The 222500-nt window shown below is 39.3% G+C and overlaps 7 protein-coding genes across 10 annotated transcripts; 4 read left to right on the top strand and 3 right to left on the bottom strand.

Annotated features, from left to right (window-relative positions):
- The first annotated feature begins 80687 nt into the window (after positions 1-80687).
- On the top strand, positions 80688-129563 carry fam20cb (FAM20C golgi associated secretory pathway kinase b). Its single transcript, XM_056253030.1, has 10 exons — positions 80688-81662; positions 82065-82240; positions 83731-83809; positions 119091-119183; positions 122143-122258; positions 123501-123681; positions 125931-126040; positions 126150-126231; positions 126332-126391; positions 128963-129563. Exons 1-10 carry the CDS (start codon positions 81145-81147, stop codon positions 129219-129221), a joined length of 1674 nt encoding a protein of 557 aa, XP_056109005.1. The 5' UTR covers positions 80688-81144; the 3' UTR covers positions 129222-129563.
- A 12389-nt stretch (positions 129564-141952) lies between these two features.
- On the top strand, positions 141953-144614 carry foxl3 (forkhead box L3). The gene is made up of 3 exons (XM_056253022.1): positions 141953-142716; positions 143353-143521; positions 143809-144614. Exons 1-3 carry the CDS (start codon positions 142607-142609, stop codon positions 144223-144225), a joined length of 696 nt encoding a protein of 231 aa, XP_056108997.1. The 5' UTR covers positions 141953-142606; the 3' UTR covers positions 144226-144614.
- A 13648-nt stretch (positions 144615-158262) lies between these two features.
- tom1l2 (target of myb1 like 2 membrane trafficking protein) lies at positions 158263-169261 on the bottom strand. 4 transcript variants are annotated; one of them, XM_056253026.1, is made up of 15 exons: positions 169142-169261; positions 168484-168568; positions 167640-167718; positions 167387-167536; positions 166172-166306; positions 165833-166012; positions 165619-165735; positions 165339-165472; positions 164799-164856; positions 162347-162512; positions 162128-162242; positions 160976-161048; positions 160370-160429; positions 159871-159907; positions 158263-158861 (listed from the first exon to the last, which is right to left on the bottom strand). In XM_056253026.1, the coding sequence occupies exons 1-15, from the start codon at positions 169191-169193 to the stop codon at positions 158707-158709; spliced, it is 1596 nt and encodes a 531-aa protein (XP_056109001.1). In that variant the 5' UTR covers positions 169194-169261; the 3' UTR covers positions 158263-158706. The 4 variants fall into 4 exon arrangements, with proteins under 4 accessions (XP_056109001.1, XP_056109002.1, XP_056109003.1 ...); XM_056253027.1 differs by having other exon boundaries at positions 164808-164856; positions 169142-169260; XM_056253028.1 differs by lacking the exon at positions 160370-160429 and having other exon boundaries at positions 169142-169260.
- A 534-nt stretch (positions 169262-169795) lies between these two features.
- On the bottom strand, positions 169796-174423 carry atpaf2 (ATP synthase mitochondrial F1 complex assembly factor 2). The gene is made up of 8 exons (XM_056253025.1): positions 174103-174423; positions 173971-174015; positions 173729-173877; positions 170775-170872; positions 170522-170602; positions 170296-170408; positions 170105-170220; positions 169796-170003 (listed from the first exon to the last, which is right to left on the bottom strand). The coding sequence occupies exons 1-8, from the start codon at positions 174230-174232 to the stop codon at positions 169866-169868; spliced, it is 870 nt and encodes a 289-aa protein (XP_056109000.1). The 5' UTR covers positions 174233-174423; the 3' UTR covers positions 169796-169865.
- Positions 174424-190716: 16293 nt separating this feature from the next.
- noxo1b (NADPH oxidase organizer 1b) lies at positions 190717-194158 on the top strand. The gene is made up of 8 exons (XM_056253021.1): positions 190717-190841; positions 190936-191016; positions 191100-191172; positions 191580-191763; positions 191927-192135; positions 192223-192339; positions 192426-192543; positions 193203-194158. Exons 1-8 carry the CDS (start codon positions 190776-190778, stop codon positions 193762-193764), a joined length of 1410 nt encoding a protein of 469 aa, XP_056108996.1. The 5' UTR covers positions 190717-190775; the 3' UTR covers positions 193765-194158.
- Positions 194159-203619: 9461 nt separating this feature from the next.
- On the top strand, positions 203620-206238 carry rnf151 (ring finger protein 151). Its single transcript, XM_056253019.1, has 4 exons — positions 203620-203945; positions 204234-204379; positions 205350-205446; positions 205541-206238. Exons 1-4 carry the CDS (start codon positions 203943-203945, stop codon positions 206030-206032), a joined length of 738 nt encoding a protein of 245 aa, XP_056108994.1. The 5' UTR covers positions 203620-203942; the 3' UTR covers positions 206033-206238.
- A 656-nt stretch (positions 206239-206894) lies between these two features.
- Positions 206895-220552, bottom strand: LOC130086822 (testis-expressed protein 2-like; the record flags this gene model as incomplete). The annotated part of the gene is made up of 8 exons (XM_056253024.1): positions 206895-207238; positions 207414-207534; positions 215084-215296; positions 215825-215959; positions 216572-216704; positions 217994-218093; positions 218255-218401; positions 220283-220552. Coding segments are annotated over 8 exons (1284 nt in total), but the record flags the coding sequence as incomplete, so codon positions are not given.
- Between the last annotated feature and the right edge of the window lie 1948 nt (positions 220553-222500).

Here is a 222500-nt window from a genome sequence, read left to right as displayed (position 1 = left end):
AACCCTGTTTTAAATAAAAAAAACTGTCCCGACACTTTATTTAAACCTTGAAATGTTCGAACTTGGTTTCAAACTTAAGTAATTTTAGTGTTCTTTTACATTACACAATAATTTAGCAGACTAAAGACGTGCTTCTTCATTTTCATTTTCTGATGCAATCGGCTGACAATCTTCCTTCATCAGTTTTTGTCCTTTGTGCAGCGGCTGCGGTTCCAGGAATGTAGCAAATTTATGTTGTAATAATAATTAAACAAAACTCTTGACTTTAAATAAGTAAACAGTTATAAACAGTTAGCTATTTAAGCATCAAGAAGGTTAAACATAAACGCTGTAGGGCAACATCGGTTAACAACATGTATGCTACATTGAGATTCGATCCGAGTCGATTGAAGCTCCTCGAAGCTCGTGTTGTTGCGTTAACCACTGAGCTATCGTCTATACGTCTGTGACTGTTTTTATTGCAATGTTTTACTTTTTCATTATTTATTCAATTTCATTTCAGTAGCCTAATTTCAGTATTGTGATTATGAATTATTTTAACTACGTTTCACTTGTTGAATTCATCTGCTACCAGCTTTCAAACGCTCTGAATCAGTGCGGTGCGGCAGCAGATTACGCATTAGAGAGAATAAACAAACACTTTTCAGAGTCTATGATTGTAGCGCCTCTTGGCGGTAAAAGGCAGCAAATACACCCCACATTTTACCGCCGCGGTGGAACGGCTGATGTGGGCATTGTCATGGCTTGCCTCGACATTTGCGTTTGAATAGCGCGCGTCCTCCGTGGGCGTGTCAGATTAACGCGTAATGAAGTGTAATGAGCTGGGGAAAAAAAATCTGACAGCACTCTCTTTTCATACAGATTACATAAACTGAGAATATTTGTTTTTTATATAAATTACATCATTAAAAAGAAGAGAATTCAAGCTTCATAAAGAAAAACCTCTCGTGCCTGTATGACAAGTATTTGCAGAGTTAGAGTTAATTTTTCGGACGTGTTTCAGAATGGACTGCACTGACAGAGAGAAGGCAAAACTCGCATCATGTTTATTTTTCTTTATTTGACAAAAAGCACAAAACTTTGTTTTTATTGTGAGTATACAGAAAAATAATAGACAATTAACAGGATCGATTGATGTATAACACTTATATGTACGATCAAAATCAACAGAGTATTTTAAGTCTATTTTTCTGCTATGTGAAAAAAAAACGGCAAAACGCGCCGGCGCGTTTCTGGTCCCCAGAGGGTTAACACTGGCGCTCAGAACGTTGCGTTTACGCTCACTTTAAAAGTTTCAAAAAATATTTAAAGCAGTATTTTGTCAAGATGGAGCTAAGGTAGCGACAAATCTTGTCTTCTGTATTGTGATGTACATCCGAGTGAAACCGGTTTCCCTACGAAAAAAAGTAGGGAAGGAACTTGGTTCTTTTCATCGGTTGTTGATTGGATGGAGGCAATTGGAATAAGATTGTGCAGTCAATTGTAAGAAAGATACATGGTTTAAGCGGACAAAATAATTGTGAAGTTCAGCATACATCACCAAAGAGAAGAACAAGTTATGACATTTTAATTAATTAATTTTTTTAATAATAAAAAAATGCCGGACTAACAGACTTGTATTCTGCATGTTTGGAATCGGTCATCTTTTACAGTGATGTTTCAGATTAATTTGGGACTAAATTGGGATTAATAATGTGGCCAAATACTAGAATGGAAGCAGTATGTCTGTGATTAAACTATTTAATCATTCATGTCTTCATAGGGTGTGTGGTATAATTCCAGCAAAAGCCAGTTTGAGTTGGTTTTACCCAAGGTTATTTGGCAAGTCCAGTTGTTTTTTTAATTAAACCCGATTGTTACAGATCCCTTCCACTCATTAGTGTGAAATCAAAATATCCAAATAAATGGATGTTGAAGTGTCTTACAGATTGTGACCTTGCTTCCCATTATGACCTGACAGCTGCAGGCTTACGATAAAATGTGTAAACGCTAAGCTGACATGAGCAAATGTGTCCGTAGGATGTCACCTATAAACCACAAACATTACCTCTTTTTTCACACCCTAGACAAATTATAGCATCCTGTGTGACTCTTATCCGCGATCTTACCCAGCGTGCCTTGAACCGAAGAAAATGTCATTTAACGCTTCTACACAGGATTTGAATTGGGATTGTTTTTGCTGAATAGCAGAATTCTCATACAGTTGAGCAACCATTATTTTCTGCTGTTACAAATTAATGGCAAAAGTTTTCAAGGTGATGCTCTGTGGTGCATTACCAAGTAAAAGTCATTTGAAGGAGTGCCTTATGCTAGTACTGAGAACAGTTGAGCTGATTAAGGATAGGTTTTGCACCTGCCTCTTTGGAGGACCCCCCCCCCCCCCCCCTGAAAGATGTCCAAAAAACAAGATATAAAGTTGTAAACACAAGGGGAGGCCTGGTTAACTTTGGTCTTTATAAATCATCGGTGTCCAATCCTTCGGAGGTCAGCTTCGACCTGCTCCAACACATCTGCCTGTGAGTTTCTAGTAACCCTGAAGACCTTGACTAGCTGGTTCGGTGTTTCATTTGGGTTCAGACTAAACTCTTCAGGAAGGTGGCCTTTCAGGAGTAGGTTTGGACACCCTTGATATAGACAGACCAGAGTTCATCAGGATTTTCCTTGAATTTGCAACTTTATATCTTTTTTTTGGTCATCTTTCAAGATTGGTTCTCCAAAAAGGCTGGTGCCTGTGATCATAATTAACTTTGTTTCTTCGCAGGATTAATATTTATATGCTTTTGATACCTAAATGTCCCCAACACTTTGGCCAAAGTCAGTGTGTGTCTGACACATCTGAATATAACAAAAGGGGAAATGAAACTAGACAGGTGTCTAAATATATAAACTCATGACTTTAAGTAACAAAGTGAGTAATCAAGAAATCCAGATTTGCTTTTACCTATAGCTAACATTACAACAACAGCATATCTTGGTTCTATGAAACATAGCAAAACAATGATACTCACGTACGGGACAGAAACAACGCAACTTGCCGTCCGTTTTCAGGCCTTCTCGCTTGGGTCTCTCCAGCGCTGGAAAGCTTTATAATATTAACGTGGGTTCTAAAGCTCTTGCCTCTTGTGATATTCCTCAGACCTTTCTATTTTGTAATGTCTCTGTCATTTCGTTTTCTACAGTCTTTCTTCAAATCTCCCTCGTGCTCACTCTCTCTCCTCCCCTGTTAGGTGTGTATACACCCCCAATGCTGATTGGCTACAAGTGGGTTGTGGTTCTTAGTCCGATCCACTTTCAAAAGCGTTTATCAGAAATCGCTTGCTGCACCTTTAACGCTGTTATTGATGTTTTCGAAATTTGCATTAGTAAAAATTTGTCCTAGCATTCTGCAGTATTTAAACACAGAGATTATGTAGCACTGTCGCTTCACAGCAAGGAGGTCCCCTGTTCGAGCCCCGGCTGAGCCAGGAGTCCCTTCTGGAGTTTGTATGTTCTCTCTGTCTCAGCGTGGGTTTCCTCTGGGTGCTTTCCTCCCACAGTCCAAAAACATGCAGGTTAGGTGGATTGGATATGCCAAATTGTCCGTAGGAGTGTGTGTGAGTGTGAATGTGTCCCAGCACTCTCAGTAAATAAGCGGGAATAATGCTAGGAAGATGGATGGATGCTCTTAGCACTTTCCAGTCTGGTGGTCCCAAGACCAGAGCCTCTTCATGACATGGGCGCCACCCCAAAACCTCTTCAAGAGTTTCCAGCCATCATGGATGCCACGCCAGAATCTCCAGCCGTCATGAACGTTGCACCTGAAGCTACCAAAGCAGTCCCTAGGCGTTTGAGACTGGTTTCCAGTTTGGAGGACACATCACTGATGCGTGCGAGCGGCTGGCAGCTCAGTGGTGGTATCAAGTCAGGGGGCCTCAGAGGTTCTCCTACCGGCAATTGTACTCCATGTTATGGTGATGGCCATTCTGTGTGTCTGACCACATACGCTTCTCCAGTTTCTCCAGAGGTGGCGGCACCTGCCCATAACCTTGCTGTTTGTTCCGACACGACCACAGAGATTGTCAATGAACTCTCTGCTTGTCCTGACACGACCATGGACATCATCCCTGAGTGTCCTGTCTACCCTGAGTTTCCTGTCTGTTTAGATATGACCACGGAGGTCATCCCTGGGTGTCCTGTCTGCCCTGAGTTTCTTGACTACCTAGATACGACCACTGAGGTAGCACTTGGACTTCCTGTCTGTCTTGTCTCAGCCAGAGAGGCCTTTCTAAGTTCCAGAGTTGCAGCCGACGAGGTCACGATTAAAGACTCTACCTACCTTGTCATGGACATTACCCCTGGATGTCCTGCCTGCCCTGTTATGGCCAAAGCCATTGCTGAACTCTCTGCATGATTTGACATGGCCCCAAAGGCCAACCCTAACCTCTTTATTTGATTTTCTCCAGTTCCACCTGATCTGCAGTGGTGGTCCTCAGCTAAGCCTTGGTGGTCTTCAGACCCATCTGCTCTGCTGTGGTTGTCCTCTGCTCCGCCGTGGGGAACTTAAGTCTCGTCTACTCGGCTGTGGTGGTCATCTGGTCCGCTGAGATGGTCTTCAGTCCCGTCAGTGATGCCCTGGTCATCTGCCCTGCCTGCTTCTGCCCTGGCTCATTAATCCTCCTCAGTCCCCAGTCCTGCTTCCTGTCCATGGACCTCCATCCCTCCCCTGGTTCCGCCTCTGCACAACCTCCATCCTGGATTTATGTGACTATCTTGGGAGCGTCTAGAAGCCGGAGTGCCTATTTCACCCATGTCAGCACGGTAATTCGAAAATACTACAGGTTTTCTACTGATACAAAGCTTAATGCTAAATCCTGAAGTGACCCTTTAATTTAACTGTCATTTTAACTGATGATAATAATAATAATAATACCCATAATTTAATAATACAGTTTATTTATTTAATAATTGATTAATACTGTAAACCGTGATATTTTCTGAGACGTTATCATACTGTGAAAATCTCATACCATTACAAGCCAACACGGGAGAGTCCCCCACCCCCGCTGTTAAAAAAGTTACTCAGTAACTTTTACTCTGAGTAAATTTTAAATTAGCTACTTTTTACTTTTACTTGAGTAGATTTTTAGACCGGTACTTTTACTTGTACTTAAGTAAAATTTAATTGAAGTAGTAGTACTTTTACTTGAGTAGAATATTTTATTACTCTTTCCACCTCTGTCGGCTACCCATTTTTCCTGATTTTCCCTGTTTGCCTGTGTCCTGGACTCGGTCATTGTTTGCCTTGGTTTAGACCCTCTGCCTGTTACATGGATTGCCTCTATAAAACTGCATTTGGATCTTCAACATGTCTGTCAGAGCAGTTCGTGACAAATCCACTTTGCAATCAGCTTTGTTAAATTACAGGTACATCTCTGTTTCTGTGACCAATGTTTACCTAGCTTGATGACTGATGATCTGAAAATAAGTTAACTTAAAAACAACAGCTGAACATCAGTTCACAAATACAATATATAGTTACACTAGTTTAGGGTCCAATTCTCACTATTAACTAATTGCTTATTAGCATGCACATTACTAGGATATTGCTGTTTATTAGTACTTAGTAAGTAATTAGGAGTTTACTGAGGCAAAAGTGATAGTTAATAGTTAGTTAATAGTGAGAATTGGACCCTTAACCTAAAGTGTGACCAAATATATTGTTTTAAGTGTTCATTCCTTGAGTTATTATTTTGGAATAAATGTAAAAATGTTTAAAAACACTAACTTGATGACATGTATACTTGGTTCTAATAAATAGAACATTACATTGTGAAAATACAGAATAGAATTGCATTTGCTTTCTTTTGTTTTGAGACATGAAAAACTAATGGATGAATTTACATTTGATTTAAAAAGAAAAACCTCTGCCTCTTAATTTCAGAACACCACTGCATGCCACACACACTGTATATAAAAACACTTTTATAGAAATTAAGTAGTCTTTATCTTTATTTATGTGAAAGTATAGATTTAGATGACTCTCTTTACACTTTTTATTTCCTAATGTGTAGATCTTTTTAAATTAGCACTGAACTACTGAATGTAATAATAATAATCATTATCATGTAAAAAAATCAGACTCAATGATCTCATAGCTGTATAAGCTCTATGGCTCAAGGTGTTGGAACATGCAATAATCACTATTCGCCTCAGAGATAATTTAGGATCATGATCAGTCAGAATCCTATTACATTTGGAATTTGTCATTGGGATACATCTGCCTTCTTGTTAATAGATCATGCCGCTATAATGGACAACAAAGTTAAATGGTGTTGTTTGACTTTTCTCCAGGCGATGGGTTGGACAGACAGAAGAGAGAAATAGTGTGAATGAAAGGCCTCCTTTTCTCATAGCAGTGCGACGGCTGAGCCCTGTTTGAAATGAGGGCCGCAGTTTGATGGCTATCAGTGAGATGGAAAAGCACCGCTGAGCTAGCTTCCCTCTGAGAGTATTAAGAAATAAATTGTGCCTGTCATGTCAATGGGGATAATATTAGTCATGACATTACATTAGCCTGCTGATGAAAATAGAAGCAGACGTACTTTCCAATTCAACCGGAGCACTGGAAAGAGATTCGCAAATTTTTTAGGCATTCATGTATGCTCTATTGTTCCCTGTGCTTTATTGAACATAATAATCATATGCGCTAATCAATCACAAGGCAAATGGTTATAAAAAGAATATAGAATTTGATATGACATTGTGTTCTGTAACAGCTGATGACTTTTTATTAGAAATTTCAGAGTTTAAGAAAGCATAAACATTATTTCAAACCACCTGAATTATTAACCCTGTAAAGCCTGACACATTTTTTTTTTAAATGAAGCCGTTTATTGAACCTTTAGACAAAATATATATGAAAAAAAGTTATGCATGTGAGTTTTGTTTTTGTATCACATTCATACCATATATGCATCAGGCTTTAATGGCTCATAGTGAGAAAAAACACCTGAGTTTTATTTAGAAGCAAAAATGTGCAATTTGGTTCAGATGCTGTTATTTATATAAAAAATCTACTCAACCACCACCACCAATGGTTAAACACCATTAAACGTCATTTTTAGGTGTTACAGCCTCTAAAATCTCATCTGAGACAGTTGAACTCATGATCCCATTACATACAAATGTTGGCAGTATTCAGCCGTGTCTGTCGGATTGTAAAGAGCAGCCGGTCTATTGTGAGGAGGAGGATTTGCTTTGTAAACTAGATTTAGTTGATTTTCCTTTTGTTTGTTTTTCTCTCTAGGGAGCGATGCTTTGCTCATTAGCTTGAACACATTGCTTGTAATGGAAGCTAATGGTTTATGCATATGGAGAAATCAGCAAGTGCTGCTATGATGTAGTGTGATGTTTGTTTTATGGAAATCAAATAGCAGGATAAATCGAGGTCTTGCATGGACACTAACAGAACATACAATACGGGCCGCTGTGTGTTGTTCTATAATTTGAATCATTTCTCTGCATGACAAAATGGTTGATTCAGAAAAAACAAGGCAGGCCTTTAAAATATTTGTACATGATTAATAAAATACATAAAAACACATACCCAACCTGAGCAATCAAGGTATAAGCAACCACACTGACCCAATGCATCTCTGAAATACTATAAAGAACCTCACCAGAGCATTTGTACAAACACCCAAATCCACATGAATGTCCTCCGTGAATTGAAGTATGAAATATGTAATTAAATATTTAATCAGGGATTCCCAATGCAGAAATATCAGGTGTTTTGATGAAGCTTGGCTAAAGTATTGGCTACATCATTAGCGTTTATTGTGCTTTCCTGATAGCGCCACGGCCCTGTTTAATAATCATTATAGGCCATAAAGAGAAATGGTGCGGGGAATGTTTCATTAAGACTGTAATCCCAGGATACCGAAGCGTCAGTCGGTCGAGTGACGACACGCTGCTGTGCTGCTGATACAGCAGGATGTCAGAAAAGAGCCATTTGGCCCCATCCAGAGCTGCTCCGGTGATTAACATAAAACATTAAGAGAAAAAAGAGCAGGATTTCATCATAGCAAACCAAATTAAATATCTGGTTTGGAAACAATGTACTAAAGATTGATGATATTAGAATTTCAACCAAACTTATAAGCTGGCCCAGACATTATAGAACCCATAGGGTTTTGATTTTGATGATTTTCGGCATTGGTTTGGGAGCAAAATCTGTGGAATTGATTTAAAAATGGTAAAATGTTTTAATTGAAGCTGAGTGTATATACTATTTTTTGGTAGCTAAAAAAAAGTAATTTGACATAATTATGATATACGAGAATGGGGACATGTAGAACATTTTAAATGATGGGAATTCTGATTATGGAAATTAGCAGAACTTTGTGTGGATTCTGCGCATACAGATTTAATGTGGGCCTGGTCACAAAATGGTTATGTTATGATTTTATTATAAATAAAGCTATTAAATTGATTATTATGAATACATGGCAGACTGAATAGAGAGACATTTTGAACAACCATAAGTTATATTCTCTGACCTAGGCATTAATAAAATAAAGCAAATCTCCAAACTGATTCCCCAAAAGCATCATGTCTGTCTGCAGGGCGCTGGGATTGGCTGAGATTGGCTATCTTCCCTGAGGACTACACCTCATACACGCACCTTAAGGGGCCGTCTCCCTTCACTGGAGGTGGAAATGAGCCGGACTTAAGATGCTCCTGGTGTCGGTCTCTCAGGACAACTAGGCAGAGAGTCTGGGAATAATGTCTGCAGTGCAAAAGAACATGGCAGTGCACGGTTTAATGTACTTTATCTAATTAACCCACCAGCTGGATAGTATCATTTTATTCAGTCATTTCAGTTTAATTTGCATTGCATAATATAACACTAAAAACATTTATAAGCTGATTCTTGTTATTTAACTTATCAGCTCTTCATATAGGCTACTGTATAAATAGTTGTGCTTTTTGATCCAGTTAAAACAAAGTCTTTCTCTTCAAGGAAAACAGACCAAGAATATTGATGCACTACATATATTTTTATCCAATCAAACACTCTCTAGTCTAGAATGACATACCATCGACTAGCAAGTAGCAAATCATGATTCATAGCTGTGACATAACTTAAAGGCATAGTTCACCCAAATTCTGTCATCATTTACTCACCATCATGTTGTTTTAAACCCGTATGTGTTTCTTTATTTTTCTGAATGCAAAAGAAGATATGGGTAACCAAAAATTTGCCGGACCCCATTAACTTTTATAGTATGAAAAAGAAAAAAATACTATGGAAGTCAATGGGGACCAGAAACCATTTTGTTACCAACATTCTTCAAAATATATTATTTTGCGTTAAACAGAACAAAGAAACTCATACAGGTTTAAAACAACATAATGGTGAGTAAATTATGACAATTTTTGGGTGAACTGTCACTTCAAGCCTATTAGCTATTTTAAAAAATGGACCACCCCCTTGATATGCCCGGCCCAAACTTCCTGTTTGAATAGAAAACAAAGTTGCACTCATTAAGCCAATTTATGGGGTCTTTTAAAGGTGAAGTGTGTAATTGATGTGCCTCTAATGACACCAAACAAAATAGCAAAAATAATAACTGTTTTCAAACAGGTTTGCAGAATACTTAACCTATCTGCCATTGGTCAATCTAACAGATAGCCCTGCCCCAAACTCCCACCATTGAATCAGTGTTGCTGGGCTGGTCAGAATGGTCAAACAAACAGCTATGTTTTGGAAGAGGCACAGTGTTTACACCTTCTGAGGAAATACAATTTCCAATGTACACACGTTAACTTTAAATACTCAGCATTCTGCAAAATCCCACAGGAATCCATTAATGTCAGTCAAAGTTCTATGATCTATGATGAAGAGCAGAGGATCTGACAGACTGGAATCAACCCAAGTAATGTTCACTGACATTTGGATAAAGTTGATTATCTTCTGTAGCTGCAGTGTCAGCGTTTCTCCATCTAAACATAGTTATGGAGTAGAAAGTGAGATAAGGTAAAACACAGTGAATAACAGTTTCTATTTCGTTTGTCTATAGGCTGATGGACAAGAGGAAGTGTATATTAACCGTGTTTCGGACAATTTGGGAAAACTTCAAAGTTCAGCAACCAAAATTATCAAGACATTTACAAAGTGTTTCTATTCCTCCCTTTAAAAAACACTACATAGGTTTTCTCCTTCATCATGATGTCCCCTGAACCCATACGATGGAGACTGAATTGGTGTGTATGTGTGTGTGGTCCTTTCAGGTATCTCCGCAGGCAATCCCCAGTCCACTCAGCCAGCTGTCAAGGTGAGACAGTTTTACATGTTGAAGCTCCAATGCCCTTGTCCAATTTCACTTTGCAGTGAATCTGGGCTGAACACGCCAATCCTCATATTACCAAACAAATTAAATCAGCGAACTGGGAGGAGAAGCGGGGAGAGAGACTGTCAGACGCACAACAGCCTCTCCTCCCAGCCTGTCAAGAGATCAGGGCACTCTGAGAAGAGCTTGGTTAATTGGTTTAGGACATGAAGTGTTTCTGACAAGCACCAAAGACAGAGGAACTGCAGAGAATGATCTCAGGAGGAGTGCTGGGAAAGTTCAGGTAATGAAGCTAATACTTCAGCAGAGGTTCATTTTAGAGAAGCTTTGCAATGAGTAATTTAGCCGCACCAAACAAAATGACACTATGTACCTCTCCAACCAGCTAGTCAATGAAATCAGTGGTTATTGGTTCAGGAAGAAGGATTTTTACTGCAAGGCACTTAAACGCTGATACCATGACTAAATAAGCTATGGACAGATTATGGACCGGAGTAATGGGGCAAAATGCCCAGGGCCTCTGATTGCCAGGGGCCTTAAGCTGAGAGGACCAATACCCAGAAACAAGTCAATGGAGATGCATCATTTCAAGGTGATGCACTGTGGCGCATTACCAAGTAAAAGTCATTTGAAGGAGCGCCACGTGCTACAGCTGAGCGAATCGAGGACAGATTGTGGTCCTGCGATGGCCTCAGGCATGTGGTAGATTTTCCCCTACGCACCTGACTTAAGTTAAACCAGGTATCCCTGACAGCTGCAATATTATCCTCAGGTGACTCCCACTCTGACCGCGTTGGTTGACGCCAAACACTTTTTACTTTTGTTATGTTTTGTGTTTATTTTGAAAGATTGCAATGATGTGCACCCACCCTGATATACTTCAAGTACTAAGTAAGCTGATATCATTGTTATTGATTTGAATGAATTAATTAATGAATGAATGACACATTACACCTTTGTGTAAGCGTCTCAGTTTTCTAGAACTTTCACTAACAGCTTAAGAATTATAGCTACCTGACCACATCAGAACCCCGTCTAAGAGCCTCACTCTGAGCCGGACAACGTCTCGCCCCCTAAGAACACTGACACTTGGAAATAAGATCTCTAGTGTTCCACTAACCTGCTGCGCAGCAATTAGACAGACTCCAGACAATGCCTTCGAATATGCTTTTATCACGGCCAGGAGGACCTCAGACTATTTTCAGAGAAAATCAAACCAGCAAAAAGAGAACAACAGTTTTTATAGAACAGGAGCATATAGGCAACATGACATTACTCATCATTACATAATTTTTATCTAATATGATACAAATATATAATTCAGCAAACCCTATAACAGGACAGTTTTGAGTGTTATTGTTTTCTGCTGGCGTGCTGCTACCGACTAACAATGAACTCTTGCTTGTATATACTCTTGTGAACTGTATGTTAATTTTTTGTTATACCTTGTTGTTTGTTCATCTTTGCTTTATTTTTCATGAAGCATTATTTTGCTTTGCTTCAGCTATGGTAAAGAGACTTCCCCTCTTGCATTGCGTGTTCCTGCATTTTGGGGGCGGGGCAATGAAGAGAGGTGTGTGTTTGTTTTGGTTGATTTAAAATATCAAAGGCGTGTTCGACTTGAAGTGGCGCTGCAGGCCGATCGATGTATGACATCAAAATACCGCGAGAGCCGTAGCATACGGAGCATGAGGTAGTATACAGAGCATGCGGTAGTATACGGAGCATACGGAACCGTCTGCTCTTTAATCATTTTAATCACTTACACAATACTTTGATGTCATACACCGATTGGTCTGCACAGTGCCGCTTGTGCAACTGAAGAGACCCGTTTCTGAAAAAAAACAAAAAAAAAACTGACCTTTAACTTGTCAGTGCTGGCAAGTGCCCATGCCATAAATTGGATAATCCAATAGTTTTGGCTGTGTCTTTGTGACAGTGATGCTGTTGTTGTGTTCTCTTCTTTAGAGACCCACCAAATTGTGGAATTTATAGATAAACCTGACTTTAAAGAACCAATAACTGATGATTACATAAAAACAAATATTTGGTCAAACAGATAATACTTTTATCCTTGTTCACCCCATTTTTTTAACTATCAAATTAACATCTACTATAAAACCAAATTCAGTCCCACACAGCTTTTCTATGCTGAGGCAGGCACTTTGAAGAATGGTAGGGCTAAGAGCTTAAGAGAGATAAAGAAGACCCATCAAGTCTGCTGTGTTCTGTCACATGGGTTGTTCTAAAACTTCATTCCATTAAGTGTGCTGTTCTAATGCTAATTAGCTGGTATAATTGCTTTTCAGTTCTTCAGCTGTGATTACCACCTGAGCTGTGTTCTTACTGATTTGTCTTATGCTGCGTCTCAATTCGCAGCATAAGCAATTGTGAAGAAAAAGTGCATACTGTTGAGTGTGTAGCAGAAGAGTAGACAAGCTTTGGGACATACTATCACGTCATAAAATAGCGTCTTTAACGGTTGCTCTCTGTTGCTTAGTTACACGCATCCTGTCACGTAAACTGACCTGACTAATTTAATTAATTTAATTTCCTACTGTATCAGAGAGAAATGCAGTAGCACCTTGATCTGCCAGTCATGGGTCTTTCATGCGGGTATTTTTATAACCGGAGTTTTTCCTACAGCGTTTAAAAAGAAAATCCCGTCCACACATGCTCGTCTCCGTCTACATGAAAACGTAAAAACACGCTATCAAGCGTGGCCAAGAGCATGCCACGCCAGCAGGCGGCGATATAAACCTTAACCGCAAAGCCACGTTGGCCAATCAGAAGCGCAAATCTGACGACAAACACAGCGGTTAACGGCGCACACTTTGACGTCGCAAGGCAAAAACCCCGGTTTCACTGTCTACACGACAACACTGTAACCGGCGTTTCTGAAAATCCTCACCCTGGCAGGGGTTTTCAAAAGTGTTCGGTTTCAGTGCGTTTTCGCGTGGACGAACGGCCGAACCACGTAAAAAAAGTCACGGTTATAAAAATACCCGTGTCCGTGTGGACAGGGCCTCACACTCACCTAAAGGATTATTAGGAACACCTGTTCAATTTCTCATTAATGCAATTATCTAATCAACCAATCACATGGCAGTTGCTTCAATGCATTTAGGGGTGTGGTCCTGGTCAAGACAATCTCCTGAACTCCAAACTGAATGTCAGAATGGGAAAGAAAGGTGATTTAAGCAATTTTGAGCGTGGCATGGTTGTTGGTGCCAGACGGGCCGGTCTGAGTATTTCACAATCTGCTCAGTTACTGGGATTTTCACGCACAACCATTTCTAGGGTTTACAAAGAATGGTGTGAAAAGGGAAAAACATCCAGTATGCGGCAGTCCTGTGGGCGAAAATGCCTTGTTGATGCTAGAGGTCAGAGGACGATGGGCCGACTGATTCAAGCTGATAGAAGAGCAACTTTGACTGAAATAACCACTCGTTACAACCGAGGTATGCAGCAAAGCATTTGTGAAGCCACAACACGCACAACCTTGAGGCGGATGGGCTACAACAGCAAAAGACCCCACCGGGTACCACTCATCTCCACTACAAATAGGAAAAAGAGGCTACAATTTTCAAGAGCTCACCAAAATTGGACAGTTGAAGACTGGAAAAATGTTGCCTGATCTGATGAGTCTCGATTTCTGTTGAGACATTCAGATGGTAGAGTCAGAATTTGTCGTAAACCGAATGAGAACATGGATCCATCATGCCTTGTTACCACTGTGCAGGCTGGTGGTGGTGATGTAATGGTGTGGGGGATGTTTTCTTGGCACACTTTAGGCCCCTTAGTGCCAATTGGGCATCGTTTAAATGCCACGGCCTACCTGAGCATTGTTTCTGACCATGTCCATCCCTTTATTGCTACCATGTACCCATCCTCTGATGGCTACTTCCAGCAGGATAATGCACCATGTCACAAAGCTCGAATCATTTCAAATTGGTTTCTTGAACATGACAATGAGTTCACTGTACTAAAATGGCCCCCACAGTCACCAGATCTCAACCCAATAGAGCATCTTTGGGATGTGGTGGAACGGGAGCTTCGTGGCCTGGATGTGCATCCCACAAATCTACATCAACTGCAAGATGCTATCCTATCAATATGGGCCAACATTTCTAAAGAATGCTTTCAGCACCTTGTTGAATCAATACCATGTAGAATTAAGGGAGTTGTGAAGGCAAAAGGGGGTCAAACACAGTATTAGTATGGTGTTCCTAATAATCCTTTAGGTGAGTGTATATATCATGCATAATGATGCATTTAAAAGTTAATGGCCAAACAGATCTTTATAAAAGTTCCCGTTGTTGTTGCAGATGAAATATAACACGGATAACATTACATAAATATTTTTTATCGGCTTAAATGTTGATTATTAGTCACTCAAACCCCTTTCACTAAACCTCGCTACTTAACCGTCGGTCGCTCACATCTGCCATGTTTTATAGGTTTCTGAACACCTTTTACTCATGTTTGTAGTTCTGAACTGGATCCTCCTCCAAAGCGCAATGGGTTATGGGCAATATTAGCTGTTATAGTGAGCACGGATCCACACTTCGAAAATCCACCAGAATTAGTAGACCATCCGGGGACTTCTGATATACCCTTTTCAACATACTATGCTTTGGGACACACTTATTTTAATCTCACATACTGTTTAGGATAGACATTGAGACGCAGGGCTAGTCTGAGCAGACAAAAGGTTACGCCTGAAATTTGCCCTTCAGTTTTCATCAACAAGCAAGTAATTCAAGTCGTTCAATGGTGTTCAGTATTATTTTGTCATAGGAATGAGAGGAAAAACTTGTCAATTGTTACCAGGCACAAAACGTAATTCTTGTCAAAGGACACTTGCCAATGCCTTCAGTGTGGATTTTTTTCATAGACGGCCAACAGCATGTAAATGTCTGCAGCATCATGATTAATGGACTAAATGCCCTTACTGTATCCTTCACTGAAGCTACTGTACCCTCATCAGTCCTGTTCCCTACGGAGACAAATTCCTATAATTTACACATAAATTGGAAAGCACACTAAAGCGGACTAATGACTAATGCTAGATCCTAATTGTACATTTACACAAAAGTGCATGTGAAGGATTTGATGCTTATTTCAACATAAGCCATTAATGTTCATTTTGTTCCAGAGATGCTTTTTCTCATCAAACACCACAATTTGTGCACATTACAAGATACACAGGTGAAACTCGAAAAATTTGAATATAATTTATTTCAATAATTCAACTTAAAAGGTGAAACTAATATATTATATAGACTCATTACATGCAAAGTGAGATATTTCAAGCCTTGATTTGTTATAATTTTGATGATTATGGTTTACAGCTATGAAAAGCTTTTCACACTATATTCTAATTTTGAATTTGGGGTTTTCATAAGCTGTAAGCCATAATCATCAAAATTATAACAAATAAAGGCTTGAAATATCTAGTAGCTAGCACAGTACACTATAAGCTACATGGAAAAGGTACATTATCTAGCTACATTTATGGTACATAATAATTTTTGTGATATATTAAAATAAAAAGCTGTCATTATTAAAAAAAGAGGTGTAAAACAAAATTATATATTAATTTGTTATGCATATGTTTGAGGAGAAAATAATAATGTGACATTACATGACCGCATTCTATCAAGACAAAGCACCCTTAACAGGAGTACAATGTAAAACAGAATTTAAAGGAATAGTTCACCCAAAAATGAAACTTCACAATTCTCTATTACAATTTCAAAATCACAGCTTAAACAACTAGCTAAATATAATATTTAAAACATTATTAAAGACAAGTAACAGTAGTTCTGTTTCATTTCTCCTGACCACCAGAGGCAGTACTTAAGCACTTGTAGATTATCACAGCGCGTTAAGCGAAGGGTCCCCCTCTCCAGTTCAGGCGAAGCTCGACCTTCTCGAAATGTTCCAGAGGGGAGCAGTTGATTGGTGCCCACTCAAGAGATAATTTACCTGGGTATCAGAATGAACTCAGACCTGTATCAAGCGTTTCTGTCGGAGGGAGCACAGGGCTCCTCAAGGGAGCATAGGGCCTCAGCAACATTCTTCCAGCGGACTCGGTTTTGGCCGACTCTCTTCAGCTGGGCCCACGACCATCTGGCTGCCTTCATCTCAGCTTCAGTGCACAGTCTGCACATCCAAGTCTGTCTTGGCCTGTCCACTCTTCTCTTTCCTTGTGGGTTCCACTCCAGGACCTGTTTGGTGACATTTTAAGGGTTCTTGCAGAGGGTGTGGCCTATCCAGTCCTATTTCCTATAGCATATTTCTAGATCTTTTCTGGCCATGTGATGTGTAGGATGTAGCTGAAGTGTTGATGAAGGTCTGGAGTTTGTTGGTGGCTGTCTTTGTCAGTCTCCAGGTTTCAGATCCATACAACAAGACTGTTTTCACGTTGGTACTAAAGATGCGGACTTTGGTCTGCTTGGAGAGCCCTGTTGAGTTCCAGATGGGGCGTAAGGTGTTGAAAGCATGTATGGCTTTGTTGATATGGCTCCTGATGTTCTCATCTGCTCTTCCGTCCTTGCTGACCACACTGCCCAGGTAGGTGAACTTGTCAACATTGCTGATGTCCACACCATGTAGTTAGATTTGGTCCTGTTGTTTGTTGTTAATTCTCATGGTTTCTGTTTTCTTGGTGTTTATTTTGAGGCCAATTTTCTCTGCTTCCTCCGAGAGTCGTTTGAGCTCCTGCTGTGAGTCTTGTTGCCTGTGTGACAGTAGGCTGATATTGTGCGAAATCGAGGTCCTCCAGCTGTTTGGTGAAGAACCAACGGATCCCTGTGTTGGCATTTTCTGTGGACATTTTCAATATCCAGTCCACTACCAGCAGCAAGATGGTCAGTGACAACAAGCAGCCCTGTCTCACTCCGGTCCGCACTTCAAAGGGTTCTGTAAGTTTTCCTTTGTGTAAGACCTGGTATGTCGAATAGCTGTACAACTGTTGGATGATGGAGACAAACTTGGGTGCTTCCAAACAACTTCTCAGTCCACACTATCAAAAGCCTTCTCAAAATCCACAAATACTGTGTAGTGGAGACTGCCATTCCAAGGACTGCTCGATGATGATGCGCAGGGTGATGTTGTCCTGTCTGACGCCCATCTGTTCAGCTCTCAGTCGCTTGTCTAGAGCCTCCTTTAATCTTTCAACCATGATGCACGTCAGGATCTTGCTGGGGACAAATAAAAGCATGATGCCTCAGCAGTTGTTGCAGCTGAACAGCTTTCTTGGGGAGTTTTACTAGATGTCCTTTCCTCCATTCTTTGGGTACGTGTTCTTGCATACAGACTTTTTGTAGCAGAGGGAAAACATGCTATTGGTTGTTGTTGTAATGTTTGCTCTCAAGGCCTCTGGTGGTATGCCGTCTGGACCTGCTTCTTTGCCTGCTCTGATTGCTTTCACTGCCTTGGTGATCTCGGCTTTGGTGGGTGGATTTGTGTTGACATCCAATAGGCTGTCTTCTGGAAATATAGGTGGGGGTTGCTCTGGAGGAGGTCTGTTGAGAGTTTCTTTAAAATTTTCAGCCCATCTTGTTCTTTATTGGCATTCGTTTGTGATGATTCTGCCTTTTTTATCCTTGACTGAGCATGTTGGCTGGGTGCTCCTGCCTCCGAGAGTTCTGGTGATCTCATACAGCCTTTTCATGTCCCTTTTCCCTGTTGTTGTTTCTGCCTCTGTCGGGTAGTGAATACATTTCCTCTTATCTGCCCTGGTGCTCTTCTTCACTCTTCGGTTGGTATTCCAATACTTTGCTCGCAGGTTTTCTCTTGCTGGTCTCGGCAGTGGTTGATCTGCTGTTTCAGTTCTTTCCTTTCTGTAATGAGACCCCAGGTGTCTGCTGTTAGCCACTCCTTGTGCTCTCTGGTATTCTTTCCCAAAACTTATTTGCAAGTGTCTGTCCAGATCTTCTTTAGCTCTTGCTATTTCTAACGTCTCCTCTGCCTAACTTCCCAATGCCTCGAAGCGGTTTTTCGGGTTTTTCAGGCACTGGTATCCCATGTTTTTCCTGGTACCTTTCAGGCTTTTGATGTTATATTTGAATAATGGCCTTTTTGCACGGTCTCTGTGTGCTTTCCGCTTCATTTTCAGTGTTGCCTGCACTAGGTGGTAGTCTGATGCAGCATCCGCTCCTCTCCTTACTCTTACATCTAGAAGATTTCTGCGCCATGTTCGTCTTATGGTGATGTGGTCAATCTGGTTTTCTGTTTTTCCATCTGGGCAGGTCTTCTTGTGGATGTCCTTGTGTGGAAAAAAAGTGCCCCCTATGACAAGGTCGTTAAACGTACAGAAGTCTGAGAAAAGTTCTACATTTTTGTTCTTGCCCCCGAAACCATGCTTGTCCATAGTAAGCTCTTTGTTGCTGTTGTCATTTCCTACTTTGGCATTCAGGTCTCCTATTAGAATCCTTCAGTCTCTTCTGTGTAGCCTGTCGATGGTAGCCTGTAGTGCCATGTAGAAGTCTTCTTTCTCGTTTTTCTCTGCGACATTGGTGGGTGCATAACACTGGATGATGCTGATGTTTCTTCCCTTAAATTTTAATCTTGCTGTGAGGATTCTTGGAGAGACAGGTTCCCATTCCAGGAGTGCCTTGGCTGTGTCTAGTATCATGAGTAGCCCAACTCTATGTGCGTGTGTTTCTTCTGGGCCTGAATATATTATGGTCTCTCCGCTTGCCATTTTTGTCAGTCCTTTTTCATTTCATCTTGTCTCACAGAGTCCTAGTATCTTGAGGTCGTATCGTTTCATCTCTGTCGCTACTTGCGCAGTCTTCCCACTTTCATACAGTGTCCGGATGTTCCAGGTTCCAATTTTGGTTTTGGTCTTGGCTGTCAGAAAATTAATCGGCGCACTGGCTTCCTGAAAGCTTTACCCAGCGTGAGTCATGAGCTCTACTAGAGAGAAATCATCCTTGGCCAAGTTGCTATCTGCACATGTTTCTGCGGTTTCTATAACTTTGAGGTTTTTATATGGGAATGGGTTGTTAGCCCAGAGCCTAACCCCAAACCCCCAACCTGGAGGACAAGGGACCACTCTTTGTCTGGTCTCTACCTTTCAACCGCAAAGTGATAGTGACGTCACTCTGCATGCAACTCGAGTCAGGGACTCTGCTGGGGGCAGTTTCACTGAGAAAGATGGTTACAACGGATGATTCACTCACAGGTTGGGGTGCAGTGTGCGGGGGCAAGATAGCGAAAGGAAATGGCCCGTAACTGTTTCTAGCATTGAAACATTTTGTGCAGTTCCTAAGGAACCACCACGTTTTGATCAGATCAGACAACACATCGGATGTGGCATCGCCAAGGAGCCACACGCTCACCTTCACAGTCTGGCATGGAAACTGATTGTGTGGGGCGTGAAGCATTTTCATACACTACGGGCAACGCATGTCTCGGGAATAATGAATGTGGGGGTGGATCTCCTGTCCAGAGGACTCCACCCTCAGGTAGTGAGCCAGTTGTGGGAGAGGTTCAGCTGAGCTGCCTTAGATCTCTTTGCCTTGCACGAAAATGCTCAGTGCCCTCCATTCTTCTCTCAAGCGAGAGACGGTGCACCTATGGGTGTGGATGCTCTGGCTCACCCACGGCCAAACAGAGTCTGATTGTGCCAACTTTAAGAAGGGTAAGAGAGTACGGTCACTCAGTAATGCTGATTGCCCTGAACTGACCAGGAAAGTTGTGGCTGATGGAGATAAATCAACTCCTATGCGACCAGCCTTGGCCTCTCACGTTGTACAGGGACCACCTCTCACAAGCGCGTGGGGATATTTTTTTACCCAGCCATTGACAAAGTGGCTCTCTGGTCCTGGCCCGTGAAAGGTTAAACTTGAGTTTTTATGGGTTTGCCTCCGAGGGTGATTGAAACGCGCTCTGCATATGATCGGAAATGGAATGTGTTTGAGAGATGGTGTGCACACAGACACATCGTCCCTTCACCTTGCGGAGTCAAGCAAACAGGTAGTGCATGCTCTTTCGAGAGATCTTCTGCACCCAGGGGAATGGAGGCTTCACCCGGACATGGTGCAGAGTATATGGCAACAGTTAAGCGTGGTGGATCTTTTTGCAACGGAGGCGACCACTCTCTATCACTTGTGGTTTGCAAGAACAGAGACATCTAGCCCATTGGGATAGGATGCCCTATCTTCAGAGTGGCCAAACCGTCTACTGTATGCATGTCCACCTCTTGCGCTGTTGTGGGAAAAATTGCAGTGTGCTTATTGAGTGTTACTTGTAGCACCCCGATGGCCAGCCAGGCCTTGATTTCCCATGCTTCTGTCACTATTGGTGTGCAGGCTGTGGCAGCTTCTGCTACGAAAGGATCACAGATGGACAGCGCTGTTTGGCACCCAGATCCAGCCAGTCTACAGCTTTGGGTTTTGCGGTCTGACTGTCTTTTAACCTATTGTGAACCCACTGTTGTACGTATATACCATAAATACACAGTTCTGGCATGAAACTCTAGATGGTCCAGGCTAATAGGTCCTTTTACTCACCTGTTCATAATCACATCGTTATCTAGGGCACAGCTGATTGGTTCCTGCCGTATCAGTAGTCAATGGGCTCGCTGCTCAACCTTCAAATACTTGGGTAGCATTTGCCCTAGCAGTGCAGTGCGCTTCAGAAATCCTCTGAAATTCAACATCTAAGATAAGTGCAGGGGTTTTTACACTATATCGCTGTATTTTGCGTAGTCTGCTTAATCAGTTCCTTATGAACTAACCATTCACAAGGTCTAAATCATGGGTCATGTCAGCAGTTCTGAATTAATGCAAGAGTGAATCACTAGCATTAGTAGCTAGAGAATGTGCATTTTACATTTATGCAGCAGCAAGCAGGCACTGTAAGGATACAGAGAAAAGCTTTTCTGAACTCTTTAAAGTGATATGCTTTTATTTGTATCACATATATAACAGAGCCACAGAATTTCCTAGTATTTTTACAGCAGCAACATGCATAACATTCAGACTGCAATGTTAACGAATATCAACAGCAGTAGCAGACGTTGCAGTTAAGTAGACACTGTAGCCTATGTGTTTGATAATTTGAGTCCATGGGCCCTATCTTGCACTCGGCGCAAATGACTTTGTACACTGACGCATGTATCATTCCTATTTTGCACCCGCGCAAAGCGGACTTTTCCCTCCACAGACACACGTCGGTTAACTAAGAAATACACTTGCGCTCCCCGGGGCGGTTCAGCGCAAAGAGGAGGCGTGTTCCGGCACAAACTTTCCCTCATGCTATTTTGCTGTTCTATAAAACAATTGCGCCACTGACCAGAAAAAAAGTAGTCTAAAGTCAGTGGCGCGTTGTTCATTATGCTATTTTAAGGGCGCATGCTTGGCCATAATCAATGTAGCGTGTGCACAACGCGCATACACGTTGATTCTCTCATCTAAGCAGCAGTTTTCATTTTTGCAAATCATACATTATTGCGATAGATAGATAGATAGATAGATAGATAGATAGATAGATAGATAGATAGATAGATAGATAGATAGATAGATAGACAATTTATTATAAAAGCATACATGTAGCTTACACATTTACCCAAATTATCATACGCCTGTTTAACCGAAGTTAATTTGGGTGGGTTTCTCCATCCCCAATGTCACTTCTCTGTGTTTTACGGCCCTAACGAGAACGTTGCTTTCCTCGGCTGTGAACCGCTCCTGGCGCGCGCCTGGTAAATCCGCCGTTATAATAGGAATCCACTTTAGAACAAGCGCGCCCGCTCTTAAAGGGAATGTGAGATGACGCTCTGATTGGTTTATTTCACGTTACGCCCAAACCACACCTATGAATAATGAAGCTACTTCAGATCCACCCCTTTTAGATTTGCGCCGGGCGCAAGAGGCATTTTATCCCGCCGGGAAAATAGCAACAGCGCCGGGATCCGCCCACAAAGTTACTTGCGCTTTGCGCTTTGACACTTGCGTTTCAGATCGTTAAAATAGGGCCCCAATGTCGATTATGAAATGTAAACATTACATTTTTTAAAATACAATGTATTCACCTTATTTACATACGAAGTACACGAGCAGCTGCATTTTCAGCAGAATTATGTTTGGGCATGTACTATTTCATAACTACAGGACGAACAGTGATGTATGCTAATGTTGGATACCTTTCGTATTAGACTCACTGCTCACACGTAGAATGACAATTACTTAATTAATTCATTACATTTATGTATCGCTTTTCTCTGCACTCAAAGCGCTTTACATAGAAGGGGGAATCTCCTCAACCACCACCAATGTGCAGCATCCACCTGGATGATGCGACGGCAGCCATATTGCGCTAGAACGCCCACCACACACCAGCTTAGTGGTGGATAGGAGACAGTGATGAAGCCAATCAGTATACGGGGATGATTAGGAGGCCATGATGGAGAGAGGCCAAGGGGCAAATTTGGCCAGGATGCCGGAGTTAAACCCCTACTCTTTTTCGAAGGACATCCTGGGATTTAATGACCACAGAGAGTCAGGACCTCGGTTTAACGTCTCATCCGAAGGACGGTGCTCTTTGACAGTGTAGTGTCCCCGTCACTATACTGGGGAGTTAGGACCCACACAGACCACAGGGTGAGCACCCCCTGCTGGCCTCACTAACACCTCTTCCAGCAGCAACCTGGTTTTCTCAGGAGGTCTCCCATCCAGGTTCTAACCAGGCTCAGCCCTGCTTAGCTTCAGTGGGCAACCAGTCTTGGGCTACAGGGTGATATGGCTGCGTTCAAGGCAGTTTTCATGTATTTCTCAAACGAAAAGCTAGAGCACCACAACGATGCTGTATCATTTTGGCAAACACTCCTCCGGGTACATGTGTGCATGCTGGAGAACGTCAGGATTCCGTTTGCAGCGCGTTTGCAGTGGTGGGCGTTTCGATCACGGACATGTTGTTTATCATGTGTGGTGGCCATCAGAGGTGTTTATTATCAGTCAGAATCACTCACTACTTAGAACGCATAAGTATTTGCTTCACAACAGGAGTGTAAATAGGAGACTCATTGCAGTTTGCACACCTCACTGATGTAGCGGCACTTTCTGAGATTGCACGGGCAGACATGAGAGAGCAGTTTGCACGCTCTAGCAGACTATATGTCATTCATTGTGTTGACACACATGTTACCATTTGTTAAAGGGACACTTCACCCATTTGCATTAAGCTTTGTATCGTTAGAAACCCAGTCATATTTTTGAATGGTCGTGCATTATTCCCTCATTTTTCCCTGAGACGGGAGAAATAAGGATTTCAGTGTTGCAGTTCCTGCTTATAATGATGTAAAAATCGTCATTTTGCATCATTCTAAGCAGGAAGTCCCATATCTTGGTAGAGGGGCTGAGACTACAAACACTCGTTCCTTATTTTCCCAGGCATTAACTCTCACGCATTAGCTGTGAGACACACGCATTTGATTGGTTTCACACCCTCACACACCACACCCCCGATTTCTCACGCTGAAGTGGCAACCTGGTCGGTCAAATGCCTGGAAGATGAGTTTATCTATATATCTACCTGTTGAGCCACTCGTGATCGACTAGTTATGCCGCAAATTAGTTAAAATCTCCCGGAATCTAGAGCGAGCGCGCATGCGAGACAGAGATTGTGCTCCCAACCGCGTAGCGCGCGCACGGCAGAGAGGGAAAGCGAGCGAGAGACCCCAAGTCCCGTACTTGCTCTGCCGCAACAGCAGCAATAATCTACAGCAGCAGCAGCAGCAGCAATAAAAGCAGCAGCAGCGTAGTAGATCTATTCCGCCAAGACCAAACATACAACATTGTCATACCCGTTACCATGCCAATCCCTCCGAGAGTTGTCATGACAGAACTAGTGCTAGAGCTGTATCCACAAGTCAGCTCTTTGCAACACGTTGGAATTGCAACAGTCCCTCCGAGAGTTGTCATGACAGAACTAGTGCTAGAGCTGTATCCACAAGTCAGCTCTTAGCAACACGTTGGAATTGCAACAGTTTTTTGAAGGGTGCGAGACGGTTAAGGCCAGCTCGTAAACCCCATTTTTCCTGGTTGGGATTTAACACTTTTACTTGATTTTGTCTGTCTGCTAACATTTGAGCCTTTGCAGATGGCTGACCTTAAATGGATATCTTTAAAAACTTCTTTTTTTTTTTTTTTTTGCCAATTGCTTTTGCTTAGCGTGTAAGTTAGTTACATGGTTTGTCCGTTAGTGAGTTAAGCATGTGCTGGTTGCATTATTCTGCCGTTGTGCTTTGACCAAATCCATCTTTTCTACCTAAGAAAAGTTCAGCTTCCTCAGTTTATTAATCAGTCAATCAATATGGCCGCTTTTCAGTCAGCATCATAGTCAGATCAGGCAGGGGATCACCTTTTGTGTCTTGTGCTAGCCCTGAGGCGCTATGTGGCTGCAACCATTCGCCTTAGGCACACAGATCAGCTTGTTGTTATGTTGGTCCCCGGAAAGGGGCCGCTATATCAAAGCAGAGGTCATCACTATGGCATTCAAGAAAGCCAAAAGGCCTCTGCCACAAGGTATCTCTTGTCATTCCACTAGGGCTATGTCTACATCTTGGGCTGCTTTCAGAGGATTGTCTATGGTGGATATTTGTGCAGCTACTACTTGGGCTTCTCCATGTACTTTTGCCCGCTTCTACAAGCTCAATGGTGCTACCCCTCATGCTGTCAGTTCAGCAGTTATTCAGGACCAACATTGAATTTTTTTAAGAGAGTCGCATTCCTCATGTTGGTAGGAGTCATTCACTAGTGCTTAAGCACCACTTCTAGTGGCCAGGAGGAATGAAACAGAACGCCAGTTACATAGGTAACTGGTTTTGTGAATTCTGGATGACCGCCAGAGTTATTTGTCACTCGGGATGCGCGAGAAAGGCGTTCTGAGATTGAATGCTGAGCTAGTGTGTCTATTATACTCAAGGCTCCGGCTACGTCACCATGTGACTTGTTTGGTATTTTATCTCGACCTATCGAGCTGGCTGCAAAAATCCACTAGTCCTTAAGCACTGCCTCTGGTGGTCTACCGGAATTCACAGAACCACTGTTACCTACGTAACTAGTGTTTTTGGATGCCTGAAATATGGTCTGTGGTTAATAAAAGCTCAAGATTTTCACGTTTTATTATATAACATAAAATACATCAGTAATACCTCCTTGTGACTTTTTTTTAAGCTTCTACAGTACTTATCTTGAATTATCTTGATAAACAAAACGTCTAAGAATCATAAACTTGTTGGTCACAGAGCTTATTTTTGTAATAATTTTGTAATAATTCAAAAGCCAATAGCCGAAATATTCTATTGGGTTTTTGTCAAGGAAACCAGGGTGATGCTAACTTCCAGCTTGACCTATCTTCAGAGGTTGACTTACGGCATCAGTTGCGTTGCTTCACTGCCATTCAGACATTGGATGTACACCTAGGAATCTCTTTGGAAGTAGTAGGTCATACTTTCGCCTACTATTTTATTTTATTATCATTTTCACAAACCGTTTTCACCTACTATATACGTATAAAGTTAAAAAAAATTATAATTCCATGAGAATAGGGAGGTCCACACCACAACTACTGTATAATGATAGTGCCACAGAGGAACTTTATCATTGGAATCACTTTCAGAATGTTATTATTTTTCAGCTGATGAATGACAAAAAGTGGAGAGCTAATCAGAATTCACCAACTTTAAAGAGCTTAAGCATTTAAAGTGGCAGGTGAAACATCTGCAGCATGCACTTATAATAAACAGAGCGTTATCGTGTGTTGGTGTGGACAATAATATAGTTAGCGTTTTAGTTATTTTTTAGTTAGGCCTATTGTTCATGGTGTGAAAGGGCCTTAAGGGCTGTGTAAATCCATTAGGCAAGAGACAAGCTACTTTTCAAAATATTTTGCATAACTTAATTGCACGGACTACAATGCATTCATCAACAAAGATATTAAGCAAATTCATCTAATGTTAGATGTTTTACATGGCACTGTGATTCTGCCTATATATCCTGCTGGATATCCTCTTCACGTACTTCACAAAGGTCAGTCCCTCCATATGCCTTATTGTGACGAGGAATGAAGATTAAAGTAAGAAGAGATTGAAGCTCTTAATATGTACAGTGTGCTCTTGCCTCAAAGGGTCAGAGCCATATAATCGTCCGCAATAACATTCTTATCTACCTAGAACTGTAGTTACACTAGACACTGGGAACAATTGTCAAATTAATCAAGGTGTCAGGTTATGGTAGAACAAATAACCTCATTCGGCTTGTATGTGATTGGTAGATTGTACCTGGACTCGCTACTGTAGCTATAATTAAAAGCAGTAATACAGTTGTCAATGTCAATAAATCAATTCTCACTCTCTGCAGGAAACAAGAGGAATGGCCTTGTCCCTGACTTTTAGTAGTAAACATATATTTTCATTCAGTTCTCACGAGAGATCTGCCCTTAACCTGAGCTAAAATAGCTGAAACAACCTTACTAATTGCTAAATATCCTATTTTCTGTCATGCCAGCCCATGTTTGGCTGACCTTGGTTTAGCCCTGACGATTGCGGCTAAAAACTTGCTTAGTAACTTAGTAATTGAATGGCTACAGGATGTCCGGTTAGAACATTACGTCTCACACCAGGGGGTACTTGTAGATGATTTATTGTGCAAATGTCATGTATGTGGTTCTGTAAACATAAGACAATATACAAAATATAAATAAACCTAATTGTACAAATCACAGATCTATAAACAGTACTAGAATACTGGTATAAGTATAATCAGCCAGGTTATAGGCCATTAGAGAAATAAAGCAATATAATAATATATATATATATATATATATATATATTTAAATTATATATATACTGTATATATATATAGTATACATATACACAACTCCATATAAATGATTATGTTACTGCACTGTATGCCTAATTCACATAGTGCTAACAGCGAATGATAAACTCGCCAGATAAACATGCCCGTACATGTTCCCTGAGACACAGTCGAAGTCTACACGATATGCAGATATAACATTAGATACTGTACAGATAAATAACACGGGAGGATCATGTGCCATTCAAGCGATTATATAAAGTGCAAACATAATTAACAATGTAAACATTTAGACGGAATGCCGGGATAGCGATCTTCAATGTCTCTTATTAACAGATTATGCAATAAAATATGCAAATGTACTTACAATTAGTTGCACGCGCACACATAATCCTCAAAATCCTTAGATGACAACACTTCTGATGAATGTAACTATTATTTACATTAAACTAGCACATTTACACATCCTCTCTCCATAAGACCTTGTTTTCCAACTCCCCAGAAAGTTTTTGAACTGTCCAAATCACTTACAGGCGAGAGAGTTTGGAAGAGTCAATTTCCAAAGGGTGGCCTTTTTTACTTTGTTTTATTTTATTTTATTTTATTTTATTGCCCCCAAATTCACAACGCGAATTTGAACAATTAAAAGGGCCTTAATAAGTGGTGAGTTATTGGTATGTTAGTCAGGCAGAGGGGGTAGGCTGATGATTTTGGTCACTGGTCTTAGATAAGTTTTGTCCTTTACTTTGATCACAGCTGATCTGACCCGGTTATCCTTTCCTAGATAGACCTGTCTCATCCTTCCTACAGGCCAAAGTGCGCGAGGTAGCTGCTGGTCCACAATCATGATGGTTTCACCTACTCGTAGATTGTCCTTCTCTAACATCCATTCCTGTCTGGTTTGAAGGCTAGATAGGTAATTACGGATAAATTGCCTCCAAAAGTGATCAGCTAGCAGCTGACTATGCCTCCATCTCCGTCTGCTCAGGAGTTCAGAATCGTGGTATGTCACTTGTGGAAGTGAGGCATCTCGTCGCCCCATCAACTGGATGTTGGGTGTAACGAGATCTGGGTCAGCAAAATCTGAAGATGTGTAACCAATTGGTTTGGCGTTCAGTAGACCCTCTATCTCAATGAGAACAGTCCGCAATACTTCTTCAGTGACTGTCTGTGCTCCGAGGATCACTTGCAGGGCTGTTTTCAAAGATCGAATTTCCCTCTCCCAGCATCCACCAAAATGTGGTGCACTGGGTGGATTGAATGTGAATCTAATCTGCTGGCCTGCAAGTTGAGCTTGGAGCTCAGGCTGAAGAGCTGCAAAGGCATCACAAAGTTCTTTTTCCCCACCTTTGAAATTCGTTCCTTGATCTGAAAGGATTTCAAAGGGTTTGCCTCGCCGAGCAATGAAGCGACGAAGGGCCATCAGGAATAAATCACTGTCCAGAATTGCGAGGTCCATCAATATGCACTGCAGGAAGGGTCATACACTTGAAATGATCCCCCAACTTTTCTCATTTCTGCGTCCCACCTTTATGAGATAAGGTGCCGAAGCAATCTGTCCCAGTTGAATTGAAAACTGGCTGGTGAATTCTCAACCTTGCTGGTGGGAGGTCAGCCATTCTTGGGGGATGCGGTTTGACCCGCCATTTTTGGCATTCAGTGCATTGGCGTTGATGATGTCTGACTGCTGCTCGTCATCTTAATACCCATAATTCCATTCAGGAAATCAGTCTGCCTAGATCTGACGGAGGGCATTGAGCTCAGCTTCTTTCTAATCCTCTGCAGTTGCAATAGGGGGAGAGCTCTCGTTGGATGGTTGTATAAGGCCCTTTACGTAGTCTGTGAATGTGTGAAATTACTGAGGATCTGGCAGTGGTAGAGCAGAGGTTAACAGTCCATAGAAGGTTGACTTTTTTAGCTCACTGTCTTGGTTTATGTGAGCTAATGGTGGTATCTCTAGCCAGCTTCCTGGTGTTTGTCTGAGGAATGCTGGTCCTGGGTTCCATCTGCTGTCTCTGTTGAGATCAGAGGGAGACTTTCCTCTCGTAATGGCATCTGCAGGGTTGTCACCTGACTGTACATAACGCCAGATGTCAGATTCAGTTAAGTCCTGTATCTCTGTCACTCTGGTCCCCACAAAAACCTTAAAGCGGCAGGAATCTGATAAAAGCCAGGTCAGTACTGTAGTGGAGTCAGACCACAGAGTGACACTATTGAGTGGTAATGTTAGCTCTGTCTTCAGGACTTTAGCAAGCTGTGCCCCTGTGAGTGCTGCACACTGCTCAAGATGAGGAATGCTCTGTTGTTTCTTGGGAGCAACACGGGACCTAGCTGTTACAAAGGCCACCTCCACTATACCTAGAGGGTTCTCTGTTCTTAAGTAAGCCACAGATCCGTAAGCTTTCTCTGAGGCATCACAGAAGACGTGAAGCTGCCTATTACTAGTGGAGCAGTCTAGTTCCTTGCTGCAATAAAATCTGGGCAAAGCAATATGCTGCAGGCCTTCCAACTCGCTCTCCCAGTGTTTCCAAGAGTCTATTATGTCTTCTGGTAGCCGTGTGTCATCCCACTCCCCCTTTTTGTCCTGCAACCTCTGTACTAACACCTTAGCTCGAGTGGTGAATGGCACAATGTAGCCAAGTGGATCATACTGGCGAGCAAGAATCTGGTAGATGCTTTGCATTGTGGGTACTTGACAGTCAGGTTTGCGTCGTTTGTATGAGAGGGTGTCGGATTGACAAATCCAATGCAGGCCAAGTGTTGATTCCTGACCATCTTGGTGACCTTCACGGAGCCAGAGGATGCTGCTGAGATTGAATATCCTCTGGCAGATGGCTGATAACTGAAGGGTCATTGCTAGCCCACTGTCATAGTTTAAAGCCACCAGATGCTAGAAGGCTGCAGAGTTTGTCAACCAGATTCTTGGCCATGTCACGGGAAGCGAAGCCCTGAAGACAACTGTCCACATAAAATGACTTCTCCACTGAAACCTGTGTGTCCTCTCTGGGCTGGCTGTGATCTTTAACATGCTTCTGTAGAGAAAACGAGGCACAACACGGACTGCAAGTAGTCCCGAAAGGCAGTACCTGCCATTCATAGACATCAGGGATTCTGTCTCTTTGCATATCTCTCCAGATGCATCTCAGCATTGGTTTATCCTTTGGCAAGAGGCATACCTGATGGAACATGCGACGGATGTCACTACTGATGGCAATAGAGTGCTCCCGGAAATCCAGAAGGACTGCCAGAAGTGACAGACCAAATGTTGGACCAGGTAGTAGGAGCTCGTTCAGGTTGTGCCCTTGGTATGAGAATGAACAGTTGAAGACCACCCTATTCTTCTCATTATGTTGCACCATGTGGTGAGGGATGTACCAGGCTTCCTTTGTTCTGTTCACCTGTTCCTGATTAAGTTTGACAACATACCCAGCTTGCACTAGCTTGGCTAGCTCCTCTTGGTATACTGCAGCCAGATCAGGGTCCCTTTCAAGTCGTTTCTCAATTGCCCTTAACTGACACGTAGCAGGGGAGTAGCATATCGCTGGACACCAGCAATATCCACTCTCACAGTGTTTTCTTGCAGAAGCTGAACGGACTCTTTGTCTTGGCGTGACCTGGTGATTACCTTTTCACGCTGGTAAGGTATAACTCTGGCCATAGTCTCTCCATGTTTGCATAAAGGTCATTGACGGGCCGCAGCGAGGTGAAGAAGCATTGTTCAGGGGAAAGAAGACTGCTCAATTCTTGAGTTGGACCCTGCAGTGTCCATCCCAGATGTGTTCTCACTGCTGCCGGACCACCAGGGGGCCCCAGTCTGACTGTTGTAGTGGTAACCCAGCAAGATGCGTGTACTTTCTTAGCAGGACACTGACTGGGTGAGTATGTTCTGTTAGGCTGAGTACTTTGGCTGTGAAGGCGTTACCGATCTTGTAGACTTTACTGGGGTTAACAGTTGGGGACACAGTAAAAGTCACTGCCGCTCTAGTCTCTACTGCATCATACAGAATAATGGTTCGCTCTGATCCATCGTCCAACACAGCATAAGCCTCCATCGCCCCGTTACCATTGCAGATCAGTACCTTTGCCACTTTGAGAAGCACTTTACTGCAGGATGTTGAGCGGTCAACATACAAAACTGCACTAGAAGGAACTGTATTTTGCTGAAATGGCTTGACTTGATAATTGACGCCATGAAGTACCAGAAGGTTCTTCTTGTTACAAGTTGGGCAGAGAGTCTTTTGTGTGCAGTTGGCTGCTTGATGTCCTGTCCATGACCACACGCCAGCATCGGTTTTTAGTCTTTATCCAGTCTATCTTCATGTCTTTGTTGAGAAGCTTGAAGTTGTCACAGCCATTCAAACAATGCTCGTTATTGTCACAGTATGGACAAAAAGCCTTTACCTTCTCTGCTCTGACTGGAGCTGGTTTAAACGTGGCTGATGATGTCAGCGTGGACGGTGACTTTTCAGTCCCAAGGAGAACAGTAGTTGGTCTGCGAGGCTTCTTAGGCTCTCTTCTCACCTCTCTGATCTGTGCCGAGGAGTCCTGCTTTGGGTGACAAGCATACTGGCTATTGTCTTCCTGTACTTGAAGCTCGTACTCCAGCCAATCCGCAAAGTCCAGCAGTGTGGGAATAGCAACTTGCTGTGGGTGGGTATATCTCTTGAAACTAGATCTGAGGTCATGTGGCAGTTTACTTAGGAGATGAGGCACGTGATCCACATTCCAGCTCTACACTACCTTCGTGGCCCAGCTGTTGCAATATACTGACAAGAGAGCGCACCTGCAGTTCAAAAATCCTGAAGGCTTTTACATCCCCACTGCGTATGTTAGATCCATCCATCAGCTCAGAGATTTGTTGCAGGGCTAATTGGTGAGGTTGACCATACATTTTATTCAGACTTCTCATAGTGTTCGTAAAGGAAAACTTTGAATTGCTGTAAGAGACCGTCCCTTGGAGGGCCTCCTCCAGTTTCAGATGGTCTGTGAGGATTTGAAACTTAAAGTGTTCTGTGGCATCGTCAGGCAGGATGTTCTCCAAAGCAATTCTCAGCCTTGAAAACTCCCTTGGGTCAGGAGACGTAAGGAATTGGATGGTAGGGGCTGGACCTCTGTAGGTTTTCTCATTGGTAGATGAGGGGAAGAGATGCTCTGAACTGTATTCTGCATGGGCTGGCCTCCTCCGGAATGCAGCGATAGCGATCTTCAGTCTCTCTTATGAACGTATTATGCAATAAAATATGCAAATGTACTTACCACACACACCCATAATCATAAAAATCCTTAGATGACAACACTTCTGACGAATTTAACTGTTATTTACAATAAACAAGCACATCTACACATCCTCTCTCCATAAGATCTTGTTTTCCAACTCCCCGGAAAGTTTTTGAACAGTCCAAATCACGAACAGAGGCGGGGGAGTTAGGAAGAGTACATTTCCAAAGGGTGGCCTTTTTTACACTCATACTGTAGCTTTTTATCCTCTATTTACAATAACGCAAAAGTTTAGCATTTATAAAGGCTGGCTATCTGCTCTATAATCTCATTTAAAGGTGAAAACAGAGATAATATCCAAAACTTTCCTCCCTGCAAATTTGGCAAATAAATATTTTTGCATAATTTTTGGGAGCCTGAAACTGTCAAGGCAAGCCATAAATTTTCCATCTGCTTCTGCCGTTGCAGTGTCTCATTTAAATGAACACACTTGACGCAACCTGGCAATTGAGACAAATGAACTACACAGAAAGTAAGCAAGCGTGTTTGTGAAATACACAAGTACAGGTGGAGAGAGTTTCTGTACTGTTTTCCCAAAGACCTCTGTGAGTGGGTGGTAAATTGACAGCCTGTAGTAATTACTGATCATGGCAGTGATAGCCCTGTAGATTAAATCCCAGATTGTTTTCAATCAGCTATTTGTGAATACGCCTTGTCTCATCGGATTTGGAAGGATGCCAGATAATTGGAATTAGAGCTTCGGAGGTGTGTTGCGCCATTAAACGGCAGAATCAATCATTGGGATTGGGACACTCGACTCCCACTTCAATTGTTCACATGCGGCATGTTTCATGGATTAAAAATGAGAACAGCTTTCATAACAGTGTTGGCAAGAAAAAATATTCACGATTGTCTGCTGTGCGTGAAAATTATTTCTTTACAGTGTTTTATATGGTCTGCTCATTATCTCTTTATTATGGCTTGCTCATTATCTTTATCCTATTTTATCACACAACTTAATCATTGCAGTCAGAAACCTCAGCTGGAAAGATGCTGAGCAGCGGTGCTGTTTGCTCATGCTGTCTTGGCCCCAGACATACAGATGTATCAGGTTAGTGTTAAACAGGAAGAGTGATGAGGTTTTGCTGAGAGACAGCATCTCTATCATGCCAAGAAAGTGTGGGCTCCCAGTCTACATCAGTGTCAGCGAGAAAAGTAACACACCGTCAGGGAAACAGGATGTCTGACGGATGAGCCTCGACTACTTCTAGTTCACATTAATGGGCCTGCTCTGCATTAATTGATGTGAAGGAAATTGTTTTCCATTTAAGAAGTACTATTAATGTTGTAATGGTAGTTAGTATGGATACATTATGGAGGGGAAGAAACTAAATAAGAGGTTGTTTTTTTTAGCATAAATTTGGTCCAATTAATTGGAAACAATGCAACAATTTTGGGATGATCTGGAGATAATGAGTTTTTATTTATTTTTTATTTGTTTATAAATACCGTAATACATAACCTTACGATTTGGATTATATCATTACAGAAAACCAGGATAATGGTGTCCTTTCAATAATAGGAAACAATACAACAATTATGGGATGATCTGGAGATAAACATTAACATTTTTACAGGAAGGCATTATGTTAAAGATAGGGTAGGCAACGTTTTTCATAAACAACTTTTGTTATACTGGTTGAAACTCTCTTCACATCCTGATAGCAATCAATAATAGAAGTGATCTAAATATTAAAAAACATCCATATATCTTCTGTGGACCAAAAATGTTCTTCCAATCACTGCATTCGGCCCAAATGCTATGATACAACGCATTCTCATCCCAAGGCGTCACTAAAATGACAATTTTGACCATGCTTCAATATTCGACGCTTTAGGCACCCTTTAGCGTCAGTTACATGACGCGATCCTAGGGCGTCATCTTACTGACGCTTTACCTTTAGCGTCAGTTAGATGACGCGGGTAGGTTTAGGTCTGGGGTAGGGTTAGGATTAGATAGCGTCATCTAACTGACGTTAAAGGTAAAGCGTCAGTGAGATGACGCCCTCGCGTCATGTAACTGACGCTAAAGGGTGCCTAAAGCGTCGAATATTGAAGCATGGTCAAAATGATTCCCAAGGCGTCAGTTTCATGACGCCTTCAACCTATCTATAGGCTACCTACCTCTGCGCACCCTGCTCGTGCAGACATCCGGGCGTTCCATGAGGCTATTCAGAGTTGTAGACAGGGCCTCATTTATAAAACAGATTTGATCTTAGAGTGTGTGTATGCTAATCCACTGAAACGTTCATAATAATATCTAAGCAATTCTAGCCGCTCATTCTTAAACAAGATTCACATCTGGAAGAGAGGCGTACGCGTTTGTTTGCGAATTTGAGAAATAATTGTATGATCAAATGTAGGAGTAGGACGGTTTCTATGTAACACTATAAATGAGGCCCACAGTCACAGGGGACTGTTGCAATGTAATTAATTAAAGGAAAGATCATTAAAAAAGATCAAACATAAAAATAATTTGGTTACTTGAAAGTAATGGTTACTTGACTTTATGCTATTGTGCTAATGCTAACAGTGTTATAGACCTACTTCAATTGCGGTTTCTAATAGTAATAACAATAACCCTTTATTTCAAATAAATGATTTCATAACATTAATAATGCAATTAGTAATCATTGATTTATTATGTCCTTTCTATCTGTAAAAAAAAACCATTGATATAAATGTAGGTGAGGTGAGAGTATTGAAAAGTTTTAGCTGGATAAAAAGTAGTTCATTGACAAGCTGACCGTGGTTATTAATTCTTCAGTATGTTGATAGATTTTCTTAGATATTTTCAAATGAATTAGCTTTGCCTCGGTGCCCTGTAAAAGTGCCTAATACTGTAATGAGTTTGATTTTATAACAACACTTCACTGCACCGACCCCAAGGCCTGGGGCGCTAATTAAAACATTGAGCTATTAGCAATAATTCAAAAGGCAAGTTACAAAGAGATGAAAGCTCATAGAGGTTTGATAAAACATGTTAGCTTAAGAAATGTTCAATTATGTTGAAGTGAGCTGTCAAAAATACTAAACAGGCTACTGGGTGTGATATATGGTTTATATTTACAAAATTATTCTGTTGCAGTTTTGCTCAAGGGTGTAGAGAAACAATGACATGAAAGTAACTTTCAATATCAAGTGAGGAACCGAGGCAGTCTAATTGTCCGAAATAACAAATACTGATGTCTTTTGTTGGGAGTGTTATTAATTTTGTGTTTATAATTTGTTTTATGCAGCTTTGTTCTCAACTCATTTCCTACTTTAAAACCCTTGTATTTTGCAATACTTGTGGTGAAGAGGGTTTACAATATGTGAATCTAATAAGACATCATGGTAACACTTTACAATAAGGTTCATTAGTTAACATTAGTAAACTACATTAGTTAACATGAACTAATAATGAAATGCACTTATACAGCATTTATTAATCTTTGTTCATGTTAATTTCAACATTTACTAATATTTTATTAAAATCTTGTTAACATTAGTTAATGCACTGTGAACTAACATGAACAAACAATGAGCAGCTTTATTTTTATTAACTAACATTAACAAAGATGAACAAATACCGTAACAAATGTATTGCTCATGGTTAGTTCATGTTAGTTAACAACACATTAACTAATGTCAATTAATGAAACCTTATTGTAAAGTGTTACCGACATCATCTCAAAGAGGAAAATAAAATGCAGTTAAAGAGTGATGAGAGTGAGACATGGGCCTGTATACACAACATGATACTTCTTAAACATAATTATCAGACAAAATAATAATCTTCTGTATTACACCTTGTTAAATATAAATATACAGTATTAGTTAGCTTAATTTTGCAGCCATTAGCACTGAAACAAAGGTGAATATACGAACATACACTGCTGTTGAACACGTAGTTTGCCACGTTTACAGTGAGAGTGGTTTAATGGAGGATCCTGTCCCATGTCAGCTGCACTTCATCAGAGGATAGAATTTAATATAGGCTGTAATGAGGGCTGACAGGAAATAAATATTACTTAAATGAGATCAAAAAGTGCTCCAGCACATGCCTTGATTAAACTTTTAGCGAATGCGTAATTTGGGGTGTACTACCTACTGCAAAGGGGCTGCATGTTCTCCGAGTGTCTTCTAATATGTTTGTGTACGCAAAAAGGGTGTTACTACAGGCTAATGGCCCTGCAGTCAAGCGCCAAATATCAGCTTTCATAGCTTTTATGAATTTTAAATTTCGAAATTAGCTCCAGCAGTCACATGAGTGATATCTATTTCATCTGTTTCGTGAGCGGTATCCATTTCATAGGAATGGATCAGCATTCTTCTTTTGATGTTCCCAGCGGTTTTCTGATTACCATTCGCTGTGTGGATTTTCCATTGTTTATTGATTAGGTGTTCATAAATTGTGAAAGAATATCGCAACGATGAAGTTGTTAAAAGCATTTTTAAATCGATTACGGTTGGCAAGTGGGAAAGTGCTAAAGCAGAGGAGAACTTTAAAATGAGTGAGGGCTTATTGCAAACCCCAGAGTCACATTGAGAGATTACAGGCAGAGCAGCACTGGAGCAGTCAGGATTTATTTCCTGTCCCCTTTGGTTGCAATATTGTGTTTTTAAATTGAATATGGTTATGGTAATGTTTTTGATCAAGGATGGTGGGGCTACAGATAATTGAGTTGTTTAGATTAGAAAAAGCATTTCTCCGTGCCATTATGACATGACTGCCTGGACGGCTAGTGTACAACGTGGCTCGGTCGGCTGTTGCTATAGCCGTATAGAAAATAATGTTTGAATTGTAATGCTGTTCTCGTGTGTCAGAGTCATTTGTCTTTGTTCTGTGCGCTTGTGTCTCGCTGTGTATCACAGGAAAGATGAATGCGGCTAATAGACTGTGACACAACCATTAACTACAGCTGTAATGAAAGTGTAATAGAATCAAACAGTCATTTCTCTGCAGAGCCCCAGAAGATACAGGTAAACGTCTGAAGACCGGACACAAAGGCCTATGCTTTGCCTCCACATTTCGCCCTTGAACTCCCATCAGCCTCACTGGAAACATCAAACACCTGGGGAAAAAAGTGGCTGACTGATCAGCTCCTTTACATATGAAACAAATCCACTGACTGCATTATTCTTTCAGTCTTTGACAAAGGAATAAGGTGTTCTTTCATGTGTGATCTCAGCTTTTGTGAGCTTTTGTCCTTGCTCTGTAGGAAACATTGACTTTAGAGATATTCACTCCTTTTATGGAAATGTTATGCATAAGGGACAATAATAAGCTCTTATTATTAAAGGCTGCTGGCCCTCCTCTTTGGATCTGCAATAATGGAGGCACGAGTTTGTCTGGTGAACAATTGTCTTGTCAATGGGGAAATAATTCCCAGAACTAATTTGAATGTTTTTCATATCATTTACATAATATCAATATTTGTAATTACCCCGGGGTTATATCTATGTTTCGTGAGATAAAATAAAACCACTTAAGCAGTGCCTTCTGTTTCCAACTGTAATAGTGAAGTGATTTTCACATTGGCTGGGCAGATATAGCCTACAAATGCTTATCATATTATTAAACTACTATTATTAAAGTCCTAAAGTGATCTACACACTTTAATCAAACAAAATCTAATAAGTAAATTATTAAAGATACATTTCTAGTTACAATTCAGTCTCCAGAAAATGTTGCTTCTGGGGTCGGGCGATACCAGCTCACTTTTTTTCTTATAAGTGCAAAACAGACTAAAAATACTCTGCTAATTTTGATATTACATATAAGTCTTATACATCATTCGATCCTGTTAAGTGTCTATTTTTTTGTGTATACTCATAATAAAAACAAATTGTTGTGCTTTTTGTCAAATAAAGAAAAATAAACATGATGCACGTTTTACATTCTCTCTGTCAGTGAAGTCCATTCTGAAACGCGTCCGGAAAATGAACTGTAACTCAGTCAATACTTGTCACAGAGACACGAGAGATTTCTCTTTATGAAGCTGAAATTCTCTTCTTTTAAATGAAGTAATTTATGTAAAAAACAAATATTCTCAGTTTATGTAATATGTATGAAAAGAGATAGATGTCCGTTTTTTTCCTTTCAGCTAATTATAGCGTATGACATGTTAATCTGACCACGCCCACATCAGCTGGATAAAACATCCAGTTTAATAAGAATCTTGTACTTTACCTCGTCTTGCTGCGGTGTGAGGAATAATACTATCGTAATAATCCTGGCAAAGTTACCTCAGAAGTGCTGGTAGTTTCATTTTGAGGAGCAACGGATTCAGCTGATGCAGTAAGTTATTTTTTCTTAAGTGCTTTGTTCCAATCGCGTTATTGAATAGTGTCATTCTCCTGAGTCGAATGAACGGCACAGATGTTGTAGTAACATCGCCCGCGCGTCTGTGCCATTCATTCATTTATTCACACACTCACACACAGAGACTCAATTCATATTTAAACAGTCTTTGTGCAGTCGCGCGCGCGATGTTACTACAACATCTGTGCCGTTCATTCACTCTCGCTCCTACATTATTTTACATGAACACATCCAAACTATATTGCTATAGCCTACTGAGATCTGTTCTAATCGCGATATAGAATAGTATCTGTAAAACCAAAAAGACTGTTTAAATGAATCGGGTGTCTGTGTGTGTGAATGAACGAACGCACAGATGCGCACTGTTACAGACGAAATATAAAAGACAATATTTCGTTGACTAGTTTTGGATAGATTATAAAGTTTTTACTATAAAATAGACATCATGGATGCGGGAAGCCCCTTCTTGAGCGACCCGAACACACCAGCAACTGAACTGACTTCCGCCATGAAGAAGACCTATGGACATATATCTTGAGAGCTCTGACAGGGCAGAGCAAATTAAGTCTTTCTTCATCCACCGTCACGTGAGGTGGAAGATGAAAGCCTGCAGAACCGTAGGCCGTGCCACATTAGATGGCACTTAAGGCACATAGCCCGGCCTGGGATGCAAGATAGCCTTAATGTTGCCTGGAGCAAACTTCAGGCACCCATGAGATATAGAGAGTGTCTGAAGGTCTCCTACTCTCCTCAGAGAAGTAATGGCTAATAAAAAAGCTACCTTGAGGGAAGGTTCTTGGCTTCAGCCAACTCCAGAGGTTCAAAGGGGGCCTCGACCAGCCCTTCGAGAACCACTGCCAGGTCCCATGTGGGAACTCTGGTACAGCCGCAGGTCTCATCCTCCGAGCCCCACAGAGGAAACGTACGACCAGCTGATGTCTCCCCAGAAGCCCATCACCCAGAGGAGCATGGAAAGCCGCAATGGCAGCCACGTACACCTTGAGTGTGGACGGGGTAAGACGAGCCGAGAAGCGATCTTGGAGGAACTCCAGCACTGAAGCCAACCGGGCAGTTAACTGGGTCCACCTCACGCTCTCTACACCAAGTGGAAACACTTTCCACTTTAGGCCGCACGATGTCCTCGTGGAAGGAGCTCTGGAACTGAGTATGGTCTCAACCACTCCAGCCGACAGGCCAGCCTCTAGGTACTGAGCCCCCTCAGGGGCCAGGCCCAAAGCTTCCACAGGTCTGGTCGAGGGTGCTTAATATTGAGCCCCCGGCCTGTGGAAGCAGGTCCCTCCTCAGAGGGATCTGCCAAGGCTGGCCTGCCAGAAGTGCTAAGATGTCTGAAAACCATACTCAGGTCGGCCAGTACGGGGCTACTAGAAGTAGGCTAATCCCGTCTCGATGGACCCTCTCCAGAACTCCCGGGAGCAGAGCAATCGGGGGAAAAGCGTACAGGCGTAGCCTCGGCCACGTCTGTACCATTGCATCCAAACCCAATGGGGCTGGATGAGTGAGAGAATACCACATTGGACAGTGGGACGTCTCTCAAGACTTGAACAAATCCACTTCCACTGGGCCGAACCTCACTCATATCGACTTTACCACCTCGGTGTGAAGTCTCCATTCCCTGGGCCTCAGCCCCTGCCTCGACAGGATGTCTGCTCTCTGATTCTGGTCCCCTGGGACGTGCATTGCTCTGAGAGATAACAGTTTCCCCTGGGACCACAGGAGGATCTGATGCGACAATCTGGATAGAGGGAGCAATCTCAGAACCCCCTGAAGAATCAAGTAGGAGACCACCGACACATTGTCTGCATGGTGACCCCTGAGGTCTGGGAGGAAGCTCCTCAGAGCCCTGCCTGCCCGCCTCCCGGCTCGTGAGGGAGGCGTCTGTCGAGACGGATTTCCGGCGACATGACGCTCCCGGCATGGGGCCTTGGGACAGAAACCAAGCTTTCTTCCACATTGATAGGGAATGAAGACATCTGTGCGTAACCCTGATCATGCGGAATGGGATCCCCTTCGGGGAGAACCCCTTGGTTATCAACCACCACTGCAGGGCCCTCATGTGCAGCAGGCCGAATAGAATGGTGTTGGACGCTGCTACCATGAGTCCTAACACTCTCTGAAAGTGTTTGACAGTGATGGCTTGGCAAGTGGCAAGGACGACATCTCGATGCCGAATTGCCAGCTCTTGTGACTGGGCCAAATCAGCCAATCACCCAAAAGCCTCAGCGGTGCTAGAGCTGCATCCATGCATTTGGTAAATGTGCAAGGGGAGAGAGCTAGGCTGACCAGAAGAACCCGATATTGGCACGCTTCGCCTCCGAAACCGAACCTCAGGAACTTCCTCTGAGATGGAAGGATGGATATGTGGAAGTATGCGTCCTTCAGATCTATCGTGACAAACCAATCCTCGGATTGAATTTGATTCACGATGGTGAGCATCTTGAACCTGAACCTCCTCAGAGACCGATTCAAGTGCCTAAGATCTAATATTGGACGCAACCCCCCCCCCCATCCTTCTTGGGAACTATGAAGTAGCGGCTGTAAAACCTGGACTCCTGTCTGGCGGAGGAATACGTTCTATAGCCTCCTTTACCAGCAGGGAGTTTACTTCTTGTTCCAATACCCTACCCTGCTTTGGGTCGGCTACAGTCCAGACCACCCCGTTGAACTTTGGTGGGTGGAAACTGAACTGCAGTCTGTACCCCAAGGGAACCAGCCTCTCGAGACTGGCTTCAGGTATCGTTCGAGATTCGTTCTCGATCCCCTGAAGCGGCTCTCCGGCAGGGTTTGGTCGAAACGATTTTTGATGTGCAGATGCGAGCACTGCCTGGCCGCAAGCCTGTGGGGCAGACAGAGCAGCATGCGTTCGCTGGAAACCGATGTGTCCCGAAGCGCACTTACGGCGGGATACAGACAACGATTTCCTGAGGGCTCCCCAGATGGGAGGCTCTTTCGGTTTCGTTCTCGACACCCTGAAGCGGAAGACCGGCAGGGAATAATTGAAAACAGTTTCCGATGTGCGGACGCGCACACTGCCTGGCCGCAAGCCCTTGTGGCGGACACTGCAGCGTGCATTCGCTGAAAACCGATGTGTCCCGAAATGCACTTGACGCTGGATACAAACATCGATTTCCTGAGGGCTCCGCGGGTAGCGATTCTCACTCATCCCTCCACGGGGAGGACAGCCCTGCTATTTACGTCTTGTTTTCGATACCCTGAAGCGGAGGACCGGCAGGGAAAAATTTACAACGATTTTTGACGTTCGCTGCTCATCATTTTAATTTCATAGAATTAAATGCAGCCATAATCACCAAACAATAATGTTTTAATATTATTTACAGTCTCGTAATCTACACGCTGCCTCGGCAAACGCGAGAATCGAGCCGTAACAATATATTTGGCTTTCATCCCTCGAGAAGAAAGTCAACAGAGGCTGAAACATCCGACAGCGCACGGTTTATGTAGGCCTACGCGTCGAGATATTTCTTAATGAACACTGCCAGCACCCTCAGGAGCTGACTGTGAATGCCTCGCACAAAACAGTATTAATTCCCATATTGTGTGTCCCTTTTATTGTAGACCCGTAATCTACGCGCTGCCTCAGCAAACGCGAGATTCGAGTCATTCACAATATATTTGGCTTTCATCTCTCGAGAAGAAAGTCAACGGGCGCGAGGCTGAAACATCCGAAAACGCACGGTTGTGTGTGTGTCGAGATATTTCTCAATCAACACAGCCAGCACCCTCAGGAGCTGACTGTGCATGCTTTGCACCCACACAGAATCTTTATTGCAGAGTAGACCGAATCTACGTGCTGCCTCGACAAACGCGAGATCCGAGTCACTATAGATTCTTTATTGCAATGCAGACCTTAAATCTACGCGCTGCCTCGGCAAACGCGAGATCCCAGTCACAGAATCTTTATTGCAGAGTAGACCGAATCTACGCGGTGCCTCAACAAACGCGACATCCGAGTCACTAGATTCTTTATTGCAATGCAGACCTTAAATCTATGCGCTGCCTCGGCAAACGCGAGATCCCTGTCACAGAATCTTTATTGCTGAGTAGACCCGTAATCTACGCGCTGCCTCGGCAAACGCGAGATCCCAGTCACAGAATCTTTATTGCTGAGTAGACCCGTAATCTACGCGCTGCCTCGGCAAACGCGAGATCTGAGCCACTAGATTCTATATTGCAATTATTTAGGACAATTCTTATGGGAAAAACAACACCAAATAGGACAGGCAGTTTGACACAGAGCGCTTGCTGAAGAGCAAAAAGCTAACTCTGTTGTGTGCCGGCGTCCTTTGTAGCTTCCGTGTATGCCGTCACGTTACGTCATGACGCAGCACCAATCAGGATTGGATTAGTTTCATTCATACTTCAGATGCGTTACGCTAAGGGCGTTCCCCAAAGTGTCATAGTCGACGCAGTTCGAGTTCCCTCGAAAGGAAACATACATTTACCCATCCATAAACCCTCCCCTCAAAAAAATTGGGACAGAAGTGGTTGAAAGTGAGACGGATTAAAACACCAGGTGTAAATGGGTATGTGTCTCCCTCGTCTACTTGTGATTCGATCCACCAGAACGCATCTTATTATCAGGTGTAAACAGGGCCTAAGTTATTGTGTGCCCTGGAACAATAACACAATAAAGAGTTGCTTCAGGAGTGAGCTCGACAACCACCTCCTGATAGAAATGCTGGCGAGGATCCCCAGCTGCACACTGCAGCAGTACATTGATTATGCACTGTGTCTATTAGGTTTCCCAATGATGGTGGGGGTAGTTGAAGATGAATTTAATATCACCCCCTGCTTGCCCACTCCTCATGTTCCAGGGCCCATACACCCAGAGGACGTCCTCACAGCAGAGCCCAACACGGAGCCCAACAAGCATTCAGCCACAGCCACCATGGACCATCAACCAGAGCCCACTGCTGACTTAGAGCCCGTGCCCACCACAAAGCCAGAGCAAACGCCAGAGGCCACCTTCGTCCCGGAGCCTGAGCCCAGCTTGGAGTCTGACCACGTGTTAGAGGCGGCAACAACGTTCTTCATGGAGGATAGTTAGTGGAGTTTGAGGGCATGGGGTGGAATCCCGCCCATCCTCCCGCCACTGAAGTGAGTGTGCTGAGCTGGGTCCCCACTGTAGGCTACTATTAGATGAGTTGGATGATGTAGTATTTTATGGTCTACAGTCTCCGCTGGTCCCGTCCAGTTCCAAGTCATCTTCGTCGTCACTGATTCAGCCCAGTCCCAAGTCGTCTTTATCTCTGCTGGTTTAGCCCAGTCCCAAGTCATCTTTGTATCTACTGGTTTAGCCCAGCTCCAAGTCTCCTGGTCGCCACTGGTTCCGCCCAACTCCACGTCTCCTTTGTCACTGTTGGCAGTGCTTAATTTGAGCCAGATCCTGCCGTATCCTATTCTGGAAAATGTCCGATTTTGGATTTTTGCGTTACAGCATTTGTTTTTGAACGATTCGGCATAAACAAGTGCATTACATGGTGACAGTGCGTGCGTGTGAGAGACAGAGCGTGACAGAGTGAGCGTGGGTTAATGCAGATGTATTTGGAGGTTATGTTTTGCTGGCCTTAGCATATATATTTTTATCAGCTTTCTTAAGTTCAAAATCATTCTCGTTGGTTGGTTCTTGCTGCTTATTGTTTTGTACGCAGTAAAGCGTAAAGTTTGGAGAGTAGCATTAAGTTTGGAGAGATTGTAAATACCTGATGAATTATTCTAATAAAAATTAAGCGTAGCGTCAGTTCTGGCAGGTCACACTAGTCAAGCTCGCATCAGCTGACACTCAGATCCACGTCTACCTATAGGAATACGACGCCTATCACTGTATACATATACAAGCTCCTTCAGTATTATCAGCAGCTATCGCATTCTCATGAGCTAATTACCCTCACCCATTCCCAGCTCCTCCTCTCGTCAGTCAGTATTTGGCCTTCTGAGTGCCCTTTGAATCAAAATAAATTCTCGCATTATGTTGTACTTTAAAATCTTGAAATAATGATATCTGTAATACATTCATGTTGGTTCTGTTCTGTTTACCCTAAGGGGGGTTATTGCTGCTCTCCCTGCTCTTATCCATGCTAGGCTGCATGGATGCGCTGGGAGTTCTTGCCCAGAACAGAACTATACCGCCAAACCTAACTGTATTCTTATTGTCAATCGTATTTGACGAAAGTGGTCCTGACAGAAATAAGTTAATATCACCAAGACAGTCAAGCATACAGTATTTAAATTTTCCATATCCATGAGTTTTTACTCCATGAGTAAAGCTGATGGTTTTTCTGATCAAAAGAGATCCCAAAGATGGAACTGCTAATACTAATTAGGATGGCGGAAGACACCGGCAACGGGAGTTAGATCAGTCAGAATCAGAAATTGATGTAGTGGAAAAGGCAACTATATCATCAGTGAGTGAATGTCACTGATCAACTGAATGGTTTTTGGTCTCAACATAGCTATTTATGTGACAGAATAATACACTAGGCTGTAGTTAGGACCCTGCAGAAACTTGTGAATGATGCTCTTATGGTTGTGCTGTCACTGTTTAGTGACCTAATTTTATGTGGCGGGAAAAGTTGGGACCACAGCTCCTTTTAATTTCTGTTTTTGATCTGGCAAATTTAAGGGAAGCAATGGCATATGGCGAGGAACTGGATGGCATAGACAGAGGAGGAGGGAGTGGGAGGCTGGACGGGACCAACAGCCAATGTTTAAATTGTAAATTTTAAAAAATATAAAATAAAACAAATACAAAACAAAAGTAAAAGACAGCAGGCCCTCACGGACGACTGCTGTCACATATAATAAAACAAAACACAACATAAGTTCAGGCCTGTTCCTCTCTCGATCTAGCCTGGATGCCAGCTGAACTTAGCCCCGCCCACAACATTTGAGAATGGGAAGTTCGGTCTGGACTTGATCCGTTGAGAAGCAAGTATCCCCGAACCAAAGCTGTTCGGACCAATCAAATTGTCAGGGCGGTATTTATACGATGATGGACAGATGATCAACAGTAACCTAATCATCGACGTCACAAAAGAGAGCTTGGGTTGAATTCATTTACAACAAATAATGGCTGCTGCTGGAGAATTGAGATGTATAGATTCAGCCATCGCGTCTGTTATAGAAGATGTACACAGCGCATTCATTTTAAAAGAGGAACAGAGAACCGCGATCAAGGCATTTGTTGATCGGACAGATGTTTTTGCCGCCCTACGGGATTCGGCAAAAGTTTAATTTATCAGGTGGCTCTGATGGTCGCTGAGAAGATGGGGCGCAATGAAAAACCTGCGGTCATTGTTGTTTCTCCTTTGGTCACACTCATGGAGGACCAAGTGAAAGAAGCAACCGAAATGGGCATCACGGCGATGCAACTCGGCATGCACGACGAGGTGGACATAACCCATAGACAGTAAAAGAAATGGACACAGCGACCCCATAGACTTCAACGGAGAAAAGTGAAGTCAATTAGAAGCACTCACTTCCTGATGGCTGAGCGTACTGCACAGGCTCAAACTGAGCTTGACGATGTAGATGTGACGTGAGCAACCTGTCTGACAGTTGAAAGTCTTCTAGTAGCTGTGCCAAGAGGAATCTGAATAATTCCCTTCCGAATCTTGCAGAGACTGAGAGCATGAGTATGAGCTGTCCATGAGCTAGCAGCAGGATCAACTTTATTACTCTCTATGGGCTTCTCCCTTGACTTTATCGGACGTTATGCCTATAACCTATGACCTGAATCATTAGCCTATTTTTACAAAAACTGCTTTTACGGGGCCATAACGTAAGATACAAGGTAATGGGGCCTTTTATACATTGTCGTGTTTCTTTAGAAATAAACAATGGACAAATGGAGTCTTTAAACGCCTCAGATGTAAAGTTATTCGCTGTCAAAGTGACGCCAAAATGAATGGGAGTCAATGGAATGCTAACAGCAGGTGAAGGCTTGCTAGCCAATGGCGGCCCCCAGGGAGGCTTCAGTTTCCGGCTGGTGGATTACCCCCTTGACATAACCAGCGGTCATTGCCAGCTCCTTTCGGAAGCCCGGAATTTTGTCCGTTGCTCTGATTGGTTGTAGGTCTATCCAATTGAGTGCAGAGGCATTTTCTTTCCTAGTTCGGTTGAAAAACGCCCCATATTCACAGCCCAATGGAGCAGTATCAGACTCACATTCTGACTAGAATCTGAGTATGACGACGTCAGGCTACTCTCGATCTTTACAGTCGTCGCTCCTCCTTTATGCTTCCGCTCCTCCGTGAGAGATACGAGACCGGTGCGTCTGTCGTTCATCATTAATCACGCCACCGGCCTCGCGCCATTCTCTCACGTCCCTCGACCTAATCCTGCTCGCCACAATTATGTTTTTTTTTTATAATTTTATCACCAGCTCTTTGGAATACTTGATTCTGATTTGTCATTTGCTGCAGTCAACAGTCTGATATTTCCTAATGATATTTCTTCTGATATATCTGATACGTCTTCCATAGTAACGCTGTGTAAAACCAGTGTCACACTAGAGACTTTTTACTCCATTGACCTCCATTCATATGAATTTGACCACGGCAGACTTCATTCTGAAAGATTTTGTGAACTCTGACCAATAAAAGATCTAAACATCACACTTCTTGGCTAAATACAAAATACAAAAACAAGCCCTAGGACATGACAGAATTTCCTGTTCGGTGATTTTGCTTTTCGGTGAATTTCCTAAAGTGATTTTGCAAGTCGTGGCTTAAAGTCTGTATGAAACGGAAGTTGCATATCCAAGTGAAATGGCTTCTCAAATGTGAGAAAATGTTGGGTGTGACTTGATTTTGTCTACTGGGAATTGATAGTTGGATCGTTGTCATTTGCTAGATCATTGAAGTTAATGGTTTTGAACAAAGAGGGCACATGAATAAAAAAAAAAATTATGTGCTCGGATAAATTATTGATAATAAACACTACAACATTCCATAAAAAAACTGAAAAAGAAAAACAAACAAAACTGGTAACTAACTGAAAACCGCAGCTGCTTTCCTGCCTCTCATATACAAACATAATTTTGGATTTTGGATTGTATTGATAATGACCTGTCAGGGTTTATTTTGTGGACTGTCTAACTGAATCCCTTACTTATTATAGTCCTAAAGTTAACCTCACATCTTAATCAAACAAAATCTAAATCATTATTTAGTATCTTAATTTAGTAATTGTCTAAAATCTAATGTAATAATTTGAAATCTTATTAAAGGTGCATATACTAGTTCAACTCAAACTTTAGGGGTATTGATGGACTATCTTTAAACTACAGTTATGTTGGATGAAAACAATGATTTATCATATTTTCCATTTGATTGCATTTAATGGAGAAAAACATGTTTTCCTGCATTATCACCTTTCCAATATTATGGATTGCTCAGTTCACACACATTCGTGTGACACATGCAGATGAAGACACATGAATCACGATTAGCATGAAAAAAGAGTGACTTGTCACTCATAAGTCGTGATACACTCGAGTGGCTGTTAGAGAAAAGTTAAAAAAAAATTCTCTATAGCTTTGAGAGCAATAGACAGCAAATTACAAATATCCGGCTTACTAATGTCATGCAACGCCAACATACTTATATCGATCTTGCCTTCACACCGAACCCTCATGACAGACAAGTTATAATAAACATATTTACCTTCAGATGATTATCTCTCTGCTTGAACACACAAACACGCAATTGGATAGATCCAGCAATATATCAAAGAGGGGTCTGGTGATGAAATTCCAACTTGATGATGAATCTCTCATGGTTGTATATCTGTGGGGAAATAATACAACCGAATTTAGTCTGATGAAGAAGCTCGATACACTCCACAATCTAATGATTTAATAATAAAAGATATATAATGTGCAAACGCAAAGTGCTTCAAAAGCTCCGATTAATTTCCTTTGTTTAAAATGCTAGATGATGCACCATTAAAACAAAACCATAGCAGGTGACTAATTAATCATAAATCTTCATTACAACTGAATGATAAGCTCCACTGAGAGACATTATTTCTCATTTAAATCACTAAAAGTAAAATACATGAAAACAGAAAAAATACGATAATACACAATCCAAGTGTATCAATTTATTTGAAGGAAAGCAACATTTTAAGGAAAGTACACATAACTGAAGGACCGTGTATCATATATCATTAGAAATATACAGTTCAGTCCAGTATATAGCTATTTTCAGTTTATGGAGCTGTAAGATCCACATCTTTTCAAGTATTGTGGGGTCTGCTCGTCGATACCAATCCAACGTGCCAAAAATGGCTGAATTAGAGAATCTTTCTCTGTTTCTTCAAAGGTATTCTAACAATTTTCAAGACCAGCAACTTTAAAGTCTATAAAAATTGATTTGTTTGCCATGGGAGCAGTCCCATTTAGACTCTTTGGGGCGTGAAATCTTTGTGAGAAATGGGTTTATCAATCAGAAACATGAAGAGATAGAAAGAAATAGAGGTTTGAGTTAAATATAGACATTGTTTGATGTACCGAATCCCTGCAGTATAAAACAAAGAAAAGAAATACTGCAACTCCTCAGAGGTAGGTCTGTCCACACTTATGAAATCCAGTAGAAGAGGTTTCCTTAGCAGGGCTAATTATCAGAAATTATTCTGGCGTATTCTGCACTTTTATTATTACATCCACAATAAAAATTGGAAATATATGTTTCATTCAAATAGAAATATTTTAAATAACATTATTATAAAATACATCCCCAGGACACATGCTCTCTATTGTTTAACATGTTGAAATTGCACATCAGGTTCAGGCATCCTTATGACCTGGAGCTCTGAATTCTCATTCCATCCATCATGTTAAAGAAGAAACCGGGAGAGATGTGAACAGATAGCACATCGCAGACAACTGAAGCTGAAAATATAATTACATTTGATTGTCTTGCTATTTATAACTAATTTCAATTGTGAAGGTAAAAAAACGAGACAACGTTTTGTTCTACCGTTATAGGGTGTCATTGAGGTGGCATACAGGAGAGGCTACACTTGAATATAGTTGCTAAGTGAATATATTTTTGCTATACTGTATACCATCACCCTAATCTCAATCAGGGTGACAGTATCAAATTATCAAATTTAAACAAGGGCATTTATACTAAATAGAACAAAATCACTCTAATTTATTCTACAGTACAGGAAGTCAAATCAGTGAAGCATTTTTGTGAATTTGTTCATAGGTCCATCTCTAAATTTAACCCTCAGTGTTGCATTGTACAAAACATAAAATAATTACAAATTGCCATGGCCACTGTTGGAAAGAACCAATTCATAGAATGAATCGAATTTCTGCTACATATGAATGAGAGGACCTCTTACGGAAATTAAGCGTAGCGTCAGTTCTGGCAGGTCACGTTAGTCAAGCTCGCATCAACTGACACTCAGCTGAACCACGTCTACCTATAGGAATACGACACCTATCACTGTATACATATACAAGCTCTTCAGTATTATCAGCAGCTATCGCGTTCTCATGAGCTAATTACCCTCCTCCATCCCCAGCTCCTCTCGTCAGTCAGTATTTGACATTCTGATTCCCCTTGAATCAGAATAAATTCTCGAATTATGTTGTACTTTAAAATCTTGAATTAATTACATTCCCTGAAATGATACAGTCTATAAAAGGTAACAACCTTTAAATTAGGGTTAATGTCCATGAAAGAATAAGAAAAATAAATAATTTCTTCTGGAAAAATCCCATAATGGATGGCTGTTTTGTAGATTTGTTAGTGGCAGAGGTCTTCTTCTGACTCTTTTCTTTTTTCTCTTCCTCCTTTTTTCCAAATGACTGCTTAATTGAACTTGAGTCCTTGGCTTGACTTTTGGGTTCAGGCTCCTCTTCACTCTCAGAGTAAGACTCACTCACATAACCCTTCTCGGTCAATATAATGATATCTGCAATACATTCATGTTGGTTCTGTTCTGTTTACCCTAAGGGGGGTTATTGCTGCTCTCCCAGCTCTTATCCATGCTAGGCTGCATGGATGCGCTGGGAGTTCTTGCCCAGAACGGAACCATACCGCCAATCCTAATTGTAGCAATTGCCAATTGTATTTGACGATAGTGGTCCTGACAGAACAAAAATATATGGGAATATACTGCAAAATATAATGCAATATATTACATAATCCATTTCCATGTGGGAAACTAGTGCTTATATTTTTCAATATAGCCTACTGCAATATTGACCATGTATGGCTATACATATGAAACATTTATAAATTAAGAAAAAAACAGCATTACATGTAATATTTACAAAGTGTTATCCTTTATTGTGTACATACAGTATATTGCACATACATGTTCCCATATAAATCACGTAACACAGTCTCATCCCAAGAAGTCATATAACTGACGTCTTGGGACGTCTTTTGACCATACGTCAATATCCGCCTTTTTAGGGTACCCTTAAACGTCGGTTTATGACGATCCTGGGACGTCATACAACTGACGCTTTACCTTTAACGTCAGTTAGGTGACGGGGTAGGTTTAGGGGTAGGTTTAGGTCTGGGGTAGAGTTAGGATCCGATAACGTCATCTAACCGACGTTTAAGGGTACCCTAAAAAGGCGGATATTGACGTATGGTCAAAAGACGTCCCAAGACGTCAACACACATTCACGGAATGAGTTACAACAGATTTCTAGTTCCCAGCATGCTTTGTCTCTGACTATGAAAGGAGAGCAAATGTTAAAATTAAGTGTTATTTAATGTGTTTTGCTCAATATTAATATAGGGGGAAGATCTGTTAGTGTTTGATGTTCTCTTATTTTGGAATTTAAATGGTTTTCTGGGATGTCTGAGTTTTTGGGGTTACCGTTGTGCTGAAGAGTAGAGCCTGTGGTTCGGTTGACAATTGGCCGAAATATATTAACATTAAAAGTACTTTATTTTATAAATAGTGGTTGTGAACTCCTCAGCACAGTGATAGTCTTGTGGCTGAATACTTTAGTACAGGTGAGAGAGAGAGAGAGAGAGAGAGAGAGAGAGAGAGAGAGAGAGAGAGAGAGAGAGAGAGAGAGAGAGAGAGAGAGAGAGAGAGAGAGAGAGAGTGTGTGTGCGTGTGTGTGTGTGTGTGTGTGTGTGAGAGAGAGAGAGAGAGAGAGAGAGAGAGAGAGAGAGAGAGAGAGAGTGTGTGTGTGTGTGTGTGTGTGTGCATGTGCTTTTGTTAACTATATGAACTATAAGAAATATATGACATTATATATGTGTGTTTATGCTGCATGAGGTAATATTTCTGCAATACATTACACATGCAGTACCATGTCTGATCACATATACATCTAAATATTATGAAGTATATTACTGAATAGAAAATTACATACATTATGATATATTAGTAAATATATTGTCACATTTTCAATATTTGAAAAGCGGCAATTCCTTGTGTATTATTCAATATATTGTAATTAACATGCACAATATACTGTATTATTGTGTAGATTTTTAAATATACTGTTAAACCATTGAATATATTGATCATTCATAGGGAAATATATTTTCTTTTCAGAAGGGACCATTAGGACAATCCGATTCACTAGAATGAATCTGACCTTGCAACGCTATCTGCTTGTTAAGTCTGACATTACATGTCAATGGTTTAGGGAGCAAATGCTCTATCAGATGCCAAAGGCAAACAAATATGCTTTTTAAAAATCATGATCCTAACTTTTATCTCCATTCCATAATCTCAGATGGCCAGTCAGTGATTCATCTTTAATGAATCATTAAAATATTTCTGTCCGGAATGGTGTGAGCCCAGAGACTGCAGTGCACACAGTGAGTTTTTAAAAGCTTAGCTTAAACGTGTGATATAAATAAATAGTGTTCATAAACGGCTGTTCAGAGAGTATTCTCAATTGAAAAGAGTAGAGGCTTGAACCTGGAAACAGTTAGCTATTCCTATTATGTCACGACTTAAAAAGCAGATAAGGGAGAGAGGGGCCATTTAGGTGAGTATACAATAAAAACATGTTTTAGCATTTGGTTGCGCTAATGCTAGCCATTGTATAAAGTAGCTTGTTACTGAAAAAGTTAGACTATTATAAAAATAGCTACTTTCATACTACTAAAAAATGTAGCATCTCTACTTTTAGATTCTCCCCAACTCTGTATTCCACGATAGGCTATAGTCGGAACTGCCCGTTTCATATTGTTCTTAACCTTCATTAACCATTAATACATACAACAGATAAGATTCCAAGTCATTTAACTAATATATGAACATATAGCACGGTTCAGTGACATCAGTGCTCAGTGGGTTCTCAGACATTGCTCTGAACATTGTGATGTGTGTGTGTTTGTGTGTGTGTGTGTGTGTGTAGTGGAGGTGGGGGTTGCTAAAGCGATTTGATGAATCACATGTCACCATTTTCCGTCTTGAATTTCAACCCATAAATCTTCTGATCTCTGTCGCCAGTAATTGTTGCTTCATACCAGTGTCCCAAACCTCAGCCCCTGAACTAAAAACCCAATTACTCTAGCATGAAAGCCAGAGTAATTAGCCTTGACTGATAGGTTACCATACCATTATGCTCCTAATTAGGTCCCTATCAGACCCAATAATATATAATATTGTACTTCAGACTCTACATAATCAACCCGGATGACATAACTCAGTGCATAATCATCTGTCTGCAGGAGAGATAAAGCTGTTAACTGATGCTAATGTACTTTTTAAGCAGCTTGGTGTTGACAGGGATTTCCTGTACTGTAAATGGCAACAATTTACTAAGCACATATTTGACATTTGACTGACGTGCCAAAGTACCAAATTCGAGGAAGATGGTTGTGTCTGTATTGAAGGACAAAGAGGACACTGGTGCTACCTTGCTATAACAAAAATATGTTTTAAGAATGTTTTGCTAAGTTATGAAAAAAAAATTCTGAATGTTAAAAATGTCCAGTTTTAAAATGTTTTAAAAACAAACTCTAAGGAAGCATTCAATTTGATCATTTTTCAAACATGGAACATTCTTCAACTCTTGGCAACTAGTAAAAATCGGTAACGCTTCCTTTTACAGTACAGTACTTACGTGTACTTACCTAGAAAGTACTGGCTAATATAAGGTAAGTACAGGTTTAGGGGTAGGTTCAGGGTTAGTACCTAGTTATTACCCAGTAATTATAATTACTATAATAAGTACATAGTAAGTACATGGGTAACAGGACTGTAAAAGGAAGCGTTACCTAAAAATTTGCGAGCGAAATAATCTCTCAGCTGACTGGCTTTTTAAAAAAAACGTGGCGCTCCCATTGAAAACAATTAGGGAAAAATACGCTAGCCTATAAAAAAAATGCTTTGGTGGACACACAGCCTTATGACAATTCCTTGGCAGAATGTTAGCTAAAGTTCTGAGAACATTCCCTGTTTGCTGGGTAACAACCAGTTCTATGCTTGCTAACAGCATTGTGTGCTTTGTGGGCACTTAGGAAAATGAGCCCAGGCTAATGTATCTCAAACGTACCCTCCTGGGACACACAAAGTCACTGTCAGACAGATAGCTTTATTAGCACAGAATTGCAGAAAGGAGAAAATTGATTTAAATTAGGGTTAATAGAACTTGCAGAGAAATCTAAAGCAGCATCCATTAAGTGTCTTTAATTCTCCTTTCATTTTCTCTCTAATCCACCTCCTGGCCTCCAGCCTCTACCCACTGACATGGAGGATAATGAGTACTGGCAGGCGTTAATTGCACCGTCCATTTTACAAAGACCTCATCCTCCAGCCTTGACCATTAGCTCCTCTCTATGCGAGATAAGGCCTGACTGACTGCGTTTGGGGCTGACGACATGTTGGCCACAGAGAACACAGTATTCTGTCTTTCATGTATCCCTCAGGGTTTCTTTACATGGCAGATTTCAGGCTAATTAATATAATTACCGAGCCATTGACCATAAGTTAGACACAAGACTCCCCTCTGTTAATGAAATGCACACGCTGTGTGGAAGCTGAGGAGTCGGACCGGGAACCGCGCTGCAGGAAGATGCTGCTGATGTGATTTTCTTTCTTTTTTCCCCATATGGCACAACATTCTGTTTGGAATCTTCTTAAACATCATCACCATCTGTTTTCAAAGAAGGAAAAACAGTTGAGTTGCAATTTATACACTACCGTTCAAAAGTTAGAAGTCAGAAAAAAAGGGAAAAAAATAAATCAACCATTTTATTCAGAAAGTATGCATTTCATTAAAACATTTATAAAAGAGTGCTATTACAAATATATACTGTCCCACTGAACTCCCACTGAAAGAAAATGTATCATGGTTTCCACAAAAATATTAAGCAGCACAACTGTTTTCAATATTTATATTTAATAAGAAATGTTCCTTGATCGGCATAATAGAAAGATTTCTGAAGGATCGTGTGACATTGAAGATGGCTGCTTAATTGATTTTTTTGGAAACAGTTAAAATTACATTTTAAAATATATTAAAATATATTAACATAAAACTGTTGTTATAATATTTCACAATCTTACACTTTTTACCGTTTTAGATCAAATAAATGCAGCCTCAGTAAGAGACTTTTGAAAACATGAAAAAATTCTTAGACTCCAAATTTTTTAACAGTACTGTATTTTTTTTTTATATTATACTTTTTAATCTTAATAATCACAAGGACAATTTTTTTATTAAAAAGTATAAAATTGTAAAAAAAAAAATAGTTTTAAAAACGTTGTATCGTGTATTTCCATTTGTAAGACATGCCTTTCCTCGCAGTATGTTCCTAGCAAAAAGTGTTCCCCCGAATCCAGTGTGCAGATCTTTGAGAGCAGATATGATTACTCTGGGATGTGAAGAGTAATGCGGGGGAACAATAACACAATTCTCTCAAAGGTCTTGAGAAAGCTCTCCACCATCTGCTTCAACCATATGGCTGTACTATATCAAATGAGATATTGCTTTTGAAACACAAATATCTCTACTGCTTCTTAACTAATTCTATTTGGCTCTGCAGCTCTATACCATTACCACAGAGTATTCACAGAGCAAGGCCGGAGTGGCTAATCAGTGAGGAGTGGAAGCAATTCCCGATAGGCTGTGCCTCATTTGGGTGTGATGTAATGTAATGTGATATCCAGCTATAACGATAGAATAAAGACGATTCTCTACAGAAAGTACAATAAGAATAATTTGTGATTTTATTATTATATGATCATTGCCCAATGTGTCATAGTAGGCCATGCATTTGGCAAGCCATGCTTGCAGGCTGGCTTTAAGTTCCTTGAAAAATTAAAAAGTATTGTTTCAAAAGACATATAGGATTAATGTGTAGGAAATTGTTCTGTTTATATACACCAACGAGCCGAAACATTATGACCACCTGCCTATGCTGCCAAAACAGTGCCGACTTGCCAATGCAATGGACTCTACAAGACCCCTGAAGGTGTCCTGTGGTATCTGGCACCAAGATGTTAGCAGCAGATCCTTCAAGTCCTGTAGGTTGCGAGGTGGAGCAATTGTGGACCGAACTCGCTGGTCCAGTAATACCACAGATGATCAATTGGATTGAGATCTGTTGAATTCGCAGGTCTGGGCAACACCTTGAACTCTTCCTCAAACCATTCCTGAACAATGTGGCAGGGTGCATTATCCTGCTGAAAGAGGCACCTTCGACCAGGGAACACCATTGTCATGAAGGGGGTTTGCAACAACGTTTAGGTAGGTGGCATGTGTCAAATTTATGTCCGCATGAATAGCCGGACCCAGGGTTTCTAGGCAGAACATTGCCCAGAGCATCACACTCCCTCCTCCGGCTTGTCGTCGTCTCACAGGGCATCCTGGTGCCATCACTTCCCCAGGTATATGGCACACACTTACAAGGTCGTCCACAGGATGTAAAAGAAAACGGGACTCATTGGACCAGGTGACCTTCTTCCACTGCTGGACAGGGGTCATCATAGGCACTCTGGTAGGTCTGCCCCATAAAAGCAGCAGAGTGTGATGCGCTGTGTGACAACTCCTATAACCATCATTTCAATTTTTGCTTGCTTTGTGCCACAGTAGACCTTCTGTTGGCTCAGACTAGACAGGATAGTCTTCGTTGTCTTCGTGAATCGACGAGCCTTGGGTACCCAATACCCTGTTGCCAGTTTGTGGTTTGTGCCTCCTCGGATCATTGTCGATAAATTCTCACCACTGCTGGGAGCAACCAACAAGCCTTGCCGTTTCAGAGATACTCTGACTCAGTTCCATTACAATTCGCCCCTTATCAAAGTCACTCAGATCTTCCTGATTCCTGCCCATTTCTCCTGTATCCAACACAGTGATTATGAAAACTGATTGTTTGCTTACCATCTTACTAAAGACATTAAGCACACATCTTATTTTTGTATACTTTAAAAATATTTTTGTTTCAAATGAAATATTTTATTGTGATTTACATCAGAACAGGTCGATTTATCTTGCTTAGGTATTAGGAATGTATTTAATTTATGCATTTTTAGACGCATGTATCCAAAGCAACACATATATCATTTCACTTTGTAAAACTATGCTCTATTGCAGGGCTGGGCAACTCTGGCCCTCGAGATCCACTTTCCTGCAGAGTTTATTACCAACCCTTATCAATTTCATCTGCCTGTAATTTCTAGTAATCCTGAAGACCTTAATTAGCTTGTTCAGGTGTGTTTGATTAGGAGTGGAGCTCAAATCTGCATGAGAATGGATTTCAAGTGCCATAGTTGCCCACCCATGTTCTGTTGTTTGAGCTACAGCAGGAACAAGCATCTTCGGTCCTGGAGGGCCACTGTCCTGCAGAGTTTAGCTCCAACCCTGATAAAAACTCACCTGCCTATAGCTTTCTAGAAATCCTGAAGGCGTTAGGTGTGTTCGACTTGAAAGCGGCGCTGCGCAGACCAATCTGTGTATGACATTAAAATACCGCGAGAACGATATTCGAAAGAATACGGAGCCGTCTGCTCTCTGATCGCTATTGCGGTACTTTGATGTCATACACCGACAACCCTGCGCAGCGCTGCTTCAAGTTGAACACACCTATTGATTAGCTTGTTCAGGTGTGTTTGAACATTGATGGGCCCCAATAGCCCCTGCTGGTAGGTACTCTAACTATACTTTTCACGAGTTCGCACTTACAAATAAGTCAGATAAAATAAATGCGTATTTGGCGTGCTGTCCGAGGAGAGGGCTCCGGGTTAGGTATTCGGCCCGAACCCAGAGTACTCCCCCCGTATTCCTGGCTGTGAAAGAATAAGCGAAGAGTGAGGAGTCGGGGTGGTGGAGGGATGCTGAAACTGTCAAGGAATGTTAGGTGAGTCGACAGAGTGAATATATATATGCTTCTTCTCGTGCTGATGGGATAGACACGATAATTGTTTGATGACAAGTTGATTGCAATGATTGTTTGAACGTGCTCCTCCCGAACTTTGTTTATAAAACATCATTTAAAATGGCAAAAACACTATGTATTTTCACAAATAAATATAGATAAAAATCCAGCATCATATGAATTGATACATAAATTGCTCGTTTTATTTTATTGTATTTTATTGACATTGTATTTTTGGAGGCTTGCAGTGTTGTAGGTCCAAGTGTGAAATTGACTTACATATTTCCCTGTCCACTGCCATTTGTCATGTGATCAGTCACATGACATATATTCCTGTAATTCAGTGCCCATAAGCAAGATGGCATCCTCCATCCGGAGAACCCTGTGCCAGCTGACTGCCATTGAGATGAATGACAATGCTTACAGATACGATTACATTTTCTCCAGATATTATAGACCTCCTTGGTAATATTTCATCAGGAATTCTGCACAATTTTGCACGTCAAAAGTACTTGACTTCAAGTGTGATTACAGAAGCATACAGTATAAGGTAAAAAAAATCTTGGTAGGTCTCATGATAGGGCTGTCTTTAAGTTTACTTTATCACTAAATATTCTGGGGATTTTTTAATGCATTTATTGTCTGTGTATACAACACAATTTAATCTAAAAATACTTTTATGTTTAGGGAATAAAATATTTAAATATTAAAAACATTTGATTTGGATAATGTTAGCAGGCTGATATAAACAGGCCAACAGTGATTAATGTTATGAAAACTACAGGCATGCCACAGATTGAGGGGATCTTAGATTTTGAAATGAGTCGTCGTGAAATATGTCAGATAAGAATATTTAGCACATATCAGTGGTGTTGGACATCCTTCAAATGAGACTTTTTATCACAATGAGCTTCCCACTCAACTTTCAGTCCTCTGCTCAGTCTGTTAGATTAAAATTCAGTTGCTGATGTAGCTCCTTTTGAAGCTCATCTCAATTTGAATTTCATTTTCATGTCTTAACCTTGCAGTCTTAATCAAAACTGTGCTTTATAAGACATATCAGTAAATGAGCAGGAATCAGTGGCCAGCAGTTAATGTTCAAGTCTCTTCTGATCCACTCAAAGGTCAGTCAAAATCACACCCCAGGCTTTCGAACCTCATAAAAGCAACCAGTTGTTTATAAGATGAGATTATTAAGATGATAATGAATACTGACATTTACTGACAAAGATTTTTAATAACCTCCCAGGATAAGTGATGGATATTTTGGTTGCAAAAATTGGTTGTTTTGTGATTTTTTTCCCCCCCTCTCAATTTCTTGATCAAGAACTCGTGGATTACTGATACATTTATATATATATATATATTTTAGAGTTAGTTTATATTATATATCTCATCTCAATCATGGGCCATTTAAAACTAAACTAAGCTTAAAAATGACCTCATTAGTCAGCAGGGTCAAAAAAAGATGATATCAAAACGAACGAGGGACATTTCCTATTACGAGTGCATCATCTTTGACAGTAATCTATTCCCTCTTCTTGGGTACTAAGAAACCAAGGCCTGCTGTGGCCTCATTGACAGTAGTGTAAATGAGTTATAGATCCATTTCCTCCCTCTACACAAGATCACTGCCAGGTAATTGGGAGGCCAGATCATGAAGAAAGAAAGAAAAATCATTGGCCCTCGCAAACCGGACAGCTCTGTCGCTTCCCCCCTCGTCTCTGAGAGTAATATAGATATTATTTCAGCCTATGCCCCATTTTCCTTTCAATGAAATTATGATGTCCTCCACCCAGTGTAAAGGGGAGAATTGGATGCAATATGAAAGCTTTATTGATGTAGACAATTACACTACATAGGTCAGGTGGGGAGTAGCTGGGAGGTGTCTTTGTGATTCAAAGCAACCTGGGACTAGTAGGGGAAAGATAAATAATCTGCTAAATAATGTTAGCATCTGACAGATACACAACAGAGATATGTAACAGTACACAGAGTGTGTTCAAATAATGATTGGGTGTATCTTGTCTAGTATAAACTTACTTACAGATTTTTTTTTCTTTTAAGTAGGGCTGGCGATATGGCACAAAAAAAAAAAATCACAATATTTTTCCCATATCATATTATATCGATATTTATCACGATATTAATTTGCCATTAATGAGGAAGGAAATGCTTTCCACATATTTGTTAGACCTTGAGGATGAATGTAAACATGGAAACTTGTTTGTTCACAATTAAATTCCACAGAGCTACCTTTTATTTCTTTCCTTTTAATTCTTTTATCTGAATAAAAACTTAAATTATCTGTTCATCATATGAAGCGATTTATAAACCGCTCAATTAAGTTTTACAATCTCTTTATGAACTTTTTGAAGCGTCAAAGTGGTAGTTGGGTGGACTGTCAATGGAGGGAAAGAAATCGCTTAAATTTCATTAAAAATATCTTAATTTGTGTTCCGTAGATGAAAGAAAGTCTTACAGGTTTGGAGCAACATGAAGGTGAGTAAATGATGACAGAATTTTCATTTTTGGGTGAACTATTCCTTTAAGAGTTTTATGGTTTTAAAAATGACATAATTCAAATTTGCATGAGGTCTACATATTTTAAGACTGAACCGATAAAATCTATGCATAAAAGGATTTGAAAAGTAGAAAAAGTCCATTTTAATGTGATTTTCCAACACGATCTCATAGCAATTCGTGGTGAATTGGTAGCTATTTGGTATCAGTTTGTGTGATCTCATATGCAAAAAAAATCTACAGTCTGCTTTCGCCTCTTTGTGTGTTTAGGGCTGGACGTTCATGCTTCCGTTTTTTCTAATAATTGTATATATCATTGATGAAAATCAGGTTGGATTTTCATCGAACAAAATTGAAAAGTTTTATTCTTTTAGAAAACACAAGTTTTAGTCACGCAAAAAAAATCAATACTTTGGACACTTGCTCATTCCAATGGACATCTCACGTCACGTCTAATTGTATCAGTTTTATTAGTTACTGGAAACAAACAGAACATTTAATGATGTCATTACTCAAAACTCGCCCTACAGTGCACTACCTTGAATATATTTATTACAAGTATTCATATAAAATGCATTTTATGGAGGGGTGGAAAATGAAAATGTATGCTGCAAGCCATCATTCTGTGTTTTCATCTTACATATATTTCTCTGAAATGAGCTCCATGGCATTTGACTGTGAACGTGTTGAAGGACCCATGCTGCAGTCTCTGATGGCTGATCTAATATTGTAGGAGGAAAGTGAGCCTGCAGGGCCAGAGCTAACAGACAGAGGTTCAGCTCCCACGTGTAATGAGAAGTGACCGTATGTGTGTGTGGGTATCTGTTACAAAGCTCTAATTGGATGTTTGATATACCCTGACCTCCTGACAAAGCACACCTCTTCAGGTGAAGAGCACAGGAGGTGCACGCAGCAACATGCTAGACTAAAGTTAAAGGTCTTGTTAAACAAAGGTGGGTATGTTTGGGCCGTTTTTTCCCCCGACCACTACATGAGGTAATGTTCTAATTGGATTTCTTCTGGAAAATTCCGCTCTCATATTGCTGCCACAGACAGCGTGACCTTTTTGGTCTTAAAAATGTGCATTGTCCTTTCATTGAAGGAGGAAGGTGCTTAATTCACAGGCATGAGGTAAATTGCTCCTTTTGTTTGTTCGATGTCCACTTTTGAAGCTAGACAATATTAGGTTTCAGATGTACGAGTTGTAATAAAGAATGGAGGGCTTACTTTCAATATGAAGGGCCAGTATTGTCAGGTTTGCTGTTCAGGCTGACTACTTTTGTTCAGAGTTAATTTTCATTGAAAGGCGATACTTCTTTTCGTGAACTGCCAATGTAATAAGACTATTAATTTTGTGTAAATAAGACAATTGTATCGCTAAAATATTACCACTATAAAATTTTAATAATACTTTTAAGTATACAATAGTTCATTCCAGTCCACAAATGTAACGAGGACTTTTCGCGGGTTGTATCAGTCTGTGTTTGCTCGTTCTAGACAAATAATCCATCTGTGTATTAGCTGTGAGGATTTCTCAGTGACTTTTTCTGCAGGTTACATCGTTACATCGACAAGTGATTTTCAATGGAATATTGCAATATTTTACTTCCCCTGGCATGAGGGTGAGACAACCTGTCACTTACATGAGATCACCGCAAAAGCAAGCCACAACAATCAAATCAAGTCCTGCGCCTACATTTATTCTTGTTCGAGAAGATGTTTCAGTCGGATATATGTCACAATGGAGAAAGGTATATCGTAACTTCCGTCTCATGCCGCTTTAAAAGCACTCAGCCGATTTGTTCAAAACAGTTTCAAAACAGGAATTAATTGCTGTGCTTGGAGATGGGCAACAAAGTTGACGTGGTTTCGTTTGGAACTAATTTTGTTTGTCAGATGTAGGTTACTCACTATTAACTTCTTGTTTATTTAACTTTTTCATATAAAGAAATATATTGTATGTTAATTGTATGTTGATTGTTTATGTGTTGCTACCCTTATGAAAAGAAAATATATTTCTCTATATATGTATGATCAATATATTAAATGGTTCAACAGTATATTTGAAAATATACAGAATAATATATTGTGTTAATATACAATATATTGAATAATACATTTGTAAGGAATTGCCGCTTTTCATATTGAAAAATATGTGACAATATATTTACTAATATATCATAATGTATGTGATTTTATATACAGTAATACACTTCATAATATATACACTGAACAAAATTATAAACGCAACACTTTTGTTTTTGCCCCCATTTGCCCCCATCCGAAAATCAGTCAGTATCTGGTGTGAGCACCATTTTCCTCACGCAGTGCAACACATCTTTTTCGCATAGAGTTGATCAGGTTGTCGATTGTGGCCTGTGGAATGTTGGTCCGCTCCTCTTCAATGGCTGTGCGAAGTTGCTGGATATTGGCAGGACCTGGAACACGCTGTCGTATACGCCGATCCAGAGCATCCCAAACATCAATGGGTGACATGTCCGGTGAGTATGCTGGCCATGCAAGAACTGGGATGTTTTCAGCTTCCAGGAATTGTGTACAGATCCTGCAACATGGGGCCGTGCATTATCATGCTGCAACATGAGGTGATGGTCGTGGATGAATGGCACAACAATGGGCCTCAGGATCTCGTCACGGTATCTCTGTGCATTCAAAATGCCATCAATAAAATGCACCCGTGTTCGTTGTCCATAACATACGCCTGCCCGTACCATAACCCCACCGCCACCATGGGCCACTCGATCCACAACATTGACATCAGCAAACCGCTCACCCACATGACACAGCGTGTATGGCCCTGTCTGCCATCTGCCCTGTACAGTGAAAACCGGGATTCATCCGTGAAGAGAACACCTCTCCAAAGTGCCAGACGCCATCGAATGTGAGCATTTGCCCACTCAAGTCGGTTATGACGATGAACTGCAGTCAGGTCGAGACCCCGATGAGGACGACGAGCATGCAGATGAGCTTCCCTGAGACGGTTTCTGACAGTTTGTGCAGAAATTCTTTGGTTATGCAAACCGATTGTTGCAGCAGCTGTCCGGGTGACTGGTCTCAGACGATCTTGGAGGTGAAGATGCTGGATGTGGAGGTCCTGGGCTTGTGTGGTTACACGTGGTCTGGGGTTGTGAGGCCGGTTGGATGTAATGCCACATTCTCTGAAACGCCTTTAGAGACGGCTTATGGTAGAGAAATGAACATTCAATTCACGGGCAACAGCTCTGGTGGACATTCCTGCAGTCAGCATGCCAATTGCCCCCTCCCTCAAAACTTGCGACATCTGTGGCATTGTGCTGTGTGATAAAACTGCACATTTTAGAGTAGGCTAGCCTTTTATTGTGGCTAGCCTAAGGCACACCTGTGCAATAATCATGCTGCCTAATCAGCATCTTGATATGCCACACCTGTGAGGTGGATGGATTATCTTGGCAAAGGAGAAGTGCTCACTAACACAGATTTAGACAGATTTGTGAACAATATTTGAGAGAAATGGGCCTTTTGTGTACATAGAAAAAATCTTAGATCTTTGAGTTCAGCTCATGAAAAATGGGGGCGTTTATAATTTTGTTCAGATTTTGTTCAGTGTATATTGCAGATATATTTAGTCATGCAGCATAAACACAATGTATTTATTATATATTTTTAATTATTTACATTATAAATGTTTAATATTTTCAAGCTATTTAACAAAATCCATTAAAGTATTCAGCCAAGAGACTATCACTGTGCTGAGGAGTGCACAAACATTACTTTTAAAATATAATAATTATAGTCTTAATGGAGTTTTGGCCAATCGTCAACCGAACCACAGGCTCTACTCTTCATCACAGGTAACCCCAAAAACTCAGACATACCAGAAAACCTTTTAAATTCCTAATAGCTCAAACACTAACAGATCTCCCTCCTATATTAATATTGAGCAAAACACATTAAATAACACTAAATTTTAAAGGGATACTCCACTTTTTTTGGAAATAGGCTTATTTTACAACTCCCCCCTGCGTAGTAATCAAGAAACTTTACTGCCGTATGAGTGCAGCAGGCGCAGGCACTTAGTCCCGGTCACGTTGGAAGTTACCGAGCTGGGGACTATTTTCAGGCGCTGCGTCATATCATTACGCCTGCTGCACTCATGGTACGGCAGTAAAGTTTCTTGATTACTACGCAGGAATGAGAGTATATTTCCTAGCCATATCAACCTAGAAAATCGCAACTTTACATTTTCCGTCGGTCTTAGTGCACGATGTAACTACAGAAGAGTCAAGTTTTAAATAGGAAAAATATCGAAACTCTTTGGTCATGTTTTTTTTTGAGAAATGCTAATGGTCTTGTCCACTTCAATGATGTATGCTAAGCTATGCTAAAAGTGGTACCGCCAGAACCGGAGATCGACTGAATGGGTTCAAAAACGGTAAAACTCAACAGTTTAACTCTGGGGGAGTTGTAAAATAAGCCTATTTCCGAAAAAAGTGGAGTATGCCTTTAACATTTGCTCTCCTTTAACAGTCAGAAGCAAAGCGTGCTGGAAACTAAAAATCTGTTGTAACTCAATCAGTGAATGTGTGTGTAACGTTATACAGTATGTCTGAACATTCACATTTATATGAGAACATGCATGTGCAATACATGTACACAATAAAGGATAACACTTTGTGAATATTACATGTAAAGCTATTTTTGTCTTAATTTATAAATATTTTATATGTATTATATAGCCATACATGGTCAATGCATATATTGCAGTATATTGAAAAATATAAGCACTAGTATGGTGTTACTAGTAAGCTACTAATATTATGTAATATATCACATTATATTTTGCAGTAAATTCACATATATTTTTGTTCCGTAAGGGAATACCATGGATATTTCTTATAGGCCTATCTATGATTGTAATACGTAAACTGTTCTCTTGAATGGCTAACGCCCGTTTCACACATACTCCGTTTGCAGTGCGTATGCGGTGCGTATTTTTTTCCGTACCCATGTTAACAGGTTAGAGCTTTCACACTGCACGCGGATGCGGTCCGTCGATCCGTTCCAGTTGCGGTGCGTATACAGCAGTGCAGAGATCGTTTACGCACCGAGTCTATTTTTGCTGTGCTGCAAACGCTGAATTAAAGTGACAGCGCACGGTTCGTGGTCAAAATGAACAAAGACTGACCTGAATATGTAGTAATTTCACCATAAATGCATTTAATTCAATAAAATGTAGTAATCTCACCATAAATGTATTTAATTAAATAAAATGTAACCATAAATGCATTTAATTAAATACTACTTTGTTCACAGTCATCTTTTTACTTTAAGACCGGGGTAAAGCAAAGAAAGCTACAATTTACTTCAACAAGGCCACATAAAGAACGACACTCGTCTCATTCGTTGAGGTGGAAAAACAAGTTAATTGTGACATGCAAGATTTATTGTATACAGATTTAAATTATGCAAAAGAAAAGGTATGAGTCTGCTGTTTTTTGTCAATTTTAGGTTTTAATTTAAAATGTTTGCGATTTTAATATAAGTACATGGTTAAATATGTTACCACTTGCTTGAGCAACTTAATATATAATCTAGGCCTGTATAAAAGTAATGCATTGAATAATACGTTGTTTAAATTGTGTTTTAAACGTGATAGGCCTACAAAGAGAATTGCACTGGAGGCAAAAACTTTTGCTGCTGATAACTTGATTTGATTGATGATTTTTTTAAATACAAATAGTGAGTAAATGTGTTGTGGTACAGCCGCGGATCAGTTGCGCACTGCAAACGCACGCAGCATATGTGAAAGCACTATAGCGCGTGCTGCTCCTGTACCCCATACGCACCGCAACACGCACCGCATACGCACTGCACACGGAGTATGTGTGAAACGGGCGTAATGCCGCCTTCACACTGGCAGTTGAAATCAACTCCGTAATACGCAATACGCCCCCAACGGACGTCGTAGGCTACTACACAGTGAAAAGCGTCGGAAGCGGGTAGAACAAAAATGGCGGAGAGATTAGAAAGTTTGATTCTGTCAGTTCTGTATGATCTCTCTGATGAGGGTTATAGAGATATTAATAGGAAGGCTGCTGCGTGAGGAAAGTTGCTCAGGACGTTGACATGTCAGGTCGGCTAAAAAATGTGATATAGTGGTATAATTTATACCACTATATCATATTTAGTTCGATGTCTGCCTACAATTTAATTGTAGGTACAATTTAACTGCCCTAATAACGTTAGCAAATCATGAAAATAAAAAATTACATGACAACTTAACTTTTAATAAAATAAATAATGATTTTATAACGATAAGAATTCAGGTTTGTTTATCAGTATCATAGCAACGCTAACTTCTGCTGGAATTGTCGGATAGGAACCGTCCGTAGCTTTTCGCAAGAGTTCAATTTTTTGAACGCATCCGGATGACCAACGGACACGATTTTCTTCGCACCGCACTCGGTCGGACCCAAGGGGGTAATCCATCGACCGGAAGTTGAAGCCGGCCGGGTACCGCCATCTTGTAGCAGAACTTCACTTGCGTTAGCATTTCCATTGACTACCATTCATTTTGGCGTCACTTTGACAGCGAATAACTTTACATCTGAGGCGTTTAAAGACTCCATTTGTCCATTATTTATTTCTAAAGAAACACGACAATGTATAAAGTGCTCCATTACCTTCTATGTTACATTATGGCCCCGTAGAAACAGTTTTAGTAAAAATAGGCTAACGATTGCGTCATAACCACTCGACTCTCTGTCGCGCTGTACAGAAATTACCGTACAGACAGGAGGAGAAGCTCGCAGGCAATCGGGGGGACGTCCCGTCAAGGGAGAAGCCCATAGATAATGAGTCCATAAAAGCAACGGAATACTTACTCCTGCTCACTCACGCCAAAGAACTCTTTGCTCAAGTTCCCCGTCTCTGCAAGATTAACGTTGGCAATTTTCACGCACAGCTACTAGAAGATTCACATCTGTCAGACAGGTTGCTCACGTCATCAAGCTTAGTTTTAGTCGGTTTGAGTCTGCGCGTCAGGAACGGAAGTGCTCAAAAATCGCTAAAAATGAGCTTCAACTGTCTCAACTGAGTTCCAATGAGATGGCTCTGTCCATTTCTTATACTGTCTATGGTCGGACCAAGGGGGTAATCCATCAGCCGGAAGTTGAAGCTGCCTCCGGGAGCCGCCATTGTAGCTGGCTATCACCTGCTGTTAGCATCCCATTGACTCCCATTCATTTTGGCGTCACTTTGACAGCGAATAACTTTACATCTGAGGCGTCCAAAGACTCCATTTGTCCATTATTTATTTCTAAAGAAACACGACAATGTATAAAAGGCTCCATTACTTTGTATCTTACGCTATGGCCCTGTAGAAGCCATTCTTGTAAAAATAGGCTAACGATTGCGTCATAACCACGGGACGCTCTGTCGCACAGTAGAGAAATTACCGTATAGACAGAAGTAGAAGCTCGTAGGCAATCGTTTACTGTCTATGAGGCAATCGGGTGGACATGGAGGCATAAAGTCAAGGGAGAAGCCCATAGATAGAGAGTTCATAAAAGCAACGGGACAAAATATTTCAACAACAGATTTGTTTCAGATTTCAATTCAGATTTGTCCCGGCACAGCTACTAGAAGGTCAGAACGGTTGCTCACGTGACAACTACGTCGTCAAGCTCAGTTTGAGCCTGCGCAGTGCGCTAGGCTATCAGGAAGTGAGTGCCCATGTTGGGCTTCAACTCTCTCCGTTGAAATCAACGGGGTCGCTGTGTCCATTTCTTTTACTGTCTATGGGTCAGACCCATTCGCATGCGGTCTGCGAATCTCCATAGGAAATGAATGACTTCCGGTCGTTTCGGAGCCGTATCGGAGATGATTTCAACTGCCAGTGTGAAGGCGGCGTAAGACAAATTTCTCCAAAGGGAGACTGCTTTTCAAACAAGAAAAAAAAATTATGCCTCAGGACACAATTGGTTGGATCATTGTGGTTGATTAATACTGCAATATTCCATTAAAAAAAATAGAGTTGTCAATTTGTATTTTGTGGTGGCCTATACAATATTGTGTGTCAGTCTTTTGTTCTATTTAGAGTGAACCCTTCATCATGGTGTATGCAAATAATTCAAAATTGAAGGTCAAGATTTTATATTTCAAATGATTAAATAATATATTCATTAATTCTGCTCAACTGAATAAATAGATGAATCACCCTCTCTGTAAATGAGTGTAATTATAAAATCAGTACTTAAAGGAATTGATTATGACAGCTATACATATTGTTCAGACAAATGCTGATCATTTGGCCATTAAAAATCTGGATGCTGTCTTCCAAAAGGCAGGTCTCCTAAAAGTTATCATCATGCTTTGTTTTTGAGAAAACTGACACTTTTTAAAATAATAATTTACATGTATGACTTTCTGCTGTGGGGGAAAAAAAAGGATGGTGCCAGTCCTTTTTTATTTATATTTTATATTTACTTTATTTCAAATTTATGTAATATTATATTTATAATACTAAACTTTCTTCTAATACATAATGCCTTTTAAATCCTTATGTCAGCCATGGCAAAGAATGGAAGCTTGTTTCTGCCACAGAATAATAAAAAAAAAGGTAATTTTATCTCACAATTTTAAGTTCCTATCTCGCAATTTGGACTTTATTTCTTGCACTTCCAAGTTTATAACTCACAATTCTGGGGCTGGTTGCATAAACCGCTAAGACAGTCTTACAAGTTAGTCATCCATTTTTTTCTGTTCATACATTTTCAGTTACAAAAGTCAGTTACATAAAAACATAAATTACTCTAATTTGATACTGAAACTGATTACCCCTAACTACTGCTATAGTTGGTCAAACTAGTTCATAAGACACAGACTTAACTTAACTCTCAGATGCTCTTCGGTCATTTCTGACCGAAAAATTTTCTGTTTTAAATTTTTACAAATCACAGCTTCATCGGAATGTTACGAAACTTGGTGACTTTTATTGCATTGGGTATGTGAACACACAAAAAAAATTTAGGTCATGATCCGAGCAGGCTAAGTGGTCGTAAAAAAAATAGTCACACTTGTGCTCTTCGGTCAAAAATGACCGACCATAGGAAATGAATGGGAAATTGACAAAAACACAAAAACTTTAAGAATTTTTGTGTGTACAATCTACAAATCGGCCATGATGCAGAAAAAAAGTGCTCAGCATTGAAGGGGTGACACTCTAAAACATCAAGAGTGCAAAACAGACATACCCACCCACCCACACACACTTTTATACACAAAAACACCAATAAATTGTGATTAAAGAAATCTGTTTTGAATATTTAAAAATCACAGCTTCGTCAGAAAATTACGAAACTTGGTGACTTTTATGGCAATAGGTATGTGAACACACAAAAAAATTGAGGTCATGATTCGAGCAGTTTAAGTGGTCATAAAAAAATGAGTCACATTTTTGCTCTTCTGTCAAACATGACCGACCATAGGAAATGAATGGGAAATTGACAAAAACACAAAAATTCTGAGAATTTTTGTGTGTACAATCTACAAATTGGCCACGATGCAGAAAAAAAGTGCTCAACAATGAAGGGGTGACACTCTAAAACACAAATAGTGCAAAACAGACACTCACCCACACACGCACGCACAAACACACTTTTTATACACATACACACCAATGAATTGACCGACCATAGGAAATGAATGGGAAATTGACAAACACAAATTCACTACAAATCGGCCACAATGCAGAAAAAAACATCAATAGTGAAAAACATAACATAATTAATAATTATAATTAATATATATATACAATAGAATAATTATTAAAATTATTAAAATAATAATTAATATAATATTTAAAAATAATAAATGAATATGTTTTAAAATAATAATAATAATAATATAAATAATAATAAGCTGTGAAAAATCATTACAGTTTATTTTTGTATTTTTTTTATTGAATTGTAATGTTACCTGTAACAAAATGCTTTCTCTGTATTCAGGTTTGACTGTAGTAATAATGCAAAAACGTGTACACTTCACATCAAATTTATATAAAAAAAAAAAAAGTATAAACCATGGCAAAAAAATTTATTTGAGAATTTAAAAAAAACACATTCAAATCCACATCTTAAAAGTAAGTAATTTTGTCCAAAAACTATTAGAGAATTCACAAGCCTCTCCATAGAGAGCTATACAGGCATCTAGTGGTTACACTATGAAACGACATGTTTTATTTTAATTTCTCTCAACAGATGGCGCTAATCTGACTTCAAAAATTGGATTTAAAAGGCCAGGTCTCTATATTAATCTGAAATACTGCAATAACTGAAGAAATATTTTTATAAATAAGGGAATTTTTTTTTTATTGTTTTCAATGGCAAAAATGGACCATAAATATTGCATAAATATTAATAAGTAACATAAAATTGTTTCAAAATACCAAATTAAAAAGAAAAAATATTATTGAACAAAAATAAATTGCATTGGTTTTACTGGGATGGAGGAAGTTTCATTTTTAGGTGTCCGGTCACTTCTGACCGGGAAGATAACAAGTGTGACTCCGAAACGAAGAGCACCTTGATGTTTATGCAGACGATAGACGTTTTTGTGAGATATCAAAAAAGTTGAATTCTGAGGAATAAAATTAAAATAACCAAATATAAACTCGCAATTGTGAGTTATAAAGTCCACATTGTGAGATATAAACTTGCAACTGCAAGAAAAAAAAGTCAGCAATGTGAGGCGCACTTACCTTTTCTATTTTTATTCCATGGTGGAAACAAGCTTCCATAGTAAAGGAAAAGGACACAACATGACATTAGATTTCTCGTGACATTTGATAAGGCAACTTGAGGACACAGAATAACAATCACTCTTCAATAAAGCTTTTGTGCTGTAAGAGACTAGCAATGCACCTGTTTACCCTCAGGGAAAGTCCCTCACACTTAAGCAGACAGGTCAGTCTACTTTACACTCGAGGAAAGCTCAACCTTCATAAAATCTAGCTCTGTCCTCCAATAGTCATGACACGGAACCTGCTTATATGTAGCATGCATTTATGTACATGCTCTGATTTTTAGACCCTTCGTTCTTACACATTGTCTCTTTGTAAGATAACAGATACGTCACCCGCGTTAGACTTATAGCCTACAAGCCCAATATAAGACCTCACAGTGCCAGATTTAGCATTTTGTCTTCAGACTTCTATACAAAAGACTATTTTTAATCTGATAATTGGCAAACGCACTAAAACACTTAAATATGTGTGAGAGTGAGACTATTAAGATCCGTTTAGAGTGGCTAGACCCTCAAAACGTCTAGTTTCTCTCAAGCAAGACATTTCACACCCATTTAAACAATGCTAACAACAGACTCACTGTATATAGAGAGAAATACACAGTTCTCATTTAGCAGCATATTTTTATGAAATGATGAAGTACGTGCTGTGAAATATGTTAAGAATAACGCTAAAGCAAGGAAAAAGGTAATCAAGATCTGCCGAGCACAGCCGTTTTACTGTACGGCAGCTGCACGCTGAGGTCGCGAGTATTTCACTGGTTTTCTGTTGCTGTGTCTGCCACGCGGTGATGTACTTCGTGTAGTGATGTACTAAATAACTGAACTATGAGTCAAGACACCATGACCTGACATCTCCCTCGGCCTAACTCAAGCAGAACAGCTCTGCCAATGCACTGTAACCTCATGTTTATGCAGGTGTTTGTATCCAGCCTCCTATAACAATACACCATGGTGACATTTTGCAGGGAGACAGCCCTGGTAATAAAGGTCTTAGCAAGCACTGCTACCTGCCACAGCCAAGTGTCTACTAACTTATAACTGTGAGAAGGTGCTAGAAGATAACCTGCAGAGTCAGCATTCATATAATTGCCATACAGGAGCTGTGAGTGGTACGATTGTAGAGAGAAGGAAACAGTCAAGACAGCAGAGAAAAAAGTTTGCCTTTTCAAAAGTTCGGGGGAAACTTCATAAAGTAAATTATAGTGGCTGTACATTAAAAGCCTGCCAAAACATTCATAAGGCGAGTCTGACATGCTTATCAAGGGCTTGAAATTGTTGTGAATAATATTATACACTATACATTTTAAATGAATTCTTCCTAGCTTTGACTTCAAGGAGTGAGGAAATGACAGCAGAAGAGAAAGGTATGCGTTTGAGCATTCGAGGCACAAATCTCACAGATTATCTGAATGTTATTTTAGTATTGTTTATACAGTATTTGTTTATATATATTTTTATTTTTGTTGTTATTTTCATTTGTTAAATGTTCAGTAATTTTAGTACAATGTAAAAAAGATTTTTCGTAGTTGTATATAAAACTAGAAAATACTATTTCAACATTTCTTATTTTTTCGTGTTTTTTAAGTTACAATTTTAACCTAATATTTATATTTTATCTTAGCTTTATTTTAATTAACAAAAACAGTTTTTAGTTTTAGTTAACAATAACAACAATGATATCTGTATCCCTCTCTTAACAATGGTGATTGTTGACTTTTTCAGAGGTCCTAAATATCAAACAATTATAGGTAAAAATGTTGAAAACCTATATATATATATTGCTTATATATATATATTAGGGCTGTCAAATGATTAATCACGATTAATCACATCCAAAATAAAAGTTTTTTTTTACATAATATATGTGGGTGCACTGTGTATAATTATTTTGTATATATATAAATACACACACATGCATGTATATTTAAGAAAAAAAATATTTATATATAAAATATTTATATTTATATATAATATAAATTATATATAAATCTATATATACAGTATATACATGAAAATATTTCTTAAATATATACAAGCATGTGTGTGTATTTATATATATAAAATAATTATACACAGTGCACCCACATATATTATGTAAAAAAAACCTTTTATTTTGGATGTGATTAATCACGATTAATCATTTGACAGCCCTAATATATATATATATATATATATGAAGAGTTCAGATGCAAAACCCTCTAAATCCGTCAGACTTATTTTCTTTAAATGAGCATTTTTTATCAGGCTCCTATGTTCACGTCCAGTAGTTTCATTTTAAAGGTACTGATAAGGTTATTAGTCATTGAATAAAATAACTTTTTTTCAAAAATGTCACTTGAGTCAATTCAGTGATTTTTAACAAATTAGATTTTCTTTTGCGTCAAAAACAGCTAAATCCACTTGTGCTTTTTTCGCAAAAACCTCTAAATCCACCTCTTTGGGACAAGACATAGTAAATAGCTGAAAAATCAATACAAATGTAACTAGAAACACTGAAAAAGATTAGAGCACATTCATTTCAAAACTAAACAGTTAGACACACCTCTTTACAGGGGGGCTGAATGAGATCTGCGATTATTTGCAAATCCCACCCCATTTCTCTGCAGTCACCTTTCTGCCCTGTCTGAATAAAGACAAAAGCCCCCCCGATTCACACAGTACAACCACATTGGCAAAAAGAATTGGCGATTAAAATAGTTTAATAGTTTTAGTTTGTATAATCAAGTAGAACAGAGCAACATTCTTAAACATCAATATCTGTGCATTTTGTATAAGAAGCTTATAAGACTTAAATAATGTAAAGTAATATTATAATGTATATCTCAAGTATAATAAATCAAATTCCTTCAAAGTTACAGCACTGCACTAAGAACTGTTATGAGTGCATGCTACACTTGCGACCAAGCTATTTTCACTGTAAAGTTACCGATTTTCTTTTGCCTTGTAAATTAACGGGAAGAGTTTTGAGGTAGATAAACGACGTTCTCTTCTGCCTTTTGATGTCAGCAGGACAGGCTCCTCCATTTCATCGTACTCCATCTTAAAAATGTAAAAAATCTGAATCCAAAAACAAAACAATCTCCTCAGCCGTCTAAAAAAATCCGTCTCCTCAGCGCACCGCTCTATTGAAACAGCCTGTACTGATTCGCGCGGCTCGCGCCTTCTGATTGGTTCTCGGGATGTAGTGGCTTTTGCTGCCAAAGGGAAGTGGCGTCTAGAGGCTTTTGCCGACAAACTGATATTTCTGAATGGGCTGAGGCTGAGATTTCGAGGATTTGAAGCAAATATATTTGTTGAACGTGTACTGTGTTCAGATAGCTTTCACTCAATGTCATTATCTCATTTTTGACGGAGGTGGCGTTTAGAGGCTTTTGCATCTGAACTCTTCATATATATATAGAGAGAGAGAGAGAGAGAGAGAGAGAGAGATTTATACTCAATGAATTGTAGTAAAACTTATTTAATGTTTTATTTTATTTAAATACATTTTTATTTATATAAAAAAAAAAATAGCAGCATCATACCTTTTGTCATCAAACACGTAAATATAAAAAATATACAAAATCATCATGCAAATATTCTTGTTTAATTTATGGGAAAAGTTTATTCATAACTACAAAACAATATTTGGTCCCAAAGTGGCAATTACCTATATTGAGTGACAGTTTAATTAAAGCAAAAGGTTTCACTTTATTTTGATGGTATAAACACAGTTCAACAACAGTTCTTTAAACAACAGTTCTGTTGACTATAAGTAACGTTGCACCCACATGTCTACTAACTCTCATTAGAGTGTTATTAGAGTATTAGTAGAGTGGTAGGGTTAGTATAATACGTTGACATGTGTTGCAAAGTTACTTATAGTCAGTAGAATGTCTGTTGCAGTACCATCACAATAAAGAGTTAGCAGAAATTAAGCATACAGTCTACTAATACTCTAATAAGAGTTAGTAGACATGTAGTTACCTATTTGGTCGAATATTAGTCAACAGAATGTTCAAAAGGGACCATCAAAATAAAGTGTTACCAAGCAAAATGTTTAGCCCTGTTACTGTAATTACTTCATTTTTTGATAGTTTCCGGCCCTGTTTTGTAACCTGGTCTATTCTCAAAGGAGCAACCCTCCAACCAATGGTGATCATCACTGACTCATCACAAGGTTAAAATAGCAGACGGTGACGAATAAGAAGATGAGTGGCCCATGCTGTAGCATTCAGCACCCTAATCATCAGCACCCACACATCAAATGATTCCATCGAATAATACATATATTAATCTTCAACAGAATGATTAGCTAAAGGTATAATGTAGATCTCACCAGTCAAACCTAAGCACACGTTGTGCGATCCTGTTCGCACAATTCGAATTTGCTAATTGATGTGCTAATAACAACAACCCCTCTTCAAATTACCATGAGATATGCAAATGAACTATGCAACAGTAATATTCTCGGCTCATCGGCTGTACAGTCGGATTCATGAGTGAATAAGTCCTACATTTATTCAAATCATCCAGCTGAGTTCCTTCGCTTAGCGATGCTATGACAACAAACAAAGAATACTTGGCTGTCATTTTCAGTTGAATATATATATATAGTACTTGAGCAAAATAACAAACAGTGTGGCAAAGATGACTGTTATTTGGACAGGGCAAAGAGGTTGTTACTATAATCACTGCTGACCAGCCATCCTTAGGGATGCACATTAAAACCCACACACTGGAATAAACACAAGCCTAACGAAATCATTTGAGCTAGAAAGCTTCACTGTCAAATCTCACACTCATTAAAACCATCCGCGCAGAGCTAATTATAGTTTTATATGGGGCCTGTAGTGCGCAACTTATTTCTCTGGTTCATCCACTCAAGACATAAACATTGCATGCTTCGGTTATGTGACCTCTCACTTCTCGACGCTTGCTTAAACAAACATATAGACGAAAGAGGTGTAGTTGCAAAATGTTGCTATAAATAAAAAAAGGTGAAGACAGAAGGGAAACAGAGTGGGGGCAGCGTAAGAGTGCAGGGACAGGCAGATCTTTCATGATGTTATTGCTCTGGCTTATTTTAGTCTTGTGTGTTACCACATATCTGCTGGCCCAAGAGTACAATCTCTTCATGAGTACACTGTTTACCTCTTCTGCTATCATAAAAATCATCTTATTTCTAGCTATCATAAGACTCTGTTTGTTTACTAGCTGCATATGAAGGTTAAACAAAAATAATCTGTTTAACTTTAGAAAATGTCAAAATGTATTTTTCATCTTTATAATTGAAGAGCGCCATCAGTATCAATCTGAAATCTAAAATAGTGTACTTAATCTTTTCTCGTGCTAACATTTTTAAAAAAGGCTGTTCAAGTATAAAACCTAAAATTGTCCTTTTATATGCTGCACTTTATGCACAAAATAATGTTTTTAAATTGTCACGATTATGTTCAGTTGGTTTCACTTTCATGGACTTTTAGATTGTTTTTTTGTCTGTTTCCTGTTTCCTTTGTTTTAGTTTTCCCGCCATTCATCTGTTACCATGGATATTCATTTAAGTATCACAGCTGATTATTATTAAGTTCATTATCATTGCGTATTTAAGTTCCTCGTTTCCTTTCATGGGCAGGTATTTTTGGTGTTTGCTTTTGTTAATAAACCTTGTTATTATTTTGAAACTCTTAACCTGCCTTCATCATCTTTGGACTTTAAATGTTACAGAAATACAGTTCTAATTCAGTTATCACGTTTTGGCTCTTTTAATTTATTTACACAATCTACATTTGCAGATTGATTCTTAAATTTCAAAGTGTTTAATTTACACATCCATGGTGTTTATTTCTTAGAAAACAAGTTTTAATTCACACCCTTAAATCTGTCTTTGTCGCAACCTTGGTGATAACATCTATGAACTGCCTCCTTCTCCCAAAACCAATTATTTTTTATTTTTTATAGCATTAATTGTTATAAAATATGTATTTATTTATAATAAATATTTATAAAATTGGTGTCTTTTTTACTTTTGTGATTTTCTGTGTATTTTTTTCTGATGCATTTTCTGCATCAGTTCAGTCCTTCCTACCTCAGCATCATGGATTAAGTACACTAGAAACAAAATGTGGCAATGTGCATAAATTATGCCCGTAAATTATACAGTCTCTTCAACAAAAAGCCGAAGTATAGCATCACTTAAATTGAAGTACTGTGATCATCTCATAAGTCATTATCATGTTGTGTTTTTATACATTTAAGTGTGCATTTTGGAAGCATGTAATAAAGCAAGTCTCATAATATGAATAATAACTGAATGCAACAGAAACATGCTTTCGGGGAGTATGGGAATTGTAGGTCAAGTAAAAATATAAGCATTTTCCTTCCACTGAAATGTGTCTTACTTTAATGCTAATTTTAAAATGAAATCAATCCCATTACACCTCCTCACTGTTCCCTTCTGATCATTGACTGAAGTTGAAGCATATTGACTATACTAATTTCAACTTCCATCAAACCCACGCTCCCACTCTCTATCGCTATCCGAGCAAATTGTAGCATAAATCTCTGACTAAATAATGAATAGACATGTCAGCCAATGTTTTCATGCCCTCGCCCTATCTGTATCTGTATCTCTATCTTCAGTATAATCCCCTATCTCTGTCCACAGAACTGTATCTAATGGTCCACCCTGATACCTTGCAGAGACATACAGGAGTGGTCATAAATCTATTCAGCCTTATTTACAGCCTCTGCTGTAGTCAGCGCTTTGAAAGGAACAAATCCTCTGTGTTGCCTTTGCCATCTGTGGAGCTCTCAAGCCAGTGCCATTCTGCTCACTATGAGAGATGCAACGGAGGTGGACCGAGTGTTGACACAAGCTGCGCATTCTGGTTTGAATGGCTTGTCTGTTGTCTCAGTCATTTTTGACATCCTTGCATTTCATACGACACATACTGTAGGCGAAGGACACGGCTGAGTAAATGTTATGAGGGAGTTATAGTTGTGTTAAGCCAGACCCCACAGGAGGCTAACTGTTATGGTTTATAGTGCCACAAAAGTTCGAGCTCAGGTTCTTTATCATAGAATCTTATCTTATCATAGGAATATGACCTTATCACAGGGAAATGCAATGAAAGAACTGAAGCTCTCTCATAGTGAAATCAAACCTTGTTTGAAATCAGTGATCATTAATTAGCTCTTTCCTCAGGCAAGAACCCAAACAACACTCGGTTTTGGGGTATTGCCACAAAATTCAGCAGGGAATTTGGGAAAAACTCCTTCCGCAGACAATCAGCCATTCATTGTCATCTCTGACGGTTTACTTGTCTGAAGAGTGACATTTGACCAAATATATTACAATTAAGTGCTGTCTACATGTCTCTGTCTTGTACTGAACCTGCTCTTTGTATTGGGAGACACATGGTCATTCATGATCAGATCAAAGACAATTTTAATTACATATTTTATTTCATTATCTTTATTGTTCCTGTTCATTTTTGCTGCTTATATTTGCTGGTTTGTGTCAATCTTATACATTATTTAAATACCTATTTGGAGCTTTACAGCATAGAATTGTGGAATCGATGAAATGAAGATTGCATTTAGAGCAGTGCTTCTCAATCAGGGGGTCGCGACCCACTAGGGGGCCACAGCGCTTCTGAAGGGGCCTAAAATTATTTCTAAACTATGAAGAAGAAAAAATATATATATATATATATATATATATATATATATATATATACTGTATCGAAATATTCTGGCGAAATATATATATTCTGGCGAAAGAGTGACCTCTGACCCGACACATGACGTAGGATGTAGGAGAGTACGCCTCTCGCGGTTCAAACAAATAGGGCTCGGCAACAAACTCAAGCTCCTCCGACATTTCTCTTTACAAATTCTTGTTTTAGACTTTAATTTTGCTCTATCCTCTCTTTAGCGTTCGTCAATACGTCGGTTCAGCGGTCACTCTTCCACCGGAACTAGACTCGTGTACGGCCATTACCGGAACCCAGCTAGTGATTATAGTTTATAAAGTTATAAATATGGATTTTTTTCTTACAAAAACGCATCGCTTCGCTTCAGAAGGCCTTAATTAACACCCTGGAGCTGCATGGAGCACTTTAATGATGGATGGATGCACTTTTTTGGGCTTCAAAATGTAAGGTACCATTCACTCCCATTATAAAGCTTGGATGAGCCAAGATATTTTTTTTAATATAACTCCGGCTGAAAGAAGAAAGTCATATACAGGATGGCTTGAGGGTGAGTAAATTATGGGATAATTTTCATTTTTGAGTGAACTAACCCTTTAAATGGATAGAGGGTTTTCCCTCATAATTTCATAATTTACTCACCCTATAATGTAGAAACCTTAAAAGTATCACAATACTTTATTATTCCACAATGTGTGATATACGCAATTGCTTTGGATAAGAAAACAAAGTCACATTGTGAGTGATTTACTAAAAATCTTGAAGTCATCTTCTCTAGCTTGTTGTGTTCATGAGATAATAAGTGACGTCTGATTTATGAGCTAATGAATCAGATGATCCAGTTCATAATGCCCTGTCTGAACAATTTCTTCACAAATGAGTCATCCTTCTCTATTTTTGTGTTTCACAGGAGGAGTAAAATCATATGTTAGGATTAACAGTAAACAATATACAATTTTCACTTTTAGGTGAACTCACTTTAATGAGTGTTCTTTCTTCTAATCGTATTATTTTACCTCATTTTCTGTAGGCCCATATGCCTCTTTGTCAACTGCTCCATGACATGCCACATGGAGAAACTGGAAGAGTCCAGAAATTTTCCACCGAAATAGGTGGTGAGGGGCATGCGTGTTAAATACATCTTAAAAAGTCATTTCAGACAAAAATGGGAAGTAGTGTGTGTTCAGACGCCCTCTTCTTGCACAATTTGACGCTACAGGAAGCAAGCCTGGACTGTCTGTCTTCTGTTTTCAAGCTCAGCCAATCCTCTATGTGCGAGGGGCTTCAGCATCATGATATTTAACACACCCACCCTGAACTCCGACAGAGGTATTTCCTCAAGCGCCTGTCAACGGGCAGGCATCACCTTCATACCAGCTGGATGTTCAGGATGAAACGTTGAAACTTTCTCCACATTTCATATTTATCGACGGAAGGAGCTCGATGCGATGCCAGACTTTTTCGAAACCTGCCATGCGTTCATCGCTTTCAACGACCGAACAGCCTCGATTTGTACTGGATAAGAAAAGCGAATGAACTAGTTCATTCTTGTGCAGCTGTGAAACAGATTTCGTGCGTTGTATGTAGCGTCAGTAAGTGGACCGCAGCATCGAGAACACGCACTTTTGTGGATAATTTATCTGATGAGGCTTGACTTAATTATATTTCGCAAATACTTGCAGCAGAACAGCTATTAAATGTTAAAATAGACTATGAGCGATTGTGTCGAGACTGTTCTCGCGTCTCGTCAACTGACTGCACGGGAGGAATTTAATCGCGAGCGCACGTAAATAACTGGATTATTGTTTCGCATGGATGTGGATGAGCGCCTTTCCTAAATAAAACCCCATTTCTGCCCTTAAACTGGAAAATGAAAACGAAAACGTTCCATGTGTTCTTCTCACAAAATTGGGAGCCCGTGTTTTATGTACTGTTGGCGATGTAGTGCGCTTGCTCACTTTTATCCCTGCCATTCCAAACAAGTCATTTCTCGAACAAGAGACCCTGAAGATGATCCTCTTTAGAAAATTCCGCGTCTTGATTCTGATGGTGTTTCTTATAGCCTGCTCTATGCACATTATGATAGACTTGTTACCGAAGCTGGAGAGACGGAGCAGTAGCGCGTGCTCGTGCTCGCACACACCCAGCGAAGAGCCGCAGAACTGGGCTAAGCATCGAGCCAAACCGGGATCAGAGTCCGGCTGGCCTAATAAACACACACTCAGAATACTTCAAGACTTCAGCAACGAGCCGAACTCAAACCTGTCCTCTCACTCGCTGGAAAAGATCACCGTTGGGGACAGACCCGAGGCGTTGAAAAGATTTGAGCAGTTGACAGGTGACGAGAAGAGGCACGCGACGCGGGACTCTACCCTGAAGAACGCAGTTATGAAGGGTTCGAGGCTCTCTGCGCTATTTGACCATCCTTTGTACACCAGGCCATTGCCTACTTTAAATGATGAAGACACTTTATTCAATGTCAACACTGATATAAGATTTGACCCTAAAGCTGCGCAGAACCCAGAGTGGTAGGTTGAGAATCTCAGGGGTTTTCTTTCTGGTTTCCCCAAAATTGATTTACTCATAACAACAACAATAATAAGTGTAGTGATAATATTATCTATCATGATTTGTATTATCTTATAACTTTAAAAATGTTGGACACTTTGACACAGTCACCTCACCTCTGGTAACAGATTACTCTAAATTGTAATGTAGAAAGCTGCTTTGAAATGATATGTATTGTGAAAAGCCCTATACAAATAAATGTGAATTGAATTGAAAGTATTGTTATTATCATCATGCATTTGATCTTGATGATGTCAATAAACTCATGGCATTCAGAACAACATATTATGATTAATCTCTGTAATGGCTTATGAAAAATGCCACATTGTTCATTGCATTTGGGACATGTTGTCTTTCCGTAGGAATGGGGAAGGTAAAGATGTGGATTATGCTCCTACCGGCGAGATGTCCTCAGACTCATACCCAAACTGGCTCCGCTTCCACATTGGGATCAACCGGTATGAGCTTTACTCCAGGCACAACCCGGTCATTGATGCAATGCTGAAGGATCTGGTGTCGCAAAGGATCACAAGTGTTGGTAAGACAATATTTGAGATTATACAATTAAATAGCATTAGAGTTAAACGGTAAATGGGGAAGTGATTTTAGGATTGCAGTAGTTGTGATGCGTGATTTGAGTGCAGCGTTATCTTCCAGTGCTGCTCCTCCTAACAGATTTAAATAGATACTTTGAATGAAGTTTCTCAAAGATAATGGCTAGACTCTTCCTGCACTCTGGCTGCGGATGCATCAATAAAATTGGACTGAGATTCACTGGTAGTGGATTCCAGCAGGGTAAATGAATGAGAAGAGCGTGCAATTTAGACTTAATCAAACGCCGTGCTGTGGAAAAGTATCTCCTGCCAAGCATTCATATTGTCAAGTAGACTTGTGCATGATGGGCTGCATTTATGTGAAGCCCCAAGGTCAATTTCTCAACTTATTTCACGGCTCTCCTGAATACTTGATTCTGATTGGAAGATTGCTGTATTCTGTGGTCAGAATATTTTTGTATAATAACCACTAAACTGCATATTTGACCACTGTCCTTGGCAACCAATCTCACTCGTATCAACCCGCTCTCTCTTTCTTCTCGGATGATAAAATAATTCCTCAAATCAATATTTCATGTCCATTTATTTACTTATTTGCTAAGTAGCTGTGTAATAAGTTACAGAATGCACAGTGACCTGGTCATTATCACAAAATAAACCCATTTAGGATTATCTATTAAGGAACAAAGACCCCCTGGTTGGGATCCATGTTTATTTAATTTTATATCTAAAGGAAGTTGCATGTTAATCTACAGTGATAGTGATCTTTAAAAAAAAAACTGGTATGGGAACAGCAGCCTAATAAGTGACTTGAGGCGGTGTCCCCTCGTTTTCCTTCATCTGTTTGTGATTGCCTGCATATTCATTACAACAATTCATTACAGCTTTTAAAAAAGGTCTTATCTACGTCCCTAAAAGGACAGTGTGTATGGCCAAAATACACTTGTTGTCTTTCGTTTTTTTTTCAACCGTGTATAATCAAAAACAACACTATAACCATCTGCGATTACAGGACAAAGAATTTTCACTATTGAATTTTCACATTGTAATTGCCACTTGCATAACGAGTCTTATCTTAAATCAGCCTGTTCTCACGTAAATGCGTCTCTATAGCACGCATTGTGTATTATCGTGCAATTTATACGCGAAAATGAGTTTTTACGTGCATATGATACGCAGTTTTCGCGTGCATTTGATACGCAGTTCATTTGCGTGTAATACACACGCACCCCACACCACTAATTCTACCCAAACGTATAATACACACGCACCCCACACCACTACTAAACCTACCCTAACCAACCCATGCGTATCCTATGCACGTAAAAACTAATTTTCGCGTATAAATTACACGATAAACACACTGCGTGCTATAGAGACGCATTTAGTGTGATCGGGTAAATGGTTCATTGTAAGAAAGCTCAAGTTGTTTTCCTGAGACGAGTGTTTAGCGCCACTCTTGTTCTCTCTGTAGCAATGAAATCTGGAGGCACGCAGCTGAAGCTCATCATGACATTCCAGAACTATGGCCAGGCGCTCTTCAAGCCCATGAAGTAAGTGATGCAGTAATAGGAAAATGTTAATGAAATGACTAATTTACCCATGGTTAAATATTATAGTTGTGTGAACATCTATAATCTCAGCAGCTTTGATTTTTACATCTTCTGATTGTCTTATGGGAATATTTCCTGTGCTATATAGTTGTTTATACTCTGTTATTAAATCTTCTGACGGACACCATTGTGTGGTACTTTTAGCTCATCTGCTCAATTCTATTTGGATATGTCTGTTATTATAATCGTGTGATAATATGCTGGGATCAGAGCTATTGAGAATGGATTTATAGTCGTCTGCGTAGTGATCCACAATGGACGGATCACATCCTATTTGAAAAAGTAGGTTACAAAGGGAGGGAGGTTGTTTTTACGGATTTGACAACCCCTCAGCACAAATAATAGTTGCCTCCCTGTAATTTTCTGGATCTATAAATGGCAGCAAGTAAATCTTTGGTGTTATTGTCAGATTCAGAGCAGCAGCCCCTCCATCTGCATGCGCCTTAACTATCTGTTTCACAGACACTGCTTATGCTTTCTCTGGCAGATTAGAATTTAATGTCTTAGTGGTCTCATTACTATCATTGAGATCCTCTCTGTTTCCTCAATGGTTTTTCATAGCACCACCAGTTAAAGAGTAATGTATACAGGATGTGGGCCTTGGTGACTGAATCATTTCTAATGTGTTGGTCGACCGTATGTCCTGCCAGCTGAGTGCCTTTATTGGCCATGAAGCTGGTGTTCAGACTGCAGACATCCTGTATTCATAAAGACACGCTTTAGCATTGACAAGCTTTAATATGAGATGGGTTTCCGTGTGTGAGCATGAAATCGAAGAGTTGATCAATTTTCTTGAATTTTATATAGACGAATGTAAAATGTCCATGTTGTTTTCTGTGTTCTTCGATAAAATTTTCAGAATTAAGGAAGCCAAATAGGAGGCACATGTGTCCCAGAGGATTCAGTCGTTCAGAGATGTTCTTGGTGTGTTCTTGGGGAGTATTTAAGGAGAGATGAGAACAATGGGTCTTTGGTGACAAGATGCTGATAAATGTTATTAGAGAGAGGAGGTCTGAGCCCAGGCTGTTCCTGCTATAATTAGCACAGACCAACAAAGACACATTTATTTCTTTTCCAGCCACACGCTAAACACTTCACCCCCATCTTGCTTTTGAGATCATCTTTTCTCTTGCATTCTCCTTTTTCACTGATAGTTTGAAACCCAGGACTTGCTCGACCTTCTTTGAGGACACGATCTCAGATGTTTGCCAGCTAGCACATTGCTAATGTAATCAAATTCAAGATGAAACTTCAAACGTCTTTACTCACCTATGCCTTAGCTTGTAATTGCATTTTATAAATATTGTTTTCATGAACTGATTTGTCTATGTGCTTTCCATGCCTTCTCTGACAAGTCAGGCAAGGACGTGTTCTTGCAACACTTGTGGTTGAGTGGTTGAGTTTCTTTCGTTTTGATTCATGCCCACATGTTCAAATATGCCACACACTCAGATCTTCCTATATTACTGTACAGCCTAATCAGCTTTAATTCTCTTAATCATATTAGCTGAGAAATAATAGAAAACTCTGTCATCATTTGCTCACCTTCATGTTGTTGTCTTCATGTCTTTCTTCCCTGGAGCACAAAATAAGATGTTTAGCAGAATGTTCCTGCTGCTCTTTTCCTCCTAATGAAAGCGAATGGTGACCAGAGGCTGTCAAACTCTAAAAATAAGAGAAAGATCTTAAGTGAATAACGATTTATTTAAAGGTCATATGGTTCTTTTTTATATATATAATTTTTTGGCACATAGTTGCCATTCGCTTTCATTGTATGGAACAAGCAGCCTCAAAACCATAAAAAACATCTCTATTTATGATCTAAAGAACAAAGGAAACTATACAGGTGTGGAGCAGCATTAAATGTTTCATTCATTTATTAATTTATAGCTTGTGTGTTTGGCAGAGGAACTGAGCTCCTGAAATAGAAAACTGGCTAGATTGTTAGCAAATTCCCTATGATCATTTGATAGAATAAAAGCAGCTTGATTGGTCTCAAAAGCGGGTCATTTGGTCTGGAATTCTTATGTGGTTTCTGCTTAGGCTAGTACTTAGGCTATTTAACAGAATTAATGAAACTCTGTGATGAATGGGTGCGTGAGTGGATTAGTGGGTGGACAGATCAGAGGGAGTGATAGTTTTTAAGAACTTCCACAGTTGGGCTCCTCAAGGTTTAATAAAGAAAAGATACAAGAACTCAATGTAGGGGAGGCGAGCTCCTCTGAATGCATCATTGCTCAAGCACTATTTAAAGATAAAGGAGATTTCAATAGCAAACAGACGCGTCTTAAAGGCTGCTCTCTGAGGCATGAAATGCTTAAAATCAGATCTTCCTCTGTTCTGAGATAGAGGCGAATGGACAACAACACAATTGTTCTCATCTGCTTGCGTTGTTTGACATATCCTAGTAAATATCACATGACAAGCACACAACACTGACTTTGAGCAGTGGTTGTCCACTGGTTTTGCTTTAGGACTCAGTTTGTAAGAGTCAATGGAAATCAAATGTCAATTCAAATACTGAAATTTGACAAAAGTTTACTGGATTTTTTACTGAAAATGTATTAATATTACTATGAACTGTATTGGTCCAACAATATTAGGGATGCACCGATATGAAAATTTGAGCAATACTGATAACCGATAACTCTTTAGTTGAAAGCCGATAACCGATATATTGGCCGATAAATCCAAATCCAAATTTGTATTTAATTTTTTAATGTTTTGATCACAAAACAAAAGTCTCACCATCAAAACCCATGTCTCAAGCACACAATTATAATGTTCTCATTATAATTTTATGTAGCCTATATGACAGACTTCACATGTTGGACTAAACTGTATTTTCCTTTTTTAAGTGATTCCAATCATATTTCAAGCCATTCAAAACCATCATGGTGAACTGTGCGCATCTGAAGTGTCTCAGCCGAAGGGAAATAATCCATTATTTATCGGCTTTAATATTTCGGCCATATTTTCTTTTCAGGCCGATACCGATAACGATAAAATTAAAATTGTATATATTTTAGCCGATACCGATATGGTGGCCGATATATCGTGCATCCCTAAACAATATGCAAAATTACTAATTATACACAGATTATTCTAATATAGCTTGAATGTGAACATTTTGTTTTCTCTTGTATTTAGGTGTGTAAATAAATAAAAAATATTGTGTAGTGGGCACAAACCAAAAAAGTAAAGCATATTAAAAATGGTCTTTTTTTAACATATGTAGTTTTGTTATTAGTTTTTGAGGCATAGTTGGCATATTTATTTTGTCATCCTATCTATGGTTGATTATATAGTTAAGTGCATTTTATTATTCACATTTAGCATGTTTTTTTTTTTCATGTTGTCTGCACCCACCAGTTGAGAACAACTAGATAGAATACATCTTAGTATGTGTGCATGACTATGAGTTCCAGAGAGTTTGAATGAAATGAATCAGATGAATGAGTGTTTGCCTGTTATCTCTCACTCATGAAACCTCCATTAGTGTTGATCCACCATGAAGCTGACTGCAGCCCCACTTCCTCAGAAACACTGACATGCTTCATCCATAATTAGCTCCTCCCTGGTCACACTAGACAGGATTTTTGGACAAACATGCTGTCATTGATTAAGCTAATCTGATGAGTCATTCCGTTGCTGCCCGTTTAGCTGTTTGACTGATGAGAGATGCTAATGTAAAATTTATTCTACTTCACCAAGGAGAAAGAGAAAGAATAATTTGAGAGTGGAAGTTCCACCCCTCAGTTAAGAGAACCAATCAGCTTTTTGTTTGTTGCTTACTGTAGAACATCTGTGTGCTTTAGCTGGAACACCCTGAAATATAGATTTTGCTAGAATGGAAATCATTTATAATAAACACAATATTGCAAACAAAAAACAATATATTATGTTATGTTCACAGTTCACTATAGTTAATGATGTATAAAAGACAGAAAACAGTTAAGGAATTTATTGTAAAATAATCCATTTGATTGAATCGCATAAACTACAACCTATATTTTCAATTCAAAATGGAGAAATATTACCAAAACAACTAGTAGTTTGCATCACTGGATATTATGTTGTTTAATATTTCTAAAAAAGTTGTCCTATAATGTTTATCTTACCTCACTCTTAAAACAGTTACAGTTAAAACTGAAGAGTCATGCTGCAATTCACGTTTTGGCTTCTGTGTAGAGTAAAGCCCGCCTTCTATGATTTGATTGGCCATCTCAATCATTTTGTCATTGATGAGCACTGTTAGACCACTTAAGCAGACCATCTTGAAAAGTCTACTTTTAAAACTTTTTGTCATCCTAAAAACAGAGTGGTGTGTAATAGAGTCCATATGTTATTGAAAAGTGATCTTGACAAGCATTTTTTGAGATTTCATTATGTTCCCTTGCATTCCCATTGCCTTAAAGCTACATGATTCCATTCAGGAGTAAAAAATTATGGTAGGCCAGTGGACATTGGACCTAATCATCAAAATAAAAGCTTTTATTTCATAATGAAGTTTCAGCATTTGCAAACATGGATGTCAGAGTCAATCTTTCTTTTTATAAAACTGCAATAATCTAAAATAGCTCCCAGCCACTACTTGACAACCCTTATGCTGTCCATACTTAGAGATTTTTTTTTGGTGTAACATTAACTAGGGCTGGACTGGGACTGAAAAATAGCCCGAGGCTAATCCTGGCCCATCACAAACCAAAGCAGATAATTTCCCACTAAATGTATCACTTATGCATAGAAACTACTGCCTGCTGTTCTTTCTTGTTGATATTGATTTTGTATTGTGTGTGAAAAAGACATGTTTACATTGAAAAGGCATTGCAATTAAATTACACAACAAATGAAAAAATCGATAAAGCTGTATTTTTTTTATGTTCAAATACTTTCTTATATCCCAGATTTATATAAATAAGTCTTGCTTATTAACACTTCCCGAGAAATGTTAACACTGTGGTTCTGTGCATCCCGAACATCACAACACAACCACATTGGCTTGGGTTCGGTGTTTGACTGACCAGTTGGCGAGACACTCGATCTGTCCATTTGGAAAAGCCCCGGTGCCATTAACTTGTCTTTATGTGTTGTGTTTAGTAGCCACAGGATCTTGCTGAAAGCGTCTTAGTTATTTCATGTGGTTTAGACTGATGCTTGATTCATAGTCTCAGAAGCATGTACTTCATGGGTGTCTGTCATAAAATATTACTGTCTGAATGCTCTGAGGTTTTGTGCATCCACAAGGTTAATGATATCTACCCTGGCAGTGCAGTTTCCACAGATCTGTTCCCATCCAAGATATGACTCTCGTGACAGACCTTAAGTCTTCCATAAGACAGCTCAGAGCTCACTCGCATTTGTACTTGTACTCGCATGTGCTTTTGCTTAGTTCTTGTCCTGTCTTTATCAAGACCTTTTTGCAGGTCTTTGACTCAAAAAAAGAGATTCATACCAGCTTAATGCCCCATGAAATTCCGTGTCGCTTTAAAGAATGAATTTTCTCAGTTTTGTTTGCAGTGTTAATTTATTAGAGATAGGTAATTGATTTGACCAATATTTTTTACTGATACATTTCTACAATACTGGGAACTTCGATAAATGGCATAATTTAGTGGATCTCTAAAGATTTGCACCCAACAATGCTAACTGTGCGTTCAAAAGAAAGTGTTCACATGTGAAGTAACGTACTTAATTTAAGAAATATGTAACATTTTAAACTTAGCAGTGAGTCAATATATACGTATATGAAAATAAATATAATGGCATACATCGTTGTTGTTGTTGTTGTTGTTGTTGTTGTTGTTGTTGTTGTTTGGAAGACTAACATTTATTTTTAACTTTGTGTTGAATAAAGTCTAACAGCTAAGTGTAAAGTCTAATATAAAAAGGAATAATACAAATAATATTTATAATGCATATTATATATTTAGTTGTGGTACACTGAAAAAATGTTGCTGCCTTAAATTTTTAAGTACAATCAACTTGGATGTTTAAGTAATTTCAACTTAAATAACATTAAACTGACTTAAAAAAAATTGAGTGTTTAATGTATTTTGATGAGTTAAAGCAATGTAAAAACATATGTTATCATAACTTACCGGTATTGATCATATCATTTACAGTGTACTAAGGGTTTTGAAATGTATTATTACTACGACTACTATACTACTACTAATTATTATTAATTTGTCCGTTTTGCCATTTTTTTCTCCCAAAAACAAACGTTTACAAAAACAATATCAGCCAATCTCTGTCTGTTGGTGTAGTTTTAAAAGCAGATGGGTATATAAGCAGTATCACAGAGCACAACAGCAGAAACGGATCTATTTTATAACCTGTAGTTACTGTCAGTCAAGCACCTCAGGGAATAATTATCTGATAATGAGGCACAAGGTAAAATACTGTTTTCACAGTTGTTAAAATTCTTGATTGTCACTCTTAATTATAACAGCACAGGCGTTACATGCACGATTTTATCTGTTCTCACAAGGACAAATTCCCTAATTGGCCTTGAATGTTCCAGAGTATCTGAAACATAACCCTGAATGAAAGGGATAATTGGGGGACAACAGAATGCACACACCTAGGGGACAACAGAGTACACTAATATTAACTCTGTGAAGCATTGTAGTTCTCTGCAGTGTACTGCAGCTTATGAGCAACACCGAAGCTTTGAAGACATCTGTTCTACAGCTTCAGATAGAGCTGATCTGTGGAGGACGAGGACTGCTCGGCTGAATGGCCTTGACTTTCCTCTTTACTTTCCTCTCACTTGTGTTGGAGTAACTGCGAGGTTGGGTAGACAAAATAAATGATGTAACTGGCCTTGGATTCAAATGCCCACAACTAATCTGTGTTAGCAGGCGGACTCCCTCCCTCTTACCCTGTCTCTCTCGCTTCTTCCCTCACATTCTTTCTATTTCTCCTTCTGCTTCTTCCAGGATTACCGCAGATACTTGTTTGTGTTGTGATAAGCGCTTCACTATATCCAGGAAAAGCACGGTGCATTGTACCTCTTAAGCCTCTGCATCGGGGCTCTTTGCTCCTCTCCATAGACTTTCATAGTGAAGGATCAAGAGAAAAGAGAATAACATCACAGGGTCATTCCTACTGTGCCATACATTTTTATGTCCCCATCATATGTCTTAATATATTGGAACTCACAATGTTTGAGGATTGAATTCATATTAGTTTGATTTTTTTTTATCATGGTATTACAGTTACGTGAACAAACATGGGGTAATATTTCATTCATTTCACCAGTTTGATTTGAGCAGATGCCACTTGTCCCCAGGTACACTAACTTCTGACATAAAACATTTACAGTTTATTAAAAAATATTCTAGATTCAGTTCCTAGAATAAGAAATATTCTGGTTTCATCATATGAAGTCTCTTATGCTCACCGAGGCTTCATTTGTTTGATACATACAGTAAAAAAAGTCAAAAAAAATATTTTGAATATATGGTAAAATATTTATTTTATTATAAATATTTATATTTATTATTTCAATTTTTAAAATAGTTTTCTATTTTAATACATTTTAAAGTGTAATTTATTCCCGTGATGGCAAAGCTGAATTTTCAGCATCATTACTCCAATTTTCAGTGTCACATGATTTGGTGCTCAAGAAAAATGTCTCATTACTATCAATTTAAAAAAAAACAGTACTCAATATTTTTGTTAAAAACATGATTTTTTCCAGGATTCTTTGATAAATAGAAAGTTCAAAAGAACAGCATTTATTTGAAATACAGTTTTTGTAACAATGTAAATGTCTTTACTGTCACTTTTGATCAGTTTGTTGTGTCCTTGCTGAATAAAAGTATAAGTAATATATTCTTACTGATCCCATACTTTTGAATGTTAATGTGTATATTTTCCTAATCTTTTGTAATAACCCATTAACTAACAGAAATCAGGTATTTAATACTCCAGGAAGTGACATCATTTTAAGTGGAAAAACTACAGCCAAAACATCATTATTAGCTATGAATTAAAAAAAAAAATGCAATGTTCTATGGTATTTATTGGTTTCTCATTCAATCTTGGTATGTCAAATTGGTATGATAATACCCACCAACCTTTCAAAAGAGAGCTAAAAAATGTCAAAATGAACTTAACACCGTCATATAACTATGACACGTCTCAATCCTCACTGAGAAATGGCTAACTTAAGCTCTTTATTTCCACCCTGTTAGATGGACCTGTTAATTTTATTGCCAAGTCCAAATGAATAAAGTGTAAGTTGAGCTTGACCAGAGCATTTTTTATAGCCTGCCATACCCTTTCCATAGAAATACTACCTCAAATTACAACTCAAATATATTACATTTTTAAAAGTCATAAGATACTGCATAACAGGAATGACCCAACAATAGATTAACATCTGTTAAAACTGAAAGAGTGACAATTGTCTGCATCTTAGACTATAGGTGTAGTTCTAATGTGCTGTTAGACTGGGAGATGTAGACGAATAACTGAACAGCACTAGAGCAAAACAACTAGCAGAAACCCATTGATCTGTTTACTCAGGATTGCAGAAATAGGCAATAGACCTGAGAAAACATGTGACCCCATTTGTGTTACAGCATATGCAAATATGAGCTTTGGAGTCAAATTTTTGGTTGATGCACATGGTTTTGTGTCTAATCTCCAATCATGCAATGATACAGCCATTATATTTTGGGCATTAGAATAATGCTGTTGCTCAGTTAGAGAATTCAGAGGAAATGGCTTTTGTCATGCGCAGACTATTCACATACACACCTTCACAATAGCCAACACCCAAAAAGCTCTTATTGAGAAACTGTCTCAAAGTTCTCCATAATCCTTGTCTCTACAAACACAGTACCTCCTAAAAAGCAGCTTAACCAACACACATTATATAAGCCTAATGAGTCATTCCAAGAGTAAAATGTATGAAGTTTTTTTTTTGGGGGGGGGGGGGGGGGGGGGGGGGTCAGAAAGTCAATGAAAACTTGCACAACCAGTATATGTATGCACATAATGTATAGAGTGAGGGAACTGCAGGATATTTCTCTATTGTCTACCCTTCCTCTATAATCTATATAGCCTGTAATCTACTCGCTCTTCAGAAAGGCAGTGTGCCACGTACTTCACTCTACCAGTGGGACAGCTGAGGATTTCAGGGCTTGCAGCCTAGCAAATGTGTTTTTTTCCTTCTTTCCCCTGTCTTTTGTGTCTATGCTCTGGGAATTATGAAAGGAACTTCTACAGTATATAGTTGGAAAATGTGAACTCTTCAAACCAAGCCAGCATCAAAAGTGTAGTTAATCCAAGCTTTCTCTCACAAACTTGTTTTTTCCCCCTCTAAAGCATCTCAGACAGTTTCTATAAATGTTTAATGATTTCGATTCTGGCACTGCTTTCCTCAGTGTGGCCGATATGTTTCCTATTGTGCTACGGCCAGCTACTGGATTCCATGTTCTCACCACACGGTCAATAGCGTGTGATTTCAATTGAATTTTAGAGTATTTTGACCCTTTGAACGAAGCTATATTTCATTGTGTTAGATCTCAGAAGGGCAGAAGCCTTTGTCTCTTTTAGTCTGTGTTGATTTAATTACAGTTGCCTGTCTGTCATCTTTTCACAACTATAAAAGAATCAGATAAACCTTAAAGGAATTTTCCAGGTTCCATATAAGTTATCAATCAACTGCATTTGTGGCAAAAACCACAAAAATAATTTCGACTTGAGGCACTTACAATGGAAGTGAATAGGGCCAATCTATGAAGTTAAAAAAGTGCTTTTCTTTGTAAAGTAAAAAAAAAAAAACATTTAAAAAAACGACTAGCACAACTATACAACTAAAAAAAAACACTGATTTATTTTTAATTTCTTTACAGAAAATGATTCCCCTTCAGGAGGGCTTCCTCCTGAAGGGGAAGCCCTCGCGCCTAAGTGAGGAGTAAAAGCGCAATGTCTGTAAACGCCAGTGTTTGTTTTACGTTAGACTGTTGTAACCAGGGCTGGGCCTTTTCTTGCCCTTTAATTCATAGAGCTCTGCTTATCAACTCTCGCTTTACATTTCCACCCACTAATTTACCTAATTTCATGGTGGGATGCTTACCACAGACTCAGGGAGTTTTTTTTCCTGTTCATTGCTTACGGCTGCATTTTTACCTGGGCATGATGTTTGTTATGGGGGATGGAAGGAATACTAAAATACTACTCTGGATTAAAGAAGTGCAATTGTGATGTGTTGACTTTTTAAACAGAAAGTAATCGAACGTGTATTTATGGAGAAGAGGTTTGCATTAGTCTCAGTTAGGGAGTCTGCAACTGTACTGCAGGGGGTCTGGCAATTATTATTATTAGATCTTTGAGGAAAAAATGCATTAAATAAAATACAATATTATGTTCAACCACTTCTACCAATTCATTATATTAAGAAGTTAACATTTAGCTAAATGTATAATTCTCCTTCAATTCAGTAATGGATATTTAAATTGCTTTGCAATGTGAGCATCATAGCAAAGAATGTATATGCATCAAGTTTACGCATCGTATTATAGGCCAGGCTTAAAATGTGACACTCAATTTTATATATTATGTAACAGGGGTCTCTGGCTGTCCAGCAAAGGGGTCATTGGCCTCAGAAGGCTGAAGACACCTGGTCTAAATGGTTTAAACGTATACAACAAAGGGATGCTGCTTTTGCAATTAAGTATGAGAAAATAAGAAAACATGTTGGGCACAAGTCAGGCCTTGCCAGCACTGTTGCCACCAACAGTCAGACCAGACTCCAGCAGTATAATTACTCTAATTGTCTCGGCAATAAATCTGAAGCCAGACATGAAAGAATTCAGGGAACATCTTTAATTATACTCAGTGGGGACCAAATAAGCACTTAGCAACTTAAAATATGTTTTATATAGAATTTATCTGGGGAACGTTTGATTTTAAAATATTTGGAGGAACTCTTCAAAAATGGTGTCTCTTCAGTTTGTTGATGTGCCAAAGCTTAAGCCTCTTTTCACTTCAGAAAACGGTGGCAAACAAGGAGACTTGCCCTCATATCTAAATCATTTCCAAGCACAGGAAAGCTGATTGATTTTGCATTTGAAGCACTTCCAGTGCAATATGTTGTTGTCATCAAGAATTTCAGTGCGCAACCAGTCGGGGCGTCAGGAAACTGATCTTGAGGGTCCACCCCCCCCCCTCCGTGGCGGGACAGAAGAGCGTCTCTGGTGCAGGTCCAGTGTTCTGCTATTGTCCGTTTTCTGATTGCTCCCCCTCAGGGCCTGAGGAGTGGGTGTTGACTGCACGCCTATGGGAAATGCACACTATGGTAGAAAAAGGAGACAGCGAGAGACAGAAGGGATGAAGAGATTTTAGCTCGGTTTTAAAACCTAGTCAGCGACCTTGTGAGTTTACTTAGGCAGCAGTCTAAGTTAACTGAAATCGAACCTCATAAGTGACTAATGTAGAATGCTTTACTTAAGGTGCTGCCACATTAGCGAAGTTTCTGTCAAATGTCATGGTCAAAAAAGTTCCATTGCCTATTGTCAATAGTGTAGCTCACACACAATTCACTTTCAAACCAAGCAGCTTTCTGTTGGTTGGTTAACCCAGCGAATTTGTGTGACCAACTTGAACCCGTTTCAAAATCTGCCTGAGGGAAACTTTCGCCCCCACACAAATTCCTGATCTCATGGATTCCTATTGTAATGACTAGATTTCGTCTGCGAAATTTCACTGAGCAACGGTAAATGTCACACACATTTATACAACCATTCAAAAGTTTGGGATTAGTAAGATTTTATTAATGCTGCATTTATTTGATCATAAATACAGTAAAATACAGTAATATTTAAATATTATTACAATTTAAAATGAATGTTTTCTATTTTAATATATTTAAAATTGTAATTTATTTCTGTGAGTTGGTGCTCAATAAACATTTCATTTTGAAAAAAGTTGTGCTGATTCATATTTTTGTGGAAATGTGATATTTTCAAGATTCTTCAATGAATAGAAAGTTTAAAAACTGCATTTAATGAAATTATATATATATATATATATATATATATATATATATATATATATATAACTCTGTTGGTGAGTCCAATTTCTCAAAAGGCAGAGCTTTCCCTGTAGCCGATAGAGAGGAGTTAAACATGCAAAATATTTATTAATACTTTTCAGTATTTAGGGAAAAATATTTTTATTTTTAATCTACATTTTCACCATTGGATCCTGCTTGCAGCACAGCTGTGATGCCTTAAAATGCTTGCTAGGTTTAGGAGCATAACAAAAGATGACATGTAATAGTGTGATAATGTTATATTGAGAGCAAAGAAGTTTACTTGTCATAAACAGTACAAGGCCTCTTGTATGAGTCTTTCTCAGCAGTGACATTTTTACCGCTGCTGTCAGAGCACCAAGGACAGGAAACAACAGAACACCCTTCTGCTGGCAGATGTTTCTTCCATTCTTAGCGTGGCCTCAGTAAATCCCTTTGGGCAAAGTAGCCAAGCTGTTTACAAGGAAAATAGAGACCAGCATCCCAGCAAAAGAGGAAATGCCTTTTAATCGCAGTCGCTCTTCTGAATTATCTGTACAGCTGCAGCTGAGGTTGACACCATCCTGACCTGAGAAAAACTCTTAAAATGTCGATAAATGTCAAGTGCTTGATCCGAAGCCTGTTGACAGGGTATTATAGAAGAAAAAAAGCATTTAAACATCCTGCCGATTCCCTTTTGTTTTATCGCCGGCATATTTCTGTTTCTGCATGTGGACGGCAGTTTTGCCATCCTTAGAGAAGCAATCACTAAATGCTTTTTATGGAAGCACTATTTGACTATGCTTGTATGGCTTGCAGACTTTCAGTTTCTGTGATGCATTAAATAAATATTGTTTATGTGAATTCTGTAAAGTAAATGAAGTAACATAGACAAAAATAAAATGTTAAAGGCCTCCCTATTATTTCGGCTTCTTCAGGGAGAGACTCACAAACTTGTCTTAATTAGTATAATAGATAATGTATTGGAAGCCTTAGTAATAATAGGTTTGTAATTATTAACAAATAAGTAATGTTTTGCAGAATATGCCGACATTTTCCAGCCGAAGTGTTTAAAGCTGTCACAGAGTAATATTATAGACATTATATGTCAAATTTCCAGAATGATAATCATATTGTACAATAGGTGCATTGGCTTTTCAGTCATGTGAACTATTTCAGTCAAGAAAGGCATCATCTATAATTATTGAATATGATTAACTTGTTTTAATCTTGTTTTGCACATTTAAAAAACATTTGACCCTTGTCCCCTTCATCTGTTGTAACACTTCTGTTTCCTTCCTTCCTTCCTTCCTTCCTTCCTTCCTTCCTTCCTTCCTTCCTTCCTTCCTTCCTTCCTTCCTTCCTTCCTTCCTTCCTTCCTTCCTTCCTTCCTTCCTTCCTTCCTTCCTTCCTTCCTTCCTTCCTTCCTTCCTTCCTTCCTTCCTTCCTTCCTTCCCCTGGGTTAAGGAGTAGTTCAAGATCAAGTAAAACTAAATAATTAGGGATATAATTAATTTAAAAGTAATATTTGTCTCTTGATTTCTAGTCATTGGTGTTATCAATGTTAAAAACTTGTATTTTGAAAATACAATAAGTTGTGGATAAATACTAACAAGAGGCTCTATTTTTTTATTATGTGATTATGTCAAGATGTTAATTCCTTACCATCAGATTAGAATTTTTTTTGAGAATGACCCTTCACCCATAACTTTTCCATTGTGTAACAGTTTCGTTCGCGTCTTGTGTCTTTTGCAGCGTCTTGCGCATGACACCGCATTCTAAAAAAATGTGACACTTAAGTTAACAGAAGTTCAACTTTCCACTCTCCTGCGTCTCAAGTTTTTAACAGCAAAAACGCGTTTTGTGTAAAGAAAACATTTAATAAATAGTTTAAATAAATTTGTCTTACACCTTATAAATATGTTGTTTAAAAAAATTTGAAACATATTTTGTTGTTGAGTCCTAATTTCCAGTGAGAGGTCTGGTGTATGTATTTTCATGTTCTGTATCTGGTGCCAAATCTGGCTCTTAACAGCATCTCTCTATTCTCCACACCCATTCTCTCTTCCCACCCAGATGGATATCACTGCCTTCAGAATGACCATCCCCTCCGGAGAGTTTTTTTCTTCTCTTTCTCTCCCGTGTCTGTCTCGATCTCTCTCGCTGTCTTTCTGCCCTCACGCTGTGCTCTGGCCTCGGATCCTGTCCATTAAGCCATTTCCAGCAGCTCTGTAATATGAAGGAATGGAGTGCCCTCGGCACCCTGACATTCTGGCTGTGTCATCATTAACCTGCCCGTCTGTGTATCTGCCCTCTGCGGGGCTTGCGTTTGCTGCATGGCTGAGGCAGGCGCTGGAATGGCACAAATTATGTGCTTTTTATTAGACGTTGGGGTTATCCTATTAAAGCGAAGGTAGAGTGGGGTGGATATGATATTGAGTGTAAAGCCCTAAAAAGCTCTCTGAATGCCGTCTAGAGATAATCCCTACCTTCACAACACAGACGTGCTCTTTTCTAAGCCATTTCCCCATGCATTTTATACACATTGATCCAAGAGCACTCCTAAACTGCTCACTGAATGCATGGTGGTAGGAGAATAATTATTGCTATATTATCAGCTAAACATTGAGATTTTGTCAGCTCGCATATTTTAATAATCACCCAAGACTTACATTTTTATTTCCCCCTATAACAGTAAAGAAAGCAAAAACAATAAGATAAGTTATGTCACAACCACGAAAGATGCTTTGCTACTTGCTGGCCTTTATTTATTTTATTTTATTTTATTTTATTTTTTTATTTTTTTGTGCCCCTATTTGTCACGGAGTCACCAGATCAGCATGCTCCACCCCCTCGTTCACTTTCCCCGAAATTCTAATTCACCACACCTGCACATCGTCACCCACTCACACTATAAAGAGACACTTCCCCTTCACTTCCTTGTCTGGTCTCGTCCTTACGTGATCCCCCAGACTTTAACCAAACTCTTACCTGTTGCTACTTACCTTGAAGATTCCTCATCAGTGCTTTATCTCTGATCATCCGCTTTCTGTCTTCCATCATCCATCTTCTGTCTCCATCCATCTGCCCGCTGTATCCACAGTCATCATCTACAAACAAGAGATCAAGATTATCCGGTCAAATCAAATCAAATCACCGACCTGCGACATTCACCGGTGAGGCGGAGGATTGCAGCGGATTCCTGTTACAATGTTCCCTATATTTTGAGATGCAGTCTCACCATTTCGCCAACGATCGTGCCAGAGTAGCCTTTGTCATCTCATTGTTATCCGGACGCACGCTACAGTGGGCTCAGTCACTGTGGCAATCCAACGCCACAATCAAAACTTCACTGTCAGATTTCTTCAGTCACTTCAAAGAAGTTTTTGGTCAAACCACATCAGATTTGTCAGTTCATGACCAGTTGTTCAACCTTTGTTAAGACAATAATTCTGTCAGTGCTTATGCTCTCCAGTTTCGCACTCTTGCAGCCGCTAGCGGCTGGAACGAAACTGCACTTCTCACTGCCTTCCGTCAAGGACTCAACACAGATATCCTTCAACTAATGGTCGTGTATGACGACGCCATGGGAATAGAAAACTTCATCCAAAAGACCGTTACGTTTCTCAACGTATCACTGCCTGCTGTTCTGAATCCCGCTGCATATCCTCCGCCTTTGGCACCATCAGTCACCCTTCCAGCACCTGAGCCCATGCAAGTGGACTCCTATCATCTGACACATGTGGAGCGTCAACGAAGAATCCTTAACCAACTGTGCTTGTACTGCGGGAGATTAGGTCACGTCATCACAGGCTGTCCAGTTCGACCACCACGCCCGGTGGTGAGTACTATTCAACTTCCACCTCAAATAAATTCTCTGTCCCGTACTACTGTGCATGTCCTAACCCCCCGCGTTTGTATCTCAGCACAAGCCCTCATCGACTCGGGTTCCGCAGGAAACTTCTCCACCCAACTTCTCCAAAACCTGAACGTCCACAAGAAACGCTGCTCTCAGGATTTGAGAATCCACACTATCCAAGGAAAATCGCTGGGTCGTGGTCGAATCCGGCACTTCTCTCCCACTCTGACGCTCTGAAATCACGTTCATGATGCTGGAAGGATCCACCGCTGATCTCATCCTGGGACGCCCGTGGATGTCACAACACCAACCTTGCATCAACTGGGACACTGGTGAAGTACTCCAATGGAGTGATACCTGCTTTTAATCCTGTCTCTCTTCAATCCAGAAACCTTCAAAGTCTCATTCTCTCTCATCCACAACTCCCTGATCAACCATCACTCTCCATCAACTCCAGCTCCATTGGGAGTCCGGAGGTAGATCACAAGGTGGAGATCCCTCTAGAATATCGGGCGTTCCAGGATGTCTTCAGTAAGCAGTTGGCAACCCAACTTCCACCACATCAGCCATGGGACTGGGCAATCGACCTACTACCTGGGGCAGAGTATATCCACTGTCCATCCCGGAACAGAAGGCCATGGAGGAGTATATCCAGGAGGCACTCCAACAACAATTCATTCGTCCATCTAAGTCCCCTGCCGCTTCAAGCTTCTTTGTTTCCAAATAGGATGGAGGCTTGAGGCACAACCAACACAACCAACTCCCACACAGTCAAATCCACTTCCTGGACGCAGGTCCTGGAAAAACTCCGCCATCATCATCTCTACCTCAAGCTTGAGAAATGCGAGTTCCACACAACCTTAGTCCACTTCCTAGGGTACGTCATCAACCAGCATGGCATCCAGATTGACCAGAGGAAGGTGGATACCATCCAGAACTGGCCTCTACCCACTACCTCTGCTCTTAAAGGCCGGCCCAAGTCTCTGTCCTTAACCTCAGCAGCATCTGAAGCCTTCCAACAGCTCAAATAGGCCTTTCAAACCGCTCCAATCCTGGTCCATCCTAATCCTGATCTTCAGTTCATCGTCGAGGTTGATGCCTCATCTACCAGGGTTGGAGCGGTCCTCTCCCAGCAGCAGGGTGATCTGCACATCGGCACCCACTCACACTATAAAGAGACACTTCCCCTTCACTTCCTTGTCTGGTATTGTCTTTACGGCATCTCACAGACTTTAACCAAACTCTTACCTGTTGCTACTTACCTTGAAGATTACTCATCAGTGCTTCATCTCCGATCATTTGCTATCTGTCTTCCATCTTCTGTCTCCATCCATCTGCCCGCTGTATCCACAGTCATCGTCTACAAACAAGAGATCAAGATTATCATCCAGCTAAGTTCCTTATCCAGTTCAGATTCTTCAATATATACTCACCAGTCATCTCTGCTGTTCCACTCCGTGCCTCTGTTCAATAAAACTCTATTTTTGAACTACTCACCTGTCTGCTTCTCTCTATACCGTGACACTATTATGCTTTTTCAAATATTACCTTTCATGCAGTGTGTAATAATGCTCTTTGTAAATGTAAAAGGTCTGACAGTTTTAAATGTCAAAGTGCACGACAAATAAAGTTATTGTCACATAAAATAAAGAATTGATTTTGAATTGCCAAAATGAGTCGTCATCAGTTACAGTGTCACTTGCTGTTACATACCTAGCATTGAGGAAGCCTTTGGAGCTGAAATTCAGATATGGTAATGGTCATTTTGTTTCTGTCACGCGCTGTAAGCGGTAGACCAATCACAACAGACTGGGCCATCTGACCAATCAGAGCAGAGTAGACCAGAAAGGAGGGGTTAAGAGAGACTGAAACCTGGAACAAACCTTTTTTAGACTCTTTGAGAAATTAGGTGATGTACAATGAATATTACGGGAAAATGTAAGTGTTTTTTTTTTTACCTTGGATGTATGTAAACCTGTTGTAGGAGACCTCCGAAATAAAATTAGAAACCTTTAAAATTGCATAATTGGAGCACTTTAAGATCATGCTTGTTTTGTTTTGTTTTCTAGACATGACAGATTTCTTGTACACTTTTGGCTCTTCAAGACTGAAGAGCCAAAAAAAAAAAGTTATTGGGTTCCACAGGAATTCCAGTTAGAATTCTGTTCCTGCGTTAAACAGAGCTAAGGGCCTGCTCACATATCGCGTCTTTTGCGCGCTCAAGACAAATCGTAAAATGTCTAGTTGATTCATCCTGTGCTGTCAATAATCGACCTTTAAATGCACATATACACACAACACACTCACAGCAGCTTATGACCATTAGGCTGTTGGAATGCTAGACATTCCTGGTAATGCCCCTTAAGAGAGGAGGGAGAATATGGGATATAAATTATGTAAAGCCTTCTCCCAAGAGCTCTGTCATATCCTGCTGTTTCGCTTTTGACTGCGTTGCAGCAAACTCTGTGTTGTTTTCCAGTCAGAAGATAACACCTAATGCTGCGGACCGATATTCGCCTCAGTAAAAGGCTTTTCCACTGTAAGACAAAGGCTAATGTGGTAGCTTGTATTTAACAATAAAGCAAACGTCCCCTTGTAAAGTCAAGAGTTGGTCATCCCCTGAGCAGTTATTCTGCTGTTCCCAGGGTTAGCATTAGCATTGTTTTCCTGCGGTTGAAGAATTGCCTTTGTGTTCTCGGCTGCAGGCTTTAGTCTGAGGAGAGACAATTAAGGTGTGCTACGTGCACTGAGAGCCAAATCCAAAATGGAGGACTCAGCCTGACTAATTAGTGCTAATTGCTGTATAGGCAAAGCAATTTGCTTGTTTTCTCTTCTGTACTGTAAGCCATACATCTTAAGACACCACTTTCCTTTCAGAGCTTTGCAGTGTACCATGAGCATGCTAACACTTATGATTGTTTTAGAGGCATCAGTGATTAATGGGCTTTTTGAAAAGGTGTTGTATTGTCTGATCCTTACATTTTTGTTTTGTAAAGCTTTTTCACTTGACATTTTAGATACAGCATGTAATCACTCATTTTCTGTTCTGTCTTGTTGTTCCTTTTAAGAGAAGAACATGGAGTCGATAAGATTAAGTTATGTCACACCATGAAAGATGATTTGCTACTTGCTGGTCATTTGTATTTTATTTTTTATACATGTACAGTATTACAGCCATCCAATTTTGAGGTTGAGCATGCTTCTATGATTGTCATTCTATACAATTTCAATAAAGATAATAAAAATAAGTGGTCTTTGCGTGGACGGGGGCATCTATTTTTTGACAAATTTTAGGAGTACACTAGATAGAATATAGATGACCTCAGAGCTAAAATCTAAAAGCCATAAAAACTCTCATTTTTGATTTTATGTAGCCTACAAAACTGCTTAGTGAAACTTAGGTTTAGATCGAGCTGTAAAAGCCTGTAATGGATGCCACTACTATCACAAGACAATAAAGAGCATGGAGGTTGCACCAGATACTGAAGTCAATCGTTAAAGTGCCTTGAAAAATGTTAAGGAGAAAAAATATATATTTTTATTGAGATCTTTGTTTGATGGGAATCACAATAACCTCATTATAATTGTTTTCGGCAGAAGGCAAACTCTCAGATGATGCATTTAACATTGACCTTGTCAGGGCTTTGTCCTATTTTTATAAGCAATGAAAAGGACATGTTTGCCTAGAAAAGCATAGCTGAGCACCAAATCAATGAGAAATACTCACCGATCCCATGGGTCAGTTGTAATTATAAATGATAATGGCAGATGCTTTCTTGCTGCTGGAAAGCAGTGGCTCAGTTGGAGCAGTCAATTACTGTACATGGAGGTGCTTGGAACTCCAGTATTGCACAAACTTGACATGACCCATAAGGAGAGTTGGAAATTACAGGGGCTTGGGGCAAAAATGCCACCAAAATGTCTCTATTAGGGGTGTAAGAAAATATCGATACACTGGAATATTGCGATATTATATTTTGCGATACTGTATCGATTCTCAAAAACACTGTATCGATATTTATGTTACTTTAAATCCAAGATTTGAGGCTTTGTGTTAGGTTTAAACCCGACCGCCAGATGGCAGTGTTATCTGAGAACGCAAACTGTGAAGGGGAGATGCAAACATGGGTGAATCGCTAGCGTTAGCCTTAGCAAATCCAGCTCACAAGATGATACAATTTTTCCGGCTCCAGCGTGGTGATTAGAGATATAAATTCAAATGCAGATCCCACTGTTTTTGATTTTGTTTTTACTCAGGCTTTATACATAATGGTGGTATGTTCTTTATAAAAAAATTTTTTTAATTACTGTCTTACAGTATCGCAATATATCGTATTGTACCTCTGTATCGTGATACCTATTGTATCGCCAGATTCTTGGCAATACAAATCCCTAGTCCCTACACAATTAATTTAAATCTTAAATTTGCGAACCAATCAGATGCATTTCTATTGAGCGTATGAATGTAATGATCCAATCAGAGTCGTTTAGTTTAGACCGGTGATAAAGAGTTTTGTTTAGTCCTCACGCTCACTGAATTATGCTCTCTTGCGGATTCTCTCATCATAAACAACGAAGTGCAGATACAATGTAAACGAGATTCGTTTTGCAATGTAGACAACTACACTTCAGTGATTATAATGGAAGTTTTTGCGAGAGTGCATAACTCATGCTAGCTGAAGTCTTGGACCGCTTCAGTGATGGGGAATATTTTTGCTTGCTTTCTGTATTTATTCTCAGTAGTACGAAGAACAAAAACGGTTTTCGAACTAAGACAACCAATGTAAAGTCTTAATTTTCTAATGCATAAAAAGCAATAAACTGATTCATAAATAGTTCTTAACTTGTTTTGTCTGTGTAGCCTACAAGGAAGAGCCAATTTATGTATTAATCAACATTAAAATTATTACAATATCACAAACAATAATGATTTTTCATAAATGGTAAATGTAGGTAAATGTAGGTACTCCATGTAGGTTATTTGCATGCAATTGTCATCTAAATAAACATGCCATGTCAGATGCAGATTCTGTTCCACCTTTGCACTGTTCTGATTTTTGTTAATAAAATTGTATTGATAACAGTCTAAGTAATTAGTTAAATTTACGCATTTGACGTAAAAGACAACAGATACATTAAGGTTATCATAAAAATTGCCCCTGGAAATCAATTCCAGTGGGTAATATAGCTGGGTTTCAGTCACGTGATTATGATGACGCGCGAAATTCAGATGGAGGGCAGGGAGTGAAGAGCGCAATGGACGAGATGGAGGAAAGTCCGTACTGTACTACTTTACACGCTATTACAAGAGAAAGATATAAACAAAAAATCAAACATATGTTGGACGTGATCCTTGCGTTATGAAGAGGAGCGATTTTTCAACTGAATTGAAAGATTTTCCTGACATCGAGGCGGTAGATATCAGCAACTACATTGTCTTACAGACATACTTTGACTTTACAAAGTTCGGAAACGTTACACGTTACACAAACATAGCCACTTAAGTTGTATTAACTCACCTTTGACGAAGTGATCACTGCACACACGGGCATTTTCCCATCCGGCTCCTCCCGACCGCAGACGTAAGTTTGCAAGCCGTTTTCACGGAGTTTTTCAGTCAATTTCTTTAATTTTCCCCCCTTATGAACAACAACTTTTGGTACACGATAAAAACTCCTCGTGGTTTGATCGATTTAAGTAACCATAAACGATGCAAAACATAGGCATTTTGAGTTTGTTATAGTGCTTTCTAAATACAGCAAATCACTTCCTGCCCTCCATTTGCATTTCGCGCCATGGCAACGCAGTGGCGTGACGTCATATGAAAACAAGCTATTGACCCTAAATGGAAAAGTTCATTTCTGGCCCTGCCCATAATTATTCTTAAATTTAGCATTAACTTGGTTCCTTGCAGAGCATAGGCCCTATAATTTCACCAATTAAACAATACAGGTGAAAACAGTAGTATCACATCACTGCATGTTTTACAATATATTTTAATTTAATAAAAGTCTTAAAATAAGTAGCAACTGACAAGCGGGTGTTTGATGTTTCAACTTTATTGGTCATTTTGACAGATGTATTGGCAGTGTGATTCATCGATTTGAATCTCTTTTTGTAACCTAGTTTATGACTGTTATTCTTGGTTAACGTTCAGTGTCACGTTTGGTTTTAGGTCATTACAAATCATGTGGCCCATCTCACCATTTCATCATTAACCCAGCCTGGGGTTTTTTACGACCAGCAGAAAGTGATAAAGCTTGGTAATAGAGATTGACAGGGTCACAGCCTTGATCATGGATACAAGGCTCTATTTCACAGGGCACGCCACCAGAATTCACCCCTCACACAGAGGCGCCTAGGTACGGCATTCATGGCTGAACGCCCCATAGACCTGCTCTTAAACGATACACGTTTATGTTTGAATGACCAAAATAAATGAATAAAGGAGTGAGAGTTTTGATTCAATGAGGTCGGCCAGCCAATGAGAGAGGAGACGAGCAGACCTGCAGGGCAGAGATAGGAGCTATTTGTCTCTGGATGTTAGGCCTGTGTGGATCATGGAGTTTCAGTACGCTGTCTCTCAAGGATGATATTAGGCAGTGGGTAAAATAGGAAATCGTATTTTTAAGCCCATTTTTAAATCAAAGACTTTAATTAATTTGGGCATTTTAAATTTGTGAAAATGAAATACGAGTAAGATGAGAACATTCTGGGAGTTTCTGAGACCTCCAGATTTCAGAGAGTTTGTGATCTAGTGAGGGTCTATGTGTATTGCTGCAATATTTCCACAGAGCCTTATGATAATATAAATATATAATATAAAAAAATAAAAATAAAGAATGACAGAAAAAAATTAATTAACAGTAGTAATGCATTATCATGAATTATAATACATTACAGTCCGTTTATTGTTTATATTTTTTTATATTTTAACGTGAATTTAGTTTTTGGTTATATTAAGTAATAATTATATATATATATATATATATATATATATATATATATATCCCTATATAATTATATAAGTCCATATTTTATAATTATAATTATATATGTACTTATTTCTTTCTTTAACTTGTATCTAGGTTATCTTGTTTTATTTTATGTATATAATTTTTATTTTAACAATCCTCGGTTATAGTAAGTAATAATAATAATAATAATCCTGGCATACTTTTTATTATATTTTAACTTGTATCTAGGTTCTCTTTTTTTTTTCTTTTTTTATTTTTTATTAAATCTTTTATTATTTTAATATTTTTTTTAAACATGGATTTAATTCTTGGCTATAGTGAATGATGATGATGATTATGATTATGATAAGTATTCTGGCAACATTTTTACTTTCTATTTTTACTATTCTATTTTATTTTATATGCATTTAGGTTTTCTTTGACTATTTATAGTGACCCATGAAATTGTCATATGAAAGTCTTAATGTAGTCAAATGAAACAATATATATCATAATGTATCACAATACTTTTTGCGTCTCAAAACATCTCTAATCACTAAATGTATCATATTGTTGCCCAAACCCAGGCGATTCCCACCTCTGCCATTCCTCCACTTTGAGATGTGTGACAGCAGCCCCTTCAACATTGGAGAGCCCAGATCAAACCACAAGACTGAAAGCACACCGTCCACACACTGCACACTTTAACCTGATAGCGCAGCCATCACCTCCACTTGTCAGGCAGGAGATGTGTTCTGTGGCTCGTGTGTGTGTGTGTGTGTGTGTGTGTGTGTGTGCGCGCATGTGGGGGGTGTTATCCCAGACGTGCTATCATACAGGGAAGCCTGTCAGCCCAGGCCAGTAAATCTGTCAGAGATTATGTGCAGATGATGGATTCCTCTTTATGGCTTGTTGATCTGGCTGGAATATTTACACGATGCCATTACAGGGATGATGCGCATGAGAGGCTGATGCTGTGGTCTCACTTATTTAAGCCTGCCTGTCTTTCAGCTCAGTGTGTGCTCTCTTTTTTATTTTTTGTATCTTTCTCTCTCTTCATTAACCCCTAGCTCTTCATCTCTGCCTCTCTCCATTTGTGTGTGTGTGTGCGTGTGTGTACTGTTTCCTGTGAGTGCCTGGGTTTTCTTTGCAGTCAAGATCTATTAGTCCATTGTCATCTCAGAAGTCTCATGTTCAGTGATTGTGAGAGCACTCAATGCTTATCTCAGAAACACAATACATGTGCAAAGGATCTTTCATTATGTTCAGCCTAGCCAAGTTTCTCATAGCAAAATTTTTGCTCTGTACAAAAAGCAGCCTGTTCCTGAGTTTTTTTTTTTCACGCTTGTACTGCACTTAAAGAAAACAGCTGGCTCATGGAGCTCCATCTCATACCCTTGAGCACATCTGTGAAAGTGTGAGAAAAGAGAGAGAGGTGATATACAAACATTACACTTGATATTAAAGGTGATGTGTATTTTTTCACTCTTAAAAGTTTGATTCTAGATCCTAGATTAACCCTGTAAAGACTGACAAATATAATAATTAATAAGAAAAATCTGTTTAAAAATCAATTTAAACATTTTTTAAATCGAACATTTTATTGAACCTTTAGAAAAAATATCTTTAAAAAGTTTTCATGTGTATTTCATGTAGGGCTGCATGATATATCGAAATGATTAAAATATTGCAAATGTACATCATGATTTGCATATCAAAATGGCTTGCGATAACTGCAGGATTTTAAAAAAAGGTCGCCGCAGACAGCAGAGAGTAGACTGGACTCATGACTGTTGCATACGTGTGACATGCTTAAAGGTTCTCTAAGCGATCCTGGGTGACGTCACTTCTTGTTGACGTTCGAACTATTGTCAAACAAAACGGAGGCTAGCTAGACCCTCCCTCCTCCTCATCCGCACACTAACCCCCCAAACCACACCCCCAAACCCTTCTTGTCGGTCATTGGCTGGAACAGTTTGTTATGTTTTGGGGAGCGGGTCGCTGCAGTTTGTTTTTGGTGCTGTTTGTGAAGCATGGGCTGTCTACAGAGATCGCGTTTCTTTACAGTGTGTTCAGGGGACAGGCAGCCAGCGGATAGTGAGGAGATGTTTGCTGTATGTGACAAAAAATGTTTTGGCCTAAAAAACACATGACATCGCTTAGAGCACCTTTAATGTTATTAAATGCAATATGTGAAAGCCGCCTCTCAGACAGTGCATGATCCCGAGTTCAGTTCTCTTCCACAGCTTATATGGCCAAATTCACACACAGTTATGTCAAAATGCCTGTCTTGGTGAGTATTCATGTAAACACAGTCAGTTATGTCTTAAGTGGACTAAACAGTTGAGAAAGAAAGCACGTGTAACAATATATATAGGATCCGTGCAGCTCTTAAAGTGACAGAAGCCTATAAACCTGTTTCTATCTGTGTGCTTAATGTTAATCAAACAACAAAAGACTAAGAGAAAATCACTCACTGCTCCTGACTAAAAACTTTTGTAGCTTTATTAAGAATCAGTATATATTTAATTCATCCATACCTGGTTTACATAGACGTTAAAATGTCAATTTTTATGTAATGCTACAGTAAAACACTGCTGTTCACTTTCAGAATTTGTAAGGATACTTTCTTCTCACAAAAAGAAGAATGTGAAACATGTATGTTAGTTATATTATTTTCAGTTTTAAAATATATGTAAGCAATAAGGTACGAGAGGCTGTGCTGTATCGTGAATAAGTAACGGCTGGAGGGCGTTGTTAGGCACGACGCGAAGCGGAGTGCCTGCAACCCCTTCAGCCGTTACTTATTCACGATACAGCACTTGCCTCGAGTACCTTATTGCTTTTATAAAACGGTTGCCACACAATAAAAATATTAAAGCCGAAAAATATGTATCTATGCAACTTTCATGAAGTAAAATCACTAAAAGCCTGCCTTCCGCTGGAAAAAATAGTCCCGGAACGTGAACAGCAACAGAAGTTACATATATTATTTCGCCAATAGATGGCGGCAAAGACTGTCTTTATGAGTGAGTGAGTGAGTGAGTCTGTAGAGAAGGCTTTTGAAAGGACTCGAACTTGTGATCACGGAGAAGACAGACGCAACTGACAGATGACTAACGTTATGCACGGAAAACCCCATGACTGTTAAAAGGACAAAATATGCAGCGGACATTCAAACGCATTTTTTTATTATGAATATAGGACTGACCTGAAGGAAAATGCTACGTCTACTGTAAATGCAGGTACACTCGCTTACTCGATCTCTCACAATGCTCTGCTCTAGCTTTAAATGAACAATATCAATGAGATGAAACATCTGTTTAAGTTGCTAAGAGTGGTTGCTAGGGGTGTTGTGTAGTGATACATAGAACCGTTGGGTGAAGCGGTCATAGCCGTGTTTTATCGTGAATAAAGCACAGCTATTGACCAATCAGAATCAAGGATTGGAACTAACCGTTTTATAAATAAATATAATTGAAATTTATTCTACACACTTAAAGCATTATCGAATATTGCATTATTTAACGAGTTATCGCATATCGCATTTTATGTTATATCATATTTGATATAGATACGATTTTTGGCTCATATATTATGATATAGTGAAAATATGGAGCTCAAAACTCAAGGAATATGAAAAGAGATATTATTTTATATATATGAACATATATATTCAAGTGTAGCCGTTTGTAAAAGAAAAAATGTTTGGTTCTATGGATTTTGAGAATGCAGTGAAGGTGAAAGTGAAGGCAGATGAAGGTGAGCTAAATGATGACTAAATGATTGGAGAAGTCCTGCATACGGTAATAGAGAGAGAAGTCGGTTTCATTGGAAGGTCCAATGATGACATTTGGACTAAACATTTCAAGGTATACATTTTTTTTTAAAACACACATGGATTAATCTTTCACAATAAGATCTATACCGTCCATTTAAAAAGTAGATAAGGTGATTTTTTAAATTCATGCCGACTTTAAAAAGCCTTGATGTTTGAATGTTTATAGCCCTTGTGGACAGAGAGAATGGTAAATAGATTAATCTATTAGTTTTTGCAGACCAGGATGGAAGAACACAGCATTTCCCAGAAGGCATCACCTGCGTTGAATTTCTTTGAATTATTGTTCTGTAAAATTCCTCTTCTTTTCATTCCAATTCAAAATCCCATTCATTGTGCTTCTTGTGGGTTCTGGTAATTGAATTCAAATTCACATACAGGGAGCCAGATCTTCAGGTTTTCTGAATTTTGCCTAATCCTACTGGCGTTGATGGATAAATTGTAAAAAATGAGTGCTTTCACAAACACTCCCTGAAACCTCATCCATTATTTTTGCAATCTCATTAATGCCAAAACATGAGTTTCACCAAACAACAAAAATACGTGTGGGAGTGACATGTAGGTAAGTAAATGATGATAAAACTTTCATTTGTGGGTGAACTGGCCCTTTAACGCTCACAATTAAGCACATTAAATTCCTAAAGCCTATATTCCAAATAATATATGCTGGCCTTGTGCGTAAGCAAATATAGAAATGTACCTCAATAAACCTGTCAGAGCTTTAAAATAAAAAAGCCGCATCAGAGACAGAGAGAAAAGCATTTCTCTGTGGAATTTTTACACCATGCTCTGAATATCCCCTCACATAAAGCATAAAGCAAGGCCGACGTCAGTCTCTTCTCTCACGCTCATCAACAACTCGACCGCCATTGTCAAACGCAACACTAATACCAGCCATCCCCACTGACCTGCCAGTAGCACTTCTAAGCCAGAGAGGAGGAATGGTTTGGCCTTAACTCAGGAGAGGTCGCCCTTCAGAGATGGAAAAGCATCAACCACTTACATTTTCAAACAAAGAGAAATTACACCGCCGTTTGCTTTGACAAGTTTCTTAAAACAATGATGCATGTCACTGGTGCAGAACAAGTAGAAAAAGGTAGAAAAGAGGCCTGGCTAAATATATCCCAGCGTTTCTGCACTTTTCTGTCTTTTTTAAACTCTAATGTTAATGCAGTGCTGTGAGAAACAGTGACTGCTGAAGTTTGTAATGTGAGCCGCCTCTTGACATTACCTGTTACCTGTTATCACAAACAAGCCACAGAATGCAGCTTTATTCCCGTCCTGGTGCCTCCATCTCTAATATTTGCTCCCAACGCCATGACATTCGCTCCAAAGGTCGTTTCTGCATGCTTCTGCAGTTTAAACAATGCTCCATTTGATCATCATTCACAGAGTGGCTCTTGTGGAAAACAGCTTGGGAAGTGACCAGATTTAGTACTCGCACCAACAGTTTTTCTTTTAAGTGAAAGTTCACCTAGAAATGATCATTCTGTCATCATTTACTCACCCTCATGTCACTCCAAACCTGTCTGACTTTTTTCTTCTGTGGAACAAAAATATATATATATTTTGAAGAATGTCCAAGCTGTTCCTTTGTATAATGAAAGTGAATATGGATAGTGGCTGGTATTGTATGAAAAAGAGCAGCTTGGTGAATACTACTAGATAACTAATTTTGTGTTCAAGTCATTCAGGTTTGAAAAGATGCAAGGATCAGTAAATAATGACTAATCATGTTTTTAATTTTGGGGTGAACTGTCCCTTTAAGGCTCCAGAAGTGTCTGCTTGAACATTGTTTTTTCTTCTTTCGCCATCGCAGTCTGACCAACACACCTCCTAAGAATGCTGGGATAAGCTTTTACAAATGCTGCAGCCATCAGGCTTTGTGAGATGAATTTGCTTTCATGGCTATTGTGTGAGCTTTTTTCGTGTTTGTCCAGTGTAAAGCCAACTAAGGGATTTGGCAGAATATAGTGTCCTAGATACCGTGTCCTGTTAGATTCATTTGTTTGCTCCTGTATGTTTTCTTAACAGATCAGGTTTTTTTTTTTTTTGTGGTTGTCTGTACCTTTTGCACAATTTTGTCATCTGCTACTGTTTTATTGTTTGCACTGGCATTGCAAACAATAAAACTTTTACATGTAGCCATGGCCTTGAAACCATATGTGCAGTGAGAGACCGGTATAGGCCTATATCTCAGCCAGGGCGATTGATCGGCTGATATTTGGCTATTTCATGCCGGATTTGGACTAATTAACAAAAGTTCTTAGCATCTGTTTAGTGTTAGCTTCAAAACCTGGGATGTTATCCATTAGAATCCATTAGAAATCCATTGGAAACTGTTGTACAATGGCTATAAATTCTATAATACTCTAAATTTCATGTTCTATATTTTTATATAGTTGCTTGCTTGGCGTCCTCAAACAGCCAACAATTAAGTTAATGAACTGTTAATTAGTTTAATGAATAATAATAATTAGAGATGCACAATATTTAATTACAGTATCGCTAATAGTCAGTGTTTGAGTTTTTTTAAATCATAAATATATACAGGCAGACACTAGATATGTAATTGCGAGCTAATTAAATGTTCAAGTCAGCAAATCTCAAAATGAATATCCATTTTTAATATTATACATTATAATGTTGTGATGCCTAAGTTCACTTGTAGCATTCATTTCTTTTTATTGTTTTATTTGAATTTATTTACACAAAACAGTATTTAATTTCAATATCAGCCATTTATGGTTATTGGCCATAACATATAAATAATTATTGGCTTATCAGAATCGTCCAGATTTTGTGCAATTTAGTGCATCCCTAATAATAAATTGGTGCTGCTTATCCAATATTGCTGTTTATATTGCCATTATATAAGTCGACGACTAGCGTTTATACTAGTGTCTTTGTGAGCCTCTTTGCATGAATCAATCTATTGGCTTGGCTGGAGTAAACAGTGTGTTTACCTTGAAGTGCAGGGTCACGGAGAGCGCTCTCTCAGCGTATTTTGATCACTAGAGACATTCTGCTCTCAGCTGAGTTGGTTTTAGGATCCCAGAGGCCCATCTTGAGCAGTGGCGGTTCTAGCCCATTTCAACTGGGGGGGCCAAGCTGGGGCCAGTTGTACTGTTAGAGGGGCCAGTTACATTTAGACCTTATTGTTGTCATATCATTTTCTGCACTACTGCAGGCATTAACAGGCAAAATACCGTGTTTATAATCATTCAACAATGTATTTGCATTTCCATTATATTTTTACATTTGCATTACATATTCAGTATTAGTCACAGTAACTGTAGCCTAATAGACATGATGTCCTTCTTTCTCTTCATTTTGAGAACTATAGAGCAAAAGCAAAGGGGACCAAGAAGCTTATTAATTCATTTACTGAAAATAACTGACTTTCTAGGTAACTACGTCTAACCGTTTACAGGGTTCCTGCACACTTTTTAAAGTCAAATTTAAGGCTTTTTAAGACCTAAAGAAATCAAAATTAATACCGTACATTAGGGGTGTGCAATATTGACAAAAATATATTTCAATATTTTCAACGTTTTGTTGATAATAATTAGATGATATTTTACTGATTGTGTTTTTGTGCTGGTGCCATGGCTGGTTTAGGCCTGTTGTTGACAGCTGACTCACGAAGATATTCATATTTTTCATATTATATGGTCAGTTCACAGCAGTGACAGAAATAATTTTTTTAATTAAGGGGCAATATTTGCCACTTTAAATTGATTTCCAGGGGCATTTTCACCTATATATGGACATTTTTTCTCAACTTATTTAGAGTTATGCGTCACCTTTTATGTCAAATACTAACATTCAAATTATACAATAATTAGGCCTATACTTATTTATACAATAAGACTTAATTAGGCTATACAATAATTATACAGTGCCACTGCTACCAGTCAAATTAATTAATTCAATCAAAATCCATCTTTGCAGTGCAGAGGTGACACAGAATATGGCATTAATATATTTACACTCCATTTACAATAGCATAAATAAAGCTATGAGATTTTTTTTTTAATCAATATTTAAATATGAAATGATTTCTAATTTTAACGTTTTAATTAAAGGATACTTTAAATATGAAACTAAAACCGCCAGTAGGCGGCGGCAAGTCCCTGTAAGAGGGATTCATTCATTCAACCGATTTGTTCAAACGGCTGATTCATTCAGGAAAGAAGCAAGTGATTCGTTCAAAACGCGGATTTCAGACTAGTCAATAAATCATCGCTGTGTTGCATTGAGACTCTGCTACGGTTTCATTATGAAATTCTTGTCGGCGAAATAAAGGGAAAACAAACAATATTGACAATATTGTGTCTAAAAAGTTCTCCCGATGTTAACTTATTGTTAATTTAACTGTTGTATAACATAAATATCACAGTTGTAATTGTGCACGGGAAAACTGCACTCTTGCTGATGTGATATTCTAATATAAGAACATAATATGATATAAATATAAGACAAAAAAACTAATTTGGGGACATAGCCTACCTATGAACTGCACACCGCAGTGACGATAGACAAACGCGATGTCACCTCACAGTGCCTCGTACATAGTTAAAACAATGATTACAATATCATAATAGACAATAGGCTACACATCACACACCCCATTCGCACATAAAGAATGAACTTACAACTGAACTGACATTTACCAACTTTCTCCTTCTCTCCTCTCTCGCGTGCAGGAGACAGACGTTATTCTGCCGCGATTCCCGGGAATGTGATGCGAATTGTCACGTGAAAATGCAAATCCACAAAGATAGAATAATAAAAAATAATACGCATACAACGATAACAACGATAGCAAAAAACAGTTTTGTAAAAATTATTTCAAACTCCACATTTAGGGGGGCCACAAGGGGGGCCAAGCTTTTTGTCACAGGGGCACTGGCCCCCCCTGGCCTCCCTCTAGAACCGCCACTGATCTTGAGGCTCATTTAAGTGTACTTTAAGAGTGGCGACCATTCCCATGGCATATTTTATGGTGAACCACATCCACCGATCGCACATTTGAAGAAAATAGAGGAAAAAAATGAATCACCTTGAGCTTTCAATCTATATCCCAACAACCCCTGCACGCACACAGATTGCAGCTGTTTTTCCTTTCGTTTTTATATTCAGTGCCTCATAAACTTGTCTTTGTTGGTTTGTTATTGAATGAAATCCATTAGAAACTGTTGTTACTCTAAATGCTATGTTCTATATTTTTATGTAGTTGCCTTCAAATTTCTATATGTTGTCTTTAAAGAGGGATTTTTTTTCCTCTCTCCGAGGTGTCGTTAATGTCGAATGGAAACTAAGCTTTACAGAATTCTTCGCAGGGATTGTTTTGACCCTTTGACAGGCTGGCCTGAGTCTGGTTTCTTTTGTTATAATTTTCTGGTCCAGCAGCCAGTCGAATGTTGTTTTCCTCATGTCTCTCTGGGGTTTTACGGGAATAAATGAGAGCTCTCAAGCTCCAGCTTAACAAGGTTGTCTGGAGTGCCAGCGTGAGTGGAGGGAGTTTCGAGTTCTCCACCCACAGAACACTCCTCAGAGGGTTTTGCCATCAGCTGCGGTCTCTGAGCTTTTAAAAAACCCTGTGTATTTTTTTTTTTTTTTTTTCCTGTTGGGACCATTTGTGTTATGGAGTTGATGTTAATCACTAATTTTACCTTGATGGAATCCTATTTGATGAAAAGCACACAGAATAGAGGCAGATGTGTGCAGATGCTAAGTGCTGTCACCGATGCAGAGGCCTTGGCTGGGTCAAGTCCTTGGGCACAGTGGTGCTCAATAAGTGCTTAGAGACTTAATATTACTTTACAGTGCATTAGACAGTGAGCTATCATAATAGCTGTGAAAACAGGCGGATGCGGTTGCCAGAGTACTGAAATTATGAGCTAAAGCAAGTGGAATTGTGGTACACTGTCACACAAGTGAAAAGGTGTTTCCTTCAGAGACTTTTATGTCCAATTATGATTTTATTAAAACAGCTTTGTTTTGTGTTTTGGAAAGTTTTTATTTTTTTTCTTTGTTTGTTTTTTGGTTCTTTAAAAATGTTTAAATGTATAGAGAGAGATACACTATCGTTCATATGTTTGGGGTCGGTAAGATTGAAAATGTTTTTGAAAGAAGTTGGCTGCATTTATTTGATCAAAAATATAGTAAAAACAATAATATTGTGAAATATAATCATTTAAAATGTGTTTTCTATTTTGCTATATTTTAAAATGTAATTTATTTCTGTGTTGCAAATTATTTCTGTTTTTAGTGTCACATGATCCTTCAGGAATCATACTAATATGCTGATTTGGTGCTCGAGAAACATTTCTTAATATTTCTTAATATTATTATCAATTCTGAAAACAGTTGTGCTGATTTTTGTGGAAACCATGCATGGTACAATGTTTTTAGGATTTTTTGCTGAATATTAAGTTAAAAAGAACAGCTTTTAATTGAAGTAGAAATCTTTTGCAACATTATAAATTTCTTTCAATTTTAAAATATGAGATAATATCTCCTATGAGATATTTTGAGATTTAAATAATCATTTCTAGTCAAGCTGTAATTTTGTTACACAATTTCATGTGTATGAATAAATATTTAATATGTTTTTAATCGTAAATAGACTGTCAGACGTTGCTAGTGGACAAATGAAGAAAAAAAATGTGTGAGAGTGAAAAGTCCTTTAGGGGAGTTAACTTTCCACACAAAAAAACACCCGTACACACTTCTCTGCCAATTAAACATCTGAGCGTCTGAGGGCAAGCGTCCAATGGGTTCATCACCAGGACGCTTCTGGGTTTGTTGCAGAAGTAGGCCTGTTTCTTCCGGCAGAAACACAAATCCATTTTAATTCTATTCATGCCTGAAAAGAGGTTCACAGTTGGCAAGTGGAGCGATATTATCCGGGGCTCTGAGGAGCGAACTGCAGAAGAATGTGAAGTTGGAGACTCTCGTTTGGCAGGTCCCATGCTGTGTTATTTAACGATCGGTGAGCGTGTCAGTCTCACAGCTGCGCCTTGAACGACTGCCGCCAGCTGAGGACGATACTGAATGCCTGATTTCGCCAAGATAAGGATATGTTTCCATTACAGAGCTGGCACTCCTCCCGCCAGCTACCTTGCCTTTGGTTTGCCACAAAGATGTTGGGATGTGACAAGATTCAGTTCCCAGAGAAGTCATTGTTTTGAACCGTCCTTACATGATTAAGGCTGTTAAGAAAGGCAAGAAAACAAGCTGGATTTAATTGTTCTGACATTCGGACAGCATTCAGAGAGAGAGAGAGAAGGGAAGAGCAAAGAGAGAAATCTCAAGTATGTTTGAAATGGAGTCTGCTGAAAACATTTCAGTGGGACCGTATGAAGTCGGCCCGGGTTAAAAATAGTTTCTCTGGCTCTTGTCTGTGGAGAAATGTTTGCCTGGAACTTGATATGTCCTCCATTGACCTACAAGTATTGATTAAATGATATTGTTTTCTTATTGTTGGCCTGTTATTAACTAGTCACGTACAATATCAAAATTTTCAATGAAATCAAAATGGAAGTTCTGTGGCTTTAAGTCCATGCTAGTGTACTCCTAAACGCTAACAAAATTAGCCTTTAGAAATATAACATTAATGGGAAAACTGACTGGGAAATGATTGATGACTCATCCTGCACTCCACAGATTTCTGTCCAATGAAAGGCTCTCTTAGACAAAAATGTCCCTCCCCCTAAAACGTCCTGCAAATTCTAACAATAGCAACTATAGCTAGCAGATCATGGCCCTTTGATTACTATTAAAAAAAAGAAGGACAAGCCATTTGAAATGTCCCATCCACACATACTCTTTCCAGAGGAAATAAGGGGCTGTTTACACGACATCGTTTTCAACTAAAACCGTAAAACTTTGTATGCGCTTTGGCCGTTCGTTTACACGACAACAACGTTTTGGGTGCCTGAAAACGCAAACTTTTGAAAACGGGTTTTAAAGTGCAAGTTTTTGAAAACGCTCTCCGTGTAAACAAACTAAAAGACGAATCTCTGAAGACGATGATGTCATGCACATGCGTATTACGTGTTCAACCTATAGTGTTTCATCGCCATCTAATGGCCTGGCAGCAGAATACAGCGTTTTAGTCGTTTTCGTGGATCCGTGTGAATGGGAATCGTTTTGACAATGGAAAAACTCAGTTTTAAGCATATCGTTGTCGTGTAAACGTACCCTAAGTCAAAACAGGAAGGAAAACTGTGTTCTTCAAGCAATTTCGTGATCTTTAATATACAAGCTTTAAGGTATTGGCATGAAGAATTTTCAAATTAAAATTAAAGTTATTGTCTCTGTCAATTATTTTAGTAATAAATCAAATAAGGTATTTTTTCAAAAATATGTTAAGAAAAGATATTTTCTTCCAGACATCAATCCAGAAGTAATGGAGGGGTGTCTCTTAATGTTTTCTTGACAGGGTGGCTTTAGTTTCAAGGGCTAGGGCTGTGATTATGGCTTTGTTGATGAAAGGGGCTCACAGCAGATTAACCTTTGCCTTGCAGGCAGACACGGGAGCAGGAGACACCCCCAGACTTCTTCTACTTCTCAGATTTCGAGAGGCACAATGCAGAGATCGCAGCATATCATCTAGACAGGTAAAGCGCCATAAATGTCAGCCTCTGGCATGAATAGAGTGTGTGTGAGATGTTTGTCTTCCTCTGAATATATGTGTATGGATACATGCACCACATGCTACTTATAAGTATGTTGCCTGCTTGTGTATATGAACCTGTGGGGCCGCGTTTGTTTGCACAAGAATGTTTTGTGTGCGTGTGAATGTATAACGCTTGTGGTGTCCTGCATGTTTTCAGCACGTTTGAACTTGTGTTTGTATGTATGTGTGAAAGTACAGTATGTGAGCATATCTCGGGGCAGTAAGCAGTCTGAAACCTGCAGTTTAACACTCATAAACACCAAATCCAGAGAGAATATAATGACTCACTCTGAATGAACGCAAACACATCCGTCAGTATCTGATCACCGATCGAGCTCCATCCAACAATGTCTGCTTATTGGTGATTACCCTTCTGATGAATGTCAGTTAGTGATTGAGAGGCTTTCATTTGTGTCAGCCGCAACAACCCATGTACATCTGTCCTTGTCAGCTCATTTCAGCCGAGTTTATTGGTTGTTTGCTATATGAGTCAGATTTTCCTCGATTGTGATCTGAGACTCTGGGATTTATTCCCATTATAGTTCATTTCCATTCTCATCTCGTTTTCTCCTCATCATTGTGATGGGTGTGAACAGCCGGAAACATTGTCCCGGCCCTCTCAAAGAGGAGACCCACTGGACAAAAAAACATTTGAGAAAAAAAGTATAATATCATATAATATACAGTTCAAAAGTTTGGGGTCAGTAATAATTATTTTTTGAAGAAATAAATACTTTAAGCAAGGATTCAGCAAGGATGCACTCCCACTATACTGTCTATCTGTTTATGCAAACCAGGTGTTCATGTAAATACATATTATTTTATACAGTATATTAAGTATATAGAATACTTAATGTGAACTTTTAAGTACATTGCATCAACTCTATATAATGTACATACTTTTTTCATGTGTATTACTTTAAGTTTTGATTTAATTCTACTTATTTAATTCTTTCTCTCTATTCTCTTGTGTATATTTGTTTGTAAGTAAGTATCTAGAGCTTCTGGAAACCAGACCAAATTCCTTGTGTGTTTTTGCACACCTCCAGAATAAAACACACATTCTGATTCTGAATTTGGTCAAAAGTGACAGTAAATAGATTTATAATGTTACTTTTGAACTTTCTAAAGAATGCTGAATGCTATATATAATTAGTGCTGTCAAATCGATTAAAGTTTTTGTTTATATAAAATATGTGCATGTATATTACATTATAGTGTCTGTGTGTATAAATATACAGCACTAATATATATATATATATATATATATATATATATATATACATATATATATATTAGCATATTATAATTCCTGAAGAGATTTCTGAAGGATCATGTGACACTGAAGTAATGGCTGCTGAAAATTAAGCTTTTCCATCAGAGGAATACATTTTAATAATATACATAATACATTTTCAAATATATGATATTGGTATATAATATATTATATAACAAAGAAAACAGTTATTTTAAATTGTAATAATATTTCTCAATATTGTTGTTTTACTGTATTTTTGCTCAAATAAGATAAGAAATAAAAATTAAGAATAGTATAAGATGTTAGTATAAGAATAATAATAGTATAAGAATAAATATTTAAATATAATTTATTATTTTGTTTGAATATAATTTATCTTTATTTTTTCATTCTTTTTAAGGATGCTTATTTTAGCTAGAAAACAAATACCCATTAAGAAGATGATTTTTGGAGTGTAATGTCCTGTTTGATATAGTCTACTTATAGTTTCTTAGGAGAGGAGGCCCAAACATACAAATCTGAAGGTCCCTCACATGATTGGCGTGTTGTCTTGTCCTGTGCTGTTCTCTAGCCGGCACTGGATCCTCCTCTCCGGCAGTGCGAGCGTGAGTCAGACTGAACCCAGCATGAGTCTTGGGCACATAATCATTCAGCAGGCCCAGACCGGCCTGGTCCGCCTCGCTTCTGCACATCTGGCCGGGAGTAAAATCTAGTCAGAACACACAGGCATGTGTGTGGGTAGAAAGCGCAAACCAAGAACATGAAAAAAACACCAGCTTTTCTAAATAAAGTTCATCTGGGTTAGACAAAAGTGCAGGTTGTTATTTCTATTTTAAAGCGCCATCACCCAGTGGGCCTCTCTGTCCTCGCAAGCCCACCACGGCTATATCTGACAACGTACCATTAATTATCTGATTTTAGTTGATGGGAAACGCTTATTGTAGCGTGGTTTTGGGGAGGAAGACGGGATTGAGGGAGAAGAGAACTTTTCATTTGCCCCACAGTTCCCACTGAGTTATGCATCGGACAGTGAAAACGCTCCCGCACACAAACTCTCTCTGTCATCTCTGTCAGCATGACTGGGCAATTAGTAGCTTCAAGTGCTTTTATCCCTTAGGCCCCGTCCATTAGTTGTTTTCAGGGTGGGTTTTTTTCCAAGTTGCCCTGTCAGCAGAGAGTCTACACTTGCACGCAGGGTGAATATGTTTTAAAACATGGATGAGTAGACCACGCTCACAAATAACCAGGAAGAAAGCCAACACATTTATAAATTCAGTTTTGTGCAAGGTCAGTTCCGTCAAAAGATACAGTAAATTCGGCAAAAATGTATTATTTCCTCAATATGAAATATGAAATATACAGTAAGTAAAAGGGTTTTGATAGGAAACAAATGTTTCATCCCTTGACAGGCTAGTGATTTATTATTCACAATCTGTGAAGTGTATTTTATCTAGTGTACTTTGAGCGCCCTCTACTGGTGAAAGTTATTACCAATTTGACCTCCCATAGTTTCTTCCCATAATTCTCTATGAATTTGGTTTGAGTGTTTTAATTAAGTTGAGCAAATCTGTATTGAGCTTCAACTATCTGTATGTGGTATCCATGTAAAAACTAACTTATGTCTCCTTTGATTGATGATCAGGATCCTGGATTTCCGCCGAGTGCCGCCGGTGACTGGGCGACTGGTGAATATGACCAAAGAGATCAGAGATGTGACCCGTGACAAAAAACTGTGGAGAACCTTTTTCATTTCACCAGGTACTCAACATCCAGCAGTCACTCTCTCATCACTTATCATTATTATCAATTTACTGACTAAAGGGGATTTATCAAAATCAATAGTTTTGGCCCAAATAGCCCCAACTGAGGCAAGATAATTTCTTATCACCAATTCAAACTCTGATCTCTCTGATCTCTTTATTATCTTATCAGAGGATTCTGTGATTTTCTACTTCTACTACTGTAGGTAACCAGTAGATGGCGCTGTTGGTCAATTAATTGTCAAGTGAGAACTCATTCGGATTTATGCCAAATAATCCCCTTGATAGGCTGAAATTAAAATATGTACACTACCTTTATTGTGAAATAGACCTATTATTACAATTAAAACATAACTATTTTAAAATGTTTGTTTTTTTCCTGTGATGGCAAAGCTGTATTTTTCAGCATCATTACTCCAGTCTTCAGTGTCACACGATCCTTCACCAATCATTCTAATATGCTGTTTTGGTGCTCAAGAAACATTTCTTATTATCAATATGTTTGAAACAGTTGTGCTGCTTGATATTTTTGTGGTAAATGTGGTACATTTCCACCTTCTTTGATGAATACAAAGTTTAAAAGAACAGCATTCATTCGAAATAGAAATCGTTTGTAACATTATAAATGTCTTAACTGTCATTAAATGCATCATTGTTGAATAAAAGTATTCATTTCTTAAGTTCTTTTACTAAACAAAATCTTTCCGCAAACTGTAGTATATTAACGTCACAACAATAGTTTTTGATTAACTAATTATTTGATGCTGCCACAAAATTGGACTTAAAAAGACTTTAAAACAAAAATCATAATTTAAAGTCAATGTAAAATGCTATTTGCTACCAATACAATAATGTGATAGTTTTCCAACTGAAACCAAATATTCAACAAAAACTGTTTGATCTCAATATTTCTTTTCCCTTAAACTGCATGTGATTTTTCCTTTCAGTTAGAGGAACCAAACAGCCAGTGTTGTAAATTAGACTTAAACAACACATTCAATTTTCATAAAATTCTTAGTAATCTAGGCACATTTTTGATAATTACTCATTTTCATCTACATGAAACAATATACCAATCCAGAGTACATAAACAGCAATACTGAGCTAAATATATATTTTTAATTTCTGGAAATAAATTAATAATGCCAGGAACATGCATTTGGATTTAACTTTAAAATCATCATTATAAATATATTGAACTGTCTTGTCTGTTTTTTATCACGCTCTATCATCCCTGCAGCCAATAATATCTGTTTCTACGGTGAATGTTCGTACTACTGCTCCACTGAGCATGCTCTGTGCGGGAAGCCTGACCAGATCGAGGGCTCTTTAGCAGCTTTTCTGCCCGACCTGGCCTTGGCCAAGCGCAGGACCTGGAGAAACCCCTGGAGACGATCCTATCACAAGCGCAAGAAAGCAGAGTGAGGAATACACAGCACACCTCATTTAGAGAAATACAACCCAAGAAACGTTCATATATCTACATATTACTGTTAGGGTGCTTTCACACTTGGTCCGATTGCCTGGTTCAGACCCGAGTTCGATTGCTCCCCCCTCCATTATTTGGGTCCAAGCGATGGTGCGTTTGCATCATCAAAGCAGCAGCTGTTTAACCCTGTCTCTTGGTGACGGCGATGCAGGAGAAGGAGAAAACAGCGTTCACATCATCCAAACCAACCGAACTCTGACGTCAATCGAACCCGAGTGAGCACCAAAAGTGCTAGTGTGAAAGCACCCTTCATTCATTCATTTTTCATTTTCTCTTTTATTCTTTTCATGAAAATGCATTATTTATACCAATCACATAGCTACAATTCATTTGAAATTTCCTTTACATTTCCATGATCAGAAAGGAGCAGATGGAAGAATAATATTCTTATATTTATCTGCCCCCTTTATAGACATCAATAATAGATGGCATTAACATTGTTCCCTCCACCATCACCCAAAATATATTAACATACACAATAGATATCATTAGCACTGTTCCCTCCACCATCACCTAATCTCCAACATATCTGATATTTATTTAAACTTTTATACATTGACCACATACAGTCCAATTCAAAATTCAGTTTGATATAATTCAAGTTGTTTCTTTTTATAACTCTTTTTAAATTCCAAAATATTTTTACAACTTTTTAAGTCTTTCCTTAGAAGATTCCATGCTTTTACTCCAGCAACAGACAAACACATTTGTTTCAGGTTTGTTCGTGCTATTAGATGTTTAAAGTCATACGGTCGTCTGTGATTTCCATCTTCAGAAGTAAAAACAAATAACTTTTGTAAGTCATGCGGAAGAGCTTTGCTTCTAGCTTTAAACATCACTAATAAAGTTTGTAATTCTACAATGTCTTAAGTTTTAATAATCCTGACCTAATAAAGAGTGGATTTGTGTGGTCTCTATATCCTGCTTTGAAAATAATGCGAATGGCTCTTTTCTGTAAAATAAATAAAGGCATAGTGTTACTTTGATATGTATTTCCCCATATTTCTACACAATAGTTTAAATAAGGCAAAATCATTGAACAATATAACATTTTCATTGTATTATATGGTAAGCTGTATTTAACCTTATTCAAAATAAATAGGCTTTTTGCCATCCTTAAAGGGATAGTTCACCCAAAAATGAAAATTATACCATGCTTTACTCACCCTCAAGCCATCCAAGGTGTATATGACTATCTTCTTTTAGACGAACACAAGCGTAGTTATATTTGAAAAATATCCTGGCTCTTCCAAGCTTTATAATGGGAGTGAATGGGGGACGAGATTTTGAAGCCCTAAAAAATGCATCCATCCATCATAAATATAATCCATACGGCTCCAGGGGGTTAATAAAGGCCTTCTCTGATGCGAAGTGATAGGTTTTTGTAAGAAAAATATCCATTTTTAAAACTTAACGAATTTGAAGTCTAAAACAAGAAACTTGAAAGAGAAATGTCGGAGGATTTCGATATAAGAGAAGAAGAGCTTGAGTTTGTTGCACCGCCCTATTTGTTTAAACCGCGAGAGGAGTCAGAGCTTACGACACTCTTACATCCTGCGTCATACATCGCATCAGGGGTTACTCATGCGCCACGCAAGTCCACTTGCATAGTATGCGACTATGCGTACGGTCCTCTGCTGGAAGCTAGTTATTATAGCTAATGAAGGTTTAAATATGTATTTTTTCCTTACACAAACGCATCTCTTCAGAAGGCCTTTATTAACGCCCTGGAGCTGTATGGAGTATTTTTTATGATGGATGGATGCGCTTTTTTGGGCTTCAAAATCTTGGCCCCCCATTCACACCCATTATAAAGCTTGGAAGAACCAGGATATTTTTAAAAAATATCTCCGATTGTGTTCGTCTGAAAGAATATAGTCATATACACCTAGGATGGCTTGAGGGTGAGTCATTTTTGGGTGAGCTATCCCTTTTAAAGATCAGCTGTCATCACATGAAGCACTTTCATTGGAACAGTGCTGAAATAATTGATTCAGATGCCAAAATGTAGGACATATTCATTATAAAACTCCTTAATAGTAGTGTAGTTGCTCACTTCTAATCGTCCAGTTTCTCCTCAGATTATCATGATAGTGTCTCATTACATTGAGCTTCAGCATGTTTTTCTTTGTACAGTGTGTGTTAACATGACACTAATGAGGTGTGTATGTGTGTGTGTAGGTGGGAGGTGGATCCAGATTATTGTGAAGAGGTGAAGCAAACGCCACCCTATGACAGCGGCACACGCCTGCTGGACATCATGGACATGACCATTTTTGATTTCCTCATGGGTAAGACGATTTCACAGAAGTGCATCATTTGCACCTGAACACAAAACTAAAGCTGAAATTCAGTCAAGGTATTTATATAATAAATGTTAATATTTATATGTCTTCAAAGGAAATATGGATCGTCATCATTATGAGACTTTTGAAAAATTTGGAAATGAAACTTTCATTATTCACCTTGATAATGGAAGAGGGTAAGACTTTATTCTCTTTTTTTTACTGTCAGTGAAAAATCTTCTTAAATTGATTACTATTAATGTGCTGTGTGTGTGTTTTTTGTCTCTTAATCTTCAGCTTTGGTAAACATTCTCATGATGAGCTCTCCATACTGGTGCCTTTGAGTCAGTGCTGCAGGTCAGTATTAGCATTATTATTTATTTATTATTCAGTATTTGTCATATCACTGCAAGAGTCTCCAAAAGTTGTTTAGATCAAGGCTGTCAAACTTAACGTGTAAATGTGATGTTTTCACTTTGTATGGTAGAAATGAATGATCAATTCACTAGTTCGCCTGCCCATAGTTAAAACGAACATGGCTTGCTGTCCTTCGAACCCAAGACTCGGCTCAAGCTCCGAGCTCTGAGCTAAACCCCCTATAACGGTACTACATAATGGGAGAATGAGAGAAATAGAGGAGGTGGAGGGACGCTGGAAGAATTGTCGCTGGGGCAGTAATATATGTTCATAATGATGATTGACAGGACTGAATGATAAGGCTCCTCCCAAACCTGCGTTTGGAACTTCATTAAAAGCTCAACAAATATCAAATGTTAAATTGAAACACAATGTTATTTGCACAAACATGAATGATTTGCCAGCAGCCATATCACCCTGTAGCCCAAGACTGGTCACCCACTGAAGCTAAGCAGGGCTGAGCCTGGTTAGAACCTGGATGGGAGACCTCCTGAGAAAACCAGGTTGCTGCTGGAAGAGGTGTTAGTGAGGCCAGTAGGGGGTGCTCACCCTGTGGTCTGTGTGGGTCCTAACGCCCCAGTATAGTGACGGGGACACTACACTGTCAAAGAGCACCGTCCTTCGGATGAGATGTTAAACCGAGGTCCTGACTCTCTGTGGTCACAAAAAAAGCCCCCAAAAAAGCCAAATTTGCCCATTGGCCTCTGTCCATGATGGCCTCCTAATCATCCCCATGTATATATATATACCAATTGGCTTCATCACTCTGTCTCCTCTCCACCAATAAGCCGGTGTGTGGTGGGCGTTCTCTGACGCAATATGGCTCCTGTCGCATCATCCAGGTGGATGCTGCACATTGGTAATGGTTGAGGAGATTCCCCCTTCTATGTAAAGCGCTTTGAGTGCAGAGAAAATATAAATGTAATGAATTATTAATGAGTTAATTATAAGAATAAGATTAAATACACAAATTGTAGGAAAAGTTATATTATTATATATCATGGTCTGTCTAAATACTTTGATTCTAATTGGCTGGAAGGTGTGCATTACCATGATAGAACCGTAACTGATGAAAATAACCGCCTAGTTTACCCTTCCGGTCAAATATTGTGCTGCAAACCTCAATAACCGCTTAACTTGTCAATGCTGTCAAATGACTATGGTATAAGTGGAATAATCCACGGCTAACTGTGCATTAAAGCTGCAGTCCGTAGCTTTTCCTCTTTGTCGCCATCTCTCTGTTCGAAATCTGTAACTGCAGTGATTCGCGGAATTATCATCTTTACGTGGGTTGTAAATCGGCATGAAACAGCGCGGATGAACACAGTGCTTTGAGGCGAGTGCTGCTGTCAGTCACCGCGCTCTGTGGATACTGTCATTCAGAATCACAGATTCACTTTTTGAAAGTTTGACCAACATAAGAATTTTCATAAGAAAATGTCTTCTGAACAAGTAAGTAAAATCCATTTTTGTTCTGACCAACTAAGGGGGAAAAAGCATTCGACATGATAAGCTTCGTTAGATTTAATCAACGCGATTTACAGCAACCGTGCAAATTATAGCCTACTTTGTTCTCAAATTGTTCATGTTAACAACATCAGCATTGCGTGACTAATGTTAAATTTAATGTGTTTTATGGTTACCTGTGTAGTTCAGAATTCATATTCTCCATAATAGCAAAACGAGAAAGGCACAACAAAGGAAACTCCATAACTGTGTGAATTAAGAAAACGTACTGTTACACGATTGAACTATTGAAATGTCTTACTTGTTCAGCAGAAAAAGGCCGTCTCTTCTTCCGTTTTAAACCCCTTCAAAACACGGAGTTCACGCACTTTTCAAAAGCCCCGCCGATGTTTAAATTCTTGTGTTCGCATGAGACGGTTTCTTTCTCTTTCTCTAGCCACCTTAAATCCGAAGTACGAAGTCTTTTGGGTTTTATAACTGCTGAATCTCCAGTTGACACTGATGATTGTTGTTTGGATCTTTCTGGATGCCATAAGTTTAATAATGTAAAGTGCTGCGAGAAAAGCCTATACATCTAAACATCTCGTCACGCGCAGTATAGCCGGCTAGCCGAAACTCCTTCTTTATGTGTACGGGTGTGACGTAATGACGCAAAAACATGCTCGAATTTCCCGCGGAAACCCACCAGTACCACTGGAATTAAAATCATTATTACAAGCTAACCGTTTTGAATCTAGCTATGGCAAGCAGATAGTTTTGACCACTGGCAGAATATGTTAATTATTTTGGATTATTTTTAACTTAAAAGAGTTACGGACAGCAGCTTTAAACAATTTGTCCGCTTGATGGACAGCTAGCTGTGGATTATCCCTTACTTATTTAATCATGATTTGAAATAAATACTAATTATTAATTATTTCTATGAACTGTTATTATAAATAATATGTGATTCATTGAAATTAAAAATATTTTGAAATCCACAAAGAATGTTCTGATTACTTTGTAGTTGTTGGTTAGTGATTTTGTCTGATCTGTGTGACTCAGGATGAAGAAGTCCACTCATTTACGGCTTCAGCTGTTGGCTAAGGAGGAGTTCAAACTGAGTGTTCTGATGGAGGAAAGTCTACAGACGGACACGCTGACGCCCATCCTCATTAAACCTCATCTGGAGGCCATGGACCGTCGGCTACGCCTGGTGCTTCAAGTACTTACCGACTGCATTGAGAAGGAGGGCTACAGTAACGTAGTAGAGGACGACCTGGGCACAGAGGGCTTGAACACGGGCACAGTCCCACAGAGGTAGTGGGCACAGACTGATCAGATGCTCCCTGCGGGGCCTTTGAAGTCCCGCCACAACTCTATAGACCATGAACGTCTTGCAAGAGATGACTTTTCTGAATTCAGTGAATTCCAAAGACTCATTCCTCAACCAATGGATCATGTGTTCAAATAAGGACACACCGTAGACAGAGAAAGCAGTCCAGCATTTGTTTGATCCAAAATGTAAGATTTTCACATGTAACAGCCGGTGTTATAAGCAGTGGTTCTCAACTGGTGCAACATCACCTGAAATGGGGTCACAGACTTGTTCTGAATCTGATGTAGTATAATTATTATTTATATACTTTATAAAAATAAAACAAACGTTTTAAATGGCCATTTTTCCTATTAAGCCTATATCAGGTTAAAATGTGGCATATTATTGGTCCTATGCAGTTCTTATTAGGCCTAATTATAATTGTCAGTGTAAAAAGGATATTTTTGGTTTTATTTTTTTATGGTGAATAACTTTGTTCCTGTGTCGAGTTGCCACTTAATGTCTTGTGTGAGATGTAAAGCAAAACCAGTTGTGAACCACTGTAATAACGGATCTAAATACATAACAAAAACGCTTATATTTCCATGTCTTTGCAGAACATCATTTAACCAGTATTTGCCCTCCCTTTGGGAAAGTATTTGAACTTTAGAGATATATCAGCTATTTTTTTTTTTTTTTTTTTTTTTTTTAAGAAATGAGCAAATGCTGTGCAGGACAGATCAACTGCTACAGTGAATGTTTGGCTGAAGTATTTGCAGCTTAAAAGGTTCAAACTACAGCTTCACAAACTCTTTCGCCGCTGTACATGACATGTGCATCTGTCTGAATATATGTGGACTTTCATGTCTTCAAATCAAATTCTTTATACTCTCTCCATACAAGGAGGAATAAGAGGGACTGTGCATTCATATAGCAACGTATTTTTCTTGACCTTATTTCAGACAAAAAGCTTTGAGTGAAAAGCGTCCCATCTGTCATGTAATGTTATAGCTGATCAGAAGTTATTTATTGAGTTTCATATTTATTGTTCCAAACATGCCACTCATACATTCTGTTACATGAAATCAAAGAGGTAAATTTATCTGGTGCATTAAACCAGTAGCAGTATTTGTGCTATAGCGAGTAGATAAGTAACAATGTGCAGTATATGTTTGAAAAAAAGTTGGTTTACTGCATTTTAGAGAAATGTCCTTAACATTTAACAACACATCATTCTGGCTTTGCCTACTCTACCTGCACATCAAGATCTGTTTTCAGTGAAATTGAAGGCGATATCAAAAATTCAACATTCAAATATCAATAATCAACATTGTCAGTGACTGCTGCATTTTCACCCACATGTGACCTGTAAATGGAGCCCTTAAATTGCACAAGGATGCTGATTAAATAACGTCAGATTAATGACTAGAATTTTCATGCTATTAAACAAAAATTGTGAAAACAATGTGAAATGATGTGAATGATGTTCTTCAGATCTAATGGATGATACACACATCTTTTTATTCGTTTTTCATTTTTTTTTTCATTTAGAATCAAAAAAGTGACACAGCTCTTAAAGAAACAGTACGTGAGAGTTAACTGATGCATGAATACCACTTGGTTTAGTCGTCGGCAGTAGCACAGGGGTCATGTTAGTTTTGCTGATTGAGCTTTTTTCTTAGTATCATTTTGTATATGATATGCTGCAGCGTATGTATAGACATGCATGTACATTGTAACATTCGTTGTCTTTTTAGTTCAGGGTGGGAAGGATGTGGGTGTCTATGTCCAGCTCTCTACAGCCTTTGTTGTACTACAAAACACATTTCTACTAACACTGCTGAAAACGTTCTGTAAATACCATGTGAATCCAGTGCCTGTGCAATTAGAGAAATACTTGAATACTCGGTTGTGGAGATGTGAGAGTAATCAGCAGAATAAATGTGGTTTATTATATTATGGCTACATTGCAATTTCAAACGTTTTGTTGTTTTCTTCATACCTACAGTTAGTATTTTCACAGTTTCAAATGATTACAGTATGTTTTGCTGTTGCTGTCATATTTTGTCTCTTAACGGGACCTTTTGTTTCAGTTTGTCCATTGGTTATGGTGCAATAAACAGAGATTAATCAAATGATGGAATACAGATAATCTTTTTTTAATATAACCTAATAATTCCAGTGTTGTAATCATAGACTTTGAAATATCATAAAAAAAATTCATAAAAATGTGACAGATCATTAGGTAACACTTTACAATAAGTCTCATTTGTTAACATTAGTTAATGCATTAACTAACATGAATAAACAATGGACACTTTGTTCTTACAGCATTTATTAACCTTTGTTAAGGTAAGTTAATAAAAATGTTCATCTTCATGTTAGTTCATAGTGCATTAACAAATGTTTAACAGAAAACCGTTGATCATAAAAATGTATCAGTAAATGTTGAGATTAACATTAGATTAATAAATGCTGTAGAAGTAAAGTTCATTGTTAGTTCATGACAACTAATGTAGTTAACAAATTAAACCTTATTGTAAAGTGTTATTGGTTACATTTCATTTTAAGGTGTCCGTTTTACAGTGTAGTTATATATTTATGTACCGAGTTAACTACATGTTCTTACTATATGGTTAGGGTTATGAATGGGGTTTGATTTAGGGTTAATTGCATGTAATTATGCATAATTTAGTACTACAGTTACTACATGTAACATGTAATAAGGACACTGTAAAACAAAGTATTACCGTGTTATCTTTATCACTAAAAATATTTTCAGAAAACATTTGCTTCAATTTAATTGCTATAAAATCACCTTTAGAGCAATTGTTTGTTCTAATAGCAATCAAACATAGAAATTTGTTGAAATAGGTCCAGCTGATCAATCATCTCTAGATCAGCTAATGACCATAAATGACCAGCTTGGTCCAGCTAGAGGTCTATGTAAAAAATCGGTAACAATTAAAGTGATTAGACAATTTCTGGCCTGTTAATATAACATGGTTTTTATACATTAGCTAATAATGGTATTAATTAATGATCCATCTGAACAATTTTAAAAGCTGTCCAACTGTACCTGAAGCCCACTGTTACACTTTAACATGAGAACTTAAAATAGAGCCTCGGAAATCATTAGATTTATACATTAATGTAAGCACTGCAGATGTTAATAATGTTTTAAAGTATTTTATGAAGTGTTACTGAGCGCAGGAATTTGTTTTATTATCTTGGAGATCAATGAGTTTGCTGAGTGTCTAAGAGGTTCCTATCTGTGAAGGTTGAAAACCTCTACGATGTCAAATAATATTAAAGAAACATCAAGGTATTCTTTCAAATGCAAATACATTTTTATTCATAACAAGTATGACTTAATTATAGAATAAACTTTAAAAGGAGCTGATAATGATATATAGTAATGCAATAAATACATTTACATTCATATATTTCATGTAGATTTCGTAATTTAAAGGTGCTATATGTATTTTTTAGCGGCCTCTATCGGTGATGTTTCAGATTGCAACCAATTTTTACAAGAGCGGTCGTGCTCTTGCGTGTGCTCGAACACAAGAGCGAGCACTCATGGTACCGGCCACACTGAGACTTTCAACACACCGGAGAAAGCATCACACAACATGCTGGAAACTCATGCAACGTTACAATAACAGACTACTTTTATCAGCTTGACGTTGAACTAATACTCCATGCTCGTACCATGATAACGTTACATTGACTGTATTTAGCTGACATGTGGTGTTGTTAGCATATGGCATTTCACTAACTATTCGTGTATCTTTCACAATCAGCAATGTCAACATAGGTGTCATGGCGTGTGAAGAACGGCTGGAAGCAATAGCAAGTGAAAACAGTATTTAATGATGGATGTGAAAGCAGTACAGGCAGATGTAAACAGGTGACACAGGGACTTCGGTGGTCAGGATCCGTGATGAAGTGTAGAAGTGCGGTGACGATGACGACGGACGAAACCCAGCGACGAAGACGAAGAACAGGAACACAAGGCAGGAACTGGACACCGGAACACCAACACGAACGACATCAAACAACGATCTGACAAAGATGATAGAACAGCGGTAAGTATAAGTAGAGTGGTGAGAGTGATTGCAGCTGGTGAAGTGGATGGGAATCAGCTGAAGTGGATCAGGTGATGTCATACACTCACGCCCACTACACACGTGCATTCATACCACAACATAAACACGAGACGAGAAGGAACAGAGAATGCGTCCACCGTGACAGTACCCCTCCTCCTAAGAACGCCTCCTGGCGTTCCCAGACTCCTTACCCTGTCGATTGTAATCATCGATAAGGGAGTGATCCAGTATGTCTCTAGCAGGCACCCAACTTCTCTCCTCCGGACCGTAACCCTCCCAGTCCACCAAGTACTGAAATCCGCGTCCTCTCCGCCTAGAGTCCAGTATACGATTAACCGAATACGTGGTCTCCCCATCTACGAGTCGCGGTGGGGGAGGAACCGGGATAGGCGGATTAATGTGAGAATGAAACACGGGCTTAATCTTAGACACATGGAAGACGGCATGGATCCTCCTGTACGCGGGAGGTAATTTGAGGCGGACTGCCACCGGACTAATGATCTTGGTGACAGTAAACGGGCCAATACATTTGGGAGCAAGTTTATTAGATACGGAGCGAAGAGGAATGTTCTTGGTTGAAAGCCACACTTTTTGACCAACGACGTATACGGGAGGCTTCGACCTGTGGCGATCGGCCTTAGCCTTAGTGCGCGCCCCCACCTGGAGTAGAGTCTCACGGGCTCTAGGCCAGGTGCGGTGACACCTCTGAACAAAGGCGTGAGCGGAGGGGACCGCGACCTCGGATTCCAGACTGGGAAAAATTGGTGGCTGGTAACCTACGCTACACTCAAACGGAGATAGGCCCGTAGCCGACACTGGCAACGTGTTGTGGGCGTACTCCACCATGGAGAGTTGTTGACTCCAAGAGGAAGGATTCTTGGAAACCAAACATCGCAACATTCTCTCCAAATCCTGGTTGGCTCTCTCGGTCTGACCATTGCTCTGGGGATGAAACCCTGAGGACAAACTAACAGTCGCCCCTAGTAATTTGCAAAACTCTCGCCAAAATTTGGACACGAACTGGGGTCCCCTGTCGGAAACCACGTCAATCGGAAGGCCATGTAAACGAAAAACGTGATCTACGACAGTAACCGCTGTCTCCTTAGCTGAGGGTAATTTGGGTAAGGGAACAAAATGGGCTGCCTTTGAGAACCGGTCCACTACAGTCAAAACGACTGTGTTACCCTGAGAGGGCGGTAATAAAATCTAGCGCGATGTGGGACCAGGGTCTCGAAGGAACCGGCAGCGGCTGAAGTAACCCGTCAGGAGGTCGATTGGAAGTCTTACCAGTGGCACAAACCGAGCAAGCCAAAACAAAATCGTGAATGTCGCGAGCCATGAGTGGCCACCAGAATCGTTGCTTGACTAAAAAACTAGTGCGATTAACTCCTGGATGGCAAGCCACGTTGAAGTTATGACCCCACTGGATAACGTCGGACCGTAATCCCTCCGGCACAAACAAGCGATTCGGTGGGCAACCGGGCGGAGGCGTTACCCCTTCTAAGGCCTTCTTGACCCTCGATTCGACCTCCCATGTGAGTGTGGAAACAAATAGAGTCTCGGGCAAAATGCACTCGGGAGTAGACGGGCGTTCGGAAAAATCAAATATGCGGGACAAAGAATCAGGTTTGATGTTCTTGGAACCCGGACGGTATGAAAGAGAAAAATCGAAACGACCGAAAAACAATGCCCACCGAGCCTGCCTGGAGTTCAATCTTTTGGCGGTTCTAATGTATTCCAGATTCTTGTGATCAGTCCAGACAATAAAAGGTACCCCCGACCCTTCTAACCAGTGGCGCCATTCCTCCAACGCTAACTTAACTGCCAACAACTCTCTGTTACCAATGTCGTAATTGCGTTCGGCTGGAGATAAACGATGAGACAAAAACGCGCAGGGATGCATCTTGTCGTCTGTGGAAGAGCGTTGGGACAAAACTGCGCCTACTCCCACCTCTGATGCGTCGACCTCCACCACGAACTGACGTGATGAATCAGGGGCCACAAGGATGGGGGCTGAAACAAAGCGGCCTTTCAGTTTGGAGAACACAGCTTCGGCTGTGTCTGACCACCTGAACGTCGTTCTGGGGGAGGTCAAGGCAGTCAGAGGTGCGACTAGTTGGCTGAAATTGCGAATAAAACGCCGGTAGAAATTGGCGAATCCCAGGAACCTCTGCAGGGCCTTGCGGGAATCTGGGCTTGGCCAATCTACCACAGCCTTGATTTTCTCAGGGTCCATCCGCACTCCCTCAGACGAGACGATGTACCCTAGAAAAGGGACCGACTGTGCATGAAAATCGCATTTCTCCGCCTTGACAAAAAGCCCATTTTCTAGCAACCTCTGAAGCACTCGTCTGACGTGCTGCACGTGTTCCTGGAGAGAAGAAGAAAAAATCAATATGTCATCCAGGTAGACATATATGAACTGATCGATCATATCTCGCAACACGTCGTTGACCAGTGCCTGGAAAACTGCTGGGGAGTTGGACAGCCCGAACGGCATAACCAAATATTCAAAGTGCCCCCTGGGGGTGTTAAAAGCAGTTTTCCATTCATCCCCCTCCCTAATGCGAACCAAATGATAAGCGTTACGTAAATCCAATTTTGTGAAGATGGATGCTCCCTGCAATCTCTCGAAGGCTGAAGACATCAACGGCAAAGGATAAGTATTCTTTACCGTGATGTTATTCAGCCCTCGGTAATCAATGCAAGGTGGCAGAGAACCATCCTTCTTCCCCACAAAAAAGAACCCCGCCCCCGCTGGAGAAGAGGAAGGGCGAATGAACTTGGTTGCTAGAGAATCAGAAATATATTTCTCCATAGCCTTCCTTTCTGGAATAGAAAGTGAATACAACTTGCCTTTAGGCGGAGACTTACCTGGCAGTAAGTCTATAGCACAGTCATAGGGACGATGCGGAGGGAGAGAAGCAGCACGAGACTTACTGAACACCTCCTTCAGGTCCAGGTACTCCGCGGGCACGTTAGACAAATCCGCTGCTTCCTCCTGAAACACAGAAACAGGCACAGACGAACAGGCAGACACGAGACAAGACTTATGACATTCCTTGCTCCACTCCAGTACTGATCTATGGTGCCAGTCCACTCGGGGGTTGTGAAGGATGAGCCAGGGATGTCCGAGGACGACGGGAGCAAGAGGTGAGTCCATGATGTAGAATGATATAGTTTCAGAATGGTTGCCGGAAGTGGTGAGGGTAATGTCTTCAGTGCAAAGGGAAATGGTGGGGAGTTCTTGTCCATTGAGTGCGTGAACTGCAATTCTGTGAGTGAGGGGTCTGAGGGGAATCTGAATCTTCTGTGCAAAAGTGTGGTCCATAAAATTACCTTCAGCCCCAGAGTCCAGAAGTGCATGGCAGTCGTGCTGTTGGACTGACCACCTCAGTCTTACCGGAAGAAGTGTGGAGGTAGATGTCAACGATGATGAGGTCTTCCTAGCGGAGATCCCACCCGATAGTAGCCTCAATCTTACTATCGGGCTTGGCCTTTTACCGGGCAGTTGTATGCGTAGTGTCCGGCTCCTCCACAATACAGGCAAAGGCCCTGGGATCTCCGCCTCTCCCTCTCCTCCCGGGAAAGCCGAGCTCGACCCACCTGCATGGGCTCGGGATCGTAGACGGGGCTGACCACGTCCCTGCCGCTGGATCGTGGTGGGTCGGTCCCTGCGAAGGAACGGGCGGACGGGACTCGGCGCTCGACCCTAGACAGTCGATTGTCCACCCGCAGAGCCAAGTCGACCAACCCGTTGAGAGTGGTGGGTAGATCCAGGGCATAGATCTCCCTCTGGACGTGGTCAGCCAGCCCATGCAGGAACATATCCCACTGCGCCTCCTCGTTCCAGCCGCACTCCGCCGCCAGGGTTCGAAACTCTATAGAATAACCGGAGACCGATCTCTCTCCTTGCTGCAACTCCGCCAGTCTTCTGGCTGCCTCCCTTCCAGAGACAGCCCTGTCGAACACTTTCCTCATCTCGGCGGCGAGGGTCTGGAACGAGGCGCAGCATGGGTGTTGATTCTCCCACACCGCCGTTCCCCAAAGCGCCGCCTTCCCAGTCAGTAAGGTGAGGACGAACGCCACTTTAGCCTGTTCTGTGTCGAACGTGCGGGGCTGTAAAGCAAAGTGCATCGTGCAACGGGTCAAAAATGCCCTGTAGAAAGCTGGCTCACCGGCATAATGTTCAGGCACCGGAAGGCGGGGCTCTGACTGGGAGGGTCGCTCCGGTGGTGTGGGAGGAACGGCAGGTGTGGGCGGCGCAGTGGGACCCTGTAGGCGTTGGATCTGCTGGGTGAGCTCAGACACCTGCGTCACCAAAGCCTGTACTGCGCGGCCCGTGTCGCCGATCTCCTTCTGGTGAGAATCCATTCTCCTGATGCTATGATGAACAAACTCCTCCATCGATCTCTGAGTCGCACTCGCTGCTTCCATTTCCTGGTCAGATCGTTCTGTCATGGCGTGTGAAGAACGGCTGGAAGCAATAGCAAGTGAAAACAGTATTTAATGATGGATGTGAAAGCAGTACAGGCAGATGTAAACAGGTGACACAGGGACTTCGGTGGTCAGGATCCGTGATGAAGTGTAGAAGTGCGGTGACGATGACGACGGACGAAACCCAGCGACGAAGACGAAGAACAGGAACACAAGGCAGGAACTGGACACCGGAACACCAACACGAACGACATCAAACAACGATCTGACAAAGATGATAGAACAGCGGTAAGTATAAGTAGAGTGGTGAGAGTGATTGCAGCTGGTGAAGTGGATGGGAATCAGCTGAAGTGGATCAGGTGATGTCATACACTCACGCCCACTACACACGTGCATTCATACCACAACATAAACACGAGACGAGAAGGAACAGAGAATGCGTCCACCGTGACAATAGGTGAATGTATAATATGATAACGAAAACGGCTAGTGAACTAGACTGAACAATTTCAGTGTAACAGTAAGATCGTTGGAAGTAACATTACTGTACTGAACGTGTCTGGAAATGTGTATTATAAACAATATGATAGTAGTGGGATGAGTGACGTTAGACAGTAGAACTAGTAGATAAAATAAAAGTTACATTCTAAAGCACCTACTTTTTGTTATCCTGGAACAGTCTTTTGTATTCATTTCATGTCTCATATATGTTGTAGTTTACCTTGTCATTTTATTGCAGTTTACCATTATTTCAGCATATCTGAAAACTTGTAATTTATCACAATAAAAATAGCGGAGGTCTCTCCATAATTCAAACGCTCTGCCGATGTTGATCCGTGTTTTCGTCCTAAGTAGATCCGATTCACGTTTGGCCTGATGAGCTTCGGCAGATACATTTTTGTTTTGTTTTGTTTTTTATATTAATGTGGAGTTTGTGTTGGAGTGTGTGTTGTGCTGGACGCAGGTCGTTTTTTGGTGTTATCAGACTCCATGTCGTTAGCCTCAGTGCCGTCGCATAGACTGTATACACTCACCTAAAGGATTATTAGGAACACCATACTAATACTTTGTTTGACCCCCTTTCGCCTTCAGAACTGCCTTAATTCTACGTGGCATTGATTCAACAAGGTGCTGAAAGCATTCTTTAGAAATGTTGGCCCAAATTGATAGGATAGCATCTTGCAGTTGATGGAGATTTGTGGGATGCACATCCAGGGCACGAAGCTCCCGTTCCACCACATCCCAAAGATGCTCTATTGGGTTGAGATCTGGTGACTGTGGGGGCCATTTTAGTACAGTGAACTCATTGTCATGTTCAAGAAACCAATTTGAAATGATTCGAGCTTTGTGACATGGTGTATTATCCTGCTGGAAGTAGCCATCAGAGGATGGGTACATGGTGGCCATAAAGGGATGGACATGGTCAGAAACAATGCTCAGGTAGGCCGTGGCATTTAAACGATGCCCAATTGGCACTAAGGGGCCTAAAGTGTGCCAAGAAAATATCCCCCACACCATTACACCACCACCACCAGCCTGCACAGTGGTAACAAGGCATGATGGATCCATGTTCTCATTCTGTTTACGCCAAATTCTGACTCTACCATCTGAATGTCTCAACAGAAATCGAGACTCATCAGACCAGGCAACATTTTTCCAGTCTTCAACTGTCCAATTTTGGTGAGCTCTTGCAAATTGTAGCCTCTTTTTCCTATTTGTAGTGGAGATGAGTGGTACCCGGTGGGGTCTTCTGCTGTTGTAGCCCATCCGCCTCAAGGTTGTGCGTGTTGTGGCTTCACAAATGCTTTGCTGCATACCTCGGTTGTAACGAGTGGTTATTTCAGTCAAAGTTGCTCTTCTATCAGCTTGAATCAGTCGGCCCATTCTCCTCTGACCTCTAGCATCAACAAGACATTTTTGCCCACAGGACTGCCGCATACTGGATGTTTTTCCCTTTTCACACCATTCTTTGTAAACCCTAGAAATGGTTGTGTGTGAAAATCCCAGTAACGGAGCAGATTGTGAAATACTCAGACCGGCCCATCTGGCACCAACAACCATGCCACGCTCAAAATTGCTTAAATCACATTTCTTTCCCATTCTGACATTCAGTTTGGAGTTCAGGAGATTGTCTTGACCAGGACCACACCCCTAAATGCATTGAAGCAACTGCCATGTGATTGGTTGATTAGAAAATTGCATTAATGAGAAATTGAACAGGTGTTCCTAATAATCCTTTAGGTGAGTGTATAAAAAGGAGAGAGGCTCGGGAGCACGCATGCACGTCACATCCGATGGATTTCGCAGAAAATCCGACCCGGAGACTTCACATAGAAATAGCAGGAATACTGGCCTTCAGAGGTAATAGCAAAACCTGACAAGTGGATCATTGTAATGTGTGATTACAACCCCTTCACACACAGGCAATAAAAAAAGGATTCATTTTAGAAGAAAAGTTACATATAGAACCTTTAAAGGGTTATAATGTTGTCATTATTTACTCACCCTCAAGTTGTTTCAAACCTGTATGAGTTTCTTTCTACTGTTGGACACAAAAGAAGATATTTTAAAGAATGTTGGTAACCAGACAACATTGAATGATGTAATCAAATAGTTGGTTGATTGTAGCTATTGACTTCCATTATCAAAAATAAATTAAAAATACTATGGAAGTCAATGGGTGCCGTCAATTATCTGGTTACCAACATTCTTTAAAATATATATATTTTTTTGTGTTCAGCAGAAAAAAGAAACTCATACAGATTTGGAACAACTTGGAGGATGAGTAAGTGATGACAACATTTTTATTTTTTGGGGTGAACTATCCCTTTAAATAAAGGAGAACTCCGGTCAATTTTAACATTGAGCTCATTTTTTTGTACATTTGGAGTGCTGTCAGTACAGACAAAAACGACAAAAATCGGTGTTGCCTACACCGTGTTATCCTCTTTTTAAAATTCGCACCCTGTTGACTTCAATGGGGCAAGTTCTAAACCTGCTTTTAGCCTCTTAACAACTTTAATATGTCATTACAAGTGCACAGCCATGTGAGTGGTGTTATTAAGAGTGACCACGGTCAATCTGACTGCAGTAGATGTGCAAGATATTAATAAAAATGATGTTAATTCAGCCAGCTCACATACCTGTATTTACTTCCTGTTTTCGTTCGAAGTCCACAGTAGTCAATTGTCGAGTTCGCGCGCGCGATCATTAGTTATATTAGTTACCAATGATCGCGCGCGCGAACTCGACAATTGACTACTGTGGACTTCGAACGAAAACAGGAAGTAAATACAGGTATGTGAGCTGGCTGAATTAACATCATTTTTATTAATATCTTCCTCATCTACTGCAGTCAGATTGACCGTGGTCACTCTTAATAACACCACTCACATGGCTGTGCACTTGTAATGACATATTAAGGTTGTTAAGAGGCTAAAAGCAGGTTTAGAACTTGCCCCATTGAAGTCAACAGGGTGCGAATTTTAAAAAGAGGATAACACGGTGTAGGCAACACCGATTTTTGTCGTTTTTGTCTGTACTGACAGCACTCCAAATGTACAAAAAAATGAGCTCAATGTGAATGTTAAAATTGACCGGAGTTCTCCTTTAAATAAGATAGGCTATATATAAAAGCATAAACATGTTAAAAGTCTAACCTGACACCTGCAGGTCAGTGTATTCAGAGCCATTTATCCATAGCTTGTAAATGAAATATATCGAATGTTATTATAGGCCTGCCCTAACTTTTGATACAACAAACAATTTAAATATATGGGGCAGTTTTGCCTCAAGCCCTGGCTAATGTCTGTCCCTGACTCACAGACAGTGTTGTTGTGCTGGTGCAGTAATGGTCTTGCGGAGTGGTCTGGTCTGGTCTGGTCTGGTGGGACAGGGACTGAGTAATCAGAGCAGCCGCAGACGGTCCAGCAGAGGAAACGGCGTCATGGGAACGGACCGGGATTCCGCAGGGAACGTTATCAGATCGCACTCTCTGTGCACTCAGAGTCAGACAGGAAGCGCCACATGAGCGCAAATATCTGTGTGATCATTACTCGCGTTTGTTAACTTCATTTAAAAAGAAACAACGTAAAACAACTGAAATAATAATTGACTGTTTTATTCTCACCTGCTAAAATATCAAATCAAGGCCAACTTTTGACAAAGCGTTGACTATAACAAAACAACAACGATTTTTGTCCGAGCTGTGTTCAAACATGGCAGCGAGATCGATCTCCGGCCACACACAGATCTCGCGCCGCGGGCTGTTTGCTCGTGTTTCTCAGTCCCTTATGCCACTTAATGTTCTTTTGAACACACATCCCCTTTTTAGTCACGGAAACACAATTTATGGCTATTATGTCGCATTATAGATTGCATCTACAGAAGCCAAGAGTTGTTGCCGAGAGATATGTGATTCATTCAAGGGGCCACAACTTTTTGAGAGGAACACAAACAACCTGAAAGAGTTAAGAATAAAGACACGAGAAACATGTTTGTTAATGTTTCATTCGTCGTTCAATTATAGTTAAGAGGGTCAGACTATAAAAAGAAACACGACAAAACAAAACATCCAATCCCGAGTAGGACTGGACCACCCAGAATCAAAGAGTGAATGAGTGACTGGAGTTTGTTGATCACGCCCCGGGTTCAGACGTTTACAGTAGTTCCAGTCATGTACGCCCATTACATGAGCATCTGAGCAGCAGCCGGTCACTTACACTACACACACACACACACACACACACACACACTTCTCATGAGAGCTGCTTCATTTATCTTGGCCAGCTAGAGCCTTTTTTATTATTATAAATTACAAAGGCTTGCCACCCTGGACATCTGATGATGTTTGACAGCTCGCAATATCCTTACAACTGTTTTAACTATGATGGAGAAGGATATCCCTCTTGTGCCACAGATGAAGAGAAGAAAGTGTGTCGTCCGGCTTACAGGTATTTCATTATTATTTATTATTATTAATAATAATATTTTTTTGTTATATATAGAATAAACAATAACATTTTATTTTAGCACTTTTACAATAATTTTATAAATTAAGTTAAATACATTGTTGTAAAAGTTGTTGATATTTTAAATTATTATTTTGTCTTGCATTGTTTTATTATTTTATATTATACTATTTATATTTCTTAATGTGGTGAATTAATGGTGTTGAGCATTACAGAGGGTAATAATATTTATAGTAGCCTAATGAATGACATTTTATTATATTATATTATAAATATGAAACCTTTTTAAAGTTATAATGTATCATATATACTGTAAAATGAAAACAATATGTATTATGTAGTAATTATAATGACAGTAATTTTTTATGAAATTATGACAATAAGTTGTCTAGATCAGTGAAGACTTGCAATAAAGCTTTTGCAATGTTAGCAAGATTAATAAGTGTGTCAGAACATTTAAAGTATTATATTCTTAGTATATTTTTTATGAATTATTTGTGTATGTGGGTGTGTGTGTGTGAATGATTACAAACGAGCATGTATCCCTTAAATTAGGGCATACAAGCCTCTTTGAAAGGATACATTTTCTCTAACATGCGTTTTCTGTCTCTCTATTAGTTACATTGCACTAATAGCAATGGCTATACAGCAGAGTCCAGAGAACAAAGTTACCCTATCTGGAATCTACGAGTTCATCATGAAGAGATTTCCTTATTACAGATCCAACCAGAGGGCTTGGCAAAACTCAATTCGGCATAACCTCTCTCTAAACAGCTGCTTCATAAAGGTATGAGGATGGAGGCTGGATGTGTATGCTAAAATGTAAACGTAAAGTACCAAGATAAAAAAAAAAAAAAAAAAAACTAAGTGGATGAACAATTTTCATTATACAAATATAACCAGACTGTTTTGTTATGCTGTGCAACCAGGCATGGCTGGAAGTTCTGAAATCAACAAACGTTTAAAGAAATGTAAAGAAACCCCATAGTTTTAATTGTAAGGGCATTATTACTAATGGTTTTCTTAACTTTAGGGGTTTGCTGTAACTGGCTGCTGATTATTTGTTTTCCTCAGGTGCCCCGTACGGAAGGCAACGAGAAAGGAAAAGGTAATTACTGGACGTTCGCCACGGGCTGCGAGTCCATGCTGGACCTCTTTGAAAATGGCAACTTTCGTCGGCGGCGCCGCAGACGCAACTTAAAAATGGGCCTGAAGGAGCCAGCCGAAACCTTTGTTGCCACAGACACTCATCAGGGCGTCGCAGTAAGATCCACAGAATCAGATTCGTTCTGCCCTGTGAACACCAGTCACAGACCGGCCCAAAACAACCCACCCCTCAGCAAACCTGAGCCTGAGATCAAATTCAGCATTGACTACATTCTGTCCACGCCGGACCCTCTGCCAGGGTTCAGAGCCCCTAACAGTATAGCTGGAGCTGTGATCCACCACCTGGAGCCACAACATCTCAATCTACACTTCTGGACCATGTAACCTAAACCATAGAAGGCAGAACAGATTCAGCAAATACCTGAAAAAAGACAAATTAAGCTTCAAAAGTGTGCAAAATAATTCCCATAATGCAAATTGGCTTGTCAGTATATAGGCACATGCAGTTTATTGTGTGCTAGTGCTCTCGTCGGTAGTCTGCTGTCGCTCATGTTAGCAAAGCTGTTAAATAAGACTGTAACTTATGAATATATAATTATTTAATGATTAATAATAGGAGTTTGAGTATTATATATACAGTATGCTCATTTTGAAAAGGTCACTTCGTATATCAGCAAGAATTTCTGAAAGCATAGACGGTTGATTTTGATTAAATCAATCGATTAGACTGTTCATGTCAAACAGGTAACACTTTACAATTAGGTTATATTTGTTAACATAAAATGTTTTAATAACATGGGAAATACTTCTAAAGCATTCATTAATCTTAGTTAATGTTAATTTTAACATTTACTAATGTATTATTGGTTACACTTTATTTTAAGGTTAATTCCTTTAATCCACTTTAATTCCTTGTTACAGTGTAATTATACATTTAAGTATGAGTAATGTTACTAAGGGTTAGGATTTGGTTTAGAGTTCGTTGCATGTGATTATGCCTGATTTATAGTTACATGTGTAACAGGGCACTAAAATAAAGTGTAGTTACACTATTTTACAGTTGTTACACGTACTTACTGTAACTTTAACCCTATATATAGTACATGTTGTTAATTAATATTACTCAGTACTTAAACCTAAAGTTTTACCGCATTACTAAAAACAAAAAACATTATTTAATGGACTTGAACATGCACAGATGTATTTTTATTAACTGACGTTAACAAAGATGAATAAATGCTGTAACAAATGCATTGTTCGTTAATGCATTAACTAGCGTTAACTGATGGGACCTTACTGTAAAGTGTTACCAATGCATAACTCACAATTTCGTTTTCCCCCAGTAAAAACTACAAATCTCATGCTCACCTGAGGTGTGTTGGTGTTGCGGACACGAGTTTGCTGTTAGTGAAGTGTTTGGTTAGGTTAGTGTAATCAGCATTCCCTGCTCACTGCACAACTGCTGAACGACTCTATTGTTTACATATGTTGTTTATAATGTGTATCATTGGCCCTTGACAGTCTGTGATCCGTATCAATCACTGATAGACTGAGAATATGCTCCCCTGGGCAAAACCAGAGCCCTCTATATCTAAGCCCTCCCCGGGGTGTTTTTTTTGCTTTTGATGTTTTATTTGGGAATCTCTGTTTATTTTAAAGCATCTTTAAACTTTGAACAAAGATGATATAAGAAGGAGAGTTGTTCAAAGGAAAAATTGAGATGTGCTACACTATTCTCAGTCCTAATTGTTTGGCTGATTCAATTGCAATAGCACATAATAGTTTGGTTTGGTAATTTGTTTTTAGTTAAAATCAAACCGCCTTGTACATATGCTATACAGTATATGTATGTATGTGTATATATATATGTAATGTATGTATGTATGTGTATATATATATATATATATATACATACATACATGTATATATATACAGTATATACCATAGCATCTGTTAAATTAGTAGGTTTATAGCAATGCTGAGATCAATGAGATATTGTTTAAATGCCAATATAAGGCAATTAAGCAGTAATTATTGAATATAAGGCCTCATTCCTTCCAGTCACCAACATTCATTATTCAAGATTTGAGAAAATATTCTATACTGTATATGTTGTAATCTCCTAACAAACAGTTATTCTGACATAAAAATAGTTTTAAAAATGGTGTAAAACTGATAAAGCACCCATTAAACAAAAACAGGTTATAAATACTCTACATCTCAGCCAGCTTTAATAATAGTGATTCCTTTAATGATATATATTATATATATACACGCATTTCTATTTTCAATATATATATACAGGCCTATGTAGAAATTTCACATGCCATGAAAATGTTCCTTAATGTTATAGAAATGCATTTGGCATATTTGAATAGACATAACTGAATATTAGCAAACTGTCAGACAAGTGCAGTCTAACCTTCTCCAAATCTCCCTAATCTCTCTGACTGACCTTTTCCATTTATATGAAGTCCGACTAAATGCGATCCAAACACTCTATTAGAATAGATATCACTCATAAAGCTGGGAGTTTAGAACGGGAACCCTGTTAACATTTATTTTCCTTCTAAGGTGTATCAATCATGGCTTGCATTGTGCTCAGGAGGGGACATTTTTCAATTTAACCTTTATATTACAGAGTGACTGCATCAGAAAGGTTTCAACACACTTAACATGAGTGGCATTTAATATAGCATTACACTTGCAAGGTTAGCCAGAGATGTGACCTTATTCAAATCCTGCTGCCACTACAACACCTATCCTGATGCAATTATAATTAAACGCCTTATGCCGGCTTGCAAATCCTCTGATCGATCACTGATATTAAGGTAAATATTGCACTGCCCCCAGTGAACATCTAACTCTAAAAGTGTTATGGATCAGCAGGTTTCTATTAACAGCATTGTTGATGTTGTGTGCTCTGGTGTGGATATATTTGGGTAAATTAACTTAGCATAAAGTGCTTCAAGGCTTGATCTTAAAAGGCCCAAGATACCCCTCCTCCCAAAAAAAACCTCAAAGCTCTGGCTGCATTCCTTTACCCTGCCATGGCGTACGGATTAATGTTAGTTTAAAGAGTAAACGTTCATTTTTGCTTTGCTTTTTAATTAAAACCAGTTTACACTTCATAGATTAATGTGTCTCTGGAATATTGTGACAGTGTTGTTCACTTGCCTTGTCTGTTGTTGTACAGATCTTAAGATAAAAATTGTATCTTTCCCCCTCATATTTGTAAATAAACCCTCTTTTTGTGCATATATTTATTGCGTTATACTGAAGCATTGTCAGCGAGGTGAAATGAAAGGCTTAGGGCTAGGTAAACAGCACTGAACGAGGAAATTGGGAAATCAGTGATGTGCAACGATAATAGCACCCATATAATAAACATAAACAGCTAATTTGCTCAAAATGTTTAGCTTTCATTGCCTTTTCCCCTGTTTTAAAATTGGATTTTGGCCAGGAAATTATTACAAAAACAAGATAGCGATGAAACCTTTAAGAAAAAATACTTATAATGCAATAATAAGTCCCTGATTAACAATCATGATTTCCTTAAGGTGTGATTTTTAGTGCACGCTAAGGATGTAGCGTTCATTGAATAAGTCCCAATCTAATGAATCAGGCTGGATGTGCACATGCTTCTGGATAACCTTGAAGCTAAAGAGAGCTCTTTAAATAACTACGGGAATGAGGTTTGCTACTGTGTGTTTTGGACTGACACCAGTTATATGTACGATTTTTTTATATAGGCCTATATATTATCAATGTTTACAAATTTAGTGATCAAAATATTTTATGGTAATCAACTAAATATCTCTAAATAGCCTAAAAATTCTATCTCACAACCAATTCGTACGAATACTTTCGAGTGAGTAAAATGTGGCTGATTCGTACGAATTCGTGTGACCTCACTCATATGAATTTGTACGATTTGTCTAAACCCCAGTGGCGGTTAGGTTTAGGGGCAGAGGTCGGTCATTCGTACGAATTCATACGAATTGGACAACTCGTAAAAAATGTACTTGTACGTAAAATATGTACCATATTGTCAAATTCGTACGAATTGCCGTGTAATTGGGTTTAAAAAATTCACAGGAGACCATAAACCGAACAGGGCATGTCATAAAAATGTACAATCAGTCATCATACCTGCATTTCTATCAATACAAAGCCATGACGGTCAAGCCAGGTTTTTTATGCAATACTTATTTGAGGCATTGAGGTTATCACATTAATTACAGAGCTCAAAAAGCGAACACATTAATGGGCCGTTGCACTATGATCAGGAAATAATTCATTTCCATTGCCCTTGATGAAAGTGTTTATGCACTTGTTGTAAGTGTTTACTACAGCCTTTCTAACACCAGAGGTTTTCATTTTAACCCTTAGTCAGGAATGTGCCACGCGAGCCTGATTCTCATTGGTGCTTGCATCATTTCCTCTAAATTGTTGTCAAATTTGTCCACATGCACAGAGGATTCTTGTCTTCAAGGGTTTACGAGAAACAACGTAACCCCTTCACTGGCAGTCACGTAATTAATACTCATGAAATAATGTGGTTATGATAAAGAAACTCACCTTTTAGATCTTGAGCTGCTCTTCACTCACTTTTGTTTGAGATCATTTCCTGCTGAAAGTTGTACTTTCATTCAAACTAGATGTTTTAGTAGTCTGAAACAGGTTCTCTCTTCTTCCGGTTCTCTCTTTCACTATACTGTTTTACTAAAAAAATAGTAAAACAGTATAGTGAAATATTATTATGATTTTTTTTATTGTAATATATACACTGAACAAAATTATAAACGCAACACTTTTGTTTTTACCCCCATTTTTCATGAACTCAAAGATCTAAGACTTTTTCTATGTACACAAAAGGCCTATTTCTCTCAAATATTGTTCACAAATCTGTCTAAATCTGTGTTAGTGAGCACTTCTCCTTTGCCGAGATAATCCATCCAACTCACAGGTGTGGCATATCAAGATGCTGATTAGGCAGCATGATTATTGAACAGGTGTGCCTTAGGCTGGCCACAATAAAAGGCTACTCTAAAATGTGCAGTTTTATCACACAGCACAATGCCACAGATGTCGCAAGTTTTGAGGGAGCGTGCAATTGGCATGCTGACTGCAGGAATGTCCACCAGAGCTGTTGCCCGTGAATTGAATGTTCATTTCTCTACCATAAGCCGTCTCCAAAAACGTTTCAAAGAATTTGGCAGTACATCCAACCGGCCTCACAACCCCAGACCATGTGTAACCACACCAGCCCAGGACCTCCACATCCAGCATCTTCACCTCCAAGATCGTCTGAGACCAGTCACCCGGACAGCTGCTGCAACAATCGGTTTGCATAACCAAAGAATTTCTGCACAAACTGTCAGAAACCGTCTCAGGGAAGCTCATCTGCATGCTCGTCGTCCTCATCGGGGTCTCGACCTGACTGCAGTTTGTCGTCATAACCGACTTGACTGGGCAAATGCTCACATTCGATGGCATCTGGCACTTTGGAGAGGTGTTCTCTTCACGGATGAATCCCGGTTTTCACCTTACAGGGCAGATGGCAGACAGCGTGTGTTTTGGTGTCATGTGGGTGAGCGGTTATCTGATGTCAATGTTGTGGATCGAGTGACCTGTGGGGTTATGGTATGGGCAGGCATATGTTATGGACAACGAACACAGGTGCATTTTATTGATGGCATTTTTTGAATGCACAGAGATACCGTGACGAGATCCTGAGGCCCATTGTTGTGCCATTCATCCACGACCATCACCTCATGTTGCAGCATGATAATGCACGGCCCCATGTTGCAGGATCTGTACACAATTCCTGGAAGCTGAAAACATCCCAGTTCTTGCATGGCCAGCATACTCACCGGACATGTCACCCATTGAGCATGTTTGGGATGCTCTGGATCGGCCGTATACGACAGCGTGTTCCAGGTCCTGCCAATATCCAGCAACTTCGCACAGCCATTGAAGAGGAGTGGACCAACATTCCACAGGGCACAATCGACAACCTGATCAACTCTATGCGAAAGAGATGTGTTGCACTGCGTGAGGCAAACGGTGGTCACACCAGATACTGACTGGTTTTCGGACAATGGAAATGAGTATTCCAACCATTAAACTATTGTAGCCATTTCATGATTTGTGCAGCTCAACAACCTTTTATCACACATTATACTAAGTGAACATATCATATGAATGAGAATATACTTCAGTAGATTTTACTCAATAGAATTTGTAGGGGTGCCAATAATTTGGCACACATATTTAGGAAAAAACATATTTATTTCATTTATTCCACATTTATATTTTCTTTAAATTAACTTAAATTAAAGGTTATTTTTGTGAATATTTAAAACAAATCAAAACATTTCAGTCAGTCACAGTCAGTTCTGCTCATATTTACCAAGGGAGCCAATATTTGTTGAGTGCACTCTATATAAACACAACGTGCGTGGTGTGTGATACCTGTGATTTGTCAGAGGCACTGCACTTTTCGTCTGGTGTGAATGGAGCTCTAGAAGATAAGGCCACTTTTTCAACCTGTTCTGATTTTTTTATGGATGTCAATGGAGGAGAGGCTTCAATACAGTGAATTCAATTATGCTGACTTTTGTGAGGAAACACTTTATGAATTGACAATCTGTCCACGAATCTTCAACATGTTCACAATTAAAAATTCATTTTGGAATGAGCTATATTTGGAAATTACAATTAAAAAGCCTGTTTTATAAGAGAAGTCACAGATTTTCTTTTCCTACTTTATTTTTATAGTATCCACAAATAATTATTGACTGTCGTAAAACTGATTAAGTCATTCAGAAAAAGATTTTATAATAAATATATCCAAGAAAGACCTTAATAATCTGGTTAATTTCTTATTCTTTTTTTCCGCTATAGCAGAAGTTCTGATTGGCCGGAACTTCAACAATTAAAATTAAATAAGTTTCAGAGCTTAGCCATACAATTTTAAAATCGTAATAAAATGGCTAGTTCAAAATAAAAGTATAACAGCACTACATTTTTAAAAATAAAATAACACAGTGAACTACATTTTAACGTGCTGGGCGATACCACTGTCTATGGGCGATACTGGTTCAACTGATATAGGCTACCGGTTTCAATTTCGCGTACGATATGCATTTTTGAAATAGTCATAGGCTACCGGTGTGTGGTTGAAACAATCTATTCAATGGAGAGGGGGCTTCTTTTAATCGTAGCCTATATCCTTCTTTCTAATGGTTCTAACTTTATAACACAACAATAAATAATCCACACAACTGACTATCTTTAATATTGTAAATACCATGTAGCCCTATCCACGATGCGGACACGCATACGGGAATCACTGAATCCATTGCGACTAAAAATAGATGTTTGCCTTCTGTAAAATGTAGCCTATTTAGATGCATGATTGCGAATAAAACTTAAATGAAATAATCTTAAATATCTTAAATGGTATAACAAATGTCTTATCATTTTAAGAGGTTTTCAATTTGGTCACGGAAAAAAAGCGATACAGCCTAATATGATAATTAAACTTTAAAAGGCGATTATTTAATTAAATAAGTAGGCCTGCACGGATGAATGAGCAGCATGGCGGAAGAGTGTGAAGGAGACGCGCTGAATGAAAATGCAGATTCGCTCTCTGACAGCAGGTGGAAATGCAGCCGTTACCTCGGTAACCCCGTAAACAAAGCAGCTGTGCTACTTTATGACTCATTTGACAACGAGGTATTTGAGTTTTGTTTACGAGGAAAATGGAGTTGGCATTACTTAAAGGTGCATGTTGAAGACATGTAAACTATTTGGTCAAACACAAATTTGATGAGTTCAAAATACTTAGAAGTCTGATGCAGTTTTTTTTTTAGTAAAACCAAGGCGATATTTTTTACAGTGTACATTATTAAAATCAAAAAGTTGTATCTGCTAATAATAATGGACTTGAGCTAACATGAACTATTTAGTCAACAAAGAATAATAACTACTGTTTTGTATGTAGCTATTAATTGTTAGGCTACTTAATGCTTTAACTAGTAACATTAACTAACCTTACTGTTACCTATTCTTTATAGTTCTGTTGCACTTTAATCTTTTTGAAACACTTGTTTGTACCGCCACATATACAGTTTGAAGTGGGATGATGGATAATTACATAATTATTAAAAACAGTTTGAAGATATTTAAAAACCTTGTTTACATTTTGTATTATCCTTTTAATGTCTTTTTATATCCACTTATTAAGCTATTATTATGAATAATAATAATATACACTCACCTAAAGGATTATTAGGAACACCTGTTCAATTTCTCATTAATGCAATTATCTAATCAACCAATCACATGGCAGTTGCTTCAATGCATTTAGGGGTGTGGTCCTGGTCAAGACAATCTCCTGAACTCCAAACTGAATGTCAGAATGGGAAAGAAAGGTGATTTAAGCAATTTTGAGCGTGGCATGGTTGTTGGTGCCAGACGGGCCGGTCTGAGTATTTCACAATCTGCTCAGTTACTGGGATTTTCACGCACAACCATTTCTAGAGTTTACAAAGAATGGTGTGAAAAGGGAAAAACATCCAGTATGCGGCAGTCCTGTGGGCGAAAATGCCTTGATGCTAGAGGTCAGAGGAGAATGGGCCGACTGATTCAAGCTGATAGAAGAGCAACTTTGACTGAAATAACCACTCGTTACAACCGAGGTATGCAGCAAAGCATTTGTGAAGCCACAACACGCACAACATTGAGGCGGATGGGCTACAACAGCAGAAGACCCCACCGGGTACCACTCATCTCCACTACACGCACAACCTTGAGGCGGATGGGCTACAACAGCAGAAGACCCCACCGGGTACCACTCATCTCCACTACAAATAGGAAAAAGAGGCAACAATTTGCAAGAGCTCACCAAAATTGGACAGTTGAAGACTGGAAAAATGTTGCCTGGTCTGAGGAGTCTCGATTTCTGTTGAGACATTCAGATGGTAGAGTCAGAATTTGGCGTAAATAGAATGAGAACATGGATCCATCATGCCTTGTTACCACTGTGCAGGCTGGTGGTGGTGGTGTAATGGTGTGGGGGATATTTTCTTGGCACACTTTAGGCCCCTTAGTGCCAATTGGGCATCGTTTAAATGCCACGGCCTACCTGAGCATTGTTTCTGACCACGTCCATCCCTTTATGGCCACCATGTACCCATCCTCTGATGGCTACTTCCAGCAGGATAATGCACCATGTCACAAAGCTCGAATCATTTCAAATTGGTTTCTTGAACATGACAATGAGTTCACTGTACTAAAATGGGCCCCAGTCACCAGATCTCAACCCAACAGAGCATCTTTGGGATGTGGTGGAACGGGAGCTTCGTGCCCTGGATGTGCATCCCACAAATCTCCATCAACTGCAAGATGCTATCCTATCAATATGGGCCAACATTTCTAAAGAATGCTTTCAGCACCTTGTTGAATCAATGCCACGTAGAATTAAGGCAGTTCTGAAGGCGAAAGGGGGTCAAACACAGTATTAGTATGGTGTTCTGTTCCTAATAATCCTTTAGATGAGTGTATAATGTATTATGAAACTACAGTAAATACAAATTTTATGGAAGGGGTAGGTTTAGGGTAAAGCCCAATTTATACTTCTACGTCGACCTCCCGCCATAGCTACGTCGTAGGCTGTGTGTAACGCGCGTACCCTGACGTGCACCTCTCCAAAAATGTAACAACGCGTCAATTCTACGCGGACGCAAGCGCTGTGATTGGTCTGCTATACCCGCTCCCTCGGGTTTCACATGTTCCCTCTGCGTGCATCAACGCGGACAACGACGCAGAAGTATAATTTAAAACCAACGCGTAGTCTAGAGGCTCCGGCGTAGTTCCGACGCAGAAGTATAAATCAGCCTTAAGGTGTAGGGTGGGGGGCTGGGGAGGCTTTTAGATATAAAAACCATTAGTCTGTATTAATTTTATTGTATAATTTATTTCATGTTTTACCAGTAGCTAGTTATTTCATACTTCATAATTTTCTAAAGCAATGATTTTCTTCAAAAGATTGTTTTAGCCAATGAGATGCAAATATGTAATTTAGGTGATCAAAGATGAGTTTTATAAAATATATATTTTTTTAAATGATTGAAAACAGGCAAGTCTTCATGTTGTGTGTGTACTTGAAGAAATTATATTATAGAAAATATATTAACATTGCACAGTAATTTACTACTTCTAGTAGTAGTAGTAGTAGTAGTAGTAGTAGTTATAATACAATTTATTAAAACACACAAAATTTCAACGGTCTTTATTTTTACCTGCCAAAATAAAACTTCGATCTATCTTGAAGAAATTATGAAAGAAATACACTGCTTGGCCAAAAAGAATGGCAGCGCCTGAAAATAGTTCCGTTGTGTTGACGGAAGGTAGGCTATTTTCAGGCGCTGCGTCATATCATTACGCCTGCTGCACTCATGGTACTGCAGTGAAGTTTCTTGATTATTACGCAGGAATGAGAGTATAGTTCCTAGCCATATCAGCCTAGAAAATCGCAACTTTACATTTTCAGTCGGTCTTAGTGCACGATGTAACTACAGAAGAGTCAAGTTTTAAATAGGAAAAATATCGAAACTCTTTGGTCATTTTTTTTTTAGAAATGCTAATGGTCTTGTCCACTTCAATGATGTATGCTAAGCTATGCTAAAAGTGGTACCGCCAGAACCGGAGATCGGCTGAATGGATTCAAAAACGGTAAAACTCAACAGTTTAACTCTGGGGGAGTTGTAAAATGAGCCTATTTCCAAAAAAAGTGGAGTATCCCTTTAAATTCATTGAAAGTGTTTGGGATGTGCTGGAGGAGCCTTTTAAGAGTGCTTGAATTTCTTTTGAATTTCTCACAGGCCCATAAGCCCAGCGAGTTTTGTTCCGATCGACCTCCATTAACCTTGTCTGACAGCTGCTCAAAATTCATTGGCCATATCCCCGACCGCGTTTTTCGGGATCCGCGAAAGTTTGATGAAAATATCTCGTTCTGTTCACGAGTTACAGCTTTTTTAGTAAAAGTGTCTCCTCCCACTTAGAACGGTTGGGTGGCCCTTAGAGACCATGAATCGAAAGTTCAACTTTTTTGATAATTATTGACAATCAGACTCCAGAGAATCTAGCTGCACTGGTTTGGCTCCGATCGGGCCAAAAACCTAGAACTAGTTTGCAAAATTAGGTTTATCAAAAAAATCCAAAATACCCGAAAATTTTTACGGGACGACGATCAAATTCGAGGCATGCATTTTGTCCATCTTGAGCCAAGGATTCCAATGATAATAAGACACTTGACTTGAGCCTGCGCCTAACGGTTTAGGAGCCATGAACGATTTCGTACTTTTAACCGCTGTAGCACCTCCGTCAGGCCGATCAGGGCGAGCCTTGGTGACGGGTGTAGACTGTGTGAGTACTGTCAGCCCTCAAAGTTTCAAGTCTCTAAAACGTACGGTTTGGTCTGCCCGCCCGATCACTTTTAGGGGAGAATGCTGATTCTTGGAAATTTTAAACATTACAATAATGCTTCAGTGCTATGCGCTTGAACCCCTAATTATTTTTTTTATTTTTTTAAGAAATAGAACAAGTTTTCATTTGTTTTTTCAGTAAACTTGCCAAAAGGAATTACATTTTAAAAGGATAACTAAATTGTTTTGTTAGGTTTTTTTTTAATACCACTTTTATAGTAATTTTATAAATTGATTTGATTACCTCCATTTTTTAAGTAAATTTGTTTTTTACATTGCAATGTTTTCATATTCTATGTACTCCTGACAGTAAAATAAACCACTGTAAGCTTATATAAAGGTCCAGCCATGAAAAAAAACAACAACAAAAACTGTGATATAACATGAAAACACCAGAATCAAAAAAAAAAAAAAAAAAAAAACCATACAGTGATATAGATTTTTGGTCATACCGCCCAGCACTAGTTAGATCAGTAATTTAGTTAGAATAGAAAATACATTTTATATAACATACAATTCTACAATAGACAGAGTAACAGATCACCATCTTGGTATGTTTTATTGGAGTTCAACACATGCATGAATCAAACAGTACAGAGAGCAGCTTGAGGTATAACAACAGGTAAGCACACAGACCAACACCAGTTCAATCTGTAAAACCAAGATTGACCAGAGAAATGATCACCGGTTAGAGAGTACAGCTTACGCCAGCCCTTCACACTCACACACACACACGCGCGCTGCAGTTTCACTCCCTTTATAGAGATGTGTCATGTTGGAAAGCTAGATTCTCTCCTTCCCGTCGCTTGATAAACACAGGATAAACATGGTGTCTGCAGCAGATATCAGGAGCGGTTGTTCACACACACACACACACACACATATAGATAGACACACACACATAACTCCAAATACATATCAAAGAGAAGAAAAGTGCCGTACCTATAAAGAAATGCTCTCAAAGGTACAAAAGGGTTTCTTTACTGAAGACATTGGCAAAACCTGACCACATGCTGGGGAAATTTTTTGTCTGCCTAAAATAAGTCAGTGAAACAGTTTCACTCCAAACTGCAACAAGACACAAGAGCGGAAACTCCAAACCTATGATTCTGGGCTTTACAGTTCCTTCATACTAATATAAAGTTAAAGTAACCAATACTGACTTCTGAAATAAAAGATGCAAAATAAATTTCTTTTACATTCTCAAACTGTACATTTCTGAGACTAATTTACAGCCAAAACCATTTCAAATGAAATCAAACTGTAGTGCAGCATTGATAGATGAAATTGCACATTTGCTGAGAAACTGAAGGTAGTTGCTAATAAAGTGATAAATAACTCAAATGTTACATCCATCCATGGATGTATAACATTATCCATGTCAAGATGAACCATATCAGCGATAGAGTCAAAAACAATAACAACAGCATTTAAATGAGATGGTTAACATCCATGGGAGGTAAAATCTGTATGTTTTTTTTTTTATACATTGAATTTAGTGTACATATTAATAATGTGTAGGGGGATAAATAAATCTCTTAAAACTAACAAGTCCCCACAATTATGTCGTGTCCCTCAAGTCTCCTGTTATCAACAGAACAAAGCCACAATATTTTAGTATTAATGCTCGTGCATTATCAGACTGCATCCCTGCTACTTAGCACTTCTAACAAACCAGACATTATTGCTGCATGTACAACAGCTTCAGCTTTTCATAGCTCCTTAAACAGTTTCCCTTAAAATTGCTTTAACAGATCTATCAGTTTTGCGGTAACTAACATTTACAAACACAGCATAATGAACTCCCAATAATTCTCCCAAAGGCGGCGATCGTCAAAATCACCCAGTTTTCGAACTGAAATTATGAGTGTCAAAGCTTAGTTACCCAAGAGATCTGGGGTTGTTTTCATTTGTAATACATATTTTGTGTAGTGTGACAAATCATATAAAATTATTAGCCATGCAAAAGTGCACCGTCCATTTGATTTGTGCTCACCTATATCAACAAATAAAATCTTGCACAAATACAAACAACTAAAACCCATCTGGATGTTAAAAGCAATATATGTCTTAAATTAGTTGACTTTACACTTAAATTATTTGCTAAGGTTGAACATTTGGTCCGTCAAAACAGTATGTACAGAACAGCGAGACACAGCACTCGAACTGAAGATATTACGTCAGCACATTCACCTCACTAAATCAAATGTCTGGTGTGCAAACATAAGAGTACCAAACGTTACATGATCATTAGTGGACTACATCTTAAACTAGCCACAATCTGTTCTTTAAGGCAGATTCATTTCATTCCTTAATAACAACGCTAAGCTTGACACCCTTTCTGCAGCAGTTGTGAACGTAAAATCCAATTTAAACTGCCTTGCAGTCACCATCAGTTCTCTAGAAACTCCATTTGTTTTTCAGTCTCGTAATAGACAGCGTTGAAATGAAGGACAGCTTAAATTTTGTATTTGAACAAAAGCTCTGTTAACACAGCCGAAAGGCGAATAACTCTTTCAGTGCAAATTAAATTGAAATACATACTTTTTGTTCCTATTAATGCTTTCTTCTAATAGGCAATGCTTTGCCAAGTAAAATAATAACATTAAAAGAATCCAGTGAAATAATAATCATATAATTTTCCCTTTGATGTGACCTATGTAGTGAAGTCTACATAAAAGTCTTTTAAATATTCAGTTTTAAATTTGAATAAATTATAAATATGCTTAAAAATCATGTCTCATTCAATAACCGATTCAAATATCCGTTAATATGACAAAATTCTCAATTCTGAAAGCTGAACTGCTACCATCATCTTTCTGCTATGGTATGTCTTGTCAGAGGTATTAATTGGAAATTTTATAATAAATAATCCTATATATAACATCCCTTTAAAGCAAATCTTCCGGTAGATAAAGTTGAAAAAAAAAAAAATTAGTAACAATTATCAGCTCCCTTTACAGATTATCCTTGAGGAAAGAGAAATAGGATTATTCAGCTGTTGCATGCAGGACCACAGTGAACACAAAAATTAGACATGGCCGGATCTGGTAATAGACTTTTACATTAATTGTCTTGCTTTATACCACAAATATCAATTAAAAAAATAGACATTGACCTCTCGAACTCACACGGAACAGTATGCTTTAGGCAGGGAGTTCTCGGTGGAGCATTTTCAATGGAATGAAAACTTGGGAAAGTAAGAAAAAGTCCATTATGAAAATGTCTAGATCATGAAACAGTTCTGATCACTGTTGATTGTGCTGGAGAAGCAGGAGAGAAAGAGGGGATGCTGATGGATCTGCAAAGGGACAGAACCACCACTGCCACATGAGCAGAGCTGGGCCGCCCCTGAGGATCTGACACTTATCTACAAGGCAAAGAGGGCGTCCTCGGACCTGCCTGGCTTTTTACTTGCACTGGCAGAAGCACCGGAAGCAGCAGGAAGCTCGTCACTCGGGGGGGTCGGCAGTGTGGGCACCATCTCTGCTGCTTTGGCTCTCTCCTCTAGAAACTTGTCAAACTCTGGAAGAAAGTTTTCATAAAGTGTTTAAAGTCAAAAACTGCCTTTAACTGCTGGGTCTATGAATAGATACACTACCACTCAAAAGTGGCAAAAACAGTAATATTGTGAAATATTACAATTTCAAATAGTAGTAGTATTTGAGTTTATTGGCATAGCATCACCAGCTATTACATGGCAGATACATACTAAACATTTAACAACATAATATCATGAGTACAATATAATGAAAACAAACTTAGACAAAAAAAAAGAAATGTACAAAATGAGTACAATTCTATAAAAGATTTTTTGAATGTACTTGTGAGAAAAAAAAATTCCATAAAAAAGTCCATAAAGGTTTGGCGCGATAAAAAGCGCTGTCTCATAACATTAAAGATTGGGCAGTCCAAAAGAATATGTTTTACAGACAAGTTGGTACTACAGTATAGACATTTTGGTGCTTCTTCACCCTTCAATAAATGCCCATGAGTCAGTCTAGTATGGCCTATCCGACACCTTGTAAATACAACTTGGTCGTATCTTGATCTAAATGGATAGACGCATCTTTTCCAACTACAGAAATCATTTAAAATAATATGCTATTTTGATATTCTACCCATTCTTACAATTTAAAATAACCGTTTTATATTTTACAATGTAATGTAATATAAATGTAATATATTTTAAAAATGTAATGTATTCCTGTGGTGGCAAAGCTGAATTTTCATGATCTCATGATCCTTCAAAATCATTCTAATATGCTGATTTGATGCTCAAGGAACATTTCTTATTATTTTCAAAGATGAATAATATTAATAATATTGCCTAATATTTTTGTGGGAACTGTGATGGATTCTTTTATGAAAAGAAAGTTCAAAAGAACAGCATTTGTTTGAAATAGAAATCTTTTGTAATATTATACATATACTGTCACTTTAGATCAATTTAATGCATCATTGCTGAATACATTTTTTATTTTTTTTTAGAAAACATTTTGAACCGTAGTATAAATCAAGAAATTCTTCATACCTTCACTTGTCACACCCTCCTCTCCTTCATCTCCTTTCTGAAGGGAAGTAAAAAAAAGGTACAATATTTTAGCGCATGAAGGCTTTGTAAAAAAAGGAGCACAATTTGTTTGCAGCCACATCAAACATTATAATTTCTTCCCTTCAAAATACCAATAGAAGTTCTTGAATTAACAGATTATCTAAATTATATTTACCCAAAAACATCCAAAGGCATTAGTATAGAATATCAAAGTGTTAAAAGCATGTCAAGCAAGGGTCTGTTCACTACGCACTCGTGTATACTAAAATAACAGAATATCCCAGAAAAGTAAGGAACGCAGGAAAACCATTCAAGGAGAGTTGTTAGTGACCCAAAAAAGAGGGTACAAGGGTAGTCAGCCAGGAATAAAAAGGCAAACAAAAAGAAATATGCAGTTACATATTTCTTTTCAAATAAGTGAGTTATGTCCTGAAGAAGACAGAAAAAAAAAGTAAAAAAAAAAAAAAGTAAATCTCACCACATCAGTACAGAGCCACTCCTCAATGTCATCCATGACAGAGGACTGGTCAAGAGCTGCCTATGGGCCCAAACCATGGCCCGGAGCCAAGCAAATAACAAATAAAAATAATAATCCCAAGAAAACATGACAAAAACAAACAACAAAACAAAACAAAAACAATAACTTCAACATAAAAGTCTTAATCAAATATGAGTAAACTACCCCCATATGGACAAGTGAAACACATGCACAGCACTGCGGAACACAGCAGTTCAACACTATTGAGCTGCACTTACTAATAATTAGTAAATAACTAATAAGTAAAAATAAAAGTATTTTCTGAACTCCTGCTTCCAGAAAGAATTTCTCAACGATTACACTCATGAACTAGTGTCATCTTCTGAGCGTGGAGTATGGTACACTACATACATTACTGTGTACTACATACTTAGCATTACAGTAATATTCATCTTTATAAACCACTCCAAAATAAGTATCTTAACATCCAGCTCTATGTCTCCTTAACATGAAAGAGTCCATACGTACATATGCTGATGGAGAAGGCAAGAAACTGTCCTAAAATAAAACACACACACACACACACACACACACACACAAACTCACCCCAGTGTTTTGCTGTCTGACATCCAAAGTCGGGGCCACTCCACTTGAAGCCTTTGTGTCTTCGAATGGTACACTGGGAGTTCAAAACCAGGAATGTGTGAGTTAAATGCTAACAATATAATATAATATAATATAATATATAGTCATGGTTTCACAGACAGGGCTTAGATTAATTTAAGTATCTTTTATAAACGTGCCTTAGAAAAAAAACATTACTGGTGTGTATCTTGAGATAAAACAATAACACTGACATATTTTAAGATATGTCAGAGAAAATTGCTATCGGTTAAAACAGCTCAAATATGCAGTTTAGTCTGTGACTAACTTAAGCCTTGTCTGTGAAACCGGGGGATAATATAAAATAAAACATTTTATAATTACCCATTTAGGATTTAAATTATATAATATACTATAGGGTATGATGCCCCTCACCCCACCTTTACTGTAATATAATTATAGTGATCTGTGAATATATTCATTATTTTAAACTAATTGGTTTAGTATTTTACATGAAATGAGACATTATTCAAAACAAACACATACCGGTAAATACTTTTTTTAAATTATTTTTAAAAACTATAAAGTAATTAGGGATAAGTTAACGCTGTGGGGTATTAGAACTAATTGGCTTAATGTTTTCATTTATTTCAAATTATTAACATATTGAATGATGTATCATCATAAAGCCATCTTTTAATAGGATGAAATTGACATAGCACATCAAATATGGTAAACACGAGAACCAATGAGGTTTGTTTTAGCGCGAAGCACACACAACGCACACACAAGCTTCCATGTTTACCAAGAATTATGAGCTCCATGTATGTGTGTTTATTAAATTAAATCTGTTCATCATATAAAGTGATAGTATCTCTTCACAAGATTTGAATTAAACCGCTTGATTCATATAGATTCATTTCACAATGCTTTTGACCTTTTTGTTTTGGTTACCTGGACTTTCATTAAGCTCCACCATCACTAAACTCAAATTAAGATGTTTTTAATGAAACCTAACCAAAGTCTAATGGGTTTGGAACGACATGAGGGTGAGTAAATGATGATAGATGGGTGAACTATCCCTTTAAAGGGGGCATTTAACTCTATTATATATTATAATCTATTGGTTGCATGAAATTTTTGATTTGTTTATACTTCTTCCGCTCAGGAATGGTACCAGTCCTGGTCTGGGCAAACATGTCAAAGTCATCTTGGGGTTGACAGGTAGTCAAAGAGCTCAAGGTGCCAGTCACACTGTCAGAACCCACATCTGTGAAGCAACGGTATCCTCACATTAGTGCAGGCAAACAAAACAGCATCTCTCTAGATATCAAAAATGTACAGAATATTGTGTACCTAAGGTACGAGACTCACCCAAAACCGCCAGTCTGGAGGAGAGTGTGACTGGAGAGGCAGAGCGAACAGCAGCGACGGAGGGAGGCAGACTGGACGGAGGAGTGGCGCTGATCCTGGGACTGACCACCGCAGGAGACCCCGGTCCCAGGTCAATCAGGTTATCTTCTGTCGCCTCGTTCAGGACCTGTTGATATGCAACACCATTTCACATAGAAACACATTGGTTACAGACACTTTAGGGAAAAATAAAAGATTATTTATTTGCTATCTTACCTTTACACCATGAACATTTTCACACTGGTTTACATACTTCTACTCTTTTTACTTTTGCTTAAAGGAATAGTTCACTTCAAAATGAAAATTCTGTCATCATTTACTCAGCCTCAAGTTGTTTCAAACCTGTATGGATTTCTTTCTTCTGCTGAACACAAAGGAAGATATTTTGAAGAATGTTGGTAACCAGAAAGTTGATGGACTCCATAGTGACTTCCATAGTAGGAAAAAAAATACTATGAAAGTCAATGGGGTCCATCAACTGTTTGGTTATTCTTCAAAATATCTTCCTTTGTGTTCAGCAGAAGAAAGAAATTCATACAGGTTTGAAACAATTTGAGGCTGAGTAAATGATGACAGAATTTTCATTTTGAAGTGAACTATAAAAAATTTAAATTAAAATTAAAAAAGAGAGACCCAGCAGTCAGTTCTACAGGTTGAGAAGAGTTAAGACAAATGGTTTGGATGTAATACATACGATGCTTTCACCAGTTTCACCAACTCTTTTGTGAGAGGAAGTCTAACCTTTAACTCAAAGTACACTAAGAATTGATGAAAAGGTGAAGTGGTGACACTGAACAGGAACATTGACTATTAGACTGGGCACGAGAAGGATGGCTAATGGATATTCCCAGGCTACTTATTACTCAGTGTGTGTAAATGTTACTCATAGTATTTGTTTCTTTGCCACTTAAAAAAGGTATGTTGCTGTATTTCAGAGGAGTTGTGCTCAAATGTGTTTGAATCCTCTATTTTACAAGTCAAAAGCACTTAAAAAAGAAACACAAATGACATCAAAAACGTAATTTGTTGGTGTCGTGGCACATTGGTACGGGACATGCTCGTGACAAGAAATTATTTATTCCACGGCAAAAGACCATAAATAATAATAATAATAATAGACACATGCTGTCAAAATGTGATTTGTCAGAAGTCATAATACATCTGTGCTGTATAGCTGTACTGTGTAACAAAGGATAAAAAAAGCACATTAATAATCTGTGATAACTGGCTTCAGATTCTATGACTGTGAATTACAGTACATCATATTTAATATGTGCATCTCGTCGCCTTTCCGTAGTACTAGACACCACATGAGTAAATTCAACAATTGTTTTTAACAAAAATACCCAAAATACATTGCTATTCAAAAGTTTGGAGTTTTTAATGTTTTTAAAAAAAAGTCTCTTATGCTCACCAAGGCTGTATTTATTTAATAAAAAAAAAAACAGTAATATTGTGAAATATTATTACAATTAAAAAAAAAAAAAATTCTACTTTAATATATTTTAAAGTTTAATTTATTCCTGTAGTGACAAACCTGAACTTCAGTGTCACATGATCCTTCAGAAATCATTCTAATATGCTGATTTAGTTCTCAAGAAACCTTTCTTATTATTATCAATGTTGTAAACAATTGTGCTGCTTAATGTTTTTGTGGAAACCGTGATATATTTTTATCGTAATTTATATATCTTACTAACCCCAAACTTTTGAACGGTTGTGTATTTCTCTCAGGAAATCCTGAAAACTACCAAAATAACCTAAAGTAGCATATTATTGCTGCATTATGCTATTAAAAATCATATATCCATTACATAAAATGCACCGCTCCTAAATCCCCATGTAGCCTATTTTATCTGAAGCAGTGGAGAAACTAGTACTAGGGTAAGCAGATGGAGGGAATGGCAAGCAAAGGTCACAGACTGCAGGACAGGCATTCTACATGCTAGTGGAGGTTCGATGGATGCAACACGGGACTGGGACTGCACTGGCCAAAACTGACACAACATTCTTTAGCATCTGCATGTCCAAGTAAAAAAAAAAAAAGAGATTAGATGACTCATACTTGCCTCCCTCAGCTAGCAATAACAAAAAATAAAAATAAGAAAAACAAATCACAAAACAGACCAAACCACACAATAAGTAACACCAACATGCAATCACATTTTCAGTTGATAACCGCACATGATGAAAGTGTTTGCATCTCAAAGCAAACGTACCATGCTTTCTCAGAGCATACTGTATATTAGAGCAAAAAGCAAGCAATGAGGGGAAGAGAAAATGACACATGTGACTCTGAGCTGTGCTTTTGGCATGAACAATTTACCTTACATGTGTTTGAAGGGGGAAAAAACACACACATTGATGATGAACTGATGCTATCACACAGATAAAACCACTCTCTTAAAGAAACACAACCCACCCCATTGTTTATGCCTTGCGCAGTTCGGCCAGATCGGAACCTCTCGTATCTAAAGAAAAGTGAGCAAAGAAAATCATTAAAACCTTACCCTCGCTTAAAAGAGCCTTTTCTTGAACCTTTAAGAGGTTAAAGTCTTGTGAAGTGATACGATCGCTTTATATGATAAACAGATTTCATTTATACTTTTATTCACATACTGTATAAACACATACAGAAGCTTGTGTGTGCATCACATGCTAATAAAAAGTTTTTGTGCTCAATGCATGCGTGTCCATAATTGTTTAGATGTAAATAAAAGTCTAAATTAAATCATTTTATTATATAAAATGATCATTTCTTTTCACAAGACTTGGATTAAACTGCTCGATTCATATGGATTCATTTTATGACGCCTTTCAATGGAGGGACAGAAGTCTCTCAGGTTTCATTAAAAATATCTTCATGTTTCAAAGATTAACCAAAGTCTAATGGGTTTAGAACAACATGAGGGTGAGTAAATGGAAAAGGCAAATTCATCCTGCTTGTTCACACCTCTCATATCGTAGGAAAATGTTGTTGAGGTCGTCGTTGACGTGCAGGAGCTCCTCCGTGACTTCCTCATTGGACACGCGTGAGATGAGCTCAACTATCCTCTGCTGCATGGCCCTGCACGTCCTGTTCAATTCCTTCCAACAAAGCAAACAAACCTTGTAATACTGAATAATAAAAATGGTCAACACAATGCTGTACCAACACTCCCTCTAGTGGCCTTATGTAGCTCTTTCAAGACTTTAGCAATATAAATATATAAAAAAAAAACTGAATGAGAAACCTGCAGAAGCTCATGATCAGATGGATCCTCTTGACCGGGAACCATCTCTGTCAACATCTCCGACATCACCTTAGTGTTCCCGCGCACAATGTCGAGCTCACTGCGCAGCTTGCAAATCTAATCAATGATATTTTATGACATCATTAAGCAATCTGTGGAAACAAATGTTGATCCATCCCATTTAAAAGAATGAAACAAGGAGGTTCTGTAGTACCTGTTCTGGGGAAGGGTTGATGGGCAGATTGGGCATCGGTGGGGAAGTGTGAGTCACAGGGGCAGAGAAGGGAGGAGCGGAGGCAGGGTGAGGGTGAGGGTGAGGGTGAGGGTGAGGCTGTGGCTTGGGCTGGACTGGGGCACTGTATTTCGGCTGGTCCATCTCTGGAGCACTTTGCAGCTATTATCAACAGAGCAAGACAATGAGAGATAGCGCAGAGATAAAGAGGGAAGGTAAAGCGATAAAGTTAAGTAAATGATAAGGCCCATTATATTTTAGAGGAAGCCACCATAACCTCTGTGACAAACAAACCATAACATACCTGGAGTCAACACCTACCAGTTGTGGTGTGTGAATGGGGGACAAGGTCTCCAAGTCAGACGTTGGAAACTCTATACCCTTCCTCTTCATTTCTTCATAGACGTGGACTACTCCTGTTAAATCTGGACTACTCCTGAAGGCATCTGCCCATGCCTGATGTATAGAGTACATGCAAACTTAATATGTGAAAACATGACATAAATTGAGTCAGAATAGCTAGCTATTAATATAGTTTATAACTGGTGTTGCATACTATTAAACTTTTCTATAGGAATGCACATTTCGGCTGCTCAGATCTTCTCTACTTGAACATTAAATAACTTATTAAACAAGCTACACTACTGTTTAAAAGTATTGGGTTCGGTGAGATTTTTGATTTGATCAAAAATAGAATAAAACAGTACCATTTTATTATTAAATTTTAAAATAACCGTTTCTATTTTAATATAATTTAAAAATGTAACTTATTCCTGTAATGGCAAAGCTGAATTACTTAAGTCTTCAGTATCACATGATCCTTCAGAAATCATTCTAATGCAGATTCGGTGCTAAAGAAGAATTTCTAATTATTATCAATGTCGAAAACAGTAGTGCTGCTTTAATATTATTATGGAAACTGTGATACATTTTGTTTTCAGGATTTTTTGATGAATAGAAAGTTTAAAGGAATAACATTTATTTGAAATAGAATATCTTTACTGTTACTTTTGTACAATTTAATGTGTCCATGCTAAATAAAATACTAAACCCAAACTTTTGAAAAGTAGTGTAGTAACTACCATCAGGTGACTGTTTTAAATAGTTGTTTGAATGGCAAACAAAAATGCAAAGCACAAACTTCACCTGCCTAGTTTCTTTGGACAACGCCATTCTAGAGATTCCATCTTAATAATTGTATTATGAGAAATTGCTGGCATCACATTAAATGCAAGACCATGTAAATTGAAGTTAGCCTTGGTCGTTGGAACCAAACTTGGTAACCTGATCCACTAGGTTGTAATGAGCACAACTTCAGTGCCAACGAATCAGCCGGATCTCCTTGACTACCGAGCATCAGGTAACCAGCCCCATGATGCACCTCCTCCTCTCTCTCTCTCTTTCTCTCTTTCCATCATGCTCTCGTTCTTGTCATTTTCCTTTCCTCATGGTGTGTGTAAACCATATGGCAAATGCATTTTTCTTAACTGATTCTGAACAATAAAAACAAAAAAATCCAGATTTTTTTTTCCATACCTGTATCAAAGCTAGTACTTTGTCCTGCACTATAGCCGGTGGGTTGTTTTTAGGAGATATAATTTTCACCAAAAGGCCATCTATGAAGTCCCGGGTGGTGACGAGTCCGTGGAACCGATAGCCACAGTTCTTTACACATGTCTCAAGAACCTGAACACATTATGAAAATCTAAATAAACAGGACAATTTAAAAAGGAATTATCAGCCGTTAGTAAGACTATAAAGAGAAAAGTTTCCATCGACTGTTGCCCACCGTCAGTGTAAGCATCACCTCCCTGTAGTTTTTATTCCCATTAAGCCTCTTCTTCACAGCTCGTATAGCATCCTTAGGCCTATAAATCAGATAACACATATGGAGCTAAAAGCAATTCATTATGGAGTTACAGTCAAACCAAAAATTATGGGTGCAGGACACTACAGTTAATTTATGTAAGAGAGGATAGCAAAATAAAGTAAACTGTGACATATTATACCCAAAAATTCTTCATACAGTGGACTACCAGTAAAAAATTTAAAAAAATTGGGACACTTTGACCTGACCATGTTTTGTTTACGTGTTTTTTCTTTAATTGCTAATGTGACCTTTTTACACCACAGACTGAAAAAAATTAAGCATTGCTTGGTAATTGGTTGACCTAATTTAGTATTATCTAATTGTGTACTTAAATTTAACACCTGACAACTATTCAATCCAAATTCAACTGATTTGATAACTTTTAAGTTCTGTCATATTGTAATACCATTTTCTAAACTATACCGAATAAACTGTGATAATGTGAGAAATATCGAAGGTGTCTGAATAAATTTTGGTTTGACTGTACAATGACACGGTCAAGTGAATGAATCATGTTCTTCTAGAAAGCATTACCAGGTTCCATAAATAACACATTGCTGAAGAATAAAAAAAAATTGTAACATCCTGGACTTGATCCTTCAGCTATAATTAAACATTTTATATTATGAAAAATATGTACAACTATAACAATGACAGCAACTTCTGGATTTGTATAACAATGTCTTTCGTTTCCTAAGGCTTACGGAATATGTCAGCAAAAAGGTTCAAAGCTATGATGAATCATGCATCTTTCATGTCTCACCCATCTTCTGTTTCATTGATTAAGTCGCATATTTCCATATTCAAGGTCCAGTCTTCACTTTGCAGGGAGCCATCTGTGGCCCTTTCTGGAGAAGATCAAAAGGCAAACTGATAAGAGAATCGGTTACTGCCTGTTTCTAAAAGAGAATCTGGAAAAAAATCGGCACTAATGACATTGCACTGATCTGCAAACCGCTGTGCAATATGTGCTTGATAATGCTGGGTGTCTTCCAAAGCAAGCGGTCATGTTCCTCACACAGAGTGGCCATTTATAAATGTTGATCATTAGTATGATTCATTTACACACATTACCTCAAGCTTTAGCTATGAAACTGGGTGTGAGAGATAAACGCACTGTCCTGTGGCTAGCAGGCTAATAACCGCTGTAGTAACAGTTTACTTAAACTCATTGCAGCATTTCGCCTCCCTAGAATTGGCAATTTAAAGAATTAAGGAAATTACTATTTTGCAGCACATTTTGAGAACTGTGAGTTAGAGCAGCTAGCATGAATGAGCATAGCTGTTAGTGTTAGCCAGCTAACTGACATGCTCTCCATATGGTGAGCTTTTGTACAGCGTCTCAGTTAAATGCATCGCTTTAGAGGTTAACTTGTTTTGACACAATGTTTAAGCATCATTTAATTTCTAAAAAAACATACCAATGCACTGTCCCACCGGAGTACTGTATGGGTTTCCCAGCAAGAACTCCATCTTGTCAACATATCCAACGATTACCAGTCAATGAGACAGTAAACACTCAAGTCCCGCCCATGAACGACTCCTATTGGTTGATTTATTCAGAGCTGCAAAGCTATTGGCGGAACCTGCTGTCTGTTTTTGAAATGACACGCCAGCTACTTAAAGGGACAGTAGTGACCTCGTTGACACGACTGCTTTATACCGCAGGTTTGATGCTTTATTATTATTATTACTAATGGTTATGTATCAGTTTGCCCTTTCAGACTATGCACTTAAGAACCAGACATTTTATGTGACTTTGACCTTAAGGGAATTGCTTGAAAAGCACATCTGGGTGACCATGTAGCAAAAACAAATGAGGTGACTCAATCAGACATTTGCACATGATTGTAATTTATCAGTCTCCAATTTTTGTTTTTGTTTCTAACATATTTGCTGAACCGTTTCATTAAACTGAAATTAATTACTAGGATTATGCATTTACAGTTTTTACATGCAGCAGCTGTTATAACTACAAATACATATCATGACCTAGACATCTATATTATTGCTCACAACATAACTGGACAGCAACATCGTTTTACTGGTTGGGAGGTGACTGGTTACTGTAAAAAGTAAACAAAGACACTAAGACAGATAACAAAAAAATCTGTTTCAGTCCCATAAAGGGCCTTTTTTGCCTTTTCAATCCTGTAAAATTTTTCTTTTAACGGCTGTGCTTTCAGAAGACAGATGCACAAACATTGCACCAGCAGCTGTTCGTGCCTGCAACTCATACATGTCATAATCATGGGCCCATTCCACATTTCCCCAGCTTTGGATCTAAGACAAAACAGAACAGAATGTACAGTAATCATAAACATGGGGAAAATGTACCATGCTAGAATCATTAAGCATTTGGAATAAAAAAGAAACCACCATACCTGGTATTCTTCCTCAAGTCTGGACAGCAGAACCGCTTGTTCCACGCTTAGGTGTCTGTCAATCAGCCCAAAGGACAAGATCAACGATTTCAGCTGAGTGATCACATACTCAAGCCCTGTAGGAACATTAGAAACTGCACTGTTCAAACAGGCCCATTCACATAAGATGCAAAAGCACCAAATATCTTTACCTGTCAGAGACCAAAAATTGTAGGAATGAAGGTGTTGACGAAATGTCTCCTTAGTCTCTTCTGGGATTTGAGGGCCCATTATATTGGAGGATGAGCCAATGACTACATTGTATCTAAAAATAACAACAAGATGTTTATATACACCATTTATTGTGGCTATATATTTTGACATATTGGCTATATTTTTTTATTAAAACCTAATCTAGCCAAAACAACTAAATATCACCTTTGTTCTATCCAGTTCATTACAGGCTCCCATTCATTTGTCTGCAGTTCCACAAGACCTGGAGGTTCTTCTACTCTGTAACTGCAAGCAAGGTAGATCTGATTTAATGAAATCATAATACTATCAGCAGATGTATTTAGGAGAACTAATACCATTTACTGCAATTTTGTGGCACAATAATGGCAGAGAAGGCCTAGTAAGATCTTGGTTTAATTAATTAAATACCATCAAGTAATAAACCAGTGAACCTTACCAGATAGTGTCAGTCTCCAAAAACTTTAAAGCTGCTGAGATCATTTGTTCTTTCGTCCTTTGTGTTGGGTTATCAAGAGCTGTGTTGCAAAGTGTGGTCTATATGGACAGAAATAAGTCTTATTAGCATATATACAATTTAAGACAGTTCAATTGTTTTGTATATACAATATATATATATAATATCTTATTTTCTTCATGCTAAATAGTTGCATTTAGCAGATTAGAGCTGGGCAATAATACAGTTCACATTTTGTTACAATATAAACAATCAAGCAGTTGAAATCTGCTACATACTGTAGTATATACATTCATGTGAAAAAGAAAGTACACCCTCTTTAAATTCTATGGTTATACGTATCAGGACATAATAAAAAAAATCTAATCTAGTCCTTAGTAGGTCTTAAAATTAGGTAAATACAACCTCAGATGAATAACAACATAAGACATATTACAGTGTGTCATTCTTTATTTAACAAAAACTAGGCCAAAATGGAGAAGCCATGTGTAAAATAAAAAAAACTAAATACACCCTTACTGCTTCCATAGGAATTAAGAGGGTAAATAGCAACGATCTGACTAACTGATTGTAAGGTTCTTCGAAACTCATCCCAGAGTTTCTGTCATAGCAACAAGTCTGTAAGCTCAAAGCTGCTCAGGAGCAGGCTTATTTCTTAAAGGTGATACTTAAAGTCTGTCGCTGGGACTGCTACTTTCTTACAAGAGTACCCTATTGAACCAGGGACAATAATAATAATTAAAAAATATAAAAATTATTTTAAAACAATATTATAATATTGTGTTGTGTAGTCCATCAGTGATTTTAGACAACTTAAACCAGATATTTTAAATGTGCTAGAAAGAACCAAATTAGCCAGAGATCACGATTAGAAGATCTGGCACCTGTTAAACCATCTCTGATATATTAAGCAAGGTTCGAAGAATGGACCCCAAGTGTGTGTTTACACAACGCCAAGGAGGAATTGCAAAGCTTGCAAAGGGTTTGTAAAGTTGCATCTGAACAAACCACAAGACCTCTGGAACAGAGGTCATCCGACGAGACCAAAGTGGATATGTTTTGCCATAATGCACAGCGCCACATTTGGGGAAACCAAACAAAGCATATTGGCACAAACACCTCTTTGAGTTGACCATGAGTCACCTCCTCTGTTTACCAAAGTATTCTAGAGTCAAATGTGAGGCCATCTGTCCGACAGCTAAAGCTTGGCTGAAATCGGGCCGTGCAACAGGACAATGATAACAAGCATGTCAGCAAATCTACAACAGAATGGCTGAAAAAGAGAAGAATCAAGGTGTTTCACTTGCCCAGTCAAAGTCCAGACCTCAACCCGATTAAAAATGCTGTGGCGGGACCTTAAGAGAGCTGTGCATAAACAGATGCCCACAAACCTCAATGAACTGAAGCAACGCTGTGAAGAAGAGTGGGACAAAATTCCTCCACAACGATGTGAGAGACTGATAAAGTCATACAGAAAACAATTACTTCAAGTTATTGCTGCTAAAGGTGGTTCTACATCATATCATATCATAGGGTGCACTTAGTTTTTCACACATGGCTTCTCCATTTTGGCTTTATTTTTGTTAAATAAATAATGACACCGTGTAATATGTCATGTTGTTATTCATCTGAGGTTGTATTTACCTAATTTTAAGATCTGCTATAGACAAGATGATATGTCCTGATACATAAAACCAAAGAATTCAAAGAGGGTGTGCTTTCTTTTTAACGACTGTATATATTAGGGGTGGAACGGTACATGTATTCGTATTGAACCGAAACGGTACGGGCGTCACGGTTCGGTGCACGAATTTGCACGGAGAATACACGGTACAAAATTTTTTCGCTCTATTCGCTTTTGGTGTGACTGCACGCGGCAATGAACAGGCTGCGATCAAGATTGCAATGCTGGAGTGTGTGTGTGTGTGCGCGCGCGCGCGCGCGCGAGAGAGAGAGAGAGAGAGAGAGAGAGAGAGAGAGAGAGAGAGAGAGAGAGAGAGAGAGAGAGAGAGAGAGAGAGAGAGAGAGAGAGAGAGAGAGAGAGAGAGAGAGAGAGAGAGAGAGAGAGAGAGAGAGAGAGAGAGAGGCGCGGGCGCGAATCGCGCGATCGAACAGTGTGTGTGTGTGTGTGTGTGTGTGCGCGCGCGGGCGGGCGCGAATCGCGCGATCGAACAGTCTGTGTGTGTGTGTGTGAGAGAGAGGCACGGGCGATCGAACATCAGAAACATAAAAACATACTCCGTCATTTTTTTCATACAGGACATCATTAAAACTGCAAAGTGTTTACTTATATTTGTGTACACTCGCAATAAAACACAACATTGTGCTTTGTCACACTCTAAACTCTTGTCAAACTGTAACCTACAACAAAAAGTTTTTAATGGTAGTATTATTTTATACGGAAATCAATTATTTATAATTCAGATGAGAATAAAGTTAGGGTTAATTAAAATGAAGGAAAACAAATATATTGATCTGAAATAGCAAAATAATTTTAAATTCATTCAGGTACAATTACCAAACATATCTCAAGGACTTTTCGTCTTTTTAATAATTTATTAATAAACGAATTATATAAAACTACTGTCAGTGCACTACAAATAAACTGGTTCTATGCCTTTATTAATAAAACTTATTTAAAAAATACAAGGCTTAAAACATTTATAAAAAAAGCCTTCTGCATTTTTGTTTTGCTATTCACTCCATTGTACCGAAATCGTACCGAACCGTGATGTCTGAACCGAGGTATGAACCGAACCGTGACTTCTGTGTACCGTTCCACCCCTAGTATATATGTATATTGGTTTATGTGATTGACAGTCATTATGTATACAAATACAGTTGAATTTTATATGCAACTTTGAATATATCACCGGGTGATAATATAGTTAATATATACAATTTAGAAACTTTAACGTTTAATAATAATGGCCTACTAGGTGCATGGTGTAAAACTTCAGTGTTTCCTTCTGAACCTCCCACTCTGTTGCAACAGCTATGGCAAGAGCTTCATTGGGAACTGTGAACAGCTTTCCACCTGGAGTCTTCAGCTTTCGCTTGTCAAGGTTTATTTCAAACAAACCCCCTGTAGACAACACAAAGACAATTCTCAAACAGGCATACTTTTTCTCTTGTTGAAAACCTACGTTTATTACTTGCTATGCTTAAAGACGCTCACCATCTACTTGAGATATCGACACATTCTCGTAGAACTTCTTTCTTTCTGCAAAACGCGATGTAAGAACAAGAGATCATGCATCAATATATTAGGTTTGTCCTTATAGGCTATACATTTCTGTAATGATCTTACCCGTTATGGCACTGGCATATTTTGCCTTTTGTAGGTGTGTTGATAAGCTAGGAACATGATGCCCTTGAGGAAATGGCCAAATGACCTGGCCAAATTGTCTATGATGCCTACAAATATTCCGTAACATCATATATTTTAAACTCTATGTATTCGCACTAACGTAATAATTCGACTGTGATCAAATTCAGTCAAGGTTAGAAAGCTGGATCAGCCGTTGAAGCTAATTTGACAAATCATCGTTCCTGTTTCAGGAATAATAGAAAAGCACACGTAGAAAACCTTAAGTATAATTAAGGTTAACCGGTTATTTAAGAAATATAAATTCTCTGTGACTAGGGATGTCAAAGCATGCAGCAACGTGAGACCAAAGCATGAAGCTGATGACTGTGACCTACATAAGGACCGTAAAGGAGAATTCAAAATAAAAGTCCCAGCAGCTCCACCTGTAGACTACAGGGATTTCGGACATTTTAACACCGATGCCACCTAATTCTGATCCAAATGAACGTCTAAAAATATATAAAAAATACAAATATTTTGTCATTTGCAGACAATCCGATATATGACTTCGTATGCCCTTCTTTAATGGAAAAAATGACGTGTACTATTTTTAATAGATTAGGCCTACGTGAATTACATGTTTGCTAGATTTCTACTTTTATGAATGATTTCTTACGAGAATCAAAAATTTGAATGAGTAAGAGAGAAAGAAAATAAGAAAATGATTTCACAAAAAAAGCCTTTATGAGAGGTTATATAATCCGAGTCATACATTATTCTGGAAAAAGCGGGAAAATATTTTTTATTAATAATACGAATTTATTTATAATATTTATAAACGTTTTATTTTTCCGCTCTTATCGACACCTTTAATTCGGCAGTGGCCTAAAGCTACAATGCGACAGAAAATCTTCCGTTAACACAACCAATCAGCTGGCGTTACTTTTAAGTGAGAAGTTCGCCCGAAGTGGGCAGGCATCAGCTCCTTAAACACAGAAGCCAGAATCTGCTCTTATGTGCAGGTAAATCCCGCCTCTTCTGCATTAGTTCACTCACTGTAGATTCCAGATCGACGGGAGTTTTAAATAGCCTATAACCTTCCTTCCCATCAGCCTGGTTTTCATCTCTCCTTTACAGGGGCTGTAAATCGGGCAATCAAAACTGTAATGGGAATTCCTACAATGCTTCAGATAAACAAACAAGACTAACCTCGTCAATAGTTTTGTGCTTTCATCTCCATTTAACTCTTTATTTCTTCTTCAAATAAATAAATATTCCCTTACAAAAAAATAGTCTATGGTAAATATAGTTTTATCTAAAAAATATTGTTACAACAACAAAACCAAAGGGGAAAAAGGAAACTTGATCAAATATAGGCCTACTACCATTCAAAAGTTTGGAGTGAGCTATTTCAAATAAATGCTGTTCTTTTGCGCTTTCTATTCATCCAAGAATCCTGAAAAAGTTTGCTCAAAAATATTAAGCAATAAGCAGCACAATTGTTTTCAACATAAGAAATGTTCCTTGAGCAACAATTAAGCATAGGCTATTAGAATGATCTCTGGAGGATCATGTGACACTGAAGACTGGAGTAATGATGCTGAAAATTCGACTTTTCCCTCACAGGAATACATTTTATTAATTTAAAATGAATATAGAAATTAGTTCTATAAAACTGTAATATTTCACAATATTACTGTTTTTACTGTATTTTTGAGCAAATAAATGCAGCCTTGGTGAGGACTTTTTGACTTTTGAACAGTGTATTTAGGCATAGGCTACATGAAATTTAACCAAATAAAGGACATTATTAACCCTTTGATGCACAACATGGGTCTAAATAGACCCGACTGAGTTTTCATTTTCTGTATCTTTGCAAGAAATTAATTTCATCATTCAGTATTTCAGGTATTCCTCAATTAACTTGTTTTAGATCATTACAAATCCTTATTTAAATTTTTCCTGTCTTACTTTTCGAATAAAAATCGTTTTTGTTTCACTACCCTTCTAATGCGCAACATGGGTCTAAAAAGACCCGTATTCATGTTTCTTTGCTGAATATTTGAAAGAAATGTATTTTATCATTTATTAATCCAGGTATTCATTAAATATCTTGTTTTTGATTTCCACAAATCATTATTTTTATTTTTCCTTTCTTACTTTATAAACAAACACGGTTTTTGTATTTCTACATCAATTTTACACACATGGGTCAAAAATGACCCATATAGGAACCTTTGATATTTATAAATAGTATAAATATATTTACTGCAGAAAACTATTCACCTGCCACACATTTCACAATTCAACACGGCTGCTTTTGTATATTTCATGCATGTAAGTTTTATTTAATACATTTTTTGTCACAGAAAATATTTGATATTTTGTGAAAGACAGATATAGCCTAAAATTTGAACATTTAGGCTAAGGTTACCTTGACCTTGAAATCCATTACTAGTGCAAAAGAGAAACATGTCCAATACTATTAGCTAGCTTGCGGTCGACATATTTTATTTATTTTACTTTATCTAATGTTAGCTAGGTCAACAAAATAAAAGTTGCAATAGAAAATTATATATACAAGTATATATTGGCGCTGTTGGGCAGAAACCTTACCTGGGCAGTACCTCCATATTAATTTTTATTTGTGGTCATAAATCAATGCTATCGGTCACATAAGCCGTCGTGTGGTGGCGTTCTGGTGCACTATGGCTGCTGTCGCATCATCCGGGTGGATGCTGCACATTGGTGGTGGGGAGATCCCCCTACAGGTGCACTACACTACAGTTCAATTTCAGTGTTATCGGTTATATGTGTGTTATGCGTGACAAAGTGGCCAACAAATTTCAAGTGTTACAGTAAATGTGTTGATCTAAACAACTGTGACAATGGTTATTTTAACAAAAAGTTTTCTTTATTCTTTTGTTTTATCACGCTTGCATAGATGGGTCATTTTAGACCCATGTGTGTAAACTTGATGTATTTACACAAAACCTAGGAAATATTCAAATATGAATTTGAGATAATTGAAAACAAGATATTTTGAATATTCATAAATCATGAAATTTATAGATCATGAAATATAAAATGCTCAAATAAAGTGATTTCAAAAGGTGAAACAAAAAAAATGCAGAGCAATGCATGAATAACATAGGAAATGAATACGGGTCTTTTTAGACCCATGTTGTGCATTAGAGGGGGTATCCATAGCTTGCGCATCAAATGGGGTTAAAAAAAACTGATGATGGAGATCCAATATTCATTTATTGTACAATATATATACTGTATATATATATAGTAATCTGGCCCTCGCTTTTGGCCTGAGATGCTGGGATAGGCTCTGGGCCTCCCACGGCCCTGCAGAGGAGAAGTGGTATGAAGAATAGATGTATGGATCTGTTGCATCTATGATATTTTGGAAGAAACAACTGCTACCATGGGGAATTAGAAAATCAAGCACAGTTTTGATGAGCACCAGTCCTATTTCAGCAGTTACTATGAAGGGCCTGTGTGGATACAGGTTAAAGTGCTTGACAGAGGTGAGTAACTGTGGTATATCACACTGTCATATCGAAAGTAAAAACTGTCATGTTTGATTGATTTTTAAAAAAAACTAACTACCGGTAACTCACTTTACAGGACTTACCACATTCTAGTGGTTAAGTCCCCATGATATCAACATTGGCTTTTAGTATGACTCTTAGCCTTTCTGTTATAGTGTGCTCCAAAACAATGACAAAATTTGCATTTAGAAGAAATAAGCTTTCAAAACTTACAGTCTCTCACTTCCGCCAATTTTGATGATGACATCACTCTGTACTTCAGCTTCTCATCAGATTTTCTGTCCAATCAAATGCTCTCTAGAATCTAAAGTGTCCCGCCCCCTACACTATAGACACTGAAGCTGCAGCTAAAATCGGTCACTTGTTCACACATTGACTATTTTCTACATAGTGAATGGCACATATAGTGCCCTATAGGGGATATGGAACGATTCAGACAGTGTAAATATGCTTTCCATTGGGGCGAATGAAGTCTGGTTTCACGTTAGTGTCACTTGAACCGCCGCAGCGCACACAGTCTGCTCCGGTGTGGTGAAGTGTTGAGTCCCAGGCTCCCAGCAAAGTGATAAGTCCCTGCTAGGACCCCAGTAGTATGCCTGATCTAGCTGTTCTCGCGATTCTTATAATCAATCAAACTTTAATTCAAGTAATAATCTTTTATTTTTATCTTATATAGTTAAAGTGAAAGAAATTGCATTTTTAGGTATGTTTTGTGACATTGTTCATTGTTATTAAGCAATAAGCCATAATAAGGCAGATCAGCAGCACTACAGAAGGCAACAGTGTCATTATTCAACTCAAGTCAGTTCAGTGTCCATTGTCAATGTTGCAAATTTGTGTCATTATCCAGCTATATTCAGTTAAAATGTTGTTCTCATTCGAACGTGTCAGTGCAGTTAAATCAGTAATATTATTACTGAATATTAATTGGTGTCATTTAAACCCCAACTTTGTAACTTTTAGTGAAGTCTTCTGACAATTGTCTCTCAAGTTGTCAGCATCAAATCTGAGACTGGGGTATATAATACTTTCATTTTTTATTGTATTTTTATTTTCAAGAAATGTTTTGGTTCAGCATGCATACTCACCTATACTATATACTGCAGTCAATGAAAAATGTTTATGCAGCAATGATAAATTAATGAATTTAAACAGATGTAAAGCCATTTGTCCTCTTAAAATAGCTGTTTGGGAGGGGTTGGGGAGGAGAGCATAACATTTCTGTGTTTAGTATGTTACACAACTACGCTTTCATTGAAACTAGTTTTTCACTTATTGTTCAACAGTTATGTACCAGGAAAGCAAAATGTAATAGGGACATAAATATGATCGATAGCTACACGTCTACCTTCTATAATTAGTCATAAGAGGATTAAAATAGCTGTTCAGCTGAGGCATTCAGAATACCCAGGAATTAAACTTGACTAACCATTGCTATCAGCTCTATTGGTCAACCCCTTTGCAGAGCTTGTCATGTAGCGTGTTGTCAAGAGGCCTCAAACATGTTCCATCATTGGCATAGTATCCACAGGATGCCACCTTTTTCCTAATCCTGATCAGACAAAGGATTAAATACCTAAGTTTCCCGCCAAACACCTAGTGGGACGAACCATTGCCATGGGGTGAAACCTTTCCCCATAACACTCACTGATTTCCACAGCCAAACATTGGCACATAAATATAACTAATGTTCATGAACTCATTCAGACACACAATAATCATAATACAAACATACATAACATACAACCAAAAACTCACACATTTAACTCCTCATAACACAAATGTCTCTCTCCATCTTGAAACATGGTACGTTCTGGCTATGCGCACTACCAGAACCCACCTCCATAACCCTGGATCAAAACAGGTAGATCATTCATGTGCTATAATCTGTACATGTGTACAATAAAGAAATAAAATAAAACAAACAATGGCTCTCAGTCATCAATCAAAACATTAACAAGTTAAACACTTAATGTTGGAATTGTACCTCCACATATTCATTATCAACATACTATACCTACTAAACTATTCCTGCAAACAGCACACCAAATAAATTCCAAATAGCACTAGGCTGGCACTCTAGTGATGATATCATTGACCAGGTTCATCATCACAGAGCTCTACTTTAGTCAATATTATTATGGCATGATTGGACCTTACAGTAATTCTACTATTTGCTTACACAAGAATTTGCTCATTAGTTACTGAAAAAAAACTAGTTTTATTCAACAAGTATATATTATTTAACATCACTGAAACAAACTAAATACATCAATTCATACCAACATCAGGTAGAATCAGGTAGAAATAGCTCTAAGGTTACAATTGTATGTTACACTTTTTACACTGTTGCACTGTAAATGAACTGTAAAGGGCAGATCACACCATGAACGATTACTATAACCATACAGTTTTAATAATCATTCTAATTCTATGAGATCTAATTCGAATCTTGGTGTGTTCAGGCTTTAACTCTGTATTAAAACAGCACAACAATGATGTTTTTAAAATGATTCCAGTCCTTGATTCTCATTGGTCAATACAGCGTTCCAGCTATATTATTATTTTTTGCTTCATCTTCATGCGGAAAGATGCCAAATTTTAATGAATTAGCTTACTGAAATTTTGTGTACTTTTTTAACATGTTAACCATTAAGCAATAAGGAAATTAATGTTGTATTATGGATATCACAGCCAAAGGTGTTGAAGGTTGTGCGGCATGAAATTAATTTCTATAAAAGCAAGAAAAAGATCATAATTTCAATTTCAATTCTAATTCCTCTGCTTTATAGACCTTTTTTTTTTTTTTTTTTTTTTGCAATATTAACAAACAGAACAAGTCGATACATACAAGAAATATAAACAATCTTTCAAAACAAAAGAGAAATTATGGTTCAGAATACATTAAGAGAGGAAATGTGAAAGAAATTTAAATCTATTCAACAATAGTCTAAAAAGAAAAGGAGAGTAAGAGAAGAAAGAAAACAAAAAAGAAGAGGGCACAAAAAGAAAAACATGGCACAAATTCTGGATGTTTTCATTGCTTACTTGTTAACAGAAGTTGAAATTGTATTTAAATACATCTTCAATTCTTCTTTGAAAAAGCTAGTGGGGTTTACTTTTCATATATTTACATTTATGGATATGAAACTTTCCAATATATAAAAGAAGGTTTATACAAAAACATGCATTAATTAGATTCTTGTCTTTGACATAAAACCCAAAAAGAATGTGTCTATATGATAAAGAAAAGTTACAAAAAACCTTTTGGACAATCAGAGCATCAATATTGTTCCAGAAAGACCGAGTAAAAAGACATTCCCAAAACAAATGATCAACAGTTTCAGAGGAGGCTTCACAAAAAGAGCAGGAAGTATCAATATCATTTCTAAATTTCTTTAAAAAGTATTTAACTGGATAAAATCTTTGAATAATTTTATTGGATATTTCTTTAACTTTATTTGTTAGAAAGAATTTCTGAGGAAGTGACCAAATATATGACAATTTAATATCATCAAAAAGGTTATTCCAATAAGAAATGGAGGAAGGAATTGAAGAAAACAGGGTCCAAAAATAATGACCTAATTTTATAATTGGATTTATGTATTGAAAAACAAATAGAACCAACCACAGTGGATTCAGGGCTAGGGGGAGAGACAGAAGTCACTATGGCACTATTATTGTTTCTAAACAGCATTCAGATTTCCAAAGAGATGCCCTTTCTTTACTAGATACTGGGAATGGGCTCTATGCACGGCGGTATTTCCGGTGAAGGTCTAAGGATGCTGGATTACTTCCGCCGATCGTAGAGTCCAATGCTACACCGAGAATTTATATTGGTTTTTATACTCTATTGCTTTACTAAAGAAACGTTAGTCACAAAAACAGACAAAGCAGACACCCCTCATTTTGTTTATGCTTCTTTGTTTATTATATTAAATAAACATAACTATATATAAAATTACATCTAAACGTATTAAAGTTTCGTTTCAAAGACGAGAGGACAGTAAATTTTGAAGACTCTGCCATAATCCCGTTTTCCTCGGTTTTCCTCCGCTTTAAATCTCCCCAACCGGAAACTGAAGAGCAGCCTTGCGTCAACTGCGGAACTTATGCGTGCATATAGCCTATTGGTATCCTGAAACAAAATCGGAATAATTAAATAAATTACCTACACTATCAAATAGCTGGTTTACTAACATCACTCCATTATTGAACCAGTTTTCAAGAAATAAAGATTTCCTCTTATGAAGAATATTACAGTTGTTCCAAATTAAAAAATTGTGTGGCGAGAAATTATGCTTGTAAATAAGTTTCCAAGCCATAAGCATCTGCTGATGATAATTGGAAAGTTTGACAGTAAGTTTACTAATTGAATATTTGCACTTTAAAAGAAAATGTATACCTCCTAATTGAGAAAAATTATATCTTGGGATTATACTCCAAATAGAAGATTGATTGTGAAGGAAACGTTCAATTAGGTACTTTCCTGTTATCCGGACCCCACCATATACCATGGGCGGGGTTAGGGGTAGGCCATCGTCCCTGATTGGTCTTAACCCCAGTGACGGGTAGGTTTAGGGGCGGGGTTAGGGGTAGGCCATCGTGGGGTCCGGATAACAGGAAAGTACCTTAAATGAATTCATGTTTAAGGTATCGTTGCTTTATAGACCTTGTGCGCCACAGAAACGAGGGGGCCACCATCTTTAGAATATTGTCTTTGAACTTCCGTTTTTGCGGTCGCTCTGTATATTTCTATGGCATTGCTGTCCAGGAGTAACTAGCTTTTAAAGTGGATTTAGGCCTACTTAATGTAAAGTTAACTAAAGTTATCATGAGGATTGTAATGTTTAATGCAGATGTCTTAACAAATGTCAGTAGACCGGGAAGATTTTAAAACGAGCCGTTCATTCATAAATACGCGAGATCGGTGTGAAAATACAGTCCGAACGAGCACAGCGTTGAAAAGGGGCGGGGCTACATCGGTCCTGGAGGGCCACTATCCTACTATACAGAGTTTAGCTAGCCTGGTTAAAACCAGACCATTCTCAGTTGTAACTGAGTTATGGCAAAGGTCTGGCAAAGCGTCATCATTTCCAGAGGGGCGTCACCAACGGACGTCGCGTATAGACCTAAAACCAATCAGAGCGATGGAGATGACGTATGCAGAGCGGTGGAGAAACATCTCAGAGTGTTGTTCTTTGCTCGGTTTTTAACAAAAGGGAAACGTTCAAATCGCTTAAAACAGACGGGATAGCTGATTCGAACGAGTGATGTTCGACGGCGACATCCATGTAGGCTACAAAATCTGCTTCAAAATCCCAGCGCTGTCGTCATCGTGTAAAGCCTGCCCCAACGTTCTGATTGGTGCCGCGATTTCGACGGATTGGAAATGGGCTTGAATGAGCTCTTTGCCAGACTAACTTTCAGAACAAATCTAAATTTGCCGGAAGTTGTCTGGGTTTTCCCAGATTAAATAGATATATTTATGACTGTTGTATAATAAACGTATATAAATCCGATCTTCAATTCCCGCTGCAGATTTAATGGAGTGCACGTCACCGAAAGCAACAGATATTGCAGCGTTTTATTGATCATCAGCTAATTTCAAAATCAAGAGAGCGTTAACAGAACTGGTAAGATCGTTTCGTTTCTTTACTTTTAATGAAGATGATTGTGTGTTAAGCGTCTGCAACTTACTTACACTTTGATTTGCGATAACGTTTGCGGCGCGTTGGCTTGATGAATAGACGCTCAGCTGCTCATCTGAGGTGATGCGTGTCGCAGTAGCGCCGTCATATCTGACTATAACATGACATATAGCCTATAACACGCTCTCACGCGTTTATTTTTTAGCATTTTTGGGAGGAGTAAAATTTAAAACATTTTCAACAACCAGATGCATTTACACTTGTCCAGTTTCGTCTGGAATGCAGCCAAGACCACCTCCTGATGTGGTTTGAGCAATCGGATTCAAATCCGTCTCGAATGCGTTTTGGAGGGCATTTACACCTGGTCTTTTGATGATCGGATAGCTATCCGATCACAGAAAACGCATGAAGTGGCCAGGTGTAAACTGCCCCTAGGACAATGGCCCAGGACTGAAGTTGCCCATCCCTGGTCTATAGGATGGAAATTTTGAGAGAACAAATAGGCCCAATATTTAGGTGAAAATAACAGAGTAAAATGGAAGCTTTAGCGTTAAGTTCTGCCAGGAAGACTCAATTGCTACGTCACTTATTACCTTCTCATCTATCCAATCGTGTCTAATACTTGCGGTATAAAAGACCAGTACTTACACATGTTTGAGTTCGCAGATGCTGACGCTTTCATTCACCTCCATCCTCCCCACCACCACCAGGATGGTCCCTTCCCCTCCATCCTCCCCACCACCACCAGGATGGTCCCTGACCTCACAGGGGGTCGGCTGCGCCCCTGCCTTCGTCTTCAGGCAGGAAATGCAGAGTCCGGACCCTCGGATTGCGAGCTATGGACGGGGCCTACGCCAAAGAACTTTATTGCTTGCTGGGCTATCAATAAATGTATTTATTGTTACAGTATTTATTCTCCCGAGTCTTTCTGGTAGAACTAAACTCTTGGCATGACCTTGATCAATTAAGCATCAAACTTGTCAAAGAAGTTTGCCCATGACTCATAAAAACAAACTTGCCCTTGACTCATAAAACATTGAGAACTGTGAATGAATAAATAAGAACAGTAAACCATCTGTTGGAAGTAAATTAATGACTGCAGTCTGCAGCAATCAATAGATTCCAAAAGCATAATTAAATAGATATATTTATGACTGTTGTATAATAAACCGGTGAATGCTTTGGCAAGGAGATTAAAAGAAGTAGTGCTGGAAGGGGCGAGTAAGTAATCTTTATTGTGCTCAAACAAGGAAAAAGAATAAATTATATTTCTCGTTACAGGAAGAGCTTTTGTCATATCCAAGAAACTGACTCCATGTTTATGGCCTGTTTTTTGAAGACCCAACCTAATGGTAAACTTGAGACTGAGGTCTGATTGTAAATGTGGAATAGTGCACATGGTGTGCATGGACTAAAACATATTCAAGCAAGCCAATAAAACCTTCTTTGAAAATTAGCTGCTGAATATTGTCACTTTATTTTTCTAAATATTTTCACTCATACACATCACATGGAGTTTGAATTTTACGGTTTCAGTTTGCTCCGTCTTCTCTTGTTTAGTTTGTTGTCATTGGATGTTAATTTGATCACTCATTGTGTTCAGCTGTGCACGTATCACATACTTAAGTTTATGCTTTGTTGTTTTTCATTGCCAGGTATTGTTTTTGTCAAGCCTTGGTTGTGGATGCTTATCTTTATTTGGATCATTGTGGATTTATTACAGCCTGTTTGGATTTATCATCTTCGTTGTGCTCGTGTGTACTAGCCATGTACCCATGACAAATAGCTGTGTCTTAAATACTGTAATTTTGTAATATGCTAATTATTGAAAATGAGCATCCTGATATCATGACTTGAACCTGCATATGGGCACTTGATGTGACCTGCTTTCACTGCATTGGTCACAATTACTGTATTCACACAAAGAAATGTTGCTCAAATAACACTAAGGACGAAACGTTCCAGCCTTTTCTTTTAATCATCTTTGCATAATGGACAAAAAATAAGTATATCCTGAATAATCAATCATGCTGACAAGCCAACATTTATTTAACCTTAACATCCTCTAGAGGAAAGAAACTATGCATGCAGCATCAATATGTCAATTTGAGTTAAAGCGAAACAGATAAGTGTGGTGAGTTTTTTTCTTTGTTTCTTTGACATGCTTTCAATAAAGAGTATGTTGATATTTTGTTAATGTAATGAGACTTGGCATAGTCACAAAGCAGGGCATTGTTAAGTAACAGTGTTGTTAACTTTTACTATAAAGGAAGTTCAAAGCTACTATAATGAAGTATTTTATAATAAATAAAACCATGTTGCACAACCTAGATGCACAAAAAGCTATTGTCCAAAGTCACCCAAGTTGCTCTTTCTTTAAAGATACACCCACACACCCAAAACTGTTATTACAGAGAAATCTCAGAATACGACTGACTGGCAGCTTTGTTGTGTATCAGCAGACACTTAATACATGAAGTTTTTTAATTTAGAGAGATTGATAAAAGGATGGACGGATGTGATATAAATGCTTTTCCCAGGAGCATGAAAGTTTGCACATAGTACTTTAGTTTAGAAAAACAAATGTGGAAAGCTTCTTCCTTGTTCATTCTCAGCAGTAAATATGCAACCACCCAATTTAGATGCTTGCAGCTTGAGTGTTGTCATACATTATTGTGAATGAGACCTGAGGCATTTGAAGGCTCCTGAATTATGTGATCCATATGATGACATTTTAAATGACCATTAAACTCGGTTTGTCTTACAATTGTATTGTGGCTCAGATAAATAGAAAGTAGAAATCTTTTGTAACATTATAAATGTCTTTACTGTCACTTCAAATCAACTTAATGCATCATTGTTGAATAGAATTATTAATTTTTATTTTAAAAAAAAGATCTTACATACCCCTACTTGTAAATGGTAAAGTATGATGGTTTCCACAATAATAAGAAAGCACAACATCGTTTTCAACAGTGATAATAAGAAATGTTTCTTGAGCTGCAAATCAGCATATTAGAATGATTTCTGAAGGATCATGTGACACTGAAGATCATGTTTCCTTGAAAATATAATGTTCCAGCAAGTCTGCTTGATCAATTAACAAAGAAGCATGTCAATATTAAAAAGGAAAATATGATTTTTTTTTTTTTTTTTATCAAAGTAATCTGTTGCAACATATTATCGGCCTCCTGAAAGCTAAACAAAACTAAAAAAAAAAAATCTGGTGGAAGTTAAAGGCATTTTTTTTATCAACACAGAAAGAAAGAAAAACAAGCATTGACTATTGATTATTCTTTTTTTAAGTTAGTCTCATTAATGAAACAAAGGCACTTTGTCACAACGTCTTTTAAATCTATTTGCAAATCGAATGCAAATGTGCACATCTCAGCTATTAGCTATTATGAGCAGAAGTGTCTTGATTATATTGACCAATCAACAAAATATCTTTTAGGTCATGCTCATATTCACATGGCAAGAAAAATAAATGTATTGTAGTGAAAAATATATAAAATTATGCTTTAATGTACTATTACTGTTTTTAACATGACAAAAAAAAAATGAATTAAGCAACATAAATTGGAAAACTATTTCAGTCGTATTTTAGAAATATTTTGGCAACTTTTATAAGGGACTTTCTTTAGGGTATTTTCCAAGTGGTCATATTGTTCATTACTGCAGCTGGCTCCAGATCAAGTCTGTGGACACATATTTTCTCTCGTTTTGCCCCGGTTCAGTGGGTGGTGCATGAAAAGCACGTGTTTTGGTGCCTTCATCCGGACAGGCAAAACGTGCGCTTGGGCTCCTTTTCCAGGTGATGATGTGTGCATGCATGAGGCATGACAAACCCTCACTGCTGATGACCTTGAGATGATTCTGCTGAGGAGTTTTGGCGGTTCTTCAAGGCCAGTGTGACGCCAGCAGCTTCAGATCAATGTTCCAGCTGTCTGCCCTCTCATCACCCTCAGTTTGAAGACACACCTGTGAGCCCCACTTAGCCTGCCCACCCCCACAAAACCACCAGGTCATCATGGGAAAATTACTAAAGGATGACAGGCCTGAATGAACTGCTCACTTTGGTTGTTTTGATGAAAAGTCATTATTCCTTACAGGAAAAGTACTCCTTAAACCGCTAAGACTAAGTTAGTCATCCAATCTTTTTCTTTAAGACTGTTCTTAAATGTTTTAAGTCAGGTACATAAAAATGTAGATAGGTTTTAATTTGATACTGAAAAGTAAGACTGATTACCCCTGACTAACTGCTAGTTGGCCATAGTTCTTAAAGGGATAGTACACCCAAAAATTCAAATTCATTCTTTCAATTCACCCTCATGTCGTTCTAAATCCGTAAGACTTTTGTTCACCTTCTGAACACAAATGAAGATCTTTTGATGAAATCTGAGAGATTTCTGTCCCTCCATTGACAGCTTCGCAAATACCACTTTGATGCTTTAAAAAGTTCATAAAGAGATCGTAAAGCTAATCCACATGAATTGAGTGGTTTAGTCCAAATTTTCTGAAAAGACTCAATCGCTTTATATGATAAACAGATTTAATTTAGGCTTTTATCCGCATATAAACATTGTTCAGCGAACATAAACACAAGCTCAACCAAACCTGCTTGACTTGGAAGAACAAACCTCTTGCGGAAGCTCAAACGTGCTGCGTACACGAGAATGAACCTCGTTGAACCGAACATGCTTGACCTTCTGTTTACACAACTGATGTGAGAGTTGATGAATTTTTATGAAAAGCCTAAATTCAATCATATAAAGCGATCGTGTCTCTTCAGACAATTTGGACTAAGCCGCTCAATTCATATCAGGATTAGTTTTATGATCTCTTTATGAACTTTTTGAAGCGTCAAAGTGGTAGGGACAGAAAGCTCTCAGATTTTAGCAAAAACATATTAATTTGTGATATTTTAAAATCAACGATTTAAAACAACTACTGAGATCTTCTCAGATCTCGCACATGCATCATGGCGCTCTCGTGAACTCATGTCAGAGGCATAGACAGTAAAAGAAAGGTCAGAGGCCCACACGGAAGAAAATTAATCGTTGAATAAAGTCGTTATTTTAGTTTTTTGGGTTCTTTTGCGCACAAAAAGTATTCCCGTTGCTTGATAACTTAAAGGTTGAGCCACTGTAGTCACTTAGACCAGTGGTTCCCAACCTTTTTTTGTCTGGGACCCCCTTTTTCCCAAGAAAATATTTTAGGGCCCCCCTTCACATTTAATGATATTATCGCTCTTGTAAGCTCGCAGCAAGGATGACAAAATATGTTGTTTTCAAACAAACGGTATGTTTACTATAACCAGATATGTTTATGCACAAATAATAGCCTATAATATTGAAAATACAATGACAAAAACATCAGTAGGCCCTTTGTAATTTAAAAACGTAAGCCTAGGAGAAGCCTATATTGGCCCTATTTAAAAATACCAAAACAAAAATATTCACAGTGGTGTGTAGGTAAAAAAAAGAAAGAATATAGGCTATTACTAAATGACTGCTGTCTCAATACTTAGTTATTTGTGAGGCTTTATTTTTTACGCTTTTGGCGCTATAGCCAAAAGCGTCTTAATAATGTTATCTATTCAATAATGCGTCTTTCGGAAGAACATTGTAGCCGGAACTACTTCTCTCTGTGTACGTCTCATAGACAGTAAAAGAAATGGACACAGCGACCCAGTTGATTTCAACGGAGAGAGTTGAAGCCCAACATGGGCACTCACTTCCTGATAGCCAAGCGTTCTGCGCAGGCTCAAACTGAGCTTGACGACGTAGTTGTCACGTGAGCAACCGTTCTGACCTTCTAGTAGCTGTGCCGGGACAAATCTGAATTGAAATCTGAAACAAATCTGTTGTTGAAATATTTTGTCCCGTTGCTTTATGAACTCTCTATCTATGGGCTTCTCCCTTGACTTTATGCCTCCATGTCCACCCGATTGCCTCATAGACAGTAAACGATTGCCTACGAGCTTCTACTTCTGTCTATACGGTAATTTCTCTACTGTGCGACAGAGCGTCCCGTGGTTATGACGCAATCGTTAGCCTATTTTTACAAGAATGGCTTCTACGGGGCTATAACGTAAGATACAAAGTAATGGAGCCTTTTATACATTGTCGTGTTTCTTTAGAAATAAATAATGGACAAATGGAGTCTTTGGACGCCTCAGATGTAAAGTTATTCGCTGTCAAAGTGATGCCAAAATGAATGGGAGTCAATGGGATGCTAACAGCAGGTGATAGCCAGCTACAATGGCGGCCTCCGGAGGCAGCTTCAACTTCCGGCAGATGGATTACCCCCTTGGTACGTCTATGACGAGTCACGCAGGTACTGGGCTACTCCGCAGCGGCAGCGATCCAAACCAGTGTAAAATAGTCCCAATGTAAACACTTATTAGGTGTACCATAGTGGTTCAGGATAAGACAAAAACACGGATTGAAAATGGATTCATGAAGAACTCGCTCATTAAAGTTAAGGACTTTTATTTAATGCTCATTGCTCAAAACATTTCAAAATATGACGCGACCCCCTACAGAGCTCGCTGAGGCGCCCTTGTGGGCCGCGACCCCCCTGTTGGGAACCGATGACTTTTTTACGCGCGTCAATTTCGCTCTTGACGCGCGAATGGATTCAAAGTGGTCAAGCGTATAACTAGACGCGGTAGGCGCGAATTTGACGCGCTATTCGCGTCCGGTGTGAACGTAGCATGTAACGATGTCTTTACTAACTTTTCTGGGCCGGCAGATGCAATTAAATAGAAGCCTAAAGGAGTGAGCCAGCTCTCAGAGTTCATCAACAATATCTTAATTTGTGTTCCGAAGATGAAAAGTCATTTTTTTTCGAGAGTGAGTAATTAGGCTACTGACAGATTTTTCATTTTTGGGTGAACTAACCCTTTAAATGAATTGCTATGTTTAACCCTATTTTGTTTACAGTCTATCTATGGTTTAGTGATTAGATAGATAGATAGATAGATAGATAGATAGATAGATAGATAGATAGATAGATAGATAGATAGATAGATAGATAGATAGATAGATAGATAGATAGATAGATAGATAGATAGATAGAAGATAGATAGGCTAGTGTTGTTTGTTTTCTTGTAAGTAATAAACTTCAGCACAGACAACAATGACGTTTTATCATTGACAAAATTGTGTCATAAATTTCCCCACATTGGTTTGAAGACAACACTGACGTTTCATTCCTGACAAATTATTGTCATCCTAACTTCTCTCACTCTTTCGCACGTGCCCGCAGGCGCATAAGCGTTTTTTTTTTTTTTGCTTATCAGATTTCTCTTTCACACTCACTCAATTCACGTGAGATAGGCTAAACAACACGCCCATGGCTTTCGGCTAGGCTATAAATGATGAGGATGCTGGTGATGTTGAAAGAGAACAAGGAAGGAGAGATTTCTTACTGTGATCTCGTTCATCATAGAGCTATGAGTGACCCTCGCTTTCCTGTCGATGTCCGTCTTATCGGAGTAATGAAAAAGGACAAGTCCAAAGTAAGAATATGATGTATTCGTAGGATAACTTTAAATACTGGCAACGCTATTGAATGCAGCGTATGATTATAATTGTTTGTTTGATTTGTTACAGAAATACATGACATCTGTGCTATGGTCAGACCAGAGTGAGCTGATAGTGTACCGATCCCTCCGAGACTTCAAAACGCTCCATGTACGTTTTACAGTCAACTACTTGGCACAAATCCTTACTAGAAGTGAAAAATTCGTTATTTAATTTACATTTCTTTTCAACAGAGGCAATTAAAAAAGAAGTTTCCGGTAGAAAACCAATTTCGGAAAGAGGATAGAGTGCTACCCAGATTTGGAGGTATGATTAACAGCTTTTTAGGTGATTAAAATGTACATAATGTTGAAACATCTAATGCAATTTTTTGGTAACACTTTATTTTACAGTGTCCTTGTTACATATGTTACATTACTTTAGTACTACTAACCCTTTAGTAAGTAGCCTACATGTAGTTACTTAATATTACTCTGTAACAATGACACCTTAAAATAAAGTGTAACCCATTTTTTGTAACCCATTAAGCCTGACCTATAAAAGAATACATAAAGTAGTAACACATTCCTGTATTTACATACTTTACATATAGATGCTCACATTGCGCAAAGCCTTTCAAATAATCGTTCTTATAATAATCATTATAATATTTTATGTTGGAGAGAAACATATGTATTTGTTTTGTTGTTCATTGAGGTTTCTGTTGTTTACAGCTGGGTGCATAATGCCATCGTTTCAGTTGAAAGCTCTGGCTAAGTCAGTGTCCCGTCTGAGGAATCTGGAGAGCTACTGTTCCAACCTGTTGCAGTGTGACACGACTGTGTCACATTCCACAGAAGTCATTCAGTTTTTCCTGCCAAATGAGCAGGAGCTTCTACCAGAATATACCCAAAACAGGTAGGCCATGTAGATTATTTCCCTGCAGCATATAAGTAGGTAACTGCAGCATTTCCAAGAATATGTACACAGTATAGCTCACTTCATATTTCTGGTCTGTTTTGATTGGCAGAATGTGTTTGTGCTGTAATTGTCTGTTAAAGCTGCTCTTTTCCCCCTGCAGTTTGATGATTCTGCAATCAAACAGCATCCCCACTGTCAACAGAGGACCTGACTTGGCAAATAAACGTCTGAGCAATGGCAATGTGACCCAGCCTTTTGTGTCCAAGACATATCGATGTGTGGCTCCGTATGAGACTAAAGATACAAAGAACAAGCCCTTTAAAGTAGCTGTGGATGAAAGACTGGATGTGCTCATCAAAGACAAAGCAGGTATGTCTCTTCTCCCTTAAGAAAGTGAACTAAAGTTCATAGTGCAGATCCTTACAGCTTCTTAATATATGTATGTGGTGTGATCAGGTTGGTGGCTTGTCGAGAATGAGGATAAACGTCTAGCTTGGTTTCCTGCTCCTTACCTGGAATTATGTGATGAGGAGGAAGAGGACGAGGATGAGTTTGACTCACCTACTTTTGAAAGTAAGATACAGCTGTTACATAAACGTTCTTTCGTATTGAATCTCCAAAGATAACCTTGCTAGCTGAACATTTTTTCGTTCCCCTAGTGTCTCTGTACTGCGCAACAAGAAGTTACACATCTAAAAAAGAGGACGAGCTCTCTCTGAGCATTGGCGCTATTGTGGAGGTGTTACAGAGGTCTGATAATGGCTGGTGGCTTGTTAGGTAATTGAAGTTGTTTGCTCCAATTGCACTGACATTCAGAGAATGATAGGAATTATTTTAAAATGGATGTACAGTATCAATAGACACAATGTACAGGTATGTGGAAGATTATTATCTGATTGGCCATTTGCCACATTCTGCAAAATGGCTGCTAAATTATATGATTGACTTGCCCTAGCAACTAATTTCCTACATAGCATGTCTTTTGTTTGGTTCTGACATCTTATGCAAACTTAAATCTATATTTCATATCCATTTATCAATTTATTTGGCAAGAAGCTTTGCAATAAGCATAATATACAGTCAGTCGGCCATTATTTAAAAAAAAAATACAGTTATAAATACATAAATATTAATATAATTTGAAAATGGTTTTCTCTTTTAATATATTTTTTAAATGTAATTTATTTCTGTGATGGTAAAACTACATGCCATTTCTTCATTTTTACATGATCCTATAGAAATCGTTCCAATGTGTTGAGTTTTGACCAGTAGTGAGTAGATAGATAGATAGATAGATAGATAGATAGATAGATAGAGTCATAACTTCTCCCAAAACTAATATTTAAATCTCTAAATGCATAAATTATTATTTCTAAATGTATATGATGTGTCTGTCCCATACAAAACTTAACCTTAAGCTTGTATTCCCTGTGCAGATACAACAGAAAGGCAGGCTATGTGCCCTCCATGTACCTGAAGCTCTACAGCAGCCCCAGCTTTGGCCTTCAGACTCTTCAAAGGAAACTTCACAGCTCTGCTATCAACCTGTCCGCCAACAACTCTTTAAAAGTGGAGCCTCGGGTTCACTCACGAAACAGAATGAATAGTTTCCTCAGCTCCAGCTCTCTGGAAATGCTATCAGAGCCCCAGAGCCAGAACAGCAATCCGGGACAGCACGAGGAGTCTGGCAGCTTCAGCGATGATGGAACCGACTTCAGCTTCAGTTCCTCAGACACCACCTCCGTGAGCCCAAGCATGTCCAGCTCAGAGGGGGAAGAGGGCCTGAGACAGCAGGATAAAGAGCCAGACAGCATTGATAGTGGTATGTCCAGTGGCCAGTCCAGCCCCATCAGCTCAGACACTGGCCACCCTATGAAAGGAGTGGGAGCTCCCAGGATACCACCCCGACCACAAACTCAGGAGATCCTACGCCGCTGCACGACCTACACCCGTAAAGTTGCTCTGGCAACATCTGCACGCCTTGCCCCTGAAAGATAAATCCTGGTAGATGGAGGTAGACCTTGAAAGGAGTGAGAGAGCGTATGGGTGCAAATGATAATGAGAGACTTTATACCTATTTTTCGTCACCTTTGAGTCTTAACGTAAAACAACAATATTAATCTGGGTCCATTATAATCTCCTTGTGATCATTTTTGGAGCTATATTAATTATATCTCAAATGAATCATTTGTATTCTACATAACCTGTTATGGTAGTTACAGTGTACATATTTAAAGGAATGTTTTTTCAGTATATATATATATTTTTTCATTAACCTTATATTCAGACTGTTATATTTTTGTCTTGAAGTTAATAGTATTCCATACTGGAAAAAAATTGTTGGACCTTTGCTTGTATACTTGCATATGTTTCAATAAATGTTTTGACTGCATTTTAATGATTCTGATGTCATGGGATGTTTCATTGAATGTGGTAATTTAATATATACAGACATATTCGCATGCACACACAAAGCATATACATATAGAAGTATATATAGAAAACTGTCAAACACAATACAGAAGCAAGCTCTAAAGATGTGAATCATTTCCAGACCATAAAACACGGATTGCTGCAGAAACTAGTGTAGAAAAGACGTGTAAAAAAATCGGCTCTGAGCATTAAGACTTGCAGTGTAAATGCAGCCTAAAGACTCCCACAGCACCTTCTTTGACAGCACTCAAACATTCCTTAAATAATGAGCTTCACATGAATCACCTGTGCACATTAATTTCATTAGGGAGCATCCATTCACATTAACCAAGGTGGTGTGTACGTTAAACATCTAGTCATCATCTCACTATGTTGCTTGGCTTTATACTGCAAGTCTAATTATATCACCATAAGGGTGTTGAGTTTGTCTTTCTGAAAATTCCACAGTGTAATTATGACGGTAAGCTAGACAAGTCAGCTACTGGTAATAAACTTTAAACATTAACATAGAAGTGCCGAAGATTTCTTTATAGTAAGCTGCATTTCCTTGCATGAAAAATTAAAACAGACATTCTCAGGAACAGTTTGTCACCTTTTATTGCTTGTTTGTTGATTATTACTAGATTCTAGAGATCTGTACGTGTTTAAGGACACTTGTGGTGACAAAGTCAAATTCTTCTGTCAATTTCCCCTTCATAGGCCTATCACCATTGCGTCAAGTCATCTTTAGTTATATAGCCTAGAGGTTTATGCAATACAGATTGTTTCAAAGCAGCTTTACAATGATAACAGGAAAATGATTCATTCATTTCGGCTGTACAGCAGCTCTAAAAGAAAATAGTATCAGCTGAAGTCAGTTCAGTGTTAATTCAGTTCCGTTGTAAAGATCATCAATTATTAAATTAGTTCATTTTCATCTATAAAGCAGTTCTGCAGAAAAACAGTGATGTCATCGTCCAGCTCAGTTCAGTTCTCCTCCAATAGTGTCAGTGCAGTTAAATTAATATGGTTGAATTTTAAGCAGTGTTGGGGGTAAATCATTACAAGTAAATGTTATGTAATCAGATTACTTTTCAAGTACCTAGTAAAGTAACTCATTACTTTTTCAATTTGCAAAAAAATTCTAAGTTACTTTTTCAAATTAGTAACTCTATGTTACTTTCACATTTATTGACTGACAGCTCTCCTGTCCCCATGTTGAGACAAATAAAGTGAGGAGGTTTTGTGTGCGCTGTGTAAACATGATGGTTATTTTAGTTTTAGACTGAATGTGAACATGCATTTACTTATCTCACTTGCACGAAAACATTCATTATTCCTCAAAATGAATAAAAACTGTAAAATGCAATCTCAGAATTATAACGTCCTGGTTGCAAATGCAACCCACCGTTCCCTGAAGGAGGAAACAGAGGACGTAGTCGACGTCGACTGAATGGGGATCATGCCAGGGAGCCAATCATCTTCGAGTACTATTGAACGAGCCAATGGGAATTGGCGTGCGTGATGACATCACACACTCCACCTCCGCGGCGCGGGTATAAATACGGAAGTGGATGCACGCACTAGTTGTTTTTTCGCTGAGTAGCCGAGCGTAACTCGGAGTCAGCGGTGGTCCAGCGGTAGTGGCAAGGGACTACGTCCTCCGTTCCCTCCTTCAGGGAACGGTGGGTTGCATACGCAACCAGGACGTTCCCTTTCAGTCGAGAACGTCAGACGCAGTCGATGTTGACTGAATGGGGACAACCATTGAACACGTCACTAAAGCTGCCACCTTCCAGTGCCTAGACAAAAGCCTCCAGATCCCCCCGCAATTTAAGGCGGGAAGGGACCGGGCTTAGGCCAGGGAAGTCACTGGTGTTCCTACAGGACAACTGGGAAAGCATTCCCTGTACAAGGAAGGAAGGGACACTGCGGAAGCCACATCCTGCCCGAAGGGAGGTAACATGTGGAGAATACACATATGAACTGGGCGGATGACTGGGCAGTACAACATATGGAATGTCACTGGGGTGGCTCCAGCCTATAACAGGGGGGAGACTCAACCGGACAGTGACGGCAGAGCAGGCTCTGCCAAGGGAAGAGACGGGCTCGAGGTAGGGAGCCGTGCCGTGGAAGAATACACATATGGAATCGCCGTAGGGATCACAGCATATGGACCCAGCCTAACAGAGGTTCCACCAGTGCATACGAGTGATAGGCCTGACTTCGGACGTTCCGCCACGTCCGTTGCCGAAGGGTATGGAGGAACTCGACAGGGTTCGGCTAAAAAAGGGGAACTCAACTGGAGCAAAAGTTTGCACGTATCCAGTCCATAGGAGGGGAATGGCGCAGCAAGTCAACACAACGAACCGGGCTTACAGTGAAACTGGCTTCATGTGAAGGGAGCCCACGGGAAGCAGCGGTTCGACTAAGGTGTCGCCCAGCCCCCAACTCTAGAATATCTATCAGCGAAGCACTCTGTGTCAACAGATCGCCAGTGAGAGAAACAGCGCACGACAGGTGCACAGGTCCACCAAGACAGCAGTCCCCTAAAAGAGCTTATCCGGGTAGAGCACGTCTTTTTAAAGATGTCACTCTACCTGTGTATTTCTGGATGAGGTCGTTACCTGGGATCACAGGATAATCACGAGCGCTGTATCGCGTGTCTGGGCATTGAACACGCTGAGGCAGCATTCGTGTACGCAGTCATGTACCCATTGTGGGAAGATGGCGATCTCGGAGCTACGGTCGAGACTCTCGTTCCTGCAAAGGGGCGGAGTCCCCACGCCTCCGCCGCGATCTAACCCTCCTCAGAGGGTTACTTCAGGCGGTGGTGCAGGTGACCTGAGGATCGCGGTGAGCGCGCTTCCTTCGGGAAACCAACCCCCTAGGAACCCTCATCCCTCCCACGCTCCACAGCCAGTAGAGCTGCCAACGGAATGTGCTGGACCATCCACGAGGTGTGTACCAGTCATTTCCTTCGGCGCGCCTCATGATGAACAGATGTCAATTGCTGCATCGGAGAGTTGGTCAGACTACTCTGCGGATGATGATTCGGCGCCGCTGCCCCCTTCGGGTGTGACAGCGGTGCTGAGTCGGACCCGGAGATGATGGCCATGCTTTAGGGTTACACGCACATCCCACCACTAGAGCGGGCCGTTGTTATGCAACTCTGCCCTAACTCCACTTGACGCGGAGAGCCGTGTCTCCCTTCCTGGGTCTGTAAGTACTCGTCGGACTTAACCGGCAAGGCTTACAAGGCCTGTGGGGAAGCCACCTATGCCATACACGCCATGGCGTTTTTGCAGGTCCATATAAAATGGAAAAGAGGCCGGACTATGCATATATTGTTTATTTTTGCACAGACGCGTTTCGGCGTGTGCCTTCTTCAGTGTGCAACAAAATCACAATGTACCCAGTCTTATATATCCACACCCATTGCCACACCCATATTAACACCAGCCTATAATATAGGACAATGACCAGACCAATAATACCAACAGTACATAAATGAAGCTGTTATACTCCCTCTTGGAGCCTGATCAACACATTCTAAGCCCGTAAATTTGAGCTTATTGACAGCATGGCCCGCAGAATTGAAGTGCCTTGCAACTGATGATTATTCATCATTCTTCCTAATAGCACATTTATGCTCGAAAATACGGGTTTTTAGTTGTCGCTTCGTTTTTCCCACATAGAGTAACCCACAAGGGCACGTCAATAAATACACAATAAAAGTAGACATGCATGTAATTCTGCCCTTTACTTTGTGTATCCTGCCTGTTTTTGGATGTGTAAATGAGTTATCTATCTGTGAGCATAAAGTTGCATCCTGCACAGTTCAGACATCTAAAATTTCCATGTGGAATTTTAAAGGGAAAAGGTGACTGAATAGGTGCAGGGAGGTGCGTGCGACCGCACTAACCGATCTCGAAGGTTAGGTGCTCGTTTATAGCAGCTTCGTGGCAGCACTTTAAAAAATGTGTCCTATCACCGGATCACTGCTTAAGATGTGCCAATGGCGATGCACAATACTCTTTAAACTGTTAGAGATCTGACCGTAAGTAGATACCAACGTAACTGCAGTGTTGTTAAAATTGTTCTGATTAGTACGTTTGGTCATCAAGTCTACCGGTTGGGTACTCCGCGCTCGCTCTAAACAATCACTCACTAAATTGTATGCATAACCCCTATCAAGAAATCTTTGACATAGTTCACCCGCTTGTCGTTCAAAACTCTCATCATCATTCCAAATACGTCTTACTCTCAATAGTTGACTATAAGGCTGACTACGCTTAAGAGAGGGAGGATGGAAACTCTGGTAGTGCAACAAAGAGTTGCGGTCCGTTTCCTTACGAAAAATTTCAGTATGTAGTAGCGTATTATCCACCTTTCTCACTAACACATCCAAAAGGGCAAGGCATTATAATCATAGTCTAATGTAAATTTGATGGAGGGCAATCTAGTATTTACATACTGTAACTGTAAAAAGCCATTAATTGTTATTTTGAACCTAACCATAAATACATCATCTATGTATCTATACCACACTTTCAAATATTGTTTAAAAGGATTATCATTATAAACGAAATCCTGTTCAAATTTATCCATAAAAAGATTAGCATAATTAGGTGCCATGGGAGAACCCATGACAGTACCTTGAGTTTGTAAGTAAAAACTTTTTTGAAACATGAAGTAATTTTTTGTTTGGACTTCCTTCGCCAGTGTCAATAAAAACTCAGTATGTGGTATTTGATTTTTTTCTAGGTAGTGCCCTAAGGCCACCAAACCTGCATCATGCATGGAATATTGGTATACAAACTGGACACATCCATAGAGCACAAAACATCGGTTGCATTAATCTCTCCAATACATGACAATTTTACTAAAAACTCTAGAACATCTTGTTCTACCAACCGACAGAACGTCTCCATTGACGAATTATTCACAGGTGGAAGAAAAGTCCATCAGGCCAAGGCACTGAAGGATCTGCATGAGGGTGGTCATGATCCCCAAGTTCTCCAAGAACTGCTGCGACGGACTTCGTGCTTCGTGCGACGAAGGTGACCGCGCGGTTGGTGGGTCGTGCGATGTCCACTATGGTGGTCCAGTAATTCCATCTCTGGCTGTGTCTGGCTGACATGAGGGAGACCGACAAAGTCAGGTTCCTTTACTCCCCCGTGACCCAGACCGGCCTCTTCGGCGACGCGGTCGAGAACTTCGCCCAGCAGTTCTCGGCTGTACAAAAGCAGACTGAGGTGATTAAACACATCCTGCCGCGGTGGTTATCTGCTGCCTTCATCCCATCGCCTGTGGCCCCTCAGTCTGCTCGTCGCCGGGGGCGTCCTCCTGCGTCTGCCCTTGGTCCCGCGCTGCAGCAGCAGCCTCCACCTAAACAGTGCCGAGGAGCCAGTCGCAGGCAGGCCGCCCCGCCCGTCCAGGCCCCCGCCAAGAGGGGCAGCAAAGCCAGGGGTAAGCGGCCCTAGGACGGGCGACCCGGAGATGAATAGGACTGCTCTTTGGGAGATGGTGACCGCACCAATCCCTCCCCCGGAAGAGGGCTGGGTGGTAAATCCTGTGTTTCCTTTTGTTTTTGTTCCGCTGCTGGCGTCAAAACCAGCGGTACCCAAATTTTCAATAACCATCTCTGGGTCTGAAGACGGCCCGGAGAGCAGTGGGGGGGGGGGGGGGTTTGAATCCTCACCACTCTCATCCGCCTCTTCTATCGCCAGCAGGCAGCAGCGTGCAGTTAGAAAATGCAACCAAGCCTCCTCCTGCGCCTCCTGCCCCTTGGAACCAGTTAAGTGTTGCACAGCACACTCAGACCCCGCTACGGGCCGCCTCCCATATAGAGCCTCACAGGCTGCGTCCCTATGTTCGATCTCGCCGCCCCAATGCGGGTACACCTATGGTCCCTTTGGTCCTGCTTGTACGGTCTCTGCGAACCTGGCTAGCGCTCCCCAGTCCGTCTCGCCGGCTCATTCGGACCATCAGGCTCGGCTATGCGATTCAGTTCGCCCGGTGTCCCCCCAAGTTTCGGACCATCCACTCCACTATAGTGAGAGCAGCCGATGCCCATGTCTTGCGAGTGTAGATCGCAGTCCTACTGGTGAAGGACACGATAGAGCCCCTACTTCACAGTCCCTACCTCATTGTACCCAAGAAAGGCGGTGGGTTACGACCGGTCTTGGACCTGCGAGTTTTGAATCGGAGTCTCCACAAGCTACCGTTCAAAATGCTCAAGCAGAAACGCATTTTCGAATCCTTGAAAACGGGGCTGGGCTAGGTCCCATATGTGTGACCCTGTGGGGATCCCATATGTGTATTTCTTCCACGGCTGCTCCTAAACGGAAGACTGTGTCTTTCCCTTGGGCTAAGTCACCCAGTATTTCATTCGGGTAGTACAACCTTCGGGTTAGTCTATATATATATCTCTACATAACTCCTTCGGGGAAGAATTTGGGTTCCGCAGCGTTCTCCTTCCTAACAGAAAGGGTACGCTTTCCCAGTGTTTATCCAAGAATCTTACTGTATGGGTTATCACGGAACAACAGTGACAGATATACTCTGTGTAAGCCCTCTCCTTTTGTCCTTTCAGGCAAGAAGGGGCAAGAGGCTTGCACAGGGCGCTAGATGGGGTCAGCAGCTGTGACCCTTTGGTAGGGATTCCTATTCGTCAGTCTCGACGTGGCGACGACTGACCAACTGAAGAGGAACGTCTAGGTTACATTATGGTAACCCTCGTTACCATAATTTAACCTACTGAAGGAGGGAACGGAGACGCCACGTCCCGTCGCCACATCTGCTGCTGCGGGGCAGCCAGCTTATCGGCCTGGCTCCTCAGCAAAAAACTGAAGTGCAATCGCACCTGCTGCACATTTTATACCCGCGGTGTGTGGCTGAACAGCTGATGCAAATAATTGCACGCCAATGTGCATTGGCTCGTTTAGTTTCACTCAAAGTAGATTGGCCTCTCTAGCGAGATTCATATTCGTTGGTCTCGGACGTGGCGTCTCCGTTCCCTCCTTCAGGGAACGAGGGTTACCATGTGTAACCTAGACATTACTTTTTTTGGGAGTAACGCAATATTGTAATGCATTATTTTTAAAAGTAATTTTTCCCAACACTGATTTTAAGTGTCCCCAACCAAGCAAGCCAGAGGCGATTGTGGCAAGGAACCCAAACTCCATCAGGTGACAGAAATGGAGAAAAAACCTTGAGAGAAACCAGGCTCAATCAGGCTGCCTGTCAGGGTTGGTGCAGGATACTGAAGACGAGGGAACAGAATTTCAATGCAGCTGGTTTATTCACAAACTCAGGTTACAGGAAAACACAGGAACTCAGGAACACACAACCATACATCGACGACGATCAACAAACACTGAGGGAAAACACAGGGCTTAAATGAACAGGGACTAATAGGATGATTAACTGAACACAGGTGAAGGGAATAACTAATTAGACAGAGTGGGAAAACTAACAGGACTGAACCAAAATCACAAAAGACGGGGGTGAACAAGATCACAAAACGGTGCCCTAGAATGTTTTTTTTTATTATTTTATAATGTTTCCTGGGTTACCCTTACAATGTTAGTATGTTTTTTAGATCAAAAATAATCATAATTTAGAAATAAATGGCATTTTTCCTAGCCTGCTTTTAGCCTCTGATTTGAACACTCTGTTTGAAGGGGCGTGTCTGCTGTGGGATTCAGTGTAACCGCGGCCACTGCTGTGATTGGCTGACATGCTTGCATATGAAATAGCAACGCATTACATGTGAAACTCTCTCCCGAATACTTTTACTACTGCTATTATACGTTTTTACTATAACAGCTATCGAGATTAATGAATCGTGAGATGTTTTTAAAGTATTTAGATCTATTCCCATCACATAAAATGTTGCCGTGATGAGCATTGAGCAGATGACAGTGTGTTGATCGCGAGAATGAAGATCTTATCATTGCAAAGCAGTTTCTGCACTCTCTCTGCTTTCACCAACGCAAACACGATGATGTAAATACAGTAAGAGCTTCGTTGTGCAGTAACGTGCGTCATTGATTTCATAACGAGTTTGGGAAGTGTCCAGATAAACTCGCGCTGTGTGGAAAGATTGTTCTTTGATCGCTTTCTGTATATAATTTGTTCACAATTTAAATACGATTCTTTTCATCCTAGGCCTACTAAAAGAAACGATGTGAAGCTGATATTTTAGTCACTGGCTTGACTTACTGATGCATAAACAGTATTGAACGATTTTGAGAGAAAGATTACCTGTCTGAACTTGAACAATTACACATCAGAAAGTGTTGCTTGGTAGCTCGATCCGAGGCCAGCTCTGTATTGGCCCAAGTTGAGGAAACACTCGGTGAAATGTTTGGAAATTTCCAGAGAAAATAAAATTAACCCATTGTTTCTTCAGAGGCTCAGATGAAGGAACTAAAAAATACTTTTGTGTTCATGTGTACATCCACACTGAGCAACTGCCATGCTTCGGCTGCGCAGTTCCGCCTGGCATTGAGGGCTGGCATTATGCAAATATTTGGAGGCATACATATTAATGATCCCGACTATTGCGTCACAGTCGGTATTGTGTGGAGAACCGACCGTTTTTCAGGGGTGTTTTTCATAAACGTGAATTAAATGAGAACGCGAAAACAGTCCGGTTTGAGATTCACTCTATGTCATGTCCATGCACTGAACTCTTGTTATTTGACTATACCAAGGTAAATTCAATTTTGAATTATAGGTCACCTTTAAACACATAGAAACATGACACTGCCAGTTCTCCTCTGGCCAACGAATGAACAAGGTGTCATTATGATTCAGACTGCATCACAAGTCAGAAATCAGAATTTGGATTGGTAGCATTCAAATATTCCATCCAATTCCTTTTGCTTTAAGATCGGATTCATCATCACTAAGTTGGTCATAGCAGGTCTGTGCAGAAGATCTGTTTGGTTCTTGCGTCAACATTCATTCACTATTATTGTTCTATATTGATTATTCCGCTTCTAGTTTGTCCTGCATTCTAGATTTTTTTTTTATTGTTTTGATTGTAAGTTTCATCTAGATTTTTTTAAAAACTCACTTTTTAAAAAAAACACTGAAAAATATTAAAACAAGGGTCAATTATGTAATCAAAAGTAGCCTAACACAACTTACCCATTGACACATCTTACCTCCATTCTCCCCTGTACATATGAATGGTGGCCAGTACAATCTGGTGTTTTCTTTATTGTAAAGACCTTTTAAACTTTTAGCTAAAACTTTTCCAATTACAGTTGTTGACTTAGTTTAATTTTTAAAGTGTGGGACATCATTTTCCCACATACTGTAAAATGATTTATGATATATTCTATTGTGTAAAAAATGCTGCTGTGTGTTCATTGGCCATTCAGACCTGTGTGTTTAGAGAATAGGGCTTGTAGCCTCTAGAGCAGGCAGCCATTGAAGTTCACCGGTTTCCATAGCAATGCTTTTGTCTAACAAGTAAAACCTAGATGGTACCAAAATAAGGTCCCAGTGGATAGTGTAAAAAAGTTGTCAGGTGCTAACCACATTTGTCACTTGTGCTAGAATGGAAAAGAAGAGAAAATTGGATACCTGCAATGCATTTCTGAATGATCCGGGGTCAAGTGATCTCCTTTGGGATGTTTTGCTCTGTGTTGTGATGACAGATCTGTCTGTCTTTTTGCCTCTCCAGATTATTTAACATATACAGCATATGTATTAGCCGTGTCCTTGTAGTCGTAACACAAGTGAAAATGGTGAGTTTTTATTTTTTTTTATTTATATAAGATAAAATTGGATAATTGTGGGGGGAAAATACTGTATGTACATTACAAGCTTTAAACATTATGTTTAAAAAGTCTGATAATATATGACATGAATAATTTTACTATAAAATGGTGGTTTGAAATAGTTTGATTTAATATTAGTAATATTAATCATTGAAAAAAATAGTAATGCTGCTTGCTAGCAGTCAGCACGCATTTGCCATTACAATATATTAATGAAATGTTTGTATATGAGAATTGTTTTTATTTTGGTATTAGACTGGAGGTTATGAAGTGGAGCAGTTTGTGGATACCCCAGATGATGATCTGATTTGTGTCATCTGTAGAGCCGTTCTACGCTGCCCTGTACGACTCAAATGCAACCATGTCTTCTGCAAGGAATGCATTTTACAGTGGATGAAAAGGTAACCATTTTCAATATTTTATAATAAGACAAACCAGATTAGATGAGGCTGGGAAGAGTTGTAAAAGGATTTCCAGAACAACAAAATAAAAATAAATAACAAAAAAGAAAAGCAAGGTAGGAAATTAACATTTCCTTTCTGGGTTATAATTTGATTTATAACTTAATTGGCATAACTGGTATTGTCTGAATTTAGCAGGTTCTCTTGTTCAATTTGAAATACATTACACACAAGCTTTTTACATCTGCCTGTTTAAAAAATATCATGCCTAACCAGATGGGATGGATTGTAACACTATCCAGTAAACGCAAGTTGGAGGTCGGTAAGAATTTTTTATGTTTTCGAAAGAAGTCTCTTATGCTCACCGAGACTGCATTTATTTGATCAAAAATGCAGTAAAAACAGTAATGTTTTGAAACATTATTACATTTTAAAACAAGTGTATTCATATATTTTAAAATGTAATTTATTCCTGTGATCAAAGCTGAATTTTCAGCATCACTACTCCAGTCTTCAGTGTCACATGATCCTTCAGATATCATTTGCTGATTTGCTGCTCAAGATAAACATTGATAAAATATCTTATGCTTAATATTTTATATAATCTCATTGTATAATAATCGTATGCTTAATATTATATATTAATATTTAAATTTTTATAGAATATTATTTTATTTTATAATTGTTGTGTGTTTATTATTTTATAATAAGATGTAATATTTTTACATCTCATGCTTATTATTTTTGCGTGCATTCTGTGCAGACATGGATTTTTTTTAGGATTCTTTGATGAACAGTGGGTTCAAAATACCAGCATTTATTTGATTTTTGTGACAAAAAGACAAATCTCTAGTGACACTTTTTTAATGTGTCCCTGCTGAAAGAAAAAAAATCTTACTGACCCCAAACTTTTGAAAAGTAGAGTACAGTACTTCTGCTTTGGATGTTTGAGCAAATGTTGTTGTTTCAGACAGGTGAAATGCCCTTGCTGCAGGCAGCCTATTGACCAGAACCAAATGCTGGTTTTGTTTAAGCTGAGTAAATCCATTGGCCGTTTACCAATCAAGGTAGGCAACATTTTTAAAGCTCAAGTCTAATATATAGTTGTGTCTCGTGCTTAAACTGTGAATGTGGAACAACACCATGTGTCTGTGTTCCTAGTGTCGAAATGCACAGCAGGGCTGCAGAACCACTTTCCCGCTCTCGAACGAGTACCTCCACATCTCCAACTGTCCGTATGAGTGGCAGCTCTGTCCTCATGAAGGCTGTGGGCAGCAGGTGCTGAGGAAAGATGCGCAGGCACATGACCAGAGCTGTACCCACTGGCGACAGCTGTGTCCCATGGGCTGCGGGACGCTTCTCGTCCGAGAGAACCAGGCCCGACATAACTGCTACCGAGAGCTACAGCAGCGCTACGTATCCGAGCGGAGGAAGCAGAGGGCCATTGCTGCCAACCTACGCAGGAAGATGCAGCGCATGCAGAGCCGGATGGCACAAATAAGAAGGCAGATCAATCTGATGTGTGAGAGCCTGGAGGTCGACGATCTGGAAATTGAAGCAGGGGAGGGAACCAGCACTTGGACAGACACTAGTGCCGCCAGTCCGAGCAGCACCAGCAGACGCCATCACACTAACAGTTCAAGAGTCAGATAGGCTATACATGACGGAAATGTCCTTCAGGATTCAAAGAAAGCATTCGAGTTAGTTTTTTATGTGCGAGTTTCATTAAATGTATTTTTCCCTTTTTGTAATCATCTGGGATAGTTCACCCAAAAATGTTTACCCGCCTTCATGTCATTCCAAACTTGTATGACTTTCTTTCTCCTGTGAAACATAACAGAAGATATTTTGAAGAATGTTTCAACTGTCCATACAAGAAAGTCCAACACTGAAAAAAATAAAAAAAATAAAAATTTATTTTGTGTTCTGCAGATTGCAGAGTAAAGAAAGTCATACTGGTTTAAAAACATGAGGTTGAGTAAATGATGACAGAATCCCTTTAAGGGCTGCACAACCAACCAATTTTACAGATTTATTGTTTGTATATAGAGAAAAGCACGATAAACAGAAAAATAATTTTTTTTAGCACATTACTCCTAGAGCTTTGAGAGGTTAATAAAGTGAGACATTGATTCTAATGCACAAATATAAAAAAGAAAAAACAATTACTGTAACATTCAAATGCCTGCTTAAGTTATTACAGATTACAGATATTACAATCTTGAAGTGACACTTGACAAGAAAATGTGAAATCGTACAAAAACTGTCTTTGATACTATATATTAATTCATAATGTAAAAAGCAAACACTTGTGGAACATGTATGTAAGACTTTTTTCAAAACGAGTTGTATTTATTTCTAAAAATGAATTATTTAATAAATTCTTTATTATTTACTTATTACTAATGCTTATATGTCTAATTTAAGCTATTGTGGATGTTCAACAAATAATCAGTTGTCCTTAGGACATAAACACAATAAAGTAATAAAATGGTTAAACACACATTAAGGAATAACTGTTTTGGGTTTCAAAGAAATGGGAGTGTATGATAATGGGAGATAATAAATTAAGAGAGAACATGTGTGGGATGTTTAAATGAAGCTGATTACAAGTTACACTCCAAATAGTTTTTTGAAGTTAAAGGAGCGGGTTCCTGATACCGGTGTATTGACATGTCTGTCCACAAGGAGGCACTACTGTAGTTCTGCAGAATGTTCCAGATCACACCTGTCAGTGGAGGCCACAGAGGAATGCTGGGACAGCTTTGCAGGGTGTTGTTGGGAAGCTGTCGGGTTGTCCATCCCAGAGTGCATTAGCGGCAGGTAAATGTCATCCATGTTGGGCAAAACAAAAACTTCCTGAAATAATTATTAGGAAATCGGACAAGATTTGTTATGGAGGTTAATTCAAATATTTTAAAGTACATCATTTAACTGAAATAATTCATAAAATTTATTCAAATTAAAAGCTGTCATATACTTAACATGTTTGGTAAGTTTCTAGAGAGGCTATCACAATCTCATCAAAACAAACCTGAAACTCATCTTGTAGCTTCTTTTCAATCCATTCAGTCACATGACAGAAAGTCACTTCTCGCTCTCCCAGTTTGGGTCTGACTCTTAGGTCAAGTTTCGGGGGTCCGCAAAAACCATACCTAAAGAGAAACAACAAAACACTTATTATTCTGCTGCATATATCCAAAGACATGTCTGCAAACCTGAATGCACAAAAATCACTTCAATATTCCATAAAAAACTTAACATAATTAAGTCACATTGTAATAATGTCAAATTAAAAGTTTTACTTGTCACGCTCCTTACCATATGTCATATGTCACGCTCCTTACCATAACCACAAGTTTCATCTGCTCAGGTGTAAATATTAAGGATGGCGTCAATTTCAAACCAATTCAAGCCTGATTCAGACTTAAGAATCTTAACAAACAAGAGGATCATCCAGAACAGTTCCCTTATCGAGTCGGTCTCTCGACATTACGTATGGGGAAATCCATTTCTCCTCGAATTATGAAGTCTGATTTGAATAACTCTTTTGCTTGCAAATAGCCAATGGCGATCCCGCCATCACCTGATTGGCTGCCACTCCTCAATATAGGTGACGGCGGAAGCCAAAAACCTCAGAATCTTTTTTCTTCACTCGAGTCTGTTTCACCGTTGATGTACGCATTCAGAGCGGAATATAGTAAGGAGTTTCCCCTCTCGCGTTCCGGTGGATTATATTAATATGTCTCTTTGCCGCATGTGTGGTGGACCCATCGATTTCCCGGACGCACATGAGAACTGTGTGCTGTGCCTGGGCCGGGCCCACGCGGAGGCGGCACTCGAGGGATCGGGATGTCGTGCCTGTGAGGAGCTTCCCATCAAGATCCTTCGTGCAAGGCTGGCCGTTACACGTAACGACGGCCTTGTGTCTCCTGCCTCTCCCCAGTCTGCCGCCGTCGAGCTGCGGACCGGGAGACGGCAGAGAACTCCATCCGTGGATTCTGTCGAGGCTCTGACGTCGGCCCAACACCCACGCCATCCTCAAGCGGCAGAGCCCCTAACTTACTCTGAGGCCTGTTACCGCCCTCCTAAGGAAGCGCGGGAAATAGTCTCATTTGGATATGACGATGACGACGCCATGTCTACCAGTGCCTCCGACCCAGGAGCGTGGTCCGAGTCCCCGTCTGAAGGCGCCCCCGCCTCTTTGGATGCGGAGCTTATGGCCATCCTCACTGAGGCTGTGGCGGATATGGAGCTGGAGTGGACAGCGCCCAAGGAGCTGCCGTCTAAGAGATGGATGGTTCCTTCCTCGGCGCGGGCCGTCAGGCTGAAGCCCCGCGGAGACCCGCCCCCTTTTTCTTGGAGGTCCACGAGGAGCTCACCAGATCATGGCGCTCCCCTTACTCAGCCTGAGCCCATGCACAAGGTACCCAGCTGCTGACTTCAGTGGAAGGGGCAGAGAAATTGGGGTACGCGCGATTGCCTCCCGTCGAGGATACCATCGCGGCTCATCTAGCGTCTTCTCCCGGCTGGAAGACCGCCCAACTGCCTTCTAGGCCATGTCGCGCTACTGCCCACATGGCTGAGAAAGCCTACACTTCAGCTGGACATGCAGCATCTGCCCTCCACACGATGGCAATTCTGCAGGTTTTCCAGACGCGACTCCTAGGGTCCCTGGATGAGGGAATCCCGGACCCCGAGTTGCTCAGGAAACTGCGCACGGCGGCAGATCTCACTTTGGCGGCGTCAAAAAAGGTCGCCCAGGGAATCGGCCGAAATATGGGCAGTCTTGTGGCCCTACATCGCCATCTGTGGCTGACGCTGTCGGGGATGCGCGATGCAGATAAAAAGCAGTTCCTGGACGCACCAGTAAGCCCTACGGGCCTTTTCGGTGTCGCGGTGGAGTCGTTATCCGACAAGTACGCCGAGACCGTCAAGCAATCCAGGATGATGCCTCATCTACTGCCGAAACGGTCTCAAGCCCCCCCTGCAGCGAGATCCAGATCTTCTTCTGCGCAGCGCCCGGCGGGACCTACCAGACGCGCGTCTCCGAGCGCGGCGGAGCGCCGCGAGCCAGAGCCTCCCTTCCGCCAGAGGCAGTTCAGGAAGCCCCGCTTTGGTGCGAAACCGGCCTCTAGCAGCCAAGGGCGCCCGGCGGGCAAAAAGGAGCAGCGTTCCTGATGTGCGTGTCGGGGAGGAGAGAGCGCGGGACGTGTTCGTCGGACCTGCTGCGAAAAGGGCGTGCTCCCGCCCAGAGTTCGACGTGAATGTTTTGATTTTGAAACCGCTGTGTTCCGTTTCAATAAACAAAGTGCATTACATGTCTCAGCAAAAGAGCTTTCTTCCTCCCTACACTATTACCCACGTCATAGGCGAGACCTCTCCCCCGGGAGACGTTTCGCAGAGCGGAAGCTCGGGGAAACCCGAGAAGGTGGCTATTTATGTCCCCGTGCGAAAGACCGCGGACGAGTCACCTCATGTAGCGGTCAATGCTTCCCCGGTGGCTGGCGCTCAGCCCCCGCCGCAGCATTCATTAAAGCCCCCTTTATCGAGTCACCTGAGTGCGTGGTCAACGCTACCGACGGCATCACATTGGGTTTTAAACACGATAAAACGCGGCTATACGCTCCAATTCGCTCGCAGACCACCCATCTTCGGCGGCGTGATTATGACAGAGGTGTCAGAACAGAGCGCTCCGTTGCTTCGGGCAGAAATCTCCTCTCTCCTGGCCAAACAAGCAGTAGAGACAGTACCTGAAGAGCGAAAAAATTCCGGTTTCTACAGCCGTTATTTTCTAGTTATTTTCGCGAAACGCACGTTCAAAATGATAACAGTGAAGCAGATCCTCGCGCACATTCAGCCCGACGATTACTTCATTGCAATGGATCTAAAGGATGCATACTTCCACATTCAGATAGCCCCGCATCACAGGCGCTTCCTTCGGTTTGCATTCGAAGGTGTGGCATACCAGTTCAAAGTGTTGCCGTTCGGGCTGGCCCCCCGTGTTTTTACAATGTGCATGAATGCAGCGCTTGCTCCCCTGAAGCTCAGTGGAATGCGCATTCTGAACTATCTCGACGACTGGTTGGTCATCGCGCGGTCGGAGAGTGTCCTCGAGGAACACAAACACAGACTCCTCGCCCACCTGACAGGTCTGGGGCTGTCTGTGAACATGCGGAAGAGCGCGCTTCAACCGTGCCAGTCCATCACTTTCCTCGGTATGGTGCTGGACTCACGCGCTATGATCGCAAAGCTGTCAGAGTCGAGAATCCAGTCAATTCAGGGTACATTAGCCCTATTCATTCAAGGCAGAGCCATCCCCTTGAAAACGTTTCAGAGGCTACTCGGTCTGATGGCAGCTGCAGCCTCCGTCTGCAGACTGGGCTTGTTGCACATGAGACCGCTTCAGCACTGGTTACAGAGACGAGTACAGTCGCGGGCGTGGGAAGCGGGAACGGAACGCCTTATTATAACGCGTTCGTGTCTGGAGACTCTAGCGCCTTGGTTCGACACGACCATGTTCGAGCAGGGGGCTGCTTTGGGCAGAGTGGTCAGACGCATAGTGGTCACTACGGATGCGTCACTGTCAGGCTGGGGAGCCCTCTGCGATGGCAGACCGGCATTCGGTACGTGGACAGGAGACCAGACGCGCTGGCATATAAACTGCTTGGAGATGGAAGCGGTTCGTCTAGCGCTGCAGGTTTTCCTCCCGTTTGTGAAAGACCGTCATGTTCTCATCAGAACGGACAACACAGCGGTGGTGGCGTACATAAATCGACAGGGAGGTTTACGTTCGCGATCCCTTCAGGGGCTAGCGAGGCGGCTGTTATTATGGACAGACAGAGTACTACAGTCGATTCGAGCAGTGCATGTGCCGGGCAGTTTGAATTACGGCGCGGACATGCTGTCCAGGGATGGCATTGTGCACGGGGAGTGGAGGCTTCATCCGCAGACGGTAAACATGATCTGGAATCTGTTTGGCAAAGCGGAGATCGACCTCTTTGCATCATCGAGCCGCTGGCCGAAGGGTCGGAAGTATGCTTTTCCTCAGATCAAGCTAATGCCGCTGGTGCTGCAAAAGATCAGGGAGGAGAGATGTGCGTTGGTTCTGGTAGTGCCCAAATGGCCCAACCAGCCGTGGTTCCCGGAGCTAGTGAACATGGCGCGTTTTCCCCCGTGGCGGATACCGCCGAGAAGAGACCTCCTATCTCAGGCGAAGGGCACGATATGGCACCCCATCCCGGAGCTGTGGGACCTGCATGTGTGGCAGATCAGCTCGGAGTATCACAGAGAGTGCTGCAGACAATAGCAGAGGCTAGAGCCCCTTCGACGAGGCGCTTATACGCTCTGAAGTGGAAAGTGTTCGCTAACTGGTGTGTTGACAAAAAGGAGGACCCCAGGAATTGCGATATTTCCATTATTTTGACCTTCCTACAGGAACGTCTGGATGTTGGCAGTTCGCCATCTACACTGAAAGTTTACGTAGCCGCTATTGCTGCTTTTTGTGATGTGTTGGATGGCCATTCAGTGGGGAAACACCCTTTGATAACGAGTTTCCTCCGGGGAGCGAGGCGGCTTTTTCCCCCCCGCCTTCGTCAGATGCCGGTCTGCGACCTGTCGTTAGTGCTTAGTGCGCTGTCTGACCCACCTTTTGAACCAGCTGAGTCTAGCGACATTAAAGTACTCTCGTTCAAGACGGCGTTTCTGCTCGCGCTAGCCTGCGGGAAACGGGTGGGGGACTTGCATGCCCTGTCAGTAAACAGTGCATGTATGCAGTTTGGACCGGACGATTGCATGGTCAGACTTTTACCTAAGCGCGGATATTCGCCTAAAGTGCTCTCAACGCCGTTCAGAGCCCAGGTGGTTACAATTCCAGCATTTTGCCCCGATGAGGACAGTGTCCCAGGGTCTCAGAAGCACGCTTTGTGCCCCGTGCGTGCCCTGCGCTTATGTGAACAGAACTAGCCATTTTCGAACTTCAGAGCAGCTCTTCGTCTGCTACGCGGGTGCCAAGAAAGGCGGCGCGCTGTCGAAACAGAGGCTATCACACTGGATAGTGGAGGCTGTGCGACTGGCTTATGCTTCTCGGGGAGCCGTTTGCCCTATAGGGGTGCACGCCCACTCCACTAGGAGTTTGGCGTCATCATGGGCATGGGCGAAAGGCATGTCTATTCAGGACATTTGTTTTGCGGCAGGCTGGTCGTCTCGTAATACGTTTGCGAGATTCTATAACTTGAATATTCCTTCATTCGCACCACATGTACTGTCAGTGCAGGGAGAGGGAGCTGAGCTGTCATTGGACTAGACTGCAGACACGCCCCGGCTGGCGCGCGCTCTAGCTGCGGTTTCGACCAAGTCTTGCAGACAGTGCAAGTTATTAGCAATAGCTATCATGCTCGCTATATTTTGTCTCTTTTTTATGCCCGCATTCATAAGCCGGCAGTGTATTTCTAAGCACCAATCACATTGCTGCAATCCCCATTCACTTCAGTTCAGCGTTGCTTAACTATGTGGGAGGGGCTACGTTGATGCGGGTGCCGACTTGGCTCTGTGCCAATAGGTGTTTCAACCAGGTCCGGTGCCTGATCCCGAGCTGTGTGAGGTAAGGACTAGTGCTGTGCTACTTGAGCTCGTTGTGAGCTGGCAGACTTTTCCCATGCGGCGGGGGTTTTATTGTTCCCCATACGTAATGTCGAGAGACCGACTCGATAAGGGAACGTCTCTGGTTACTCACGTAACCGTAGTTCCCTGAGAGGAGGGAACGAGACATTACGTAACCTGCCGTGTGGGAAAGACTTACAGTCTCTTTACTCTCGTTCAGCTAAGATTCTGAGGTTTTTGGCGCCCGCCGTCACCTATATTGAGGAGTGTCAGCCAATCAGGTGATGGCGGGATCGCCATTGGCTATTTGCAAGCAAAAGAGTTATTCAAATCAGACTTCATAATTCGAGGAGAAATGGATTTCCCCATACGTAATGTCTCGTTCCCTCCTCTCAGGGAACTACGGTTACGTGGGTAACCAGAGACGATTTCAAGCACGGATTTCACAGGATGTTTCAGAGTGGTATGTTTTTTTTTCTACATTTTAGACACAAAGTTATACACCATTTAATCATGATACTTGTCGGAAAACTATGGTAATACAAACAGTTATCGATTACAAAACCAGGGTTAATTTTCCTAAGGAGCGATGAACAACCTTACAAAAAGCAAGAGCTTACAAAAACTACAGTAAACACTATATCAACACTACTTTTGGCTAGCAGACAAGCGGAGGCAAACAGCTTTGCCCTTTTGTTTACATTGAAGCAACAACATAAAACTTATAATTGGAACTGTTAATACTGTAAAAAAACGCAACTAAATAATAAGACATACTTACAGGTTGTGATGCACAAATAACAGAATGTCCCGACAAAGTGGTAACTGCTCCTTTTCAGGAGAAGCTTTTGTGCGTGGCCGGCATTGTACAGATACAAGTTGGGATTATAATGTTCAGGAACAGTGTTTAAAATAAACTTTACCCACTCTAAGTTTGCCAGCCTTAGGAAGGTCAAACAAATGAGTTTTGGAAACGGGGTGGACAAAACAGTGTCTCTTTGACATAGCAGCAGCTCAACCAGGCCTTGCTCCTTGTTTTTGCGTATTCCATGGGTGTGGATTATTTAAATGAGTAACATTGTGACTTCACAAGATCCAGAAAAACTCGGTGTAGAACAAACGCGCCGTTCGTTGTAGTTCTTGAACAGTGGATTCTGTTAAATAAAACATCTCCCTTTGGAGTGGACTTTGAGTTTTGTAACCTTGCGGATCTTTTTTATGCTCAAACTGCAACATTACACACTAACTAAAGTTGAAAAAGTGAAAAAGCATAATAGGACCCCTTCAAAACATTACGTTTTAATACTCTTTTGTCATGCTTTATTTTGATGTGTTGACTAACATAGTAAAGCACAAGTTAAGTATTTGATTATCTGTAGTGTGTTGTTCAACATTACATTAATTTAGTATATTTTAATTGTACTAAACTGCTACTTCATAATTGCAAAATGTGTAATTATAAATAGACTATTCTACTAAATAGATGACACAAGTTTCAATAGAAATGACATATTTTAGTTACCATATACAGTATGCCTGTCAGTACATCCAGCAATATAATTTAACCATATTTCAAAGACAATAAAAGTAATTATGAAACTACATATAAAGATGTAAAACATAAATAATATAATATAAATAATAAATAAATAAATAAATAAATAATAATATAAATTTAAACTATACTTTCATTTAATTGAAATTAATATGCAATAAATCCTGGAAACATAACATTCAGTTCGGACTTAAGTATATTCTTTCAAAGTATATTAATTCCATACTATTTTTTAAAGCAAAAATATGCTAAAGTGTACTTCTTTTTTACAAGGGTCACCCACAGTGAAATTGCATTGGTCCACAATCCTGCTCCTCCTCTTTCCATCACTGAATTCATCACATCATGCCCAGTTAACAGACTTGTCTCTAATCCTTAATTATCAAATTGAAATTTAATTACAACAAAGTTAAAGAGTGAATGACACCAATCATTAAGGAGCGTGATTGCTTTCGATAATCTCTGTAAACATTGTGTAAGCTTAAGCAAAGCTTCAATCCCCAATGCAACATTAACAGCGTGTTCAGTTGCGTGAGAATGGCTCGTACCATATTCTGTCTGTGGGGGGAGGAGGAATGTTGACGGCCAGGGTTCCAGAGAGCTCTTTAACTTCCACCGCAAGCAGCAGAGGGGTGTTGGACATTTCTTCTATCTTCTTCTTTATGTACTCATTTTCTTTGGCCTTCTGGAAGTACTTCGACTTGGCAATCTTGTCGACAAATTTCAAAATCCGCCTACTAGTGCTGCCTCCAGCTGCAGCCCTGCGGGAGGCAAAGTGAATTTTTCATCAGATGGCCTTGATTTATTTTAAGAAGCATTTTTGACAAAGAACTCAAACAAGACAGAGATTCTGTTTTATAGGCATAATTCACCAAAAAATCATGTCGCTCCAAACCCTCTTGGCTGGAAAGCAAAAGGGGACATTTAGCAAGATGTCCAAGCTGCTCTTTTCCATACATTGAAAGTGAATGGTGACCATGGTTGTCTCTAGTCCCCATCCACTTTCACTGTTTGGACAAAAAGCAGGGTTTACATTCTCTGAAATATCTCAATATATTGCATGTTCAATTGAAGAAAGAACGGTTTAGAAACAACATGAGAAAAGAAAATGTAATTTTCGGGTGAACTATCCCTATAATGTCAGCAAGCCACTTGACTACATCTTGATGTTTAATTTACAAAGACAGCATTTCTGAAATACATCCCATCCAAATAATCCAAATAGTTGCAACATCCCAAACTCTGAGATCTCAGAGAATTATGTGAAATGTTCAGTAAATAATAATTACCCCTCAACACCAGCTAGAGGCTTTTCTGTCAGGGTTCCTTGAGTGTCCGCGGATGAAACGTCCTCCTCATCCGAGGATCCTGCACTTGAGGATTCCTCATCACTGTCAGCCAGCACAGAGAGCCTGGACCTGCTACTGCACAACACATCCAGACAGGACCTCGTCATAACCAGATATAAACATAAACCCACAAATGACACTAGGATTGTGCTGAGTCATAATGGTTGTTGTCTCTTATGTTCACCAAGGCTGCATTTACTTGATAAAAATACAGTAAAAACAGTAATATTGTGAAATATTATTACAATTTAAATGAACTGTTTTATATTTAAATATATTTTAAAATGTGGTTTATTCCTGTGTTGCATATCTTGAACTTTCAGCAACCATAACTCTTCAGTGTCACATGATCTTACATCAGATATCCTTCAGAAACCATTCTAATATGCTGATTTGGTGCTCAAGAAACATGGCTTATTATCAATGCTGAAAACGGTTGTGCTGCTTAATATTTTTGTGGAAACCAAGATATATGTAATTTTTAATGAATAGAAAGTTCAAAAGAACAACATTTATTTGAAATAAAAAATATTTGTCGTAATCTAACAGTGTTTACTGCCACTTTTGTTCAATTTAAGTATTCTTTTTCTGCAGGTTATATAGTAGACTTTATATATGCCATGCAGTTTTGAGATAATACATTTTTGTCTAAATTCAGAAAGGTTATTTTATTCTCCAAAAACTTACAACACATTGATTGTCTCCAATTCTGTCTCTGCCTCAAGGACTCCCTCCTTCCCAAGTTTGGAGAGGTTGATTTTAGTCTCTAGAGTCATCTGTAATGCTCCTGTGTACTCCACCTCCACATGAAACCATAGACCTGACACAAAGATATTTTTCTTTTAATAATAGCAAAAGTTACCTGTTGTTACAAAAACTTTTACATTCAGCAATAAATATCTAGTTCAGTCATGAAACTCTTTACCACATAGCACAAGCTGATTGGCCTTTGCTGTTTCTGCAACCAATGAGATTACTTGCTCAACAACTAAATAGTCTGGTTCAGTATTCGCTGTAGGCTAGTCCTGCATCATGCCATCAGAGATCCATCTGGATCAGATTCAGAATGATTATCAAAACATAGATGGAGTCCATCAACACCCCTAATGCTGGCACAGTCCTATTCCTCGTCCTCGGTCGACATTTCATTCAGTAACATTTTTGAGCAGTTTTGATTTATATGCTATTTAATGTTGATGATCGCGGTGTTGATGATATGATTACATATGATATCGCAAGTTTCTGCATCTTCTTCACCTGTGTTTTGATATTCAGTACTCTTTCATAAGATGCATAATAGCACACCCTATAAAAGTGAAAACACGGAAAGCCGTAAAAACTCGTCTTTGGCAGGGAACTGAGGGAAGCGCTTTCTCATAAAAGAAGAGATAACTAGTCAATGGCAGGGATAGAATTAAAGAAATGCTTATTCAGAAAATGTGAGATTTCTTCTTATAAATGAAATAAAAAGTAATAAAAAAGTAACAATTAAAATGTTATATCAGCTCAGCTCACATATATTAATTTTATTATTGACTAATAATGTTGCAAGGTGCTGAAATCAAAGACTCTAAAAGCCTGTGCTACTAACCTATATGGTCAAGATTAAACCAATACGATCTGTTCATGGATGAAAGTCCATACAATTATAGCACAGTAAAATGCCCACAAGTCTACTAGCACACATTATAAATCCATAAATGGGATGAGACCTGAGCGAGGGAGCCAGACAGTTGAAAGCCATTACATGTTACATAATGCTCACAGATCATGATGCGGAGAGTAAAAGACAGACACACACTGTGACCTACACAATAACAGCTTCACTTCTCGTGGGGATAATACATCCCGCATATGCTTCACATTGAGCATTTCACCATGCAGCTGAGCGAGTAAACAGACACGTGTACACGCGCTCACACACGAGCTGCTATTCGCTGAGGAGAGTGACGTGATGTTATGCGCTCCTTTGATCCCTGAGATTACAGAAGGATAATAACATCTCATCTACTGCTCAGTGCAGGAACATAACACATACGCCCAAGCAGTCGTGATGGATGAATGACCTAACATGCTCTTTTATAAGAGGCTCTTAGGAGCCCCACTCACCTCTGCTGTTGACCTGTGGTAGTGAAGTACTTGTTATCTGGGGCATACTGGAGCCCATGGCCAGTTCGGTGAGGGTCAGTTCATCCATGAAGTAAGGCAACTGTGGTAAAAGAGGGTAAACTCAGTAACGTGTGCACACAGGGTAGGACTATTATTATCATAATCTATTTATTTCACTTGAGGAAGATTAAAAAAAAAAAAACACATCCTCACACTTTATCCAGTTAAAGAACATGACATAATTCCTATCTGTTCCCTTACCCGAATTCTGCTCAGCTTTCGCTGTATTTTCTGTTGGACTTTATCAGCCCAGTACTTTTCATGGAGGAAGTCCCAAAAGATTCGACCAATTATTGCGTTCAACCAGACAGGCTTTGTTTCATCCTCACTGCAACAAAAGGTCTGCTCCTAAGAGGGTGATGGAAGAACATTGTAATTTTCTACAATGTGGGGTAAGCTGCCACCTTTTTTACTTATATTGTTCTCTAAGCAAGGAGAAATGAATAGAGGTAAAAATAATTGTTCTTCATATATTTCAAGATATTTGCTCTCAACTGAAAACAAAACACTGTGCCAAAAAATATTGCTTCTGAAAAAAAGTGGTCCAGTGGCACAACTTGCTCCACTTTAGGAGTAAACTGTCATATCTAGAGATATGTTGAATCATTTGGAAAATATGTGAAAGATTTGCATTTTAAAATTAAAATATAAACATTTTATTATTATTATTATCAATCCAATTCCAAAATCCCAAGCAGATGAAGATCTTTTGAGTGAAATCTGAGAGCTTTCTATCCCTCCATTGTTAGCCTACGCAGACTCCAGTGGTTTGACCTCGATTTTATGAAGTGCTTTGCACAAAACAACATAATTTGCCACATTATTTACAAAATATTAATCTCCAACGAGCGTTCATGAGAGCACCAAGACGCATGCGTGGTGTGTTGATGAGAGAACAGAAGTTGTTGCATGAATGTGCGTTAGAGATTAATATTTTGTAAATAAAGTGGTAAATTATGGTTTTTGCGCAAACAAATCACTCGCGTCTCTTCATAAAATTGAGGTTAAACGAGTCACATGGATTACATTAATGATGTCTTTATTACCTTTCTGGGGCTTGAAAGTGGTCATGGAGGGACAGAAAGCTCTCAGATTTCATAAAAAGTTGAACGAAAGTCTTACAGGTTTGGAAGGACACGAGGGTGAGCAAATGAAGACAGAATTTTCATTTTTGGGTGAATTAAACCTTTGTCCCAATAAGTCAGCATCCATTTATGACTTTAATAAATATAACCATATACACTGAATATGTTGTTAGTATTGCAAACTGTTTTAAAATATACTACAATACATTGAGGTGCAAATAGTATCTGCTAAGTATAAATAGCATCTAACTATTTACACTTAGTTACATGAAAACTCAAACAGTACAGCTCATATTATTTTTACTGTATTTTTGGTCAAATAAATGCCTTGTTGAGCATAAAAGACTTCTTTCCAAAACATTAAAAAAATTATACTGACTCCAAACTTTTGAATGATAGCCTATGATGAATCATTGGAGAATATGTGAAATATTTGCATTTTTGGGGGCAAATGTTCATATTGTCAGTGTTCCTTTGTTCTAGTTTCCCGCCACTCGTCAGTCACCATGGACACTAACTACATTCATCACTCTATTCATCCTTTAGTTAAACATCTCTGTGTATTTAAGTCCTGCCTGTGTTTCAGTTCATCGTCCGGTATTGTTCGTGTGTGATGTTTGCATGCTGTCTCACTAAACAGTTCTGAGCTATGTAAATAAACCTTGTTATTTGTCATCTTCTTCGTCTTCCTTGGATATCTGTGACACATATACAGGTTTAGGTTTCAGTAAAATAGAGGTTTAAATCCAGTAAACAATTTAAAAACCTTTGTAATAGTATTTCCTGCATTTAAAAGGAAACATGTTTTTTGGGGGGTGTTTTTAGCAACTGCCTCTAAGCATCTGACACACTTCCCACACCCACAGGAATGAAGCTTTGTTTAATAATTAATGGCTAATCTTTATACTAGCAATTCACCATCATGTAAAGCCAGCATGTTTTAGACCTAGATAAATGTGCTTTGACATACCTGCCATGTAGAAGATTTACTTTGACATGCTTTGGCAACATCTGTATATCATGAGCCTTTTGTACATGTCACGTGACAAAGATTATTCACAGTTTGCTCGTTTACCGGGATGACAAAGCTCGCTCACTGACACAAAGCATTCTATGACACAAAGCATGTTTGTTTGAAGCTCACCTGCTCTTTGTCAGTAGGACTGCCCTGGGTGCTGCTTTGGCAGGGGCTTTGAACAGGACTGGCGTGTGCTGAGAAGACGAGACTGGTCATGTAAGAAGTATAGTCTGGTAGAATGTTCTCCTTTACTCTGCCAACCAGATCACTGTGGAACACATCTTCACTGCTGTCCTTGACTGAGCCGTCACCACCATGTGACAGACCAAAAGGGTTCTCCTCACACAATACAGATTTATCTACAGAGCAAAAGAAATGATTAGAATAGTGTTTCCACTTTGTTTAATTCTCATACATTTTAAAGGGGTCATGAACTGGATTATTTTATAATGTTTCCTGGCGTGCCCTTATAATGTCAGTATGATTTTTACATCAAAAATGGTCATCATTTAGAAATAAAAGGCCTTTTTCCTAGCCTGATTTTAGATTTAAAAAATTGTCATCATTTAGAAATAAAAGGCATTATTCCTAGCCTGATTTTAGCATCTGGTTTGAACGCTCTGTTTGAAGGGCCGTGTCTGCTGTGAGACTTCAGTGTAAACGCCCACTGCTGTGATTGGCTGACATGTTTGCATATGAAATAGCTAGTATTACATGTGGAACTCTTTTACTACGGTTTTACTATTACAGCTATCGAGATTAACGAATCGTGAAAAATAATTATAGATTATAATAAAAGATTAAAGCATTATATTTAGATCTATTCCCAACACATGAAAGGTTGCAGTGATGAGCATTGAGCAGATGAAAGACAGCCTGTTGATCGCGTGAATGAAGTGTTCTCATCATCGCAACATTTCTGCACTCTCACGAATGCTTTCATCAAATAACAATGCAAACACGATGTAAATACAGTAAGAGCCTCGTTGTGCAGTGTAACAACATCATTGATTTCATAATGAGTTTTGGCAAGTGTCCAGATAAACTCACGCTGTGTGATTGACAGCTTGGGTAATTGGAAAGGAAGCGTTCTTTGATCGCTTTCTGTATATAATTTAATCACAGTTTACATAAGATCATTTTCATCCTTGAATAATTACACATCAGAAATCATCACTAATTACGTTTGTGGCGTTGCTGGCAGATCCTTATCGTAATAGTCTGTTTTCAAAGCCTGCGTCGAAATTGCGTTTCTATAAAAGCTGTTTTTGGAATATAGAGGAAGTTTTTTGTTTTGAAACTTACTTGATATTTTTATAGTATAACGGCCTCTTAACTGTCAAAAGATCAAGGAAAATTTTAATTCTCAGTTCATGACCCCTTTAACTAATCGAATATTCCTTGTACCACATCTAGCCATTTTCTAACCATATTTATACTGAATGAATGAATTTAACTGAAAGGATTGATCTTGATTCTAAGCAATTTTTTTAAATAAAATAAAATAAATGCAAATAGTTAATAAAAATAATAATAAATAAATTGATAACGTGTTATTTATTTTTTTTGAGTGCAGAAATCTTGCCTCTTTCTTACTTGTTTCAGGTATTTATGACTGACAATATGCATCACATTAAAGGCATAGTTCACCTGAAAATTAAATTTCGGTCATTAATTACTCACCCTCATGTACATCGTTCTCAACCCGTAAGACCTTTGTTCATCTTTAGAACACAAATGAAGATATTTGTTATGGAATCCGAGAGATTTCTGACCCCGTCATACACAGCAAAGTTAAAATAGTAATTTGTGTGCACAAAAAAAAACTAAATAACGACTTCAACAATTTCGCTGTTCACGTGAGGACCATGACACATGCGTGTGATGCTGATGCTGAGGCAGGATCCAGCCAATACTGAGCCGGCGTTCTGACGTAGAACCCGGAAGCGCTGCACTGTGTTAACAACGTGAACAGCATCAGAGACAGACACGGAAATGAAGAAATTGTTGAATAAAGTCCTTTTTTTTGCGCACACAAAGTATTCTCGACGCTATATAAAATTAAGGTTGAACCACTGTAGTCACATGAAAGCTCTCAGATTTCGTCAAAAATATCTTCGTGTTCCGAAGATTAACGGTCTTACGGGTTTGGAACGACATGAGGGTGAGTAATTAATGACAGAAATTTCATTTTTGGGTGAACTAACCCTTAAAATTTGATATGCAATTATATATATATATATATATATATATACACTCTAAAAAATGCTGGGTTGTTTTAACCCAAATTTGGGTAAAATATGGACAAACCCAGTCATTGGGTTACATTTTTTTAATTAAATTT

This window comes from Rhinichthys klamathensis, unplaced genomic scaffold (assembly GCF_029890125.1).
Source record: "Rhinichthys klamathensis goyatoka isolate OS25496 unplaced genomic scaffold, OSU_Roscu_1.1 h1tg000101l_1, whole genome shotgun sequence".
NCBI classification, from domain to species: domain Eukaryota; kingdom Metazoa; phylum Chordata; class Actinopteri; order Cypriniformes; family Leuciscidae; genus Rhinichthys; species Rhinichthys klamathensis.
The sequence above is the reverse complement of the archived record's forward strand: the minus strand, read 5'-3'. Positions and strand labels throughout refer to the sequence as shown.

What these genes read in the sequence shown, in the direction of transcription:
- fam20cb (XM_056253030.1), top strand. Translation starts at nt 81,145, where the DNA reads ATGATCCTCTTTAGAAAATTCCGCGTCTTGATTCTGATGGTGTTTCTT. An exon ending in GCGCTCTTCAAGCCCATGAA is followed by an intron (nt 83,810 to 119,090) that starts GTAAGTGATGCA and finishes TTTGCCTTGCAG; the next exon opens with GCAGACACGGGAGCAGGAGA. An exon ending in CATTTTTGATTTCCTCATGG is followed by an intron (nt 126,041 to 126,149) that starts GTAAGACGATTT and finishes ATGTCTTCAAAG; the next exon opens with GAAATATGGATCGTCATCAT.
- tom1l2 (XM_056253026.1), bottom strand. Translation starts at nt 169,193, where the DNA reads ATGGAGTTCTTGCTGGGAAACCCATACAGTACTCCGGTGGGACAGTGC. An exon ending in TCCGGTGGGACAGTGCATTG is followed by an intron (nt 168,569 to 169,141) that starts GTATGTTTTTTT and finishes GATCTTCTCCAG; the next exon opens with AAAGGGCCACAGATGGCTCC. An exon ending in TAAACAATGGGGTGGGTTGT is followed by an intron (nt 162,513 to 164,798) that starts GTTTCTTTAAGA and finishes GCATATCAACAG; the next exon opens with GTCCTGAACGAGGCGACAGA.
- foxl3 (XM_056253022.1), top strand. Translation starts at nt 142,607, where the DNA reads ATGATGTTTGACAGCTCGCAATATCCTTACAACTGTTTTAACTATGAT. An exon ending in GTGTGTCGTCCGGCTTACAG is followed by an intron (nt 142,717 to 143,352) that starts GTATTTCATTAT and finishes TCTCTCTATTAG; the next exon opens with TTACATTGCACTAATAGCAA. An exon ending in TAAACAGCTGCTTCATAAAG is followed by an intron (nt 143,522 to 143,808) that starts GTATGAGGATGG and finishes TGTTTTCCTCAG; the next exon opens with GTGCCCCGTACGGAAGGCAA.
- atpaf2 (XM_056253025.1), bottom strand. Translation starts at nt 174,232, where the DNA reads ATGATGTTACGGAATATTTGTAGGCATCATAGACAATTTGGCCAGGTC. An exon ending in AGTTTTACACCATGCACCTA is followed by an intron (nt 170,873 to 173,728) that starts GTAGGCCATTAT and finishes CTGTCCATATAG; the next exon opens with ACCACACTTTGCAACACAGC. An exon ending in TTGGAGACTGACACTATCTG is followed by an intron (nt 170,603 to 170,774) that starts GTAAGGTTCACT and finishes CCTTGCTTGCAG; the next exon opens with TTACAGAGTAGAAGAACCTC.
- noxo1b (XM_056253021.1), top strand. Translation starts at nt 190,776, where the DNA reads ATGAGTGACCCTCGCTTTCCTGTCGATGTCCGTCTTATCGGAGTAATG. An exon ending in CCAGAATATACCCAAAACAG is followed by an intron (nt 191,764 to 191,926) that starts GTAGGCCATGTA and finishes TTCCCCCTGCAG; the next exon opens with TTTGATGATTCTGCAATCAA. An exon ending in TGACTCACCTACTTTTGAAA is followed by an intron (nt 192,340 to 192,425) that starts GTAAGATACAGC and finishes TCGTTCCCCTAG; the next exon opens with TGTCTCTGTACTGCGCAACA.
- rnf151 (XM_056253019.1), top strand. An exon ending in ATTTTACAGTGGATGAAAAG is followed by an intron (nt 204,380 to 205,349) that starts GTAACCATTTTC and finishes TTGTTGTTTCAG; the next exon opens with ACAGGTGAAATGCCCTTGCT. An exon ending in TTGGCCGTTTACCAATCAAG is followed by an intron (nt 205,447 to 205,540) that starts GTAGGCAACATT and finishes CTGTGTTCCTAG; the next exon opens with TGTCGAAATGCACAGCAGGG.